Genomic DNA, 234759 nt, shown 5'->3' on the forward strand with positions numbered 1-234759 from the left:
TCCTTTTCATTGACTACAGCTCTGCCTTTAATACCATCGTTCCAAACAAACTGATTCCTAAGCTCCAGAACCTGGGCCTTAGCACTCAGATCTGCAGCTGGATCTTCAACTTCCTCACAGACAGGACCCAGGCTATAAAAATAGGGGACAAGCTCTCCCCTACAATCACTCTGAGCACGGGTGCCCCACAAGGCTGTGTACTCAGCTCCCTGCTGTACTCACTGTACACCCATGATTGTGTAGCCAAGTTTCCATCAAACTCACTATATAAGTTTGTTGATGACACAACAATTGGAGGCCATATCTCGGGTAATGATGAGTTTGAGTACAGGGAGGAAATTAAGAACCTGGTGGCATGGTGCGAAGACAATAACCTATCCCTCAACGTCTGCAAGATGAAGGAATTGGTTGTTGACCGCAGAAGGAGTAGCGGACCGCACGACCCAATTTACATCAGCAGTGTGCAAGTGGAACAGGTCAAAAGCTTTAAGTTCCTCAGGGTCAATATCACAAATGACCTGACTTGGTCCAACCAAGCAGAGTTCACTGCCAAGAAGGCCCACCAGCACCTTTACTTCCTGAGGAAACTAAAGAAATTTGGCCTGTCCCCTAAAACCCTCACTAATTTTTACAGATGCACCATAGAAAGCATTCTTCTAGGGTGCATCACAACCTGGTATGGAAGTTGTCCTGTCCAAGACCGAAAGAAGCTGCAGAAGATCATGAAAACAGCCCAGCACATCACACAAATCAATCTTCCGTCCTTGGACTCACTTTACACCGCATGCTGTCAGAGCAGTGCTGCCAGAATAATCAAGGACACGACCCACCCAGCCAACACACTTTTCGTCCCTCTTCCATCCGGGAGAAGGTTCAGGAGCTTGAAGACTCGTATGGCCAGATTTGGGAACAGCTTCTTTCCAACTGTGATAAGACTGCTGAACGGATCCTGACCCAGATCTGGGCCGTACCCTCCAAATATCTAGACCTGCCTCTCGGTTTTTTTGCACTACTTTTCTTCCCATTTTTCTATTTTCCATTTATGATTTATAATTTGTTTTTAATATTTACTAATTTTAACTACTTTTAATATCTTTAATATTTAGTATTTGTAATCCAGGGAGTATGAAGTGCAGAATCAAATATCGCTGTGATGATTGTACGTTCTAGTACCAATTGTTTGGTGACAATGAAGTATAAAGTAAAGTAAAAGTAAAATGTTCCAACAGTCCGATATCCACTTTCACCTCTCTTTTATTTTTTATATATCTGAAAAATCTGTTTGTATTCTCTTTTCTATTATTGGCTAGTTTACCATCGTATTCCATCTTTTCTCTCCTTATTGCTTTTTCACTTGCCATCTGTTGGTTTTTAAAAGCTCCCAGATGCTCTAGCTTCCTGCTAATCTTTTCTATATTATATGCACTCTCATTTGCTTTTACAAGCTATACTGCACTCTAAAACGTCACACCATATATTATTCATACACCATCTCCCAACATATTATCTAACATAAATCTATTTTCTGCCACATGGTGGCAGGCTAAACACACAAACTGGTATTTGCTTGAGCATTGGCAAAACAGCATGACAATTGATATTGAGCGCGTTGTTTTTAATTACTTGAATATTAAGACAACAAGAAAGTTTTATCTTTTTTGCTTTTAAATTCAATTTATTCATTGTTGTCTTTAAGTTTCATTTCAGCTATGTTCTATCTAGTAAAAAGAGACAGGTGAGTGAAATGAATCAAAAACAAGGCTTTGATGTTATTTGTATTTCTGTGTCAGACTAAAAGGCTGCCATTAAGTTTGCTGTACGTGGTACATCATGGCTGCTATGGTAGAGTAGCTATCCAGTACAGGGAGCTGGAGTTCGGAGTTCAGTTCCGGGGTTGTTTATACATTCTTCCGTTTACGCGTGGGTCTCCTCTGGGTGCTCTGATTTCCTCCCAAAGTCTAAGATATATCAGTTGGTAGGCTAATTGATCATTGTAAATCGTCCCGTGTGGGATACCGTATGCCACAGATTGAAGGGCCGGAAGAGCCTGTTCTGTGCAGAATCTCTAAAAAAAATAAATCATGGTCTGCAAGAACAACCCCCTAAAGGGAACAGAATCTTTTCTGAGGAACAGGAAGAACAGGAAGTTTCCTATTTGAATTATTGAAATCTGTAGTTGCCAACCTGAGAAAATGCTGGTCCCTGTCAAATAGAAAATATATTTGTACACTGATTTAGCCTGACTTGTTCACTTTCTGTTCACTTCCAAGTAATTAGCATCAGTGAGATGCAAAAATATCTGCTTGAGAGTCAAACAACATCTGTGGTAAGAAAGGGTTTGTCAATGCTTCAGGCCAAGACCCTTCCTCAGGACTGGAAAAAAAAAGATGAGGAATCGAAGTTAGAAACTGCGGGGAGGGGAGGAAGAAACCCAAGGTGATAGGTGAAATGGTGGGGGGGAAAGGGTGAAGTAAAGAACTGGGAAGTTGATTGGTGAAAGGGATACAGGGCTGGAGAAGAGGGAATCTGATAGGAGAGGTCAGAAGGCCATGGAAGAAAGAATAGAGGGAGGAGAACCAGAGGGAAGTGATGGACAGGTAAGGAGTTAAGGTGAGAGAGGGAAATGGGAATGGGGAATGGGGTTAGAAACATAGAAAAACTAGAGCACAATACAGGCCCTTCGGCCCACAATGCTGCACCGAACACGTACTTACTTTAGAAATTACCTAGGGTTACCCATAGCCCTCTATTTTCCTAAGCTCCATGTATCTATCCAGGAGTCCGTTAAAAGACTCTATCATATCCGCCTCCACCACCGTCGCCAGCAACCCATTCCACACACTCAGCACTCTCTGAGTAAAAAACTTACCCCGACATTTCCTCTGTACCTACTTCCAAGCACCTTAAAACTGTGTCCTCTCATGTTAGCCATTCCAGTCCTGGGTAAAAGACTCTGACTATCCACTACGTGATAGGTTTGTTGTGGATAGTCTGGAGGGGTGTCAGAGATTACAGCAGGAAATCGATAGGATGCAGAATTGGGTTGAGGGTGACAGATGGAGTTCAACCCAGATAGGTGTGAAGTGGTTCATTTTTGTAGGTCTGATTTGAAGACCGAATATAGTGTTAATGCTAAGACTCTTAGCTGTGTGGAGGATCAGAGAGATCTTGGGGTCCATTCCCATAAGACACTCAAAGCTGCTGCGCAGGTTGATAGTGAGGTAATATTACAGCTATGTAGGACCTTGCTCAGACCTCCCTTGGAGTACTGTGTTCAGTTCTGGTCACCTCACTACAGGAAGGATGTGAATACTATAGAGAGAGTGCAGAGGAGATTTACAAGGATGTTGCCTGGATTGGAGAGTGTGCCTTATGAGCATAGGTTGAGTGAATTTGGCCTTTTCTCCTTCGAGTGACAGAGGATGAGAGGTGACCTGACAGAGATGTATAAGATGATGAGAGGCACTGATCGTGTGGATAGACAGAGGATTTTTCCCAGGGCTGAAGTAGCTAACACAAGGGGGCATAGTTTTAAGATGCTTGGAGGTAGGTACAGTGGGGATATCAGGGGAAAGTTTTTCACACAGAGTGGTGGGTACGAGGGATGCACTGCCAGTGAAGGTGGTGGAGGCGGATACAATAGGGTCTTGTAAGAGACTCTGAGATAGTTGCATGGAGCTTAGAAAAATAGATGGCTATGTGGTAGGGAAATTCTAGGCAGTTTTTAGACTAGGTTACATGGTCGGCACAACCACAGCCTGTAATGTGCTGTAGCTTTCAATGTTACCGGAAGTTTGGGAAATTGATGTTCATGCCATCAGGTTGGAAGCTACACAAATGGAATATAAGATGATGCTCCTCCAACCTGAGTGTGACCTCATCACAATAGTAGAGGATGCCATGGACTGACATGTCAGAATGGGAATGGGAAGTGGAATTAAAATTCGTGGCCACAGGAAGATCTCGCTTTTTCTGATGGATGGAACGTAGGTGCTCAATGAAGCGGTCTCCCAGCCTCTGGCAAACAGAGCTTTTAACTAGGATCTTTTTGTCTTTAATTTTTGTGTTTGCAATTTATCCAATTCTAAAGCACTTCAACATTGTCTGTATGAAAAGTGCTGTACAAATAAGTTATTAATATTAGTATTGTACATTTCATTTCTAAACAGCAAGCTAAAGGGATATATCCTTGGTAATCAAAGGAACGTGATTACTGATTCTCATTATGGAGAGATTTGAAAAAATAGATGATGATGAGAAAAGAAGAGGAAAAGAGATAATGACTTTTAAAATCATGACATGATTTAGCCAGCATAACGCTCTCAGCATGGTGTTAAAAGGAAGTTCCATTACTGCAACTAAGCAATGACAAAAGAATAGAAAATCAGGTCTAGAAGTTCCCATGAGAAAGTTTTTATTGCTGTTCTCAGCATAGGTCACAGGAGAGCTGAGTTGCTGCAATGCAGACTGTAGATAGAATAGATTACTAACTCAGTGTGCCAAAATTCCAGCTGCTGAATGGAACGTCAACACTTCCGATCAAATATTTATGGGAATGCTCCACAACGGTAGTTTTCAAAGTTGATGCTTAGAAGGTTAACGGGACGTTAATAAAAGAGTCAGAACTTTAAATAGAAATCAGCAAACTGAGGACATTATTATATTGAGTATTGGGAATGAACCATTTGGTTGGAGTGGGCTAGCTGAAAATATACTTGAAAGCCACGGCACTACGGTACAGACTTATTACTACCTTTAATATAATAAATGTGATGGCATCAGAAGAAATGGGGCATGTGTGGGCTAGGATACATTGTTTTCTAGAGTCATAGAGCACTACAGCACAGGAATAGGCCCTTCAGCCCATCTGGTCCATGCCGAACTATTAATCTGCGTGGTCCCATCAAACTGCACCTGAGCCAAAGCTCTCCATATCCCTCCATCCAAGTACCTATCAACATTTCTCCTAAACATTGAACTTGAACTTGCATCCACATACCTGTGTTGGCAGCTCATTCCACACTCTTACCACCCACTAAGTGAAGAAGCTCCCCCTCATGTTCGTCTTTCTCCCTTAACACATGACCTGGTCTCAGCAAACCTCAGTGGAAAAAAATATTTACCCTATCTGTACCCCTCATAATTTACATAAATCTCCCTCAGTTTTCATGTTCTAGGGAATGAAGTCCTAATCTACTCAATTGTTCCCTATAATTCAGGTGCTCAAGTCCCAGCAACATCCTTGTAAATTTCCTCTGCACCCTTTCAATCTTATTCACATCTTTCCTACAGAACACTCCTAATGAGGTCTCACCAACATCTTAGCAGTTTCAGGATTCTGATAGTTGAAAAGTAATAACTGTTCCTGAACCTGATGTGTGGGACCTAGTGCTCCTTTACCTCCTTCCTGGTAGTAGCAGCCACAAGAGAGCATAGTCTGGATGGTGGGGGTCTTTGATAAGAAGGGTATTTTATCTATTGATATCAATACTGTTTCTCTGTCTCCCACCGCCTTCCCCCCCCCCCACTCCGCCTCTCCACAGATGCAGCCTTGCCGGCTGAGTTGACAGGATTCTCTGTTGTTATTTCAGATATTCTGCATTTGTTTTTTTAAGCTTTATTCACAAATACTTGACCTAATGTGCCAAATATTTCTCTGAACTATCTCTTTGACCCACTACCATCAGGAAGGAGGTACAGGAGCATCAGTACAAGGACTGCCAGACTGGGTAGCAACCTCTTCCCTCAGGCTGTGAGTCTAATGAACACCCTGTCACCATCACAGTCTCATTCCCGCTAGGACAGCGACCTGTTTACTGTTTACCTGTGCTATGCATTAAATATATTATTAACTTATTTACGATAGTATTTTCTTTAATGCTCTGTGCATGATATACGTTTTGTGGGTGCACTGTGGTCCGGAGGAACGTTGTTTCATTTGGTTGTATATATAAGATAAGACTGTAAGATATAGGAGCAGAATTCGGCCATTTGGCCCATCGAATCTGCTCCGCCATTTCATCATGGTTGATCCATATATGTAGTCAGGTGACAATAAATTTAAACTTGACTTTACTTGAATATTTTCATATGTTTCTGTTTTATTCCAGGTGAATGTCTTCAAAGAAAACAAGTCCATAGATCATGATGCTAGCAATGTAGGTGGATGATATGGTTGGGATAGCACATGGGACACAAGACTTTAGGAATGAGGGCGTTTCAGTCAGCTGTCGAGAGGTTGTGTTCCAAATTTATAAAACCCTGTTCCTACCTCAGCTGCAATACTGTGTGCAGTTTTGAGCACCATGTTAAGGGAAGATGTGGAGGCTTTGGAGAGGGTGCAGTAGAGATTTACCAGGATGCTTCCTGGATTACAGAGCATGTGCTATACTGAGAGGTTGGACAAATTTGGGTTGTTTTCTTTGTAGTGGCTGAGTCAGAGGGCAGATCTGATAGAGGTTACAAGATTATGATTGAAAAGCATAGATAAAGTAGACAGGCAATCTTTTTCTACCAAGTTTAAAATGCCTAATACCAAAGTACTGTAGACACATTTCAAGTGAGAGAGGAAAAGTTCAAAGAAGACCTTTACTAATGGAGGGGAAGGAATACATGCCAGCAGGAGATAGGTGAAATCAGATAAGAGGTAAGCTCACCTCCATCAACTTCCCCTACCCCTCCTCTTTTTCCCATGGTCCACTCTCCACTCCTATCAAACTCGTTCTTCTCCAGCCCTTTACCTCTTCCACCAATCCCCTCCCCGCTTCTCACTTCATCCCCCTTTTCCCAACCACTCACCTTCCCCTGCCAGCTTGTACTCCTTCCCCCTCTCCTCACCGTCTTATTCTGGCTTCTTCCCCCTTCCTTTTCAGTCATGATGAAGGGTATCAGTCCAGAAAGTCAACTGTTTATTCATTTCTATAGGTGGTGCCTGACCTGCTCAGTTCCTCCAGGTCAGTTTGGATTTCCAGCACCTGCAGAATCTCTTGCATTTACATATTCAATGAAAATGCAACACAGGTTTTGACCAGGTGTATTCCTGGGTTTCAGGGTTAAAAGTAACTCTTTACCAAAGGAGGTGTAAAGTCCTCCTTTCCTCCACTAGCCTGCAGGTCACTCTTGGGCAAGGTATAGCACCTGCTTAGCCCCCCACCCACCCACCCACCCATTCAGGTCAGGTGAGGCCAAGGGAGCAGGTGGTGGATGGTTGTATGAGCAGCCTATGCACATCACAAATCCTGGTTATGTGACCACTGACTCCAGGCAGACAGTCTCTGAAGAATATTGATAATGGCTGGGATTACCCATCTTGTAAAGACACTGCCCTGAATAAGGCAATGGCAAACCACTTCTGTAGAAAAATTTGCCAAGAACAATCATGGCCATGGAGACTATGATCACCCACGTTGTACGATGTGGCACGTAATGATGCTGACACCCACGGAAAAGAAACGGGATTCCACTCTTAATCTTTGCTAATATCCATCAAGAGTTCAAAACCAGGTTCTATTCTTTGGGTTGTCTGCTCATGATGCCTTGACATTTTTACCAGATGTAGATAAACCTAGACCACCAAGCAATTAATTCTTGTTTGAGTTACTGTGGTTCCTTTTACCAATTGTAAATCAGTGTTTGCCAACGTTTGTTTGATTGCCTGATAATACAAGTTCCACTAAGTCTATTAAAATGTGGGATTGACAAATGCCAGAATGGGCTCATGAGAGACTGTGTTCGTACATTGTTGGAAGCAGCTCACTCTCTGCAGTGAGAACCTGAACCAGGGGAAACATACAGCATCAGGCATAACATGTTACTGACCGGCAGAGCAGCCTTGACAAGCTGACTAGCCTAACCTGTTTCCATCTCGTCTCATAGTTGCTTTAGTTCATTAACCGCTCAGGAATGTGAGATAAAGTAAGTAAAGAGCATGTTATAAATTATATGGGGTAGAATCATATCATAATTGTTCTATGAAGTCACACTAAAAGAGATACAGTGAAAAGCTTGTGATTGCCTGTATCCAGAGAGATCAGTACACCAAGGTAAACTGGTAAGTTGGTCTAATATTGTCATATGTACTGAGTAAGGGTTTGCAAACTGTTCACACAGAACCAGTATTACAACAGCGCATTGAGCTGGTACAAGGGAATGAAAATCATTTTGTTCACATTTACACTTGTGTACTGAAGAACTTGGGTGGCAAGTCTCTACCAAAGGAGGTCTAAGGTACCCCTTCCCTCTGTGAGGGCATGGGTCACGCTTGGTAAAGTGTAGCACCTGCTTAATACCCCCCCCCCCCGATCAGGGTCACATGAAGCCAGGGGAATGGGTGGTGGATGGTCGTATGAGCAGCTGGTGCATATCACGTCCTGTTTATGAGATCACTGACACCAAGCAGAAAATCTCTGAAGAGTATTGATAATGGCTGGGGTCACCCGTTTTGTAAGGACACTGTCCAGAAGAAGGCAATGGCAAACTACTTCTGTCGAAAAAGATTGCCAAAAGCAATCATGGTCATGGAAAGAGCATGATCACCTGTGTCATACGACACGGCACACAACGAACAAACTGAAGAATAGCAATGAACTATCTTGAATTTTAAATAAGAGTGCAGAATAAAGTGTTATTGTTACAGAGAAGGTGCAGCGCTGGTAGATGGTACAGTAGATAATGATATCGGGGTGGATTGAGGTCAATAGTCCATCTTATTGCACAAAGAAATTGTTCCATAGTCCTATAACAGCAGGATAGAAGTTGTCGTTAAGTGTGCTGGCAGGTGTGTTCCGACTCTCGTATCCTCTACCCAAGGGGAGGGGGAAGGAAAATTATAATCAGGTTTATTATTACTCTCTCATATGAATGAAATTCACTGTTTCACAACAGCAATGGCGTAAAATTGATGGAATACAGGAGAATGCAGAATACAGTGTTACAATTACAAAGAGTGTGCATTAGAGAGTAGGCCACCACAGGCTGAACTGAATTCTCAGTTGTGAGAACCTGTCCTGGGTCCAGCACGGCAGCACCTCTACTTTCTTAGAAATTTGAGAAGATTCGGTATGTCAGCTGAAACTTTGAAAGACGGCTGTAGAAGTATGGTAGAGGGTATATTGACTGGCTGCATCACAGCCTGTTACAGAAACGCCAATGCCCTTGACTGGAAAAGTAGCGGATATGACCCAGTGCATCACAGTTAAAGACCTCCCCACCACTGAACAGATCTACATGGAGTGCTGTTGCATGAAAGCAACATCCATCATCAGGGACCCCCACCACCCAGACCATGCTCTCTTCTTACTGCTACCATCAGAAAGAAGGTACAGGGGCCTCAGAACCCACACCACCAGGGTCAGGAACAGTTATCACCCCTCAACCATCAAGCTCTTCAACCAGAGGGGATAATTTCACTCTCCCCAACGCTGAGCTGTTCCCACGCACTATGGACTCACTTTCAAGGACTCTTTATCTCACATTCTAAATACTTATAAAGTATTTATTTATTTAATATTCATTTTGTCTTTGTAGTTTGTTGCCTTTTGCACATTGCTTGTTTGGCTGTCTTGTTGGGTGTGGTCTTCCACTGAATCCATTGTGTTTCTTTGTATTTACTGTGAGTGTCTCCAAGTTCACGGATCTCAGGGTTATGTTTGGCGCTTTGATAGTAAATATACTTTGAACTTTAAAAGATCAAAAGTTCATCCTCTCCGAAAGAGATCCGTTCAAGAGTTCCGTATAACGGATGGAGAGAACAATGGTACAGTATTCTCTGTGAGAGAGTCAACAACAGGACACTGGCTGACACATAGTCTGCATGGTACCACATGTCTCAGTCAGGCGGTGCCAGCAGAGGCAGGCTCCTGAACGGTTTATTATTGTCATATGTATCGAGGTACAATGAAAAACTTGTCTTGCATACTGTTCACACAGATCAAATCATTACACAGTGCATTGAGGTAGAACAAAATAAAACTAATTAATTAGAATGAATCAGAATCAGGTTTATTATCACTGATACTTGTCATGAAATATTTTATTTTGCAGCAGTAGTACAGTGCAATACATTAAAAAAATTACTATAAGTTACAAGAAAAAATATGTAAATAACGAGTAAGTACTAAAAAGTAGCAAAATGATAAGTTAGTATCCATGGGCCATTCAGAAATCTGAAGGCAGAGAGGAAGAAACTTCCCTTCAGGCTCCTGTACCTCCTCCGTGATGGTAGCAATGAGAAAAGGGCATGTCCTGGATGGTGAGGGTCCTTAATGCCTTCAGTGCGGCCCTCCGGTGTTTGCTTGTGGTTACATTTAAAGCAGAAGTTGATTGTTCGGGGCATCGAGGGTTATGGTGAGAGGGCAGGTGTATGGGGTTGAATGGGATCCAGGATCAGCCATGATGAAATGGCAGAGCAGACTCAATGGGCTGAATGGCCTAATTCTGCTCCTATCTCTTATGCTGCTCTCCAGTGTTTGCTCAGTGGACGAACAAGCTGGACCAGGACAATTTACAGATCTGCCACTCATGGAATCGGGCTATTGTTTTTGTGACTGTTCCTTCTTTCCCCCTGACATTGTAACTATATGTGCTATTTGCAGTATGCTGTTGGTAATGTGTTTTGCACCTTGGCCCAGAGGGTTTGGCTATCTTCATGTATGGTTGAATGATAATGAAACTTGAAAAGCTTGTTTTGCATACTGTTCATATGGACCAATTCATTACAACAGGGCACTGTAATAGTACAAGGGAAAATAACAACAGAGTGCAGAATATAACATTACAATTACAGAGAAAGTGCATTGCTGGCAGACAATAAGACAGAGTTGCAAAATGTGGTGGAAATAGACAATAATACAAACATACATAGAACACAGAACTTAGAACATAGAATAGTACAGCACAGTACAGGCCCTTCGGCCCACAATATTGTGCCGACCCTCAAACCCTGCCTCCCATATAAGCCCCCACCTTAGATTCCTCCATATACCTGTCTAGTAGTCTCTTAAACTTCACTAGTGTATCTACCTCCACCACTGACTCAGGCAGTGCATTCCACGCACCAACCACTCTCTGAGTAAAAAAACCTTTCTCTAATATCCCCCTTGAACTTCCCACCCCTTACCTTAAAGCCATATCCTCTTGTGTTGAGCAGTGGTGCCCTGGGGAAGAGGCGCTGGCTATCCGCTCTATCTATTCCTCTTATTATCTTGTACACCTCTATCACGTCTCCTCTCATCCTCCTCCTCTCCAAAGAGTAAAGCCCTAGCTCCCTTAATCTCTGATCATAATGCATACTTTCAAAACCAGGCAGCATCCTGGTAACTCTCCTCTGTACCCTTTCCAATGCTTCCACATCCTTCCTATAGTGATGTGACCAGAACTGGACACAGTACTCCAAGTGTGGCCTAACCAGAGTTTTATAGAGCTGCATCATTACATCGTGACTCTTAAACTCTATCCCTCGACTTATGAAAGCTAACACCCCATAAGCTTTCATAACTACCCTATCCACCTGTGAGGCAACTTTCAGGGATCTGTGGACATGTACCCCGAGATCCCTCTGCTCCTCCACACTACCAAGTATCCTGCCATTTACTTTGTACTCTGCCTTGGAGTTTGTCCTTCCAAAGTGTACCACCTCACACTTCTCCGAGTTGAACGCCATCTGCCACTTCTCAGCCCACTTCTGCATCCTATCAATGTCTCTCTGCAATCTTTGACAATCCTCTACACTATCTACAACACCACCAATCTTTGTGTCGTCTGCAAACTTGCCAACCCACCCTTCTACCCCCACATCCAGGTCGTTAATAAAAATCACGAAAAGTAGAGGTCCCAGAACAGATCCTTGTGGGATACCACTAGTCACAGTCCTCCAATCTGAATGTACTCCCTCCACCACGACCCTCTGCCTTCTGCAGGCAAGCCAATTCTGAATCCACCTGGCCAAACTTCCCTGGATCCCATGCCTTCTAACTTTCTGAATAAGCCTACCATATGGATCCTTGTCAAATGCCTTACTAAAATCCATATAGATCACATCCACTGCACTACCCTCATCTATATGCCTGGTCACCTCCTCAAAGAACTCTATCAGGCTTGTTAGACACGATCTGCTCTTCACAAAGCCATGCTGACTGTCCCTGATCAGACCATGATTCTCTAAATGCCTATAGATCCTATCTCTAAGAATCTTTTCCAACAGCTTTCCCACCACAGAAGTAAGGCTCACTGGTCTATAATTACCTGGACTATCCCTACTACCTTTTTTGAACAAGGGCACAACATTCGCCTCCCTCCAATCCTCCGGTACCATTCCCATGGACAACGAGGACATAAAGATCCTAGCCAGAGGCTCAGCAATATCTTCTCTCGCCTCGTGGAGCAGCCTGGGGAATATTCCGTCAGGCCCCGGGGACTTATCTGTCCTAATGTATTTTAACAACTCCAACACCTGCTCTCCCTTAATATCAACATGCTCCAGAACATCAACCTCACTCATATTGTTCTCACTGTTATCAAGTTCCCTGTCATTGGTGAATACCGACGAGAAGTATTCATTGAGGACCTCACTCTCGCTCACTTCCACAGCCTCCAGGCACATCTTCCCACCTTTATCTCTAATCGGTCCTACCTTCACTCCTGTCATCCTTTTTTTCTTCACATAATTGAAGAATGCCTTGGGGTTTTCCTACATACAGTTACAGAGAATGTGCAGGCAGACAAAGTGTAGTTTAAGTAGATAATCCTGATGAACACAGGACTGAAGGTGTTATATTTGAATGCACGCAGTATACAGAATAAGGTAGATGAACATGTAGCACACTTACAGGTTGGCAGGTATGAGACTTTGGACATCACTGAATCGTGGTTGAAAGAAGATTATACTGTAGCTGGTAGCTTATTGTCCAAGGATACACATTGTATCAAAAGGACAAGCAGATAGGTCAAGCGGGTGGGGTAGCTCTGTTGGTAAAAAAATGAAATCAAATCATTAGAAATAGGATTGTGGTGGAAACTGCAAAGGTGAAAAAGACCTTGATGTGAGTTATACACAGACCTCCAAACAGTACAACATAGAAATACAATTGTAACAGCATCAACTCCATCAGTCTGATGGCCTGGTGGAAGAAGCTGTCCTGGAGCCTGTTGGTCCTGGCTTTTATGCTGTGGTACCATTTCCCGGATGGTAGCAGCTGGAACAGTTTGTGGTTGGGATGACATGGGTCCCCAAAGACCCTTCGGGCCTTTTTTACACCTGTCCTGAATCATGGGAAGTTCACAGCTGCAGAGTCCCGCGATTGAGGTAAGTTCAGTTCCCATACCAGGCAGTGATGCAGCCAGTCAGGATGCTGTCGATTGTGCCCCTGTAGAAAGTTCTTAGGATTTGGGGGACTCATGCCGAACTTCAACCATCCGTGATCTCACATCGAGTGGGGGGGGGGAGGTTGGCATGCTCCCATTCCCCGGAGTTTTAAATTTCAAAATATACTTTATTCAAAAATAAAATTATGTACAGTAAACCATTCAATGACTCCCAATCCTCTACAGATGTTTCCATTACGGGCTGTACATTTCTACACTTTTAGCCACCCACGTGGCACTCTGTTGTTTTCTCTTTCCACACCATTGTTGAGGGGTCTACTCCCCGCTCCCCCATAAACCGTGGTGCTTCCCCACCGGGCCCTTGCGGTGGCTGCACCAAGTTTCAGTGCGTCCCTCAGCACGTACTCCCCGGAGTTCGCTCGACGCCAGACGGCCGCGGTGTGAAGGCGAACGCCGGTCTCCATCGACTACTCACACCACAAGGGAAGCCGCCCAGGGCCCCAGCTGCGCCTGCACAGTGCAGGGAAGCGGGCGGGCCGAGTGAGAGGGCGGGAGGAGGAAGGCTGCGCCAATTGGTGTCAGGCATGTGGACTACACTTCCCAGCGGTGACCGCGCGTAGCCCATCAGCATATGCGCAGTGTAGCGCAGCGGACGGGGAGCGAGGGAGAGGGCGGTCTGGTCGGAGCAGGGAGGAGGCAAGGCAGCACTCGTCGGCATCGGTCCCTTCCGTGATAGGGAGCGGGCGGGCGGCCGGCCAGGCAGGGAGGAGAGAGTGGGCGGGGTGGCGAGCGAACCCGAGCAGCAGCAAAAAGAAAACAGTAAAACAGAATTTCCTTGGAGGGCCGCGGAAATGCTGGAGCGCCGACCGCTTGTGAGAGGAGCCGCCGTCGCGCTGTCGGATCCCAGCGGCTGAGGAGGGACGAAGGGAGCGCGATCGCGACATGTTCCGCTGCGCGATCAACCGATGGGTGAGTAGCCTTGCATCCGTCTCCAATAACACCCGGTGCAGCGCACCCCGAGACGACATGCAACCCCCGCCCCCACCACCACCTCACCCCCCGGGACGGCATGTCAACCACTACTCCACCTCCCTGGACAGCGTGGATCCAGCCCTCCTCACCCCCCGGGACAGTACGTGAAACCCTCCTCCTCATCCCTCGGGACAGCATGTCAACCACTACTCCACCTCCCTGGACAGCGTGGATCCAGCCCACCTCACCCCCCGGGACAGTACGTGAAACCCTCCTCCTCATCCCTCGGGACAGCATGTCAACCACTACTCCACCTCCCTGGACAGCGTGGATCCAGCCCTCCTCACCCCCCGGGACAGCATGTCAACCACTACTCCACCTCCCCGGACAGCGTGGATCCAGCCCTCCTCACCCCCCGGGACAGCATGTCAACCACTACTCCACCTCCCTGGATAGCGTGGATCCAGCCCTCCTCACCCCCCGGGACAGCATGTCAACCACTACTCCACCTCCCCGGACAGCGTGGATCCAGCCCTCCTCACCCCCCGGGGCAGCATGTCAATCACTACTCCACCTCCCTGGATAGCGTGGATCCAGCCCACCTCACCTCCCGGGACAGTACGTGAAATTCCCCACCTCACCACCCGGGACAGTACGTGAAATTCCCCACCTCACCCCCCGGGACAGTACGTGAAATTCCCCCACCTCACCCCCCCACCCCGGACAGTATGTGAATCACCCCTATTACTCCACCTCCCTGGACAGCGTGGATCCAGCCCACTTCACCAGGACAGCATGTGAAACCCCCAAACTCACCTCATTCCTCCCGTCCCCCTCCCCGCAGCATGTGAGACCCCCCCACCTCCCCAGGACAATTTGTGGATTCCCCCACCCCCGGACAGAACAAGAACCTCCTCAACCCATTTCTTGGGTCAGAACGTAAACCTTTCCCACCCCACCCCCTGGAACAGCACTGCAATTTCTCCCCAAGGCAACACACATAACCCCTCTACCTCCCTCCCTCCCCACTCCCCACCTCCACCATAAACAGATTGTTTCCCCATCCCCGATCCCACCCCTTGTCCCCCTCCCTCCGGGACAGCACACTGTCGCTCCTCCCCAGTAACTCATCGCTACCTATGCCAGCACCTGCCCAACGTGTGGGCTCATTCAGTTTCTCACCCTTGATATCTTCAGGAAATGCGGGTGCACACATTACCCTCTCCTGCTGCAGGAGTGCCTTTACAGGCCAGGGACCTCCTCCTTACGGTAGCGGGGGGGGGGTGGTTACTTGGCCTCTGGGAGGGATTGCCCCAAGGTGTTGTAGCTGGCGGGTTACCTATACCATTGCAGTGGGCTTCAGACTAGGTTATCCTCATTGCTTCTTCTCAGTCTTGGAACAGGACTTTTAATGTGGTGCTGAACTAACTAATGATCAAATGTCCACTCAACTAGTCCCTTCTATCCGCACATCATTCCATTTCCTGCACGTTCATCACCCCTTGAACACCCGTCTATGCCTCCCCATTGTAAAAAAGAATAACTTTTGCCCCACACATCCCCTTGGACCTGACCCCCACTCATCTTAAATGCATGCCCTCTGATATTAGACATCTAAGGTTGTCCAAGGGGTGTGCACACTTCCTGAAGCTGGATCAGTTTTTGAGTTGTTTCCTCTGCCTATTCTCTGGGAGTTTGGTACAGTGTCAGAACCCAGCATGAAATGTGTGTGTGTGTGTGTGTGTCTGTGTCTGTTTTGGGATTCTTCCTGTTGGCATGCACCCAAAGTGGCCCTCTCAAGTGAGCTGACTGAATGTGATCAGTGCCTCAGTGCTGGAGATGGTGGCTTGAGAGTGGGTGTTGTGTTGGGATGGCTCTGCTGTCAATGGATAAGAAGGACAACAGAGATGCTGTAAGTGTGACTCTTCAGCTCTCGGGTGCATGCTGCAGATAGTCTGTGCCTTAGGTATACATAGTTTTAAAGTGAGGGGGAGGATTTAGAAAGGACTTGAGGGGAAACAACTTTTTCATTGAGAAGCTAGTGTATATGAGGAACAAGCTGTTTGTTTGGCTGTATTCTGTATGGTTGAATGACAGTTAAACTTGAATTTGAAGTAGTTGAGGCAGGTATACAAACACCTTTTAAAAGACTCTAGAAGTTCAAAGTAAATTTATTAACAAAGTACATATGTTACCATATACAGCCCTGAGATTTGTTTTCTTGTGGGCATTCATAGTAAGTACAAGAAACCCAGTGGAATCAATAATATATCCAAAAGATTGGACAAATAATCAATGTGCAAGGCAACAAACTGTGCAAAAATAAAAAGAAAGGAGAAAAAATGATAATGAATAAGCAATAAATATCACAATAATTATAAATAAGTATGAGATGAAGAGTGTGAAGGTTGTGGGAACAGCTCAGTGATGAGGTGACTAGTAAGTAACACTTTAGTCGGCATAGCTGAGCTGCGTTTCTCTGTTGCATGTCTGAGAGCAGTGATCACACTACTTGGCAGATTGTAAACTTTGTACTTGATATAAGGTCTTGATCTTTGAATGCTCTTTCCCTCTAACAGCCAAAATTTTTGCTGGGGCGCTGATGAACTTCGTCAATATATGGTATGTCTTTGCTGAGAGATGGTTCCTAGATACAGAATGTCTTCCACATTATCCAGGTCACATTGTGGATCTTTAGCATGGGCAGGGTTTTAGAGGTCCTTCCGGGGACGTTTAATGTACAGCCCATTCACTTGTACATCAGTAGGCAAGTTATTTACAACTTGAACTCTCACCTCGAACCCAAGTATTATCAGCATATTATAGCTTTGAAGTTGAGAGTAGATGTGATTGAAAAGATTACAGCAGATTTTTGGATATTAAGATAATGTATGGAGAGAGTTGGTCAATGAATATGGTGTCCAGCTGAAAGATCTATTCATGATCTTGTTGACTGGCAGAGCAGGCCAGTTCTGTCCTCCAAATAATTTACTTGTTTCCACTTGCATTAAGTAATTCTTGTTTAATTCATATTCTATATAGATCAGCATGCGAGTGGGCAATGGTATCTCTGCTTTGATATGGTGGAAATACATTTTTGCCGTTGCATGATGATCTGCGCAAGTTTCTTTCAGTTTATCTTCATTTTACTCTTCAATTTTGGGTCAAATTTACTTCCGCAATAGTTTGCCCACACTAGTTTTCTTTTTTAAATTTGTTCAGAAGAACTATTTTAGTTGAAACAGGAACAACTTTGGTATATTAAAGGTAGATGTAGCCTGAATGCTGAGAGATTGAGTTGGGCATAGTTCTGTGGTGAATGTTCCAACTCGTACTGCAATGTTGTGACACTGATATGGTTCCTTATAGTTTAAATAATTATTAGTTCAGGGACTAAAGATTAGAACACACCCCACCACTGCAAATTTCAAGGATTCTGCTTTTGTCCTCTGGTCACTGAGATGCCCAAGTGCCAGTCATCCTCCATTATTTGACTGCTTGACGTGTTCATGCTGCTTTACATTAATGCGCACAGTTTATGGTAAGATTCTACCATTTGTAGGTCGATGATCTTGAGGATTTTTTGATATTTCAAAGTAACTTGCACATTCTTCATAAAATTCGTGCATGCTTCGTATGGTTTAAAAATGATTGCATTTTATGTCATTGAATATCAGGCAGTAACAACCCTGCTAAATGCTCAGTATGGCACATTTTAAACGAGGGAACTTTTAACTTACTCTGAATTTGGGGCACCATGGTATAGCGATTAGCATGACATTATTACATTGCAGTTCAATTCCAGCATTCTTTGTAAAGAGTTTGTTTCTGCTCCCTGTGTATGTGTGGGTTTCCTCCAGGTGCTCCTGTTTCTTCCCACTGTACAAAGACGAACCAGTTAGGTTAATTATTCATTGTAAATTGTCCTATGACTAGATAGACACTTATTGATCCCAAAGGAAATTACAGTGTCACAGTAGCATTACAAGTGCACAGATATACAAATATTAGAAGAGAAGTAAGAAAGAATTAAAAAAAAGTTATCTCAAATAGAAGAGTGGGGGAGGGACATCACTTCCCTGGCTATAGATTTACTCATTATAGTGCCTAGTGGCTGAGGATAAGAATGACCTCATGTAGCACTCTTTGGAGCAGGGCAGTTTTTAGTCTATTACTAAAAGTGCTCCTCTTCAACCAAGGGCATGCAGAGGGTGAGGAACATTGTCCAGAATTGCCAGGGCTTTCCGTAGGGTCCTTTGTTCTACCACTGCTTCCAGTGCACACAGTTTGACTCCTATAACAAAGCCAGCCTTTCTAATCAGTTTAGTGGGCCTGTTGGCATCATCCGTGTTGATGCCAATGCTCCAGCACGCCATCACATAGAAGATGCTACTGGCAACAACTGGTAGAACATGTGAAAGAGAGTCCCACACACTCCAAAGGACTCCAGTCTCCTCAGGAAGTAGAGGTGACTGTGGACCTTCTTGTGATAGAGTGGAGGGATAGGTACATGCTAAGAACAAAGATTAACTAATGATCATTAGTAAGCCTTGGCTTACTGTTGTTGGACAAGTCAGAAAGAAACCTTACCCAGCAACAGGTGACATATGATCCATTGTTCTCTGAAAATGCTAGATAAAAGTTCAAATAAGGAATTATCTGGCCTTACAGAAGAAGACATCTCAAAGTATAGCTAAATATGGGTAGGGATAGCGTAAGGTTCAGAAAGGGGAAGGTATCAATATAGGGAACTGATGTTGTATCCAGACTAGCTTTAGCTTAAAATAATTATAACTAACTAATGATGATTTTACATCTAGTTGTATCTTAGCAAGTGACTGAAATTATTCTAATATTGTCTTAACTTGTAATCATACGATTTCCTGTAATGATCAATGTTATAAATTGTGGAGACTTGTGTAATTCGGGGGGCAGTGTCTGGACTGACTCTTTTGGGAGATCAGTCTGTAACTTCCTCCATAGCATGCTACAAATAAAGAGTAAAAGCTTTGAGAAAGAATTACGTGTGTTAGTGTATTTGTGGTATGGTTGTACTTGCATCGGGTCGGTCTACCACGACACTTGTACACAGCCTTTGTGTTGGTGCTCCACTCAAGTCTGTTGTCCAGGTGCACCCCCTGGTACTTGTAGGTCCTCACCACATCCATGTCCTCACCATCAGTAGTAACAGGGAGCAGTGCAGGCATAGTCACTGTCTCCTTTGTCCTGCTGATGCTGAGCTGTGGATGATCAGGCTAGGGTTAAATAGGTGGGCTGTTGGGGCAAGAGGGCCTGTGACATGCAGTAATTTGAAATAACTAGATAAATTAATCATAATTCGATGAGTTTAATTTCAGTGTATTTAGAATTTAAATGTAATTTTACAGATTGCACCCATAGGGATAATTTACTATCGATGTTCATGCTCATTTTGATATTTTTGATTTTTTTCCCCATAGGGGGGTGGGGGGGGGTGAAATGGGCAGCCTGTCAGTCAGTAGAAGTTGATCATCAATCTCTGGCTGGCATTCTGTGGTTCAAGAGCTGTGGTCAGGCAGGTTGTAAATCTGTAACATAGAACGGTATTAATTAACTAATTTTAACTAAAATCTGTCGTTAATTAACCATTGCAAATTCTGTGACCTCACCTGACAGTGTTTCCTAATTGCAGAACTCCAGTTGCTGGACCTCTTAAGTAGTCCGAGAATATCCATTTTAAAAGAAAATTTCTGCTCCGGGGACGATGATCAGTCAGCGATTTCTGTGGTTGGGCATTTTCTGTAGCCTGCTGGATGTGCCAAAGATGCTGGATATCAGAGTTTGACTCTTATTATAAACATGAGATTCTACAGATACTTGAAATAGAAAGTTAGCAGGTCAGACAGCATCTACGGAGGGGAATAACAGTTGATGTTTTGGGTCAAGAACCTTAATCAGGACTCCTATTAAATGTCTGCTGTCACTTTGCATATGGCTGGAGAAACATTTGATAAATTGTTTGAGAATCCAAAGCCAGTGTGCAGCACTTTAGGAGAGGAATTATCAAAAGTATATCCACTGATTTGTGCTAAGCACCAGATTTGGTGGTGTGGTTCATTGCCTGTGAATGTAGTAACCTAGATGAAACAGAAGAGGGTCTAAGGTGAACAACTAATTGGTATGAGAACAAATCCAGACTCCACTGAAGTCTTTGCACACCCTAAGAATTCAATGCTAGTCAGATGATTTAATCTTTGATCAAGGAAAGTGTAATATGTGTTATCTTTATAGCAATTTGCAGAAAAGGAGAACATAGAACTGAACACAGTCAGTGAAACAGACAAACTCATCTGTCTTTTCTGTGCTAAATAGTTTCAGAATAGGTAGTTGGGCAATGCAAGATACAACATGCATGAATGTGTTTATCTTCCAAAGCCACAAAGTATGAGTAACACACATAAAATACTGGAGGAGCTCAGCAGGTCAGGCAGCATCTATAGAAATGAATAAACATACCCTTCGTCTGTTGGGCCAAGACCCTTCCATCAGGACGAAATGTCGATTGTTTATTCCTTTCTATAGGTAGTATACACCCCAGGGTTTTGAAAGGGGCGGCTGAAAAGATTGTGGAAGCATTCGCAATGATCTGTCAAGAATTACTAGATTCTGGAATGGTTCCGGAAGACTGAAAAATTGCAAGAAGGGAATTCTCTTCAAGAAGGGAAAGAGGCAGGAGTAAGGAAACTATAGGCCAGTTAGTCTGATCTCACTGGTTGGGAAGATGTTAAAGTCGAAAGAATGTGGTTTTGGGCTACTTGGAGGCATGTGATGAAATAGACAGTAGTCAGCATGGTTTCCTTGAGGGAAAATCTTGCCTGATCAAACCGTTGGAATTCTTTGAAGAAATGACATGCAGGACAGACGTAGAAGAATCTTTTGATGCTGTGACTTAGATTTTCAGTAGGCCTTTGACAAGGTGCCACACATGAGGCTGCTTAACAAGCTATGAGCCCATGGTATTACAGATAAGAGTCTAGCTTGGATAAAGCTGTGGCTGATTGGCAGGAGGCAAAGAGTGGGAATAAAGAGAGCCTTTTCCGCTTGGCTGCACGTGACTGGTGTTCCACATGGGTCTGTATTAGGACCACATCTTTTTTCACATTATATCTCAATGATTTGGAAGATGGAATTGATGGTTTTGTTACAAAGTTTGTAAACAACACGAATATAGGTGGAGGGACAGGTAGTGTTGAGAAATAGGGAGGCTACAGAAGGACTTGGACAAATAGGAGAATAGGCAAAGGAGTGGCAGATGGAATACGGTACTGGGAAGTGTACAATCATGTACTTTGGTAGAAGAAATGAAAGGGTTGACTATTTTTTAAATGAAGAGAAAAGACAGAACTGAGGCAAAGGGACTTGCGAGTTCTTGTGCAAGATTCCGTAAAGGTTAATTTGCAGGTTGAGTCTGAGAGGAAGGCAAATGCAATGCTAGCATTCATTTCATGAGGACCAGAGCATAAAAGGAAGGATATAATATGGAGACTACATAAAACACTGGTGAGACCTCACTTGGAGTATTGTGAGCAGGTTTGGGCACCTTATCTTGGAAAGGATGTGCTGAAACTGGAGAGGGTTCAAAGGAGGTTCACAAAAATGATTCCAGGATTGAACGGCCTGTCATGAAGAGTGTTTAATGGCTGTAGGCCTGTATTCACTGGAATTCAGAAGAATTGAGAGGTGACCTAATTGAAACCTATCAAATGGTGAAAGGCCTTGATAGAGTAGATACGGAGAGGATGTTTCCTTTGGTGGGAGAGTCTAAGACCAGAGGAATGGCCTCAAAATAGAGAGGTGTCCGTTTAGAACAGAAATGAGGAATTCCTTTAGCCAGGGAGTGGATCTGTGGAATTCATCGCCACAGGCAGCTGTGGAGGCCAGGTCTGTGTGTATATTTAAGGCAGAGGTGGGTTACTGGGGTGGGGGGGATGCAGGAGATTGAGGCTGAGAGGAAAAATGAATCAGCCGTGGTGGAGCAGGATCGATGAGCCAAGCGGCCTAGTTCTGCTCCTATATCTTATGGTTTTGTATGCCAGTGATATTAAACCTGATTCTGATTGTAATGAATTGATCTGTATGAACAGTATGCAAGCCATGTTTTTCTCTGTATCGTTTGCCTATTTAAAATTGCTTGTGTTATATAATTCCACAAACTGTTCCCCTCCTGAATGTTCAGGCAAGTCTGGTTTTTATCATTTTTCTTACCTTGAAAATGTTGAGTTATTTTCTTTGTCGTTTCTAACTTTATCCCATCAATTGTCACCGTCTCAGCTTGTTCTCTGCTTGTCAGTGGATATTCTAGGAAGTTTTCTTAATATATACCAAATTGAACTTTTTTCACTTCCTTTCTGCCTTTATGGTTGATGCTAAGTGAACTTCCTTTTCTCTCAACACAATGGATGGTCAAATAATTCCACTTGAAACCTTCAGTATATTGAAAACGTGGCCTACTTCTATATTCTAGCCTCTCTCTGTTGTAGTAAATAATTATTATTGTAAAGGGATGTTCCTCCATTCTGAGGAATGATTAATGAATGTGAGTGTTGTTGATGAACTGCATTTGCTGGTGATAAGAGGTTCTATCCAAACTACCCTGCAGCTAACCAAGAAATGGTAAATCTTAAGGCACTAGTATGACTGTTTAGGTACAGCAACTTGATTAACATTAGGAGTGACTCGGTTTAGGAAAATAACTGACATTTGGCATCTTAACCAAGACTAGGGCATAAAGTGATTTGTCCTGATGAAGGGTACCGGCCCAACTGTTGGCAGTTTATTCATTTCCATAGATGCTGCTTGACCTGCTGAGTTCTTCCAGTGTTTTGTGTTTTGAAGTGGAATTATCTTGTTAGTTTGTCTTTCAGAATTGAACTATTATGTATTAAGCCGACCAATATTAACTTGTATTGCAGTGATCTTGTTTTTTGCTGTGATTAATAGCAGTGTGAGGATTTTGAGCACAGGAAGGGAACTATAATTAGAAAGTAAGCCACATTGTTGAACTATAGACACCCTCTCTTTGTTCATGTAATTTGCTCAGTTGTTTGAGTTTATTATTGAAAGTTCAGTAATCGGAATGGATCTAGTGATTCATTGTTTTCTCCCCCAGAATGCGTAGATATGCAAACGAGGTGTTTCAGTAGTTTGTGTGTATATGTGTACCTGGGACAATTCAAGCTGGAACAAAGGAGCGAGAGTTTCCATGAGTTTAGGGACATTGAAAATAAGACCATAAGACATGAGCCAGATGGCCTAATTCTGCTCCTATCGAGCTTGCTCTGCCATTCAGTCATGGCTGATCCTTTTTTTCTCCTCCTCAACCCCAGTTCCCGGCCTTCTCCTCGTAACCTTTGATGCAATGTCCAATCAAGAACCTATCAATCCCTGCTTAAATTCACCACCCTTTGGCTAGAGAAATTTCTCCGTATCTCTGTTTTGAAAGGCTACACCTCTATCCTGAGGCTGTGTCCTCTTTTCTTAAACTCTCCCACCATGGGAAACATCCTTAACACATCTACTCTGTCTAGGCCTTTCAACATTCAAAAGGTTTCAATGAGATTCCACCCCCCCATCCTTTTGAATTCCAGCGAGTACAGACCCAGAGCCATCAAACGTTCCTCGTATGATAACCCTTTCATTCCTGGAATCATCCTTGTGAACCTCATCTGGACCCTCTCCAATGTCAGCACATCTCTTCTAAGATGTGGTGCCCAGAACTGTTCACCATATCAAGGTGAGGCCTCACCAGTGCCCTATAAAGCATACATCCTTGCTCTTGTATTTCAGGGGAGTGGAGATGACTGGAAGAATTGGATCAGCCCATGATTGAATGGCAGAACAGTTTTGATGGGTGGAATGGCCTACTTCTCCTATACTATGGTCTTATGGACCTCTTGAAATGAATGCTAACATGGCATTTGCCTTCCTCACCACTGACTCAAACTGCAAGTTAACCTTTAGGGTGTTCTGCACAAGCACTTCCAAGTCCCTCTGCATGTCAGGTTCCTGGATTTTCTCCCTGTTTTGGAAAATATTCCACACATCTATTTCTACTACCAAAGTGCATGACCATACATTTTCCAACATTGTATTTCATTTGCCACTTTCTTGCCCATTCTCTTAATCTGTCTAAGTCCTGCATCCTACCTGTTTCCTCAACACTACCTGCCCCTCCATCAATCTTCTTATCATCTGCAAACATAGCGAAAAAGCTATTGTCTAAATCATTTCCATACAGTATACAAGGAAGTGGTCCCAACATCGACCCTTGCGGAATGCCACTAGTCACTGGCAGCCAATCAGAAAAGGATCCTTTTATTCCCACTCATTGCCTCCTACCAATCAGCCAATGCTCTAACCACGTTAGTAACCTTCCTGTGATACCATGGTTTCTTAACTTAGTAAGCAGCCTCGTGTGTGGCATCTCGTCAAAGGCCTGCTGAAAATACAAATATACAACATCCGCTGCACCCCCTTTATCTATGCTACTTGTAATCTAGAACCATAGAACACTACAGCACAGAAAACAGACCATTCGGCCCTTCTAGTCTGCCGAAGCATTATTCCGCTAGTCCCATTGACCTGCATCCAGTCCGTAACCCTCCAGATCTCTCCCATCCATGTACCTATCCAATTTATTCCTTTAACTTAAGAGTGAGCCCGTATTTACCACGTCAGATGGCAGCTCGTTCCACACTCCCACCACTCTCTTGAGTGAAGAAGTTCCCCCTAAACCTTTCCCTTTTCACCCTAAAGCCATGTCCTCTCGTACTTATCTCTCCTAATCTAAGTGGAAAGAGCCTATTCACATTTACTCTGTCTATACCCTTATAATTTTGTAAACCTCTATCAAATCTCCCCTCATTCTTCTACTCATTCTTCTTCAGGAGTTGAGTTACAGGGAAAGATTGAACAGGTTAAGAATAAAGTCTTAACCTGTTCAATCTTTCCCTGTAACTCAACTCCTGAAGACCCGGCAACATCCTAGTAGATCTTCTCTGCACTCTTTCAATCTTACTGATATCCTTCCTATAGTCAGGTGACCAGAACTGTACACAATACTCCAAATTTGGCCTCACCAATGTAACCTCCCCATAACATCCCAACTCCTATACTCAATACTTTGATTTATGAATGCCAGGATGCCAAAAGCCTTCTTTACAACCCTGTCTACCTGTGACGCCACTTTCAGAGAATTATGTATCTGAACTCCCAGATCCCTTTGTTCCTCCGCACTCCTCAGTGCCCTACCATTTACTGTGTATGTCCTACCTTGATTTGTCCTTCCAAAATGCAACACCTCACACTTGTCTGCATTAGATTCCATCTGCCATTTTCTGGCCCATTTTTCCAGTTGGTCCAGATCCCTCTGCAAGCTTTGAATGCCTTTCTCGCTGTCCACAATGCCTCCAATCTTAGTGTCATCAGCAAACTTGCTGATCCAATTTACCACATTGTTATCTAGATCATTGATATAGACAACAAACAACAATGGTCCCAGCACAGATCCTTGAGGCACACCACTAGTCACAGACCTCCAGTCTGATAAGCAGTCATCCACTACCACTCTCTGTCTTCTCCCAGACAGCCAATTTCGAATTCAGTTTACAACCTCTCCATGGATACCTAGTGTCTGAACCTTCTGAACTAACCTCCCATGTGGGACCTTGTCAAAGGCCTTACTAAAGTCCATGTAGACAACATCCACAGCCTTTCCTTTGTCTGCTTTTTTGTTAACCTCCTCAAAAAACTCTACAGGATTCGTTAAACACGATCTACCACGCACAAAGCCATGCTGACTATCCTTAATCAGCCCTTGGCTGTCCAAATACTTGTATATCCGATCTCTCAGAACACCTTCCAATAATTTACCTACTACTGATGTCAGGCTCACTGGCCTGTAATTACCTGGTTTACTTTTGGAGCCTTTTTTAAACAACGGAACAACAGGAGCTACCCTCCAATCCTCCGGCACCATACCCGTGGCTAAGGACATTTTAAATATTTCTGCCAGGGCCCCTGCAATTTCTATGCTAGTCTCTCTCAAGGTCCGAGGAAATATCATGTCAGGCCCGGGGAATATATCTACCTTTATTCGCTGTACGGCAGCAAGCACCTCCTCCTCTTTAATCTCTATATATTCCATGACACTGCTGCTTGTTTCCCTTCCTTCCATATACGCTATGCTAGTTTCCTGAGTAAATACTGATGCAAAAAAACTGTTTAAGATCTCCCCATCTCGTGAGGTTCCACACATAGACAACCAGTCTGATCTTCTAGGGGACCAATTTTGTCCCTTACTATCATTTTACTCTTAATATACCTGTAGAAACCCTTCGGGTTTACCTTCACATTATCTGCTAAAGCAAACTCATATCTTCTTTTTGCCTTCCTGATTTCCTTCTTTAGTGTTTTCTTACATTTTCTATACTTTTCAAGTACCTCATTTGTTTCTTGTTGCCTATACACCTCTCTCTTTTTCTTAACCAGATCGCAATATCCCTTGAAAACCAAGGTTCCTATGCCTGTTAACTTTGCCTTTAATCCTGGCAGGAACATGTAAACTCTGCACCCTCAAAATTTTTCCTTTGAATGCCTTCCACATACTGAACACATCCTTGCCAGAAAACAGTTTATCCTCATCCACTCTTCTGAGATTCTTTCTCATTTCCTCAAAATTGGCCCTTCTCCAATTTAGAACCATAACTCGAGGACCAGACCTATCCTTATCTATAATTAACTTGAAACTGATGACATTATGGTCACTGGGCCCAAAATGCTGGCCTACACATACTTCTGTCACCTGACCTGTCTGGTTCACTAATAGGAGATCAAGTATTGCATCCTCTCTCATTGGTACCTCTATATATTGATTTAGAAAATTTTCCTGAACACATTTGATAAACTCCATGCCATCTAACCCTTTCACAGTGTGGGAGTCCCAGTCAATATGTGGAAAGTTAAAATCCCCTACTATTACAACTTTCTGTTTCTTACATCGGTCTGCTATGTCTCTACAGATTTGCTCCTCCAATTCTCTCTGACTATTGGGTGGTCTATAATACAACCCTATTAGTGTGGTAACCCCTTTCCCGTTACTCAGCTCCACCCACATGGCCTCTGTAGACGAGCCCTCTGGGCTGTCCTGCCTATGCACAGCTGTGATATTCTCCCTGACTAGTAATGCCACTCTTCCCCCTTTCATCCCTTCCCCTCTGTCACATCTGAACCCCGGAACATTAAGATTCCAGTCCTGCCCCCCTGCCACCAAGTCTCACTAATAGCAATAATGTCGTAATCCCACGTGCCAATCCACACCCTAAACTCATCTGCCTTACCTACAATACTCCTTGCACGCTCCTCAAAGAATTCCAACAAGTTCGTCAGGCAAGATTTTCCCTGAAGGAAACTATGCTGACCACACTGTGTAATGCTACGTTAGAGACTGCTACTCCCTAGACTAATCTCTGTCCATTGGACAGGTGCACTTGCAGAGGCATGTACCGATCGGAAAACCACAATCTACTACTTGGGAAACACTTGCGGTCAACTGAAGATCATTTTGAAAGTGTCTGAAAACGGTCAATGGGATTTGGGCTGATTCACAGGCTTTAAGCAGTGCGGCTGCTGAGACAGTTGGGGTTGGGAGAATAGAGCAGCCTGGCTGCTGAGATGATTGGGGGTAGTAGAATGGAGAGCAGTTTTGAAGAGATGAATTTTCTGCCTATTGGTAACACTTTCTCTATAGTAACTCTCTTTATCTGCCTCCATCTGCAACTGGATCTCTGACTTCCGGATCAACAGATCGCAATCAGTAACGTTAGGCAGAAACACCTCTGCCACTATATTTTAAGCACTGGTGCTCCACAAGGTTGCATCCTCAGCCCCGTACTCTACTCCCTGTACACTCATGTCTGTGTGGTCAGATTTTGCTCGACTTTCATTTACAAGTTTGATGATGATATCACCATATTGGGTTGTATCTGAAATAACATTGAGATAGAGCCCAGTGACATGGTGTCCTGACAACAACCTTTCCCTCAATGTCATCAAAACAAAAGAACTGGTCATCAATTTGGGAAAAGGGTCAGCGTATATGGTGCTGTCAACATCAGTGGTGTTGAACGTGAGAGGATTGAGAGCTTTAAGTTCTTCAGAGTGATCATCACCAATTGCCTAGCCTGGTCCGGCATGTTGACGTCATGACCAAGAAAACACACCAACGCTTCTAAATCCTCAGGAGGCTAAAAAAAACTGGCATATCCTCATCAACCCTTACCAATTTTTATCAATGTACCATAGAAAGCATTCTGTCTAGATGCATAACGGTTCAATGCATGCAAGTGCTCTGCATGATCACAAGAAACTGCAGAGTTGTAGACACAACTTAACAAATCACAACAACCAGTTTCCCTTCCATGAGCTCTGTTCATCTCCCTGCCTCAGTAAAGCAGCAGCTGTAATCACACACCATACCTACCCCAAACATTCTCCCTTCTTCACCCTTCTATTGGGCAGAAGATACAAAAGCCTGAAAGTGCATATCATCAGGCCCAAGGACAAATTCTGTCCAGCTGTTATCATACTGTAGAACCGACCTCGTGTGCAATAATATAGAATCACATGACCTTATTATGCACTACACTTTTTCGGTAGCTTTTACTCTTTATTCTGCATTGTTATTGTTTTACCTTGTTCTAGCTCAGTGCACTATGTAATGATTTGATCTGTATGAACAAGACAAACTATCTTGGTACATGTGATAATCATAAACCAATACCAATATTGAGGGAACAGTGAACTGACACCTGGGGAAGAGATGGGTGGAAATGGGTGGGCAGTGACTGTCAATCGAAAAGTAAAAGAACTATGCAGAAAAGATGATATGTAGAAGGGGGAAGAGGATTTTTTTGGGAAGGGCACCAAAATGATGGGGAAAAATAAACAGGAAGTATATCAGGTTGGACGAGTGGAAAATCGTCTTACAACTTGGCATTTGACCAAGCCCAGGTTTTGACAAGAATGTGTGTCACCCAGGTTAAAAGAATTTGCACGTATCTCTTAAATTTGTATAAACGTCCTGAATAAAGTGTCTTGACCCAAAAGTACGACTGTTCTTTTTTTCTCTATGGATGCTGCCCAATCCACGGAGTTCCTCTAGCATTTGCTATTGTTATTGAGTATATCTATCTTCTATGTGCTCTGCCTTGAGGATCTGTCCAACGACTAACACAAGCTCTTGGTTGCTGGCAGGTAGGTGCACAGTTGAGATGTTTGCATGGTATCCTGCACTGCTCCTTTGTAAGGTCACTCTTGACTCTTGTTGCACTATTCAGTGTATCAATATCAAGGCGGTCGAAGTTGGTCAGGAGATCCAAGGTTAATTATTCTAGATGCGCTCATTCAATTAGTAGATGTTTCGTTAATTTCCTTGGAGCATTGACAGATTAATGGAAGGTCCAAAAGAGACATCATTTCATCATTTCCCTTCTAATGATGTTTTTAGTTGCTCTTTGTAGGTTTTTAAAACATTCCCAATCCTCTATCTTCCCACTAATTTTTGCTTTGTTGTATGCTCTTTCTTTTGCTTTTTCAATAGCTTTGACTTTCCTTGTCAGCCACAATTGCACTATTTTACCATTTGAGTATTTCTTCATTTTTGGAATACACATGTCCTGCACATTCCTCATTTCTCCCAGAAACATATGCCATTGCTGCTCTGCTGACATCCCTGCCAGCAGCTCCTTCAAATTTATGTTGGCCAACTTCCCTCTCATACCACTGGAATTTCCCTTACTCCACTGAAATACTGCTACATCAGACTTTACTTTCTCCCTATCAGATTTCAAGTTGAAGACAATCATATTGTGATCACAGGTTCCTAAGGGTTCTTTTACCTTAAGCTCCCTAATTGCTTTCAGTTCATTAGATAACACCCAATAGGCTCAATGACAAACTGCTCTAAAAATCTACCTCTTAGGCATTCAACAAACTCGATCTCTGGAGATCCATTACCAACGTGATTTTCCCAATCGACCTGCATGTTAAAATCTCCCATGACTACCATAACATTGCCTTTTTGATTCGCCTTTTTTATTTCCTGTTGTAACCTGTGGTCTACATGCCAGCCACTGTTGGGAGGCCTGTATATAACTGCCATCAATGTCCTTTTACCCTTGCAGTTTCTCAACTCAACCCACAGCGATTTATATAAGCACATCTTTCCCTCCCCGCCCCCCTCTGCATTCCGCAGGGATTGTTCCCTACGCGACTCCCTTGTCCATTCGTCCCCCCCATCCCTCCCCACTGATCTCCCTCCTGGCACTTATCCGTGTAAGCGGAACAAGTGCTACACATGCCCTTACACTTCCTCCCTTACTACCATTCAGGGCCCCAAACAATCCTTCCAGGTGAGGCAACACTTAACCTGTGAGTCAGCTGGGGTGATATACTGCGTCCGGTACTCCCGATGTGGCCTTTTATATATTGGCAAGACCTGACGCAGACTGGGAGACCGCTTTGCTGAACACCTACGCTCTGTCCGCCAGAGAAAGCAGGATCTCCCAGTGGCCACACATTTTAATTCCACATCCCATTCCCATTCTGACATGTCTATCCATGGCCTCCTCTACTGTAAAGATGAAGCCACACTCAGGTTGGAGGAACAACACCTTATATTCCGTCTGGGTAGCCTCCAACCTGATGGCATGAACATCGACTTCTCTAACTTCCGCTAGGCCCCACCTCCCCCTCGTACCCCATCTGTTACTTATTTTTATACACACATCCTTTCTCTCACTCTACTTTTTCTCCCTCTGTCCCTCTGAATATACCCCTTGCCCATCCTCTGGGTTCCTCCCCCCTTGTCTTTCTTCCCAGACCTCCTGTCCCATGATCCTCTCGTATCCCTTTTGCCAATCACCTGTCCAGCTCTTGGCTCCATCCCTCCCCCTCCTGTCTTCTCCTATCATTTTGGATCTCCCACTCCCCCTCCAACTTTCAAATTCCTTACTCACTCTTCCTTCAGTTAGTCCTGAGGAAGGGTCTCGGCCTGAAACGTCGACTGCACCTCTTCCTAGAGATGCTGCCTGGCCTGCTGCGTTCACCAGCAACTTTTATGTGTGTTGCCACAACGATTCAACATCTTTCAATCCTATGTCACTTCTTTCTACTGATTTGATGCCATTCTTTACCAGTAGAGCCACACCACCCCCTCTGCCTACCTTCCTATCCCTCCGATATAACGTGTAACTTTGGGCATTCAGCTCCCAACTACAACTATCCTTCAGCCACAATTCAGTGATGGCCACAACATCCTACCTGGTAATCTGTAATATTGCATCCACCTTATTTCTTATGCAATGCGCATTTAGATGCAACACCTTGAGTACTTTATTTGCTATCCTTTCTGATTCTACATCCCTAATGTGTTGATACTTGGCCAGTTGGCTGCAACTAAGTCCCATCACCTGCCTGCCCTTGCTGACAATCTGACTGCATGCTATCTTTACTTTTTTTAAACCATTTGTCCTTTCCTGAGTCCCTTCACTCCAGTTCCCACCCCTGTGCCAAGTTAGTTTAAGCCCTCTCCAACAGCTCTAACAAACCTGCCAGTGAGAATATTGGTCCCCCTTGTTTTCAGGTGCAACCCGTCACTTTTGAACAGGTTTCCAACATCTGGCACAAAGAGCACACCACAGCCATTTAAATGGTACAGTTAGAGAGTGGGGAAAAAAACAAAAAGGAAACCTTAACAGATGCTTTACACAGAGCCGACACCTCCTCTGAGCTGAAACCTCCTTTGAGCCAAAGCCTGTCGCTTCCTGCCACTGGCCTACTCCTGACAATGGCTGCTCCGCTTATCCCTTATGTAGTTTTATTTAGTCTGTAGAGCTCTGTTGATGCTGCTGATTGCCCCATACAATGGACAAATGCTCTCAAAGCTCCCTTTTTAAATAACCGCTGCCAACCTGTGAGAAATACCTCTTGGTAGAGCTCTGTTGACGCCACTGATAGGCCCTGTATATGCTGTGAGGGTCATGTTTTTTGTTTTCTCAATACGATACAGCCCTCGTTACTGGGAGAAAAGCTCCACTCAGTGCAGGTTGGCTCGTCCATTATATCCTGGATAATGAACTACCTGACTGGCAGACAAGTTTGTGTGGCTTCAGAGCTGTGTCAGACATGGCTTTGAGCAGCACTGGAGCCCCACAAGGGACGTATTGGCTCCCATGTTTACCCTGTATACCACAGACTTTAGATACAATACTGAGTCATGTCATCTGCAGAAATTCTCTGATACTTTAGCAACAGTTGGGTGCATAATGGAAGGATGAATACAGGATCATGGTGGAGGACTTTGTCAAACGGTGCAAGCTGAATCATTTGCAGCTCAACATTAGTAAGACAAAGGAGATGGTGATGGACCTTAGGAAGACTATTGATAAGGAGGACATGGATGTGGTAAGGACCTACAGATACCTGGGGGTGCATCTGGATAACAGCACCAACACAGAGGCTGTATATGAGAAGGGCCATAGTTACCTGTACTTCCTGAGAAGACTGAGGTCCTTTAGAGCATAGAGCATAGAAATCTACAGCACATTGTAGGCCAAAGGGCCTGTAATGTTGTGCCAACCATGTAAGCTAGTCTAGAATCTTCCCAGCACATAGCCCTCTATTTTTCTAAGCTCCATATACCTATCTAAGAGTCTCTGAAAAGACCCTGTTGTATCCACCTCTACCACCTTCACTGGCAGTGCTTTCCACGTACCCACCACTCTTTGGGTAGAAAAACTTACTCCTGACATCCCCTTTTTACCTACTTCCAAGCACCTTAAAACTATGCCCCCTCATGTTAGCCACTTCAGCCCTGGGGAAAAACCTCTGGCGATCGATGCTTCTCATCAGCTTGTATACCTCTTATCAGATCACCTCTCATCCTCTGTCACTCCAAGTAGAAAAGGCCAGTTCACTCAACCTATTCTCACAAGGCATGCTCTCCAATCCAGGCAACATCCTTGTAAATCTCCACTGCACTCTCTCTATAGTATCCACGTCCTAGAAACATAGAAACATAGAAAATAGGTGCAGGAGTAGGCCCTTCGAGCCTGCCCCGCCATTTATTATGATCATGGCTGATCATTCAACTCAGAACTCTGCACCAGCCTTCCCTCCATACCCCCTGATCCCCGTAGCCACAAGGGCCATATCTAACTCCCTCTTAAATATAGCCAATGAACTGGTCTCAACTGTTTCCTGTGGCAGAGAATTCCACAGATTCACCACTCTCTGTGTGAAGAAGTTTTTCCTAATCTTGGTCCTAAAAGGCTTCCGCTTTATCCTCAAATTGTGACCCCTCGTTCTGGACTTCCCCAACATCGGGAACAATCTTCCTGCATCTAGCCTGTCCAATCCCTTTAGGATTTTATACGTTTCAATCAGATCCCCCCTCAATCTTCTAAATTCCAATGAGTATAAGCCCAGTTCATGCAGTCTTTCTTCATATGAAAGTCCTGCCATCCCAGTAATCAACCTGGTGAACCTTCTTTGTACTCCCTCTATGGCAAGGATGTCTTTCCTCAGATTAGGGGACCAAAACTGCACACAATACTCCAGGTGTGGTCTCACCAAGGCCTTGTACAACTGCAGTAGTACCTCCCTGCTCCTGTACTCGAATCCTCTCGCTATAAATGCCAGCATACCATTAGCCTTTTTCACCGCCTGCTGTACCTGCATGCCCACTTTCAATGACTGGTGTATAATGACACCCAGGTCTCGTTGCACCTCCCCTTTTCCTAATCGGCCACCATTCAGATAATAATCTGTTCTCCTATTTTTGCCACCAAAGTGGATAACTTCACATTTATCCACATTAAATTGCATCTGCCGTGAATTTGCCCACTCACCCAACCTATCCAAGTCACCCTGCATCCTCTTAGCATCCTCCTCACAGCTAACACTGCCGCCCAGCTTCGTGTCATCCGCAAACTTGGAGATGCTGCATTTAATTCCCTCATCCAAGTCATTAATATATATTGTAAACAACTGGGGTCCCAGCATTGAGCCTTGCGGTACCCCACTAGTCACTGCCTGCCATTCTGAAAAGGTCCCGTTTATTCCCACTCTTTGCTTCCTGTCTGCTTACCAATTCTCTATCCACATCAATACCTCACCCCCAATACCGTGTGCTTTAAGTTTGCACACTAATCTCCTGTGTGGGACCTTGTCAAAAGCCTTTTGAAAATCCAAATATACCACATCCACTGGTTCTCCCCTATCCACTCTACTAGTTACATCCTCAAAAAATTCTATGAGATTCGTCAGACATGATTTTCCTTTCACAAATCCATGCTGACTTTGTCCGATGATTTCACTGCTTTCCAAATGTGCTGTTATCACATCTTTGATAACTGACTCCAGCAGTTTCCCGACCACCGACGTTAGGCTAACTGGTCTATAATTCCCCGGTTTCTCTGTACTATTCTCTAGGGGACTACTAGTCCCCTACTATTTCTGGAAGATTATTTATGTCCTCCTTAGTGAAGACAGAACCAAAGTAATTATTCAATTAGTCTGCCATGTCCTTGCTCCCCATAATCAATTCACCTGTTTCTGTCTGTAGGGGACCTTTACCAGTCTTTTCCTTTTTACATATCTGTAAAAGCTTTTACAGTCAGTTTTTATGTTCCCTGCCAGTTTTCTCTCATAATCTTTTTTCCCCTTCCTAATTAAGCCCTTTGTCCTCCTCTGCTGAACTCTGAATTTCTCCCAGTCCTCAGGTGAGCCACTTTTTCTGGCTAATTTGTATGCTTCTTCTTTGGAATTGATACTATCCCTAATTTCTCTTGTCAGCCACGGGTGCACTACCTTCCTTGATTTATTCTTTTGCCAAACTGGGATGAACAATTGTTGTAGTTCATCCATGCAATCCTTAAATGCTTGCCATTGCATATCCACCGTCAATCCTGTAAGTGTCATTTGCCAGTCTATCTTAGCTAATTCATGTCTCATACCTTCAAAGTTACCCCTCTTTAAGTTCAGAACCTTTGTTTCTGAATTAACTATGTTACTCTCCATCTTAATGAAGAATTCCACCATATTCTGGTCACTCTTACCCAAGGGGCCTCTCACGACAAGATCGCTAATTAACCCTTCCACATTGCTCAAAACCCAGTCCAGAATAGCCTGCTCTCTAGTTGGTTCCTCGACATGTTGGTTCAAAAAACCATCCCGCATACATTCCAAGAAATCCTCTTCCTCAGCACCTTTACCAATTTGGTTCACCCAATCTACATGTAGATTGAAGTCACCCATTATAACTGCTGTTCCTTTATTGCACACATTTCTAATTTCCTGTTTAATACCATCTCCGACCTCACTACTACTGTTAGGTGGCCTGTACACAACTCCCACCAGCGTCTTCTGCCCCTTGGTGTTACGCAGCTCTACCCATATCGATTCCACATCTTCCCAGCTTATGTCCTTCCTTTCTATTGCGTTAATCTCATCTTTAACCAGCAACGCCACCCCACCTCCTTTTCTTTCATGTCCATCCCTCCTGAATATTGAATATCCCTGAACGTTGAGCTCCCTGGTCACCCTGGAGCCATGTCTCTGTGATCCCAACTATATCATAATCATTAATAACAATCTGCACTTTCAATTCATCCACCTTGTTACAAATGCTCCTTGCATTGACACACAAAGCCTTCAGGCGCTCTTTTACAGCTCTCTTAGCCCTTATACAATTATGTTGAAGAGTGGCCCTTTTTGATGCTTGCCCTGTAGTGAGGTGACCAGAACTGAACACAGTTTTCCATGTGTGGTCTGACCAAGGTCTTGTATAGCTGTAACATTACCTCATGGCTCTTGAACTCAATCCCATGATTGATGAAGGCCAACATACCATACGCCTTCATAACAAGACTGTCAACCCACGCAGCAGCGTTGAGTGTCCCATGGACATGGATCCTAAGATCCCTCTGATCCTCCACACTGCCAAGATTCTTAACATTAATACTATATCCAGTCTTCAAATTTGAACAACTGAATTTAACCACTTCACACTTATCTGGGTTGAATTCCATCTGCCACTTCTCAGCTCTGTTCTGCATCCTGTTGATGTTGCACTGTAACCTTTGACAGCCCTCCAGACTATCCACAACACCCCCAACTTTGTTACTAACCCACCCTTCTTCTTCCTCATCCAAGTTATTTATAAAAAATCACAAAGAGGAGGGGTCCCAGAACAGATCCTTGCAGAACACCATTGGCCACTGACCTCCATGCAGAATACAAACCATCTACAACCACCCTTTGCCTTCTGTGGGAAAGCCAATTGTGAATCTACAAAGCAAGGTCCTTGGATCCCATGCCTCATTACTTTTTGAATGAGCCTCGCATGGAGGTACATCCTGTCACAACCACAGATTCGGCAGCGCAGTAGGTATGGCAATTGTGCTTGTGAATTTGCACGTGTCAGCTAATTATTTAATCGTGATAGTATTTAACTCCATACTTGTTGTCATTGTGTTTGTCTAGACTTGGACAGAACACAGCAACGCTTTGCTTTTGTTTGCATCAGCCTTGCCTGAGAAATTGGACTGTCGAGTCAACTGACTCTGAAGACTAGTGGGATTCATTTATCATTAGATGTTCTTTTCCGCCGCAGTGTAGGCTTCGTTTCCTGGTTGAGAGTTTTAGTTAACGGCGCTGTTTGGCCTAGCATTTATTGTTTTATTTTCCCTTTACGATAGGGTCGTAAAGAGAGCTTTTGGTGCATTGACCTTTATTATTCAAAGTATTAGGTGTAAGAGCTGGAATGTTATGATGAGGTTGTATAAGGCATTGGTGAGGCCGAATCTGGAGTATTGTGTTCAGTTTTGGTCACCAAATTACAGGAAGGATATTAATAAGGTTGAAAGGGTGCAGAGAAGGTTTACAAGGATGTTGCCGGGACTTGAGAAACTCAGTTACAGAGAAAGGTTGAATAGGTTAGGACTTTATTCCCTGGAGCGTAGAAGAATGAAGGGAGATTTGATAGAGGTATATAAAATTATGATGGGTATAGATAGAGTGAATGCAAGCAGGCTTTTTCCACTGAGGCAAGGGGAGAAAAAAACCAGAGGACATGGGTTAAGGGTGAGGGGGGAAAAGTTTAAAGGGAACATTAGTGGGGGGCTTCTTCACACAGAGAGTGGTGGGAGTGTGGAATGAGCTACCAGACGAGGTGGTAAATACGGGTTCTTTTTTAACATTTAAGAATAAATTGGACAGATACATGGATGGGAGGTGTATGGAGGGATATAGTCTGTGTGCAGGTCAGTGGGACTAGGCAGAAAATGGTTCGGCACAGCCAAGAAGGGCCAAAAGGCCTGTTTCTGTGCTGTATTTTTTCTATGGTTTCTATTAACACTGTTCATATTAAAAGTTTTATGAGCTATCGACCCACTTCAGTCTCTCTTACTCTGCACTTGGGCCATATCCGAACCTGGTGACACATCCACTGCTCTACCTTCATCAATGGAGGAACTCAGCAGGTCGGGCAGCATCCATGGAAAAGATCGGTCGACGTTTCGGGCCAGAACCCTTCATCAGGACGAAGGGTTCTGGCCCGAAACATCGACTGATCTGTTCCACGGATGCTGCCCGACTTGCTGAGTTCCTGCAGCGTGTTGTGAGTTTATTGCTTTGACCCCAGCATCTGCAGAGTATTTTGTGTCTACCTTCATCAATGTTTTCTAACATCCTCAGACAATTCAATCAGGTTCATAAGGCATGACGTGCCCTTGACAAAGCCATGATGACTATTCCTAATCAGATTATGTCTCTCCAAATGCTCATAAATCCTGCCTCTCAGGATCTTCAACAACTTTCTCACCACTGAAGTAAGACTCGCACCTCTAGAGTATGTAAACCTCTCCTTCACATGTTCTACCAGTCTGATGTCACCAGTGCAATCTTCTATACAGTGGTGTGCTAGGGTAATGGTATCAACCCGGCTGATGCCAATAGGCTCAATAAACTGATTAGAAAGGCTGGCTCTGTTATAAGAGTCAAACTGCACACTCTGGAGGCTATGGTAGAACAAAGGACCCTCCGGAAAGTCCTGACAATTGTGGACAATGTTTCTCACTCTCTGCATGCCACCTTAGCTGAACAGAGAGGAGCACTTTCAGTAGTAGACTCAGACAACTCTGCTGCTGCAAAGAGCGCTGTATGAGGTCATTCTTACCCTCGGCCATTATGCTGTATTAATGAGTCAACTCGTAGTCAAGAAAGTGATGATCCTCTCCTTTTAGACTGTTTGAAGTAACTTATTTTTGGTTCTTTCTTACTACTTTTCTAATAGTTATATATTTGTATATCTGTGCACTTGTAATGCTACTGTGACACTGTAATTCCCTTTGAGATCAATAAAGTATCTATCTAAGGTGTTGTAGTAAGCACTACACTACCCTTCATTCTAATATTGATTTTAAACCACCTATTTAACTTTGCAATCAACAACTTTGCTTTTCACTGAATGAAAGGGTCTTTGTTGGAGTGATTAATATTGGCATCTTGGTATGTGGAATCCACTAAAACTGAGGTCTCAGACTGTTGCAGAATTAAGTGCTTAATTCATGAGCTGGTTGAAAGCCATTTTGCTCTCTTCCCTTCAAACACGATTTCTTTACTCAATGCAACTGGTTGAGCATGCATTCCGTACCTACTCCATCCGCAAAAAGCAGAATTTCCCAGTGGGCAGCCATTTTAATTCCTATCCTCATTCCCATTCTGATATGTCACTCCATGGCCTCGTCTTCTGCCGCGATAAGGCCACTCTCAAGGTAGAGAAGCAACACCTCATATTCTGTCTAGGTAGCCTCCAATCTGACGGTATGAACATCGACTTCTCCAGCTTCCGATAACTTCTCCCCCTTGGCCTTCCCTCTTCAGTTTCCCACACTGCTCCCCTCCTTACCTATTTTCCTCACCTCCTTCACTTTTTCCCCATGCTCCACTTCCCTCTCCAATCAGATTGTTTCTACAGCCCTTGGCTTTTCCACCTACCTCTCCTCTTCACTCTCCCTTCCCCAACCCCTGGCTTTACCTTTCATCTTCTAGCATGAACCTCTTTCCCTCCCCCCACCTAATTATTCTAGCATTTTCCCCCTTCCTTTCCACTGCTATGAAGGGTCTTGGCCTGAAACATCAACTGTTTATTCCTTTCCATAGATGCTGCCTGACTTGATAGTTCCTCCAACATTTTGTGTGTGGTGCATTATCTTCTTTTTGTGATGGGTTGAATCTTTATTTGAACATACACCCTTGTCATGACACTATTATTTATTTATTTGTTCAGCGATACAGCCTTCCAGCCCACTGAGCCATGCCATACACAAACCCACTCTGTCCTAATCATGGGAAACTTTATAATGACTGCAACTTACTATTCTGTATGTCTTTGGACTGTGGGAAAACTCCTTATGGACAGCATAGAGGTTGAACTCTGACACTCCAAGCTGTAATAGCTATGTACATTGTTTACTTAATTTGGATTTTGTTTTCATTATTTCTGCCAGCTGTTTCTCAATTTGGATTAAATGTATCATCATTTGAATGGGTTACTGTCATTTGCTTGTGATGAAAGTGTATAAGGTTAGAATAGGAATGCAATATTCAGATTCTGCTGCCAGTCCTGATTTGGGTTATCATAAACACAAGAAATTCTGCAGTTGCTGGAAATCCAGAGTTGCTGGAGGAAGCAGCTATGCTGGGGTTTCCCAAACTGGGGACCACAGACGCATCGGTTAATGATAGGGGGACATGGCAGAATAAAAGGTTGGTAATGCCTGATCTATGGCGAAGATTAAAGAGCCTTGTTGAAGGACCTTGGCCTAAAATTGTTTATCCCTCCATTGATAATGCATGACTTGCTGAGTTCCTCCTAGAGCATCTCCACTCCATCTGCAGAAAGTGGATTTTTTCTGTGGACAATTCCCATTCCCATTCCAACATCAGTCCATGGCCTACTCTCCTTCCATGATGAGGCCACTCTCAGGTTGGAGGAGCAGCACCTCCATCCTGATGGCATAAACATTGATTTTTCCATTGGTAAGTGTTTCCCCTCCCCCTTCCCTCTTCAATTCCCCACTCTGGGTTCTTCCCTCTTCTCCTCACCTGCCTATCACATCCCTGGTGTCCTTCCTTCCCTTTCTCCCATGGTCCACTCTCTTCTCCTATCGGATTCTTGGGAACTAGAACGAAGGTTCTTGAGTTGAAAGGTCTGAAGGTAGACAAGTTACATGGGCCAGATAGTGCACAAATAGCTGAATTCTGCTCCTATATCTTAAGGTCTTCCTCCTTCTCCAGTCTTTTGTCTTTTCGACCTATCACCTCCCAGTGTCTTATTTTATTCCCCTCCCCCGCCCACCTTGCATCCCCCATTACCTTCAGCTTGTCTTCCAACTCTTCCCTCACCTTCCAGTCCTGAAGAAGGGTCTCAGCTCTAAATGTTGATTATTTATTCATTTCCACAGACGCTGCCTGACCATCTGAGTTCTTCCAGCATTTTGTGTGTGTTGCTCTGGATTAGGATACCTGCTATCTTTGTAAGAGGGGTATGATAACTCCAAGGTAGAAAAATTAGTTCTTCAGAGAGGAGAACTCATTGGGATGAGAGCAGATCTAGCTCTTCAAAATTAGGCTCAAAGCTTGTCAAATGAGAATTGAACATTGGGAGATCTTTCATAGAAGCAATATTTTGGTTACAGTCTCAGTATATTTTGTAATGGAGAAGTGTGTTGAGATTTTTTCTCCCTCTGTCCCTCTGAATATACCTCTTGCCCATCCTCTGGGTCCTTCCTCCCCCCCCCCGTCTTTCTTCCCGGACCTCCTGTCCCATGATCCTCTCGTATCCCCTTTTGCCTATCACCTGTCCAGCTCTTGGCTCCATCCCTCCCCCTCCTGTCTTCTCCTATCATTTTGGATCTCCCCCTCCAACTTTCAAATCCCTTACTCACTCTTCCTTCAGTTAGTCCTGACGAAGGGTCTCGGCCTGAAACGTCGACTGCACCTCTTCCTATAGATGCTGCTTGGCCTGCTGTGTTCACCAGCAACTTTGATGTATGTTGCTTGAATTTCCAGCATCTGCAGAATTCCTGTTGTTTAACTATTACAATATTTTTAGCTAGAAAATCATGATATTTTATACATAAGGCATTAACTTGTTCATCGCCAAATGCGAAGTCACAATCTGCAATTGCGGAGAAATCAAAAGCTGACCATTCTTGTACCTCAACTTTGATCTCCTCTGGGTTTGATTGTTTTCGCTGTCGCTCATCTGCACTCAACCGTAACATGCGTAGCACTCCTGTAACGGGTAATGATGGGTTCTGTTGCCTGAGCTGTTGTACACCGTCCAAATGCAATTTACTTGCCAAATGAAGCTTCAAAAAGTCAAGTTTCCAAGTATCATCCCACTTCTTTCCACTAGCAAATTCTCCAGCAACTTTTGCATCACAACAATACAAAGGGATAACTCCAGTTTCCGAATCGTACATAAATATTTCTCATAGCTGAACGTTCATGACCTCATGAGCTTTCGGTGTAACAGTTTCTACTATTTTGTTAAGCCATTCAACTTTAAACAAATTTGCAGTTCTTTTGCGCTTCACGCCCTTCGCTTCTTTTGAATTCGACATAGTGAATCAATATTTTTTCCAATAAAAACTTTGTAAGCTATCTACAGGATTTGAAACAGATCTTTGTAAACTTTACGATATGAACACTGTCCGCCAAACATAGCTGTCGCCGTGATGCAGCTGTACAAACTGGAACAGGATAGGTGAGGTGACGTAAATTAGTGATGTGCATTGTGGTATTTGAAAAACTGACTAGCTAGTTAACAGAAATAGTTAGCTAAAAGATTATTTTCAATAAGTATAATTATTAATTACTGCATTATTTTAGGTAACTAACCTTTTGTGCGCACACACGCACAGCTTAGAGGGAACTATGTTCACAGCTTGCTCCAATTCATCTACTACCAAAACAGGTCCACAGCAGAAGTTGTCTCCCTGGCCCTATACTCATCTCTGGGACATCTCTATAATACAGGCTTGATACTTCCCTTTGCAATTGGCTTTCCGACCAGCAGACCCCAATTAGACACGATAGGCAGCAACACCTCTTCCACAATTATCCTCAACACTGGTGCCCCACAGTGCTGCATCTTTTGCCCCTTCCTTTGCTCCCTGTACAGTCACAACTGTGTGGCTAGATTCTGTTCTAACTCCACCTACAGGTTCACAGATGATACTATCTTAGTAGGCTGAATCTTAAACAATGATGACATCTAGTATAGGAAGCAGAAAGTGATCTTATTGACATGGTGTCAAGACAATAACCTTTCCTTCATCAATGTTGGCAAAATAATAGAACTGGCCATTGATGTAAGGAAGCTGGGTGGAGTACATATGTCTGCATGTATCAATGGTTCTGTGGGAGAGCTGATTGAGAGCTTCAAGTTCTGAGGGGTAAATAAATATCACCAGTACCTTGTCCTGATCCAACCATGTAGACACTATGGTCAAGAGGAGCCTCAGAACCCCCACTACTGGGCTCAGGAACAGTTATTACCCCTCAACCATCAGGTTCTTGAACCAGAGGGGACAACTTTGCTCAGCTCAACACTGAACTGTTCCCACAATCTATGGACTCAATTCCAATGGCGCTTCATCTCATTTTCTCAATATTGTTTATTTTGTATTTGCATAGTTTGTTATCTTTTGCAAATTGGTTGTTTGTCCATCTTGTAGTATGTGATCTTCCATTGATTTTTATTGTTTCTTTATATTGACTGTGAATGCCCATAAGAAAATGAATCTCAGGATTGTATATGGTGACATGTATACACTTCGATAATAAATGTACTCTATACCTCTGCTTCCTTAGAAGTCCAAGGAAGTTCAGCATATAAATGGCCAAAGAAGTGGCCGCTGGAATACAACGTAGGGAAGTGAATGGTCAATGATCTGACCTCTTGATTGGCAGAAAGAGCAAAAGGATAGACTATTCTCTAAATGGAGAGAAAATTTACAAAAAAATCCTAGGTGCAGAGGGACTTGGGAATTCTTGTGCAGGATTCCCTAAAGGTTAATTTGCAGGTTGAGTCTGTGGTGAGAAAGGCAAATGCAATGTTAGCATTCTTTTCGAGAGGTCTAGAATATAAGAGCAAGGATGTAATGCTTAGACTTTATAAGGCACTGGTGAGTCCTTATTGTGAGCAGTTTTGGATCCTTGTATACAAAGATCTGTGCTGACATTGGAGAGAGTTCAGAGGACGTTTACAAGAATGATTCTGGGAATGAAAGGGTTATCAAATGAGAAGTGTTTGGGTCTGAGCCTGTACTCATTGGAATTTAGAAGAATGGAGGGGGGTGGGATCTCATTGAAACCTATCAAATGTTGAAAGGCCTAGATAGAGTGGATGTGGAGAGGATGTTTTCTAGTAGGGGAGTCTAGGAACAGAAGGCACAGCCTCAGAATAGAGGGACGTCCATTTAGATGAGGAATTTCTTTAGCCGGGAGTGATGAATCTATGGAATCTGTTGTCACAGGAAGCTGTGGCAGCAAGGTCATTGGGTGTATTTAAGGTGAGGGCTGATGGATTCTTGATTAGTTGGGACATAAAGGATTATGGTAAGAAGGCAGGAGATAGGGTTGAAAGAGAAAATGGATCAGTCACGATGAAATGGCGGAGTAGACTCGATGGGATGAGTGTCCTAATTCTGCTCCTATGTCTTATGGTCTTGTGTCCATAATGGACCTTGTCAGTTTTTACAGATGCACTGTAGAGAACATTCTGTATGGTTTGGTGTGGTAAGTACTCTGCCTAGGACCACAAGAAATTGCAGAGAGTTGCGAACACATCTCAAATCTACCACAAAATCTAGCGTCCCACGCATTGATTCTGTTTATACTTCACAGTGCCTTGGGAAAGTATTATAAACCCCTCCCACCCTACTCATCCTCTCCTCTTCCCCTTTCTGGATTGCTGCCTTTGCCATGTGCCAGTGAGAGTAGAAACAGGATGATTTGGCAAATTAATGTGTGGCTGAGAAGCTGGTGCAGGGGACGGGGCTCCAGGTTCTTGGATCATTGGGATCATTTCTGGGGGAGGTATGACCTGTTCAAAAGTGACAGGTTGCACCTGAACACAAGGGGAACAGAGGGTAGGTTTGTTAGAGCTGCTGGGGAGGGTTTAAATTAATTTGGGAGGGGGTGGGAACTGGAGTGAAGGGACGCAGAATAAGATGGATGGTAAGAAAGCAAAGATGGTGTACAGTCAGACTGTCTGGAAGGGCAGGCAGATATAAGACATAATTGCAGCCAGTGAGGTGAATATCAGTGCATCAGGGGTGCAGAATCGAGGATTGCAAATGCAGCACTCCACGTGTTACATCTCAATGCACGGAGTATAAGAAATAACGTGGATGATCTTGTTGCAATATTACATATTGTCAGGTATGATGTTGTGGCCATCACTAAATTGTGGCTGAAGAATGGTTGTAGTTGGCAGCTGAGTGTCCAAGGTTATATGCTGTATCAGAGGGATAGGAAGGTCGTTAGAGGGGGTGGTGTGGCTCTGCTGGTAAAGAATTATATCAAATCAGTAGAAAGATGTGACATAGGATCGGAAGATGTCGAATCCTTGTGAGTTAAATTAAGAAACTGCAAGGGTAAAAGGACCCTGATGGCATTTATATATAGACCACCCAACAGTGGCTGGGATGTGATCCACAGATTACAACAGGAAATGGAAAAGGCGAGTGAAAGGGGCAATATTATAATAGTCATGGGAGATTTCAACGTGCAGGTTGATTGGGAAAATCAGGTTGTAAATAGAGCTCGAGAGAGAGTTTAAATGCCTAAAAAAATGGTTTTTTTAGAGCAGTTTTTCAGTGAGCCTACTAGGAGATCAGCTATACTTGCTTGGGTGTTATGTAATGAACTGGAGGTGATTAGGAGGCTTAGGGTAAAAGAACCCTTAAGAGGCTGTGGTCACAATATGATTGAGTTCAACTTGAAATTTGATAGAGAGAAAGTGAAGTCTGAAGTAGCAGAATTTCAGTGGAGTAAAGGAAATTGTAGTGGTATGAGAGAGGAGTTGGCCAAATTAAATTGGAAAGATATGTTGGCAGGGATGACAGCAGAGCAGCAATGGTGTGAGTTTCCAGGAAAAATGAGGAAGGTGCAGGACAAATGTATTACAAAAACAAAGAAATACTCACATGGCAAAATAGTACAACTGTGGTTAACAAGGGAAGTCAAAGCTAATGTAAAAACAAGAGTGCATACAACAACAAAAATTAGTGGGAAAACAGGATTTAAAACCCTACTAAGAGCAACTGAAAGAATCATTTGGACTAAAGAGATGAAATATGAAACAAAGCTAGCAAACAATATTGAAGTGGATAATAAAAGCTTTTCCAAGTAAGTAAGTATAAAAATAATAGAATAAGAGTGGATATAGGACCACTAGAAAATGAGGCCGGAGAATTAATAACGAGGGCCGGGGAGATGGCAGATGAGCTAAATGAGGATTTTCCGTCATACTTCACTGTAGAAGACAATAGCAATGTGCCAGATGTTGAAGGGTGTGAGGGAAGAGAAGTGGGTGCAGTTACATTACATGGGAGAAGGTGCTCAAAAAGCTGAAAGACTTAAGAGTACATCGATCACCCGGACTGGATGAACTGCACCCTAGGATTCTGAAAGAGGTAGTGTTAGAGATTATGGTGGCATTAGGAATGATCTTTCAAAAATTACTGGATTCTGGCATGGTACCAGAGGACTGGAAGATTGCCACTATCACTCCAATCTTTCAGAAAGGAGGAAGGCAGCAGAAAGAAAATTGTACACCAGTCAGCTTGACCTCAGTGGTTGGGAAGATGTTGGAGCCAATTGTTAAGGATGTGGTTATGAAGTACTTGGTGACACAGGACAAACAGGACAAAGTCAGCATGGTTTCCTTAAGGGAAAATCTTGCCTGACGAATCTGTTGGAATTCTTTGAGTAGATGACAAGTAAGATAGATAAAGGGGATGCAGTGGATGTTGTATATTTGGACTTTCAGAAGGCCTTTGACAAGGCGCCACACATGAGGCCCCTTACCAAGTTAAGAGCCCATGGCATTACAGGAAAGTTACTGGCATGGTTAGAGCATTGGCTGATTGGTAGGAGGCAATGAGTGGGAATAAAAGGATCCTTTTCTGATTTGCTGCTGGTGAGTAGTGGTGTTCCGCAGGGTTGGTGTTGGGACCACTTCTCTTTATGCTGTATATCAATGACTTAAGATGATGGAATAGAGGGATGTTTGATAGCTTTGGGTCTGTCCTTGCTGGAATTTAGAAGGATGGGGGGGGGATCTCATTAAAACCTTTTGAATATTGTAATGTCTGTAGGTGTGGAAAGGATGTTTCCCATGGTGGAGGAATCTAGGACAAGAGGGCACAACTTCAGGATAGAGGGGCATCCATTTAAAACAAAGATGCGGAGAAATTTCTTTAGCTAGAGGGTGGTGAATTTGGAGTTTATTACCACAGGCAGCTGTGGAGGCCAGATCTTTGGCTGTGTTTAAGGCAGAGCTTGATAGGTTTTTGATTGGATATGGTCTCAAAGATTACAGGGAGAAGACTGCGGAGTGGGGTTGAGGAGGGAGAAAAAAGGATCAGCCGTGTTTGAATTGCGGCGCAGACGTGTTGGGTCAAATGGCCTAAATCTGCTCCTATGTCTTATGGTCTTATAGATGTGCTCAATGGTTGGGAAGGCTTTCACATGCTGTACTTGGCCAAATCCACTACCTTTTGTAAGATTTTCCACTCAAAGGCATTGGTATTCCCATACCAGCTGTTATGCAGCCAGTCAGCTTGCTTTCCACCTTACACCTATAGAAGTTTGCCAAGGTTTTTGATGTCATGCCCAATTTACAGTCTCCTGAGGAGGTAGAGGCACTGTCGTGCCTTCTTTACAATTATGTTTATGTGATGGGTCCAGGACAGGTTTTCTGAGATGGTGACACCCAGGAATTTAAAGTTACTTACCCTCTCCACTTCTGAGTACTGGCTCATAGACCTTTGGTTTCCCTCTCCTGAAGTCTCCAGTCAGTTCCTTGGTCTTGCTGGCATTGAGTGAGAGGTTGTTCAATCTCTCCCCTGTGTGCCAATTCATCGGCACCTTTGATACGGCCCACAGCAGTGGGGTCATCAGCAGACTTGTATATGGTGTTGGAGCTGTACTTGGCCACGCGGTGATGGGTTTAAAACGAGTAGAGCAGGAGTGTAAGCATACGTCCCTGTGGTGCTCCAGTGCTGATGGAGATTGTGGAGGAGATGTTTTTGCCAATCCGACCTGACTGTAGCAAAATTTAACTTTATAGGAGATTATGGCCTACAATCCCTGCCACAGTTGTCAAGTCTAGTCCGGAATCTTCACTTTGCCCATGAGTTGGCTTTCCAGAGATCAAACTTGCACCTCTTGTAGCATTCTTGATCTCCAGACTTGAATGCCTCTGATCTTGCTGTCAGCAAATTCTGGATTTCGTGGTTTATCCAGGGCTTTTGATTGGGGTGGGGGGTAAACTCTGAACTCATTTTATAAAGTATGTTACAACCCTGATGATGTCCCTCAGGTCCTCAGGTGAGTTCTTGAACACGATCCAGTCCACTGACTCAAGGCAAACCTGTAACCGTTCCTCTGCCTCCTGCGACCACCTCTTAGTTGTCTTGATCTCTGGAGCCTTACTACTTGGGCTTTGTCTGTATGCAGTTGGTAGGAATGCAGCCAAATGGTCTGATTTGCCAGAATGCGGTCTCAGGAAGGTACGATAGGCATTCCTTATCGTAGTGTAGCAGTGATCTAGTAACAGGTAACATGCTGATGATAACTGGGCAGGGTTTTCTTCAAACAGTCCCGGTTAAAGTTGCTTTCATTTGAAATGTGTCGGGGTGGGCTGTTTCTTATTTGCAGACGATGTCATGCAGTTTTTTCAAGTGCTTGCTTACATTCGGCTGTTGGTGGTATGTAAACTGTGGTCAGGAGCACTGGTGAGAACTCTTCTGAGGCAAGTAGAATAGTCTACACTTAATCATTTGGTGTACTAAGTCAAGGGAATAAGAGGTTGATATAACCTCAACGTTGGTAAACCAATCAAAATTGACTAAAAAGCACACAACGCTACCCTTTCCTTTCCAGAGTTTGCGGTTTGATCCATTCTGAAAATCCTAAAACCTTCCAGTCAGATAGCTACATCTGGCATATTCGTTGTTAACCAAGTTTCAGTGCAACAAACAATCTGCCTCTGATACATCAGCCTCGCCCTGAGAATGTCAGTCTTATTCTCCAGCGACTCCACATGACCAACAAGGTGGTTGTCTTCTTCATGTGCCTTGCACGTTACACGCTTGGGCGATCATGGCACTCCACATCAAACGATCCCTCGCAGCATCAGTGATATCTCACACACTTAGATCTGTTAGTTCTTTCACAGTGTTCATATATTTTCTTCTTTGCCTTCCTCTTCTGCATTTCCCAGGTATACGGCCTTGTAATGTAAGGCATTCTATTTCTCCCTTTCTGATGACATGGCCCAGAAAATTAAGTTTCCTCTCATTTAATGTTCTCATTAAAGATCTTTTTGTATGGGCACATTAGAGTACAGTCCCAGTAGTTACCCTATCTCTATATGATATTTTCAGCATTCTTCTAAGAAACCACATTTCTGTTGCTTCTAAGTTTCTTTAGAGTTCTGGTATTATAGTCCATGTTTTGGAAGCATACAGAAAGATTGACCAGATGTAACATTTTAGTAGCTGAAGCCTCCTAACTCCTCTTTGAATTTTAGTCCAACTGCTTATATTATCATCAATTTTTACTGCTGCCATTTGATTCCAATATAAATTTTGAAGCAATTGTTGGTCCCTTCCGTCAATGTTTAGTTTAGCGAGAATTTGAAATAATTTTTCATGTTGCACTTTGTCGAATGCTTTAGTGAAATCAATAAAACATAAAAAGACATCATTTTGATATTCAATTGCCCTTTCTGAAAGCATTCGTAGTATGAAAATTACGTTCCTAGTTCCTCTAACTCCCAACCACCTCCGCAGGTGCTTGTTGGTTTTCCTCTCGATGCTGTCTATGGCAGTCATGGGGAACTTACAAAGTGTGAAGAGCCAGAGAAGCCTGGGCGGGAGGCCGTGTTGGTACAGCTAGGTCTTGAATTTACTGGGAAGTCCGGATTTGTCGATCTTCTTCAGCCATTCGCCTCTCTGCTTCACAGCATTGGTGACATTGACCCCATCTGTCAGTGCCACATTAAACCACTTCCCCAAGCATTTTATCGGGTTATCTTTGAGGGAAGGGATGACCTCACCTTGAACTTGGAGGCTAAACTTATTAGTAACTTTGCTCTTTCTGATCACCATACACCTGGACTTCTTGGCTTTGAAGGACATCCTTTCCCAAGTGGCTACATTGTCCAGGGTTTCCAATACCCATCTTGCTTGGACATGTGACACAGTGGTTATAGTGATGTCGTCCACGAACCCTTGTAGAACCGGATGAGCAATGCCCAACTCCAGCGTCAGGCTGTGGGTTACATCTTCTGATATTAGGACGTTCATTCTCATAATAAATTGGATGGGGGAGACGGTGCACCCTGTTGGAATCCCCTTCTGGAGGTCCTGCCAACTAGTTGTGAAATGGGCTGATGTAAACTGGAGTTTGAATCCTCCTAGGTAGCTGGTGATCATGTCTCGAATAGCCACTGAGATGTTGTAGTGGTTGAGTCCTTCTAGAATGAGGTCATGTGGAATAGACCTGTAGGCGTTTGCAAGGTCTAACCAGACAACTGTTAGATCACCTTTTTTCTGCTTGACCTCACGGATCAAATGGCTAATCATTGAGGTGTGTTCCAGACACCCCAAAAAGCCTGAAATACCACCTTTCTGGATGGATGTGGCGGTTCTGCGTCATGTAAGAAGTCAGCCTTCTTGTGAGCACAGAAAAGAAAATCTTACATTACACATCCAGGAGAGAAATTGTCCTAAACTGGGCAATTGGAATAAAGCATCCCTCTGCCAATTTCCAACTTGATGGAATAGTACCTTTGGCTCAGATGTTTCTCATGACCTTCCATAGCCTCTGAAAACGTTTTGGGCATTTCTTATACACCTTATAAGGTATGCCACTTGGGCCTGGGGCAGCTGATGCTTTAGCTTTCTGGAAGATGTCCTGGATTTCCTGCCATGTAGGCTCCTTCACATTCAGCTCAATTGATGGTTTTTTCCAGTCTACGCACAGCCCGATTGGTTCTTAGTCCCTGACCCCTCCGTGGGTCGCTGTGTGCCTCCCGCAGGAACTCCTCTACCTCTGGCTTCGAGCTGGATAGTATACCAGATTTTTGTTTGCTGAGAAGAGTCCTGGTGAAGCTGACTGGATCTCTCACAAACTGCGCTCGCCTGTTCTCTTTCTTCTTTCTTTGCTGTTGCAGATGTTCCACCCTCCGGAGTTTGCACAGCTTTTCCCGCAGCATACTGGTTAAGTCCTTGTTACCTTCTTTTTCGGCCGGTGAGCTGGTTTTAAACCTCTTGATGAGCGTCTTTAATTCACCTCTAAAGCGACGAACCTCCCTTTCCCTCCTATTTGGTAGCCGCGGTAACTCAGGCTGGCTTCTCCACTCTGTTGGGCCAAACCGTTCCTTAACTAGATTGTACGCTATGGCTGTGAGTGCGTCGATCTTTCTGTGTACTGGAATTGCTAAGGCAACTTCCAGGATGCCGTCTAGATCATCATCGAACTGCATCCAGACGATGTCTGATGATCTGGGCCATTTGATCCTGTCTTTCCTTGACGAATGGATTGGGGTAGCCGAAGAGGAACTCACTTGGTCTGTTGTTCGATGCTGAGGTGACTCAAGTGTGGAGAGATCTTCAGCTCTGTGGGGTGCTTCCTGGCTGGAATTCTCCTTCGTCTCACCGGACCCTAAGTCCGTGCGCTGCACTTGGGTCGCCATTGATCCATATCTAGGACTGCTCTGGTGTATCTTGAGCCCTCTGAAGTTTTTGCAGACTTTCCTGCAATGACACCTTACCATGAATTCCTCTCCGGTCAGTGTTGTTTGCTTTAGCTTCCTCGTAGTCATGTTTCCTGTTCTGGCCTTTGCCGGTATGATCGTCTCGTTGAGTCTCATTCCCCCCCCCCCACCTCACGGGAGACTCTGCAGGTATTGCTCTTCGTGTTCAATCGTAACTTGAGTGGTGCCCTCTTGCGAGTGCTGCCCACAAGGTTGCTAGCCTTGTGAGCCTGTGCCAGTCTTCCCTGAGGATCAGCTGTCACTCCAGCGTCACCGACCTTCCTCGGTTGCCATCCAGTCTTATCAATTCTTTCCTGTCCAACTTTGGAGTTAAAATCTCCCATGACTAGTCTGTATATCCTGAGATTTACATTGTTCATAAGCACTGTCGAGATCCTCTTAAAACTTGTTGATATCCTCTTCATCCGCATCATTTGTTGGCACATAGGCTTGGATTATGCTAATGTTAAAAGGGTTACCCCTTAATTTAACTAAAAGCAGCCAGTCGGATATCACCCAGTATCCCATACGACATTTTGATACTTGTTTGTTTAAAATAATTCCAACTCCATACATAATGCTGTTGACCTCCAGAATACATTATCAGAGAATTATTCTTAATGAATTTGCCACTGTCGGTCCATCTAATTTCTGACAGGCCTAAGATATCAACTTCCAACCTTTTCATTTCATTTAATGTGTTGTCCAACTTTCCTTTCTGGTAAAGTGTACGGATGTTCCAGGTTGCTACCCTTAGCCTTTCCCTATTGCTTACAGTCTCTGGATGACGGTCTGGTGTCACCTGCTGCACATGACTACCCCTACCGAGCGAGGTGTTGTTCTGTTGATTAGACTCAACCCCATTCACGCTGTTGTCTGGTTTCCTTCTTTTCTTTCTTTCCATGACTGACTAGGCAGAAATTTCAACAGTGGTCTGCCGTTGCCTTCTGTTGCTGCAGTGCTCATCTAACTAGAGCATTTGACCTCCACTGGTGTTCCCAGTTGGGAATCATACACTTGATGTCGCCCAACCTGTGCTGTTGTTGTACAAAGACAATCCTCCACCAAAGCTTGGAATCCATCTCCCTGCTGCTGGAGACTTCCGTGATTTTAGGTGACACCACCACCATTGGTCTGGTTATTTTTCTGACGCCAAACATTCGCCGTAGACAGAGCTCCTTGAGCGAGACAGGGTGCACCCGGACCTAAGTCCTACGTGAAGGCGGAGTTGTCTTAGGTGGGAGAAGCTATATAATCGCTATTGGCATTTCCTGATATTAGTCAGGACCCAGCCACCCCATACACCCCTGGTGCTGGGGAGAGGAGGCCACATCCCTCTGGGCTTCAGCCTGATTTGAATTCTGCCTCTCCCTGCCGTGTTTCCAGCCATGGAGTTAACTCTTAAAGGTGCTGGAGCTCATGACATCTGCTCGCATTCGATTGTCGATAGTGACAGCTGAAAATCATTGTAATTTCGCAGTCCGTTGTTAAGAGGAAATTTACATACTGCAGATTGCAGTGAAGGTAATTCAGGAAGTATATTTAAGAGGAAAACTGGAACAATTTTCTGCAGCCTGCGGAGAATCGCAGATGTACACCGACATCTTTGTTGTATTATATTAATATACATGGGTTTGAAATGATCTGTTGAATGGCAAGCAAAGTGAAGTTTTTCACTGCTTCACCAGTCTCTTGTTCTGCATATCTACTTACAGATGTGTTACTGTCCAGAAATGCTTTTGCAGTATTACGAACCCTGACAAGGTGTCTTGGCCTGAAACGTCAACTGTTCTCTTTTCCATAGATGCTGCCTGGTCTGCTGAGTTTCTCCAGCATTTTGTATGTTGCAGTATGTTCCAGTGTGTTGCACTGGGAACATTTCCCTACAAACCTTAAAGAAACTGTTAGATAACCCTTAATTTTTCTCTCATCCATGTGCCTATGTAGGAGAGAAGGGTTAGATTAATCTTAGAGTAGGTTAAAAGGTCGACACGATATTGTGAGACAGAAGGCCTGTACTATGCTGCAATGGTCTCTTTCAATATTTTTATTAGTTTCTACGTAAAAGAATACAGAGTACAAGAAGTTATATATTATAAATTTTAAAAAAAGATAAAAATGCTGCAATGTGCTATGTTCTAACTTTACACTAGACTACTCTGATTCCAACTGCGGTACTTAAGAGAAGCTGTTACATGACAACTTTACTCTGTACCTGATCATAGATATACCCTGTTTCCTTCTTCTTCATCTCTTTCCCTCCACCCCCTTGCAGCTTCAACATTGTTTTCACGATTCTAGTTTTGATGAAGGCTCCTTAACGAAATATCAACTCTTTCTGTCACCTTTGTTGCAACTTTTTGATCGCTTCTGATTTTTATTTGAGATTTTCGGTATCTGTAATATTTTGTTTTGTCCCAGATTGCATTTCTCTGACTGAAGGTTAATTTATAATATTACGAGTAGCAGGAACACACGGTTATTGCCACTGGGATCAATACTTTTAAGTAGCAGACTGCTGTTCTATTCATTGTATGGGAATTGGTGATCTTGACAGCAATTTCAGCTCATTGACTAAGTGTTAGCTCTCAACAGACCAATCCCATTTCCTTGCAGCCCTACAAATTGCTTTTCTTGGATTTTTTTTAACGCTATCTACATGAAGGGATAATTTAGTAATCTTTCTCCATGCTCCACTCTCTTCTTCCAATTGGATTCCTCCTTTAGCCCTTTACTCCTTCCATCCATCACCTCCCAGCTTCTCACTTCAGCCCCTTCCCTACCTAATCACCATCCACTCACTTGGCTTTTTATATTTAGAGATGCAGCATGGAACAGGTCCTTCTGGCTCAATGAGCCACATCACCCGGCAACCCACTGATTTAACTTGGGCTATTCACAGGAGGCCGGAGTTCGGTGGGGCGGTGCCAAGGTGGCCAGCGAGAACAAACTGGAGGAGAGGCTATACTCGGTGCTGTCGCAAGATCGAAGAAGATGGAGGTGCATAGCCGCCAACCCTGGATTCGGGACGGCACCTACTGACTGACTGATTCACAGGGCAATTTATAATGACCAATTAACCTGTATATCTTTAGACTGTTGAGGGAAACCTGAGCACCCAGAGAAAACACTCGCCTTCCTCAGGGAGGACAAACAGACTCCTTGCAGAGGGTGCTAGGATTGAACTTAAGCACTGAGTTCAGTAATAGTGTCACGCTAACTGCTATGCTACCATGGTGCCCCATCACCTGCCAGCTTGTATTCCTTCCCCTAGTCTCACCTTTTCATTCTGCTTCTTCCCCCTTTCTTTCAAGTCCTGATGAAGGATTTGGCCCATAGCATCGCCTATTTATTCATTTCCAATGCTGCCTGACTTGCTGAGCTCCACCAGCATTGTGCATATTGAAGATTTCCAGCATCTGTAGAATCTTTTGTGCTAATGATGTACAGTGACCAGTGAACCTACCAGTGCATCTTTGTGAGGTGTAGGAAACCAGAGTACCCAGCTGAAACCTTTGTGGTTGGGGACAGAACATGGAAACCACATGGTTCCTGAGATCAGGATCAAATCCTGGCTCTTGGAGTTGCGTGCAACAGCAATAACTGCTGGGCCACCACACTGTTTTATCAGTGTGACATTGTCAAGTAAGTGAGTTGACACAGAAGCACATGTGGACTCCAAGATGATGGATGAAGAGATTTGAAGAGCAACGTTGAAGATAAATTGGCAAAGATCCACGCAACCAGTGTGGAGTAGGATTGAAAATTATCAAGTCAGTACTTAACTTTCTTGGAGCAGAAACATTTTATTCACTTGAATGATCAAGGATAATTTGGAAAAAAAATGCATTTTAATTATGTAACAGAAACTAATCATGTAGGGATCAAGCGCCATTTAGTACAGTTACGACATTGGTTGCAAGCTGCTGGATCCTACTATGGAAGTAGGCTGGACAGACGCAAAATCAAGTTTATTGCCATTTGTGCACATTGCATATGCACGAGTGCATTGAAAACCTTACTTTCAGCAGCATCAGATAATAGTGGTGTTGATATGGATTTTTGATTATTTTGAATGTTCGGTCGTTATGTGCCATGTCATTTGATAGGAGCGATCATTGTCTTTCCATGACCGTGATTGTTCTTGACAAATTTTTCTTCTGTGCGGCATCTTTACAAGACGGTTGACCCCAGCCATTATCAACACTCATCAGAAATTATCTGCCTTTCGCCAGTGGTCACATAACCAGGATTTGTGATATGCACCGGTTTCTCATACGACCAATGGATCAAGAGACCCTCATCGGGGGGGGGGGGCTAAACAGGTGCAACACCCTGCCCAAACATGACCTGTAGGCTAGCAGAGGGGAGGAGTGCCTTGTACTTCCTTTGGTAGAGACACATCTCCACCCTGCCACCCCTACGAATTTTAGAGTTTTGTATAGATGAAAGAATCAGTGGATATGATGTCACACAGGATTATTATTGAAGGTTATATTAAAGCGCATGGCATTGGGATGATGTAGGGATGTTGAATAACAAACAGAAAATGATAGGAATGAAGGGGTCATTGAGAGGCTGGAAGGTGATTTTTATCAGGATGCTGCAGGGATTGGCGCTGCACTACAGCTATTGCTCCTCAATGCTATACGGATTGGATCTTTAGCTGGGGAAAAGCTTGTAGCCATCCACCTTAGCTATGCCTCATAATATTACACAGTTCTATAAGATTCCCCATCATTCTACATTGCAAATAATAAAGACCTTGCCTGGTCAGCCTTTTACAATAATCAGACCCTCTAGTCCTTGCAAACATCTTTCCAATAATGGTGATAATATTGTACATGGTACTCTTGAGTGCAGCTGCAACCAATGATTGATACTATGCAGCGTAATGTCTCAGTTCGTATATTAAATGCCCTGACTGAAGGCTAGGTGTCGTTTTCAGCACCCTGTCTACCTGTAAACCCCTTCTAATGAACCGTGCACCTGTACTCCTTGGTCTGTTTGTTCCATGACACTCTTTAGAGCGCTGTCATTCATAGTACAAATCCTACACTGGTTTTACTTTCCAAAATGCATCACTTCACACTTGTCTGCATTGAAATCTATTTCCCTAACTGATCAATACTGCTTTAATCTATGACATAAATTTACTATCAACACTTCCTAATTCTGTGTCTTCTGCATACCTGCTGATCCAGTCTTGAGCATTTGCATTCCAGTTATTTATATAAATAACCTCCCAGCAATATCCCTTGCAGCACACTGGCTTCCGTTCCGAGAAACAAATTTAAACCATTACCTTCTGCTTCCTATCACAAACGAGAAAATCTGCAGTTGCTGGAAATCCAAGCAACAGACAAAATGCTGGGCCAGACAGCATCCATGGGGGGAAAAAAAAACTACAGGCAACGTTTTGGGCTGAGACCCTTTCCATAGATGCTGTCTGGCATGCTGAATTCCACCAGGGTTAATGTGTGATACTCTGCTGCCTATTTCCAAGCCAATTTTCTATCCGTGGAGCCTAATCTTCCAGACCAACCTACCACATGAGACCTTATTGAAGGCCTTGCTAGAGTCCAAACAGACAATGTCCACTGCCTTACCTTCATTTACCTTAAAAGCCGAGCACAACTTTCCATGTACAAAGCCATACAGATGGCTCCTATTCAGTCTTCATCTATTTAAATGTTGGTAGGTCCTGTCCCTTAGAATTCCTTACAGCAACTTCCCCACTATTGATGTCAGGCTTTCTGACCTGTAGTTCCTTGATTTTGTCCTTGCTACCCATATAAAAGCAGAATGACATTAGCCAAGCCTCTTCTTCATATGTTCTACCAGTATGTTGTTGCCAGTACAATCTTCTGTGCAGTGTTGTGCTGGGGCAATGCCATCAACATGGGTGATGCCAACAGGTTCAATAAACTGGTTAGAAAGGCTGGCTCTGGTATTGCAGTCAAACTGGGCACACTGGAGGCTGTGGTAGATCAAAGGACCCTACAGAAAATCCTGGCAATTCTGGACAATGTTTCTCACCCTCTGCATGCCACCTTGGCTGAACAGAGGAGCACTTTTAGTAATAGACTAAGACAACTGTGCTGCTCCAAAGAGCGTGATATGAGATCATTCTTACCCTCAGCTATTAGGCTCTATAATGAGTCCCTTCCCCCCCCCCCCCCCGTTAGACTGTTTGAGGTAACTTATTTTTTTGTTCTTTCTTACTTCTCTTCTAATATTTGTGCACTTATAATGCTACTGTGACAGTGTAATTTACTTTGGGATCAATGAAGTATCTATCTAGAAAGCCCTAATGCTGTGTTTGGCCTCCACATGTCACATTTACTGTCAGTTTGCCTTTGGGAGACACTTATTAGTCTGTGTTAGTCTTTAGCATCACTGAGGTCTTCTCTAGTGGTATCTTAGAAAACAGCCTGTTGTAGTCGGCCTCTGGAATATGGACCGAGCTGACCCTGTATCCAGCTCCAGTTCCAGTTTTACACCAGACACATCTATTGTGATCCAGATAATCTTGTGATCTGCTTCAGTTATACTATAATTGAAAGTTTGTGAATCCTGTAGAGTTTTCTCTATTTCTGCATAAATATGACCTAAAATGTGATCAGATCTTTGCAGAAGATAGAGTACTCAATTAAATAAATAATGCAAAAATATTATCTTTTTGATCTTCCATATTTTGTTACAATACAGTTCAACCCTCTCTATATGACTCCTAGTCTTCATTAGCGCTACCAAGTTCGTCAACTTTCCTGCCTGAAGCCATCGCCACATTATTTTCACTTTAAATTCAGCGCGTCTTTGGCTGTGTGCTGTACTCACACCTTTGTTTGCATCTGTGACAGCTTTCTCGTGCTGTTTATTTCTGTTTTGTCCTGTAATTGTCGGTGCAGCTTGTGTTATTTTCTGACATTTTTGTTCATACTTGTCACCAATTTGTTGTTTCTGTGCACAACTACATATCGATTAAATAAAAGCACGCACACAGGAGATGGCTTTAACTGGTGTATTCACATTGAGTGAGAGAGAGCTTTGCCCACGCCTAGACAACAGTGCATGCACAGAAAACAGATCAGTACACACTTGTAGAAACAGATTAATACGCATGCATCGACAACAATACATACGTAGTGCTAAGAGGGGGGCAGGGGCCGTTGCTCTAAAAGAAATAGATCCACTCATTACATACAGTACTTCTAGATCTCCCTGCCCCACAGCATTCTCCAGCTCTCAAACATTCACTGTATAGGTTTTGCCCTGGTTTGGCTTCCCAAAATGCAGCATTCACATATCGAAATATTCATGCAATTAATATACATTTTCATTGCCTATCTAAGAGCCTTTCAAATGCCTCTATCATTTCTGCAACTACCAGCCCTCTGGCAGCACATTCCAGGCACCTCAAACTTTGTATAACAAAAAGCAATTGTCCTGCACATCTCCTTTCATCTTCTATATATATATAGTATATAGATATATATAGATATCTCGAGTGAAAAATACTTGCTGTCGATCTATTTGTGTGTCGGAATTGTATACATTTCTCTCAAGTCACCCTTCAACCTTTGCTGCTGCACAGAAAATAGCCCTAGTTTGTCCAAACCCCCCTTGTAACACCTGCCCTTTAAAGGTAAACAACTTTTGCACCCACTCCAAAATGAATGTAATGCTTCAGATGCGGCCTAACCAGCTCTATAAAACTGTTAACGTAACTTCGTGACTCTTGAACTCAATGCCTGAACTAATTAAAGCAAGCATGCTAAATGACTTTTTTACCAACCACCTTAACGTTGTGGGCTGACGCTTTAAGGGCACTATGGACTTGGATCCCAAATCTCTCTGTATATCGGTATAGCAATTAGGAAAACTAACTATGTTACTAGGGAACAGAATACAAAAGTTGGAGATTGTCACACCAGTGGCCTAACTGAAGTCTGTCTGATCATTTGGAGATAAAATGCAGAATAGGCCCTTCTAGCCCGATGAGCGTATGCACCAGCAACTCCCACATTTTAACCCTAGCCTAATCACATGACAATTTACAATGAGCAATTAAACCGGTCTGTCTTTGGACTGTGGTAGGAAACTAGAGCACCTGGAGGGAACCCACGTGCACGTAGAAAGAACCTACAAACTTGCTTACCGAGGGTGGTGGAATTGAACTCTGAACTCTGGCGCACCCCGAGCTGTAATAACATCATATTAACCTCTACACTACTGTGGAATATTCCACACAGTATTGGTTGCTTTATTTAAGAGTGCAAATGCTCTGGAAACTGTTCAGAGTAGGTGCCTCATAAGGAAAGTTTGCAGGTGAGGCTTGTATCTGCTGCAGTTCGAGGGGTGGGGAGGGGAGGCAGACGAACACAATCCTGCTTACCTGCCTGTTGTATGTAACAAACTTTAAAAATGTTTGAATATTACTGTGAAACTTGCCTGCTCTCTGCAATTAATTTTCCATCTGTTGGCCCAGATGTTGTCTATTTTGATGCAAATATAATTACAAAGTGCTGAAGTATATTAGGATAATAACTAGGGATGCTTTTCATCTAATAATTAATAGATAAATTGCATTGTGGGAAAATCTCAAAGAATTTCTCTTCAAGTAATTTGTTTTGATTAAAGCTGGTAGCCAGTATTTAAATACGCATTTACAGAACACTGCATAAATCTTAAGACCCATAAGTTATTCATGGTGAGGAATCCTACTTCGCTGATTAAAGTTTGATGTATTAACATTGTCCTTAAGGTTGTCATGGGGGTGTGGGGAGTAGTGGGGATATGCTCCCACTATCTAATAAATGCTCCCAATCGCGTGGCTCTCAAAATACTCTCTGACAGCCAAGTCCAGCTCCTGGCTTAGCTACTAAGCCCAGCGGAATCATTTCTACTGACAGGAGAAGGGGAAAAGGCGGGTTCCTGACTTGCATATTGGTGACAGTTAGGCTGCATCATCCACAGTCGGCCTTGACTGACAGAGAGCCCATATTATTAATCCTGTCAGCTTGTAAGAGAGACAAAACCCCAATGCATCCTTCAGGGTATTAACTTTTTACTTCATTAATACGAAGGTATGTGGACAGGATCTTTAAGATTAGAAGAAATTCTGAAGTAATATTTTAGTGAACAAGTTGACCAATATCTATGAAATCTTTTCCGTATGGTTGGAGATACTACTGCAGTTACCTTCCTCGATGATTACAGGAGTGAGGGCATTCATTTCCTTGTCTTACATTGTGAAATGGGTGGTTTATTTTGAAAACATTCCTTGCCTCTGGGAGGAGTGGGAGTGGGTGGTGAATATGTAACACAGAGGTGAGTCAAGATTCACTTGAATGGTTTCAGGAATAGTAGATTTGTCTTGCGAGGTAATCATCAAGGCCATATATTTAAACAGGTGCCGTGAAAGCGCAGTAACATCATGAAAGGTCCCACCCACCCTGCTCATGGATTATTTGTCCCACTCCCATAAGGGAAGAGGCTAGGACCACCAGACTCAAACACAGTTACTTTCCCCAAGCAGTAAAGCTGATCAACACCTCCACCTACTAACCCACCCCTACACTATATATATAATACTGTCTAATGTGTTTATATTTAATGTGCTTTTTATTATTGCGTCCTTTATCTTATTGTGTTTTTTTTTGTGCTACATGGGATCTGGAGTAACAATTATTTTGTTCTCTTTTACACTTGTGTCCTGAAAATAACATTAAACAATCTTGAATCTTGATTAGAGAACACTGTTTCAGTCCACTGAAAGTTTATAAGAATGAGGGAAGGTCTCATTGAAACTTATTGTATTCTTAAGCAGCGTGCCAGACTGAGATGCAGGATGCATGTTTCGTTTGACTGCTGAGTTTAGGACGAGGAGGGAGTACAGCTTGAATGGGTGTCTGGCATTCTAGTACTGATATTAGATTATTCCTCATTCATAGGGCGGTGAACCTTTAAGATGTAAAGCTTCATTTACAAAGTACATTCAATACAAAGATTGTTGGATTTTTGAATTTTAAGGGAATAATACAGTTTTTACTTTCTCCATTAAAAATCCAACAGTTTTAAGGGAATAACATACAAACTGCACAGTAGTCAAGCGGTGCTGAGCTAGGCACCATTTTGATGGCAGTAATGACATGGTGGGGGAGGAGACAAATGACCTACTCTGCTGTTCTTGTGTTTTTTTTTACTAAAATGAGTCCTTGAACTTTGTTTGAATAGACGTGTTCAAATATAGATCAATATTTGAGTTAAAATGTTTTTATAAGAGCACAAATGTAGACCAGAGTTTCACAATCAGCTCTCCCAAAGCGAGCAAAGCACCCTAATATGAGAACATTGTTGGAGTTAAACATCTGTGTTGGAAAAGAATGGTAAGTTGTGCAGACAATATTTGCACTTGAAAAATGAGGAACCAAAAGTACAGTGAATGTTTACCAGCCTGCTTTAACTTGTAACCATTTCCACTTATCAGAGTAGTGCGATTTTTCTTTCAGCATTGAGTAGTAGTTCCAATTCAGTATTGCAGATCAGTTCAGGTATAGTCATAGTCATACTTTATTGATTCCGGGGGAAATTGGTTTTCGTTACAGTTGCACCATAAATAATTAAATAGTAATAAAACGATAAATAATTAAATAGTAATATGTAAATTATGCCAGGAAATAAGTCCAGGAGCAGCCTATTGGCTCAGGGTGTCTGACCCTCCAAGGGAGGAGTTGTAAAGTTTGATGGCCACAGGCAGGAATGACTTCCTATGACGCTCTGTGTTGCATCTCGGTGGAATGAGTCTCTGGCTGAATGTACTCCTGTGCCCAACCAGTACATTATGTAGTGGATGGGAGACATTGTCCAAGATGGCATGCAACTTGGACAGCATCCTCTTTTCAGACACCACTATGAGAGAGTCCAGTTCTATCCCCACAACATCACTGGCCATACGAATGAGATTGTTGATTCTGTTGGTGTCTGCTACCCTCAGCCTGCTGCCCCAGCACACAACAGCAAACATGATCACACTGGCCACCACAGACTCATAGAACATCCTCAGCATCGTCCGACAGATGTTAAAGGACCTCAGTCTCCTCAGGAAATAGAGACGGCTCTGACCCTTCTTGTAGACAGCCTCAGTGTTCTTTGACCAGTCCAGTTTATTGTCAGTTCGTATCCCCAGGTATTTGTAATCCTCCACCATGTCCACACTGACCCCCCTGGATGGAAACAGGGGTCACTGGTGCCTTAGCTCTCCTCAGGTCTACCACCAGCTCCTTAGTCTTTTTCACATTAAGCTGCAGATAATTCTGCTCACACCATGTGACAAGAGTTTCCTACCGTAGCCCTGTAGTCAACCTCATCTCCCTTGCTGATGCATCCAACTATGGCAGAGTCATCAGAAAACTTCTGAAGATGACAAGACTTTGTGCAGTAGTTGAAGTCCGAGATGTGAATGGTGAAGAGAAAGGGAGACAAGACAGTATACGGTGGTTCTGGTTTATTGGGACCACTAGGCTGGTCAATATACCACCTAACCCCCAAAAAATTGCAAAAAAGACATTTTATGATTGTTTATTGTACTATCCGATGTGGAGAACAACATATCAAAAGTTGGACAATTTTGACACACGGGAAAGTCTCCAAAAATGACATCAAAAAACAAGATGGCTGCCAGCAGAAAAACGTCAAAAATCTGACTGATAACCATCAAATTGCAAGTTTTTTTTAAACCTGATGTTTTAATGAATGCTCTTTTCACCATTGTTTTTCAAATAACAGTAGTTCCTGGAATGAAAGTTGCATTCGTACCGACAACACCCAGAAAACGCTGGAGGAACTCAGCAGGTCAGGCAGCATCTGTGGAAAGGAGCAGTCAACGTTTCGGGCTGAGACCCTTCATCAGGACTGAAGAGGGAAGGGGCAGAGGCCCTATAAAGAAGGTGGGGGGAGGGTGGGAAGGAGAAGACTGGTAGGTTCCAGGTGAAAAACCAGTAAGGGGAAAGACAAAGGGGTGGGGGAGGGGAAGCAGGGAGGTGATAGGCAGGAAAGGTGAAGAAGGAATAGGGGAAAACACAATGGGTAGTAGAAGGAGGCAGAACTATGAGGGAGGTGATAGGCAGCTGGGGGAGGGGCAAAGTGAAATAGGGAGAGGGAGGGAATTACCGGAAGCTGGAGAATTCTATGTTCATACCAAGGGGCTGGAGACTACCTAGATGGTCCTCTGTCTCCACTGCATCTGCTCCCAGGATGAGGCTTTCCATTTTAGGACATCTCAAATGTCCTCTTTCTTTAAGGATCGTGGTTTCCCTTCTGCCATCATCAATGATGCCCTCACCTGCATCTCCTCCATTTCCCGCACTTCGGCTCTCACCCCATCCTCCCGCCACCACAACAGGGACAGAGTACCCCTTGTCCTTACCTACCACCCCACCAGCCTCTGGATCCAGCACATTATCCTCTACTGCCATGATGAGGCCAAATTCAGGTTAGGGGAGCAACACCTCACATACCGTCTGGGTAGTCTCCAGCCCCTTGGTATGAACACAGAATTCTCCAACTTCTGGTAATTCCCTCCCCTTCCCTTCCCCCAATCCAGTTTCACTCTGCTCCCTCCTCCAGCTGCCTATCACCTTCCTCATGGTTCTGCCTCCTTCTACTACCCTTTGTGCTTTCCTCTATTCCTTCTTCCCCTTTCCTGCCTATCACCTCCCTGCTTCCCTTCCCCCACCCCTTTATCTTTCCCCTTGCTGGTTTTTCACCTGGAACCTACCAGCCTTCTCCTTCCCACCCTCCCCCCCACCTTCTTTATAGGGCCTCTGCCCCTTCCCTCTTCAGTCCTGACGAAGGGTTCCGGCCCGAAACGTTGACTGTTCGTTTCCACGGATGTTGCCCAACCTGCTGAGTTCCTCCAGTGTTTTGTGCGTGTTGCTTTGACCCCAGCATCTGCAGAATATTTTGCATTTGTACTGATGTCATGACATGTAATATGCTACCTTATGGCTTCTCAGATACAGTCTTGTTCATCATCCTCTTCTGTCTCCGGCTCATTTGTCATATTGTCACAGTTGCCATCTTGGCAGCGCCCACATGCACTGGTGCATTCCAGCCCATGCTTTCTGCAGGTACATTCTAGCATATTGCACTCTCCCGAACAGTTGCAGTGAATCATCTGAATAAGTATCTCTGGAGCAGGCCTTTTGTCTGTCATCAGTGGAACGAGTTTTTCCCCATCTACCCTCCATCACCACTCAGACGGCTCCATTTCATCACTACAGCCCATCCACTCCATAATCCGGTAGTAAGTCCGCAGGGAGTGAAATTTACAGGCCGAGGTGGTTGGTGGCAGTCTTTTAGGTGTGACAAAAGTCTTAGCTCTTGCAACTTTCTTGCAGAGCGTATTGTATCTGATAGATGCCAGGGAGTCATTCTGATTTCCATTGAACAATGCCAACATTGCCCTGTAGCCATTGGTTTCCTCATCTCTACTCACTCCGGAGGTGGACAACTCCTTATGTTGTTCACCTGTTGTGTAACTATTCGTGGTCAGTTCTTGCCTGGGAAGGTTGTAAGAGGATGACACAGTGGAAGACATAGTCCAAATTGCTCTCTGGTGCTCTGACATCCCACTTCCTCATGTTAGGTCCCCTTGGCTTTTTAGTGGGCACACACTTTTTAGTCTGTTCTATCATAAGATCAGAGCTGAGGCCAGCCCAGTATTGGCCGCTGCGTCTGAATACATGGAACCCAGACTGGAACTTCCTATGAACCTCTGGGTTGTCATGCGAGTATTCCCATTCACATTTTATACCACAATTATGGCCCTACCATTGTTAGAAACAGTGAAATATCGCAAAATAAGACAGGTATGGGTCCGATTCTTTTCATTGGCGGCCTTTTTTTTTTAACGTCAGATTTCTTTTTACTTTCCCATGCTCTGTTTCTGTCCAACTTTTGATATGTTGTTCAATATGTCTGAAAGTACAAGAAATGACCATAAAACCTTTTTGTGCAATTTTTTGGGGGTAGGGGTATCTTGGCGCTATATTGACAGCATAATACATTGATGGCCCAATTAAGCACCTGCCCCAATTAGCTGAAGTTTCATGGAAATAGTTAAAAAGGTATTTAAAAAGGCAAGCTACCATTTAACTGAGTAACTTATGTATTTAAATGAAATACAGAACAAATTAAAACATTGCTAATACTACTATAGTACTATAAAACTGTATCTGTTTCTAATAGTTATTGACGGAGTAATTCGTCCACTGTAATCAGTGCGGACACCTAGTGCAGATAATAGACTGCCTTCATTCAATGCTTACGATGATTGGATCATCCAAATCTTAATTTTTATTGTAACATTCAAGATGATTGTCGATACCTTGGAATTCTTTGTCGTTCTTAACTTGAAGTAGTCAGATCGTTTCATTTTCACTCCCAACTGTATCTGGCATCTTCAAGTCTGATGCTTGAGCAAAACAGTTCTGAGTTCTGCTTATTGCTTGCCAACTATCAGTGACAAAATTCATTGTTTGTCTTAAGACAAGCACACACCACTGATGCTATTAAAAACTGTTCACTTGAGGTATAGAGTAGTGTCTAATGGCCACACAAGTGCACGTGACTGACGCTAGATAGAAACTGTTCAGCAACGGTCTCCTGCCCCAATTAAGAGAGAAAGTGTCCCAAATAAACTAAGGGAATCCTGGCTATTTTCTTGATTAGTTTTTGTACTTTAAGAGTTACCCCAAATAAGCAGCTGCCCTGATTAACCAATGGCCCAATTAACAAAAATCCACTGTATTTTGTGTTTGTCTATAGCTTCCTATATTCTTATTAATCATATGTGAGTGCTTTAGATCTGTGTCAGAATGATGTACCTAGTTAAAAAAACTGAACGGCTTCTGTGTCTTTAGCCTAGGATCTCAAACAATTCATAATTTCAGCTATGGATGGCTAACTCGGACCTTTACTTTCAAGTGTACAGTTAGTATGCAATTTATAATGAAAAATAAGTTATGCATTTTATCTTCACCAAAGTAGCAAGCCTTCCTGGTGCAATTAAAAATATGTATCATAACGACTCTCATTGTCTCTGGTTAAAATCTTCAAGTATCCTATTAATCGAGGAATTTAGGCCTTGTAGATGTACGTAATTTATTTGGAAAGTCTATTGTTCTGCGCTAAACCTTTGTAAACCATTTGCTTGAGAAAACATATTTTTCTGAAGATTTTCTTATAAACGCCATTCACACTGTTTTATATCATTTACTTTGTGATTTTTCTGGCAAATTGAACTTTGTTCCCAAAATGTTGATGTGGTCTGAGAGCTGTTTTTTTGTTCTTTGTCATATGGGCAGAGGAGAAGTGATGAGAGAAGTTGTTTTTACAAACTGCATAGTAATTTCAATGTCTTAATTACCAAAAATGCCTCAGCTTGTTATAGATGTTGTTATAAAAGGGCATTTATGTTCCAAAGATCCGTACGTCCAACAATGCAGATAACAAAACTATAAATTATCATTGGAGTGCAGGATTTGGCAGTGTAATACAGGACGACCTTCACTAATCCAGCACCATTGGGACCCGAGGAGTACCGGATTAGTGAAAATGCCGAAGGATTAGCATAATCAGTGCCGGACTATCGAAGGAGCCGGATTACAGGTAGTCGGATTAGTGAAGGTTGACCTGTACTATAATTTTAATGACAAGTTGTATTCCTATAGTTTTATCAGTTTTAAATTTACTCATATACTTTGTTCGCTTTCCAACTATGTTTCTTTATTTTAATGCAAGGAACCTCAACGATATCTGCTAAATAGAAGTTCTATTGAATTTGCATTGTTCTGATAGTATAATTATTTCCCAGTTTCATTTCTAAAGCTAGCTATTCTCATTGCTATCAGAGTTTCTCCTTTTTATCCTAATCTTTAAAATCTTTCACATGTTTCTGTGGAATTCACAAAAAGAAAGCAAATTTCAAAATGTTGATACTTAAGGATCTTGGGAAAAACATGCCCTCTATCGTAGTATCAAAACATTTCTTAAAGACAAGGACTGCAAATTATCACTCATTGAAATGTAATGAGCAATTATGCTGTCTTCCAGTCAATTGTTTCCAATAATATCAATTCCATTGCAGCAGAATGTTAATTGCAAGCTTTCACCAACACTTGCCACTCAAGAAGGTCAATATTTCATGCCAAATTCATGAAAAGCATTCTGGCACTGAAACATGGCTTCTCAACCTCTTGTTTTGATTGTAACCAGAATATCTCTGATGAATAGATGAATACGATCTGTGTGTATCGATCCGGGCCTCTACTTGATACTCGATATGCTGAATATTGTCAATATTTACTTAAGACATCAGCATCCACAATTCTTCTTTTATTATATATATCTTGGCATAATTTTGTTTGTCTCCTTTTAGTTCTGAGTCCCTTAAGTAATTTAACTTGCTTTGCTCATCTGTGGACTTGTTGGTAACAGCACTGGTTTTCACAAATAAAAATGGCGGAGGCATTTTATATTTAAGAAAAACTGTAACAATTCATTTATTGTACTCCAAACATTGAAGACAAAGTGTGGTAAAAGTACTTTATGTAATTATGTCATCACGTCAGACCAGCCTCTTAAAGTGAACCCTAACTCAATGTTGGTGGCTGTGAATTACATATGATCCCACCAATAACATTACCTTACCCAGGCCCCCCCCTGCCCCCCCAGAATTCATTATCAGACATTGTGAGCCTGTCTGGAGCTCGTTTGAGCTGCCTGGCTCGGGTCCTATGTTCCATGGCTGGAGGAACAGAGTTTGTCCAGAGTGTGTTGACACGCTTATGGTCATGTCGTGAAATTTGTTAACTTAGTGGCAGCAGTACTAGGCAATCCATGATGGTATAGAAAAGAAAAATCAACTACAGTAAGCATATATGTTAAATAGTTAAATTAAAAACAGTGTAAAAACAGAAATAATATTCTGGAGCGTTTTTGAGCCCCAGCAGGACCTGTGGGAGATGATCCTGCCAACACTCATCAATCAGGGAAGCTCTCAGAACTGCCTTTAAGGAGCGGGGAAGCCACTCACATGGGTCATTAGACTGCGGGTGATACACTGTGGTGTGATGCAGCCTAACGCCAAGGTTCTGTGCTAATGCAGCTCAGATGTCTGATATGAATTGGGGACAGTGGTCAGAGGAGGTATCAGATGGGGTGCCAGACAGAGCAACCCAGGTGCTGATAAAGTACTGAGCCACATCTGCTGGCGTCTGGCTAGAGGGATGACCTCTGGCCACCTTGTGATATGATCTACCATGAATAGGAGGTGCGTGAAACCAACGGGGGGGGGTAAGGGCCAACACAGTCCACATTGACATGGTGAAATCGTTACTCAGATACCTCCAAAGGTGCCATTGGCGCCTGAACATGGCAGTTAGTTTTGCCCATTGGCACTTCACACAAGCTGCAGTCCAATTATGCATGTCTTTTCTAAGGCCATGCCGCACAAAATTTAATGCAGCCAGTTTCAGTGAGGGTCTCCTGGCCTGGATGCAAGACGCCATGTGTAGAGTCAGAAACAGCCCTCTTCCTGTTTGCAGGCACGATGGGGCAAGGGTGACCAGTGTAGACATCGCACAGGAGTTGTTGGTAGAATTTCAGAAGGAGACAAGAGGGCGTACGGGAGTGAGATATGCCAACTAGTGGAGTGGTGTCACAGCAATAACCTTGCACACAACATCAGTAAGATGAAAGAGCTGATTGTGGACTTCAGGAAGGGAAAGATGAAGGAACACACACCAATCCTCATAGAGGGATCTGAAGTGGAGAGAGTGAGCTGTTTCAAGTTCCAGGGTGTCAAGATCTCTGAGGAATTAACCTGGTCCCAACATATCGAAGCAGTTATAAAGAAGTCAAGACAGTGACTATACTTCATTAAGAGTTAGAAGGGATTTGGTATGTCAACAAATACACTTAAAAATTTCTGTAGATCTAACATAGAGAGCATTCTGACAGGCTGCATGATTGTCTGGTATGGGGTGAGAGGCCTTCTGCACAGGACTGAAAGAAGCTGCAGAGGTTTGTAAATTTAGTTGGCTCCATGTTGAGTACTAGCCTACAAAGTACCCAGGACATCTTCAAGGAGCGGTGTCTCAGAAAGGCAGTGTCCATTATTAAGGACCCCCAGCACCCAGGGCATGCCCTTTTTTCACTGTTACAATCAGGTAGGAGGTACAGAAGCCTGAAGGCACACACTCAGTGATTCAGGAACAGCTTCTTCCCCTCTGCCATCCGATTCCTAAATGGACATTGAACCCATGAACGCTACCTCACTTTTTAAAAAGTATATTATTTCTGTTTTTGCACGATTTTTAATGTATTCAATATATGTATACTGTAATTGATTTACTTATTTATTATTATTGTTTTCTTCTATATTATATATTGCATTGAACTGCTGCTTTAGAAGTGCTGATTTGAAATTAACTAATTTCACGACACATGCCGGTGATAATATACCCAAGTCTGAGAAGAGAAACCCTAGCTTCCTCAAAGTTAATGTCAGCCAACCTCAGGCTTGTGACTGCCGTTCGGCAAGCCTGAATCTCTGGGTCAGTAGCTTTGTCGGCTTCCTTAGTCAACCCCTCTGTGTATGGCCTCAGTGGCTGGTTGTGAGAGGCAATCAGCCATACCATAATTTTTCCCCTTGATGTGTTGTACATTATTTGTGAACTCTGGTATGCAGGCCATCACATGCATGAGGGATTTGTGGTGAACAAATAATGTGAAATGGCAGCCCTCTAGAAAAAAAATGAAAATTGCAGACTGCCAGATAGAGACAGAGAAGCTTACAGTCAAACATGTCGTACTTCCTTTTGGCGGGAGGAGCTGCCTGCTGAAGAAGGCGAGCAGTTGCCATGCGCGTATGACCAACTGTTCAAGCACAGCACTCACAGCATAGTCTGAAGCATTAGTATTAATGGCTATAGGTGTGTTGGGGAGTGGGTGCATTGGAAAAAGCTTGTTTGGTATCATCAAATGCCCTGGTCATGTCCGCTGACCAGTCAAACACATGATGTGGGGTATTGCGTTTAAGCGCACTTTACAGGGGGCACCAGTTCAGCAGCTTGCAGAATGAAGCAATGATGAAAATTCACCACATCTTAAAAACTCCTGTAGATATTTAGTAGTGTGTGAAGGTGGGAATTCCACACTTGTGGCTACTTTTGATGGGAAGGGTTTCGCACCTTTCGCTGAGATGCGATGCTTGAGAAAGTCAATGGTTGACAACCCAAACTGGCACTTAGGAGGGTTAATAATCAACCTGGGTTGGCTTAAGCGTTCAAAGTGTGCGGAGAGTAGATACAGTGGTGCTGGAAAGTTTGTGAACCCTGTAGATTATTCTCTAATTCTGCATAAATATGACCTAAAATGTGATCAGGTATTCACTTAAGTCCTAAAACTAGATAAAACTTTGTGTGTCTTTTATAGGGCAGGGCACCTCTACAACCCACACCTCCAATCTCATCTTATTGATTGGAACACCTGACTCCAAATAGCTTCTGTAGTCCAGAGGTTCACATACTTTTTCCAACAAATACATGTAATATTGGATAATTTTTCTCAATAAATAAATGGACAAGTATAATGTTTCTTGTTTTATTTATTTAATTGGGTTCTCTTCACCTGGATTTAGGACATGTGAGGATCTGATCACATTTTAGGTTGTATTTATGAACAAATAGAGAAAATTTTACAAGGTTCACAAACTTTCTAGCACCACTGTACGTGTTCGGATTTGGATGCACAGGCATGTAATCCGGGTAAACAAAAAGAAAATCTGTCTTTTAATACAGTCCATCAGCCATTGGAAAGTCGTTGCTGCATTTTTTAGCCCAAACGGCATGCAGAAACCTAAAGGCCAAATGGGATTATTACAGCTGCTTTGGGAATGTCCTGCAAGCACACAAGCACCTATGGTAACCCTTAACTAGAGCGACTTTGAAGAAAATTAATCTTACAGCTAAACATGCAAAGGGTCTTGGATGTGTGGGACCAGGTAATGATCAGGGGTACTGGCCTTGTTAAGGCATCGGTAATCGCCTCATGGGTGGCAACCATCATTGGACTTGGGGACCATATGGAGGGGCGAAGCCCAAGGGCTATTCGACTGGTGTACAATGCAAGGTCTTTCCATGTTGGCAAACTCAGCCTTCGCAGTTGCCAGCCTTTCTGGGTCCAGTCTACACACGTGGGCATGGAATGGCAGGCCAGTTGTAGAAATGTAGTGCTGGACCCCATGTTTTGTGAATGTAGTGAAGAGTGTGCTTGATGAGGTTTGGGAATTCGCCCAGCAGTCGAGTAAACTCATATGGTGGTGCATGCGCTTGGCAGTCGTTGTAGCAAACTTACTGGGGGAGCAGGGCAATGACCAAAGCCCTTGACAAAGACAAGCCAGCAGTTCTTGAGATCAACCAAACAATGGTATTTTGCTCTTAAAGCCCCAGCAGTTTCAAAGTAACTGCATTGGCCAACATGTTCATTAGCTCTGGAATCATCCTAGAGCATCAGGGTCACCAGTGTAGGTTTTTACAAATAAAAATGGCAGAGGCCTTTTATGTTTAAGAAAAGCCATACTACTCATTTATTGTACTCCAATGACCACAAAGCGTGGTAAAATACTTTATGTAATTGCTTCATCAAGTCAGAGCAGCCTCTTAAAGTGAACCCCAACTCCATGTCGGTGGCTGTGAATTATGTACGTTTCCACCAATTACATTACCCTACACAGCCATGTAATCGTTACTTCGTGAACATCAGTAGGGTTTCTTTTTTACCCGAATACCATTTCTCACAACATTTTTGCAGTCTTGGAATTTCCTTCAATCAAATTGAGAATATTGATGTCTCTATCTTGTCTTCCATTCCTTCCCTACCCTAATCTAAACTTCTGTCAAACCAAATTTCAAAATAACTTTTATGGTCAAAATACATATATGTCATTATATACAACCCTGAGATTCATTTTCCTGTGGGCAGACTCAGCAAATCTATAGAATGGTAACTATAACAGGATCAATTAAAGATCAACCAGCGTGCAGAAGACAACAAAATATGAAAATACAAATATATATAAATAGCAGTAAATTACGAGAACATGAGATAATGAGATAGAGTCCTTAAAGTGAGATCATTGGTTGTGGGAACGTCTCAATGGATGGTCGAGTGAGTGTAGTTATTCCCTTTTGTTCAAGAGCTTGATGGTTGAGGGGTAGTAATTGTTCCTGATTCTGGTGGTGTGAGTCCTTCTACGTAATGGCAGCAGTGAGAGAAGTGCCTGGCCTGGGTGGTGAGCATCTCTGATGATGGATGCTGCTTTGCTACAACAGTTTACATGTGGATGTGCTCAATTGTTGGGAGGGTTTTACCTGTGATGTACTAGGCTGAATTCACTATCTTTTGTAGGATTTTTCCATTCAAAGGCATTGTTGTTTCCATACCAGGCCATGATACAGTCAGTTAATATACTCTCCACTACACATGTATAGAAATTTGTCAAAGATTTTGTCAAACCTCAGCAGACCCTTAATGAAGTAGAGGCTGCTGTGCCTTCTTTGCAATGGCACTTACGTGCTAAGTCCAGGACAGGTCCTCTGAAGGAATAGTACCCAGGAATTTGAAATTGCTAACCCTCTCCACCCCTAAATCTCTGATGAAGATTGGTGCATGGACCTCTGGTTTCCCTCTCCTGAAGTCTACAATAAGTTCTTTGGTTTTATTGACATTGGGTGAGAAGTTGTTGTTATTACACCACTCAGCTAAATTTTCAATCTTCCCCCCGTCTGCTGATTCATCACCACCTTTGATACAGCCCACAAAATTGGTGGTGTCAGCAAACTTGTATCTGCTGTTGGAGTTGTACTTAGCCACACAGTCATAGGTGTAAAGTGAGTAGAGCAGGGGGCTAAGTACACATCCCTGCGGTGCTCCTGTGCTGATGGATATTGTGGAGATGTTTTTGTCAATCCGAATGGACTGGTGTCTATAAGTAGGGAAATCCAGGATCCAATTGCACAAGGAGTTATTGCGGCCAAGGTCATGAAGCTTATTGATTAGTTTTGAAGAGATGATGGTATTACATGCTGTGCTGTAATCAATAAAGACCATCCTGATGTATGCATCTTTGCTGTCCAGATGTTCCAGGGAACATCATTCTTAATTGACCTTGTTTTTCCAATCTCTTTAATCTCAGAATCAGGTTTATTATCACCGACAGACATAGTGAAATTTGTTGTTTTGTGGCAGTAGTACAATGCAAAATTTCAAAATGACTTAAGTTGCAAAATAAGTAGTACAAAAGACATGTATAGTGTAATGGCCTGTTTTCATGACATCAAATCATATTCATTTGAAGCCTTGTCTGGTGCTTCTGGCCTGTCTCAGTTATCCCCATGTCCATTAACCCAACCCAAGAATTTGCTATCCCATTCCAGTTCCTGTTAACCTACATTGGCTACCAGACTTTCCTTTGTAAAATGTGTATTGTGTTTAGATTTCTTCCTTGAACTTGATCTCTAGATCCCACATTCTCAATCTTTTTATACCTTTTGTCTGTCTTAATAATTACAGAAATTTTCAACATGGAAGACTGTTGTTTAACCTAGGCCAAGAAATAGGGAGCTCTATCAGTGGTAGTGTGAACTGCTTCATTTGGATTTTATTAACTTTGCCTCCAACTTTCACCCTGCCCTCAAGTTTACCTGGTCCATTTCCGACACCTCCCTCCCCTTTCCAGATCTTTCTGTCTCTGTCTCTGGAGACAGCTTATCCACTGATGTCTACTATAAGCCTACTGACTCTCACAGCTATCTGGACTATTCCTCTTCTCACCCTGTCTCTTGCAAAAACGCCATCCCCTTCTCGCAATTCCTCCATCTCCGCCGCATCTGCTCTCAGGATGAGGCTTTTCATTCTAGGACGAGGGAGATGTCTTCATTTTTTAAAGAAAGGGGCTTCCCTTCCTCCACTATCAACTCTGCTCTTAAACGCATCTCCTCCATTTCACGTACATCTGCTCTCACTCCATCCTCCCACCACTCCACTAGGAATAGGGTTCCCCTGGTCCTCACCTACCACCCCACCAGCCTCCGGGTCCAACATATTATTCTCCGTAACTTCCGCCACCTCCAACGGGATCCCACCACTAAGCACATCTTTCCCTCCCCCCCTCTCTCTGCATTCCGCAGGGATCGCTCCCTACACAACTCCCTTGTCCATTCGTCCCCCCCATCCCTCCCCACTGATCTCCCTCCTGGCACTTATCCGTGTAAGCGGAACAAGTGCTACACATGCCCTTACACTTCCTCCCTTACCACCATTCAGGGCCCCAAACAGTCCTTCCAGGTGAGGCATCACTTCACCTGTGAGTCGACTGGGGTGATATACTGTGTCCGGTGCTCCTGATGTGGCCTTTTATATATTGGTGAGACCCGATGCAGACTGGGAGACCGCTTTGCTGAACATCTACGCTCTGTCCGCCAGAGAAAGCAGGATCTCCCAGTGGCCACACATTTTAATTCCACATCCCATTCCCATTCTGACATGTCTATCCACGGCCTCCTCTACTGTAAAGATGAAGCCACACTCAGGTTGGAGGAACAACACCTTATATTCCGTCTGGGTAGCCTCCAACCTGATGGCATGAACATTGACTTCTCTAACTTCCGCTAGGCCCCACCTCCCCCTCGTACCCCAGCTGTTACTCATTTTTATGCACACATTCTTTCTCTCACTCTCCTTTTTCTCCCTCTGTCCCTCTGAATATACCTCTTGCCCATCCTCTGGGTCACCCCCCCCCCCCCGTCTTTCTTCCCGGACCTCCTGTCCCATGATCCTCTCGTATCCCCTTTTGCCTATCGCCTGTCCAGCTCTCGGCTCCATCCCTCCCCCTCCTGTCTTCTCCTATCATTTTGCATCTCCCCCTCCCCCTCCAGCTTTCAAATCCCTTACTCACTCTTCCTTCAGTTAGTCCTGACAAAGGGTCTCGGCCTGAAACGTCGACTGCACCTCTTCCTATAGATGCTGCTTGGCCTGCTGCGTTCACCAGCAACTTTGATGTATGTTGCTTCATTTGGATATTTTGTTTAAAAGTGAAAAGTGATGGTTTATGCACCCACACCCCTTTAAAAGAGAGGGTGATGAAAATACTTCTTCAATCTTTCTACCAATGACCTTGTCTGTGTTCCTACTAATAAATGTTACACATTTTAACAAAGAAGATTTTACTCCAGCTATGCTGTCCTTATTATTGAAACTCCCTAGTCCTGTCAGTGTATTTACAGGATGTGAAGGTTGTTGAGTTCACCAGTGCAAGTTCCAGAACTGCCTTCCTATTCCTGAACTTGTTTTTTGGCCAATGATATTAATATCCTCAGTGCTGTCTTAACCCAGTCTATCTATCAGTCTATCCAATTCTGATCTGGGCTATTTTGTAATCAGTCAATCTTCCCCTGACTATAATTAGTCTATGTATTATGACTTGTGTGTGGCCTCCGTCGGTCGTGGTCGACCATGGGTACTGCGTCTCTGGTAGTCACTAGTTTGTCGAGCAGCGTCGACTGTGGCTATTCAGGCCGATCTTGGAAAAGCAGACTCTGCCATGGTGGCTGCATGTGTAGGGCATTGTGGAATTGTTAGCTCTCCGCTCCTCAAACTGACTCAGGATCACTCTTTCGCCTTGCTGTAGGTGTTGCTGAAGAGTACCTTGCCATTTGTTGTGGTCATCTGCTGTATGTGCTGTGATTATACCTGCCTCTCTTGAGAGTGCTTATGGACACTCTCACTTTGGTTGCTGTCTGTTGTCATTTCTGTAATCATTTGGATTTTTGGTGCTATATAAAAGCAGATGGTTGTACACACTCTGCTTATATTTTCTTCAGTTGCAAACTAAAGGAACAATACCTTTAGCACCTTTTTAAACAAAAATAATTATAGTAGTTTTGTTTGTTTTATGAAGGAGCTGTTGGTGATTAAAAGGTTCAAGTTTTCAAAATGGATGAAATTCCTCCAGCATTTATACTCCTCGGTTATTGTTTGAAAAGTGTTTCTATTTTCCATTCTCCACTAACTTGGCAAAGCAGCTGGGAAACACTCTGTACCAGCTAGCATAAGCTTGGTTATAGACAAATCAGTGAGGCTGCACTAACAATTTTGTTTTCAGAGAAACAATTTTGGTCTCTATTTTTCAGAACACCCCCCTCACCACCCGAGTTACAATTGTTTAGTTGACAGAAATTCGACTTTCCAGAATTAACATCTCAACCACAAGTTTGAGATACAGAATAAAAATCATTCTCTCAGAATTTATATAGGGTCGGGGAATTGTAAAGGAGACAAACAAAATTTATTATTTTTTGACTTGCATTTCTTGACATGTGCAGATGATATGATTTCTCAGAAAGCAACCCTTCTCAATCATATAGGGTCACTTCTATTACGATATGTTTTTTCTCAATTTGTTCTTGTATTTTATGTTTTGAAAATAGGCATTTTCATACCTTTGATCACTTTTACCATCAGCACGTATTATCCAATCCATCAACATTGTTTTCTTCTTCTTTTTCAATATTTTTATTAATTTCTACATAGAAGAATACAGAGTCCCAGAAAATACATATTATAAAACAAAAGAAAAAATATAATAATACCAGATACATTATATTGAATCACAATAGCAAACTCCTTACCCTATATTCATATAGATTAGATTAATTCATATGTTAGAATATAAACAATTTTATATTTTAAAAAAAAATCTATACCCACTACCAAAGTCGAAGCTGTTTGGTAAAGGAAAAAAACCTTATCAAACAATAAAATATGCTATTAACCAGCTTCTGTACGTTAGTGAGAAATCAAAGATTATGAAAATAATTTAAAAACGGCCCCCACAAATTTTGAAAATCTTGGTTAGATTCAGAAATTGAACAACAAATCTTTTCTAAATTTAGGCATGCCATAACATCCCGTAACCACTGAGCGTGGTTAGGCGGAACAGCATCCTTCCACTTAAACAAAAGCGCCCTCCTAGCCATAAGAGAAATAAAAACCAGAATGTGCAAATCAGATGTCTTCAAGATGATATCTTTCCCTCCAACAATACCAAATAGGGCAGTCAAAGGATTAGGCTTAAAATTTACTTTAAAGAGTACAGAAAAAGTTTGGAATACTTCCTTCCAATATTTTTCAAGACTTGGGCATGTCCAAAACATATGAATAAATGAAGCTTCTCCATTGTTACACCTATCACCATAAGGAGATATATCCATATAAAAACGAGGTAACTTATCCTTGGTCATATAAGCCCTGTGGACCACTTTAAATTGTAGGAGGGAATGACGAGCACAAAACGATGAAGTATTAACCAATTTAAAAATTTCATTCCAAGTTTCTTCAGAAATTGAAGTCTGTAAATCTTGTTGCCAAAGATTTTTGATTATGTCTAAAGAATCATTTCTCTTTCCCATCAACATATCATAAATATTGGATATTGAACCATTATGAAAAGACTTCATATTAAGAATTTCATCTAATAAGTTCTTATCAGGGCTATTAGGAAATGTATATAATTGAGATCGCAGAAAGTCTCTAATTTGTAAGTACCGAAAAAATGGGTTTTTGGTAAACTATATTTAGTTGACAATTGTTCGAACGAAGAAGGACTTCCTTCAACAAACAGATCCTGGAAACATGTAATGCCCAATCCATCCCATTCTTTAAAAACTGCATCAGTCATATAAGGTTTAAAAAGATCATTTAAAAAGATGGGACTAGAAAGGGAAAATCTCAATAGACCAAAGTGTTTGCTCAATTGTATCCAAATCCTCAAAGTATGTTTGACTACCACATTTTCAGTTATTTTACTTAAGGATAAAGGAAGTGAAGATCCCAAAAGAGAGATAATAGAAAATTTATTAACCGAGTTAGCTTCTAAAGAAACCCACCCTGGACAGGCCTCATGATTAATATAGTATAACCAAAACGTAAGATTCTGTATATTAGCTGCCCAGTAATAAAACCTAAAATTTGGTAAAGCTAAACCTCCATTCTTTTTAACTTTCTGAAGATGGACTTTATTCAATTGAGGACGTTTATTTTTCCATATATAGGAGGATAAAATAGAGTCCAGAGAGTCAAAAAAGGATTTAGGAATAAAAACTAATTATTCCTAACATTGTCTTTAAAGAAATTATACCCTTAGACAGGAAACTGAACTGTAAAGGATGAGGTAACCATACTTTTGTAATACAGTTTGTAGTGTAATTATATGTACACATCAGCACTTTTTTTCTGCATTTCCATCCACAGTGCATTTTTTGCTACTGTATTAACTCTACAAGGTTCATATCCACAGATCAGTACCTGTAGCATCTCTAATGTACTGAGGGATAAACAATGTCCTGGGGAAAAGCAATACTTTAGTTAATTTCAATAGTATTATATTAGCTACTAAATGAAAAACAAAATCATTTTGTATAGATACAGCAGTTGGTCCCTCATGAGGCCACTCTCAAGTTGAAGGAGCAAGTATTCCATCTCTGTCGCCTCCAACCTGAAGGCATGAACATCGATTTCTCTAACTTCCAGTAATTTCTCTCCCTGCCCCTTCCCTCTTCTTTAATTCCCTACTGCAGCCTCTTACCTCTTCTCCTCGCCTGCCTATCACCTCTCCCTGGTGCCCCCCCTTCCCTTTCTCCCATAGTCCACTCCCCTCTCCTATCAGATTCCTTCATCTCCAGCCTTTTGCCTTTTCCACCTATCACTTCTCCTCCACCCACCTGGCTTCACCTATCACCTACTAGCTTGTCCTCCTTCTCGTTACCTTCTTATTCCGGCATCCTTCCCCTTCCTTTCCAGCCTTGATGAATGGTCTCAGTCCATAGCGACCTGCTGAGCTCCTCTAGCATTCTTCTGTGTGTTGCTGTGGATTTCCAGCATCTGCAGAATCTCATATTTATGTAGTAGTTCCCTTATGCCATTCTACCATTGAATATTGAGTCATTTCCCTGCACTGATCTCTCATCCCTTGATATCCCAAATAGAAGTGAATAAATGCAAAAAATATTACATTCATTTAACTAATTTTTAATTTCTGAATGAAATCTGCACAGGAACAAACACAAATGCTAGAGGAACTCAGCAGGTCAGGCAGCATCTATGGAGAAATGTCAATGGTTCAGGCCGAGACCCTTCATCAGCAACGAGGAAGCAAAGGTTGTACTTAAAGTTGAAAAGCTTTTGCTTGATCATAGTATATCAACATAAAATGTTAACTCTCAACAGTTTCACCCTGATCTGTTGAGTTTACTAGTCTTCTTATGTGCAGCCTTAGAAAATGCTACTTTTGAAATTATTGTTTTTGAAGGTCACTGAAAAATTATTCTGTATTCCTGCTGCTTGGAGGGATTGTAAACAGCGAGCATTGACAGAATTTAACAGTTATCTATTTATGTTGAGATGCAGTGCAGAACAGGCCTTCCAGGCCTCCCAAGCCACAGCACCCAGCAATCTACTGATATAAACCTTTGGGTAATCACATGACAATACCCAATGACCAATTAACTTACGTTGTTGTACTATGGGATGAAACCCACACGGACATGGGAAGGAAGGTACAGACTTGCTAACAAAGATTGTTGGAATTGAACTCTGAACCCTAACACCCCAAGCTATAATAGCATCATGTTAACCTCTGTGGTAGCATGGCATCCAAGTAAAAGAGCAGAAAACCTTTTCCCAGAGTAGAAAAGGCTAATATGAGGGGCTGTAATTTTAAGGTGATTGGAGGAAAGTATAGAGGCAAATGTCAGAGGTAGTTTTTTTTTGTCTGCGCCTCTCTATGAACAGGTATGATATGAAAGTAGAAATGAATAGGATGTATAGTTGGGCAGAATTGTGACCTCTATGTCATATAATAATTCTACAACATGTCACAATATTAGAAGTACATCTGTACAGAGAATAGTGAAAATTGTGAATTCATTGTTTTCTAATGCACTGCCATCAATGACAGCACCATTGCAGGTGCTTCTGTAGCTTAAAATATCAACATGGAAGCTGGTTTTAATGATTTTATGGAGTAGGATTGACTTTTTAATATGTCCATGCATATATGTTTTTCACATTGCTAACTTTTATATAACATTCTGAAACTGTTACTAGAGAATTGAATTAGAAATGAAGTGTGATTTTTGTTTTTTTACATGTGGAACTTTTATGGGATGGCTTAAGTTTATAATCTTATATGATACAAAGATGTTATGTCGTTCACTGAGTGTATGTTTGCTTTTCTTCTGACCAGAAGACCATAGGAGCAGAATTTGGCCATCTGGCCCATCAAGTCAGCTCTGCCATTTAACCATGGGTGATCCTTTTATTTTCCTCCTCAACCCCAGTTCCCAGCCTTCTCCTCATGACCTTTGATGCCATGTCCAATCAAAAACCTATCAATCTCTGCCTTAAATGCATCCAATGACCTGGCCTCCACAGCTGCCTGTGGCAACAAATTCCACAAATTCACCACCTTCTGCTGCTGCAGGATAATTGCACTGCTCAATTGTAATTGCCTATCAAGAAATTACAGCTTGGCAGTTTATACTTGAATTTGAGTTTTCCATTTGAAGACTGCAGTATTTACATTTTCTACTGTGTTTGCTTCAGTACTACATTATTCATTTGAGAGTGAAAGAGCTTTGAGATATTGCTGTTTGTTCTATGACAGTAGCTTTGAACTGTTTTGCCATCTCTCCCACTTCCTGTTAAGGTTGCAGATCAGGGACCAGAAGACTTGGGTATGGCTCTAGAAAAAGAGCTGAACATATTGAGTTGTATTTGTGTTTAACATTGTCATGTATACCAGTATACAGTGAAATCTTGTCTGCTATCCAGCCATTTTATGCCATACATCACACTTAGGTTGGTAGTCAAAACTGCCCAATGCATCACTGGCAACAGCCTACCCTCCGTCAAGGACATTATATATAGAAATGTGCTGGAAAAAGGATCCCACCCACTCTGCTCATGGACTGTTTGTCCCACTCCCATCAGCAAGGAGGCTATGTAGCATCCATGCCAATACCACCAGACTCAAAAACAGTTACATTTCCCAAACAGTAAGGGTGATTAACATCTCCACCCACTAATTCTGCCACTACTTTATTATTTCCTGTCAGTAACCCTTTGTACAGCCTACCATCAATTTACGGATGTACAATCAATCTATGTATATAAGCAATCTTATGTATTTTATTTATTGTGTTTTGTTTTTAATCATTATTTGTTCTTTAGTAGTGACCCCTTAGTTCTAGATCCTCCCACATATGAAATGTTCCCTCCATTTTCACCCTGTCAGAAGCCCTCAGGATCTTGTATCTTATGTGTTTTTGTGTTGCATCAGAACCAAAGGAACGATTATTTCGTTCTCCTTTATGCTTGGTGCAGGAAATTACATTAAACAATCGTGAATCTTTTATAAAGAGAAACAAAATGCAGGATATAACTGCAGAGACAGTGCAGTGCTGGAAACCACGGTGCAAGAGCCTAATGAGGTAGATTGGAGATCATGAGTTCGTCTTTAGTGTATGAGAGGTCCATTCAAGAGTCTGTTAACAGCATAATAGAAGGCGTCTTTGAGACTGCTGGTACATCTTCTCAAGCTTTTTTGAATTCTGCTGTACGGAAGAAGAAAGAATAACCAGAATGGGAGGGGCCCTTGATTATATCGACTGCTTTCCCAAGGCCACGGGAAGTATAGATGAATTCAAAGAAGGCCATTGATATTGTGGATCTACATCTTTCAAAGTAAGCTCAGTGGCCACCTCTACCTCTTGCAGGTGGTGGAGGAGACCACCACCTGAAAGAGAAACAGCAATAGCCTTGAATTGAAAATCATACAACAAGTAGTGTATAGGGCCCAGTCCGTCACAGGTAAAAATCTCCCCACTATTGAGCACAACCGCACAGAGTGCTGTCGTAGGAAAAGCAGCATTAATTATCAGGGACTCCCCACCACCACTCAGGTCATGCTCTCTTCTCACTGCTGCCATCAGGAAGGAGGTACAGGAGCCTCAGACCTCCCCACCAGGTTTGGGAACAGTTACTGCCCCTCAACCATTAGGCTCTTGAACCAAAGGGAATAACTTCACTCAGCTTCCCTTGCCCCATCACTGAAACGTTCCCACAACGATGGGACTCACTTTCAGGGACTCACTTTCAAGGACTCTCCATTTCAGGTTCTAAATATTTATTCAACCAACATACATCAAAGTTGCTGGTGAACGCAGCAGACCAAGCAGCATCTATAGGAAGAGGTGCAGTCGACGTTTCAGGCCGAGACCTTGCTTATTTATTATTATTTCTTTCTCTTTGTATTTGCACAGCTTGTTGTCTTTTGCATATTGGTTGAAAACCCAAGTTGGTATGGTCTTTTGTTGATTCTAATATGGTTATTATTATGGATTTATTGAGTATGCTTGCACAAAAATAAATCTAACATTTGTATATGATGACATATATGTACTTTAATAATAAATTTACTTTGAACATTTGAATCAGGTAGAATCATGAACGTTTAAGAGGTATTTAGACTTGAATTTGGAACAGATAAGGTATAGAAGGATAGGGACCTAATGTGGGCAAATGGGATTTGTATAAATTGGCAGAAAAGGTAGTCACGGACCAGGCAGGCAAAGAGCCTGTTTCTGCAATGAAGGACTGACTGTAAAATATAGTCAACCTATTACTCTGTTTTAACTTGTAAATACTTAACTGAATTATCCTTTGCAATCTCTAGTGTATATATCAGGAAGAGTTTATAATTTGTCACTCCTGGATAAAACTGTGATTGAACTTGATTTTGAACTTCATCTGACTTGGTGTTTATAATCTGCACTGTACAAATTAATGCATGGCCATACAAAACCATTGTCACTTTCCAATCAACTGAGTTGTCCTTTTTTTTCCATTCTAAGTGTGCTGGTGAGGAAAAACGAGTTGATAGCCGCACAATTTATGTCGGACACCGTCAGATTCCTGGAATAGAAACGTTTCTCCCTCAGAATTTTTGTGACAACAGAATAATTTCTTCAAAGGTAAGCCAGTATCTAACTTGCCTCAGAGTGTTAACGTTTTACATAAGTAATAGTTGCAGGGAGTAAGCTATTTATGGGTGGTAGGGGTATGGAGGTTTATGGTATGATTGGATGGGTCAGTCTGTGCAGTACTTTTCATTGACTCTAGTCTTTAGTATAAATTAGTGCAAAATGAGAGCAAAGAATGTGTGGTAGTTTTCATGGGTTCATTGCCCATTCAGAAACCTGAATCTAAAATGTTGACTGGATCATCAGGCTCCTGGACCTCTGCCCGGATGGTAATAATGAGAAGAGGACATCACCTCTGATTTTTGATTTTGTGCACAAGTATAATTGAAAGTTTAATTAAATATGTATGTGTAATAGGTGCTGTTAGTTAATTTGCAGCTTTATTACTTTTTCAAAAGTGTGACACACTTCAGTGTCCCTAGTGGCTGGATAGTTTTTTTGTTCTGCTTTGACATAGCACACTTCCAAGGAAGCTCACTTTGCCAGAAGAGCAGGAGACTGCAAATCAAGTGTAAATAGACATAAATATGACAATTTTAATTATACTTCTCTCACCTGACTTTCACATTTCTACTCTCAATCCAAAACTGAATTGTAAGCTATTTTAAATAATCAGATGCCTACCAAAATGGAGTACTACTGGTGAGTTGACTGAATCCTGTGGAAGTGGTGCTTTAGGTGTTCTTTAAGCAGTATTTCTGTATTTCTTAGTTTTTTGTTTATGCTTTGCACTATACTGCTGCCACAAATTTCATAACATACAGTATGTCAGTGATGATACACCTGATTCTGATAAAAACAGAAAGGTGAACTGAAAACAAATGCTGGAATTAATCACAAAACAAGAGAAAATCTGCAGATGCTGGAAATCCAAGCAACACATACAAAAGGGGAAGGCAAGTAATGAAGGGGGCGGGGAGAGCCATTACCAGAAGTTCAAGAAATCGATGTTCATGACATCAGGTTGGAGATTACCCAGATGTAATGTAAGGTATTGTTCATCCAACCTGTCACCGCGACGGTAGAGGAGGCCATGGATTGATATAGCAGAATGGGAATGGAAAGTGGAAGTAAAATGAGTGGCTTCTTCTGGAAGACGGAGCGTAGGTTCTCAGCGAAGCGGTCTCCCAGTCTACGTTGGATCTCACCAATATACAGGAGGCTACACCGGGAGCACTGGATACTGTATATGACCCTGACAGACTCACAGGTGAAGTGTTACCTCACCTGGACTATACCTCTTCCCACCCTGTTATTTGTAAAAACACCACCCCCTTCTCTCAATTCCTCCATTTCCACTGCATCAGCTCTCAGGACGATGCATTTCATTCTAGAACAAAGGAGATGTCCTCCTTTTTCAAAGAAAGGGGCTTCTCTTCTTCCACCATCAACAATGCTCTCAACTGCATCTCTTCCATTTCACGCACGTCTGCTCTTACCCCATCCACCTGCCACTCTACCAGGGATAGGGTTCCTCTTGTCCTCACCTACCACCCCACCAGCCTCCACGTCTAGCACATAATTCTCCACAACTTCCACCATCTCCAATGGGATCCCACCACCAAGCACATCTTTCCCTCCCTGCCCCCCCCCCCACTTTCTGCTTTCCACAGGGATCATTCCGTATGCGACTCCCTTGTCCGTTCATTCCTCCCCACTCATCACCCTTGTTTCTCCAACCTGAGTGTGGCCTCATTGCGACAGTAGAAGAGGCCATGGATTGACATTTCGGAATGGGAATGGGAAGTGGAATTAAAATGGGTGGCCGCTGGACGATGGAGAGTGGGTGCTCGGCAAAACAGTCTCCCAGTCTTTGTCAGGTCTCACCGATACACAGGAGGCTGCACCGGGAGCACCAGAAACAGCCTACAACTCCAACAGACTGACAGGTGAAGCGTCATCTCACCTGGTAGGACTCTCTGGGGCCCTGAGTGAAAGTGAAGGGAGGAGGTGTAGGGGCAGCTGTAGCACTTGTTCTGCTTGCAAGGATAAGTGCTGGGAGGGAGATGCTTAATTGGGACACATCGGAACCAGTACATTTTAGCCCAATTAAGCTGCAGACCAATATAGCCAGTTTCATGGAAATATTTAAAAGATAGAAAAAAGACAAAATACGTTTAACTGAGTAACAAGCGTTCAATTTAAGCATTTAAGTTGAATTCAGAACAGATTAGAACACTATAAATACAACTATATACTATAAAGCATGAGTTCCTAATAGTTATTGACAGAGGAATTCATTCAGTGTACACTGCCATGCTCCTTTGTAAATGAATAAAATCAGCACAAGTACCTAGTGCAGATAACGGACTGCCTTCAAACAATGCTTTTGATAATTGCACACTCGTCTAGTGTGGTATTGTGGATGGAACTGAGTAATGAGCAAGGTATGGCCAGGTTAATGGGGCTGTATAACAGACCACCCACCAGTCTGAGGGATTTGGAGGAACAAATTTCTAGAGACTGGGTCTCCCATACAAGGACTAGATGGGACAGAGTTTCTCGAATGTGTTCAGGAAAGTTTTCTTAATTTGTAAATAGAAGGCCCATCAAGAGAATGTGATACTGGATCTGCTTTTAGGGAATGAGACGGGGCAGTTGACAGAATTTTGTGTAGGTGAACACTTTGCATCTAGTGATCACAATGCCAGTAGTTTTGAAAGGAATATGCAAAAAGGTAGGTCTGGTCTGTGGCTGAAATTCTAAAGTTTGATGGTATCAGAAAGGATCTGGAAAATGTGGATTGGGGCAGGCTGTTTCCTGGCAATGGTGTACAGTTGCTAGAAAAAGTTTGTAAAAAGTTTGCAATTATACTTTATACTTTATTGTTGCCAAACAATTGGTACTAAAACGTACGATCATCATAGCGATATTTGATTCTGCGCTTCCTGCTCCCTGGATTACAAATTGATGGTAAATATTAAATATGTAAATTATAAATCATAAATAGAAAGTAGAAAAATGGAAAGTAAGGTTGTGCAAAAAAAACGAGATGCAGGTCCAGATATTTGAAGGGTGCGGCCTAGATCCGGGTCAGGATCCGTTCAGCAGTCTTATCACAGTTGGAAAGAAGCTGTTCCCAAATCTGGCCATATGAGTCTTCAAGCTCCTGAACCTTCTCCCGGAGGGAAGAGGGACGAAAAGTGTGTTGGCTGGGTGGGTTGTGTCCTTGATTATCCTGGCAGCACTGCTCTGACAGCATGCGGTGTAAAGTGAGTCCACGGACGGAAGATTGGTTTGTGTGATGTGCTGCGCCGTGTTCACAATCTTCTGCAGCTTCTTCCAGTCTTGGACAGGATAACTTCCATACCAGGTTGTGATGCACCGTAGAAGAATGGTTTACCTGGTTTTCTGCATTAATTACTCATAAAATGTGGTCAGATCTTCATCTCAGTCACAGTAATAGACAAACACAGTCAGCCTAAATTAATCACATACAAACAATTGTACTTTTCATGTCATTCACAGACCAGGCTGGAAAAAGTAGGTGAATCCTTGTATTTAATAACTCTACAAGTTGCTTGAATGTGCAACAAATGTAGTAGACTTTAAAATTCGATATGAGTCCTTGATCCATTGGTTGGAATAATGAAGTGGTGTTGGGTGGAAAGTAAACCACTTATACAGGAATGCAGGTCCGAAGCGTGTCAAGATTCTCACAGTGGCTTGAGGCATTATCAGACACCAACGATGCTTTAGGTTCAAAGTCATGCTCCTCACAATACTGTTTTATTGCTAGACAAAAATGTTAAACAAACCAATTTTGGAAAACATCAATTGTCACCCAGGCTTTCTTGTTTGATTTCCAAATCACTGGTAGACTTGACTTTAAAATGCCTTAAGTTATTCCTGTTGTATCAGAGTGATACACAATCATAGACTTTTAAGTTAAAGTCACCTTTAGCATTGCCTCCTAGCAAGAGAGTTAACTGGCCCTTTGCAGTCTTGAACAGATGTATGCTTCTATTCTCGGGAGATGAAAGTATGAGAAGACATTCTTTTTCAAATTAGGCCCACTTCATCAACATTGAACACAAGCTTGGGAGATCATTGTCCTTTTTCATTATGGCATTCAGTGTTGCAGGAAAATCCTGGGCTGCCTTGCTGTCTGCACTAGTTGCTTCACCAGAAATATGTATATTATGGAGGTTATTGCACTGTTTAAATCTAACAAACCAACTTCTGCTGGCTGTGAATGTTACCGAATTATCTTCTTCCTGAATATGATTGAAGATGCTTCTTGCCTTTTTGATTATTATCAACTGGCTTAGGGGCATGTTTCGTTGTGTTTGCTCATCCACCCATATACTCAGTCTATTTTCTATTTTTTCAAGCAAATGGCTCCTTGAAAGAGTTATTGATGATAACTTTGAGGTCATAGTTGCCGAAGCTCTTTATCTTGTCTGCATTTTTTTTATAATTGTTCTAATCGTCGATGTAGCCAAATTCAAAAAGGCGCCAACATCAACCTGACGCTCACCAGTTTCCAAACGTATGTCGCTTGCACTTGCACATCTATGCGAATGCTTTTCCAGACATGTTAGATGTACTACCCTCACTGGAAGTTGCAGGCTGCTTTCCAGACATTATGGGTGAAAAAAATGTGGAATAAATTGGCGAGGGAGCAAGAACATTTTCACATGCTGGGGGTGGGGTGCGGGTGCAGAGCACGAGCTAATAGGTGATTGGCTGTAAGTGGCTCAGTGTATGTAAAGCGCTCTCATTGGCTGATTGAATGTTTACTGTAATTGTGGCTGCTCGTGAGAAGTTTTGAATGTTGTTTAGAATGAATTTTCATCATTTTAGAAAATTTCAATAAAGAATTGAATAACAGCATTACAACGAATCAGTGCTATGTGGGACCTGATTGTAAAATGATTCTGTAATCAATGCCTGATTAACATGTGAATTTAAAAGAAAAACACTTTGTTTGGATAACCTATTCAAGGAAAATGTGACATGGAGTGTGGAGATAATGCACTTAAGATCTTTAGAATGGAGCACTATGATAAACGTTTTCCTCTGGTAACAGTGGCCTAAAATTATACTTAATAGAAGTGCAGAGGTCATGGGATGGTACCTAGGAAGTGTGTTGGGATTAGGGAATGGTTCTGTTCTGAAGCAGTTTTACATCATTGTTTGAATCTATCAGTCTTTGAGATTTTGATTAATATTCTGTACCTTTCTTTTCTTCACAGTACACATACTGGAATTTTATTCCAAAAAATTTGTTTGAACAGTTCCGAAGAATTGCAAATTTTTACTTTCTTATCATATTCCTTGTACAGGTAAGGAGAACCAATTGCCTTCAGAAACATTCAGAGCAGGAGCAGTAATAGACCCTCCGAACCTGATCGGTCATTTAACAAGATTGGGGTTGATCGGATTGTTTTTTAAGGTTGTCATAGCAGGGCGGGGGGGGAGGGGGGTTTAGTGGGGATAAGCTCCCACTACCTATTTAATGCTTCCAGTGGTGTGCGCCTCAAATAGCCTGTGACATCCAAGTCCAGCTCATGGCTTTAACATGTGTCTTACCAACTAAACTCGGCGGAGCCGTTTCTACTAACAGGAGAAAGGGCAAAGGCCTGTTACTGGTGCCTTAAAATCAGTTGCTGTAGGATAATGAGGCTCATTAGCCGTGATTGACAGCTCAGCTAAGAGAAAGAATACTCTGATCTCAAACCTCCACTCTTGTGACTATACCCACTCGTGGGGAAGGCTTCGGGAGTAAGCTCCAAGGTAAAATCCGGAGCTGGAGTCACTAAGGCAGTTGTACATTGACTGGCAATTCCTGTGCTGCTGCTGATGCCAGACTGCATCAGTCTCTGCTGTTCATTTTGATTCATCAAGCTGTGTGGAGATGGGAAGCCTGCTGCAGGGACAGTAGCTTCTCTCCATATTGTACTGTCCTGTCTTGCATATAGACTTGGACAGCTGGGATGCAAATCCGTGGTTGACCATGGCCGATGGGTGGCCCTGCATGAACTGACTGTCGATTCACTTCCACCTTCCTGTTGATCCACATTTCACCCTCTCAACAAAAATCTGTCCATCTCGACTTCTGACTTAAATTATTTAAGGACATTGCTCTGAGGAAAAGCTTTTCAAGGACTTCTGAATCTCTGCATTCAACAGCAGGTCCTTACTTTATATGTAGTTTTAAGATTCTCCCACAAGCGGCAATGTCCTTTCTATGTCCACTCTTCATGTTCTTGTGTTTCAGTCAAGTTCTTATTTGTTTAAACTCCAATTTAATATCCAACTTTTGTGAACACATCCTTCTCATTTCTCTTATAATCTTCCAGAATAGGTTACATGGTTGGCACAACATTGAGGGCTGAAGGGCCTGTCATGTGCTGTAGATTTCTGTGTTCTATGTTCTCTGAACTGCTTTGAACACCCTTATACCCTTGAGGAGTCAGGAGCCCAGTACTTCAGATGTGGTTTCACTTATGCCCTTTTATAACCATCATAACCTGTGTACCACAAAGTGCTAGAGACAGATACAGTCACGACATTTGAAAGACATTTGGACAAGTACACAGATAAGAAAGGTTTGGAAGGATATGGGCCAGATGCAGGCAAACGGGATCAGTTCATTTAGGCAACTTTGTCAACATGGACAACTTGGCCAGAAGGGTCTGCTTTTCGTGCTGTATGACTCTTCTGTTCAGTTTCCTTGCAATAATTGATTACATTTTGTTAGCTTTCATAGATGTTTTGCTGAGCATGCATGCTCACTTTGCAAATAATGTATTAAGGCACTCAAATCCCATTGCATCTCAAAGATTTGAGCCACTCCTATACCATGGGATCTTATTTTCTGCAGTATTCTCTGAAGAGATACTGTACCTTACGAAATGCCTTCTGAGTGTGGTACAGTCACTCGTTTTATCTTATCCATCGCTTTGTAAACAAGTATCAATATATTGATCAGAAGTGGGTTTCCTTCCATGAAATTATATTCACTTTGCTTGGTTAACGATGCTTCTATTATATTATACCTTGGTAGATGTTACGCTAACAAGCCTGCGGTTTCCTTTTTACTATTTACCTTTATGAATGAGTCACTTATGCAGTAAAGGTGTTTTAAAAAATTGAAGTATTCATAGTTGTTTTTATGAGATAAAGAGTGGTGTTATTGTTGATCAGTGCTAAAATATATTTATCTAATTGGTGAAACAATTACTGTTTACAAGCAGATTATTATGTAAGTGTTATGTTTCAGTTTTAAGCACTGTGAAATTAAGTTTTTCTAAGCAATGCAATTGCTTCAAGCTGAGGGGATAGCGTCACTGAACTGTTCCCACAACCTATGGACTAACTTTCAAGGGCTCTTCATCTCATGTTCTTGTTATTTATTGCTTATTTATTATGCTTTGTGTTTTTATTTTTTTTTGTATTTACAGTTTGTCATCTGTTGCACATTGGTTGTTTGTCCATTTGTTGAGTGCAGTCTTTTACTGATTCTTTTGTGTTTCTTTGTATTTACAGTGAATGCCTGCAAGAAAATGAATCTCAGGGTTGTATATGATGACATTCATACAGTTGTATAATATATTTACTTTGAACTTTGCTTAATTTTATCTTTTTGAATTTCCTCAGGTTATTGTTGATACTCCAACCAGCCCAGTAACAAGTGGACTCCCTCTCTTTTTTGTGATTATTGTCACTGCCATCAAACAAGTAAGATGAAAAATACACCTACCAATAATAGAATTACTGTTTATAATTCGTTAGAATTAAATATAAATGTTCTGATTAAACTTAACAAGAATAATTTTTTTTTATTCTTTATAAAACCAGCTTCTATACTCTTTAATGAGAAATGGGTGGCTTTTGGCAAGGTCATATTTAATTATCTTGAATATTTGAATAATTTGATTAATTGTCAAGTTTAAAAATTTTGCATGTTCATCATAACCATTTAATTAAAAAATGATACAACTTACTGAGCCTTTTGTTTATCTTATGCTATGGCTTTGTGCACATTACAGGGCTATGAGGACTGGCTCAGACATAAAGCGGACAATTCTGTGAATAAAAGTCCTGTCTATATTGTAAATAATGGACGTATTCTGCAAAAACAAAGTGAAAAGATCCAGGTAAAATTGCTGATGTTTTGAAGTCTTTCACAGTGTGGATTGCAATGTTCAGTTACTTAACACTTCATTAGTGAAAGCAATTTTTTATCATCAGAGGTTTCTTCATTTAACTCCCCAATTCTTACAATGAAATCCCCATCCTTTTTTAAACAAAACTGATTTCTAAAATTGGTTTGCTCACTAATAGAACAGAATAGTACAGTACAGTACAGTACTGGTTCTTTGGCACATAATATCTTTCAATCTAACCCTTCCCTCCTACAATACCCTTCCATTTTTCTTTCATCTATGTGCTTAACTAAGAGGCTTTTAAATGTCTCTAATTTATCTGCCTCTACCATCACCCCTGGCAGGGTGTCCCACGCACTCACCAATCTGTGTTTTAAAAAAAACAAAAAAACTTACCTGTGATATCTACCCCCCCCCCCCACCTTGACTTTCCTCCAGAAACCTTAAAATCCCCTCACATTAGCCATTCCTACTCCTGGAAAAAGTCTCTGGCTGTCCACTCTACCTATGCCTCTTATCGTCTTGTACATCTCTGTCAGTTACCTCTCCTCTGCTTTCACTCATTATAATTTAGTTTTTCTATTATTTTATTTATTTAGTTTATTTATTCAGAGATACAGCACAGTAACAGACCCTTGCGGCCCAATGGCCCCACACCATCCAGTTACATTCATGTGACCAATTAACCTGCTAAACTGTATGCCTTTAAAATGTGGCAGGAAACCGGAGCACCTGAAGGAAACTTACGCAGTTACAGGGAGAATGTATAAACTCCTTACAGAGTGAGGTGGAATTGAACCCAGATCGCTAACGCTGTAAATGCGTTACGCTAACCACTATGCTACTGTGCTATCCAGTAGGAAAAAAAATAGAAGAAGAAGAATATCTTTATTGTCATTGTTGTGGAGCAATGAAACACAGTTTAGCAGCTTTTAGCACGTTTTGCAGCATGACAAAGAATATATACATAAAATAAACTCTAAAACCTCAGGAGTGCAGCCCAAAATTAATAATATATGGATGGGGGGGTAGGACTATTGCACACCCACCATTCCTGGAAGTGTGATGCATTTAGGGTCTATACCTTTTATGAAAGTGAATAGAGCACTCTATACACTTCCATAAAGCACTTTCTGGGAACTTTAGAGTTTGAACAGCATTCAATCAGAGTGAGGGATTCATTAGCAAGTGCAAATAAAAATAAGATGGGGCAAGCAGAGTGGCCTTTGTTGTAGCAGACAGTATTACATTGGGGATTTTGAGGCTTCAGTGAGAGAAGGTGAAAAGCTGTTAGTATATATATTTTTTTTCGGTTTATTTATTGTTTTCTTTATAATTGCACAGTTAGGGCAGTAGGGATGCCAGGCAGGACAACTGAATGCTCTTTTGGGATGTGGGAAGGCAGGGAGACCTCCAGTGTCTCTGATGACTATACCTATCGAAAGTTGTGAGCTCTACAGAAGAGACTTTGCACCTAAACTGGAGGGGGACTCGTATTCTAGTGGGAAGGCTTACTAGTACTGCAAGGGTGGTGGGGTGCGCAGGTTTAGACTCATGCCAGGATAGATGGTGGAGTGGTTATGGAGACATGAGGAAAATCTCTTCTCTCTGAGTGTGAAGTGAGCTTGTCAGCACAAGTGGGGGATGTGGGGTTGATTTCAACATTCAACGAGAGGGAGTGTGATACTTGATCTGCTTTAGGGAATGACACAGGGCATGTGACAGAAGTTAATGTAGGGAGAAGGTCAGGGTGCTGGGCCCCAAGGCAAGGGATGGGCCCGTTCAGCTCACTGCTCCAAGACTCAGCTCTGCACTAAACTATGGTGAACTATGGAACTTCCTTTGCAGACTTCAGAATGCTAATTTTTTGCAGTTATTTTTTGCATGATGTGCTCTCTGCACCTTGGATGTTCGGGCTTCTTTATTTTTATGGTTTTTTGTGCATTCTTTTTTTTATGGACGTGTTTTTTTCTGAACATTGGTTGTTCGATGCTCTTTTTTTATATGGGTTCTTTTAGGTTTCTTTGTTTTGTGGCTGCTTGTTAGACGAATCTAAAGGTTGCATAATGTATACTTTGATAATAAATGTAGTTTGATTTTGTACTTTGAACTTTGCCTCCAATGATCACAATGCCATTAGTTTCAAAGTAAATGTGCAAAAAGATACGTCTGTTCCATGAGTTGAGATTCTAAATTGGAGAAAGGCCAATTTTGATGGCATCAGAAATGATCTTGCAAGTGTGGATTGGTACAGGCTGTTTTCTGGCAAAGGTGTACACGGTGAGTGGGAGGGTCTCAAAGGTGAAATTTTGAGAGTGCAATGTTTGTATGTGACTGTCAGAATAAAAGGTGAAGATAACATGTAGGGAACTTTGGTTTTCAAAAGATATTCAGGCCCTGGTTAAGAGGAAAAGGAGGTGCATAGCAGGTATAGGCAGGTAGGAATAAATGAGATGTTTATAGAGTAACTGAACTCCCAGAGGGGTTAAAGAGAAATCAGGAAGGTTAATAAAAGTCATGAAGTCACCTTAGCAGACAAGATGAAGGAGAATCCTAAGGGATTCTACAGATATGTTAAGAGCAAAAGGATTACAAGGGACCAAATTGGTACTTGGAAGATCAGAATGGTAATCCATATGTGGAGCCAAATCAGGTGAGGGAAATCTTAAATGCATTTTTTGCACATATATTAGCACAGGAGATGGACACAGTCTATAGAAGTGAGGTAAATCGGCACCAGCTTCATGCACCCTGTACAGATTACAGAGGTGGAAGTGTTTGCTGTCCTGAGGCAAATCAAGGTAGATAAATCCCCAGAGCCTGACAAGATGTTCCCTTGGACCTCATGGGAGGCAAATGCAGAAATTTCCGAGGCCTTAACAGACATCCTTAGTGACAGGAGAGATACCAGAGGATTGGAGGGTAGCCAATGTTGTTCCATTGTTCAAGAAAGGCTCTAAAACTAAACCAGGAAATTAGACCGGTGAGCCTGACATCAATGTGGGAAAGTCATTGGAAGGTATATTCTAAGGGACCAGATATATAAGTATTTGGATAGACGTGGATTGATTAAGGATAGTCTGCATGGCTTTGTGTGTGGTAGGTCATGTCCAACCAATCTTATAAAATTTTTCGAGGAAGTTACCAGAAAAGCGGATGACTGTGATTAATAGTGTGCCACAAGGATTGGTGTTAGGTCCATTGATGTTTGACATCTATATCAACAATCTGGATGATACTATAGTTAACAAGATCAGCAAATTTGTGGATGACACCAAAACTGGGGGTGTAGTGGACAATGAAGAAGGCTGTCATGGATTGCAGAGGGATCTGCATCAGCTGAAAAAATGGCAGGTGGAATTTAATGTAGACAAGTGTGAGGTGTTGCATTTTGGTCAGATCAACCAGGGTAGGTCTTTCACAGTGAATGGCAGGGCACTGAGGAGTATGGTAGAACAAAGGGATTTGGGAATACAGGTCCGTAATTCATTGAAAATGGTGTCACAGGTAGATAGAGTCCTAAAGAAAGCTTTTGGCACATTGACCTTCATAAATCAATGTATTGTGTTCCAGAGATGGGACGTTATGTTGAGGTTGTATAAGACATTGGTGAGCCTAGTTTGAAGTATTGTGTGCAGTTTTCATCACCTACCTACAGGAAAGATATAAATGAGGTTGGAAGAATATAAAGGTATACAGAATTATGAGGGGTATAGATAGGGTAAATACAAGCAGGTTTTTTCACTGAGGTTGGGTGGGATTACAACTAGAGGTCATGGGTTAAGGGTGAAAGGTGAGATGTTTAAGGGGAACATGAGGGAAAACTCCTTCACTCAGAGGGTCGTGAGAGTGTGGAATGAACTGCCAGCACAAGTGCATGCGAGTTCAATTTCATTATTTGGATAATGTACATTGATAGTCGGGGTATGGAGGGCTATGGTCCCGGTGCAGGTCAATAGAAGTAGGCAGTGTAAATGGTTTTGGCATGGACTAGATGGGCCATAGTGCCAGCTTCTGTGCTGTACTTTTCTATGACTCTATGAATGTAAATGAAAAAAGCATTGGGGAAGAAGTGTAAGGAAACCTTTTATATAGGTATGTCCTGTGTAGAGTATTGTTCTCTTTATACAAGAAAATGTGTACTTGGAGATGGTGCAGAGAGATTTACTGGATTTATTAGACTATGGCATAGAAGCAGAATTCACCCCATTGAGTCTGTGCTGCCATTCCATCATAGCTCATTTATTATCCCTCTCAACCCCCTTCTCTTGCCTTCTCGATGTAACCTTTTGCACTCTTATTAATCAAAAACCTATCAGCCTCCACTGTAAATATACCCGATGACTTGGCCTCCACAGCCAACCATGACAATGAATTCCACAGATTCTCTACCATCTGGTTAAAGAAATTTCTTCATATATCTGTTCTAAAGTGATATCCTTCTATGTTTAGATTGTCCCCTCTGGTTATTAGACCATAGGACACAGGAGCAGAGTTAGGCCATTCGGCCCATCGAGCTTGCTTTGCCATTTCGTCATGGCTGATCCATTTCCCTCTCAGCCCAATTCTCCTGCGTTCTCTCCATAACCTTTCACGCCCTGACTATTGGGCGGTGCAGCCCAAAGGGCCAGACAGGTCTATTCCGCACTGTATGTCAATAAAATAATATATTAAAAAATAATAAAATTAAGTGCCTATCAACCTCCACCTTAAGTGCACCCAGTGACCAGGCCTTCTGAGGTGCCTGTGGCACAGATTCACCACCCTCCAGCTAAAGAAATTCCTCTGCATTTCAATCTGTGCCCTCTGGTACTAGACTACCCCATTATAGGAAATATTCTGTCCACATCCACTCCATCTAGACCTTTCAGCATTCAGTAGGTTTCAATTACCCCCCCCCCCCCGCTTCTAAACTCCAGCAACCACAGGCCCAGAGCCATCAAAGATGTTATTAGCCCTTTCATTCTTGGAACATTCTCGTGAACTTTCTCCAATGTCAGCACATCCTTTCTTAGATAATCAGAATCAGGTTTGTTATCATGTGACGTGAAATTTGTTAACTTAGCAACAGCAGTTCAATGCAATACATATTCCAGCAGAGAGAAAAAAATAATAATAATAATAAATAAGTAAATCAATTACATGTATTGAATAGATTTTAAAAAATAGTGCAAAAACAGAAATAATGCGTATTCTAAAAAAAAGTGAGGTAGTGTCCAAAGATTCAATGTCCATTTAGAAATTGGATAGCAGAGGGGAAGAAGCTGTTCCTGAATCGGGCTCAGAACTGCTCACAATGCTACAGATGAGGCCTCACCAGTGCCTTAAAACCTTGGTATTGTTTATATGTTCTAGTCCTCTCAAAATGAATGCTAACATTGTATTTGCCTTTTTACCACCAACTCAGCCTACGAGTTAACTTTAGGGAATCCTGCATGAGGACTCCCCAGTCTCTTTGCACCTCACCATTTCTAGTCATGAAGAGGTTATCTTCTGAAACTTGAAGTAGATTGAGCTAATGTTGTTGAGTAAAGGAGCTGTGAAGCACAGAAGATAACCAACCTAATACTAAGCGAACTTTGGATCCTTTTTTTCCAGCAAACCTTCTATCTCATATGCTTCAACCTTCGGAACCAGTTTATCATGAGGGACCTTGTTAAAAACCCTTACTAAAATCCATGCATGACTCATCTATTACCCTGTCTTCATCAGTGATCTTGTTACCTCCAAAAAAACATTTCCTTGCAGGCATTCATAGTAAATACAAACACAATAGAATCAGTGAAAAACCACACACAACAAACAGAGAAACAATCAATGTGCAAAAGAGAACGAACTGTGCAAATCCGAAAAGAGAGGAAAATACAAACTGATAATAAATAAATAAGCAATAAATATCGAGAGCATGAATTGCAGAGTTCTTGAAAGTGAGTCTGTAGCTTGTGGAGCTAATTCATTGTTGGGGTGAGTGACATTCACTGAAGTTATCCACTGTGGCTCAAGAGCCTGATGGTTGAGGGGTAGTAACTGTTCCTGAACCTGGTGGTGTAGGTCCTGAGGCTCCTGTACCACCTCCCTGTTGGCAGCAGCGAGAAGAGAGCATGGCCTATATGATGGGGGTGGGGGGGGGAGGGTTCTGATGAATGCTGCTTTCCTGCAACAGTGGTTCATGTAGATGTGCCCAACGATGGGTGGGTCTTACCCATGATGGATGGGCCATATCTACTACTTTTTGTAGGCTTTTCCATTCAAGGGCATTGGTGTTTCTATACCAGGCTGGAATACAACTTGTCAATATGAATCCTTAGAATTGTTTCACCCGATGATCATCCAGAGTTCGTAAGAATGAGAGGTGGCCTTAATGAAACAAATACTCCTGAGGTGTTAATACAATTGATTCGCCTGGTTGTTTCCCTTGATAAGTAAGTCAAGTGAGCATGGTACCTTTTACTGAAAAGAAGAGATGTTTCATTATCTCTAATGTATAGCCACCACCCCTTATCCAAGAGCAGCTTGCTTCCATGCTGTTATATTCTAGTCCGATAATATTCTATTGTAGGGCAGTGCAGTAGTGAAGCAGTTGGAGCTGTTTCACATCTCCAGAGGCTTGGATTCAACTTAACTTCTGGCACTGTGGGGAGTTTCAGTGTTTTCCCAGTGACTTGAGAGTGATCAGATGTCATCTTGTATACTAAAGATGTAAATTGGCTGCCATAAGCTGTTCGTTGTGTACATGGATGGTAGGTGAGTCAGGTGAGATTGATGGGCATGCAAGAGAGAACAAGTTGCATGGAATGAGATGGGTTGCTCTGAGAGCCAGTATACACTCAGTGGACGAAATAGCAACCTATATTTTAAGGAAATGTTAGCGTGTTGGGGTTAGAGTTGTGGTGAAATGACGTCTGCTAGGTTTATCACTTAAAAATATCAGTAAACGTGTTAAGAGAAAATAATTTGATCATGCTCTGTTTCTGAATAATTTCATTGACTTTAGTTTGCACTTAATCAACAAGAGACCTGCTAATTCCAATGCTGAAACTGAACTGTTAATCTTGATAAAATGAGCAGAATTACTAACTGACTTTTTTTTTCAAACAACACACATAAAAGTTGCTGGTGAACGCAGCAGGCCAGGCAGCATCTCTAGGAAGAGGTGCAGTCGACGTTTCAGGCCGAGACCCTTCATCAGGACCTCTTCCTAGAGTTGCTGCCTGGTGCAACTCTTCCTAGAGATGCTGCCTGGCCTGCTGCGTTCACCAGCAACTTTTATGTGTGTTGCTTGAATTTCCAGCATCTGAGTCCTGACAAAGGGTCTCGACCTGAAACGTTGACTGCACTTCTTCCTAGAGATGCTGCCTGGCCTGCTGCGTTCACCAGCAACTTTTATGTGTGTTGCTTGAATTTCCAGCATCTGCAGAATTCCTGTTGTTTGCGTTTTTTTTTCAAATCCTGGTGATAAAATTTATTTGTCCCATAGTCTCCTACTTCTAAACTGTTGGCCCTAATGCTCTGCTCTATGCAACCCTGCAGTTTTTCCTCTTTAGAAACATCCTGTTAGCTACACACACCAGTATTTTTATCACTGTGTTTATGACAACAAATAGATTTGATGATGTTTTAGTTTATAAGCATTGTAGTTACTGTGCTCCTTCCTATGCAACTAAGCCATTGTTTTGGCTGGAATATATCATTTTGTTTATCCCTTTTGCAATTTATTTCCATCATCCAAAATCTCTCCTATCTTAATACTGTTATTATCTCAATGCTGTTTGATTTATTGTTCTTGTGTTCATATGTCATCCACTGACCAATTAAAACCTTTAAATAGTACTTCGTGCATCTAAATAAAGGCATTCATTTCTTTGAAATTTTCCACCTGTAGTGGAGATTTCCATTTAACCTGTCATTGAGTGATTATCTTTGATGATATTTTCCAAAGAGACAATGCATTGACCTTCGGGCTGATTCCAACAAATTGAGACAAATGTTTGGTGTGTATTCCAAATTGACGTCATTGCTGTTTCCATGTAGTTGTCAGCTGAAGGCAAAACTCCATCCTAAATTTACTGTGTTATCATCAACATGCATGGGAAGTTGATGTTGAAATAAGTTGAAACAGGTTTTTTTTGTATGTGCTGTAAATGAATAAAGAGAATAGGCATATCTGGTTTTTGGAAAGTTCTTGTCAAGACTTGATCTAATCATAAAAGCCTATTTGGATTAATATTATAAATATAGTCTAAGAATACACATTTTGCTTTGATATCAACATATTTTTGTAATCTGCATGATAAATGTTTAATTTAAGATAATTGTCAGTCCCTTTTTTTAAACTACACTCCTTACTTGGGAATTCAATAAATAAAACTAAGAGATGAAGACCCTTTTAAGCACCAGCTCAAAACCTCTTTGTTTAACCTTGCTTTTAACTGATATCTTTTTGTCTTTTATTTTCATGTTTACACTTTTATTCCATTGTAGAGCACTTTGAATTACATTGTCTATATGAAAAGTGCTCTATAAATAGTCATTAATTTCTGTTCCCTTTAGAAATTTTTTTTATTTTGTCTATTTGTTATTTATTCCTGGATTTTTAATTTGGATGTTGTAATAGTTTTTAGTTTGTGATCATGTTTCTAAACAAAGCCAAATCTTGTCATTCGGGACTTTTGGGCTTGCGTATCACTGGCGTTGTACCAACAATGTATACAGATAGGATGCAAAATGTATGGTTGACCCTGATCAGTGGAGGCCTCGGGCCTTTTGCAAATTCTGTTGAACAGAGTTAAGCATATTTTCTGATGGCTGATTTAGACCAGCTGCTTAAATTGAAGGTGCTGATGTAACCTTAGTTCTGTTAAATACTTCATCGTTTACTATTATATCTAAACCTATTATCCTACCTGCTAATTCAGACTGATGAATATTCACAATCTGAGTGTCACATTCTGCCCTGAGCTAAGATTCAAGCCTTGCATTTTATTTGTTGTTTCAAGATCACTAACCTCTTCAGTATTGCCAGTTCCACTGTGTTCTCTGATCTCTTTCCTCCTTCATTAGAAGAATGAGGAGGGATCTCATTGAAATCTATCGAATATTGAAAGGCCTAGATAGAGTGAATGTAGAGAGGATGTTTCCTATAGTGGGGGAGTCCAGGAGCAGAGGGCACAGCCTCAGAGCAGAGAGATGCCCCTTTGGAGCAGAATTGAGGAAGAATTTCTTTAGCCAGAGGGTAGTGAATCTGAGGAATTCATTGCCACTGATAACTATGGAGGCCAAGTCATTTGGTATATTTAAAATAGAGGTTGACAGGTTCTTGATTAGACAATAGGTGCAGGAGTAGGCCATTCGGCCCTTCGAGCCAGCACCGCCATTCACTGTGATCATGGCTGATCATCCACTATCAGTATCCAGTTCCTGCCTTATCCCCATAACCTTTGATTCTGCTATCTTTAAGAGCTCTATCCATCTCTTTCTTGAAAGCATCCAGAGACTTAGCCTCCACAGCCTTCTGGGGCAGAGCATTCCATATATCCACCACTCTCTGGGTGAAAAAGTTTTTCCTCAACTCTGTTCTAAATGGCCAACCCCTTATTCTTAAACTGTGGCCTCTGGTTCTGGACTCGCCCATCAGCGGGAACATGCAGCGTGTCCAATCCCTTAATAATCTTATATGTTTCAATAAGATCCCCTCTCAGCCTTCTAAATTCCAGAGTATACAAGCCCAGTCGCTCCAATCTTTCGACATATGACAGTCCGGCCATGCCGGGAATTAACCTTGTGAACCTACGCTGCACTTCCTCAATAGCAAGAATGTCCTTCTTCAAATTTGGAGACCAAAACTGCACACAGTACTCCAGGTGTGGTCTCACCAGGGCCCTGTACAACTGCAGAAGGACCTCTTTGCTCTTGTACTCAATTCCCCTTGTTATGAAGGCCAGCATGACATTAGCTTTCTTCACTGCCTGCTGTACTTGCATGCTGGCTTTCAGTGACTGATGTACAAGAGCACCTAGATCTCGTTGTACTTCCCCTTTTCCTAACTTGACTCCATTTAGATAATAATCTGCCTTCCTGTTCTTACCACCAAAGTGGATAACCTCACATTAGTCTGAGAGCATCAAAGTTTAAGAGGAGAAGGCAGGAGAATAGGGTTGAGAGAGATCATAATTCAGCCTTGATGTGCTGAATGGCCGAATTCTGCTCCCATTCTTCATTGGGCTTTAAGTAAATTCTGTCCTTTTTATTTTATATCTTTTATAAACCAGCCATCACCTTTTGATCTGAAATGTTATTTATAATTATTTGAAATGTACTTATTCTTCTTTCTGAGACATAAGCCTATAAGTTTACAAGTGTAACATAGCATGCGTCTTCTGTTCTATGAAACTGAGTTACAGTATCAAACTGAAAGTAACATATGCTTGATACCTTTTATTCTATACATATCTGTAAGGGCACATTTTGCTTGTGTAGTTTTAAGCACTTAGTAACAAAGTGGCCCAAATAGTGTACACAGGCTGCAGGGATTATATTAATCCTTGAACAATGACACTTATCTTTGAAGTTTTGTACAGCTAGCTAAAAAAATGTAGGTCAGTCACAAGAAAATTGGTTTAAACAACAGGAAAAGCCTCTGGGTGTGCGATTTAAAGGGATTTATTTAGAACTATAGTGTATAAGTGCACTATACTGCCTTTAGAAGGCTTTTTGACCGTTCAATATAATCTTGGTTGATCAGTAGAATTCAGTACCCTTTCCTCTAACCCATGATCCATTTAAGCAGATGAATTACATTTAATTCTTTGAATTTAATGATTTGGCCTCAACTGGTAGAGAATTCCTCAAAATCACCACCCTTGGGGTGAAATTATTTCTTTTTACCTCAGCTCTAAATGGCTTACCCCATTTTCCTTGAGGAGATTGAAAAAAAAGATGGTTATCAACTTGAGAACTCTGACCACTCACACCCCTTTTTACATTGACAGCACAGCAGTGGAAACTGCAAGAAGTTTCAACATCCTGACAGTACATGTCACACACAACTTTCTTAAATCTTATGCTTTAACCCTTAGTTTGAGATCTACACACCATTAAGAACATCATTCCTGCATCTATCCATCCAGCTTACATTATATAAATTTATTTAGGATGTGCCTCTTATCCTGAACTCTAGCAAATATGAACAAAACAATGTGACCAAAACAAAAGAGATAGTTGTTGACTTCAGGAGGACACAGAGCGACCACTGTCCACTGAACATTGACAACTCCTCTGTAGAGATGGTTAAGAGCACCAAATTTCTTGGTGTTCACCTGGCGGAGAATCTCACCTGGTCCCTCAACACCAGCTCTATAGCAAAGAAAGCCCAGCAGCGTCTCTACCTTCTGCGAAGGCTGAGAAAAGTCCACCTCCCACCCACCATCCTCTCTACATTCTACAGAGGTTGTATCGAGAGCATCCTGAGCAGCTGCATCACTGCCTGGTTCGGAAATTGCACCATCTCGGATCGCAAGTCCCTGCAGCAGATAGAGAGGTCAGCTGAGAAGATCATCAGGGTCTCTCTTCCCACCATTAGAGACATTTACCCCACACGCTGCATCCGCAAAGCAAACAGCATTATGAAGGACCCCATGCACCCTTCATATAAACTCTTTTCTCTCCTGCCATTTGGCAAAAGGCACTGAAGCATTCAGGCTGTCACGACCAGACTATGTAACAGTTTCTTCCCCCAAACCATCAGACTCCTCAATACCCAGAGCCTGGACTGACACCAACCTACTGACCTCTACTGTGCCTATTGTCTTGTTTATTATTTATTGTAATGCCTGCACTGTTTTGTGCACTTTATGCAGTCCTGGGTAGGTCTGTAGTCTAGTGTAGTTTTGTGTTGCTTTACGTAGTTCAGTGTAGTTTTTGTATTGTTTCATGTAGCACCATGGTCCTGAAAAACGTTGTCTCGTTTTTACTGTATACTGTACCAGCAGTTATGGTCGAAATGACAATAAAAAGTGATTTGACTTGATTTTGGCAGTCATCCAAATCTCTCACCATATGAGCCTTGCCATCGTAGGAATTTACTATACTCCCTACAAGCAGAAATATCCTTCCTCAAATGACTTGAAATTTGTTAACTTAGCAGCAGCGTTCAGTGCAATACATAATCTAGCAGAGAGAGAGAAAATAATAATAAATAAAATAAAAAATAATAATAAATAAACAAGTAAATCAAGTACATATATCGAATAGATTATTAAAAATATGCAAAAACAGAAATACTGTATATTAAAAAAGTGAGGCAATGTCCAAAGCTTCAAAGTTCATTTAGGAATTGGATGGCAGAGGGGAAGAAGCTGATCCTGAATCGCTGAGTGTGTGTCTTCAGGCTCCTGTACCTCCTCCCTGATGGTAACAGTGAGAAAAGGGCATGCCCTGGGTGCTGGAGGTCTTCAATAATGGACGCTGCCTTTCTGAGACACCGCTTCCTATAGATGTCCTGGGTACTTTGTAGGCTAGTGCCCAATATGGAGCTGACTAGATTTACAACCTGCTTCAACTTCTTTCAGTCCTGTGCAGTAACCCCTCCATATCAGACAGTGACACAGCCTATCAGTATGCTCTCCACGGTACAACTATAGAAGTTTTTGAGCATATTTGTTGACATGCCAAATCCCTTCAAACTCCTAATAAAGTATAGCTGCTGTCTTGCCTTCTTTATGACTACATCAATATGTTGGGACCAGGTTAGATCCTCAGAGATCTTGACACCCAGGAACTTGAAACTGCTCATTCTCTCCACTTCTGATGCCTCTATGAGGATTGGTACGTGTTCATTTGTCTTACCTTTCCTGACTCATTTTCATTTTATAATCCTGCTCAAGCTCTCAGGTCTTCTTCTGCTGGTCTGTTAAATTACAACAATCTAAATTTAAAACAAATTTTAAATGCCAGCTCAAAACTTGCTGTATTTAACCTTGCTTTTAACTAACATCTTTTTGTCTTTTATTTTCATGTTTATGTTTTTATTTTCTTGTTTGCACTTTTATCCCATTGTAAAGCACTTTGAACTACATCATCTGCATGAAAAATGATCTGTAAATAAAGTCATTATTACTGTTGGTTAGGAAGTCAAATGTCTGGTTGCTAAGGAAGGTGTGAGGAGACCCAGGTCGAGGAGTTTGGAAATGTGTTTGCTTCGTCTTGTAGTATTGAAGGCAGAGCTGTAGCCAGTAAACATTAGAAAATCTGCAGATGCTGTAAATCCAAAGCAGCACACACACATCAGGACTGTCCTGATGAAGGGTTTCGGCTTGAAACATCAACTGTTTATTCTTTTCCGTAGATGCTGCTTGACCTGCTGAGTTCCTCCAGCATTTTGTGAGTGTTGCCAATAAACATTGATGTCTTTAGTGTCTGGATGTTTCAGAGATGACTGCAGAAACAGAGGGATGGTGTCTGCTGTGGGCTTTCTTCAGCAGTAGGCGAATTGCAGTGGGTCAAGCTTCCCTGGAAGGCTGGAGTTAATATGTGCCATGAATGAGCCGATCCAGAGTACTTGGAAAGATCAGAGCCACTAATGTCAAAGGCAACAACGGTGAATCGGGTTGCTGGTAGTAGTGGCTGCTACCTGCTTTTTTGGCGCTAAACAAATTGCTCTGTGAGTTGCAGCAGTGCTGAAATGAATTCTCTCAACATTCCCCTTTGGAATGTGCAACTAATGCAGTAGGTTGCTTACAGATGAAAATACATTTAGTTAGTATGCTGCAGGGTAAAGAATCTTGGTTGATATCTTGAGAGCTAAATTCGGTTACAGACAATTTATGAGCACCTCAGCTCCTTCCGCAAAAAGTGGAAATTCCCGGTGGCCAACTATTTCAAGTCCAATCCCCATTCCTGTTCCAACATGTTGGTCTATGGCCTCCTGTACTGCCGTGATGAGGCCACCCTCAGGTTGGAGAAGCAACACCTCATATTCTGTCTAGGAGCCTCGAACATGATGGCAGGAACATCAATTTCTTCGACTTCTGGTCATTTTTCCCTCTCCACCCTTCCCTTTTCTATTCCCCACTCTGGCTCCTCCCTTACCTCTTTTCCTCACCTGCCTATACCCACCCCTAGCAGACCCCTTTCCCTTTCTTCCATGGTCCACTCCTCTCCTCTCAGATTCCTCCCTCTCCAGCCCTTTCCCTTTCCACCTATCACCTCCCAGCTTCTAACTTTATCTCCCCTCCACCACCCTCCTGGCTTCACCTGTCACCTTCTAGTTTATCCTCCTGCTGCCCCCACCTTCTTATTCTGATGTCTTCCTCCTTCCTTTCCACTCCTGATGAAGAGTCTCTGCCTGAGAAGTCAACTGTTTATTCATTTTCATAGATGCTGCCTGACCCCTGCTGAGTTCCAGCATTTTGTGTATGTTCCTCTGGATTTTCAGCATCTGCATGATCTCTTGTGTTTATAATCAACTTGTGTTGGTCACCTATTTGAGCAGTGTTTTCTGGGTAATTGAACCTGAGGCAAGAAAATGAACATTGATGATCTCAACTTGTACATTGTGTAACCTCATAATTGTCATCAAGAGGCATTGTGATCCTATTTCAATCACAAGTTGTTTCTGGAAGTCTAGCATATATAGTACATTCAAAATATCATTTCCAGTACACAAGTGTAAAGAAGAATAAAACAACTGTTATTCTGGATCCAATGGAACACAGAAAAATCATAATAAGATAAAAACACAATAATTTAAAAAACACAACATGTTTAAATACATAAGATAGTTTATATACATTGTATGTCCATAAAGTGTACCAGGCACAGGAGTATCTGTACATAAGGTGACTGTCAGGAAATGATCAAGTCGTGGTGGTTGCATGGAAGTTCAGCTGACATTCCAGTTATGTTGGAACTAATTAAATTAATGTCTGTGGGCGTAAAACAAAACTATCTTTTCATTTCTCTTTAGGTGGGAGATATTGTATGTGTGAAGGAGGATGAGACGTTTCCATGTGATCTTATCCTTCTATCTTCAAGCAGGGATGATGGTACCTGCTATGTTACCACTGCTAGTCTTGATGGAGAGTCAAGCCAAAAGGTAAAGCACATCAATTGATATAGGTATTCTGGAGTCTCTCTTTATTCTGTTTAAGATACATGAGGACACTTGAGGTTCTGCAATAATTTTAATGCTCTGGATCCGTAAGAGTCTAAGCATAGGAGCAGCATTCGGCCCATCGAGTTTGTTCCGCCATTCCATCATTGCTGATTTATCATTCCTCTCAATGCCGTTCTGCCCCATAAACTTTGATACCCTTACTAATTAGGTGCTTTCCAGCCTCCTCTTTACATACACCCAATGACTTGGCCTCCACAGCTGTCTGTGGCAATGAATTCCACAGATTCACTCCCCTCTGGCTAAAGAAATTCCTGCTCATTCCTTTTCTAATTGAATGTCCTTCTACTCAGTGGTTGTGCCCTCTGCTCCTAGATTTCCCCACTATAATGAACATCCTCTCCACATCCATTTTATCTAGGCCTTTCAATATTCAATAGGTTTCAATGAAATCTTCCCTCATTCTTCTAAACCCAACAAATCTGGCCCAGAGCCATCAGGCACTCCTTATATTTTAACCCTTTCATTTCTGGATGTGAGTGTGCAGTGCATATTTTGCTTGCAAATAATACTCCAATGGAAAATTAACCATTTAAAACAAAAAGTTAAGGATACGTCAGAAGACAGTTTGACCCCCAAGTCTTGCTTTTGTTGGCATATCTTGAAAAGATGCAACACAATAATTTCTTGATATGCGAGCATATCGCTTGTGTACATGATTGTTAGTTTCAAAGCCAGTAGTTGTCTGAAACTTCATAAATTGAGTCCCACATGTAATTTCAACGCAGTGAATTGTAGGCTGCAGATTTTTGTTATTGAGTCTTTCATTGCCTCTCATTTTATGAAGGTAATGAAATAAGCACTCCTGCCAGAAATGTCACTTTGTAGCAAAGTACTGTTATGCAGACACTCGACACTTGGCAACCTACTATGTATAATTAAGGCAGGCATTGATGGAGGGTCTCTACTTGAAATATCACCTGTTTATTAATTTCTATAGATGCTGTCTGACTTGCTGAGTTCCTCCAGCATTTTATGCGTGTTACTATGTATAATTATCTTGGTGTTCTCCCACATAATACTTTAGTACCCCAATAATGTCTTCTTGTTGTGCTGAAATGCATCTGTGAAGTTTCTGAATCATTTTGCTAAAATAAGGGCTCCATGCAAATTGATATTTGGGGCGCGCCATGTGGTCAGCTTGACACTATTACAGCTAGGAGAGTCGGAGTTCAATTCGGCATCCTCTAAGAAAGTTTGTAGGTTCTTCCCATGTGCATGTGGGTTTCTTCTGAGTACTTCAGTTTCCTCCCACAGTCCAAAGACGTATAGGTTAGAAGGTTAACTGGTCATTGTAAATTGTCCTGTGATTAGGCTAGGGTTAAATGTGTAGGTAGCTGGATAGTGTGGCTTGGTGGGCTGGAAGGACCTGTTTCGCACTGTATCTCTAAAATAAATAAATTTGTGGAATTATCATCTTTAACATTGAGCCATTTGCTCAGTATGTTTGCTATTAGATTTATTTGACACACGCACTCTGGAACAGGCTAATTGTTAAGTAGTTGTTCCCAAAACTAGAGATATGCTTGGTAACTAGAGTCTTCTTGAGTTTTTTTTAAACCAGGTATATAGCTTCCATGTTTTGAACACCTGGTGTTAAATTGTCTTTCAACTTCAAAGACATGATGTAGATGCTGGAAATCCAAAGCAACACATAAAAAATGTTGGAGGAACTCAGCAGGCCAGCAGCATCTATGGAAAAGAATAAACAGTCGGCGTTTCAGGCCAAGACCCTTCCTCAGTACTGATGAGTTCCTCCAGCATTTTGTGTGTGTTACTTTGGCTTTCAACTTGCTCTGTTTAGTTTTTTTTAAATATTACTTTTACATATTAACTACCATAAAAATTTCTTCACCAGACATATTTTACTGTGCCGGACACCAGTGCATTCCGTACAGACATGGAAATAGATTCTTTGATTGCCACAATAGACTGTGAACAGCCTCAGCCTGACCTTTACAAGTAAGTTATTTTACTCTTGCGTAGTCTATTCTGAACTCAGTTTTCAATTTTATTCATCACCTCAGGAACATGTGGCCTGAGTGGGTGCAGAGCACAGGTGAAAAATAGACTACACTTGGAATATTGTGAGCACTTTTAGGCTCCTTATCTGAGAAAAGATATGCTGGCACTGGAGACAGTCCAGAGGAGGTTCATAAGGATGATTCTGGAAATGAAAGGGTAAACATTTGAAAAACGTTTCATGGCTCTGGGCCTGTACTTGCTAGAAAAATGACGGGGAGGGAAGGAAGGGGAAATTCTCATTGAAACCTGTCGAATGTTGGAAGGCCTAAATAGAGTGGAATAGACAATGTTTCTTGTTGTGCGGTACTTTAGAACCAGAGGGCACAGCCTCAGAATACAGGGACTTAGATTTAGAGCAGAGATGAGGAGGAATTTCTTTAGCCAGAGGGTGGTGAATGTGCAGAATTCGTTGCCAGTCAGCTGTGGAGGCCAAGTCATTGGGTATGTTTAAAGCAGAGGTTGATAGGTTCTTGATTCGTTAAAGCATCAAAGGTTACGGGAAGAAGGCAGGAGAATGGTGTTGAGAGGGCCAATAAATCAGCCATGATGGAATGGCAGAGCAGACTTGATGGGCCGAATGGCCTACTTCAGCTCCTTTGTCTTAAAGTCCATATCAAGACTAATGTGTTTGGGAAGGAGTAGTCTCCGAGTCTGTTCGGAATACAGCCATCTTCTTCAGGGATGATGCCCAGCTAAGTCTAGTCTGGTGGTATTATATCCCTGTAATCCATCCCTCCTGATTGGTTAGTCGTCATCCAGTCAGGTTTCTGCTCTCCCACTTTGTTTACAATCAAATTCCAGTTCTTATTTAGAGTGAGACCTTCGTCTTTGTTATAATTCTTTTTATCTAGTTTTATTTCAAGAGCTTCCTTTACTAGGCGGTTCCAAAAGCCATTGGCACGGCGCACCCATATGGAAGCTCAAGTCACAGCATAAGCGGGTCAGGTTGGCTGGCGCTTACAGGATTCCCTGTAAAAGCAGAGCAGTGTATATCGGTCAGACGGGACGTGTGGTAGAAACCCACAGTGTCCATTAGGGTTATCCGGACAAATTGGCAGTAGCAGAACAGTGGCAATGGCCGTAGGATTAACTTCGATGGCACCGAACTACTAAACTCATGCTACACCTTGCCCATGAGTGACCTGCAGAAGGAAGGAGCGCCTTACACCTCCTTTGCTAGAGCTGTATTTCAACCCTGCCACCCTAATATAAATATGTGAAAGAGCAACAATAAAAGATGAAAAATAACCAGTGCGAGATGAGAGTGTATTCATGAGTTGGGAACTATAGGATGCTGGGAGAAGATGGCAGGGCCATTCAGGTAGGGTATATATGTGTGCTTGATCCTTCTTGAGAGGAAAGTCAAGAAGGCAGCTACACAGCAGCAGAATCAGAAGACACTTCTCCATGCGAAGTAGTAGAAATCTGATGTACTGTTTCCACCAACCTAAAGAATGGTAGACCATTGGCTGTAGTCTACCATCACTGCAGGACTTGTATTTGACTGTGACAAAGAAGTGGACCGAAAAATTCATTGTAGTCACTGCCCATCCTGCAAACTGCATTGTCGGCACGCTCCTTTTGGAAAGTGCTGTAGGGCTGTTAAAACGAAAAGTTCACACCCTCTTAAATGTTTCTTCCCCAAAGCAGTTAATCTGATCAACCACTGTGGTTGTCTCCCCTATCCCCTCTATTATCCCTGTCTCTGCACCGCACTGTAAACACTTTGAACCAATTCTAATAATGCTGTTTACATTGTAAATACATGCTGTTATTTATGTATTTATGCACATTTTATTCTATATCTGTCCTTTAACCTCTTATTATTTTTATATTCTGTAATTCTTTATCATTGTTGAATATTGTTCTTTGTTGAATGTCGCACCAACGCACCACAGCGAATTCCTAATAAATGAAAATGGTGAATAAAGTTGATCCAAATGTGACGAAGAAATAGCAGTGGGAAATCAAAGAACTGTCCTAAAAAATTATTGTTAGATTAGCAAACACAGTTTTGCAAACTATAGAACTACTGTACAATGCAGCTCAGTTAATCTCATGAGGTAGTGCCAATAAAAGTCATTTATAATGCAATAGGTAACTCTTTGGCTACGTATAGTAAATTGTTGTATATTTTGTCCTCCCATGAACTGTGGAGTTAGATTTAGAAAATGACCTGGTCTTGGGACAAGGTACTTCTCATTTGCACCAACTTGCTTTTGGTCTTGGGTAAGAAACAGCTCAAAGCACTTCCTACCCCGATGAAAGGTCTCAGCCTGAAACATAGCCTGTCTGTTTCCTTCCATAAGTGATGCCTAATCTGCTGAGTTCCTCCAGCACCTTGTGTGTTGCTCCAGATTCCAGTATCTGCAGTTTCTTTTTTGTCTCTAAGGCTATGTCCACACTAGACCGGATAATTTTGAAAATGCCGGTTTCACATAAAAACGACAGACGTCCACACTAGGTGTTTTTAAAAATACCTCTGTCCACATTAAAACGGATATTTGGGCGAATCTCCTCCTACTGGGCATGTGCAGGACACACAGAAAACAAGTGAAGAGGAAACTGTATACTTGGTGCGCGTTTGTCCAGTTACAGACAAGAAAAACTTAAAAGGAAATTGCCAAACGAAAGACTTGGTGCGCGTTTGTCCAGAAACATTTCCTACAGCCATAGTCTCTTCATGATGAAAAGGACGAAGGCTACAACTAAATGCAATAAGGCTTGTTACTGGGCAAAAGTGAAATTTGCTGTTACCTCATTTGTTTGCTTTTACTTTTGCCATATCTTTGTGTATTATTTTGCTGTATTTAAGATGTGCAATAAAACGAGTTACTGGGCAAAAGTGACAATTGCATCTATTGAATGTTTGCTCAAGCAATACATTAATAAAGCACCTTGTTAAATGTATAAAACATGTCTGCATCAGTGTTATCTTGTATTTCCATACGATGTTACATTAGGCTGTTACACATCTATTGTCAGATATTGTTGTGGTGTTGGAGGTTGTGTTCAAGAAAACAATGAAATGCCGCGTTGCCACCACCATTTGTTCCGGCACGTCATGACAGCGGTTTTAAAAATAGGTGGTTACCCCGTACACACTACGCTGGATATTAGGCGTTTTCAGATTTATTCACTCTGGAAAGCGTTTCTGAAAAGCTCCATTTTTGGGGGAGGAAAACGCCGTTTCAGTGTGGGTGGAGGGTCAAAACCTGATGGGAGATAACAAGGCACAAATCAACTCTGAACTAAGGATGGCATTTAGACATCTGTATAAATGGGATTATAAAATCAAAGTAGCTCTTGGAAAAGAGTTCACAACTTGGAGCTAAAATGGTTCAACGGCTCTGATAGGAATGGGGAGGGGAAGATATTGAAGGATTGTTTATATCCTTTTTGTTTAGAGACACAGTGAAGAATAAACCCTTCTGGCCTTTCAGCTGCACTGCCAGCAGTCCACCAATTTAACCCTAGCCTAATCATGGGACAATTTACAATGACCTACTATCTAGTACATCTTTGGACTTTGTGAGGAAACAGGCACCTGGAAGAAGCCTAAGCATTCCACGGGGAAGATGTGCAACTCCTTACAGAGGTTGCTGGATTGAACTCCAAAAGTAGACACCTCAATATGGTGCCTATTATACAGGAGGCCATAGTTGAAAGAAAGAAAACTTTATCTGAAGATTATAACCTTGAAAGCCTTGACACACATGAAAGACTATGGATGAATGTAATAACTAAGAATTAAGGAATTGGTGTACCTGAGCCATTGTTACAAACACTGGTGATGGCTGAGAAAGGTGATAGTGTAGCCTGGGATACGGCTAGCAAAGTACTGGATGGTTCTAGTTTCTAGACTGACTAAGAAAGCATGAAAGTAGTTAACTTTGTAGATGGGAGTGCTTCAGCAGCAGGTGGGGTGAGACAGGGCAAAAATAGTTGTTGCTAAAGTGGAAATAAAGCATCGCAACATTGGAAGTTATTTGGAGTCAGAATCTGGCTATAAACATGTTAAAGCTCCTAACAGGTAGATTCTCCTATAAGTGAAGTCAGTGGTAAAAGGTATTAAGCTTCAGAAGCTGAAAATGTCAGTAATTGTTTATAAGTCATTGCAGATTACAGTCACTTAATGAAAAATCATAACCTTTTTCAGAAGGAATTTTAATGGCCAGCCTTAGCTCCAGTGAAGTTTTATAATTTCTGTTAATATGAATATGGCTGCATTTTCCTGTAAGAAAATTAGACACAATCTGCTTAAAATTGTGTCAGATATTGATAGTATAAGGCATCAAGTAAATTAATAGTAAAATGCCAAATTATGTGACTAAAGTATCCTCAGTGGCCACTTTATTATTACTTCCTGTACCAAATAAAGTGGCCACTGAATGTCTGTTCATGGTCTTCTGCTGCTCTAGCCCATCCACTTCAAGGTTCAACATGTGCATTCAAGGGTTCTTTTTTGCACACCACTGTTGGTACCGCGTGGTTGTTTGAGTAACTGTCGTCTTCCCGTCAGTTTGAACCAGTCTGACCGTTCTCCTCTGACCTCTCTGATTAACAGAACTGTTGCTCACTGGATGTTTTTTATGTTTTCTTTCGCAACTTTCTCTGTAAACTCTAGAGATTCTTGTGTGTGAAAATCCCAGGAGATCAGCAGTTTCTGAAATACTCAAACCACCCCATCTGGCACCAATAATGATTCCTCAGTCGGTCACTAAGATCACATTTCTCTCCCATTCTAATCTTTGGTCTAAACGATAACTCAACCCCCATGATCATAACTGCATTCTTCTATCCATCAAGTTGCTGCCACGCGATCAGTTGATTAGATATTTCATTAGCAAGTATGGTGTATCTAATAAAGTGGCCACCGATGGTACTTTAGTTTTGTTACTATACTTGCTGAATTTTATTTACTTAGCACCCATCATAACAATTATTGAACCATAAATCTTGATAATAACTCGTACCTCAAATTCTGATATAATTTCAAGTTTAATTATCGTTCAATCATACATGATTACCCATGAATACAGCCAGACAAGATAGCATTCCTCTGGGGTCAAGGTAGAAAAGACATTACCAATAGTCACACATGCCACAAGACACTTAGAGCACATATAAGTTAGCGTTAAACACAAGAAAAAGCTCAAGTCTCTGAATGTCGTGTTATGTATATTGATGGTGCAGGATGGTGTTGGTGAGAGCAGGCTTGAAGCAGTCTGATCATCTTGCACTTGTGCCAACAGACACAATCCAACTTGTCTTCCACCGAGCAACACCAAGAGAAGTGGCCAGCCCCCAACCCACCATGAACTCCAGTGTGCCTGCCACACCTCTGCTCCCTCCTACACACCTTTATGCTGACCTCTTTAACAGAAAATTGTATGAAATGAGTAGTTGAACATCAAGCACAATTTTACTTATATTGTGCCTATTCACTGTCTCAAGATATCTTTCCAGAGAAGTTCCTCAGGAATGTATCCATCAGTACAATGTAATTAAAAGATTAAAGTGCTCCTCAAAGGGAGCTGCTGTCAACAGCAATAAAAGCTTTTTATTTAGCCTAATGCAACTTTAACTCTGTGATTGCTGATAAGATATGTGTTAGCGACCTGCTAAATTATTTACACATTTATTATCCAATACAACAAAAAAGCCCCAGAGGAACACTCTTTTGTTTGGCTGTATTATTTTATGGTTGAATAACAATTAACCTTAAACTTCAACTTCAGCTTAAGTTCATGAATAGAGACTACACCAATTCTCAGCAAGGGAAAAGCATCTACTTGTGCGATGCACCTCTCCCTTCTCTACAATTATCTTTTACTTTTCTTTTTGAGAGCCTGTTTTGAATTTGAATTTCTTTTAAGCTTTGCATTACTGTGTTGGTTGGTGGTTACCCACCTTTTTAATAATTTTACTCTGCCAGAGTTTAATTATCAGAAGTTCTTGACTGTGATTTGTATTTAATTTTTAATTTTGCTTTTATGGAGAATCCTTCAAGATGGAACATAGAACACTACTGCACAATACAGGCCCTAGGCCCATGGTGTCTACCAAACTTTTTCCCTATTGTGAGATCAATCTCCAGGTGGCGGGTTAGAGATACCTCTCTAACAAAGGAGGTGTAAGACACTCCTTTCTTCTGTTGGCCTGTAGATCACACTTGGACAAGGGTAACACCTGATTTGCCCTCCCTCTCCTAATCAGGGTCATGTGAAGCTGTGGGAGCAGGTGGTAGATTGTTGTATGAGCAGCTGGTGCATATCACAATCCTGGTTATAGGACCACTGATGACAAACCTGTGCCAAGTTGTTATTCTGCCTAATTCCTTCAAACTGCACCCAGACCATAGTCCTCCATAACCCCTCCCATCTGTGAACCTATCCAAGCTTCTTTTTAAATATTAAAATCAACCACTTTTGCAGCAGCTTGTTCCACACTATCACCACAGTTTGAGTGAAATTAGTTATCACTAGGTGAGCAGTCATGATCTGGAAATCACTTCCCAAAAAGGTGGTGGAAACAGAATAAATCATCACTTTCAAAGGAGAAGTGTGTGGAAAGCTGAGAAAATTACATATTGCAGGGGAAAACTGAAAAATTAGACTAACGGCATTGCTCTTAGTGTATGTCAGCTCCATCTTGGGCACTAGCCTGCAAAGTACCCAGGACATCTTTAGGGAGCAGTATCTCAGAAAGGCAGCGTCCATTATTAAGGATCTCCAGCACCCAGGGCATGCCCTTTACTCACTGTTACTATCAGGTAGGAGATACAGAAGCCTGAAGACACACACTCAGCAATTCAGGAACATCTTCTTTCCCTCTGCCATCTGATTCCTAAATGGACATTGAAGCTTTGGACACTACCTCACTTTTTTAGATATACAGTATTTCTGGTTTTGCACATTTTTAAAAATCTATTCAATATAAGTAATTGATTTACTTGTGTATTATTATGTTTTATTTTATTGATTATTTTTTTTCTCTCGGCTAGATTATGTATTGCATTGAACTGCTGCTGCTAAGTTAACAAATTTCACGTCACATGCCAGTGATAATAAAACCTGATTCTGATTCTGATTGTAGAACAGCCGTCACCTCCTTTAACAACCTTACTAACCTAATTCTGAAGACAGCTCCCTGCATTTTTAATGCACTTCTGACCCCATTAGTTTTTATTTTCTCTGGGAATGTCAATTAAATTAATGTTATTCACTTAATTCTAATACGTTTTTTATGGTGCATAATCAAGAACTGTGTTAAAGTGCTTTTTATATTGTACAATGTGTTTTTCTTGCCATGAATAGCAAATTAATATTTGTTCTTAGCCCCAGACAAACACCGGCTTCTGCCTATTGTATTGACTGAGCACACAAGGCCAGCTTAATTTGACTTGCAGTTGCAGATGCACCAGGCTAGAGTCTGATAATTAGTTATCTCCCTCTACTTTTCAGTCTAAATGACACAGGCATTTATCAAAATCCACCATTTCAACAAAATGATGTTATTTAAAATAATTTTCTTTTGCACAATGATTTGTATGTAATTTTTTTTGATTCTATTGTATTTCTGTTCTACTGTAAATGCCCACAAGATAAGGTGACATGTGTGTACTTTGAAATATATTTACTTTGAACATCTGAATTTTCATCATTTGAGCCAAGAAATACAGACGCGCCCACCCTTTTCCCTTCTCAATGGTGTAATTTAGTGACCAATTAACCTAACAACTTGCATGTCTTCAGGATGTGGGAGGAAAGTGGAGCGCCCAAGGGAACTGCATACACTCTCAGAAAGACCATAAGATACAGGAACAGAGGTAGGCCATTGGGCCCATCAACTGCCCTGCCATTTCGTCATGGCTGATCCAAATTTCCTGTCAGCCCCAATCTCCTGCCTTCCTCCCGTACCCTTACATGCCTTGACCAATCAAGAATCTTAGCAACCTCTCTCTTAAATAGACATAAAGGCTTGACCTTCACAGCTGCATGGGGCAAAGAATTCCATAGATACCTCACTTTCTGGCTAAAGAAATTCCTCCTCATCTCCATTCTAAAAGGCCCAGAGCCATTAAATGATCTTCATATGACAAGCCATTCAATCCTGGAATCATGTTCTTTGAACCCTCTCCAGTTTCAGCACATCCTTTCTAAGATAAGGGACCCAGTTGCTCACAATACTCCAAGTGAAGCCTCACCAGTGCTTTATAAAATCTCAACATTACATCCTTGCTTTTATATTCTAGTCCTCTTGAAATTAATACTAACATCGCAAACAACAGGAATTCTGCAGATGCTGGAAATTCAAGCAACACACATCAAAGTTGCTGGTGAACGCAGCAGGCCAAGCAGCATCTATAGGAAGAGGCGCAGTCGACGTTTCAGGCCGAGACCCTTCGTCAGGACTAACATCGTATTTGTCTTCTTCACTGCAGACTCAAGCTGCAAATTAACTTTTAGGGAATCCTGCACAAGAACTCCCAAGTCCCTTTGTGTCTCAGTGTATTTTTTGTATTTTCTCTTCATTTAGAAAGCCGGCTGGTGGCGTAGTGGCATCAGCGCCGGACTTTCGAGCGAATGCTCCCAAGTTCGAATCCAGCCGGCTCCCTTGCATGCTTTCCATCCGTGCTAGGTTGAGTGTTGAGCTAGCAACTCGGCCTCGTAAAAATAAGAAAGCCTGCTAAAAAAAAAAGCGCCGTCATGACGGCGTCCCGATGGTGTCCCGATGACTCTACTTGGAGTTAGGGGCCTCCTCCTCCTTGTCCTCGTCCTCCTCATTTTCTGAACTACCTGCCCTTCCACCTGTCTTCTTATTGTCTGCAAACTTTGCAATAAAGCCAGCGACTCCATCGTCAAATCATTGACATATAACATAAAAGGAATAAGTCCCAGCACTGATCCTTGTGGGACACTACTAGTCACCGGCAGCCAATTAGAAAAGGCACCCTTTATTCCCACTCTTTGCCTCCTGCCAATCAACCACTGTTTTATCCATGCTAGAATCTTTCTTGTAATACCATGAGCTCGTAGTTTGTTAAGCAGCCTCATGTGTGGCACCTTGTCAAAGGCCTCTGAAAATCAAAGTACAAAACATCAACCAATTCTCCTTTGTCTATCCTGCTTGTTATTTCTTCAAAGAATTCCAACAGATATTTCAGGCAAGATTTTCCCTTGAGGAAACTATGCTGACTATGGCCTATTTTATCTTGTGCCTCCAAGTACCCTGAGACTTCATCCTTAATAATTAACTCCAACATCTTCTGAAGTCAGACTAACTGGCCTATAGTTTCCTTTCTTCTGCCTCTCTCCCTTCTTGAAGAGTGGATTGATATTTGCAATTTTCAAGCCTTCTGGAACATACAGACAGCATCCAGCATCGGAGGTGAGAATTGAACCAAGGTCATCAGAGCCATGAAGCAGCTCTTGATTAAATGTGCCACCCGTTTAACTGCATATGAGCAGAGTGGTTAGAGTCAAATACTTTCTCTGGTTGTTTGTTAAATCTAGGATTTGTTATGTGGGCTGATACCTTGATACATTTCCCTTCAGAGCATCTGGAGAAGTTGTGTACAGAGGATTCCTACTAATTGAGACCAGTACATTTTGGCCCAATTAAGTGACTGTTTCAATTACCCGAAGTTTCATGGAAATAGTTTAAAAATTATAAAAGAGTTAAACTACTGTTTAAATGAGTAACAAATTATGTACAAGTTTCCCCCGCCATCCGAAGGTAGAGCATTCCTGTGAAACGGTTCGTAAGCCGGAATGTCGTAAAGCAAAGAAGCAATTACCATTTATTTATATGGGAAAAATTTGTGAGCATTCACAGACCCAAAAATAACCTATCAAATCATGCCAAAAACACATAAAACCTAAAATAACAGTAACATAGTAAAAGCAGGAATGATATGATAAATACACAGCCTATATAAATTAGAAATTCTTCTCTACAACGATTGCTTGCACTGTTCTCTGTAGCGAAAATCTCACGCAAGCGCACTCGGCGGAAAATCTCACGCAAGCACTTTTGACAAGAATCTCTCTCCAGTAACCTTTAAGCTATGAAGCTGCCAAATCATACCAAATAACACGTAAAAATACACAGCCTATATAAAGTGTTACGTACCCCGTAACTGGGTTGCCAAACCAGCAGAAATGGAACGCTCGTTGGAGTCTGATTACTAGAAACTAATAAAGTTTTATTAAGGAAATAAGTAATACAGTACACTAATCGCAAGGATATAAGTGTAACCGGTTAGCAATGATAATACACACATATACACAGAAATAGGGTAATAGGAATCAACCAAGCTCTATCACAGTCTAGGGGTAAAATGATCAGTCTTAAGTGAAGCAGAGTTCAGTTCAGTTTAGTGCAGTTCGAAGTAATCGCTGTTGTTGTACTGTTGGGGAGAGAGAGAGAGAGAGTGAAAGATGCGGTTGGTTTCGGGCAAACCTTTTGATGCCTTCTGATCCCGCTGTGGTCACCGATTGTGACCCCTCCGTTCCGGATGCGATCGTTCTTCCGTGGTGAACCTGGCACCCAGGCAAGGGCGGACACACCCACCGATTCTACCTTTACACCCTGTTAGCCTCTGACCGATTCCCGCGAAACGGTCCTCCAAACTCCCACCACCTTATGGGGCACACTGCTCTTTCCGGGGTCTCGTGGCGTGTGTCGTGCCTTAGCAAACCTGCTCTTTTTATCCCCCTGCTGGGGTATCACCTGTCCATCAAACTTCAATCAGTTCAGGTTCAAAGCAAACGGTCTGTCACAGATGCCAACATCTGAATTGTGTTTCTTTCGTGTTAATCTCTCTCTTCTCTCTTATTAGCATTTTGAATGTTTCTCCATTTGTCTGCCGTTATCTCTCTCATTAGCATCATCCGTCCTGTAGCTCTGGCGTCACACATGACAAAAGTAGAAACAATATACGTACAGTGTAGTATCACTTACGAGAATCGGGAAGACAGCACTGAGCACACTGATGATGGTGTGTTAGGCTGAGTCGTCGGAGGTTGGGATGGTGTAGTGGTCCCCACCCTCCAGGGAGCAAACCGATACCAATCCGCGAAGCATGCAGGGGTACAGCGGTAGCCGGGACACACCGAGCACATCTTTAAGAAAAAAGCTGAAATAAACATGCTAATTAATTAGGTGCCGCCTGGCATGTAAATGTCGGCCCAGATCAGAGGCGATTTGGGCCTACATTTATGTGCTGGGTGGCACCTGATTAATTAGCTTGTTTATTTTGGCTTTTTTCTTAAAGATGTGCTGTGTGCCTCCCAGCTACTGCTGCATTCTCCGCGAATCGGTATCCAGGGCCTGGGTTGGGGTGGTGGGACACTGGGGTGTCATCTCATCGTCATCTGTTTCCATTAGGACAGGCAGGTCATCTTCTTCTATGTCTGCCCGCCTTGGTGTCGAAGGTTGAGGTTCATCGTCTGCTGTGGCTGATGTGGCAGGCTTGAAAAACGACAGTATGCTTGACTGCTGAGCCTCGTGCATTTTTCTATCATACAGTTCTTTGTAAGCATTCAAACCATCTTGCAAATATGCCCTAAACCGACATACCCTTTCAAAGTTAAAATCGTACTTTATCAGTGCGGCAAAAATCTCATGCAGTTGCACGACTTCACTTTCGGTCCGTTCGCTACTGCATTCGGTTTCAATTGTTATCTTCTCCTCTTCCAATTGCATCAGCTCTTCATCTATCAGTTCTTGGTCATGGGATGCCAAAACCTCTTCAACATCATCTTCGTCAAGTTCCACAAGCCAGACTCACTTTGTCCTTACTTAAGTTCACCACGATCGAAACACTTAATTATGTCCAGTTTTACGCTAAGTGTAACACCCTTACGAACTCTTTTAGGCTTTTCCGATACCTTAGAACTCATCTTGCTAACGGCTGCTCACAGGCACATGTTTAAGCAATGCCAGCTGGAATGCCATTGATCTGTTAGGCTCCTGTGATTGGTTATTTCTCCGGGTGCCAACTGAAGACTGGTCATTTTGAGTAGTGAATCTCTCACTGGGTAGGGGAATGTAGTAATGGACTATTCATTATTCTTGGTTACATGATTGGAAGAAAAGAAGCGAGTTTATAAAGCCATGCTTTCACTACTGTGAAAGTGAACAGAAATCATAAACTAGTGTCTGTTTATGCAATTACATAATTTCCATTACATTCTTGACTGCCAAAACTGCTCTCAAGTTTTGCACTATTTTTATAATTTATGCTTTGTTGCTTTTTAGTTAAATGCAGCAGTGAATTTGACCATGACAAGCTCTTTGTATATGTTAAATGAATGAATAAATATTTTTGATAGTATTAATCTTTGGACAAATACTGGCTAAGATGCTAGAGCTTCATGTCACGAGATCTTACACATGCAGTTCAGTCAATGGCTAGATCTTCGCAATCAGCTTTCCCTCGATATAGCTCAAAGTGTTATTTAAACATTAAGTTCCTGGAAAATCTTTGAACCTACAATCTTTCCACTTTTAAACAAAATTAGCACTTGTGCCAATAGATAGGGGGGATAAAAAATTACTTTGTAGTTGGGTAAAGTAAATGCAGTGGGTTCTGATTAATTGGGGCACATCGGGACCTGTAGATTTTGGTCCACCGAAGTGGTTGCTTCAGTGAGCCAAATTTTCATGAAAATAGTTAAAAACTTATGAAAAATTTCTATTTGACTGAGTAACAAATTATGCATTTAAATGAAACACAAAACAAAGGAGACTACTACAAATAATTCTACAGTAACTACTAGTTCCTAATAGTTTCAGATGGAGGAATTCATCCAGTGTATACAGCCAATTTTTTTTTTGATTGACTGTAAATGAGGGAAAATCAGCTGAAGCACCTGGGGTAATTTTCTTCGGCTAGTATCATATCTTTTTGTGGCATCCTAATAAGGGTCTTGACATGTTTCGGTGTCCATTGGTTCAAATGGATAACATTTAAGGCATTGATTGTGTGGATAATCAGAGGATTTTCCCCAGGGCTGAAATGGCTAACATGAGAGGGCGCAGTTTTAAGGTGCTTGGAAGTAGGTACAGAAGAGATGTCAGGGGTAAGTTTTTTACGCAGAGAGTGGTGAGTGCGTGTAATGGGCTGCCAGTGATGGTGGTGGAGGTGGATACGATAGGGTCTTTTAAGAGACTCCTGAATAGGTACAGGGAGCTTAGAAAAATAGAGAGCTCTGGGTAACCCTAGGTAATTTCTAAAGTAAGTACATGTTCAGCACAGCATCGTGGGCCGAAGGGCCTGTATTTTGCTGTAGATTTTCTATGTTTCAGCCCACGCAAATTATGCTAGGTAGAAACTATTCAGCCACAGTCTCCTGTCTCAATTAAGTAGCATAGTGTTCCTGGTAAACAAGGGGAATCCCAGTTATTTTCTCCATTAGGTTTTGTTCTTTAAGAATTGTCCCAAATAAGTGACTGCCGGATCAACCAATGGTCCAGTCCACTATCATGTTAAGACTAGGGTTGAGAGCGTCAAATTAGGATAAGTGAAAGTGCGGGAAAGTCAGATACAAGTGAAATCTAAGAGGAATTCATTATGACATTTCCAGTGAGCCACAGCAGATGCATTTGGGTTGCTGCTTATCTGTGCCTAGATACTATGCCAGAGCAAATTGTTATTGAATGGTCACATCTGCATTCGTCTGCGGCCACACCAGCACATGATGAGTTGTTCTAGCAGCAACTAGGACAACATTACATGTGCTATCATTCTGCAGGCCATCACACTCAGTAACTTGGATTGTATTTTTTTTAAGACCATGTTTTTCTGCCGTGTAGTTAAATGTGCTGTGTGTGACTGTTAGAATATAGAAACGTAGAAAACCTTCAGCACAATACAGGCCCTTGGGCCCACATGCTGTGCCAAACATGTCCTTACCTTAGAAATTACCTTGCGTTACCCATTGCCCTCTATTTTTCTAAGCTCCATGTACCTATCCAGGAGCCTCTTAAAAGACCCTGTAGTATCTGCCTCCACCACCATTGCGGGCAGTCCATTCCAAGCACTCACCACTCTCTGCGTAAAAAACTTACCCCTGACATCCCCTCTGTACCTACTTCCAAGTATCTTAAAACTGCGTCCTCTTGTGTTAGCCATTTCAGCCCTGGGAAAAGCCTCTGACTATCTACATAATCAATGCCTCACATCATCTTAAACACCTAGTTGGTACAGTGTGCTGCACCTTGGCCATGGGGAATGCTGTTTCGTTTGGCTGTATTCATATGTACAACCAAATGACAATTAAACTTGAACTGTGGCTGTTGTTACATGATGCTGCATGTGAATGTAATTTCAGAGGTGTATTAATTACAATGTTACACTGAAAATTGGTTGCTAACCACCAACTATTTTTACTCTTGCTAATTGTACATTGCAAATTCTGCGAACTAGAGATGAGGTCAATTCAGTGACTGTGCTAGTCACTGATACAGGAAATCATCTGCCTTTACTCACAGGAAGAGGTAATTTGCTTTTGTTTGATTAGTCAAATTCTTGGGTTAAGATCTAATATAAAATTTGATTACAGGTTTGTTGGACGAATTCATGTTTTCAGTGACGAACAAGAGCCAGTGGCAAGGTAAATATTCTATGTGAATATGTGAATGGTTACTATATACTTGTGCACTTAAAACTCTATCAGATAAAATCTCCCAGATTGCCAGGATGAAATGCATTACCTTACGTTTAGAAATAAAAAGTTGAACATAATCTTGATCTAAACAAGTAATTTGGCAATTCTTATTTTTCAGATGTTAGCTTTGAAATTTTCATAGTGCAATCTATAGAACTTTCCTTGACTAATGTTAATGCAGTTCAACATTAATTTCAAAATTTCTCATGCGGGTAGATTTTGTTTGCTGACCACAGTCCATCTAATTAAATTTGCCATCAAAGTCATAGATACTTTGCCTAGTGGGATCCTTTGGTTTTGATATTAATTTGGAAGTTTTTGTGCAGATAAATTTTGTCTGCTTACAAAAATTCATCTAGTTAAATCCATCGACAAAAACACATCCTTTGCCCTGTGGGATCCATTGGTTTTGCTTTGTTTGTGTTCTTTTACAACAGTTACTGGTTTAAAATGTCTACTGAGACTGAGTAAATTGGTTGGTTGAAGATATTGTTTTCAGAATAACATACAGAGGCTCTTTGCCCAAGTTTATTTCTTATTCGGATCAAATAATGTTCTAGCTGTTCATTCATTTTGTCATCTTCCTTAAATCTGAAACTGAGGCTTGTCTATTTATCTTAGATCATTGGGTCCAGAGAACCTATTGCTCAGGGGAGCCACCTTGAAGAACACTGACAAAATATATGGTAAATATGCATGTCTTATTAAGGAAAGAATGTATTTGTGTGAAGCACTGGAGAGAATTACAGTGCCTTTAAAAAATATTCAACCCCCCACCCCGGAAGTGTCAAAGTGAAAACAGATCTTTACAAAGTGTTCTAAATTAATTACAAATATAAAACACAAAGTAATTGATTGCATAGGTATTCACCCCCTTTAATAATCATCATTGGTGCAGCCAGTTGTTTTTAGAGGTCAAAAAATTAGTTAAATGGAGATCACTAGTGTACAGTCAAGGTGTTTCAATTGATTGTAGTAAAAATACACCTGTATCTGGAAGGTCCAACTTCTGGTGAGTCAATATCCTGGCAAAAACTACACCATGAAGACAAAAAAACACTCCAAGCAACTCCGCAAAACTGTTATTTACAAAGCAAAAGTCAGAAGATGAATACAAGAAAATTTCTAAGTCACTGAATATCCCTGAGAGCAGGGGTCTCCGACCTCTTTAGCACCGTGGACCGGTTTAATATTGACAGTATTCTTGTGGACCAGCCGACGGGTTGGGGTGGGGATAGTGGTAGGTGTTAATCACGACCGGAATATAGGTGATAAGTCAACTATAAGTCACTTATAAGTGGCTAATACACTCAATTTCGTTTCTAAAAGGAATTTAGTATTAAACACACAGCGCATATTTTCCTCGCATGAATATAGTGATAAGTCAGTTATGTCACTTGTAAGTCAATAGCATCATAACATTTTAAGTAACGTTTAGATAATAAACACTCAGCGCATATTTTCCTCGTATGAACACATAAAATCATTGCAACACACCAATATCGCTGAATAAGTGGGAGCCCTGGGCTTGTTTCCCTGTAACAAGGTAGTCCCATGGAGGGGTGATGGGAGACAGCGATACTCGAAGGGGGTTCCTTATGTCCAGTCTATTCCGCAATTTAGTTTTCGTTGCATTCATTGCAGAAAACACCACTTCGCACAGATATGTTGGAAATGGAAGCAACATTTTCAGTGCTTTCATGGCTATCTCAGGATATTCAACCTTGACTTTGATCCAGAACGCCGCCAGAGATGCTATGTCAAATGTACTTTTCAGCCCACCGTCATTTGCAAGCTCGAGAAGTTGATCTTCTTCTCACGCTGACATGGATAATTCACCAGGGACATTCACAAATGGGTCATGGACCCATTCCTTTGCACATCTTGGGTTATTTGTGGTTGAGAAGTAACACTCGAATTCTGTCGACAGCGAAGATAGGTGATCGCACACCAGCCGTGAGAAGGATAGTGCAGTTTCAGTCTCTCCCAAAATTTCAGCTAATGTTGGGAACATGTCAAATATGCCCCTGTCCACTCGCTGTCCCCACAGTTCCAGTTTGGCTTTGAAAGCAGACAATTTATCTGCCAACTTTGAAGACAGCTGTCATTCTCCCCTGAAGTGACAAATTGAGTTCATTGAGCAGGTTGAAGTTGTCACACAGATGAGCGAGTTTTGCTATCCACTCCTCGTCACTGAAGTGTGCTGCCAGTGGTGACTTTCTTCTTGAAAGAAATCTCTGTAGCTGCTCTCTTACCTCAAAAACCCTGGCCAGGGCTCTCTCTCTTGATAGCCACCTGACTTCAGTGTGTAAGAGAAGGCATTTCTGCTCTGCATCCATTTCCTCACAAAACTGCTCAAACAGATATGAGTTAAGGGCTTTTGCTTTGATGTGATTGATAACTTCAACAAAGTCACTCAATACGCTGTTAAGATCAGGTGACATTTTTTGGCTAGCCAGCACTTCCCTGTGTATGACACAGTGTGTAGACTGGCATTCAGGAGCAACCTCTGACTCGGGTAGTGAAACCAGACAGCCGTCCAGTCATAGCTGCAGCCCCGTCTGTGCATATTCCAACACAGAATGACCAGTCCAGTTTGCCTGACATGTAGTCATTGAAAGACTTGATTAGTTCTGCCGCAGTTGAGTTAGTTGGCAGTGGCAATGCACACAACGTCTCCTTGTGCACATAGTCTTGAAATATATATCGCACATAAACCATCAGTATTGCCTTGTTGACATGGGTAGACTCGTCTTCGATGTCCTCCGCTATGTCATCAATTCTCCTTGAAACTGGTAGCTGAAAGGGAAACCTGTGCCATCTTGTTAGCTGCAGCTTCTCCCAACAGTTCACGGCACATGTCCTTGGCAGCAGGCAGAATCAATCCTTCACCAACAGTGAAAGGCTTCTTAGCCTTAGCAATAAGGCTAGCCACTAAGTACAACGCTTTCACAGCAGCAGCATTTGTGGAGGTGGTGGCTCTCAACACTTGCTTCTGTCCCGCTTGCTCACGTTTTCTCCGCTCAAAACATTCAACGGGTTTGTCCTTAAGTACAGAGTGCTTGGACGCAACGTGCCGAAGCAGCTTTGAGGGCTTTGTTGTCTCATAAGACAGCTTGTCTCCACATACCACACACAGGGGGCTTGGAGCATGCAAGTCATCGGTCACAATAAAGCCATATTTTATGTACGACTCGTATTTTCTGTTGAAGGAAGCTTTCTTTTTTTTTGCAGTCTTGGCCTCAGCTGTCTCTGCGTTATCATCATCGTTAGGCCTTTTATGTCCCCTACCACCTCTTCCAAAGAAACTCTCAAGCGACATTTTTTACTCATCGAGTAGTTGTAGGTTAATGACCAACTGATGACCTCGCGTGGGTTCAAGTTCAACAGTGGCCGTGGCAGGGAATGAGGAAAGGTGCAGCTGACTCATATCGTTTCATATCGCCAAATCATATCGTTTCCTTGCGGCTCAGTAGCACTTGCTTAGAGTACAGTTAAATCAATCAAGAGATGAAATTAATCTGGCACAGGTGTAAATCTGCCTAGAGCAGGCCATCCTCAAAATCTGAGTGGCTGTGCAAGAAGGGGACTTGTGAGGGAGGCCACCAAGAGACTAATGGCAACTCTGGAGGAGTTACAGGCTTCAGTGGCTGAGATAGGACAGACTGCATACAGCAACTATTGCCCGGATGCTTCACCAGTCGCAGATTTATGGGAGAGTGGCAAAAAGAAAACCACTGTTGAAAAAAAGACTCTCATGGAATCTTAGCTAGAGTTTGCCAGAAGGCATGTGGGAAACTCAGCTGGAAGAAGGTTCTATGGTCTGATGAAACCAAAATTGAGCTTTTTGGCCATCAGACTAAACACTATGTTTGACATAAGCCAAACACTGCACATTATTAAAAACACACAATCCCTATGGTGAAGCATGGTGGTGGTTGCATCATGCTGTGGGGATGCTTCACTGCAGCAGGCCCTGGAAAGCTTGTGAAGGTAGAGGGTAAAATGAATGCAGCAAAAATACAGGGAAATCCTGGTGGAAAACCTGCTGCAGCCTGCAAGAAAACTGTGACTTGGGAGAAGATGTGTTTTTCAACAAGACAATGACCCCAAGCATAAAATCAAAACTACACAGAAATGGCTTAAAAACAACGAAGTTAATATCCTGGAGTGGCCAAGTCAAAGTCCAGACCTCAATCCAACTGAGAATTTGTGGCTGGACTTGAAAAGGGCTGTTTACTCACTATCTCCATGCAGGCTGACAGAGTTTGAACAGTTTTGTAAAGAAGAATGGGGGAAAATTGCATGTCCAGATGTGCAAAGCTGATAGACACCTATCCACATAGTCAAGGCTGTAATTGCTGCCAAGGGTGCATCTACTAAATACTGACTTTCAGGGGGTGAGTACATGCAATCAATTATTTTGTCTTTTGTATTATTAATTAATTTAAATTACTTCATAGAGATCTGTTTTCACTTTGACATGAAAGAGTCTTTTTCTGTTGATCAGTGTCAAAAAGCCAAGTTAAATCCATTGTGATTCAATGATGTAAAACAATAAAACATGAAAACTTTGGGGGGGCAGCGGGCGGCGGTGAATACTTTTTATAGGCACTGTATATGCAAATTGTATACAATTCTTAAAAAAGAGGCACTTCATATTGAGGGTATTTTATGCTCATTGTGTAAAGATTGCATACACCAAGATGAAATAAAGCCACTTTACAAATTGTAAATGTTTGTGCTTGTGTGTACTGAATAGTTAACACTGTTAATGTGGCTTGCAGGTGTGTCTATATATACTGGGATGGAAACCAAAATGGCATTGAACTACCAAGGAAAATCGCAGAAACGATCAGTGGTGGAGAAGTAATTGTTCTGTCATTCCAATTTATAAATATTTTTTGTGGAATTTTGTAATTCTGATTCTCAACAATTTTGGGTGAAAAGGTTAACATATTTGTGCTAAACCTGAGTGAAATTGGAGATTTACATTTAGAACATGCAAGTGATCTCCTAACTGCTGCCTTTACAATCATGGAAACTCCACTTTGGAGAACTCACAAATTGCTACCAAAAATTTTCAACAGAATTTGTGTGTCAATTTTTATGTTAAGCTTTCCTTTTTTGGCATATAGGGACGATATGGCCTCACTGTGCAGCAAATCACAATACAGACAGTTTTCAAGCAATGCTGTCTCCCTCCCCTCCTCTGTAACATGGAGGTTACCTATATTCTAACCGAGCGTTTATAACTAGTTGTACATACGAGGGGTGATTGATAAGTTTGTGAAGGAGTCAATTTTAGAAAACCTAGCACATTTATTTTTCCACATAGTCCCCTCCTACATAGAAACATAGAACATAGAAAACCTGCACTACGATACAAGCCCTTCGGCCCACAAAGTTGTGCCGAACATTTCCCTACCTTAGAAATTACTAGGCTTACCTACAGCCTCCTATTTTTCTAAGCTCCATGTACCTATTCAAAAGTCTCTTAAAAGACCCTATCGTATCCACCACCACCACTTTTGCCGGCAGCCCATTCCACGTACTCACCACTCTCTGAGTAAAAAAACTTACTCCTGACATCTCTGTACCTACTCCCCAGCACCTTAAACCTGTGTCCTCTTGTGGCAACCATTTCAGCCCTGGGAAAAAGCCTCTGACTATCCACACGATCAATGCCTCTCATCATCTTATACACCTCTATCAGGTCACCTCTCATCCTCCGTCGCTCCAAGGAGAAAAGGCCAAGTTCACTTAACCTATTCTCATAAGTCATGCTCCCTAATCCAGGCAACATCCTTGTAAATCTCCTCTGCACCCTTTCTATGGCTTCCACATCCTTTCTGTAGTGAGGCGAACAGAACTGAGCACAGTACTCCAAGTGGGGTCTGACCAGGGTCCTGTATAGCTGCAATGTTACCTCTCGGCTCCTAGTTTCAATTCCATGATTGATGAAGGCCAATACACCGTACGTCTTCTTAACCACAGAGTCAACCTGCGCAGCTGCTTTGAGTGTCCTATGGACTAAGACCCCAAGATCCCTCTGATCCTCCACACTGCCAAGAGTCTTACCATTAATACTATATACATTTACACACTTAGTCCAGCGGTCGTGAAGCAAATGGATCTTGGACCTCCAGAAAGTGTCCACAGCAAGGGTGATTGATAAGTCTGTGGCCTAATGTAGAAGAAGATGAGTTATACAGCTCTCGTTGCATGCACATGCAGGTCAACTCTTTGAGTGATTATGCAGAAAGTTTGAAGTTAATAACTCATCTGGGGTGATTGATAAGTTTGTCGCCTAAGGTAGAAGGAGATGAGTTATTAACTTCAAACTTATTGCGTAATCATGTGCATGTAACGAGAGCTGTATAACTCATCTTCTTCTTCCTTAGTCCACAAACTTATTAATCAGCCCTGTTGTGGACACTTCCCGGACCTCCAAGATCCATATGCTGCACGACCGCTGGACTAAATGTGTACATGTAGGAGGGGACCATGTTCAAAAATAAATGTGCCAGGTTTTCTAAAATTGACTCCTTTTACTTTAGGCCACGAACTTATCAATCACCCCTTGAATCTGTGGAGACGAATTTGGTAGTTATTTTGGAAACACAGTAAACTTACCTGTCATTGGAAATTAAAAGAAATACAAAGGTGCAGCATCAACTTATATCACATTTTGAAAATTATTGTGCAGTAATTTTAATGAGAACATCAGAGATGTCCTCTTCCTTCGAAGAACGGGATTTCCCTTGCTCCACCATTGATGCTGCCCTCACCCACATCTCCTCCATTTCCTGTTCATTCACGATCCACCCCATCTTCCTGCTGCACTAACAGTGAGGACAACACTGGTAAGGGCAACAGTTCCTCTCGTCCTCACCCCTATGAGTCTCCATATCCAGCATATCATTCTCCACACCTTCTACCATCTTCAATGGGATCCTCCCACCAAACACGCCTTTACCCCGCTCCACATTCCACTTTTCATCGGGATCAGTCTCTCCGGAGTTCCCCTGTCCATTTGACCCTCCCCACTGATCTGCCACCTGGCACTTATCCAATGTTGCTCACCTCCAGTCAGGGCTGCAAAAGGTCCATCCTGGTGGGGCAACGTTTCATTTGTGAATTTCTTGAGGTCATCTGTTGGGATGCAGCTTTCAGTACATTAGTAGACCTGACGTAAATTGGGGAACTACTTTGTCGAGCACCTCCACTGCATCTGACATGTCAGTCACTGGCCTCCCCTTTTGCTCTGTTGCCCCTCTTTCCCTTTCTACCATGCTCCACTCTCCTCTCCTATTAGATTTCCTTCTTCAGCCCTTTACCTTTCCCACGCATCTTTACTTATCATCCAACTAGTCCTTCTTCCCCTTCCCCCCACCATTTCCCCCGTGCCTTTCCAGTCCTGAATAAGTATCTCCGCTGAAACATTGACTGTTTATTCCTTTCCGTAGATGTTGCTGAACCTCCTCAGTTTGTCCAGATGATCAGCCATGATCATGCTGAACGGCGGTGCAGGCTCAAAGGGCCGAATGGCCTGCTCCTGCACCTATTTTCTATGTTTCTATTTTGTGTGTGTTGCTGTGGATTTCCACCATCTGCAGAATCTTTTGTGTTTGTGCTTCTACTAAAAGGTTTACAGAATGTTGCTGAGAATTATCTACAAGTTATTGTCTATGTATATGTCTTAGACTGGCACTTTAATGAAAATTGAAGAGGAAATATGAGAGAAATTTGGAAATGCACGAGAGAAATGCTTCTGGAGGAAAGACCCTGAATGATGTGTTAGTGTGCAGCAGGCAGCATCCATGGAAGAGTTTAATCCATTAAACAGTTGATGTTTCAGCCCAAGACCCTTCATCAGGACTGGCAATGAAAGGGAAGATGCCAGAATGAGAAGGATGGGGGAGGAAAAGGAGGACAAGCTAGAAGGTTGAAGCCAGGAGGGTAAGGGAGGAGAGATGAAGTGTGAAGCTGGGAGGTGACAGGTGGAAAAGTAAAGGGCTGGAGAAGGAATCTGATGGGGAGGAAAATGGACCATGAAAGAAAGGGTCAAGAGGAGGTGGTGGGCAGCAGAGGAGAAGAGGGAGGCCAGAGTAGGTAAATGAAGAAGAAATGATAACTGATAGCAATAGACACAGATTTTGTATTTTCACATATACCTGGCACAATAATGCAAGTTATTTTAACCTTTTTTTGTTGTTTCATTACAGGTCTATTAACGTGTTTTTAATTGTATATCTGGGCATATTGATCAGTAAATCTTTGATAGGCACTGCAATGAAGTACATCTGGCAACTTGACCCTGCAAATGATGAACCATGGTATAGCTTAAAAACAGATAAAGAAAGGGATACAAATAAGGTAATGGAATAGTAAAATTAAAGCATTGGTTTATAGTTAAGTGTAGAAGATTTGTACTAAATCTACTCACGATGATTTTTGTGAGGTAATTTTTTACACCTTGGCATTTGAGGGTGATTAACCATCTTACTGATTCTGTATTTTACAGTTCATGAGGTGGAATTGCCTTTTCATGAATTTAAAATTATATCAAATACTCAGGACACTAATAACTCTAAACCACAAAACACCTTTAGTTAAAGATACAGCATGGTAACAGGCCCTTCCAACCCAAAGAGGCTGCACTGTCCTAGACTGCCATGTGACCCATTAATGTTCTAACCATACGTCTTTGGAATGTGGGAGGAAACTGGAGCACCTGGAGAAAACCCACATGAGAGAACTACAAACTCCTTACTGACAGCGGTACAATTGAGCCCTGGTTTTTGGCAGTATAATAGCATTACGCAAACCACTGCGCTACTGTGCTGTCTCCTTTAACTTTATCTTAAAGTTACAAATAAATTGGATTTCCTAACCAGGAATTTTTCCTGGAATAGTTAATTATTTCAAAGTTGTGTTATGTCTTCGGGAATTAACATAGAACATAGAACACTTCTGCATTCTATCAATGTCCCTCTGCAGTCTTTGACAATCCTGTATACTATCTACAACACCACCAACCTTTGTGTCGTCTGCAAACTTGCCAACCCACCCTTCTACCCCCACATCCAGGTCGTTAATAAAAATCACGAAAAGTAGAAGTCCCAGAACTGATTCTTGTGGGACACCACTAGTCACAATCCTCCAATCTGAATGTACTCCCTCCACCACCACCCTCTGCCTTCTGCAGGCAAGCCAATTCTGAATCCACCTACCAAACTTCCCTGGATCCCATGCCTTCTGACTTTCTGAATAAGCCTACCATGTGGAACCTTGTCAAATGCCTTACTAAAATCCACATAGATCACATCCACTGCACTGCCCTCATCTATATGCCTGGTCACCTCCTCGACGAACTCTATCAGGCTTGTTAGACACGATCTGCCCTTCACAAAGCCATGCTGACTGTCCCTGATCAGACCATGATTCTCTATTGCCCAGATATCCTATCTCTAAGAATCTTTTCCAACAGCTTTCCTACCACAGACGTAAAGTTCACTGGTCTATAATTACCCGGACTATCCCTATTACCTTTTTTGAACAAGGGAACAACATTCGCCTCCCTCCAATCCTCCGGTACCATTCCCGTGGACAACAAGTGCGATTAAGCAGCCAGTGGTCATGATTTATTTATTTAGAAATACAGTGCAGAATAGTCCCGTCTGGCTCTTCGAGCCGCACCATCCAGCAACCCCTGACAACCCCGATTTAACCCATGGGACCACTTACAATGACTAAGTAAGCTACCGGGTATGTTTTTGGACCGTGGGAGAAAACCAGAGAAAACCCACACTTTCCATGTGGCAGACATGTAGAGATTTCTTACAGGGGACACTGGGATTAAATCTGAACTCCGACGCCCTAAAGTGTGGTAGGGTCACGTTAACCACTGTGCTAAACTATTTAACACACCACACAATATAAAAAGCTTTTGTATTTAAAGGTATCAGTATGTGGAAACTGCACCCTTGTGTGTGTGGAGTAAAAACTGCATGTGCTTCTGTGTTTGATCTGTTAACAGTTTGTCAAGATGTTCACTGACTTCCTCTCCTACATGGTACTCTTCAACTTCATCATTCCTGTCTCTATGTATGTTACTGTGGAGATGCAGAAATTTTTGGGGTCTTACTTCATTACCTGGGATAAAGACATGTATGATGATCATTTGGGTGAAGGTGCACTGGTGAACACATCGGATCTTAATGAAGAGCTGGGTCAGGTCTGTATCAGAATGCATTCATGTTTGTTTCTTTGTGGTATGATCGTAATGTTCGTGATGTGTAGCCACTTTCAGGAAACTATAAACTTGGACCCCAAGATCCCTCTATTTATCAACACTTAAGGGTCTTACCTTTGCCTTTGATTTCATTTGCTCTGATGAGGGTGAAATAAATGGGAGTCTGATGGTTAACAGACTTGCTGGGCAGAAAGGCATGTTTCTGTGTTCTATGCCGAATGACTCCAATAACAATTATCTTGTAAAATACATTCTTGTACAGGGTTATTTTGTGCCAAATATGCTTTTCTGCATTGTTGACGAGCTTTTAATAAACTCTTAGATAGGCACATGGACAGTAGAGAAATGGAGGGCTATGTGGGAGGAAAGTGTTAGATTGATCTTGGAGTAGGTTAAAATGTCAGCACCACATCGTGGACTTAAGGGCTTTTATTTTTTTCATTTAAAGGTACAGTATGGAACGGGCCCTTCTGGCCCTTCAAGCCGCAGCATCAGTAACCCCCAGTTTAATCCTAGCCTAATCACAGGATAATTTACAATGACCAATTAACCTACTAACTGGCGCATCTTTGGACTGTGGGAGGAAACCAGATCATCCGGAGAAAACCTACGCATTCCACAGGGATGATGTACAGCAGGGATTCCCATTTTTTTTATGCCATGGACCCATACCATTAACCAACTGGTTTGTGGACCCCAGGCTGGGAACCTCTGATGTACAGACTCCTTGCAGATGCCTTCAGAATTGAATTTTAAACTCTGACTGTAATAGCATTGTGCTAATCACTACATTACTGGCTTGTACTGTTCTGTTCCAAGTTTGGACTTAACATTTAAAATTATTTAGTTTCTACTAATTTCTAATCTCAAGTTTCATTGTTTTTGAACTGCTAACCCTTTCCATAAAAAATAATTTTATGTAGATTAAATGCTTTTTTTTTTACAATAGACAACTTCAAAACAGTTCGTATTGCCTACCTTCACCTAAGTTGAAAGTGTGTTGACCTCCCATCTTGCTGCTTACAGGTTCAGTATGTGTTCACTGATAAAACGGGAACCCTGACAGAAAACAACATGGAATTTATTGAATGTTGTATAGATGGATTCAAGTATAGACACATAGGAAATGCAGTGTCTGTTGTGGATGGTCTTTCTTCAACTGACGGCCTTCATAGTGACATCTGTGGGATGGCTGGAAAGGTAACAATGTTTGTAGTTTTAAATATTGTTGTAGTGGATAGTGTGTAAGTATGACACACACAATATACTGGAGGAGCTCAGCAGGTCAGGCAACATCCATGGAGAGAAATAGAATTGATGTTTCGTGCCGAGACCCTTAATCAGGACTCATTGTGTTACTTTGGATTTCTAGCATCTGAAGAATCTCTTCTGTTTATAATGTATAAGTACCATGTTTTTGCAGTGAGCTTGGCAGCGTATTCAGGATTACCGTTTGGCTCACTACATTTGTGCCAATGATAGCTGCTATTCATTTAATATAATTCCCCAATTTTATAACAACGGTTTAGTTTATTGGATTGTAATGTTCATTCCCCTCCATAGATTCTGCCAGATTTGCTGAGCTCCTCCAGCCTTTTGTGTGTTTCTTCTGTAACAAATTGTTTCTTTTGTTCATATATCCTTCCAGTAGGATAACAACAACCAGCTTTAGGGATGGAAACTCTAAGGTTCAGGAACAGTTATTTCCCCTCAACCATCAGGCTCCTGCGCCAGAGGGAATAACTTCACTCCACTTACCCATCACTGAATTGTTTCCCCACCCTATGAACTCACCTTCAAAGACTCTTTATCTCATGCTCTCAAGATTTACTGCTTATTTATATTTTTGTTTATATTTGCTGTGAATGCCCAGAAGAAAATATGTTGGAACACATGTGCTTTGATAATAATTTGAATTTTAAGCTTTGAACTTTGGAAGCTATGCTGTTCGTCTTTCCAAGTCCATTTTAGATGCTGACATTGGAGCAGAATTCAGCCTGTGCAGGAGAGTGAGGAGATAATCAGTCAGAATTACAGGGAAGTTGTTATCCCTGCAGTGCAGGAGGCAAGTAGCTGGGTGACTGTCGGGAGAAATTTGAACAGGCTCTTAGCGAAGAGCACCTCTGTAGCCATTCCCCTCAATATACCATTTTGGATACTGACCTCCTGGGGAATGCCACGGAGACCAGGTTACTGGCACTGAGCATGGGTCCGTGGAGCAGAAGGGAAAGAGGGCGGAGAGGGAAGCAGGAGAGGACCAGACAAGAGATTCTGTGGGTGTGAGCAGTAAACTCAGATGGTGTGCTGTCTTCCAGGTGCCAGGGTCAGAGGTGTCTTGAATCACATCTGCAGAATTTTGGAGGGGGAGGGAGAGCAGCCAGATGTCTTGGTACATGTTGGTACCAATGACTTAGGAAGGAAAAGCAAAAGAGGTCCTGAATAGAGAATTTAAGAGAGCTAGGCAGAAATCTGAGAAGTAGGACCTCCAGGGTTGTGATTTCTGGATTATTACTTGTGCCACGTGCGAGTGAGGGTAGAAACAGGATGATTTGGCAGATAAAGGTGTAGCTGAGAAGCTGGTGCAGGGGGCAGGGCTTCAAATTCTTGGATCATTCGGATCTCTTCATGGTGAGGTATGACCTGTACAAAAGGGCAGGTTGCACCTGAACCCAAGGGGAACCAATATTCTCACAGGCGCGTTTGTTAAAGATGTTGGGGAGGGTTTAAGCGAATTTGGCAGGAGGGGCGGGAACAGGAATGAAGGGACTTAGGATAGGACAGATGGTAAAAAGCAAAGATAGTGTGCAGCCAAGCTGTCAGGAAGGGCAGGCAGATGAAAGAACAAAATTGCAGCCAGTAGGGTAAGTATCAGTGCATTAAGGATGCAGAATCAAAAAGGGTAACAAATATAGTACTCAGTGTTAAATCTCAATGCACAGAGTATAAGAAATAAGGTGGATGAACTTGTTGCACTTTTACAAATTGTCAGGTATAATGTTGTAGCTAGCACTGAATCGTGACTGAAGGATGGTTGTGGTTGTGAGCTGAATGTCCAAGGTTACTCATTGTATTGAGGGATAGGAAAGTAGGCAAAGGAGGCAGCGTCACTCTGCTGGCATCAAACCAATAGAGGGATGTGACTTAGGATCGGAAGATGTTGAATCCTTGTGAGTTGAGTTAAGAAAGTGCAAGGGTCAAAGGACCCTGATGGCAGTTATATACAGGCCTCCCAACAGTAGCTGGGATGTGGACCATGGATTACAATGGGAAATAGAAAAGGGCAATGTCACGATAGTCATGGGAGATTTTAACATGCAGGTCGATTGGGAAAATCAGGTTGGTGATGGATCTCAAGAGTGAGTTTGTTGAATACCTATGAGATGGCTTTTAAGAGCAGTTTATTGTTGAGCCTACTAGGGGAATCAGCTATACCGGATTGGGTATTATGTAATGAACCGGAGGCAATTAGGAATTTAAGATAAAAGAACCCTGACGAGGCAGTAATCACAATATGATTGATTTCAACTTGAAATTTGATAGGCAGAAAGTAAGGTCTGGCCTAGCAGTATTTCAGTGGATTAAAAGAAATTGCAGTGATATGAGAGAGGAGTTGACCGAAGCAAATTGGAAGGAAATGCTGGCAGGGATGACAGCAAAGCAGCAATGGTGTGAGTTTCTGGGAAAGATTAGGAAGGTGCGGGATAGATGAATTCCAAAAACAAAGAAATACTCAAATAGCAAATAATACAAATGTGGCTGACAAGGCAAGTCAAAGCTAATGTAAAAACAAAAGAGAGGGCATACAACAAAGCAAAAATTAGTGGGAAGATAGAGGATTGGGAAGCTTTTAAAAACCTACAGAAAGCAACTAAAAGAATCATTCGGAGGGAGAGGATGAAATATGAAAGCAACCTAGCAACCAATATCAAAGCGGATAGTAAAAGCTTTTTCAAGTATGTAAAAAATAAAAGTGGATCTCGGACTGCTAGAAAATGAGGCCAGAGAAATAATAACAGGGGACAGGGAGATGATAGGTGAAATAAATGAGTGTTTTGCATCAATTGTCTCTGTGAAAAACACTAGCAGTGTGCCAGATGTAAAAGGGTGTGGGGGGAAGAGAAGGGAATGCAGTAAGGGAGAAGGTGCTCAAAAAGCTGAAAGAGGTTGAGGTAGAAATTGTGGAGGTACTTGTAATGATCTTTCAAAAATCATTGGACTCAGGCATGGTGCCAGAGGACTGGAAAATTGCAAATTGTCACTCCACTCTTACAAAAGGAGGAAGCAGCAGAAAGAAAATTATAGACCAGTTAGCCTGACCTCAGTGGTTGAGAAGATGTTAGAGTCAATTGTTAAGGGTGAGGTTATAAAGTACTTGGTGACACAGGACAAGATCAGACAAAGTCAGCATGTTTTCCTTCAGGGAAAATCTTGCCTGACAAACCTGTTGGAATTCTGTGAGAAGATTACAAATAGGATAGATAAAGGGGATGCAATGGATGTTGTATACTTGGGCTTTCGGAAGGCCTTTGACAAGGTGCCACACATGAAGTTACTTACTAAGTTAAGAGCCCATTGTATTACATGAAAGTTACTAGCATGGTTAGACCATTGGCTGATTGGTAGGCAGCAAGTGGAAATAAAAGGACCACCCTTTGCTGGTTGGTTGCCAGTGACTAGTGGTGTAACACAGGGGTTGGTGTTGGGTCCACTTCTTTTTATGCTGTATATCAGTGGTTTAGATGATGGAATAGATGGCTTTGTTGCCAAGTTTGTAGATGATATGCAGATTGGTGGAGGGGCAGGTAGTGTTGAGGAAACAGGTAGGATGCATGGTAATGTACTTTGATAGAAGAAATAAATGTGCAGACTATTTTCTAAATGGGGAAAAAAATCCAAAAATATGAGATGTAAAGGGATTTGGGAGTACTTGTACAGAACAACCGTAAAGGTTAACTTGCAGGTAGGGTCAGTGGTGAGGAAGGCAAATACAATGTTAGCATTCATTTCAAGAAGTCTAGAATAGAAGAGCAGGGAGGTGATGCTGAGGCTTTATAAGGCACTGGTGAGGCCTCACCTTGAGTATTGTGAACAGTTTTGGCCTCCTCATCTAAAAAAAGATGTGCTGGCATTGGAGACGATTCAGAGGAGGATTACAAGCATTATTCCGGGAATAAAAGGGTTATCATGAGGAAAGCTCGGCTCTGGGTCTGTGCTCGCTGGAATTTAGAAGGATGGGAGTGGGATCTCATTGAAACCTTTTGAATGTTGGAAGGTCTGGATGGAGTAGATGTGGAAAGGATGTTTCCCAAGGTGGGGAGTCTATGACAAGAGGGCACATCCTCAGGATAGAGGGGCATCTATTTAAATGTACGTGGTGTCACTTTAAGGACATACCAACTATATATATGTATATATATATATATATATATAAGCTATCTTATTTATGTTTAATGTGTTTTATTTAATTATTGTGTTCTTTGTCCTGTTGAGTTTTGTGCACTACCTCAGATGCAGAGTAACAATTATTTTGTTCTTGTTTACGCATGTGTACTGGAAATGACATTAAACTATCTTGAGTCTTGAATCCAAATTTATGTGTGTAAGTTGAGATCTCACTTTGGTGAAATTAATGTGCTTTCAGGAAAAAGAAGAGCTGTTCCTTCGTGCGTTGTGTTTATGCCACACGGTTCAAGTGAAAGAGGAGGACAAAGTAGATGGCTTGGTAAAACAGCAAGAGAGCGAGTGCACGTATACTGCATCTTCTCCCGATGAAGTCGCATTAGTGCAAGGTGCTAAAAAGTAAGCATCCAGACATGGGGTCAAAAAAATAAGACTATATGACATAGCATACTTAGGCTCTTTGCCTGCTTCACCATTCACCATTCCATCATTGGGGATTCATTATCCATCCTTCTGCCTTCTCCCTATAACCTGTGATGCCGTGGCTAGTCAAGAGCCTATCAACTGCTTCTTTAAATATACCCAATGACTTGGCTTTCACAGCTAGCCGTGGCAAAAACTCCACAGATTCACTACCCTCTGGTTTTAAAAAATAATCCGCCTCATCTCTGTTCTGAATGGACGTCACTCTATTGTGAGCCTGTGCCTTCTGGTCCAAGACTCCCCCACTATAGGAAACATCCTCTCCACATCCATTTTATCTAGGCCTTTCATTATTCAATTGGTTTCAGTGCAATTCCCACTCATTCTTCTGAACTCTAGTGAATGCACACCTAGAGACATCAAATGCTGCTCATGCATTAACCACTTCATTCCTTGAATTATTTTTGTGAACCTCCTCTAGACCTTTTCCAATGCCAGCACATCTTTTCTTATATAAGGGGCTCAGAACTGTTCACAGTACTCCAAGTGTGGTCTGCCAGTGCCTCAAAGCCTCAGCATTACATCCTTGCTTTCTTGTCTGTTGGATTGTAATGTTTTTAACTTGTAACTAATTCCAGCTTTGATTAGGAAACATCAGCATTTGCCGAAAGCAAACTGCCTTTTCCGACAGTTCCCTTCTGGAAGGTGCTTCCTGATGACCATTTCCACGGAATGATGTTTATAAGTGTTTTGCAGTGTTTCCTTTCTCAAGGTAGTCTGTTTTTGTACTTGACAAAATAGGTTTTATAAAATCAAGATTCAGTGTTGCATCAAAACGTAACACTGAACTACATTATTTGCATTAACAACCAACATACCGGAGCGTGTATGGGGGTAGCCTGCTTATGGCACCACACATTCCATTGCGAGCATAGGATGCGTATAATGCTTAACAGAATAACACAACACCCAACAGGATCAGGAACCAAAGTGTGCGCACAAATAACAAAGGCATAGAAAAATTCAGTCCTAATGCAGTCAAATGGCACAAATGCAGATGGGCTGAATGGTTAGCATGGGTATGGTCTTTTCTGTACAGTACAACTCTGTGACTCAATATAATGAAAACTAACTGGCCTTGATGTTAAACCATTAATTCCTGTAAGTTAATTTAGTTTTGGGGATTTTAGCTTTGATAAAGAATTGTAACTTTTTCTTGAATTTTGACACCATAAACATTATGAACTGTATCTAAACAACACACACAAAATGTGAAGGAACTTAGCTGGCCAGACAGCATCTGTAGAAAAGAGTACAGTCAACATGTGTTGCTTGGATTTCCAGCGTCCGCAGATTTTAGACAATAGACAATAGGTGCAGGAGTAGGCCATTTGGCCCTTCGAGCCAGCACCGCCATTCATTGTGATCATGGCTGATCATCCACTATCAATATCCAGTTCCTGCCTTATCCCCATAACCTTTGATTCCACTATCTCTAAGAGCTCTATCCATCTCTTTTTTGAAAGAATCTAGAGACTTGGCCTCCACAGCCTTCTGGGGCAGAGCATTCCATATATCCACCACTCTCTGGGCGAAAAAGTTTTTCCTCAACTCCATTCTAAGTGGCCTATCCCTAATTCTTAAACTGTGGCCTCTGGTTCTGGACTCACCCAACATCGGGAACATGCTTCCTGCCTGCAGCGTGTCCAATCCCTTAATAATCTTATATGTTTCAATAAGATCCCCTCTCAGCCTTCTAAATTCCAGAGTATACAAGCCCAGTCGCTCCAATCTTTCGAGATATGACAGACCCGCCATCCCGGGAATTAACCTTGTGAACCTACGCTGCACTCCCTCAATAGCAAGAATGTCCTTCCTCAAATTTGGAGACCAAAACTGCACACAATACTCCAGGTGTGGTCTCACCAGGGCCCTGTACAGCTGCAGAAGGACCTCTTTGCTCTTATACTTATATTTCTCTTATATTTTCTCGTGTTTGTGATTGAATGAACTGTATCTATTATACTTGAGGTTCTTTGTCATCCAAGGCACCAAATGACTGCATCTGCTGTATTTGTAGCCAATCAAGGGACGATTCACTGATTATGGCACATCTTTGTGCCTAGTCAATTCCCACAGGAATTTTCTTTAATCAAGACTGGTAGAGATCCAGATGCGCATGATTGATGGTAATTATCATGGTAGAAAAATATACTGAAGGCAGAAGGTTTAGAGGCTTAGAGTTTACGGTCAATATGCATTTTGAGTATAAAACTGAAAAAAAATGCTGGGAATGTTCGGCAGATCAGGGAGCATCTGCAGTAAGAAATGGAAGTATCATTTAAGGTTGCTGACCCTTCATTTGGACTAGGAGGAAAAAAACGTGCTGTAAGTTGCAGAGAAGGCATGGTGGAGAGAATATCTGACATTGTGCAGACCATTTGTGGTGCAGCTTGTTGTTTTTATATTCTATTCCCCTTGAACTGAATGCCAACATTGCATTTGCTTCCTTTACCACACACTCAACCTGTAAATTAACCTTCTTGGAGTCTTGCATAAGGACTCCTAAGTCCCTCTGTACCTCCTTTGAATTTTCTCCCCATAACTTACTAACGCTAACCTGTACATCTTTGGAATGTGGGTGGAAACCAGGAACCCGGAGGAAAGTCACGTGATCATGGAGAGAACGTACAGACTCCTTATGGACAACAGCAGTGAATGAGTCCTGAATGGTGATTCCTGGCGCTCTAAATTGCTTGTGCTAACCAATACGCTACCGTAACCTCGATCCAGGTTTGATCCTGAGCTTGGGTGCTCTACAGTGGCATGCAAAAGTTTGGGCACCCCTGGTCAAAATTTCTGTTACTGTGAATAGTTAAGTGAGTAGAAGATCTCCAAAAGTCATAAAGTTAAAGATGAAACATTCTTTTCAACATTTTAAGCAAGATTGGTGTATTATTTTTGTTTTGTACAATTTTAGAGTGGAAAAAAAGGAAAGGAGCAGCATGCAAAAGTTTGGACACCCCAAGAGATTTGAGCTCTCAGATAACTTTTCCCAAGGTCTCAGACCTTAATTAGCTTGTTAGGGCTATGGCTTGTTCACTGTCATCGTTAGGAAAGGCCAGATGATGCAAATTTCAAAGCTTTATAAATACCCTGACTCCTCAAACCTTGTCCCAACAATCAGCAGCCATGGGCTCCTCTAAGCAGCTGCCTAGCATTCTGAAAATTAAAATAAATGATGCCTTTGCAGGAGAAGGCTATAAGAAGATAGCAAAGCGTTTTCAGGTAGCCGTTTCCTCAGTTCGTAATGTAATTCAGAAATGGCAGTTAACAGGAACAGTGGAGGTCAAGTTGAGGTCTGGAAGGCCAAGAAAACTTTCCGAGAGAACTGCTCATAGGATTGCTAGAAAGGCAAATCAAAACCCCCGTTTGACTGCAAAAGACCTTCAGCAAGATTTAGCAGGCTCTGGAGTGGTGGTACACTGTTCTACTGTGCAGCAACACCTGCACAAATATGACCTTCATGGAAGAGTCATCAGAAGAAAACCTTTACTACGTCCTCACCACAAAATTCAGCGTCAGAAGCTTGCAAAGGAACAAGCCTGATGCATTTTGGAAACGAGTCCTGTGGACTGATGAAGTTAAAATAGATCTTTTTGGCTGCAATGAGCAAAGGTATGTTTGTAGAAAAAAGGGTGCAGAATTTCAAGACGGCCCAAGAATTTCACAGAACTAGAAACCTTTTGCAAGGAAGAATTGGCGAAAATCCCCCAAATAATTGAAAATCTCTTAGCTGGTTACAGAAAGTGTTTACAAGCTGTGTTACTTGCCAAAGGGCTGGGCCGGGGGGGGGGGGGGGTGCGGGGAGAGGTTACTGCCTAAACTTTTACTTCGAGCCCTTTTCCTTTTTTGTTATTTTGAAACTGTAAAAGATGGAAATAAAGAAGTAATCTTGCTTAAAATATTAAAGAAATGTGTCATCTGTAACTTTATGCCTTTTGGAAATCAGGTCATCTTTTACTCGCTTAGCTATTCACAGTAACAGAAATTTTGACCGGGGTGCCCAAACTTTTGCTTGCCACTGTATGTGTGCAGTTTGCACATCCACTCTGTGACCTTGTGGATAACTGGTGGGTTGTCTCACATCCCAGACTTACTACTTGGTTGTTTGCTTGCTTGACTTCTGTAAATTACCCACATAAATAGGTGGCAGGAAAAGTGGGTATGTTGATGGGTGTGAAAGAATGCAAGTTACTTGGGAACAAAGATAGCAGGGAATGGGATTAACAGCAATATATTCTGAGAGCTAGCATAAACTCGATGAGCTGCACACACAAAATGCTGGAGGAACTCAGCAGGTCTGGCAGCATTTATGGAGAAAAGTAAAACAGTCAATGTATACTTACTTGTTTGCAGATATCTCACACGACAGGCCCTTCCAGTGGGTCGCTGAAGCACACTGCCCAGCGACCCACCTTTTTAACCCTAGTCTAATCATAGGACAGTTTACACACTTCAGTTTACCTACTAATAAGTACATCTTTGGAATTTGGGAGGAAAGCGGAGCACCCAAGTAAGAGCCACGTAGTCACAGGGAGGCTGTGCGAACCTCCTGACAGACAGCGCCCGAATTAAACTCTGAAATCCAGAATGCCCTGAGCTGTAAAAGCGTTGTGCTAACCGCTACACTACCATGGTGCCGTACTGTGGCATCTCAGGCCAAAACCAGCCAAGTGGCCACATCTTAATATTGAGAAAATATGGCAAAGTTTTCTAAATGCTGCAATTGATCCAGTACCAAATGGAGAGGGAAATGACTGGATCTGGCCAAGAGGAGTGTACATAGGAGAAAATGATGAGAGGAGTGGAGAGAGATGAAACAGCATGCGAGAATTGAGATGCAGAATGTGGCTGTTGTGGAAATCTGAACGAGAAAGATGCTGAAAATACTCAGAAAATTGGATTGTATCTGAAGAGAGAGTGTTAAACAGTTAATGTTATAGATGTATAACCTTGTCCATTTCTGACAGCTTCAAGAATAGGTAGTCATCTGAACTAGTTGAAGACGACATGAATATTGATGCCTGCACGGTATCTAAGTAAAAGCTGTCGAACTATTCCTCAATCTTACTTTGTACTATTGGAAGAGTATAGGAGGACAAAGACAGAAGTCAGAATGGTCATAAAGATCATACAGAATGTACAGTGTTCTGACTTCGTAAGCAGTTCAGAGGCTTAATCCTCCTTGTTTACCAAGAAAACGCTTGTTTATTTTCCATAATAGGTTGGGCTTCACGTTCAAAGGACTGGAGAAAAACTGGATGAAAATACAGAACAGAGCCAAAGAAATTGAAATGTATGTATTTCCTTCCCTTTGTGAAATTTTTACATTTTTTGTAAACCGTATTATTTAACCAGTTTGTATTCCTTTCATTCAATGTGAATTGATTTTAATAATTGATAATCATCATCATGTGCCATGTAGTATGATGTGGGCGATCATGGTCTCATGACCATAATTGTTCTTAACAAATATTTTTGCAGAAGTGGTTTGCCATTGCCTTCTGGGCAGTGCCTTTACAAGACAGATGACCCCAGCCATTATCAGTAGTCTTCAGAGATTGTCTGCCTGCTTCAGTGGTCACATTACCAAGAGGTGTGATATCCACCAGCTGCTCATAAGACAATCCACATCTGCTCCCATGGCTCTGTGTGACCTTGATCAGGGAGGGGGACAAGACAGGTGTCCAAGGGTGACCTGCAGGCTAGCGAAGGGAAGGAGTGCCTTGCACCTCCTTTAGAGGATATGTACGATTGCAAGAAGAAGTTTGAGAACCCTTTGCAATTAGCTGGTTTGTGACAAACACAATCTGCCTAAACTAATAACACACAAACAATTGTACTACTTCTTGTCAATATCAAGTACACTATTTAAACAATCACAGTCTAGGTTCAAAATAGTAGGTAAACCTCTAGCAAAAGCTATTTGGAGTCAGGTGTTCCTGCTGGGCGTGTGGTTTGGGGAGGTGCCTTGCCCTATAAAAAAGGCACACAAAGTCAGGTTTCTGATACAGCCTGCTCTTCTCAAGAAAGATCTGTTTATGTGCACCATGCCTTGATCAAAACAACTTTCAGAGGACCTGAGAAGAATTGTAGGGATGCATGAAGCTGGAAAAGGCTACAAAAGCATTTCTGAAGACCTGAGTGTTGATCAGTTCACAGTAAGAGAAATTGTCTACAAATGGAGGAAATTCAGTATAGTTGCTACTCTTCCTAGAAGTGGGTGTCCTGCAAGGATCACACCAAGAGCACAACCTGCTGTGCTGAAGGGGGCGAAAAAGAACCCAAGTGTAACAGCAAAAGACCTGCCGAAATCTCTAGAACTTGCTCAGGTTCATGTGTGCACTATAAGAAAAACATTGAACAAGAATGGTGTCCATGGAAGGACAACACAGCCAAAGCCCTGCTCTCCAAAAAAGCATTGCTGCATGTCTCATGTTTGCAAAAGACATTCTGGATTTTCCACAGTGCTTCTTGGACAGATGAGACAAAAGCTGAACTTTTTGGCAGAAATGCACATTGCTATGTTGGGAGGAAAAAGGGCACTGCGCACCAACACCAAAACCTCATCCCAACTGTGAAACATGGTTGAAGGAGCATCCTGATTTCAAGTTGCTTTGCTGCCCCAGGACCTGGACAGTTTGCAATCATTCAGAGAACTATGAATTCGAAACTATATCAAGACATTTTACAGGAGAATGTCAGGATAGCGGTCCATCACCTGAAGTTAATAGAAGTTGGATGATGCAACAAGGCAATGATCTGAAACACGAGTAAATCAACAACAGAATGGTTTTAAAAAGAAGAAAATTTGTTTGTGTTTGGAATGGCCAAGTCAGAGTCAGGATTTTAAACCAATTGAGATGCTGTGGCATGACTTGAAAAGGGCTGTTCATGCAAGATCGCCCAGAAATATTGATGAACTGAAACTGTTTTTGTAGTTTGACCCTATGGCTCAGAAGGGTAGGGAAACAGAGAGGATGGCAGCAGTGATAGGGGAATCTATAGTTAGGGGGTTAGATAGGCAATTTTGTGGATGCAGGAAAGAAACACGGATGGTAGTTTGCCTCCCAAATTGCCAGGGTCCAAGATGTTTCTGATCGCATCCACAATATCCTGAAGTGGGAAGGAGAACAGCCAGATGTCGTGGTACATATTAGTACCAATGACATAGTCAGGAAAAGGGAGGGGGTCCTGAAAGTAGACTACAGGGAGTTAGGAAGGAAGTTGAGAAGCAGGACCACGAAGGTAGTCATCCTGGAATTACTGCCTGTGCCACGTGACAGTGAGTATAGGAATAGAGTGAGGTGGAGGATAAATGCATGGCTGAGGGATTGGAGCAGGGGTAGGGATTCAGATTTCTGGATCATTGGGACCTCTTTTGTTGCAGGAGTGACCTGTACAAAAAGGACAGGTTGCACTTGATCCCAGAGGGACCATTATCTTGGCGGGGAGGTTTACGAAGGCTTTTGGGGAGAGTTTAAACTAGAATTGCTGGGGGGGTGGGAACCAAACTGAAGAGATGGAGGAAGAGGCGGTTGGCTCACAAATAGAGTAAGCTTGGAGACTGCGAGAGGGAGGATAGGCAGGTGATAGAGAAGGGACGGACTCAGACCGATGGTGTGAGATGTGTCTATTTTAATACAATGAGTATTATGAGCAAAGTGGATGAGCTTAGAGCGTGGATCATTACTTGGAGCATTGATGTTGTGGCCATTACAGAGACTTGGATGGATCAGGGGCAGGAATGATTACTTCAAGTTCCAGGCTTTAGATGTTTCAGAAAGGACAAGGAGGGAGGCAAAAGAGGTGGGGGCGTGGCACTGTTGATCAGAGATACTGTCACGGCTGCGAAAAGGAGGAAGACATGCAGGGATTGTCTACGGAATCTCTGTGGGTGGAAGTTAGGAACAGGAAGGGGTCAATAACTCTATTGGGTGTTTTTTATAGACCACCCAATAGTAATAGGGACATCAAGGGGTAGATAGCGAGGCAGATTCTGGAAAGGTGCAATAATAACAAGATGGTCGTGGTGGGAGATTTTAATTTCCCAAATTTCGATTGTCATGACCCTAGAGCGAGGGGTTTAGATGGGGTGGAGTTTGTTAGGTGTGTTCGAGAAGGTTTCTTGATACAATATGTAGATAAGCCTACATGAGGAGAGGCTGTACTTGATCTGGTATTGGGAAATTAACCTCGTCAGGTGTCAGATCTCTCAGTGGGAGAGCATTTTGGAGATAGTGATCCTAATTCTATCTCCTTTACCATAACATTGGAGAGGGATGCGAACAGACAAGTTAGGAAAGCGTTTAATTGGAGTAAGGGGAAATATGAGGATATCAGGCAGAAACTTAGAAGCATAAATTGGGAACAGATTTTCTCAGGGAAATGTATGGAAGAAATGTGGCAAATGATCAGGGGATATTTGTGTGGAGTTCTGTGTAGGTACACTCCAATGAGAGAGAAAGGATGGTAGAGTGCAGGAACTGTGGTGTACAAAGGCTGTTGCAAAATCTAGTCAAGAAGAAAAGAAGAGCTTACGAAAGGTTCAAAAAACTAGGTAATGATAGAGATATGGAAGATTATAAGGCTAGTAGGAAGGAGCTTAAGAAAGAAATTAGAGCCAGAAAGGACCATGAGAAGGCCTTGGCAGACAGGATTAAGGAAAACCCAAGGCAATCTACAAGTATGTGAAGAGCAAGGGGATAAGAGGTGTGAGAGTAGGACCAATCAAGTGTGACAGTGGAAAAGTGTGTATGGAACCAGAGGAGATAGGAGAAGTACTTAATGGGTATTTTGCTTCAGTACTCACTACAGAAAAGCATCTTGGTGATTGTAGGGATGACTTACAGCAGAATGAAAAGCTTGAGCATGTAGATAGTAAGAAAGAGGATGTGCTGGAGCTTTTGGAAAGCATCAAGTTGGATAAGTCACCGGGACCGGATGAGATGTGCCCCAGGCTACTGTGGGAGGCAAGGGAGGAGATTGCTGAGCCGCTGGCGATGATCTTTGTATCATCAATGGGAACGGGAGAGGTTCCAGAGGATTGGAGGGTTATGGATGTTGTTCCATTATTCAAGAAAGGGAGTAGAGATGACCCAGGAAATTATTGACCAGTGAGTCTTACTTCAGTGGTTGGTAAATTGATGGAGAAGATCCTGAGAGGCAGTAGATGTTGTGTATTTGGATTTCAGCAAGGTATTTGATAAAGTATCCATGTAAGGCTTACTGAGAAAGTAAGGAGGCATGGGATCCAAGTGGACATTGCTTTATGGATCTAGAACTGGCTTGCCCACAGAAGGCAAAAAGTAGTTGCAGACGGATCATATTCTGCATGAGGTTGGTCACCAGTGGTGTGCCTCAGGGATCTGTTCTGGGACCCCTACTCTTCGTGATTTTTATAAATGACCTCTATGAAAAAGTGGAGGGACGGGTTAATAAATCTGCTGATCCATTGATGTCAATAGGGGTGAGGCTGTCTTCGTTCCTCCTATAGTCCACAACCAGCTCCTTTGTTTTTGCAACATTGAGGGAGAGGTTGTTTTCTTGACACCACTGTGTCAGGGTGATGACTTCTTCTCTCCAGGCTGCCTCATTATTACTTAAGATAAGGCCAATCAATGTAGTATTATCTGCAAATCTAATTAGATTGTACACACAGTCATGAGTGTGCAGAGAGTAAAGGAGGGGACTTAGGACACAGCCCTGGGGGGGCTCCTGTGTTGAGGGTCAGAGGGACAGAGGTGAAGAATCCCACTCTTACTACCTGCTAGCGATCTGACAGGAAGTCCAAGATCCAGCTGCACAAGGCAGGGTGAAGGCCGAGGTCTCTGAGCGTCTTGTCAAGCCTGGAGGGAATTATGGTGTTGAATGCTGAGCTGTAGTCCAAGAATAAGCATTCCTCTTCTCCAGGAGTGTAAGGACAGTGTGTAGAGTGTGACTATTGCATCATCTGTCGATCAGTTGTGTCAGTAGGCGAATTGTAGAGGGTCCCGTGTGGGTGGTAACATGCTTCGGATATAGTCCTTGACCAACCTCTCAAAGCATTTGCTTATTTTTGAGGTGATTATATCCAATGACTTGGCTTCCATGGCCATTATGACAATGAATTCCACAGATTGGCCATCCTCTGCTAAAGAAATTCCTTGTCAGCACTATTCTACAGGGATGTTCTTCTATTCTGAGACTGTGTCCTCTGGTGCTAGACTCCCCCATTACTGGATGTATCATCTCCATTTCTACTCTGTCTAGGGCTTTCAATATTTGATAGGTGTCATTGTGATAATGACTTTGCCCAGTAATTGGGGAAGGTAGCATGACTTCAACTCCCACAATGTAGGTAGGTTGTAATGAATTGCTGAAAAACCAAGTATTAAATAAAAACTCAACTTTGTGCAGTTTACATCAGTCCATAGGCTCTGACGTTGGTGAATAACACCTTTAAATTCAGTTGAGTAAGTAGGTTTGGGAATGCAAAAGCAGCCTTGTTTCCATGATACCATTTCTAAAATCCGATTCACTAGTAGTCTTTGAGGAGGAACTATGACACACTCGTTCATTTGCCCACCACCATTCAGGCCATGCTCTCTTCTCACTGCTGCCATCGACTCAGATGTGCAGGAGCTTCGGGTCCCGTCCCACCAGGTTCAGGAACAGCTATTCCCCTACAACCATCAGGCTTTTGAACGTAGATAATTTCACTCACCTCAACACAAAACCTATAGACTTACTTTCAAGGATTCTGCAACTCATGTTCTCATTATTTATTATTTATTTATTATTATTTGGGGGTTTTTTGTATTTGTACTGGTTTCTTTTGCACATTGGTTTGTCAGATTTTGTGTGTAATCTTTCATAGATTCTACTAGATTTTTTTACCAGAATATAAACTCAAGGTAGTTTAGGGTGACATATATGTACTTTGATAATAAGTTTACTTTGATCTTTGATATACAACTCCAGATCTGCAGCTATATAGTTGGAAGATGAAACAGCTGAAGATGTTCGGCCTAAAGTAAAAACAGAAAACACGGGTCACTTAGCATCTTTGGATTGATGTGACTAGAAGACATAAGAGCCAAATTAGGCCATTTCGTCAATCAAATCTGCTCCCCCAACCAATCATGGCTACTGTATTTTCCCTCTCAACCCCATTCTAGTTTAAGTTCAATTGTCGCTCAGTCATACATGAATCATCGTCGTCGTGGCTATCCCTCGAAGTCGAGGATGATGGTCTTCATTCTGAAGAAGTGGCCCACAGAGTGAAGACGCCTGTCCGTGTATTTGTTTAACGTGTACTTGATGTTGCACTCCAAGAAGCACACGATACTTCAAAAATCAACCAACTGATTCCAATGGCATGGAAACCACGACAGTTGGAGCTGATGGATTTGTTGCGGCCTTCATCCGCCTTCACAGACGTTGAGTTCGAAGTAACTTCGTCTGTCTGTTCCATCATTGAGGTCTTGGTTGGATTGTTCTTTGTCAGGGACCTCACCCTCGACCTTACTGCCATGGGTGACCCTACCAAGGGCATAGCTCCAGGCGGCATTGCTGTCAGGATCTCAGGACCACACAAGCTTCTCCACGATGACAAGGTGACAATCCACGGGGAAGCATACATGAATACAGCCAAATGAAACAGCACTCCTCTGGGGCCAGTGTGCAAAACACAGTACCAGCAGTCATACATTGCACATATAATATAGCAGCTAAATACACACAAAAAATAGTCCAAGTCCCTGAGTCCACAAACGTTGTAGCAGTTGAACACAATACAGTTTGTCTTCTACCAAGCAAACACTGGAGAGCAGCATTATCACCAATATGGATGCCACACCACACTGCCTCCAGCACCGACTCCAATGCCTCTCTACTGGCTGGCTGCAAACAGGTAACACCGCAGCTTAAGGCCTTGCCCTTGCTATGACCAAGGCCACACAGCTCCCCCCACCATCGGTTCTGCCAGTAAACCAGTGAGCCGGACATGCGACATTCCACTTTACCAGTATCCAACTGGGTCTTGTGATCACAAGAAAAATGATTAAGACAATCACTTGCTGTTCGGTTGCTCACCACCTTCATACACCAACTCCGATGCCTCTCTTTAGCAGGCAGCAACACAGTCTGCACCAAGTCCAGCTCCTTCAGTTTCTCTGCCAACAAGCAACTCACTGCAGTACTTTTAAGTTCTTATTGTCCAGCAGAGTCTTGTAATCATAAAAAATACATTTAAAAACATATTAATGCATTTTGGTTGCCCCCATAAAAGCCACTGTATCTGAGCGCTCCTCCATCTTGCCATTCTCCTATCTTCTCCCTGACTAGTTGAGAATCTCAACCTCTGCATTAAATATACCCAATGACGTGGCCTCCACAGCCATCTGTGGCAATGAATTCCGCACATTCACAGCTCTCTGGCTAAAGAAATTCTTCCTCATCTCTGTTCCTAATGGGTGTCCTTCTATTCTGAGGCTGTGCCTTCTGGTCTTAGACTTTCCCAGCACAGGTCAAAGATGCTTGTCAAAGCTGGGAAAGGGAGGGGGAAATGTTGCAGGGAGTGTTGAACAAGTCAAATATTTCTAACATCAGGGTAGGGCAATTCGAGAAAACAGACAAAAGGTGTGGAAAGTTGAAAAGCAGGTCAGAGCTTTTACTGCAACCTAACTACTGGAAATCCCCAGCAGATCAGTCAGTGTCCTTGGAAAGCAAAACACTGAACTGGTGTTATGATAAATAACTTATCAGCAGAACTAACCAGTTTTGGTTTTGCAGTGTTGTCACCTTATTGGCATTGATTTCTCTCATTTAGAGGAGACCGCAAAATGAATCTTGGTTGTCCGTCATATGTAGCAGTGAAAGGGGAGCTGTGTGGGAGAGCTTTTAAAATGGAACAGCCATTGCATTGGGGCAGTTCCACTATCTCAACCTCAATTGTCTGTGTCCAGTGTTACAAGTAGCCCTCACAACTGGTGTCTTCTTTGGTTCCAGTGGATAACCATGACTTCTTTTGTGCCTTGTTATGCTCTTCGCTTTCCATGATTGCATTGCCGAACCACTTTTCTGGCAGTTGGATTTCTCTGTTGATCTTATCTGCCTAGTCTTCCAGAGCTGACTTCATCATAGATACCAGCTTCAAAATAGTAGATTAGAAGGAATGCAAGTGAACTTCAGCTTCACTTTTAAGCACTGCTTGGGTCCCTGCATGATAAAAAGGGACAAAGTATAAATCACGGATGTTTAATTCCCTAAATTCAAGATGCAAAGTCTGAAAGAACATTTACTATCAAATAACATTTATTATTATATTTATTTTCAATTACAAGCAGCCACAAAGCAAGAAACCCAAAGAACCCAATTTAAAAAAAAGAAAAATCAGAACCACTGCACAGAGAAAGAAAGAAACCACAATCATGCAAATAAGAGAATCAGAATTAGGTTTAATATCACCGACATATCATGTGAAATTTGTTTAACTTAGCAGCAGCAGTACAATGCAATACATCATAATACAGAAAAAATAAGTAAATCAATTACAGTAAGAATATGTATGTATATTAATTAAAAATAGTGCAAAAACATATAATAAAAGTGAGGTGGTGTTCATGAATTCGATGCCCATTTAGAAATCAGATGGCAAAGGGAAGAAGCCGTTTCTGAATTGCTGAGTGTGCCCTGAGGCTTCAGTACCTTCTTCCTGACAACAATAATGAGAAGAGGGCATGTCCTGAGTGATGGGGTCATTAATAGTGAACACACCTTTCTGAGGCACCGCTACTTGAAGGTGTCTTGGATACTACGGGGGCTAGTACCCGAGATGGAGGTGACTAATTTTGCAACTTTCTGCAGCTTCTTTCAATCCAGTGCAGTCACTCTCTCCCCACCCCATCGTGAACATCATGGGAAAGCAAATGAAATCTGCCCGACCTTTGCCTCCAGTCCCGACACTCAGGCTTTCCAGTCTACCTGGACCGGCGTTTAAATTGTCCAAACACCGGGTATTGCCTCACCTAGGACTGGACCCTGGCATAGCGATACGCTTGGGCTGCCTAACCCAAAGCCATTCTCAATCTCACCAAATTGCTCTGCATTTGGAGCAATCCAACCTCTCGCCCAGGTTAGGTGGACAGGCATCGAAACTCTTCCACATTGACTCCACTCCAACTCCAACAGTGATACCAACTACGTCTATGACTCCATCATGAACACGTTGAGCTTTGGCTCTGCAGTGAACCCACACGGCCCATCCTTCAGATCAGCTTCGACTCCACTTGCTTCTTCATTGTTTGTGGTGACAGTTTACCACAATTTTCTTCAGAAAAGGTGTTATAGTAATTTTATTAGTCGAGTTTCTTTTCTTCCAACTACCAGTAAGCTACCGCATGCCTTAGGCAGCGCCATCTCAACCGGAATTTGGATGGGAAAGAGAATTGGTTGGTTGCACTGGAATTTGCAAAGGGACCAAACCTGTTTCGAATGCTTCAAGGGAAGGAGAGAGGAAAATGCATGGTAGTGGAATCTTCCTAAAGGTCATTAAAAATGAAGGCCAAAAAGAACCTTATCCTTGCCCTGGTTAGGAAGAGGTGAGCAAGCTGTGACAGATGACATTGTCTCCAAAAGAATTTTCCTCAGTTTGGAACCATACATTTTTTTTCAATTGGTAGACTGGGTTTAACTGTAGCTCTTTAATTTTCCTGTAAGTGCCTGCAAGAAGGGTGCCATGATAGCATATTACAGCACGGAGCAATGGAGTTCAGAGTTCAATTCTGGCGTCCTCTGTTAGAAAGTTTGTATGTTCTTCCCGTGAGCACGCGTGTTCCTCTGGGTGCTCTGGTTTCCTCCCACATTTCAAAAATATACTGGTTAGTAGGTTAATTGATCATTGTAAATTGTCCTGTGTTTAGGTTAGGTTAAATAGGTCAATTGCTGGGTGGGCCTGTTCTTTAAATAAATTTTTAAAAAATGAAAGAAAATGATCTGAGGTAGGATACGGTGACATATATGTACTTTGATAATTCATTTGACGTTTAAGTATGTGTGTCAACTGTTGTGATCATGTTTCTGGGATGGAAAATATAAATGCTTCCTCTGGTTACAGGTATGAACTTCTGCAGGTTCTTAGCTTCGACGCTGTTCGTCGACGCATGAGTGTGATTGTGAAAGATCATACAGGTAGTATGCTTTTTAAATGTAAATGCAGTTTCTACATATATCCTAATAAATTTCTGTGTATAAAACTTCCTACAAAATGGGGAATTTTCCTGCATTTTGAAAAGTTTCATTAAGATATTCTGTATTTTCATTTCTGGTCCCTATCCATTACTTTATTTTCTTTCACAATAGGGAAAATTTTCCTTTTCTGTAAGGGAGCAGACTCCTCAGTTTTTCCAAAGGTGAATGCTGGAAAACAAGAGGAAATAAAGATGCACCTGGAACACAGTGCCATGGTAAGACCTAATGTGCTAATTCGGTCTTTCTGTGATGTTCTTGATGGTTAGTTAACATTTAGTTTTGTGATTTCTTCAGTTCTTTACTATATACTTTTGATTATAAGATGAAATGTTAGGAACTTTTTAGGAGGCTTCTCAGTTCACCTCCCCTCTCCCACCCACCTATCTTCCCCCTCACCTGGTTTCACCTATCTTGCCAGCTTGTACTCTTTCCCCTCCCCCACCTTTCTTATTCTGGCTTCTTCCCCTTTCCTTTCCAGTCCTGAAGTAGGGTCTTAGCCAGAAATATCAGATTTCCCCTAGATGCTGCCTGACCTGCTGAGTTCCTCCAGTATTTCGCGTTTGTTACTCCAGGTATAGATTATTTCAGTGATACAGTGCCTTTTAAGGATTTGTTTTGCAATTCTCCTTCCCCCACCCCCACACCATTCTAAAACAGTAAGTTAACTTTAAATATGTCTTGATTGACAAATGCATGATTAAAAGCAACAGGTTCCAGGTTAGAGGGGTGTTTGAGGGTGGAGGGAACAGGCAGAAACAAAAAATTCCTTAGGCCTTTAAATGTCATTGAAGCAATGATGTTGGTTATGTGTGAAAAATATTATTTTTATTTTTATTGTAATATTCAATTTCCCCCTTCCAGGACTTGGAAAATTACTGGTTTAAAACTTATTTTCAAGGCATTTGATAAGATTCAAGATTCCAGATTCCAGATTATTTAATGTCATTTCTAGTACACAAATATAAATTAAGTAATTGTTACTCTGGATCCAATGCAACACAAAAACACAATAAGATAAATAACATAATACTGAAAAAAGAAACACAATAAATATAAATACATAAGATAGCTTAGGTACATAGTTTGACTGTGTAATTCTGGAATTGATATAGTTTATAGAGCTAGAAGGAAGTGCACCAGCAGGTGCCTATGCTGAATTGCTTTCCAGGTGGCTCTGACTGAATATCTCTTTGATCAAAGTGAAAACCACCATACCTCAGGACTCTTGAGAGTCTTGAGACACCAGATGATGGTAGCTGGAGCAATGCACAGAAAATGGTGGAGGAACTCAGCAGGTCAAGCAGCCTCTATGGAAGGAAATGGACAGTCGACATTTTGTGGTAGGACTTATCAGGACTGGAAAGAAGGGAGATACCCTGTATAAAAAGTAGAGGGGTGGGCAGAGCATGATAGGCAGCTGAGAAGTGGAGGAAAGAGGGAATAATGTAAGAAGCTTGGGGCTGATAGATGGAAACTGATAGGAGAAGATAGTGAACCATGGAATGAGGTGAGGAATGTGAGGAGGGGACAGATGGAAAGAATCTGTGAGTGACAAGCAGATAGAGAGGGGAGGGCAAGGTGATAGGAGACACTGGGATAAGGAAGGAAAAAAGAACATACATAGGAACATAAGAAATAGGAGCAGGAGTAGGCCATCCGGCCCATCGAGCCTGCCCCGCCATTCAATAAGATCATGGCTGATCTGTCCGTAAACACAGCTTCATCTACCTGCCTTTTCCCCATAACACTTAATTCCTTTACTATGGAAAAACCTATCTAACTGTATCTTAAATATATTTAGTGAGGAAGCCTGAACTGCTTCTCTGGGCAGAGAATTCCACAGATTCACCACCCTCTGGGAAAAACAGTTTCTCCTCATCTCCGTCCTAAATAATCTCCCCTGAATCTTGAGGCAATGTCTCCTAGTTCTAGTCTCACCTACCAATGGAAACAACTTTCCTACTTCAATCTTATCTATCCCTTTCAAAATTTTGTATGTTTCCATAAGATACCCTCTCATTCTTCTGAATTCCAGAGAGTATAGTCCCAGACGACTCAATCTCTCCTCATAGGTTAACCCCTTCATCTCTGGAATCAACCTGGTGAACCTCCTCTGCACTGCCTCCAAAGCCAGTATATCCTTCCTCAAGTATAGAGAACAGAACTGCACATAGTTCTCCAGGTGCGGCCTCACCAGTACCCTGTATAGTTGCAGTATGACCTCCCTGCTCTTGAATTCAATCCCTCTAGCAATGAAGGCCAACATTCTGTTTGCCTTCTTAATAACCCATTGTACCTGCAAGCCAACTTTTTGCGACTCGTGCACAAGCACTTCCAAGTCCCTCTGCACAACAGCATGCTATCTTTCTCCATTTAAATAATAACCTTCTCTTCTATTATTCCTTCCAAAGTGGATGATCTCGCATTTACCAACGTTGTATTCCATCTGCCAGACCTTGGCCCACTCACTTAACCTATCTATATCCCTCTGCAGACTCTCCACATCCTCTGTACAATTTGCTTTTCCACCCAGTTTAGTGTCATCAGCAAAAAGAGGATAGACTGGCGACTGGATGTTAGAGAAATTGATGTTCGTGCCATAGATTGGAGACTACAATCTTACATGGCTCGCTAAGGTCTTTTGCTGTAGACTGAGTGAAGACAAAGTGTACATCTTTCAGGATAAAGTCACAAAACACAATAGCATGGAAGCAATCCCTTCAGCTCATCCAGCCCATGCCAAACTATTAATCTGCTTATTTCCATTGACCTACATGCAAATTATAGCCCTCCATACCTCTCCCATCCATGTACCTATCCATATTTCTTATTAAATGTCGAAATTGAACTCTTATTCACCACTTCTGCAAGTAGCTCATTCCACACTCTCGCCATCCTCTGAGTGAAGAAATTCCTCCTCATGTTCCCCTTAAACATTTTACCTTTCACCCTTAACCCCTGACCTCTCCTTCCAGTCTGATGAAAACAAACGAGTCATTTTTCCATTTGGATTCCATTGCTGATTGCCTTTTCGTAAGTCAATACATTTTTGCATGTAAACATTTCTATTATGTGTCAATCTATATATCTTGAACTTGCCAAGATGCATTTAAATGAGATATTTAATCAAAAGATAACTCCATAAAATTTGTGATTTATGTAACTATGATAACATTAGATGAAAATAGTACCTGTTGGATGACTTGTGCTGCAATTGCATAATTTCAGGATGGTTTAAGAACGCTCTGTGTCGCTTATAAAGAACTTGCTCAGGACGAATATGACCAGATCAGTGCACAGCTCCATGCTGCCAAAATGGCCCTAAAGGACAGAGAGGAAAAACTAGCTGAAGCTTACGAAAGTATTGAAAATGATTTGCATTTAATTGGGGCAACAGCGGTGGAAGACAAGTAAGTCTTTGAGAGATTATGTTTATTGTCCAACTGTTTAATCTGTGCAAGCAGCCTTTGTACTAGAGTATCTTTACCTCGATTACATATTTGTTCCACCATTTTTAGATTAGCTTTATTTGGCAGTTGTACATCAAAAGATTTAAACATACAGTGTAATACATCATTTGTGTCAATGACTGCTAATGCTCACACACTTAGGTCAACTGCCCTAGAACTCTGCTATGCACCTGCAGAATACTGTGCTCCTGTGTGGGGCAGATCAGCCCATGCGAAGAAAATAGACCCGTTGCTTAACAAAGCGTACCAAATAATCACGGGCACACTGCGCCCCACACCCACTAACATCATTTACAGACTTGCAGGCATTGCTCTCCCAAAGATCCGAAGACACACTACAACAAAAATTGAAAAAGGTAAACAGAACTCGGATCCACGGCACCCACTACATCATCATGTGCCAGTCTCCAACTGCCTAAAATCGAGGAAAAGCTTTGCTATGGTGGAGGAACTACCATACAGAACATCCCCCCAAACACACAGGATTGACCTCTGGCAACAAACAGAAGCCAGAACCCCACCAAACAATACAGTGCAAGACCCCACAGAAACGTTGCCAGATGGGGCACTGCTTGACAGACAGAAGTTGTGCACTCTCAGCAGAGCGAGAGCGGGAGTTTGTAGGACGGGAGACAATATGGTGAAGTGGGATTTAAAGACCAGCGAATCCTGTGAATGTGGCGAAAGGGTGCAGAACATTGAACACGTTCTGCCCAACTGCCCACTCTCACCTGATTTAGCTGACGCTGACCTGCTCAACATCAACCAAACAACACTAGAGTGGCTGGCTGTCTGGTGTGACAAGCTATGATGATGATGACTGCTCTGGTGTTTGGGGCTGCCAACCAGTACCATTATGGTTGATGAGTAAGTATCTACCAAAGTGGCTTGGCATGTCTAGCAAAAGGTAAATGGATAAAAGCAGCAAATGCTCTGTGAGTCTTAGCAAGGGACTAGAGATTGGAGGCCTGGAGGTGGCCTGTCCTGGAATTGGAGGCTTATTTGTGTCTGTGTGTTTAGAGAAGAGCAGGGCTTGTTTTGCTGTCATTATGTTGTTTGTGTTGTTCTGCTGAACATGATGTGGTGAGACTTGTGAGCTACCCCCAGCACATCCTTAGCCTGTGTTGGTTGTTAACGTGAACAACGCATTTCACTATATGTTTCCATGTTCATGTGATAAATGAATCTGAATCCTGGCTTTGCCAGAAGCTATCATCCTGTGATTAGAAATAAACTCATTGACACAGACATCAGTAATCTGGACTATTTCACTGTAAACTATGAGTAAATAACCCTGTGTCTGTTGGTTGACAGACTTATCATATTATTTTATATCATATTATTATCATATTATCTGGACTATTCCTCTTCTCACCCTGTCTCTTGCAAAAACGCCATCCCCTTCTCGCAATTCCTCCGTCTCCGCCGCATCTGCTCTCAGGATGAGGCTTTTCATTCTAGGACGAGGGAGATGTCTTCCTTTTTTAAAGAAAGGGGCTTCCCTTCCTCCACTATCAACTCTGCTCTTAAACGCATCTCCCCCATTTCACGTACATCTGCTCTCACTCCATCCTCCCGCCACCCCACTAGGAATAGGGTTCCCCTGGTCCTCACCTACCATCCCACCAGCCTCCGGGTCCAACATATTATTCTCCGTAACTTCTGCCACCTCCAACGGGATCCCATCACTAAGCACATCTTTCCCTCCCCCCCTCTCTCTGCATTCCACAGGGATCGCTCCCTATGCAACTCCCTTGTCCATTCGTCCCCCCCATCCCTCCCCACTGATCTCCCTCCTGGCACTTATCCGTGCAAGTGGAACAAGTGCTACACATGCCCTTACACTTCCTCCCTTACCACCATTCAAGGCCCCAAACAGTCCTTCCAGGTGAGGCATCACTTCACCTGTGAGTGGACTGGGGTGATATACTGCGTCCGGTGCTCCCGATGTGGCCTTTTATATATTGGCGAGACCCGACGCAGACTGGAAGACCGCTTTGCTGAACATCTACGCTCTGTCCGCCAGAGAAAGCAGGATCTCCCAGTGGCCACACATTTTAATTCCACATCCCATTCCCATTCTGACATGTCTATCCACGGCCTCCTCTACTATAAAGATGAAGCCACACTCAGGTTGGAGGAACAACACCTTATATTCCGTCTGGGTAGCCTCCAACCTGATGGCATGAACATCGACTTCTCTAACTTCCGCTAGGCCCCACCTCCCCCTCGTACCCCATCTGTTACTCATTTTTATGCACACATTCTTTCTCTCACTCTCCTTTTTCTCCCTCTGTCCCTCTGAATATACCTCTTGCCCATCCTCTGGGTCACCCCCCCCCTTGTCTTTCTTCCCGGACCTCCTGTCCCATGATCCTCTCGTATCCCCTTTTGCCTATCACCTGTCCAGTTCTTGGCTCTATCCCTCCCCCTCCTGTCTTCTCCTATCATTTTGCATCTCCCCCTCCCCCTCCAACTTTCAAATCCCTTACTCACTCTTCCTTCAGTTAGTCCTGACGAAGGGTCTCGGCCTGAAACGTCGACTGCACCTCTTCCTACAGATACTGCTTGGCCTGCTGCGTTCACCAGCAACTTTGGTGTGTGTTGCTTGAATTTCCAGCATCTGCAGAATTCCTGTTGTTATCATATTATTTATTTAAATTGTCGGAATATCTGCTAATTAGAAAAATACTGATTAAAGGTTAGTATTCCAGTACTAAAATGCAGCAGCTCGTTTGAAAATTTCCATCTTTAGTTGCTGCACTGCTTCATTGTTTGGTGGAAGGTGATGTGCAGCAAGCATCATGTCATCCATTCAATTTATTTAATGAACAATTATTTTCAAACTTATTTCAGGATATGCTTCGTAAATATTCCTCCTTGGATTATTAGTGCCTTTGCTTAATCAGGAACTGACGTAATGTGAGGGACAATCAAGCCAATAATGATCTAACTGTGCAACAGTAATAATCTTACTGCATGACAGTGATGATCTTAAAGGAGGGGAGGGTAATCAGATATAGTCAGCTGGGGCATACATATACAGAGATCAGGGAGCAGGTTATAGAATAGTACAGCACAGTACAGGCCCTTTGGCCCACAATGTTGTGCCGACCCTTAAACCCTGCCTCCCATATAAGCCCCCACCTTAAATTCCTCCATATACCTGTCTAGCAGTCTCTTAATTTCACTAGTGTATCTGCCTCCACCACTGACTCAGGCAGTGCATTCCACACACCAACCACTCTCTGAGTAAAAATCCTTCCTCTAATGTCCCCTTTGAACTTTCCATCCCTTATCTTAAAGCTGTGTCCTCTTATACTGAGCAGTGGTGCCCTGGGGAAGCGGCGCTGGCTGTCCACTCTGTCTATTCCTCTTAATATCTTGTATGCCTCTATCATGTCTCTTCTCATTCTCCTTCTCTCCAAATAGTAAAGCCGTAGCTCCCTTAATCTGTGATCCTAATGCATACTCTCTAAACCAGGCAACATCCTGATAAATCTCCTCTGTACCCTTTCCAGTGCTTCCACATCCTTCCTATAGTGAGGCTGCCAGAACTGGACACAGTACTCCAAGTGGCCTAACCAGAGTTTTATAGAGCTGCATCATTACCTCGCGACTCTTAAACTCTATCCCTCGACTTATGAAAGCTAACATCCCATAAGCTTTCTTAACTACCCTATCTACCTGTGAGGCAACTTTCAGGGATCTGTGGACATGTAGCCTCAGATCCCTCTGCTCCTCCACACTACCAAGTATCCTGCCATTTACTTTGTACTCTACCTTGGAGTTTGTCCTTCCAAAGTGTACCACCTCACACTTCTCCGGTTGAACTCCATCTGCCACTTCTCAGCCCACTTCTGCATCCTATCAATGTCTCTCTGCAACCTTCGACAATCCTCTACACTATCCACAACAGCACCAAACTTTGTGTCGTCTGCAAACTTGCCAACTCACCCTTCTGTCCCACATCCAGGTCGTTAATAAAAATCACAAAAAGTAGAGGTCCCAGAACCTATCCTTGTGGGACACCACTAGTCACAACCCTCCAAACCAAATGTACTCCCTCCACCATGACCCTCTGCTTGCTGCAGGCAAGCCAATTCTGAATCCACCTGGCCAAACTTCCCTGGATTCCATGCCTTCTGACTTTCTGAATAAGCCTACCGTGTGGAACCTTGTCAGATGCCTTACTAAAATCCATGTAGATCACATCCACTGCACTACCCTCATCTATATGCCTGGTCACCTCCTCAGGGAACTCTATCAGGCTTGTTAGACACGATCTGCCCTTCACAAAGCCATGCTGACTGTCTCTGATCAGAGCATGATTCTCTATTGCCCAGAGATCCTATCTCTAAGAATCTTTTCCAACAGCTTTCCCACCACAGATGTAAGGCTCACTGGTCTATAATTACCCGGACTATCCCTACTATCTTTTTTGAACAAGTGGACAACATTTCCCTCCCTCCAATCCTCCAGTACAATTCCTGTGGACAACAAGGACGTAAAGATCCTAGCTAGAGGCTCAGCAATCTTCCCTCGCCTTGTGGAGCAGCCTGGGGAAAATTCTGTCAGGCCCCGGGGCTTATCATTCCTAATGTATTTTATCACAGAGTCATAGAACACTATAGCCTTTATAGTCTGTGCTGAACTATTAATCTGTCTCAAACAAGAGAAAATCTGCAGATGCTGGAAATCCAAGCGACACACACAAAATGCTGGAGGAAATCAGCAGGCCAGGCAGCATCTATTGAAAAAAGTACAGTCGACGTTTTGGCCTGAAACATCAACTGTACTTTTTACCATAGATGCTGCCCAACCTGCTGAGTTCCTCCAGCATTTTGTTATTAATCTGCCAACTCTCATCAACCTGCACCGGATCATAGCCCTTCAGACCACTCTCATCTATGCACTTATTCAAATTTCTCTTCAATATTGAAATCGAATGTGCCCCCACCATTCTGCTGGCAGCTCATTCCAAACTCTTCACTACCCTTTGAGTAAAAAAGGATCCCCCTCATGTTCCCCTTAAATATTTCATGTTTCACCCTTAACTCATGTTTTAGAGTTCTAGTCTCACTCAACCTCAGTTGAAAAGGCTTGCTTGTATTCATCCTATATATATATCCCTCATAATTTTATGTCTCTTTTTGAATTTGCCCCTTGTTCTCCTATGACTAACATTTTATGAAATAGCATCCTTTCTACCTGTGCTCACACGGTTGGGAGAAGCAGCAGCATATATGGAAAAGACGCCAGAATTAAAATTCTGAAGGTGTCGTCGTTCTGAATCTCTAACTTTTTCTCCATCTGTGCGCAGAGGCTGGCAGATCTGCTGAGTGCAGTTTTTTTTGCCTTTATATATATTGTAAATAATTAGAATCTGCGTTCTGTCACAGGTAACTATTGGAGAAAAATGCATGGGCAAGCACTGTCTGAAAACCAAAGTTGGACAAGTATAATAACCTGCAACTGCAGAGATTTTTGGCATAAATATGTGTCTAATTAAAGGGAAAACTATTTTTTGTACTGGGTGCAATTTTTCCTTATAAAATGTTGAATGTTTGTTCTTCTGTTCTCTCTGTCTAGACTCCAAGAACAAGTTGCAGAAACTATTGAAGCCTTGCATTCTGCAGGTATGAAAGTTTGGGTGCTCACTGGGGACAAGATGGAAACAGCAATGGCCACATGTTTTGCCTGCAGACTTTTTCATACCAATATGAAGCTTTTAGAGCTGACAACCAAACACATTGAGGAATATAGAGCAAGAGGCACGGAGAAAGTGCACGAACTGTTACTGGAGCTCCATAAAGTGGTTGTCCAAGATAAAAGATGTTCTTCCGCAAGCCTTTTAAGGTAAGGCTTTTTGAGATATCTCTGCCAAGTCAGAAAGCTGTTGATTCAATACTTTCAACGTAAAAATAGAAGTTGACATTCTACTGAATGGAGGATGTATTGCACAAAGTTGCTGCAGTCAGGTGAGACTTAACTGAGAAGTTGATTTCAAAGTTCAAATTAAATTTATTATCAAAGTACATATAGGTCACCATTAACAACCCTGAGATTCATTTTCTTGTGGGCAAACTCAGTAAATCCATAGCAGAATAATACCGTAATAGAATCCATGAAGGACCACACCAACTTGGACTTTCAACCAGTGCTCCTTCAAAATCATATCCCCTTGTATTTGGCTGGCAGAATTTTGATTACCTATCCTATTGGTGCATCCTTTTATTTAGATACAGCACAGTAACATGCTCTTGCGGCCCACAAGCCGGCACCACCCTACTGCATCCACGTGACCAATTAATCTACTGGCCTGTAGGTCTTTGGAATGCGGGAGGAAATTGGAGTACCCAGAGGAAACCCACACAGTCGCAGTAAAGACAGAGGTCTGAATTGACCCCACCATGCTGCTGCTGTAATAGCATTATGCTGACCATTACACGACTGTGCTGCCCTGAAAGCCTTAATCACCTGTTGCAGTCTAGCAAGTTAGACGTAAACAAAAGCAATTGATTCTGCAAATGCTGAGAATCTTGAGCAACACACAGAAAGTGCTGGAGGAAATCAGCAGGTCCTGGTAAAGGGTCACGGCCTGAAACGTCAACTGCTTATTCATTTCCATAGATTCTGCCTGACCTGCTGAATTCCTCCACCATTTTGTGTTGCTCAAGTTGAGATCTAGTCTATGTAACCTAACTGAGGTTCAACATTATACTTGATTAGGTAGGAACTGCTGCTGGTGGTAGTTTTCTTTGTTCTAAGATGCATACTCTACTTTCTGAGATCCATCAATGGCCGACGTGCTTCATCTGCCAGGCCTTTGAGTTCCAGAGCTTCCTTCAGTGATTCCCAAAAACCTCTTTGTCCAAGCTGTTGGTCACTTGCCCTATCATATCTATGAATCTTTATATCAGATGATATACCTGTGAAGCATCTTTATTACTTTAAAGAAACCAAATAGGTGAAGTTTTATCATGATTCTCTTCTAAGATTCCTCCTTCTCCACTTTTTCCACTTATCACTTTCCAGCTTCTTACTTTGTCCCCCTCCCCCACCCTCCTGAATTCACCCATCACGTTCTAGCTATCCCTCCCCCCCCACCCATCTTTTTATTCTGGCTTCTTCCCCCTTCTTTTCCAGTCCCGATGAAGGATCTAGGTCTGAAATACTGATTGTTTATTCATTTCCATAGATGTCTGAGCTGCTGAGTTTCTCCAGCATTTTGTGTGAGTGTTGCTCTGGATTTCCAGCATCTGCAGAATCTCTTGTGTTTATGTTTAATTATGAAATGATTTCTTCATTGTGAATTAAGAAATTAACATTCAAAGACTTGGCATAAATGTCAACATCTGTAGTGATTATTGTAGATTACTTCAGCGAATATTGTAAGGGCTATAAATGGAAAGGATGTTTCCTATAGTGGAGGAGTCTAGGACCAAAGGACACAGCCTCAAAATACATTGATGGCCCTTTTGAACAGAGATGAGGAAGTTCTTTAGCTAGAGTGTGGTGGATCAGTGAAATTCGTTGCCACAGATGGCTGTGGAAGCAAAATTACTGGGTATGTTTAAAGCGGAGGTTGATAGGTTCTTGATTAGTTTTGGGAAGAAGGCAGAAGAATAGGGTTGAGAAGGAGGACAAATCAGCCATGATGGGATAGCAGAGCAACTCAGTGTGCCAAGTTGCCTAATTTTGCTTCTGCGTTGATCAGGTTGATGGTATGGGGGGATGTCAGAGCTAAGTTGTTTACACAGAGTGGAAGGTGCATAGGTGAGTGGTAGGTCCTTCTGCAGCTGTACAGGGCCCTGGTGAGACCACACCTGGAGTACTGTGTGCAGTTTTGGTCTCCAAATTTGAGGAAGGACATTCTTGCTATTGAGGAAGTGCAGCGTAGGTTCACAAGGTTAATTCCTGGGATGGCAGGACCGTCATATGTCGAAAGATTGGAGCGACTTGGCTTGTATACTCTGGAATTTAGAAGGCTGAGAGGGGATCTTATTGAAACATATAAGATTGTTAAGGGATTGGACACACTGCAGGCAGGAAGCATGTTCCCACTGATGGCTGAGTCCAGAACCAGAGGCCACAGTTTAAGAATTAGGGGTAGGCCATTTAGAACAGAGTTGAGGAAAAACTTTTTCACCCAGAGAGTGGTGGATATATGGAATGCTCTGCCCCAGAAGGCTGTGGAGGCCAATTCTCTGGATGCTTTCGAGAAAGAGATGGATAGAGCTCTTAAAGATAGTGGAATCAAAGGTAATGGGGATAAGGCAGGAACTGGATACTGATTGTGGATGATCAGTCATGATCACAGTGAATGGCGGTGCTGGCTCGAAGGGCCGAATGGCCTACTCCTGCACCTATTGTCTATTGTCTATTGCCACGGGTGGTGGTAGAGGCAGATATGTTAGGGGCATTTAAGAAAGCCTTAGATAGGCACATAGATGATAGAAAAATGGAGATTTATGTAGGAGGGAAGGGTTAAATTGATCTCAGAGTAGGTTAAAAGGTCATCACAATATTGTGGGCTGAAGGGCCTGTACTGTGCTGTACTGTTTTATGTCGTGCAGTCTTATGATTGTTCCAGTTGAAAGCTTCAGTAAATTCTGGCTCAATGTGTAAGGTGCATTGACATCTAGTGGCAGAATCAATGAACTGCAGTAAAGCTGATGTTGATCACACTAATTTGGTCACAGCTATGGCATGCCTTCGGGTGGGAGGAAACCTTTTCTATTGGAATTGTGCCATTCATCACAATTTAAAATAAGATCTGTAACGATTTTTGTTCTAGAAGTTGGTCTGTTACGCAGAAATATGGCTTGATCATTGACGGTGCTGCTCTGTCACTAATATTGAAACCAACCCAAGATGGCGGTTCGAGTAACTACAAAAGTCTATTGTTACAAATATGCCAGAGATGTACAGCTGTCTTGTGTTGTCGCATGGCACCGTTACAGAAAGCACAGGTATGCTGACTTTTTGCCAGTCTTTAATGTCTGTCTATCCGTCTTTCCAACCCTCTATTATAGCCCATGGGGAGCCCCATATAATTCACTTGTGATTCGTCTAAAGTATATTAACAGTATATATTTAAAAGACCCATAAGTATCTGCACATTTCCGTCTTGAAACCACGAAGAAGGATGCATTTAGAAGAGTCCTGCTGGGAGGTGCAGTGAGTGTGATATTGGGTCTTTGGTCAGCAGTTAGACATCTTTATTTTTGACCTCTGACAGTCTTAAGTTTACCTCTGTGCTCCCTTACTTTCAACAGTTGTCTTCTATTTTAAGGCACGTTTAAGTGATCTATCATGTTTGCAGAAGTTTGCATTGCTTTTTACTATTTCTGCTATAAGTACCAACACTAGAGAAGTGCTTTGATCTTTATACTTTTGTTCAAAATAGGTGTATTTAGAGTCACATTTTACAGAATAAAGCTCTTCATCTGATGACATGGTGGATTGTTTGTCACAAGTGTTTTAAGTGTTTTTTTACCTATTATAATTACAAATTCAAGTTATTGTCATCTGACTACATATACAGCCAAAATGAAACAACATTCCTCCAGACCATGGTGCACCCACAAAACGTATACAGGTGGCCCCCATTCGCTTTACGACACCTTGCTGTTACGAAAGACCTACATTAGTTACCTGTTTTCGCTAACAGAAGGTGTCTTCACTGTTAGGAAAAAAGGCAGCGCGCGCCCGTACAGCCAAGCTCCTCCCCCAGAACTGCATTCTAGCCTGCATTGCTTAAACATGTGCTTTACCTCGATTTATTTTGTGCATCCGTTAGCAAGATGAGTTCTAAGGTATCGGAAAAGCTAAAAGAGTTCGTAAGGGTGTCACACCTAGTGTAAAACTTGACCTAATTAAGCGTTTCGATCGTGGTGAACGAAGTAAGGACATCATCCGCGCATTGAACTTGCCTGCATCCATCATTCGCACTATTTATATGCAGAGAGAAAGAATTTTGAAAGCTGCCGATGTTGCTGTTGGTTCTGCTCGTAGCAAGTGGTCTCTCTTAGTTGGCATCCAATAATGGATAAAATGGAAAGTCTATTGCTTGAGTGGATTGATGGGTGTACAAAGCATGGCGTTCCGTTAAGTTTTATTATAGATTAGATTATGAGGACACTCAGTCCTCGTTTATTGTCATTTAGAAATGCATGCATGCATTAAAAAATGATACAATGTTCCTCCAGAGTGATATCACACAAAAACAGGACAAACCAAAGACTAACACTGACAAAACCACATAATTATAACATATAGTTACAGCAGTGCAAAACAATACCATAATTTGATAAAGAACAGACCATGGGCACGGAAAAAAAGTCTCAAGTCCCGATCGGCTCCTGTAGTCCTCGATAGCAGGCGGCAAAAAGGGAGAAACTCCCCTGCCATAAACCTCCAGGCACTGACAACTGCCAATGCATTGGAAGCACCCGACCACAGCCGACTCAGTCCGTCTAAAAACTTCAAGCCTCCGTCCAGCCCCTCCGATGCAGCCTCCCGAGCGCCATCCTCTGCCGAGCGCCTCCGACCTCATTCCGGCCGCCAAAACAAACAAAGCCGAGGACTCAGAGGCCTACTCCTCCGGAGATTCCAGACCACACAGTACCAGCGGCAGCGAAGCGGGCATTTCAGAAATTTCTCCAGATGTTCCTCCGCGCTCTCACGTCTGTCTCCATCAAATCAGAATTGTGCACAGTACCCTACTTAACAAATACAGATATCATTTCGGAGCGGCCACGCACGCTGCGTCGCGCCGCCATCTTCTCTTCCTCCTTATACTTAAGGAGAAATCAGTCAGTCATTTTAATAAGCTGAAACAGAAAGTCTGGACAATGGTGATGAAATTGTTGCGAAAGTGGAATTTAAAGGTAGTCATGGGTGGCTTGATCGGTTTCTGAGGCGAGGGCAGCTTCATAGTTTAACATTTACTGCAGAGAGTGCTTCGGCTGATACTGAAGCTGCCGAAAAGTTCCCAGCAGGCCTGAAGAAAATAATTACAGAAGGTGGTTATTTGTATAAGCAAGTGTTTTAACTGTGATGAAACTGCAATTTATTGGAGTCTTCTCGATTCCGGTAAGTGAAACTACACTGTACATACATTACTTCTACTTTATGTAGGCTGTGTATTTTTATGTGTTATTTGGTATGATTTGGCAGCCTCATAGCGTAAAGGTTACTGGAGAGAGTGTTTCTGCTGAGAGTGCTTGCGCCGTATTTCTGCCGAGAGCGCTTGCGTGAGATTTTCTCTGCACTAGACAGTGCTACAGAAAAGTACTTCCACTTTATATAGGCTGTGTATTTATCATATCATTCCTGCTTTTACTATATGTTACTGTTATTTTAGGTTTTATGTGTTATTTGGCATGATTTTGTAGGTTATTTTTTGGGTCTGGGAACGCTCAAAAATGTTTCCCATATTAATAAATTGTAATTGCTTATTCACTTTACGACATTCCGGCTTACTAACCGTTTCATCGGATCGCTCTACCTTCGGATAGCGGGGGAAACCTGTATCACACACAGCACAGAAAACAAACTATTACCATAAATAAGTTAATAAAATATAATTCAAAGTACGTGTAGTGTGCAGCACAGGTAACAGTAAACAGCTTGGTGACCTAGTGACGAGACCTCTTTGTTGGCAGAGTATTCATTAGTCTCACAGCAAAGGGAAGAAGCTGTTATCCAGTCTGGCTTGCCTAGTTCCGATGCTCCTGTACCTCCTCCATGATGGTAGTGGATCAAAGAGATTGGGGGATGTGTGGGCCCTTTGTTTACAACATTCCCGTTTGACATTTCATATCTGATTTTTGCCAACAAATTTGGCCTCCATTTTCTTGAGTGGCTTTGATATCCTGAAATAAATGGATTATCATTTAGTGAGATACCATTAATGTTACTTTTCAATCAAGTAAGAATTGTTTCTTGATAATTTAGAAGAACTCCATGGGGTCATAAATTTCCACAACACAGAAGGAGGCCCTTTAGATGTCAAGTCCATGCTACCTTTTGTACTAATTTACACTAATCTCATTCACTCGTATTTGGTCCGTAGCCTCCATAATTTGACAATCTCATGCTTTTGTTTAGATCAGGTGTTTCCAACCTGGAGTCCACAGACCCCTTGCTTAATGGTATTGATCCATGGCATAAAAAAAAGTTGGAAATCCCTGATTTAGATGTTTTTTCAATATCCTGAGAGTATCTGCCTCCACCTGTTTTTCAGGCAGTGAAGACCCTTCATCAGAATTAATGAAAGTGATGATTGATACCAAATAATTCTTGTTAGTAGATCTTCATCACAAATGAAGATAATTTATTTGGCTGATGATGACCTTTACCGTCCAGTTCCAGTTACAAGATCAGCCAATCTCAGCAGTCACTCGACACAATCCCTCTTGTGGTATCCACTTCTTGCTCCCATGAGTCAGTTTATGAAGATTTTCCGTACATTAATCCTGCTTCTCTGGTTTGCTTTGAGCAGAGTGTAGAATAAACTACGACTTTATTCCCACCTACTCTGTAACAAGATTAATTTCGTCAGAAGAGCTATTGCAGTTAAGGTTAAATGATAAAATTTATATCACTCTGATTATGTGAATTGTAAATCTTTTATCTTTCCAGTGCAGGTGTCTTAATACAGAGAAACAAAAGCACTTTCATTTTTTTTTATTTCAGATTGTAAAAATGGTGAAAAACACAAAAGAACGCCCCATATCTTTAGCCATTGGTGATGGTGCAAATGATGTCAGTATGGTTCTGGAGGCACATGTTGGAATTGGTAAGAAAACAATCAAAGGTCAGATCAGAACAATTTGTAATCACTAACCTGTTAACAACCTTATATGTACATACCTTGTGATTTCATCTGTAGCTTTCACTGTCATCCATTGACATAATGCCATCAACAAATGTAGTCCGATGAGCTAGTCTTTTGAAGCCAATTATTGGGATGCAGTGAAGTAGTTGTATTGAGAACACTATATATAGGTCGCCTTTATTTTCAGCTATTCAAATAACTTTGTGATGGATATCACTGAGGATGGATATATTTTTACAGTGGAGTTATACCAGATTGATTTTGGAAATTATATATATCTTGAGGCCTTTGGATGATTTGCATATTATCAAGGCAATGATTGGTGGATTTTTATTTGATACTAATTAAGGTGGGTTGCCACGTGGAGATGCGTTTCTAGCAAAGGTGACGTAAGTGCTCCTTCCCTCCGGTGGCCTGTAGGTCACTGTTGGGTAAGGTGTAGCACCTGATTAGCCCCCCCCCCCCCCAGATCAGAGTCAGGTGAAGCCATGGGAACAGGTGGTGGATGATGAGCAGCTGGTGCATGTCACAGGTCTTGGTTATGTGATCCACTGATGCCAGGCTGTCAATCTCTGAAGAATATTGATAATGGCTGGGATCACCCGTCCTGTAAAGACACTGCCCAGAAGAAGCCCATGACAATCCATCTGTAGAATTTTCCAGGAATAATGATGGTCATAAGACCGGTATCACTGATGTCCCTACGACATGGCACACAATGAATGAATGAACTAAGATGAAGAAGGTGGATAGATACGTAATTGATGCCAAAGGAAATTACAGTGTCACAGTAGCATTACAAGTGCACAGATATACAAATACTAGAAGAGAAGTAAGAAAGAATAAAAAATAAGTTACCTTAAAAATAAAACAGAGCTTAAATATTCTGATAAACAGAGGTTATTAACAGTCTAACAGGAGGGGGAACATCACCTCCCTGACTATAGGTTGACACATTATAGAGTGTATTGGCTGAGGGCAAGAATGACCCTCTTTGTAGCAGCACAGCTGTCTTAGTCTATTACTGAAAGTGCTCCTCTGTTCAGCCAAGGTGGCATACAGAGGGTAAGAAAAGCTGGCCAGAATTACCAGGATTTTCATAGGGTCATTTGTTCTACCACAGCCTCCAGTGAGTCCAGTTTGATTTCTATAACAGAGCCAGCCTTTCAAGTCAGTTTTTTGACCTGTTGGTATCACACCGTTGATGCCATTGCCCCAGCACAACACCCCTTAGATGATTGTACTGGTGACAACAGACTGGTAGAAGATGTGAAGGAGAGGCCTGCACACTCCAAAAGACCTCTGACTCCTCATTAAGTAGGGGTAATATTGGCTCTTCTTGTACACAGCCTCTGTGTTGGTGCTCCACTCAAGTCTGTCATTCAGGTGCACTCCCAGGTACTTGGAATGTAAACTAAAAAAGAAAGGTGAGGGAAAAAATTAACCAAGATATTTAATGATGCAGCAAGGCACGATGGAATTGTACTTGCACTTCATAAAAATTTCTGTGGAGTGATTTTGTCCTTGGGGCCTTGATATTCAACAGGAAAAAATTTCCAAAATGTCTTGGATTAGTGCATTGTCTTATGACAAAGAGAAATAGAAAATGTAACACTATTCATAAAGGATGCTAGACACCAGGAAACTACAAGCCAGTCAGATTTATATCTGTCGCAGAGGAAAATATACAAAATGTATTTTTAAATATATTATAGCATAGAAAATCTTTTCAATTATGCACCTGTAAATGCTTTAAATTTTTGATTTCAGGTTTGAAGGGCAAGGAAGGACGTCAAGCAGCCAGAAATAGTGATTATGCAATACCAAAGTTTAAACACCTACAGAAGCTCCTGCTTGTCCATGGACATCTGTACTACATCCGGATAGCACAACTTGTGCAGTATTTCTTCTACAAGGTGTGCCTTTTAGGACAGGATATACATGTGAATGCATGGTTTATTGTGCTGTTTTGCCTGTTTTCTCTTCACAGATTTCATTTCTGTTTTTTGTCTCCTGGAGTCACAGTATCATCACACACTGCAATTAGACCAGGTGTTCCCAACCTAAGATCCATTACTTAATAGTATTAGTCCATGGCATAAAAAGGGTTTAAAACCCTGCTTTGGACAAAGGGCCACACTGAGTAAATAATCAGTATTGACAGATCTCAAGACTCAAGATGGTTTAATGTGATTTCCAGTATACAAAATGTAAAGGAGAAAGAGATAATTGTTACTCCAGATCCGATGCAGCACAAAAAATACACGATAACATAGAGAACGCAATAATAGAAAAAGACACAGTAAATATAAATATATGAAATAGCTTATAGATTGGTTGTATGTGCATAAAGTGTCATTCGCCACAAGAGTGTCTGTACATAAGGTGACTGACAGGACATGATAAAGTGGTGGTAGGGGGAGTGTAGGGGTGGTTTAGTGCAGCCATTCTCAATGGGCGCCGTATGGCCACCTTGGGGGCCCTGGCACATTTGAAGGGGGCCACCGACTGAAAACTGTGAGAAGGGGCGCCCCAAGCGTGGGGGTCCTGGTATTTAAGCGAGAACAATATTCCCATGGAGAATATAATTGCTTGTGCAACTGATGGTGCCAGTTCTATGGTTGGTCGATACAGAGGATTCATCGCCCATCTAAAAAGAGTTATACCTTCTGTCTTCACTATTCATTGCGTCATTCACAGGGAGCACCTAGTAGCTAAAAACTTAGGGGGATGACTCAATCTTTCGCTTTTCAGTGGTCATAAAAGCCGTAAACTTCATCAAATCCCATGCCCTTCAGGATCATCTTCTCGGGCAGCTGTGTGAAGAAAATGATGAAGACTTTCGGCCAATGCTGCTGCATGCCGAGGTGAGGTGGCTTTTCAAGGGAAACTGTCTTCAACGTACACCACAGTTTCCTTCATGTCTGATAAAGAGCATGAAGAAAGACTCGTTGATGCTAAGGTGGACATATTTTATCTGGCAGATATCTTTCAGAAACTTAATTTGTTAAACAAGACCTTACAGGGCAAAAACAGTAACCTCATAGATTGTAAGGAAGCCATTGTTTCTTTCCTTAAGAAACTTGAAGCCTATTGCCACGATATGGGACGTCGGGAATTTTTACAATTTCCAAACCTGAAGACGATCGCAGAGGCACTGAAGGCCGATGACCTTACCGTTTATGTGAAACATCTCAAGCAGATACACAAGGATATGCAAGAAAGGTTTAATGACCTGTTAAATCTCGGTATCCCGGATTGGATTTTGAATACATTTGAAGTACAACCCACCCAAGTTGAGGCAGAAATTCAAGAGAGTTTGATTGATCTACAGAGTTATATAACTGCACGTTGTCAGTTCAGTCAGTTTCAAAAAGATTTTTGGATCAAGGGTGATCTGCTGAATAAATTTACAACACTGTGGGAAAAAGCCACTGTACCTCTCATTTGTCCACCCCACTTGTTACTTCCTCAAAAAACTCCAGCGGATTTGTTAGGCAAGATTTCCCTTTACAGAAACCATGCTGATTTTGACTTATTTTATCATTAGTCTCAAAGCACCCCAAAATCCTATCCTTAATGATAGACTCCAGCACTTTCCCAGCCACTGATTTTAGGCTAACCAGCCTTTAATTTCCTTTCTTTTCCCTGTCTCCCTTTGCAATTTTTCCAGTCCTCCAGGACCATGTCAGACTCAAGTGATTTTTGAAAGATCATGACCAATGCATCCGTTAGCTCTTCAGCAACCTCTCTGTCTCTCCCTGGGATGTGGTTCATCTGGTCCAGGTGACTTACCCACCTTAAGACCTTTCAGTTTGCCTCACAGTTTTTCCTTTGTAATAGCAATGGCACTCACTCCTGCTCCCTGACACTCACAGACCTCTGGCACACTGTTAGTGTCTTCCACAGTGAAGACCGATGCAAAGTACCCATTAAGTTCATCTGCCATATCTTTGTTCCCCATTACTAGCTCGCCAGCATCATTTTCCAGTGGTTCAATATCAACTCTCACCTCTCTTTTACTCTTTTTGTAACTGAAAAACCTTCTGGTATCCTGCTTTATATTATTGGCTAGTCTGCCCTCATATTTCATCTTTTTCCTTCTTAGACCTTCTTAGTTGCCTTTTGTTAGATTTTAAAAGCTTCCCAATCATCCAACTGTCCATTTTGTGTGTGTTGCACTGATTTGCAATATCTGCTGAATTTCTTGCGTTTATGTCTAAGCATAGTAGATTATTTGAAAGAATGAGGAATTTTTTTGGATGCTTACCCCCCTTGAAATGGTTGTAGCATTCAGAGAAGGCAGGAGAATGGAGTTGAGGGGGAATGACCAAATGGCATAGCAGACTTGATGGGCTATATGGCCCAGTTTTGCTCTTATAGATCTGCTCCGATATTAGAGAATTGAGCAGCCTTCAGGGGCAGAATACCCTGTGTGTTGGTAATTTGTGTGGTAAGTTTAGCAGCGGAGCTGGTCAATCAAAGTGTTCTGTCTTCAAGAATATCTAACATCTTGAATTCTCTTGCTGATGTACTCGCACTGTATCACTCAAAGCCCAGCAGCTGATGGAAAGGTTCTGAAAAGATGGTTAAGCCGGATAGTTATCCAATCTGTACCCTGCTTTTTTCTCCCAATTGTTCTTGTGGTTTTTCCTATTAATTTTCTGACCATTATATTAAAAGCAGAGGTCATGGCAGTGGTGTCATTTATAATGGTTATCACCTATGGCAGGGATATTTATCTGCACTTATCAGCTTTGACTTAGATGTTCAATAGAAAGGACAGATTGATTGACTTGAAGCTCGCAAATTTGGCTGCAGGTTTGAACCTGATCTCTATATTACTAATTCCAGTGGATCAGCCGGATAATGAGAAGGCACTCAAATACTTAGTAATTTATTTTTAATCTAAGACACTGAAGCATGTTGAAATAGATTTATCTTGACACCATTTGAGTGTTTGGCTCTCACTGCCTTATCTTTGCACTAAAGCATTTTGTAAATGTACAAGTGAATGTTTGTGTTCCAGTTAATTGCAGCAACACGACACTTCTTAAATAGATATGAGCTTACAGCTCAGTTCATAGTGAGATCTAAGTTCTAAGAGTATTGTAGCTGAGCTTGTTCTCTTATCCTGTTAACTTCATAATTTGTAAGTTACATTCAGCCCCCATCACCCGTGTCATGCTCTCTTCTTACTGTTGCCGTCAGGAAGGAGGTACAGGAACCGTAGGATCCACACCACTAGTGTCAGGAACAGTTATTACCCCTCAACCATCAGGCCCTTGAACCAGAGGGGATAACGTCATTCAACTTCACTCACCCCAGTGCCCAGGATAGAAAGAGCTATAGAAAGTGGTGGATACCAGCCAACTCCATCACAGGAAAAGCCCTCCCCACCATTGATCACATTTACGTGGAGTGCTGACACAGTAAAGCAGCATCCATCGTCAAGGATCCCCACTATCCAGGCCATGATCTCTTCTTGCTACTGCCTTCCGGAAGGAAGTACAGCAGCTGTAGGTCCCACACTACTAGATTCAGGAAAGCTATTACCCCTCAACCAGAGGGAATAGTTTCGCTGTCCTCGACACTGAACTGGTTTCACAACAAATGGACTTAATATGTATTATTTATTTGTTATTTTTGTTCTATTGTTTGTATTTGCAAATTAGATAGATAGATAGATATACTATATTAATCCCGAGGGAAATTTGGTTTTGTTATAGCTGCACCAACCAAGAATAGAGCGTAAATATAGCAATACAAAAAACCCCAACAATCAAACACCAAAGTGCAAACTATGCCTGTTTGCCCATTTTGTGTGCAATTTTTTATTGATTCTATTGTGTTTTTTTTGTATTTTCTGTGAATACCTGGAAGAAAGTGAATATGGTAACACATATCTGATAATAAATTTACTTTGAACTTATAATAGTGCCATTGGTCTGCCTTCCTCCCTTCTTAGAGTGGAGTGACATTTGCAATCTTCCAGTCCCCCGGGACCTTGCCAGAATCAAGTGATTCTTGAAAGATCATGACCAATCCTTCCGTTATCTTTTCAGCAACCTCTCTCAAGCCTAGCACTTTTTCCTTTGTAATAGCAATGACACACACTCCTACTCCCTGACACTCCGGGACCTCTGGCACACTGCTAGTGTCTTCCACAGTGAAGACAGATGTAAAATACCCATTAAGTTCAACTGCCATTTTTTGTCCACCATTACTACCTCACCAGCATCATTTAACTCTCACCTCCCTTTTACTCTTTATATAACTAAAAAAAAACCTTTGACACAGTAGATGTGGAGAGGATGTTTCCTATGGTGGAGGAGTCTAGGACAAGAGGGCCCTCAGGATGATAGAGGGCGTCCATTTAAAACAGAGATGCAGACAATAGGTCAATGGTAGACGCAATCTCAATGGCTCTCCACAGGGCTTTAGACCACCTGGACAACACAAACACCTACGTCAGGATGCTGTTCATCGACTACAGCTCAGCATTTAATACCATCATTACCACAATCTTGACTGAGAAGTTGCAGAACCTGGGCCTCTGTACCTCCCTCTGCAATTGGAACTTCGACTTCCTAACCAGAAGACCACAGTCTGTGTGGATTGGTGATAACATATCCTCCTCACTGACGATCAACACTGGCGCACCTCAGGTGTGTGCTTAGCCCACTGCTCTACTTTCTGTATACACATGACTTTGTGGCTAGGCATAGCTCAAATACCATCTATAAGTTTGCTGATGATACAACCATTGTTGGTAGAATTTCAGGTGGTGATGAGAGGGTGTACAGGGGTGAGATATGCCAACTAGTGGAATGGTGCTGCAGCAACAACCTGGCACTCAACGTCAGTAAGATGAAAAAGCTGATTATGGACTTCCAGAAGGGTAAGACGAAGAAACACGTACCAATCCTCATAGAGGGATCAGAAGTGGAAAGAGTGAGCAGCTTCAAGGTCCTGGGTGTCAAGATCTGTAAGGATCTAACCTGGTCCCAACATATCGATGTAGTTAGGAGTTTGAAGAGATTTGGCATGTCAACAAATATGCTCAAAAACTTCTATAGTTGTACTGTGGAGAGCATTCTGACAGGCTGCATCACTGTCTGGTATGGAGGGGCTACTGCACGGGACTGAAAGAAGCTGCAGAATGTTGTAAATCTAGTCAGCTCCATCTTGGGAACTAGCCTACAAAGTACCCAGGACATCTTTAGGGAGCGGTGTCTGAGAAAGGTAGTGTCCATTATTAAGGACCTCCAGCACCCAGGACATGTCCTTTTCTCACTGTTACCATCAGGTAGGAGATACAGAAGCCTGAAGGCACACACACAGCAATTCAGGAACATCTTCTTCCCCTCTGCCATCTGATTCCTAAATTGAAGCTTTGGACATTACCTCACTTTTTTAAATATACAGTATTTCTGTTTTTGCACATTTTTAAAAATCTATTCAATATACTTAATTGATTTACTTGTTTATTTATTATTATGTTTTATTTATTATTTTTTTCTCTCTCTGCTAGATCATGTATTGTATTGAACTGCTGCTGCTAAGTTAACAAATTTCACGTCACATGCCAGTGATAATAAACCTGATTCTGATTATCCAGAAGGTGGTGAATTTGTGGAATTTATTGCCACAGGCAGCCGTGGAGGCCAGGTCATTGGGTGTACTTAAGGCAGAGCTTGCTTGGTTCTTCATTGGACACGGCATCAGAAGGTTATGGGGAGAAGGCTGGGGGTGGGGCTGAGGAGGGAAAAAGGATCAGCCATGATTGAGTGGCAGAGCAGACTCACTCGATGGGCCAAATGGCCTAATTCGGCTCATATTACTTATGGTCTAATTATCCCCAATAAGATGCTACCCTATTTAACCAATGGTCCAGTTAACTGGAATCCACAGTGGTGTGTAAAGTGAATGTCTTGGATAAGGAGAATCGAGAAGCAGGGTTAAACGGGACTGTGCTCGCAATGCTATGAAATGTTGTGATATCAAATTGAATGGTAACTACTTACTGCAGATTACAGATCCATTATGGTGTCGTTGGTCTGGAGATTGGGTGAGAGGATAATAGAAAAAGGGTAGGTTAGGGTAAGGAATGTAATGTAAGAAAGAAAACAAAAATAAAATCATTAAAGGTTACCACCTTACCAGCTTACTCATGAATTTGGTAATCCAAAGTGAACACACTATTGGTGCAGGATGATCCCTTCTGAAATTGATTCAGTTAAATTGCTCATTCCCAGGAGCACGCATTACATCCTAAGTAAAATACCAACGTATGTGCTTTAATTTTCATCGTTACCAATAGTGAAATGTCTTTGTGTTACTGTGAGTGGGTTGAAATAAACAAAGGTGCTAAGCTGAAAGGCAGGACCTTCAAGGTTGTGATCTCAGGATTGCTACCTGTGCTACATGCTAGTGAACCCAGAAATATGAAGGTTATACAATTTAACATGTGGCTAAAAAATTGGTGTAGGAGGATCATTGGGCTCTACTCCAGGGAAGGTGGGATCTGTACAGAAGAGATGGTTAACACCTGAACTGGAAGAGGACTAATATCCTAGCGGGGTGGTCTGCCAATGCTGCATGGTGGGGTTTAAACTAGAGTTGCAGGGATTGGGAACCAGAGCGCCAGAACAGTTAATGGAAGGTTGTGGAGACAGATGTTGGTAAGACCTCATACAAAGTCAGGAATCAAAAGGTAGAGTATGGTGCAACTAGTGACACTGGTCTGAGTGCTACGGGTACTATGTAACCTGATACTAGCTGTCGCATGGTCGGGTGGTCGGTGACTAAACCGGCTCCCCCACCAGGCTTGCCTGGTGAGGAGGGTGGCTGGACATCCTGCAGGACGAAAAACAAGACCTGTCAAAGGGTGGATGAACCCTCTTGTAGGGTCAAAGGCCATCTAGAAAACACGTGCCGTGAAGTGCTGAAAGGGCATCCCTTGCATCGAAGCTTGGTCTGGCCATTCACTGCAACAGAACTTTTCCCCGGCCGTCTTGGACCCCACCATGCCGCTGGATCCGGGAGGGGATGCCGAGAGGGTGGGTCTGGACCTGTGCAAACCCCTACTCGCCTAAAGTCCATTCACGCACACATTGTTCCTTTCTGAGGAGTGGGGTATAAACCCCACTAACTGACTGAAAGGAACCATCATCATCCTATGGAATGGATAGCCAGAGAGAGAGAGAGAGACTCAACCTTACGATTCCTGACTTTGTATGAGCTGCGTATATTTCAATGCAAGAAGTATCCTAGGAAAGGCAGGTGAGTTCAGGGCATGGATTAACATCTGGAATTTTGGTATTGTAGCCATTAGTGAGACTTGGTTGCAGGAGGGGCAGGACTGGCAATTCATTATTCCGGGGTTCTGTTGTTTTATACATGACACAGCAGGAGTGATTAAAGGAAGGGAAAATACCACAGCAGTGCTCAGTACTGACTGGAAAACTCATCTAGTGAAGCGTTATGGGTGGAACTGAGGAATAAGAAAGGTATGACCATGTTAATGGGACAATATTACAGGCCAACGAACAGTCCCCGGCAATTAGAGGAACAAAGTTGTAGATAGATTGCATATTGTTTCAAGAAACATAAGGCTGATATAGAGGTGATTTTAACTTTCCATGTATTGACTGGGACTCCCATACTGTAAAAGGACTAGATGGGATGGAGTTTCTCAAATGTGTTCAGGGAAGTTTCCTTAGTCAGTACGTTAAGTCCAATGAGAGAGTGTGCGATGCTTGATCTGCTGTTAGGGAATGAGACAGGGCAGGTGACAGAAATTTATGTAGGGGAACACTTTTCATCCAGTGATCATAATGCGATTAGTTTCAAAGTAAATATGCAAAAGGATGGGTCTGGTTTGTGGGTTGAGATTCTGAATTAAAGAAAGACCATTTTTGATGGCATCAGAAAGGATCTGGCAAGTATGGATTGGGACAGGCAGCTCTTTGGTAAAGTAGTACATGGTAAGTGGGAGGCCTTCAAAAGTTGAAATTTTGAAAGTACGAAGCTTCTATGTGCCTGTCAGAATAAAAGGCAAGGATGACAAGTGTAGGGAGTCTTGGTTTTTAAGAGATATTGAAGTCCTGGTTTAAAAAACAGGTGCATAGCAGGGAGGAACAAAAGGGGTGCTTATGATGTGTAAGAAGTGCAAGAAACACTTAAAGAAATCAGGAGGGCTGAAAGAAAGCATGAGGTTACCCTAGCAGACAATGTGAAGGAGAATCCTATGGGATTTTACAGCTATATTAAGAGCAAAAGGAATTGTAAGGGATGAAATTGGACCTCTGGAAGGTCAGAATGGTAATCCATGTGTAGAGCCAAAAGAGATGAGGGAGATTTATAATTAATTGTGTTTGCATCTGTATTTACTCAGGAGACAGATACAGAGTCTATAGAAGTGAGGCAAAACAGCATCCACTTCTCCCAGGATCTCCCAGTAGCCACCCACTCCAACTCTGCTTCCCACTCCCATTCAGATATGTCCATACATGGCCTCCTCTACTGCCATGATGAGGCTAAACTCAGGTTGGAGGAGCAACACCTCATATACCGTCTAGGTAGTCTCCAGCCCCTTGGTATGAACATAGAATTCTCCAACTTCTGATAATTCTCTCCCCCTCCTTCTCCTATCCCTTGTCACTCTGCCCCCCCCGTCCCCCAGCTGCCTATCACCTCCCTCATGGTTCCGCCTCCTTCTACTACCCATTGTGTTTTCCCCTATTTTTTCACCTTTCCTGCCTATCCCCTGCCTGCTTTCCCTCCCCCACCCCCTTTCCCCTCACTGGTTTTTCACCTGGAACCTACTAGCCTTCTCCTTCCCACTCTCCCCCCACCTTCTTTATAGGGCCTCTGCCCCTTCCTTCTTCAGTCCTGACGAAGGGTTCCGGCCCGAAACGTCAACCGATCTTTTCCACGGATACTGCCTGACCTGCTGAGTTCCTCCAGCGTGTTGTGAGTGTTGCTTTGACCCCAGCATCTGCAGATTATTTTGTGATTTGCGTCCACTTCTTGGACCCTATACAGATTACAGAGGAGGGGTAATCAGGGTAGGCAAAGCCCCAGGGTATGACAAGATGTTCCCTCAGACCTTACAGGTGGCAATTTCAGAAATTGCCAGATGCTAGCATAGATATTTAAATCGTCCTTGGCAACAGGTGTGGTGCTGGGGGATTGGAGGGTTGCCAGTGTTGTTCCACTGTTTGAGAAAGGCTCTAAACTTAAACCAGGAAATTATAGGATGGTGAGTCTGACAACAGCAGTGAGAAAGTTAATGGAAGATATTCTAAGGGACCGAATGTATACTGTAAGTATTTGGATTGATGTGGACTGATTAAGGTTAGTCAGCATGGCTTTGTGCATGGTTGGTCATATCTAACCAATCTTGTAGGGTTTTTTGAGGAAGTTACCAGGAAAGTGAATGAAGGCAAAGCAATGATGTTGTCTACCTGGACTTTAACAAAGCATCTGACAAGGTCCTGCTTGGAGATTGTTCTAGAAGCTTCAGTCGCTCAACATTCAGAATGAGGTAGTAAATTGGATTAGACGTTGGCTTTGTGAGAGAAGCCAGAGAGTGGTAATAAATGGTTGCCTCTCTGACTGGAGGCCTGTGACTAATAGAGTGCTGCAGGGATTGGTGCTATGTCTGTTGTTGTTTGTCATCTATATCAACAGTCTGGATGATAATGTGGTTAACTGGATCTGCAAATTTGTACATTATGGGGGTGTAGCGGATAGTGAGGAAGAGGCTTACAGAGGGATCTGCATCAGCTGGGAAAATGGGCTGAAAAATGGCCAATGGAATTCAATCCAAACAAGTGTGAGGTGTTTTGCACTTCAGTCAGACCAATGAGGGTAGGTCTTACATAGTGAATGAAGGGCACTGAGGAGTGTGGTAGAGTAAAGGGATCAGGGAATACAGGTACATAATTCATTGAAAGTGGTATCACACATAGATAGGGTCGTAAAGAAAGCCTTTGGCACATTGACCTTCATAAATCGCAAGTATTGAGTACAGAAGATGGGATGTTATGTTGAAATTGTATAAGATGATGGTGAGGCCTAATTTGGGGTATTCTGTGTAGTTTTGGTCACCTACCTACAGGAAAGATGTAACCAAGATTGAAAGAGTGCAGAGAAAATTTACAAGGATGTTGTCGGATCTGGAGGACATGAGTTATAAGGAAAGATTGAATAGGTTCGGACTTTATTCCTTACAGAGTAGGAAATTAAAAGGAGACTTGATAGAAGTATACAAAGTTATGAGTGGTGTAGTTTCAGTAAATGCAAGCAGGCTTTTTCCACTGAGGTTGGGTGGGACTGCAACCAGAGGTAACGGGTTAAGGGTGAAAGGTGAGAAGTTTACGGGGAACATGAGGTGAAATTTCTTCACTCAGAGGGGCCATGAGAGTGTTGAATGAACTGCCAGCCCAAGTGATGCATGCAAGCTCGATTTCAATGTTTAAGCGAAGTTTGGATAGGTACATGGACAGTAGGGGTATGGAGGGCCATGGTCCCAGCGCAGATTGATGAGAGTAAGCAGCTTAAATGGTTTTGGCATGGACTTAGTGGGTCGAAGGGTCTGTTCCTGTGCTGTGCTTTTCAATGACTGACTCTAAATGTATCAATCTAAGGCATTTGGGACATTCTCAAGACTGCCCAGAAGTCTTAGGGTTAAAATATTTGAATACTGAATTTCTATTTGTTGATAATGTGCCTGTGGAGGACAAGTCATTGGATATATTTGAAGCAGAGATTGAAAGGTTATTGATTAGTCAGGACCACAGGTTACGGAGCGAAGGCATAAGAATGGGGTTGATAATAAATCAGCCATGTTGGAATAGTGGAGCAGACTCAATGGCTGAATATCCTAATTCTGCTCCTTTGTCTTTTAACATGCTCTGATAATGTAACAATTTGTAACTCTTCATTGTGGTTATATATCTTCAACTTTGAAGGGTATAACAAGGACAAATTTTCCCATGATGTCATATCCAAATCAGTTGAATAATTTGCTTAACAATAAGGTAACAATTCATTAATGTTATCGTGGTGAATTACAAAATTTATGTGATGTTCATTTTATTTTGCAGAATCTTTGCTTCATTTTACCTCAGTTTTTATACCAATTCTTCTGTGGATTTTCACAGCAGGTGAGTATTATTCTATCAGTTTATAATACAGTTTTGGTGTGGAGAATGACTGAAAGGTTTGTGAACTTGCCCTTGACTCTATAGGTGAATTTTGACTGCTGGGAGCCATGGTTTTCAAATTGAACCTAAATTGTGATCTGTTTTCATATTTCATCAACTTAATACTCATTGCCACAGATGGTTGTGGATGCCAAGTCATTGGGTATATTTAAATCGGAGGTTAGCGGGTTCTTGAATTGCCAAAGCGTCAAATGTCATGGGGAGAAGTTGAATGGAGAATGGAGTTGAGAGGGGATAATACATCAGTCTTGGGGGAACGTCAGAACAGACTCGATGGGCCAAATTGTCTAATTCTGCTCTTGTGTCTTAATATGGTCTAATAATTTCTTTACCTCTCCCCCCCACCACCACCACCACTACCACTAATCCCTATTCCTAGATCCTCCTGTGAACTGTACACCTAAAACTGAGCAATTCAATTTATTTTATTTTTGATTTACTGCTTTGCTTTTTGCAGAATTTTATACTAAACTATTTATAATTTTCTCTTTCTCTCTTTTTCTCACAAGCCACTCTATGATGCAACTTATCTCACTCTTTATAATATCAGCTTCACTTCTCTGCCAATCCTGCTGTACAGCCTGCTGGAACAACATATAAACATTGAAAGGCTGAGAAAAGAGCCCTCCCTCTACAGGTTAGTAGCATTTCTCTTTATTGAAGATTCAGTTGCAGTTCCTGATGTAGATTATGAAACTAGCAAACAAATACCATGACATAGCACACAGGGCAACAAGGCTTAAGGGCTAATAAACCTGTTAAGCTGCTTGTGATCTCACTGTACTTTTTTAAGCATACTCATGGTTCAGAATATTTCTATAGAAAAGGTGTTGTTGCTTGCTTACACCCTAACAGCTTGTTAAAAAGATTTTGCTCTTCAAATAACAAAAACCACAAGAGGTTCTGCAGGTGCTGGAAGTCCTGAGCAACACACACAAAAAGCTGGAGGAACTCAGCAGATCAGGCAGCATCTATGGAGGGGAATAAACAGCTGATGTTTTGGGTCCTAATGAAGGGTCTTGGCCTCAAAAACCGACTGTTAATTCCCCATCCATAGATTCGGCCGTGCTGAGTTCCTCCAGCATTCTGTGTGTATCCTTACACAAGTATTGCAATATCTGAATTCATCTGTTAGAAATCCAGTTTATGTTAATTTTGGAACAATGAATCGCTGTTGGAGCTAATGTGGAAAGAAAGTCACATGCTTCTCAAGTGCACCATAATTGGCACCTGTGAAGAGACTCTTGTCTGTATTTTATTTATTTATACAGCGTGGAACAGGCCCTTCCGGCCCAACAAGCTTTACCATCCAGCAGCCCACCTATTCAATCCTAGGCTAATTACAGGGCAACTTACAATGACTAATTAACCTACTGACCATCGAGCACATCTGCACAAAGTGTTGTCACAGGAAGACAGCATCCATCGCCAGGGAGCCCCACTGCCCAGGTCACGATCTCTTTTTGCTGCTGCCATCAGGAAAGAGGTACAGGAGCCGCAGGGTCCACACCGCCAGGTTCAGGAATAGTTATTACCCCTCAACCATCAGACTCTTTAACCCAAGGGGATAGCTTCACTTGCCCCGTCATTGAAATGTTCCCGCACCCTACAGACATGCATTTAAGGTCTCTTCATCTCATGTTCTCAATATTCATTGCTTATTTAATTGTCATTATTATTTCGTATTTGCATAGTTTGTTGTTTTGTGCACACTGGTTGAACATTCAAATTAATGCAGCTATGGATTGTATTATGGGTTTATTGAGTATGCCCACAAGAAAATAAACCTCAGGGTTATATGTAGTGACATGTATGTACTCTGATAATAAATTTACTTTGAACTTTAAACTTTTAACCAGACTGTGGAGGAAGCCAGAGCACCCAGAAGAAACCCACACAGTCATGGGAAGAATGTACACACTTGTTTTTTTTAACAGAGAATGCCTGAATTAAACTCTGAACTCCAACGTCCTGAGTTGTAATAGTGTTGTTCTAACTGCTATTCTACTATGGTGCATTGCATCACCTTTTCCGAGCTCTGTGCCCAAAGATCTCAGGTGTCTGGGCACTCAGCCTTAGATCTTCCATCTCCCATGATACACTGATCTGCCCGGACACCAACTTTCGACCTGCCCGTCTCCAGAGCCATGAGATCTCGGCCCTCTGAAGGCAAGCCAATCTCTTAGGCCATGCCCTTGGCATACTGGATAGTGGCCAGTCGTGAAACCCTAAGAGTGGGCCCCATTCCCGCAAAGAACCGTAGTCAGCGTGTAACTCTGGGTCACGGTCTTCAAAAGAACCCTGAAAGGGGAAAATAGAGATATTAAAGATGGAAATAGAGCTGTTTCCAAAGATGCAAGCAAAGGAGGCCCCATTAGGTGCCATTAATTCTCCTAAGCTCCTCTTCAGGCTGTTCTTTTAAATAAAATAATTCTTCATGACGGCATGCAATATACTCAAACTAGTATAAGGCAAGGTACTGTCTTTTTCCTGACGTGTTATTCATTCTTTCTCTGCAGTCACTTATGAGGAGCAGAAAGAACAGGTTCCCTGTCTCTCCTGCTCTTGCACTGATTCTCTTGTTCTCTGCTTCGATCCCATTCTACTTCCCAATGCCTCTACAATTCCAAATATTGTTCCTGCGCCTCCTGTCACATCAAGCCTATCTGTGCTTGGTCTTTGAGAGAGCACAATTTGTTATCAGACCTTCTTCCAGTTCAGAAGGATTAATTTGCTGTGGATAATTATCAATTCCTAATTTGAAAATTATAGTGTGGAATGAGCTGCCAGTGGAAATGGTGGAATGTGGTTCAATTATTATTGAATTTAAATATTAAATTTACTTTATATATATTTTATCAGTTATTTAATATTTTTAATTTATTTATATTTCTTGTTGTATTTTATTATGTATTGCACAGTATTGCTGCTGTAAAACAACAAATTTCACAAGTCAATGGTAATAAATCTGATTCTGATTTCAACATTTAAGACAAATGTAGATAAGTACGTGGTTGGGAGGAGTATACAAATGGGGCACTGTAGTCGGGGTGCAGGTTGATCGGACTAAGCAGAATGGACTGTGTTGGCTAAGAGGTCTATTTCTGTTTGTAAAAACAAACCATACAGCTTGAACGTGAACTGTGAAACAAAATTTCAGACAGATCATTAAAGGAGTAGAGGAATCTCTGAGAAGCTTTTGGAATATTGTTCAGTGGTACAGCTGCAACATGAACATTTCTGTTTTGCCTACCCCAAGTCTGTGAATGACAGAGTATTGCTAATAATTCGTGCTAAATTTCAACAATTACTGTTGGAGATCTAATTTGGATAGCAAGTATGATGAGGCTGTTTGGTATTTCAGATTATCTAAAGTAATTTTTCTTGTGCTAAATGGCCCTGTTGTGTAGCATTTGTTTTATTTTGCATTGCACTCCTATTAAGTTTCCACAGAGTGCTTCAGATGGTTTATCAGTTTATCCGTTGTATGTTTATTAGTCGAAAGGACCCAAAGCATCCTTGCATCTATCCTACAATCTTTTTGGCGCACGACAATCTGGAAGGAGGTACAGGAGCATCAGGACTAGGACTGCCAGACTTGGTGACAGCGTCTTCCCTCAGGCTGTGAGACTGATGAGTACCCTGGTACCAAGGTCTCATCACTGGGACAGCGAGCTGTTTACTGTTTACGTGTACTGCGTAGTACATGCATTTCTGTATGATATTTTATTAACTTATTTGTGGTAGGATTTTGTTTTATGTGCTGTGCATGATGTATATACTGTGGGTACACCATGCTCAGGAAGAACGTTGTTTCGTTTGGTTGAATCAATGTACAGTCAGGTGACAATAAACTTAACCAGCAGTTCTCCTGTTGTTTTTAGAAACAGAAATAGGAAAAGATCACAGTCCTGCAGGTTTATATTGATGGTTAAGTGTTGACTTTTTTAAACTATTATGAGTACCATGGTCCACTCTCCTTGCCTATCAGCTTCCTCCTTCTGCAACCTTCTACCTTTTCCACCTATCACTTCCCAGCTTGCTACTCCATCCCACCTCTCCACCCACCTGGCTTCACCTAACCCTAACCCTTTTGCCAATCACCTGTCCAGCTCTTGGCTCCATCCCTCCCCCTCCTGTCTTCTCCTATCATTTCGGATCTCCCGCTCCCCCTCCCACTTTCAAATCTCTTACTATCTCTTCTTTCAGTTAGTCCTGACAAAGGGTCTCGGCCCGAAACATCGACTGTACCTCTTCCTAGAGATGCTGCCTGGCCTGCTGCGTTCCCACCAGCATTTTGTGTGTGTTGCTTGAATTTCCAGCATCTGCAGATTTCCTCGTGTTCTCCTTCTAGTTTGTCGTCCTGTCCCTCCCCCACCACATTATTTTGGCATCTTCCCTATTCCTTTCCAGTCGTGATGAAGGCATTGGTTCGAAACATCGACTCTTTATTCATTTATGTAGATGCTGTTAGACCTGCCAAAGTTCCTCCAGCATTTTGTGTGCATTGTAAGTACAAATAAGTATCTTCAATATGTCTTCCATTTTTTTTTAGATTTAGATTAGATTATGAGGACACTCAGTCCTCGCTTATTGTCATTTAGAAATGCATACATGCATTAAGAAATGATACAATGTTCCTCCAGAGTGATATCACAAAAAAAAGGACAAACCAAAGACTAACACTGACAAGACCACATAATTATAACATATAGTTACAGCAGTGCAAAGCAATACCATAATTTGATAAAGAACAGACCGTTGGAACGGTATAAAAAAGTCTCAAAGTTCCAATCGACTCCCGACAGTCCCCGATAGCAGGCGGCAAAAGGGAGAAACTCTCTCTGCCATAAACCTCCAGGCACCGACAACTGTCGATGCACTGGAAGCACCCGACCCCAGCCGACTCTGAGTCCGTCCGAAAACTTCAGATTTGAGTTCAAGTTTATTGTCATTGAATGGTACACGTGCATACAGCTAAATGTTCCTGTGGGACCAAAGAGCAAAGCATAGTACAAGTTTCATATGCAGCACATAAAATATTATTAACACAATAATTTATGTACTCTACAAGTTGACAAAGTGCATTTATGAAATATAGTTAAATATACCACAGTATAATGCTACTGTGTTACTGGCATTGTTATAAATAATGTGTACTGGGTAGTAGCAGGGCGTTCAGAAGTCTCACAGCCTGGGGGAAGAAGCCGTTACCTAACCTAACAGCCCTTGTTCTTATATTGAGGTACTTTCTGCCTGATGATGGGAGGTCAAAGACATTCTGGGTCAGATGGGAACCTTGACAGTGCTGAGGGCTCTGCAAGCACAGTGCCTCTGGTATATGTCCTGAATAGGTTGGAGGGTGTTGGGGGGGTGGGGGTTGAGAGACACTCTGATAATTCTCTCAGCAGATGATTTTCTATCGGTATGTTTAGTAAAGTTTAGTATGTTTTGAAGGAATATGAAATTCTATTGAAGATGACTTACTTCATCCCTGCTGGGGCATAGACCACTGACAGCAGCTTGCCACTGTCCTCTGTCCAGAGCCAGTTTTTTGAATTGTCCCCAGGTGTACCCTATCCCTTGATGCAACCTCCCTCTCCCAGGGATGAAGTGTTTGGGGCTTCTGTTGGCATTTCTGTAGCTCTCGAATTTTTTCAGGATGACCAACAATCCTCATTTCGTAGCTGGGCTTGGCAGCGTTTTTGAAGATATGCCATGTGCGTGATTTTTTCTTTTCTCTTCTACAGGAACATTACCGATAATGCATTGCTTCAGTGGAAGCCTTTCCTTTATTGGACCATCCTTGGACTCTTCAATGGGCTAGTCTTTTTCTTCGGAGCATATTTTCTTTATGATAATTCATTATCTTCAGGGAAGGGGCAGGTCAGTAGAGAAATACTTTCATTAGTGACTGTCATTTTATTAGTTTTGATCGTGTAAACCTCATGAACAAATGTATCTGTTTTAAAATGAGCATGAAGTGCCCATCTTGCTTTGTTATATAAATATTTTGTATTTTTATGTATTAACATTACTTGGAAATAAAAGGCCTCTCTCAAGTACTGTCATACTGTAATGACATGAAGCATTTACTGCTGTAAGCAGACACAGCATTGTCAGTTCCATAAACAGGAAATATAAGTGATAATCTCTTCAGTTGGTTCAGTGTTACTCAAAGTATTAGTAATAGTCAAACCACTCTAAATCAGTGGTTCTCAAACTTGCTTGGGTTAGCGCTCCTTGGCTACCAGACAATATCCCCAGTGTCCCCCTTTCCCCTTCTGGTCATTACATAAAAACTATAAAGAATTTTATTTGTGATGTACGATGAAAGAAAATAGGAACTGCAAATTCAAAGCAGTGGGAAATAATTGGAAAAATTAGTCAAATCTTTTTATAACTACAAATAAAATTATTTCTTTAATTACAGTAAAAAAACAATTTTCATCCACAATTTTAGAGCCTACATTTGTAGCCCAACTATCCACTTCCTTGTCGTCTTTTCACCTTTCAATGAGATGGATGGGCTTGGTGCAGTGTTATCAGCTTCTCAACATCAAGCTGAATGTCACTCAGAAAGAGTCTCGGATTACATTCAGTAGTTGCAGTCTGTATCGTTACCTTGAAATAAGTTGAGCAACTGCACTCCACTAAATGAGGTTGGAAAGGCAATAAAGAACATTTAGATCTTTTCACACAGTGTACGATTATGTTCAGTGATTTCTTTATGCAGTCAAAAGTCTTGATGTGATTTTTTCTAAACCCCGGCTTGTTAGTCCCTCAACTGCCCTGCTTGCTACCAAGTGCTCTTCCCATCACCGCTTTATCTTTATCGTCCCCTTAGAAACACCCACCACCCCTGAGGGGGCAATATTGCCCACCTTGGAAACCAGTGCCCTAAATAGTATCACAAATTAGTGAAAATGGGTAGATGCTAGAAATCCAAGCCACCCAGAAAATGTTGGAGGAACTCAGCAGGCCAGGCAGCATCTATGGAAAATAGTAAACAGTTGATATTATGGGATGAGACCCTTCATCAGGACTGGAGAAAAAAAGATGAGGAGTCAGAATTAGGTGGGGAGAGGGGAGGAAGAAACACAAGGTAGATGAAACTGGGAGGTGGGGGGGGGAGTGGTGAAGTAAAGAGCTGGGAAGTTGATTGGTGAAAAAGATACAGATCTGGAGAGGAGGTAATCTAATAAGAGAGGACAGAAGGCCATGGAAGAAATAGAGAGGGAAGAGCACCAGAGGGAGGCAATGGGCAGGCAAGGAGATAAGGTGAGAGAGGGAAAAGGGGACCGGGGAATAGAGAGGTGGGGGATGCGTCATTACTGGAAATTCGAGAAATTGATGTTCATGCCATCATATTGGAGGCCACACAGATAGAATATAAGATGTTGCTCCTCCAACCTGACTGTGGCCTCATCGATGGACATGTCGAATAGGAATTGGAAGTGGAATTAAAATGGGTGGCCACCGGGAGATCATGTTTTTTCTGGTGGACAGAACATAGGTGCTTGGCAAAGTGGTCTTCCAATCTCGGTCGGGTCTCACTGATGTACAAGAGGCCACACCAGGAGCACTGGATACAATAGATGACCCCAACAGGCTCACAGGTGAAGTGACATCTCACTTGGAAGGACTGTTTGGGGCAGTGAATGGAAGAGAGAGAGGAGATGTAGGGATAGGTGTAGCACTTGTCCTGCTTCTAAGGTTGAATGGCAGGAGGGAGATCAGTGGGGAAGGACGAATGGACCAGGAAGTCGCTTAGAAAGCGATCCCTCCAGAAGGCAGGAAATATAGGGGGGGAGAGAAAGATATGCTTGCTGGTGGGGTCCCGTTGAAGATGGCAGAAGTTATGAAGAATTATGTGCTGGATGAAGAGGCTGGTGGGATGGTAGGTGACGACAAGAGGAACTCTATCTCTGTAGAGGTGACGGATTGAGTGAGGGCAGACATGCACAAAATGGAAGAGATGTGGTGAGGGCAGCATTGATGGTGGAGGTAGAACATGGAAATCTACAGCACATTACAGGCCCGTCATAGTCTATTGATCCTGGGCGAAATTGGTTTTCGTTACAGTTGCACCATAAATAATAAATAGTAATAGAACCATAGATAGTTAAATAGTAATATGTAAATTATGCCAGTAAATTATGAAATAAATCCAGGACCAGCCTATTGACTCGGGGTGTCTGACCCTCCAAGGGAGGAGTTGTAAAGTTTGATGGCCACAGGCTGGAATGACTTCCTATGACGCTCTGTGCTGCATCTTGGAGGAATGAGTCTCTGGCTGAATGTACTCCTGTGCCCACCCAGTACATTATGTAACGGCCCACAATGCTGTGCCGACCATGTAACCTATTCTAGAAACTGCCTAGAATTTCCCTAGCACATAGCCCTCTACTTTTCTAAGTTCCATGTATCTATATAAGAGGCTCATAAAAGACCCTGTAGTATCCGCTTCCACCACCGTTGCTGGCAGTGCAGTCCACGCACCCACCACTCTGGGTGAAAAACCTACCCCTGACATCCCCTCAGTACCTATTTCCAAGCACCTTAAAGTATGCCTCCTTGTGTTAGCCATTTCATCCTGGGAAAAAGCCTCTGGCTATCAACACAATCAATGTCCCTCATCATCTTATACACCTCTATTGGGTCACCTCCATCCTTCACTGTTCCAAGGAGAAAAGGCCAACTTCACTCAACCTATTCTCATAAGTTATGCCCTCCAATCCAGGCAACATCCTTGTAAACATGAGGAAATCTGCAGATGCTTTAAATTCAAGCAACACATACAAAATGCTGGCAGAACGCAGCAGGTCAGGCAGCATCTCTAGGAAGAGTGACAGTCGACGTTTTGGGCCGAGACCCTTCGTCAGGACTAACTGAAAGAAGAGATAGTAAGAGATTTGAAAGGGGAAGGGGGAGGGGGAGATCCGAAATGATAGGAGAAGACAGGAGGGAGAGGGATGAAGCTAACAGCTGGAAAGTTGATTGGCAAAAGGGATATAAGGCTGGAGAAGGGAGAGGATCATGGAACGGGAGGCCTAGGGAGAAAGAAAGGGGGAGGGGAGTACCCGAGGAAGATGGAGAGCAGGCAAGGAGTTATTGTGAGAGGGGCAGAGAGAGGGAAAAAAAGAAAAAGTAATAAATAAGGGATGGGGTAAGAAGGGGAGGAGGGGCATTAACGGAAGTCAATGTTCATGCCATCAGGTTGGAGGCTGCCCAGACAGAATATAAGGTGTTGTTCCTCCAACCCAAGTGTGGCTTCATCTTGACAGTAGAAGAGGCCATGTATAGACATATCAGAATGAGAATGGGACGTGGAATTAAAATGTGTGGCCACTGGGAGATCCTGCTTTCTCTGGCGGACAGAGCGTAGGTGTTCAGTGAAATGGTCTCCCAATCTGCATCGGGTCTCACCAATATATAGAAGGCTGCACCAAGAGCACCAGACGCACTCACACCAGCAACTCACAGGTGAAGTGTCGCCTCACCTGGAAGGACTCTCTGGGGCCCTGAGTGGTGGTGAGGGAGGAAGTGTAAGGGCATGTGTAGCACTTGTTCCGCTTACAAGGATAAGCGCCGGGAGCGAGATCAGTGGGAAGGGATGGTGGGGACAAATGGACATGGGAGTCGCTTAGGGAGCGATCCCTGCAGAAAGCAGAAAGGGGGGGAGGGAAAGATGTGCTTGGTTGTGGGATCCCGTTCGAGGTGGCGGAAGTTACGGAGAATTATATGTTGGAACCGGAGGCTGGTGGGGTGATAGGTGAGGACAAGGAGAACTCCATCGTTAGTGGGTGGCGGGAGGATGGGGTGAGAGAAGATGTACGTGAAATGGGGGAGATGCGTTTGAGAACAGAGTTGATGGTGGAGGAAGGGAAGCCCCTTTCTTTAAAAAAGGAAGACATCTCCTTCGTCCTGGAATGAACGGCTTGTAAATCTTGTAAGTCCTTGTAAATCTCCTCTACACTCTCTCTATAGTATCCACTTCCTTCCTGTAGTGAGGTGACCAGATCTGATCACAGTACTCCAAGTGGGGCTTGATCAAGTTCTTATATAGCCTTAACATTACCTGACAGCACTTGAACTCAATGGAAGCCCCTTTCTTTAAAGGAGGACAACATCTCTGTCATTCTGGAATGAAAAGCCTCATGCTGAGAGCAGACGAAGGAATTGAGAGAAGGGGGATGGCATTTTTATAAGTAACAGGGTGGGAAGAGGTATAGTCCAGGAAACTGTGAGAGTCAGTTTGTAATAGACATAGGTGGATAAGCTGTCTCCAGAAATAGAAACAGAGAGATCGAGAAGGTGGGTGGGAGGGGGAGGTATCGGAAATGGACAAGGTAAATTTGAGGGCAGGGTGGAAGATGCAGGCAAAGTTGACAAAGTCAACTTTTGGGCCATGAATGATAGTGAGGGAGGAGGTGCATGGGTAGGTGTAGGCGTTTGCAAGGATAAGTGCCAGGAGGAAGATCAGTGGGGAGGGAATAACGGACAAGAGAGTCGCATAGGGAGTGATCCTGGCAGAAAGTTGGGGTGTGGGGGACATGTACTTGGCAGTGGGATCCTGTTGGAGCTGGTGGAAGTTCTGGAGAATTATATGCTGGACGCAGAGGCTGGTGGGGTGGTAGGTGAGGTCGAGGAACCCTATCCCTGGTGGTATGGTGGGAGGATGGGGTGAGGGCAGACGTACAAAATAGAAGAGATGTGGTTTGAGAGCAGCGTTGATGTTGGAGGAAGGGAAGCCCCTTTGAAGTAGGAGGACATCTTCGTTCTGGAGTGGAAAGCATCAGCCTCAGAGCAGACGGAGGAATTAAGAGTAAGGGATTGGCATTTTTACAAGTAGCAGGGTAGGTAGATGTATAGTCCAGGTAGCTGTGAGAGTCCGTGGGTTTACAATGGACATCAGTAGATAAGCTGTCTCCAGAGATCAAGAAAGGGGGAGGGAGGAGCCGGAAGTAGACCAGGTAAACTTGAGGGCAGGGTGGGAGTTAGAGGCGAAGTTGGGTGCAGGAAGCAGCAGCAATGCGGTTGTTGATATAGCACAGGAAAAGTCAGTGAGTGGCACCAGTCTAGGCTTGGAAAATAGACTGTCCCACTCAGCCAACAAAAAGACAGTTATAGCTGGGACCCATGCAAGTGCCCGTGGCTACACCTTTTCTTTGGAGGAAGTGGGGGTGGGGGTGGGGGGAGCCAAAGGATAAGTTATTGAGAATGAGGATGTTCCACCAGACAGAGGAGAGTAGTGGTGGAGGGAACTGGTTGGGTCTTGCTTGGGGCCAGGGAACTTGAAATCTTTGAAAAGATCAAGAGCGTGTGAACTGTCACAGATATAGATAGGAAGGGATCAAACCGGGGGGATAAAACTAAGTCAAGGTATGCAGGTGTTAGTTTAGTGGGGCAGGAACAAGCTGAAATAATGGATTTACCTTGATCTTGTATCTTCCATTTGAATTACAGAAATTAGATTTTCATTTACTGCTTCATCAAATGGTTGTGATATCCTTTTATTCTTGTCTTTTTGTCATTTATCATTGAAGATTTCCTTTCCTTGGAAATTGCTTGTTAACGAATTTCCATGAGTCTTCTTTCTTGGCATCTTATTAAGAAGGCTGACAAAGAATGCAGCAGGATATAGATCAGTTGCAAATATGGCGGCGAAATGACAGATGAGTTTAATCTGGACAAATGCAGTGTTGCATTTTGGTAAGGCATGTAACTGCTAAATTCTTAATAGTCTTGATGAGCAGGGAGATCTCGGGGTCCAAGGTCATAGCTCCCAGAACATATGACATGCTTGCCTTTATTAGTTGAAGCATTGAGTTTAAAAGTCAGAATGTTGCAGCATTATCAAACTCTAGTTAGACCACATCTGGGGTATTGCATAAAATTCCGGTCGCTCTATTATAAGAAGGATGTCGAGGCTTTGTAGAGGCTGCAGGAGAGGTTTAGCAGGATGCTGTCTGGATTAGAGGGTATGTGCTATAGCGAGAGGTTGGACAAACTTGGGTTGGTTTCTCTGGAGTGGTGGAGGCTGAGGGGGAGCTGTTAGAGGTTTATAAGATTGCGAGAGATAAAGAGTAGACGGCAATATATTTCACCCAGGGTTTAAATTTCTCATACCAGAAGGCATGCATTTAAGGTGAGAAGGGGTAAGTTTGAAGGAAATTGAGGGGCACGTTTTTTTAACATAGTGGTGGGTGTCGGGAATGCACTGCCTGGGGTGGTGGTAGAGGCAGATATGTTATAGACTTTTAAGAGACGTTTAGATAGGCATATGAAAGTGTTGAAAATGGAAGGATATTGTTATTGTATAGGCAGAAGGGATTAGTTTAGTTGCCCATTTGATTACTAATTTAACTCAGCACAACATTGTGGATCGAAGGAAGGGCCTGTTCCTGTGCTGTTTGTTCTCATTGCTTCTGACTGTAAATGGACTGTAGTGAACATGCCTAGTGAACTGTTCTGGTGTCTGCAATTATCTTGATTTTGATCTTACCCTCAAATTGTGTAGGAGTGGGAATCTTCAGATTCTCAGTCTGAACAATGACATGGCCTAAGCTCATATGGGATGTGGATTTAGTTAAAGCCTGTATTTTACTTTCGGTGCTGTTTGTAAAATCGTAAGTTTAAGGCTGAACTTGCAATCCAGTATAACTCATTTTAACATTATGTACAGTTGAAATTTGGTGAATGTACCCATTCAGCCTGATGCATTTCAATTTGCATTTTAATTTAGTTAATTCTCATAAGCACATGAGATTCTGCAGATGCTGGAAGTAATATTCTGATGAAGGGTCTCGGTCCAAAACGTCAATTCTTCAATCCTTTCTGTAGGTGCTACCTGACCTGCTGAGTTCCTTCAGCATTTTGTGTGTTTTGCTATTTAACTCCCATTGTAACTTGTATTGAAAATTATATTTTAAGTGAGTATTGTCAGCAATATTATTCTGTGGACTACAGCTGAAGATAAAACAAGATTTTAAATTATTACGTTTTCAACACATTTAGGGTTTGAAAACAGAATTATAAGTATTGGCTACATTCCTATATGATCTTATATTCAGTTGATGTTTAATGTATTATTTTGTCTTCTATTACAGATTTATGGAAACTGGACTTTTGGTACAATTGTCTTTACAGCTTTAGTATTTACAGTTAATTTTAAGGTATGTACATTTTTTAATTGCACTGAATTTTTTATGTTTTGAGGAGTTTAATTTTGATAACTTTCTTGCACAGGGTCCCGCCTTAATTATATTACAAACTTATCAAGGTTAAGTAATGCCCTAAAATCAGGACCACGCCATGTAGCCCTTTGGAGTCTGCTCACAACTGTGAAATTATGCTGATCTATGACCATATGCATTTGCCCATATTGATTATATGTTCACATGCATGTTCTATCATGTGTTGCTTGTAGACAAGTCAGCTAATATTACTCCTGAAGTGTCTTGCTCTGATTATTAGACTCTGGACCCAACAGCAAAAATAACTTTATTTATTATAGAACATTAGAAATTGGAGCAGGAGTCGGCCATTTGGCCCATCGAGGCTGATCCTCCATTCAATAAAATTGGACTCAGCTCCATCTATCTGGCTCTTCCCCATTATCTTTAATTCCCCTGCTATTCAAAAACACATCCAACTGTCTTAAGTGTATTTATTGAAGTAGCCTCTATTGTTTCCCTGGGTTGAATTCCACAGATTCCCCCGTATCTTGAAGTGACGTTCCCTAGTTGTAGTCTCACCTTCCTGAGAAAGCTACCTTTCTGCTTCTATCTTATCCATTCCTTTCATAATTTTGTATGTTTCTGTAACATCCCCTCTCATTCTTATGAATTCCAGTGAGTATGGTCCCGGGTGATTCATTCTCTCCTCAAAGCCTAACACCATCATCTCCAGAACCAACCTGGTGAATGTCCTCTGCACCACCACCAAAGCTAGTGTATCTTTCCTCAAGTAAGGAGGCCAGAACTGCTTGCAGTACTCTGGATGCAGCCTCACCAGTATATGGTTGCAGCATAACGACCCTGCTCTTAAATTCTACCCCTTTAGCAATGAGAGCCATTCCATTTGCCTTCTTGATAACATATCACACACTTGCAAACCAAATTTTGTGATCCATGCACAAGCACTCCCAAGCCCCTCTGCACAATAGTGTACTATGACCTTTCACTATTTAATAATCTGATCTTCTGTTTTTCATTCCAAAGTGGATGACCTTGCATTTACCAACATTGTATCCAATCTGCCAGACCTTTGCCCACTCATTTAACCTATCTCTGTATCTCTGCAGAAGTTGCTTTTCTACTTAATTTAATTTTATCAGCAAACTTAGATATGCTACATTTGGTTCCTCCTTCACTTTTTTAAAGTATCGAATAAGTTCCCTTCAATATTTCAAAATTATTGAAATATTGCCCAGAATTAAGCATAGGTCTTCAGCTTTTTTACTGTTTAGACTCATAGCCAAGGAACCAGTAAAGTTATTTCTTCAACCTAGAAAGCCCCACCCCAATTTATTCCTTCCAACCCCTCCCTTAAGTCTGTAAACCCTTAAAGCATTCTTGTTTAATACATTCACAAAGAAACGCACATGATGCAGGAATCTTTTGAGCTTGACATTTCTGAGGTGCTGATTGCCGAACTAGTTGTTTTTGTGCGATGAACCCAAGAAAAATACTAATATGAAGAGGGTTGGGACGTAATTTTAAGGTGATTGGAGGAAAGTATAGGGGGAATGTCAGAGAAGTTTTTTTACACAAAGAGTGGTAGGTGTGTGGAATACCCTGCCAGAGATAATAGTAGAGGCAGATACTTTAGGAGCATTTAAGAAATTCTTAGGCTTATGGATGTTAGAAAATGGGAGGGAAGGTTTAGATTGACCTTGGAGTAGGTTAAAAGGTCGGCACAACATCATGGGCTGAAAGGCCTGAAATGTTTTATGTTCTCAAAGACCTTGTGACTGAGGCCTCAAGATGATGACGTGTTCTTGCCTTTTAAGGTTTGGGTCAGTTTTGGGCGGTGAGTGACTCTACTAGTGCCGATGTAGAAGAAAGGTGGCTCTCCAGTCTTTTGTTATCATCACTTTGTGATGTGGCCCCTACTACTACCTGAGGATCCAGAAATAGTCACCTCCTTAGAAGAACATCGTAGTCGACTCAAGTGATCATGTCAACTCTTTAAATTGTTGTTGCTTGCCATTTTGGTTTCCCACATTGCAATGTCACTAGACAACTGTTAGAGGTATTTCCATGTAGAACTCATTTCTGTGAATTTGTAGTTTTAAACTTTCCGCTTTCTCAAAAATATATTGGAAATCAGTAAATTTTGAGACAATTCCTAGGATAACCTATTATAACATATTACCACATACACTGATGTGGTTGGAAACACAAGGTTTAATAGTTATGATTTTCAGTCATGCAGATGGTGTGTGTTGTATTCTATTGGTATTTTTCTACATAGTATCTTCTACTTGAGTATCAAATTTACAGCATATTTCGTATACAGGCAGTCTCCGGGTTACGAACGAGTTCCGTTCCTGAGTCCGTCTTTAAGTCGGAACAGGTACATTCGGTATTATCTAGCGTCAGTTAGTCAAACGTTTGTCTTAGTATATAGTATATATTTTACCTTTTTATGCATGTAAAACACTTAAGAAACATATGTATTTCAATAATTATATCAGTATGTTGCTTAGTAATAATTGTAGCTTTCATCAGGGCAGGGCCTTTCACATGCTCCATTATTCTCACTTTATCCTTTAAAATTGTTCCGATCGTTGACCGACTGTAGCCTAACACTTTTCCAATGACTGATGGCGTTTCACCTCTTTCCAATCGCTTTATTATTTCCATTTTATTTTCGATCGTGATCGTTTTCCGTCAACGGAACAGAAACACTGCGGATTCAGCAGCAGCCACGGGCGGCGGGTCCTGACCTGAGCTCCCCCGGGTCCTGAAGTCCACCCGCACTGAGACAGGTTAAATAGGACAAGTGGGGGCGGTGCTGACTGGAAAAGGGAGGGGGTCAGGGTGAATCTTACTAAGAAAGATCTAAGCCAAATACAAAGTTACACACTCAATGCAGTGTTAACGGCAACGACTTAAAATGGCGGACGGCGTCGTGATCCGAGTTAAAATGGCGGACAGCGTTCTCCTTCCTCCGTTCGTAAGTACGAGTTGTTCGTAAGTCGGACGTTCATAACTCGGGGACTGCCTGTAGAATGGTAATGCATGTAAACAGCTGTAGTATTTGGTGTTGACTACGTAGCTTTCCAATTTCATTATTTTGTTGCTTTTTCAGCTGGTATTGGATACTCGGTACTGGACATGGCTGAACCACTTTGTAATATGGGGCTCTCTAGCCTTTTTTGTCATTTTCTCTTTCTTTTGGGGTGGCATTATATGGTAAGTAGATGTGAATATTTAAACAAACTGAAATTTAGCAGATAGTAATTGAGAAAAGTTACAAAATTTAAGTATTAATTGATGATTTAATAGTTTGCAGTACTGAATAACAGCGAACTGATGAATGTTGTCTGAAGAGCATTTGATAGATCAAAGTCAAGGCCAAGTTTATTGTCATACGCGCAACTATTTGCATGTAGAGGCGCAACAAAAACTTGCAACAGGATTGGAATTGGTGTGTTATTGTCACGTTACTGAAATACAGTGAAAAACTTCTCTTACATACTGTTCATACAGTTCAAATCATTATACAGTGTATTGACATAGAACATATTGAACATTACTTCTTTTTGGTCAAGAAAGCACAACAGCATCTCCACTTCCTGAGGAGATTAAGGCGACTGAGATTCCGCCCCCCCCCCCCCCACATTCTAATCCATTTTTACAGGAGCTCATCGAGGGTGTCCTGACTCCCCTGCATCACTGTCTGGTACAGGAATTCATTAACACGAGAAAGTGCACCACAGCTAAACAAGAAGATGCAAAATCATAACGAGGTAGATTGTGAGATCCTGAATTCGTCTCATCCTAGGGAACCACCAGGCTTATAACAGCATGGCAGATGCTTTCCTTGAGCCCAGTGGTATGTTCTTTAAGGCTTTTGTATTTTCTACCAAATGGAAGAGAGGAGAAGGCAGAATGTCCGAGATGGGTAGGGTCTATGATTATGTCGGCTGCTTTGCTGAGGCTGCGAGAAGTGTAGACAGAGTCCATAGAGGAGAGGCTGGTTTCCACTCTGGTGGCCTCCGCTGGTCATGGTCAACCTTGAATGTTGCATCCTAGCTGTCAACTCAGTATGCAAGCCAGAGCAGTACGATATGGAGAGCAAGCTGTTGCCCACGCAGCGGGCCCGCCCCACACCTCTCACACAGTGGATGAATCCAAAGGAACAGCAAAGACTGACAGGGTTTGGCACTAGTAGCGTCATAGGTGTTGCTGGTCAGCATTGAACTCAACGTAGGTCTGCCTTAGGGACTCTGGCGCTGGATTTACTCTGGAAGCCTTCCCTATGAGTTGGTATAGCCACAAAGCAGCAGAGGTTTGAGATCAATTTTTTTCTTTTCAGATCCCCATCTGCCCGGAGCAACTGGTTTTAAGGCGCCAGTAGCCCGCCTTTGTCCCTTCTGCTGTCTGTAAAAACAGTCCCACTGGGCTTAGCAGCTAAGCCACATGTAAAGGCCAGGAGCTAGATTTGGTTGTCAGAGGCTATTTGAGATACACGCCATTGGGAGCATTTAATAGGTAGTGGGAGCTTATCCCCACAATGTAAGCACCATTCACAAGAAGAACATAAAATAAACTCTTTTCAAAAGGGCAAAATTAGAACCAAAACAAAATATTCATTTAGTATAAAAGGATCAAGGTGTTCTTAATGATAGATGAAAACTGTCCAATAATTCTAAATTTATATCTTACAATTGTTCACTGTCATATGTGAAATATTGGATAAAAAGTCCATGACCCATTCATGAATTGTGAAAGAATGTCAGTTTATTTAGATCATCCAAGATTGTATTGTAAATTTGAGCTTGATCTTGGAATGTGATTACTTGTTTATTTTTATTTCCAACTGACTACTGAAGTTTAAGGCACTGAAATACTATCTTTTGTGATGAAAATGTTGCATCTGTAAAATTTACTAAGTGGCTGCTTTATTAGATACACCTGTACTCATTAATGCAGCAATCTAATCAACCAATAATATGGCAACAACTCAATGTATAAAAGCATGTAAACATGGTCCAGAGGTTCAGTTGTTGTCCAGACCAAACATCAGTATGGGGGAGAAATGTGAGCTAAGTGGCTTTGACAGTGGAATGATTGTTGGTGCCAGATGGAATGGTTTGAGTATCTCAGAAACTGCTGATTACCTGGGATTTTCATGTACAGCAGTCTCTAGATTTTACAGAGAAAAACATAAAACATATTGTGAGCAGCAGTTCTGTGGGTGAAAACACCTTGTTAATGAGAGAAGCACAGTCAACGTTTCGGGCCGAGACCCTTTGTCAGGACTAACTGAATGAAGACATAGTAAGGGATTTGAAAGTGGGAGGGGGAGGGGGAGATCTGAAATGATAGGAGAAGACAAGAGGGGGAGGGATGGAGCCAAGAGCTGGACAGGTGATTGGCAAAAGGGATACAAGGCTGGAGAAGGGAGAGGATCATGGGATGGGAGAAAGAAAGGGGGAGGGGAGCGCCAGAGGAAGATGGAAAGCAGGTAAGGAGTTATTGTGAGAGGGACAGAGAGAGAAAAAAATGGAAAAATAAATAAATATGGGATGGGGTAAGAAGGAGAGGAGGGACATTAACAGAAGTTAGAGAAGTCAATGTTCATGCCATCAGGTTCTCTTTATTGCTAACTGCCGATGGGACATCAATCGTCTCGACTTCACCACACCTTGTTGCAATTCCAACCTCATTCCTTCCGAACGCACTGCTCTCCACTCCCTCCACACCAATCCTAACCTTACTATAAAAACCGCTGATAAGGGGGGCGTTGTTGTTGTCTGGCATACTGACCTCTACCTTGTTGAGGCACGGCGACAACTCGCGGATACCTCCTCTTATTTACCCCTCTATTATGATCTCACTAAGAAGCACCAGGCCATTGTCTCCCACACCATCAACAACCTTATCAGCTCTGGGGATCTCCCACCTCATAGTTCTCACACCCGCACTTCCCATTTCTCCCTCCTACCCAAGATCCACAAACCTGCCTGTTCAGGTAGACCCATTGTCTCAGTTTGCTCCTGCCCCACCGAACTCATTTCTGCATACCTCAACACTGTTTTATCCCCCCTTGTTCAATCCCTTCCCACCTATGTTTGTGACACTTCTCACACTCTGGATTTTTTCAATGATTTTAAGTTCCCTGGCCCCCACCACCCTATCTTCTCCATGGATGTCCAGTCCCTATATACCTCCATCCCCCACCAGGAAGGTCTCAAAGCTCTCCGCTTCTTTTTGGATTCCAGACGTAACCACTTCCCTTCTACCACCACTCTCCTCCATCTAGCGGAATTAGTCCTTACTCTCAATAATTTCTCCTTTGGCTCCTCCATCTTCCTCCAAACTAAAGGTGTAGCCATGGGCACCCGTATAGATCCCAGCTATGACTGCCTTTTCGTTGGCTTTGTGGAACAGTCCATGTTCCAAGCCTATACTGGTATCCGTCCCTGACTTTTCCTTCACTACATCGACGACTGCATTGGCACCGCTTCCTACATGCACGCTCAGCTCGTTAACTTCATTAATTTTGCCTCCAACTTTCACCCTGCCCTCAAATTTACCTGGTCCATTTCTGACACTTCCCTCCCCTTTCTTGATCTTTCTGTCTCTATCTCTGGAGACAACTTATCTACTGATGTCTACTATAAGCCTACGGACTCTCACAGCTACCTGGATTGTTCTTCTTCCCACCCTGCCTCTTGCAAAAATGCCATCCCCTTCTCGCAATTCCTCCGTCTCTGCCGCATCTGCTCTCAGGATGAGTCCTTTCATTCCAGGACAAAGGAGATGTCTTCCTTTTATAAAGAAAGATGCCTCCCTTCCTCCACCATCAACTCTGCTCTCAAACGCATCTCTCCCATTTCACACACATCGGCTCTCACCCCATCCTCCCGCCACCCCACTAGGGATAGGATTCCCATTGTCCTCACCTACCACCCCACCAGCCTTCGGGTCCAACATATAATTCTCCGTAACTTCCACCACCTCCAACGGGATCGCTCCCTACATGACTCCCTTGTCCATTCGTTCCCCCATCCCTTCCCACTGATCTCCCTCCTGGCACTTATCCTTGTAAGCAGAGCAAGTGCTACACATGCCCTTACACTTCCTCCCTTACCACCATTCAGGGTCCCAGACAGTCCTTCCAGGTAAGGTGACACTTCACCTGTGTGTCGGCTGGTGTGATATACTGCCTTCGGTGCTCCCGGTGCAGCCTTTTATATATTGGCAAGACCCGACGCAGACTGGGAGATTGTATCGCTGAACACCTACGCTCTGTCCGCCAGAGAAAGCAGGATCTCCCAGTGGCCACACATTTTAATTCCACATCCCATTCCCATTCTGACATGTCTATCCACGGCCTCCTCTACTGTAAAGAGGAAGCCACATTCAGGTTGGAGGAACAACACCTTATATTCCGTCTGGGTAGCCTCCAACCTGATGGCATGAACATTGACTTCTCTAACTTCCGTTAATGCCCCTCCTCCCCTTCTTACCCCATCCCTTATTTATTTATTATTTTTTTCCTTTTCTTCTCTCTCTGTCCCTCTCACAATAACTCCTTGCCTTCTCTCCATCTTCCTCTGGTGCTCCCCTCTCCCTTTCTTTCTCCCTAGGCCTCCCGTCCCATGACCCTTTCCCTTCTCCAGCCTCGTATCCCTTTTGCCAATCACCTGTCCAGCTCTTAGCTCTATCCCTCCCCCTCCTGTCTTCTCCTATCATTTTGGATCTCCCCCCTCCCCCTCCTGCTTTCAAATCTCTTACTATCTCTTCTTTCAGTTGGTCCTGACGAAGGGTCTCGGCCCGAAACGTCGACAGTGCTTCTTCCTATGTATACTGCCTGGCCTGCTGCGTTCACCTGCATTTTGTGTGTGTTGCTTGAATTTCCAGCATCTGCAGATTTCCTTGTGTTTACGTTGTTAATGAGAGAGGTCAGAGGACAAAGGCCAGACTGGTTCAAGCTGTCAGGAAGGTGACAGCAACTCAAATAACCACACGTTATAACAATGGTGTGTGGAAGAACACCTCTGAACGCACAACACATCGAACTTTGAAGTGGCTGGGTTACAGCACCAGAAGACCCCGAACATACGCTCAGTGTTATGTATTCTGCTCAATTCTCATGTGCCGTTTATATTTTAAAGGTGCTTTTTCTTTGAGAATCTCTGCTGGGACATAATTTTGCGTACTAACTGTTGTGTAGGAAATTAACACAACATACTCTGCAGATGCTGGGGTCAAAGCAACACTCACAACATGCTGGAGGAACTTAACAGGTCGTGGAAATGATCAGTCAACGTTTCAGGCCAGAACCTTTCATCAGGACTGAAGAGGGAAGGGGCAGAGGCCCTATAAGGAAGGTGGGGGAAGGGTGGGAAGAAGGCTGGAACGTAGGAAATTACTTTGTGCCAATCTGAATAACTGGAACATCTTCATAATACGATGATGGATCCACAATATTACATCTGAACCAGATAGTCAGTGGATTATGTCAGTTAAATATGAATTTCCATAGCACTCCTTGCTAAATTGCCTAAGCTTTCATATTTTAACTGTATCAATTTGGGCTTGTGCTTTGAATGCACCATGAAAATACTGAATTGATTATTTTGATTTCTTTTTGATAGGCCATCCCTAAAACAACAGAGAATGCATTTCGTGTTTGCACAGATGCTGACGTCTGGTTCAGCATGGCTGACTATAATTTTATTAATAACTGTTAGTTTGGTGCCTGATATTGTGGTAAAAATCTTGAGCAAACCTGGCAGAAGGCAGTTCCAGGTAAGTGATAAACACTCTGAATGTGACAGATAGATCTAATGTTATTTGACTGTTTTCCTCATTCATCCTGACTACCAGAGAACTTTTTTTTAATAAACAAATGACCCAGAGAATGTAGAAGTAGCTGTTACAATGTCCCAAAACTGAAAATACTTACTACTGTTTCTGCAGACTAATCATTTACTTTGTGCATTACTTCTGCTCGAAATTTGACATTCTCAAAATTCATTTAATATACAAAAGAAGTTAACCTTGTGCAATTGGCGGTATTTTTGTGCATCTTTGGTACATACCAAAATTCTCTTGGTGATATGAATTAATGTAGAACAAAGTTTTGTGTTTTGAAAAATATTGTCTCTTCAGTCAGTATGTTTTCAAGTTTAAGTGAAATTTATGGCCATTAATCTGTGAGTTTGCAAAGCATTAATAGTTCTCTTAAAACTAATATGTTATTCACACAGAATTCTGTAGGAAAATCTGGAAAATTTGTCTCAGTGATCAAATGTGGTTTACTTAATTGCAGATTTCTTTCTATTACACAAAAACACAGGCATAATTTGTGGATTTTTTAAACACTTCCTAAATGAAAATATGTTCCTTATTGGAATAGTGATCTATGGTGATTTGCTAATTAAGATAATAGTGGAAGAAACTATGTTTTCTTCTCATTCTCAAGCTTTATACATTGTAACTAAGTCTGACAAACTTGAAGGAGTAATGTACATATTTTGCGCTGAGTTTTTGGTGATTTGGAGCTTTAAATTGTAGCCTCTGGAAAGACCATTTTCTGTTTTTGGAGCTCCAGGCTAGACAGGTTGGCTAGCACTTAGAATCAGTTTTATAGCATGCAAATGAGACTCGAGTTCCAACTCATCCATGCTGACCTGGAAATATTTCTGTACTAATTCCATTAGCCCACATTAGCCCACACTCAATTCCTATCGAAGTACCTGTCCAAGAACATTTTAAACATTCTGATTTTACCTGCCTCTACATTCCTCTAGCCGCTTGTTCCATGTAGCTGCCACCCTCTATGTGGCAATATTTACCCTGCAGATTTCGTTTAAATTTTACCGATCAATACTGGTTTGCGGGAGGGGGAATTAATGTTTAAACGTTATTACAATAGGTGTTCTCTTGCTGGGACGAGGTGGGTTTAATATATAGAGTCCAAACACCATGGCCTCTTACCTCTTCTCCACCCCTGCCTATCACCTCCCCTTGGTGACCCCCCCTCCACCTTCTCCAGCCCTTTACCTTTTCCACCCGCCTGGCTTTACCTCACCTTCTAGCTTGTCCTCCTTCCCCCTCCTCCTAGCTTTTTATTCTGGTATCTACCCCCTTCCTTTCCAGTTCCGATGAAGGGTCTTGGCCTAAAACATTGGCTGTTTATTAATTTCCATAGATGCTACCTGACCTGCTGAGTTACTCCAATATTTTGTGTGTGTTGAACAGTGAAATTGCAGTCACATGTCAATCCTAGATCACAATTCCATTAATCCTAAAGATAAGGAACAAGCCAGAGGTGTCAGAGAAATTGCCTGTGCTTGCATGGATAGTAGTGAATTATAACATAAGGTTAGCATCATAATAGCTGGAAAAATATTTTACCAACTTTTGAAATGGCATTAAAGAAAACCAAAAACCTGGATTTTGTATGTCACGAAAGGATACATTTATTTTTCAAGTCTTGTGAACTTGGAAATTCGACATTGACATGTTAAATCCAAAAGTTTGGATGGTCTTGGAATTAACGTTACACGTACTTTCTTCGGTTAAGTGTATTAATTATTAAATGTAAGTGAAGCAAATATAACTATTAGAATGTAATTAAGTTTCCTGAGGTTGCACTAATGAAATATCTGCCCCCAAGTACTCTCAGTTGCTAAGGAGGCATTAAGCCACTTATGGACTTAACTGTAAAATTCTCCATCAAATTGCACACCTGTTTATTTTAATAACCATAAAAATCTAGGAAAAATCACCAGCCTTTCCAAAGTGGGAATATTTTCCAGCAAGGCAATATTTTAAATGCCAAATTGTAGGTGGCAATTAATGTTGCAGTTATTCAGTGTTTTCCATTCCATCTGAATGGAAGCAATGATCAGAAGAATCTGTGCTTCGATAAGTTTTATGGTGTTTGACTGTTCAAAGTGGTGTTGATTTCTAGATTCTTTCATGCCATGTTTTGATTACTTGCACTTCCTCCCTTCTTTAAAATCTTCAAACCTACTTGTGCCTGAAATATTTCTGATAATCCTCTTATCGGTCTCTCTTCTTTCCCCCTCCTCCTTGCACTCTGAACCAGGCAAGACCACACTTGCCTTCTTCCAGACACTCTACAGTCTTTATGCTCTCACAAACCTCCAGCAGCCAGAGTTTCTCTTGGAATGATTGAGGTGATCTCTCTTCCTGTTCCTGTGTAACTAATTTATTTTTTTAACCTGTCATGCAGTGTGTTTATAGCAACTTATTTTTTGATGGATTCTACATGCATGTTTACTTATTTAGACACACACCTCTGATTGAGATCTGTCTTAAATGTATGTAATTTTGTTGAAAAGCTAAATCTGCATTTTACTGAAAAATTTGTTAATGCTTGACATTTTAAGTACTCTTAGTTGATAGCTTGTAAGATAAATTTAACTCTGTATTTTTCAAAGTAGATATGTCATGATATACAACCCTGAGATTAATTTTCTTGTGGACATTCACCGTAAATACAAAGAAATCCAGTGAAATCAATGAAAACCCGCACACAACAAACACGGACGACTGATGTGCAAAAGGCAATCAATTGTGCAAATACATAAAAAGAAGTAAAAATAAACAACTAATAAATATTGATAATGTGTTTATGTCCTTTAAAAGTGAGTCCATAGATTGAGGGAATAGTTCAGTGTTGGGGTGAGTGAAATTGAGTGAAGTTATTCCCTCTGGTTCAAGAGCCTGATGGTTGGGGAGTAATAACTGTTCCTGACCCTGGTGTTTGGGTTCTGAGAGCCACCATACAGTATTTATTCTCTGTTGTATGGTGGCAGTCCAGTAGTTTAAGTGGCACTGGATCTGCAAGCTGCCATCAAGCTGTCAAAAGCAGATTTCTGCCATTTATGGGAATATTTACTCGCTGAGAAAAAAAGGAGAATTTATAAGAAAGGAAATAAACCCTAAATAGATTATCTATACTCACAGGTAGCGCAATGAGTAACTATGGAAAAGAAGGTCATTGTAAGAGATTAATTACGTCTGGTAATTGTAGAGCTTTCCTTCCTGATAAATGGATTCAATATAGTGCCACAATAGCGTTGTGGTTGGTGCCACGCTATTACAGCTCGAGGCATCAGAGTTTTAAGTTCATTTCTAGCATCCTCTGTAAGAAAGTTTGTATATTCTTCCCATGTGTGTATGTGTTTCCTTGGGGTGCTTTGGTTTCCTCCCACAGTCCAAAGACATACCAGTTAGTAAGTTAATTGGTCAGCTGGTCATTGTAAATTGTCCTGTGATTAGACTAGGGTTAAATAGGTGGATTGCTGGGCAGTGTGGTTCATTGAGCCAGAAAGGCCTGTTACATGCTTAACTCTAAATCAAATAAAACATGAAGTGTTAGCATGTTAAAACTAGCACTGAAACCAGGGAAGTCATATATTCTTCACCTTGAATACGAGAACAAATGCCCAAATGCAGTGTTGTATTTGGCAAGTGATAGGTTATCATCTATTTGATGTCGCATTAGATTTTGTAAAGTGTGGCGATATAATTTAAGCAATACTATTGTTCATTCCTTCATTTCATTTTTCATATGCATTTTAAATACAAGTTCAGTGTAAAGTTTTATGTATGTGCCTTGGTATTGTATGTGCTTGGCTATTTGCTTTGTCGATCATGCCTCACACTAACAGTATATTCAGTTTTTAAGAGTCTACAGTGCAAAAGAAACCATCATTGATTTGTTTCCTAATTCTATTGATTTTAGGTTGATAGATAATGTCAACATGGCAGAAGCTGACTACTGTTGAAACTGGCTGGATATATAAGTCACTTATTTTCCATTGTGGTTCTCCCATGATCATATTACTAGTTATTAGATGTATTTTAACACAGAATAGCTAGAGCAAACAATGCCTCGATGGGGAAAAGATGGATGGCATGCAGCAAAACTGCCTTACTTGTCCAAAATTCAAAGTAAATTTATTATCGAAGAACTTATATGTCACCCTATACAACCCTGAAATTCATTTTCTTGCAGGCATTCACAGTAAATACAAAGAAACAATAGAATCAATGAAAAACTGTACACATGATGGACAAATGATGCAAGGGCAAAAAAAAGAATAAGAAACAGTAATAAATACATAAATAAATAAGTAATACTGAGAACAGGAGTTGTATAGATCATTGACAGTGAGTCCATAGGTTGTGGAGTCAGTTCAGTGTGAGGTGTGTGAAGTTACTCACACTGGTTCAAGAGCCTGGTGATTGAGGGGTAATAACCATTCCTGAACCTGGTGGTGTGAGTCCTGAGGTCCTGTACCTCCTTCCTCGCCTCGTGGCAGCAGTAAGAAGAGAGCATGGCCTGAATGATGGGGGTTCTTGATGATGTACGTTGCTTTTCTGCGACAGTGCTCGTGTAGATGATTGAGTTGTAACACCAAGCTGGACAAGCATGAGAGCTCTGAGCTTGGGAACTAGTGTTAGCTAATACACAAAAAAAATCTCAAAACTCAGCAGATTAGTCATCATTTATGCAGAGGAATAAACACTCGATGTTTCAAGCTGAGACCCTTCAGTGTGCCTGTTGGACCAGACCAATGCTATTATAGCTCAGGGCATTTCAGAGTTCAATTCTAGCACTATTCTGTAAGAAGTCTCTGTACATCCTCCCCATGAAACACCTGGCTTTCCTTGGATCCTCCAGTTTCATCTCACAGTCCAAAGACATAGCCGGTAGATTAATAGGTCATTGTAAATTGTCCCGTGGTTAGTTGAGGTTGTGGGATTGCTGGGGTGGTGTGGCTGAAGGACTAGAAGGGCCAGTTCTGCACTACGTCACTAAATAAGTAAATCAGGACTGGACTGACAAGAGTCTCAGCCCAAAATATTGACTATTTATTTCTCTCCATAGATGTTGTCTGACCAGTGTCATGCTGCTTGAGTTCCTTCAGTATTTTGTGTGTGTTGCTCTGAATTTGCAAGGATGTTGCTGGGGCTTGAGGATTTAAGTACAGGGAAAGGTTGAATAGGTTGGAGCTTGTTTCCTTGAAGCGTAGAGGATTGAGGGTGGAATTAGTAAAGGTGTACAAAATTGAAGGGTATAAATAGCATAAACACAAGCAGGCCTGTCAGATTTCCACAGTTCCATTTGTTTTAGTAAGATTTCAGCCATTCTCTTCCCCCAACGGCCTACCTTTCTTCTAAATAATAATGATCATAGGCCCAACCTGCTCAGTCAGTCCTCGTGAAACATCACTTTCAGCTGAGCAATCCAGCAGGCTCCAATTAGTCATTAGGATGTCACTGAATCAGATGTCAGGACTAGCGATTCTTCCCAAACAACCATGTAACTTGTAATTGGCAGATTAATCAGAAGAAGATTGCTCTAGTTATTGTCATAGAGTAGTACAGCACAGAAACGGGCCCTTTGGCCCATCTATTAATCTGTCTAGTCCCATTGACTTGCACCTGGACCATAGCCCTCCATTCCCCTCCCTCTTCACAGTCCTGTATGAGAAAGTAGTCTGAACTTGATCTGGTTAAATACCTGCAGGAAAACGCGCCCACTTAGGCAACCTAAAATCTGTCCTTGGGTATATGAAAGTATATCACGCAGTCTAAGGACAAAACTGATCCTGAGGCCACTGAGTGATTTGAAAACTCTTGGTAAATGCCATTTCAGTCCTCAAACTGAACATTTGAAAATTATGTTGATCGTAAGCAGCATGTGATTTAAAAAATATACCTCTATTGGCAAAAATATTAAAATGTAACTGCATCTATATGCTTAATCAAGGTCATATCAATTTACCCACTGCAGTTAATGTTGTACTGACAGTATGGCAGCATGGGGGATTACTTTTTGTGAAAGTCCATTCAAAATCCCACAAAATATAAACTGCCATTTAAAATCAGCCTAGGTTGCAAGATAAAAAAATGAATTGGATTAATAAGAATTAGATTATTTGTTTAAAAACTTTAATAACAGACTTTAACACTAATAACCTTTGATCAAGAGACTTCAGTAACACCTGGTCATTATATCATGAACCATTTACTGCATCATACTATTGTAGTGCTGGATAAAACTATGCTTTTAATGGACAAATTTAGCACAAGATTCTTATGAACCAGTTGACCATTAGGCAACATGCACAAAATGCTGGATGAGCTCACTAGGTCAGACAACATCCATGGAGAGGAATAAACAGTTGATGTTTCAGGCCCAGACGTTTCATCAGATTTCCAGCACCTGCAGAATCTCTTGTGTTTATGACTAGTAGGTAAAGTGGTATGGATCTTCAGTCAGCAAATCACCATATTGATCGTTGATGAAAGGAAAGGCTCAACTATGATCTTAATATCTAGCCAATTGGTCTATATCCAGTAATTAATTTGTAGCTTTTTTCAACTATAATATATAGTGACACAAATGCTAGAGGGAACTCCGCAGATCAGGCAGCATACATTGAAAGGAACAAACAATTAAAGTTTCGGGCCAAGGCCCTTCTTCAGAACTGGAAAGGAAAGGGAAAGATGCCAGAATAAAAAGGTTGGTGGGGGTGACTGGGAAGGAGGATCGCTAGAAGGCGATAGGTGAAGCCAGGTGGGTGTTGAAAGGTAAAGAGCTGGAGAGGAAGGAATCTGATAGGGCAGTGAACTCGGAGAAGATGAGGTGAGGACAGTATCAATGACGAAGGAAGGGAAACCCCATTCTGTGAAGGAAGGGTCCATCTCTGATGCCATCATCCTGGAAGCAGATTTGGCAGAGACAAAGGAACTGAGAAAAAGGAATAGCATTTTTACAGGAGACAGGAAGGGAAGAGCTATAGTCAAGATAGCTGTTGTATCCCTGGCAGGTTCCCAAGGCTGAACTATATAAAAATATAGTGATTTTTATTTTAAGAATGTTTGAAAAGTCCAATGCAAACTTGATGGTGTTCTTTGAAACTAAAATGCGTTGATTCAAACTGTCTCCAAGCTATTTCATTGAGCATAAGTCAGTGAACAATCTAAGCACTTATAGCATGGCACAGATCTAGAAACCAAATGGGCTCTAGCTGCTGCCCAAGGTAGAAATATGGTTAGAAATGTTTCAATGCTCTTAATATACATAAATTTATGCAAAACTCCAGATGGGAATACTGGTCAGTGAGTGTAATTAAGTTTAGGGTCACTGACTGCGGCTTTGTTGTTGAATTCCATGACAGTTCCCCCAATTAACGCTTTAATATGACCTCCTTCCTTTCCAGTCCTGATGACGATCCTGTCCGGAAATCTCTGGAGTTTCTAATATGATCAATATCCTCTTGAGTGAGGTATCAGCAGATGATGCTCAGAAAGAAGGGTTTATATGTGCTCTCTTTAACTGGAAATCCCTAGCTTGTAGTTTCAAAGTGAAGGCATAGATTGATAAATAGTGATTTTAGACTTTAATCAAGCTATTTTCATATTTTAAAGCATTTTGATTTAATTTGCACTTGCACTGCGAGGGGCATAATTTAATGCAAATTAAACTCAAAGAGAGCCATCCACTCCCACATTAACTCAGGGGTTTGTGAAAGGTATTCAGATTTATTTATATTGCAAACTTATGACTAAAAATGCTCTTCCCGAAATGGCTGAAGCACCCAGATAATTATAACCTAGCACAATCTGTGTTATACAAGTATTCTAAGTTTCTCACCTCATTGTTACAGAAATATTTGGTCTATAACAAGGCTGCTGATTCAGTTACGGCCCCCAGATCCCCTGTTGAACCACTTCTTGCAAGATCTTTCTCAGTTGAGTCATGATTGGCATTGGCAGGTACTGGTATTTTGGTAGTTATCTCCTAGTTTAATCTTCAGATTTTTATTTTAAAATGTTATATTTTACTGTGATTCTAATTGCGTGGAAGCAGATTAATGATTATATAGTATCAAGAATAATTTGTGCAGTATATCAAATCATATCTCTGGGTACAAATGAATATATAGCCACTGGACTTCAGTTTTACAAAGTGATGCGAACATTTTATTTACTGTTGGTGTGGGGCTTGTTAGATAAATATGTCTTTGCTTATGTCTTGCATGCTCTGCTGCTTTGGTAAATGCCGAGTGTGTTCTGAAGAGATGCATAATAATCCAACATAGCATTCTTCCGAGTGACCATCACATGCATGCTGATCATTTTCCTCCCCTTGTGTGGTGTCCTATGATTGAACATAAAACATAGAAATCTATAGCGCATAACAAGTCCTTCGGCCCACAATGTTGTGCCGGCCATGTAACCTACTCTAGAAACTGCCTAGAATTTCCCTACTGCATAGCCCTTGATTTTTCTAAGCTCCATGTACCTATCTAAGAGTCTCCTAAAAGACCCTATTGTATCCGTCTCTACCACCGTCACTGGCAGTGCATTCCATGCACCCACCACTCTGCGTGAATGTCACGTTCTGTTGTATTATGAACTCGTGCATTAAAATTATAATTAATATTTCAGAGAAAATAAAAGTTCAAAGTAAATTTATTATCAAAGTACATATGTCACTATATACAAACTGATCCATTTTCTTGTGGGAATTCACAGTAAGTACAAAGAAACACAATGGAATCAATGACAAACCACCAATGTGCAAAAGACAACAAGCTGCAAATACAAAATAAGAAAAAAATAACGATAATAATAAATAAATAAGCAATAAATATCAAGAACATGAGTCCATAAGTTGTGGAATCTATTTGGTGATGAGATGAGTGAAGTTATCCCCATTGGTTTAAGAGCCTGATGTTTAAGGGGCAATAAGTGTTCCTGAACCTGGTGGTGTGGGTCCTGAGTCTCCTGTATCTCCTTCCTGGAGAAGCAGTGAGAAGAGAGTATGAATTTGGTGATGGGATGGTGGGAGTAAATCACAGTAAAACAAGCAGGTCCTAGATCGATTCTAGCTGCAGTAACTTGTGGAACTTCTCAAGAACACTTGGCATATTATGTTTTAATCAAGCTACCTCCCAGAACGCACACAAACAGAACTGCTTTAAAAAGTGGATTTCTTTTGTGCACAGCTTGCTTTGTGCCTTTCCCATATGTCAAGTTGTTACTTTGACTTTGAAGTAATCCATTGTCTGCCATTTTTTTTCAAGTGTCTTTGAAACATGAGGTACAAGTCTTTATTGATCATAAGAGGAAAGTTAGGTCATTTGGCCCATTGAGTCCGCTCTGCTATTCTATCATGGCTGATTTATTATCTCTCTCAACCCCATTCTCCTTCCTTCTCCCCGTAACCTTTGATGGCCTGATTAATCAAGAACCCATCAACCTCTGCTTTAAATGTACCCAATGACTCGGCCTCCACAGCCATCTGTAGCAGTGAATTCCACAGATTCACAATTCTCTGGCTGAAGAAATTCCTCCTCATCTCTGTTCTTATCCCTCCATTCTGAGGCTGTGTTCTCTAGTTCTAGACTCCTTCATTATTGGAAACATACTCTCCGCATCCATTTTATTAAGGCCTTTCAGTATTTGATAGGTTTCAATAAGATCCCCCATCATTCTTCTAAAATGTAAAATCTTCTGGATCAAGTGTTCCCAACCATTTTTATCCCATGAATCCCCACCATTAACCGAGGGGTCCATGGACCCTAGGTTGGGAACCCTTATTCTAGATACAGCACATAACTGTCCTCCCACCCCGGCTTAACAAGCCCAATCGACCCAATTACAACCCTGTGATTTATTATCATTTATCATTATCCAATTGTTTTCAATATTTAATTTTTTTTTTAAAGGTTGTGAATTAACAGGATCCCCTGTTGTTATTCATGAACTATATATGTTAATTGAGAGAAACCTTGCTAAACGTAGTTCTTTTCAATTAGACCAACTGTCCTGGTAATGTACTGATTCCCCATTTCCTTTACTAGTGAATATCCTTATTCCCTTGCAATATAAATGAGTATCCTTGTGTCCACGGACCCTTTAATCATTTTCATGACAGCTATTAAAGTTCAAAGTAAATTTATTATAAAACTACATATACACAGTGCCTATAAAAAGTATTCACACCCCGCCCCCCCCGCGGAAGTTTTCATATTTTATTGTTTTACAACATTGAATCACAGTGGATTTAATTTGGCTTTTTTTTTTACACTGATGAACAGAAAAAAAACTCGTGTCAAAGAGAAAACAGCTCTACAAAGTGATTAAATTAATTACAAATATAAAACACAAAATAATTGATTGTATAAGTATTCACTCCCTTTAATATGACACGCCAAATCATCACTGGTGCAGCCATTTGGTTTTAGAAGTCACCTAATTCACTGTTGGCCCGAATAATCAGTCTTCATGCTGCAGGACTGCTTTGATGATGTTGACTGGAATATCTTCCATGATGAGGATGTCTCCAAGTTCACAGATGGAGCCAAGTGCTTCATCCGGAAGTGTATCGATGATGTTGTCCCCTAGAGGTCGGCCAGGGTCTTTCAAATCAGAAACCCTGGATCAGTAGTTCCATGCGAGCAACACTTAGCTCAACACAGAGCTTACGCTGCCAGCAATCAGCAGGAACTCAAGAAAAGCAGCTACGATCTGCGGAAAGCTATCAAGGCTGCGAAACAACAATATAGGGACAAGATTGAATCAAGATCCACAACGAATAGCACACGTGACTTGTGGCGAGAGTTGCATACCATCGCAGACTTCAAAGCCAAACATTGTGGTTCTGCCAACATCGTGGCCTGTCTCCCAGATGACCTCAATCGCTTTAACGCTCAGTTCGATGTCACTAACTCTGAGCCTCCAAGGAAAACCACTGCTAGAACCTGCAACCTGGTCATCTCTGAGGCTGAGGTACGCAGATATTTCCAACAAGTGGACAGTCACAAGACTGCGGGACCGGGCGGCATCCCAGGGCGAGTATTCAGGATGTGCGCAGCACAACTGGAAGGTGTGTTTACAGACATTTTTAATCTCTCCTTCGCCCAGTGTAGAGTGCCCTCCTATTTCAAATTATCCACCATTGTCCCTTTACCAAAAAAAGACCAAGGTAACATGCCTGAGTGACTGGCATCCTGTCGCACTCACCTCAATAATAAGCAAATGCTTTGAGAGACTGGTCAAGGACTACATCTGCAGCATGCTGCCACCCAAACTGGACTCCCTACAATTCACCTACTGACACAACCGATTGACAGACGACACAATAGCCACTGCTCTACACACCATCCTCACACATCTGGAGAAGAAGCATGCTTATGTAAGAACGCTGTTCTTGGACTACAGTTCAGCATTCAACACCAAAATTCCATCCAGGCTCAACAGGAAGCTCAGAGACCTTGGCCTTCACCCTGCCTTGTGTAGCTGGGTTCTGGACTTCCTGTCAGATCGCCGGCAGGTGGGAAGAGTGGGTTCCCTCACCTCTGACTCTCAATACAGGAGCCCCTCAGGGCTGTGTACTAAGTCCTTTTCTTTACTCCCTGTATACTCAAGACTATGTCGCCACCCACAGCTGTAATCTGCTAATTAAATTTGCCGACGACACTACACTGAATGGCCTAATCTCAAACAATAACGAGGTGGCGTACAGGGAAGAAATCATCAGTGGTGTCAAGAAAACAACCTCTTCCTCAATGTTGCAAAAATAAAAGAGCTCGTTGCGGATTACAGGACATCAATGGATCTGGGGTTGAGAGGGGAATCAGCTTTAAGTTCCTCGGCATCCATATCACCGAGGACCTCACGTGGTCTGTATACACTAGCTGTGTGGTGAAACAGGCACAACAGCATCTCTTTCACCTCAGATGGTTGAGGAAGTTTGGTATAGGCCCCCAAATCCTAAGAACTTGCTACAGGGGCACAATTGAGAGCATCCTTACTGGTTGTATCACTGTCTGGTATGGGAACTGTACCTCCCTTAATCGCAGAGAGTGGTACGGACAGCCCACCGCATCTGTAGTTGTGAACTTCCCATGATTCAGGACATTTACAAAGGCAGGTGTGAAAAAAGGGCCCAAAGGATCATTGGGGACCCGAGTCACTCCAACCACAATCTAGTCCAGCTGCTACCATCCGGGAAGTGGTACTGCAGCATAAAAGCCAGGACCAACAGGCTCCGGGACGGCTTCTTCCACCAGGCCATCAGACTGATTAACTCACGCTGATTTGAGTGTATTTCTATGTTCTATTTATTATAAATTACTATGATTGCACATTGCACATTTAGATGGAGACGTAACGTAAAGATTTTTACTCCTCACGTATGCGAAGGATGTAAGAAATAAAGTCAATTCAATTCAATTTATTAATTAATCCCGAGTAGTAATCTCGTGCCACGTGACAGTGAGTATAGGAATAGAGTGAGGTGGAGGATAAATGCGTGGCTGAGGGATTAGAGCAGGCGGCAAGGATTCAGCATTCTGGTGCATTGGGACCTCTTTTGGGGCAGGTGTGACCTGTACAAAAAGGACAGTTTGCACTTGAATCCCAGGGGGACCAATATCCTGGCGGAGAAGTTTGCTAAGGCTACTGGGGAGAGTCCAAGTCCTGACAAAGGATCTGGGCCCAAAACGTCGACTGTGCTTCTTCCTATAGATGTTGCCTGGCCTGCTGCGTTCCACCAGCATTTTGTATGTGTTGCGGGGAGAGTTTAAACTAGAATTGTTTGGGGGGGTGGGAACCGAACTGAAGAGACTGGGGAAGAGGCAGTTGGCTCACAAATAGAGAAAGCTTGGAGACAGTGTATGAGGGAAGATAGGCAGGTGATAGGGAAGGGATGCGCTCAGACGGACGGTTTGATTTGTGTCTATTTTAACTCAAGGAGTATTGTGAACAAAGCGAATGAGCTTAGAGTGTGGATCAGTACTTGGAGCTATGATGTGGTGGCCATTACAGAAACTTGGATGACTCAGGGACAGGAATGGTTACTTCAAGTGCTGGGTTTTAGATGTTTCAGAAAGGACAGGGAGGGAGGCAAAAGAGGTGGGGGCATGGCACTGTTGATCAGAGATAGTGTCACGGCTGCAGAAAAGGTGGACGTCATGGAGGGATTGTCTACGGAGTCTCTGTGGGTGGAGGTTAGGAACAGGAAGGGGTCAATAACTTTACTGGGTGTTTTTTATAGGCCGCCCAATAGTAACAGGGATATTGAGGAGCAGATAGGGAAACAGATCCTGGAAAGGTGTAATAATAACAGAGTTGTCGTAATGGGAGATTTTAATTTCCCAAATATGGATTGGCATTTCCCTAGAGCAAGAGGTTTCGATGGAGTGGAGTTTGTTAGTTGTGTTCAGGGAGGTTTCTTGACACAATATGTAGATAAGCCAACAAGAGGAGAGACTGTACTTGATTTGGTATTGGGAAACGAACCTGGTTAGGTGTCAGATCTCTCAGTGGGAGAGCATTTTGGAGATAGTGATCATAATTCTATCTCCTTTACAATAGCATTGGAGAGAGATAGGAACAGACAAGTTAGAAAAGCATTTAATTTGGAGTAAGGGGAATTATGAGGCTATCAGGCAGGTAATTGGAAGCTTAAATTGGGAACAGATGTTCTCAGGGAAAAGTACGGAAGAAATGTGCCAAATGTTCAGGGGATATTTCTGTGGAGTTCTGCATAGGTACGTCCCAATGAGACAGGGAAGTTATGGTAGGGTACAGGAACCGTGGTGTACAAAGGCTGTAATAAATCTAGTCAAGAAGAAAAGAAAAGCTTACAAAAGGTTCAGAAAGCTAGGTAATGTTAGAGATCTAGCAATTACAAGGCTAACAGGAAGGAGCTTAAAAAGGAAATTAAGAGATCCAGAAGGGGCCATGAGAAAGCCTTGGCGGGCAGGATTAAGGAAAACCTCAAGGCATTCTACAAGTATGTGAAGAGCAAGAGGATAAGATGTGAAAGAATAGGACCTGTCAAGTGTGACAGTGGAAAAGTGTGTATGGAACTGGAGGAAATAGCAGAGGTACTTAATGAATACTTTACTTCACTATTCACTATGGAAAAGGATCTTGGTGATTGTAGTGCTGCCTTGCAGCAGACTGAAAAGCTTGAGCATGTAGATATTAAGAAAGAGGATGTGCTGGAGCTTTTGGAAAACATCAAGTTGGATAAGTCGCCGGGACCAGATGAGATGTACCCCAGGCTACTGTGGGAGGAGAGGGAGGAGATTGCTGAGCCTCTGGCGATAATCTTTGAATCATCAATAGGGATGGGAGAGGTTCCGGAGGATTGGAGGGTTGCGGATGTTGTTCCTTAATTCAAGAAAGGGAGTAGAGATAGCCCAAGACATTATAGACCAGTGAGTCTTACTTCAGTGGTTGGTAAGTTGATGGAGAAGATCCTGAGAGGCAGGATTTATGAACATTTGGAGAGGTATAATATGATTAGGAATAGTCAGCATGGCTTTGTCAAGGGCAGGTCATGCCTTACAAGCCTGATTGAATTTCTTGAGGATGTGACTAAACACATTCGTGAAGTTGGTGTAGTTGATGTAGTGTATATGGATTTCAGCAAGGCATTTGATAAGGTACCCCATGCAAGGCTTATTGAGAAAGTAAGGAGGCATGGGATCCAAGGGGACGTTGCTTTGTGGATCCAGAACTGGCTTGCCCACAGAAGGCAAAGGGTGGTTGTAGACAGGTCATATTCTGCATGAAGGTCGGTAACCAGTGGTGTGCCTCAGGGATCTGTTCTGGGGCCCTTACTCTTCGTGATTTTTATAAATGACCTGGATGAGGAAGTGGGGGAATGGGTTAGTAAGTTTGCTGATAACACAAAGGTTGGAGGTGTTGTGGATAGTGTGGACGGCTGTCAAGAGGTTACAGCAGGACATTGATAGGATGCAAAACTGGGCTAAGAAGTAGTAGATGGAGTTCAACCCAAATAAGTGTGAGGTGGTTCATTTTGGTTGGTCAAATATGATGGCAGAATATAGTATTAATGGTAAGACTCTTGGCGGTGTGGAGGATCAGAGGGGTCTTGGGGTCCGAGTCCATAGGACACTCAAAGCTGCTACGCAGGTTGACTCTGTGGTTAACAAGGCATACGGTGTAATGGCCTTCATTAATCATGGAATTGAATTTAGGAGCCAAGAGGTAATGTTGCAGCTATGTAGGACCCTGGTCAGACCCCACTTGGAGTACTGTGATCAGTTCTGGTCGCCTCAGTACAGGAAGGATGTGGAAGCCATAGAACGAGTGCAGAGGAGATTTACAAGGATGTTGCCTGGATTAGGGAGCATGTCTTATGAAAACAGGTTGAGTGAACTGGCCTTTTCTCCTTGGAGCGACGGAGGATGAGAGGTGACCTGATAGAGGTGTATAAGATGATGAGAGGCATTGATCATGTGGATAGTCAGAGGCTTTTTCCCAGGGCTGAAATGGTTGCCACAAGAGGACACAGGTTTAAGGTGCTAGGGAGTAGGTACAGAGGAGATGCAAGTTTTTTTACTCAGAGACTGGTGAGTGCATGGAATGGGCTGCCAGCAATGGCGCTGGAGGCAGATAGGTTCTCTATGTTCCTATTAAATGGAGATCACCTGTGTGCAGTCAAGGTGTTTCAATTGATTGTAGTAAAAATACACCTGTATCTGGAAGGTCTAACTGCTGGTGAGTCAGTATCCTGGCAAAAACTACACCATGAAGACAAAAGAACACTCCAAGCAACTCTGCTAAAAGATTATTGAAAAGCACAAGTCAGAGATGGATACAAGAAAATTTCCAAGTCACTGAATATCCCTTGGAGTACAGTTAGTCAATTGTCAAGAAATGGAAAGAATATAGCACAGCTATAAATCTGCCAATAGCAGGCTTTCCTCATAAACTGAGTGACCATGCAAGAAGGGGATGAGTGTGGGAGGCCACCAAGAGACCAGTGGCAACTCTGGAGGAGTTACAAGCTTCAGTGGCTGAGATGGGAGAGACTGCGCATACAACTGTTACCTGGGTGCTTCACCAGTCACAGCTTTATGGGAGAGTGGCAAAGAGAAAGCCACTGTTTGGAAAAAAAACTCATGAAATCTTGGCTAGTTTACCAGAAGGCACGGCGTCTAAAGTCAGTTGGAACAAGGCTCTATGGCCTGATGAAACCAAAATTGAGCTTTTTGGCTATCAGACTAAACAGTACAGTATGTATGGAGTAAGCTAAACAGCACACATCATCAAAAACACACAATCCCTATGGTGAAGTATGGTGGTGGCTGCATCATGCTGTGGGGATGCTTCATTGCGGCAGGCCCTGGCAGGCTTGTGAAAGTAGGGAGTAAAATGAATGCAGCAAAATACAGGGAAATCCTGAAGGAAAACCTGATGCAGTCTGCAAGAGAACTGTGACTTAGGAAAAGATTTGTTTTCCTGCAAGAAAATGACCCCAAGCATAAAGCTAAAGCTACACAGGAATGGCTTAAAAAATGACAAAGGTAATCTCCTTGATTGGCCAAGTCACAGTTCAGACCTCAGTCCAATTGAGAATTTGTGGCTGGACTTGAGAAGGGCTGTTCACTCACAATTCCCGTGCATTCTGACAGAACTTGAGCAGTTTTGTAAAGAATGGGGAAAAATTGCATGTCCAAATGTGCAAAGCTGATAGACACCTATCCACACAGACTCAAGGCTGTAATTGCTGCCAAGTGTGCATCTACTAAATACTGACTTGAAGGGTATTATGCAATCAGTTAAATGGTGTTTAATAATTTTAATAAATTTAGACCAATTTGTAGAAATCTGGAATTAAATCCACTGTGATTCAATGTTGTAAAAGAATAAAACATGGCAACTTCCAAGGGGGGTGAATACTTTTCATAGGCACTGAACGTCACCTTATAGTCCCTGTGATTCAGGTCCTTGCAGGCATTCACAGTTAATAGAAAATTCACATTCGAATCAATGAAGAACTGTGCATAACAGAAATGAACAAACAACGATTGTGCAAAAGACAATAAACTGTACAAGTACAAAGAGAAGGGGAACAAACAAAATATTAGTAGTGAATAAACAATAAATATCAGGAATATGAGTTGTAGAATCCTTGAGAAATGAGTACGGAGGTTGTGGAATCAGTTCATTGCTGGGGTGAGTAAAGTTATCCCCTCTGGTTTAAGAGCCCCACAGATGAGAGGTAATAATTATTCCTGAACCTGGTGGTGTGGGACCTAAGGCTCCTGCATCTCCTTCCTGATGGCAGCAGCAAGAAGAGATATGGGGTATCTTTTGTATTTGTGTATCTAACAAGCTATTTCAGTAAAAGTGCGAAATAATTTTTTGTGTTCCTCTTTGCAGAATGTAAGACTCACACTGCCTGAATTACTGACAGTTCAATATATTAATGATGGTTCTTTCATCCCAACATCTGATGGTTTGAACAAGCTGTGAAGAAGTACTTAAGCAGTTGGAGTGATAAATTCATATTAAACCACTTTCTACACAATAGTGCCTCTGATGATAAGCGTTGTTAACAGCTGCTTGCAAGTAATTCCAAATGGACACCTGAAGGGTATCTGGATATGAATTTTACATTAGTGAAGAGTTTCTGATGGATCAGAAACTATACAATGATTTGTGTTCTGAGAATGCACTTTTAATTTAATCTGAGTTTTTCTGGTCTTATGGCTTTGTAATGCAGTGCATAATACAATTTTTGACAAACGCCTTGTAAAGACAATTTGACATGACTTGTCTGAATTGTCATTTATCCGTGACAGTTTACTGTCCATTTCAGTAATCAGGGATTGTTGAATTTTTTAAGTATGTTAATAATATTTACTGTGCTTGAGTGCTATGTCACCTGTCAATGAATGATACTTTTGAGTGGATTAAACTGTTTGCTAAATCTGGGTTAGACTAATGCACAATGAAATACTCCTGGCAAGTTAGCCTCCAACCTGATGGCATGAACTTCAACTTCTGGTAATTTTCTCCACCCCTTCCCTCCTATTTCCCCTCCTCATCTGCCTGTCAGCTCCCCCTAGTACCATCACCCCCCCCCCATGGTCCACTCCCTCTCCAGTCAGATTCATTCTCCAGCCCCTTACCTCTTCCACCTCTTCACCTCCCAGTTTCTCAATTTATCCGCCCCCTCCCAATCCCCACCCACCTGCATTCACCTATAAAAATTCTAGCTTGTGCTCTATTCCCCCGGCCCACAATCATTTTGTTCTGGTATCTTTCTTTAAAGTCCTACTGAAGGCCCTCAGCCCAAAATGTATGGAAATGTCGACAGTTTATTCATTTCCATAGATGCTGTATGACCTGCTGAGTTGCTCTAGCATTTTGTGTGTGTGTGTGTTGTTCCAGGCAACTTGTTCGTAACATATTCTTTTCACCTCATGCAGCTTAAATGTTCCATGGTCTGAATAGATGAGCAAAATTCTTTTTTAATTCTGTCAATGATAATGAAGACATCCACTTCCTGTCTATACCTCTAATGGAATTCTTCAGTTTTGTTTTAAACCATCTAATTGAAATGAATAAAATAGTATTTGGGGTGAGCTCGTAACTGTGGTATCTTGTCTTAAGCATGAATATAAACCAGCATTGTTCACATTTTTCCTGATAATGTTTATGATTCAAAAAAAATAGTCTATAAGATGTAGTCTAGTTATTAAGAAACTGCAAAATCTGGATCTTAATTGAACTACATACTGATAAGTATATATGCTGACATTTTATATACATATATATACATATATATATATATATACATGTACAAATATATATGAATAAATTAAGCTTCCGTAACAGACTGTACAAACAGGAATAAACATATTCTTAAGAAATATTTGCTGTTTTATAATTCTCCTCGAGCTCTGGAGTCTTCTTTCGCTGGCCCCTTAAATTTAAACAATATCCCTCCAAAAATAATTGGTCATCTTTATTGAACCAAGCTTCTAAACTGGGAAATTCAATACCTAAAACTATAAGGGATGCAGACTCAGTTGACACTTAAACACTCAAAACCTTGCTTTTAACTGAATCTTTTTTGTCTTTAATTTTCACGTTTATTTTTATTTTCATGCTTACATCTTATCTCATTGTGGATCACTTTGAACTACAACGTCTGTAGTATGCCAGAACACAACCTGCAAATATTTCTCTTCACAGATGTCCATGAAACAAAGAAACCCCATAGAATGATAGAAACAATGAAGCCCCGAAACCCTCCTCCCCGCTTTGCACAAGCAGTGGCAAAAACTCTCAATCCCCCCACCCCCACCCGCGCCAGCAGAAGCGCCAACCATCCCCCCACCATGCAAGCAACCCTAACTCTCGAATGCATGTTTACCAACCATCTTGCCTATCAATACCAATCCCATTGGTTGTATTAATTCCATATCCCTCTATGTGCTGCTCATTCATATTCAGTTCATTGTCATTCAACCGTATACATGTATTCCGTCAAACAAAACATCGTTCCTCCAGGCCAAGATGCACAACACAGTCCATATAATTCACACACGACACATAAAGTAGTATCACAAATAATAAGACACATTTACTGTTATGTTTTGTAACTACGATCTTGGGAATACAGTCCTAACCTATTAAATCTTTCCTTATAACTCAGGTCCTCCCAGCAATATCCATGTAAATTTTCTTTGTATTTTTAAAACCTTGTTTACATCTTTCCTGTAGGTAGGCGACCAAACCTGCACACAATACTCCAAACTAGGCCTCATCAACATTTTTATAACAACAACATCCTATCTCCTGTACTCAATACTTTGACTTATGAAGGCCAATATGTCAAAAGCTTTCTTTACGGCCCTGTCTACCTGCAACCCAACTTTCAACAAATTATGGACCTGTATTCCCAGGCCCCTTATACCTCACTCCTCAGTCCCCTACTGTTCATTGTGTATGACCTGCCCTGGTTGGTCCTACCAAAGTGCAAATCCTCACATTTGTCTGTATTAAATTCCATCTGCCATTTTCAGCCATTTTTCCAGCTGATACAGATCCCTCTGCAAGCCATGATAGCCTTGCTCTCCACTACACTCCTCCCCCATCTTGGTGTCATTTGCAAATTTACTCATCCATTTAACCATCATCCAGATCATTGATATAGATGACAAACAATGAAGGCTTACCAATCCCTGTGGCACACCACTAGTCACAGGCCTCTAGTTAGAGAGTCAACCCTCTACTACCACTCTCTAGCTTCTCCCACAAAGCCAATGTCCAATCCGATTTACTACTTCAATTTGAATGCGAGTAACTGAATCTTCTTGATCAACCTCCCATGTGGGAAGTCCATGTAGACAACATCCACTGCCTTACCATCATTCATTTTCCTGGTAACCTCAAAAAAATTGTAAGATTGCTTAGACATGACCTACCATGCACAAAGCCATGCTGTGTATCCTTAATCAATCCATGTCTATCCAATCCTTAGCTATCTGGTCCCTTAGAGTATCTTCCAATGCTTTCCCACAACTGATGTCAGACTCACTGGCCTATAATTTCCTGGTTTATGTTTAGAGCCTTTTTTAAACAGCTTAACATCCGGTTTTAAACATCCTCCAATCCTCTGGTACCTCTCCTGTCACTAAGGATGGTTTAAATAGCTCAGCATTTGTGCTACTGTTGTTAGTGGAACACCTTTCTGTGGATTGAAAATATACACTAGTGGTTCATGATCAGTGACAAGGGTAAACTCTCTCCCTTACAAGTACTGGGTCAAACATTTTACTTCCCAAACCAGAGGCAAGGCCTCTCTGCCAGTGTTGCATAATTTTTCTCTGCAGCGGTAGGGGAACAGGATGCAAGAGCTATAGGGCGTTCACTTCCATAACTCATAGTGTGACCTGACTGCACCTATACCATAAAGTGATGCATCACAAGCAAATTCACTGGATGATGTGGATCATAATGTGTGAGTACAGTTTCTTTACCTTTTGAAAAGCCACCTCACATTGCTTTGTGCATTGCGGTTTCTTCCTGTTCTTTAATAGTGAGTTCAAGGAGGGAGCACAGTAGTCAGGTTTAGCAGTAACCTGTTGAAGTAATTCACAAATCCTGAAAAGGACCACAACTGTCATGTGTTCTTTGTCCTTGGGCATCCACCACTGCTTAAATTTTCTCAACTCACTTCGGTAAATTCTTGACGGGACCACAATAAGTGATGCTTGATTTGAAGAATTCACAGTTGTGGTGCCGTGCTGTGAGTCCTTGATCTTCTAATCTTTTTAACACTCTTGAGATTTTGGAGATGTCCCTTATCATCCTTACTGGTAATAATGATGTCATCCAGATAACACTGAGTGCCTCGGTAGCCTTGCAGCACCTGGTCCATAGCTTTCTGTCAAAGTGCAGATGCAGATGTTACTCCAAAGATAAGCCTGTTACAGTGTTTAAAGCCTCTTGTGAGTGCTTATGGACTCTTCTTCCATCCCCTTCTGTGGGTTGGCCTCTGCTAATTCCACTTTGCTGAAGTGTTTGCACCCACAGAGGTTTGCAAAGGTATCCTCTATCTTGGGCAGAGGGTCTTGATCTACTTTCAGTACTGGGTTGATGGTAATCTTAAAATCACCACAGATAATGACAGACCATTCTTCTTGGTCATTGAGATCACTGGTATTGTCCATGGGTTCCATTCAGCTTTGTAAAGAATACCTTTATCCTCCACTTGATCTAACTCAGTATTCACACCAACGCAATTACAGAGTTGGCAGGGTCAACGCCAGTTTACCCCAGAAAAACGGGAATCAATTGGGGCATAGTCGCTACATTGTGGGGGCTCGACCGGGATTTGAATTTTGACGGATACTGTGTAATTTGCCCGGGTTAAATTAGTGGAGATGGACCCGGATAAGATTGAGCGCTGGTGCGAGATCGAGGAAGTACTGGTTAATCATGCCTGCGTATTAAGTGGGGTGAATATGCATACCTCGGAGGAAGTGTTAATTTGATGGCTGAGTACAGTAAAAACTGTAGGTAAAGTTGAAATCGTAGCCAGAAAGTTTGGTAAAATGACGGAGGCCGGGTTTGTGTTAGTTCAGACTAGTGCTGATGTCACAGCAAGCGGGACTGCCAGTGTCTATCGATGACCCTGGTGAGGCGGGGCTGTAGGGCGTGCACATTGTCACGGAGGAAGGGTTTTGATGGGTCGTCGGAGGAGATGCCTGACGCTGGGGGCGAGATTTTAGAGACCGGGTCTTATTGTTTCTGAGGGATGAAGGAAGGGAGTGGTCAGATTTGGAAGATTTACTTAGTCCCCATCCCCCACAGAAGGGTGAAGGCTCCGAGTTGGCCTCAGCTATTAACTCCCTGGTGAACAAGGTGGCGGGTCCTCGTCAGAAGTTGAGAGTTTTCTCAGGGAGGACTCCCACCTCCGAAGGGGAAGATGATTATGAGACATGGAAGAGCACGCGTGTCAGCTGTTAGGTGAGTGGTAGTGTTCGGAGGGAGAAAAGAGAGCGATTGGTTGGATGTTTGAGGGGAGCGGCAGCTGAGGTAGTAAAAGGTGTGAAGGTTAATCAGCCTTATGCTTCTCTGACTATCTAAAAGCATTGGAGGAGGCTTTTGGTCTGATGGGGAGCACGGTGGGGCTTTTAGGGAGGCTTCAGAACCTCCCTGGCAGAATCAGAGAAATAAGAGGAGGTATAACCAGAAAGTAAAGTTCTCTCAACTCCTACCGGAAGACCAAGTCCTCATAAGGAATCTGGGATTACCTGGAGAGCACAAGCTGGTTGATCCTTGGGCAGCCACGACCTATGTGGTGGAGAGTCAGATGCCAAACTTACCGGTCTTCCGGGTGCGGCCCGAGGATGGAAAGGAGTCTTTCAAGATTCTCCATCGGAATCACCTGTTGCCCCGGTGCAAGATGTACAGGTAGAGCGGGAGCCTGACGTAGTGTCTGAACCTATTACAAGGGCTCTGCGTACCCGCGGGGTGACGGAAAAGAACACCCCAGAAGAGACGGGCCTGGGCCCGGACCCTGTGGGGAATACTGATTCGGAGGATGATGATTTGCATGATTGGTACCCGTTGCCGTTTGCTGATGCTCTCGTAATGGAGGAAGAGACTCCTGGCCCTTCCCCCACTGGGTTAGACAGGGTAAGGGGGGTGTTAGTGATGGGCAGTCGGTGGTACTGCGGGTGTGGAAGGAGAGGATGTTGGACCTGAACGAGAGCCAGATGGTTCTGGGGTGCAGAGAGGTTTGAGTGACTGCTCACAGGAGGGTTCGCCACATCGCTCCCAAGGGTCCCCTGTAGTGTCTGAGGTGAAAGAGTTAGAAGAGGGGGTACGCAGGTCTCAGAGAAGTAGGAACCTCCCAGAGAGGTTGGCCTATGTAGCACCTGGGGAACAGGGTATGGTCTCCACTGTTTTGGGGAGCTATGTCACTGCTTTCTGCACTTGGATTGGGCTTTGTGTTTTGCAGGAAGGGATGGCAAATTTGAACGTCATGAGGACATGACTAAATTCGGTGGGGGGAGAAGGTAGGGTTATCAGTAATACTCATCGTAATGTTAGTTGTTAAGGCTGACAAAATGGCTTCTCTGTGCTGTTAACTGCTGAGTAAGGGGTTCTCTGTAGCAGCATGTTTGGGTTATAATTAGTGATAACGGGATTTGTATTCGTTTGCTAGCCAATGGAAATCATGTTATTCTATCTTTATGTGCGAGATCCGGAGGAGAAGTGCGGGCTTTTGGTGGAGGAAAAGAGAAGAGGTCGGACGTGAGTTGAGCGGTCTGGTAGATCACCGGGAGAGATCCCAGCCTAGTGTCAACGGAGTTCGGAGGAGATCGAGGGGAGGAACGGATACCCAATTTCGTGAGCTCCAACGAATTATTGTGCACAGAACTGATAAAATTTATTGATTTGGCACCTTTATTTCATTTGTTTCTACTAACCCATCACCGAGCAATCATTATAAAGTGTAATCATTTACTTGCCTATTGTGTACTGTCTGATATTTTATGCCGTAGGCTTGTACCGGGGTGCAATCACACAGTATCCACACCAACGCGATTACAGAGTTGGCGGGGTCAACGCCAGTTCACATGAGACGAACCGGAGTCAATTGGGGCATCGTCGCTACACTTGGTTGCAGTGGATGACCATGACTTTCGGTACCTTGACCCACCCTTTGCTGTCCATGGAGCTTTGCAGAACTGCCTTTCTGATCATTGGATCTCACTATTGATCTCATCTGCCCGGTCCACCGGTGCTGACTTTGACCATCCTATATTATGGGTAAACAAACCCAACCTATCCATCCTGGTAGCCCAATCCAATTAACATCCTTATGAATCTTTTCTGCACACTCACCAATTACATCCTTCCTATGGTGTGGGAAACCAAAACTGCACACAATCTGACAAGTGCAGCTCATCCAACTATAAGTTATAGGTGGCTATAACTATAACATAACATTCCAATCTCATTGAGTCGTAGAGCACTACAGCACAGAAACAGGCCCTTTGGCCCACCTAGTCTGTGCAGCACTATTATTCTGCCTCATCCCATCAACTTGCACCTGGACCATAGCCCTCCATACCCCTCCCATCTGTATACCTATACAAACTTCTTTTCAATTTTGCAATCGAACCCAAATCCACATTTCCTCTGTTAGGTTGTTCCACACACTCACCACCCTCTGACTGAAGAAGTTCCCTCCTCATGTTCCCCTTAAATATTTCACCTTTCACCCTTAACCTATGACCTATGAACTTGTATTCAGTGCCTAAGCAAGTGTGCCGTACCAGTCTTCACCTGTGTGTCTACCTGCATTCCTGTTTTTAGAGAATTAAGGTATTTGTCCACCTTGGTCTTTTAGTCCTACATCATTCTCCAGGGCCCAACAATTCACTATATGTGCTTGCCCGGTTTAACTTCCCAACTTGGCATTTGTCTGATCTAAATTCCATCTGCCATCCCCTTACCTATTTCCCTAGTTGACCTTTTTCCCATTGTAACCTTGGATAACCACCTTCACTGTCCACTGTACCAGCAATTCTGGTGCCATTTGTGAATATGCTCATCATGCCATGTCCATCCCAACTAAACCAATGTATGTGACAGCAGAGGACCCAGTACCAATCCCTCCAGCTCACTATTGGTCACAGTCCTCCAATCTGCAAATCACTCTCCAAGAGTGTGAAGAATAAGCTGTGAGGTGATAGGTGAAAAAGGCTCTTTACTTACTTAAGCCCATTACCCCTACTAGGGCATAGGCCACCGTCAGCAGCTCTCTGGAGTCCTCTATCCTGGACCAGTCTTCCAAGTTGTAGTTTCAGGTGTAGTCCTTCTTGCATCTTCCTTTGATGGAGCTGAGGTCTTTGGAGCTTCTGTTGCTCCGGGATTTTACAAAATGAGGTTGCTAGTCCCATGTCCAGCCATCCTTTCACTGCCGGGCTTAGGACCATCCATGGTGGAGTAGTCCTTAACCCCTTCTGCCTATCATCTCCCAGCTTTTCACTTCATCCACCTGCCCCCACCCACCTTCCCCTTCACCTGGCTTCACCTATCACCTGCCAGCTTGTACTCCTCTCCTTGCCCCCACCTTATTGTGGCTTTTCCCCTTCCTTTCCAGTTGAGTCAAAGGAGGGTCTCGTCAAGAAACATCAGCTCTTTATTCCCCTTCATAGATGCTGCCTGACCTGCTGAGATCCTCTGCCATTTTGCGTGTGCTGCCCTCCAATACCACCCTCTTGCCTCTTACCACTGAGACAGATTTGTATCCAATTTCCTAAAATAACCCTGTGTCCCACGTGTTTTTACTTTTTTGCATCACCCTCCCATGTGGGACCTTGTCAAATGCCTTGATACAACATTACATTCAAAGTGGATTTTGTTTCTTCTGGAGAAAGTGAGTAACTGTGTAATGGCAAATGAGAAATTCTGCCAATGCTGGAAATCAAGCAACACACTCAAAATGGTGGAGGAACTCAGCAGGCCGGAAAACATGTACTTGGCAGTGGGATCCTGTTGGAGATGGTGGAAGTTCTGGAGAATTATATGCTGGACACAAAGGCTGGTGGAGTGGTAGGTGAGGACGAGGAACCCTATCCCTGGTGGTATGGTGGGAGGATGGGGTGAGGGCAGACGTACAAAATAGAAGAGATGTGGTTTGAGAGCAGCGTTGATGGCGGAGGAAGGGAAGCCCCTTTGAAGTAGGAGGACATCTTCGTTCTGGAGTGGAAAGCATCAGCCTCAGAGCAGACGGAGGAATTAAGAGTAAGGGATTGGCATTTTTACAAGTAGCAGGGTAGGTAGATGTATAGTCCAGGTAGCTGTGAGAGTCCGTGGGTTTACAATGGACATCAGTAGATAAGCTGTCTCCAGAGATCAAGAAAGGGGGAGGGAGGAGCCGGAAGTAGACCAGGTAAACTTGAGGGCAGGGTGGGAGTTAGAGACGAAGTTGGGTGCAGGAAGCAGCAGCAATGCGGTTGTTGATATAGCACAGGAAAAGTCAGTGAGTGGCACCAGTGTAGGCTTGGAAAATAGACTGTCCCACTCAGCCAACAAAAAGACAGTTATAGCTGGGACCCATGCAAGTGCCCGTGGCTACACCTTTTCTTTGGAGGAAGTGGGGGCGGGGGTGGGGGGAGCCAAAGGATAAGTTATTGAGAATGAGGATGTTCCACCAGACAGAGGAGAGTAGTGGTGGAGGGAACTGGTTGGGTCTTGCTTGGGGCCAGGGAACTTGAAATCTTTGAAAAGATCAAGAGCGTGTGAACTGTCACAGATATAGATAGGAAGGGATCAAACCGGGGGGATAAAACTAAGTCAAGGTATGCAGGTGTTAGTTTAGTGGGGCAAAAACAAGCTGAAATGACACTGTGTGTCCGACAGAGTGATCAGCAGCACTGGGGCTCCACAGGGGACTGTCTTGTCTCCCTTTCTCTTCACCATTTACACCTCAGACTTCAACTACTGCACAGTCTTGTCACCTTCAGAAGTTTTCGGATGACTCTGCCATAGTTGGTTGCATCAGCAAGGGAGATGAGGTTGACTACAGGGCTACTGTAGGAAACTTTGTCACATGGTGTGAGCAGAATTATCTGCAGCTGAATGTGAAAAGGACAAAGGAGCTGGTGGTAGACCTGAGGAGAGCTAAGGTACCGGTGACCCCTGTTTCCATCCAGGGGGTCAGTGTGGACATGGTGGAGGATTACAAATACCTGGGAATACGAATTGACAATAAACTGGACTGGTCAAAGAACACTGAGGCTGTCTACAAGAAGGGTCAGAGCCGTCTCTACTTCCTGAGGAGACTGAGGTCCTTTAACATCTGCTGGACGATGCTGAGGATGTTCTACGAGTCTGTGGTGGCCAGTGCTATCATGTTTGCTGTTGTGTGCTGGGGCAGCAGACACCAACAGAATCAACAAACTCATTCGTAAGGCCAGTGATGTTATGGGGATGGAACTGGACTCTCTGACGGTGGTGTCTGAAAAGGGGATGCTGTCTAAGTTGCATGCCATCTTGGTCAATGTCTCCCATCCACTACATAATGTACTGGGTGGGCACAGGAGTACATTCAGCCAGAGACTCATTCCACCGAGATGCAGCACTGAGCGTCATAGGAAGTCATTCCTTACAACTCCTCTCTTGGAGGGTCAGACACCCTGTGCCGATAGGCTAGTCCTGGATTTATTTCATAATTTACTGGCATAATTTACATATTACTATTTAACTATTTATGGTTCTAATGACTATTTATTATTTATGGTGCATCTGTAACGAAAACCAATTTCCCCCTGGGATCAATAAAGTATGACTATGACTAAATAATGGGTCCACCTGGACAGGCACGTGTGGATCTTGGGTAGGATGTAGAAATGGGAGATGCAGGGTGAAGGAAGTAGAGGCTGGTGGCAGTGGATGTGAGATCCCCAGAGTTAATAAGGTCGGTGATTGTGTTGGAGACAATGGCCTGGTGTTCTTTAGTGGGACCCTGTTTGAGGGGTAAGTTAGAGGAGGTGTCTGACAGTTGTCGCTGGACCTTAGAAAAGTAGCAGTCAGTCTGTCAGACTACTACAGCATTCCCCTTATCTGCGGTTTTGATGGTGAGATTAGGGTTAGTGCAGAGGGAGTGAAAAGAAAAGCAT

The 234759-nt window shown here is 42.3% G+C and overlaps 1 protein-coding gene across 5 annotated transcripts; it reads left to right on the forward strand.

Moving 5' to 3' along the window:
* The first annotated feature begins 13979 nt into the window (after positions 1–13979).
* atp11c (ATPase phospholipid transporting 11C) lies at positions 13980–228341 on the forward strand. Of its 5 annotated transcripts, XM_063061160.1 has the most exons (31): positions 13980–14289; positions 79633–79735; positions 83491–83610; positions 88818–88907; positions 91225–91305; positions 91617–91724; positions 106696–106824; positions 108761–108864; positions 123501–123551; positions 124227–124291; positions 128393–128474; positions 131834–131984; positions 133648–133845; positions 134890–135063; positions 139505–139662; positions 144974–145045; positions 154847–154920; positions 155092–155195; positions 158209–158390; positions 164043–164309; positions 167251–167425; positions 171156–171258; positions 173068–173213; positions 184413–184472; positions 185042–185169; positions 190283–190418; positions 197645–197710; positions 200853–200956; positions 206374–206527; positions 214438–214546; positions 223985–228341. In XM_063061160.1, exons 2-30 carry the CDS (start codon positions 79679–79681, stop codon positions 214531–214533), a joined length of 3435 nt encoding a protein of 1144 aa, XP_062917230.1. In that variant the 5' UTR covers positions 13980–14289; positions 79633–79678; the 3' UTR covers positions 214534–214546; positions 223985–228341. The 5 variants fall into 5 exon arrangements, with proteins under 5 accessions (XP_062917230.1, XP_062917231.1, XP_062917234.1 ...); XM_063061161.1 differs by lacking the exon at positions 79633–79735 and having other exon boundaries at positions 223985–228340; XM_063061164.1 differs by lacking the exons at positions 214438–214546; positions 223985–228341 and adding an exon at positions 209194–214418.
* The last annotated feature ends 6418 nt before the right edge of the window (positions 228342–234759 follow it).

The sequence above is a fragment of the Mobula hypostoma genome, chromosome 10 (genome assembly GCF_963921235.1).
Source record: "Mobula hypostoma chromosome 10, sMobHyp1.1, whole genome shotgun sequence".
In the NCBI taxonomy this organism is placed as follows: domain Eukaryota; kingdom Metazoa; phylum Chordata; class Chondrichthyes; order Myliobatiformes; family Myliobatidae; genus Mobula; species Mobula hypostoma.

Coding starts and splice junctions, on each gene's coding strand:
- atp11c (XM_063061160.1), top strand. CDS start 79,679: ATGGAGAAATGTCAATGGTTCAGGCCGAGACCCTTCATCAGCAACGAG. Junction 88,908..91,224: donor TTATCATATTCCTTGTACAG/GTAAGGAGAACC, acceptor GAATTTCCTCAG/GTTATTGTTGATACTCCAAC. Junction 135,064..139,504: donor TCTGTGGGATGGCTGGAAAG/GTAACAATGTTT, acceptor ATGTGCTTTCAG/GAAAAAGAAGAGCTGTTCCT.